Source organism: Echeneis naucrates, chromosome 9, assembly GCF_900963305.1.
Source record: "Echeneis naucrates chromosome 9, fEcheNa1.1, whole genome shotgun sequence".
In the NCBI taxonomy this organism is placed as follows: Eukaryota; Metazoa; Chordata; class Actinopteri; order Carangiformes; family Echeneidae; genus Echeneis; species Echeneis naucrates.
This window is the reverse complement of record NC_042519.1, coordinates 946,583-1,233,649: the sequence shown is the minus strand read 5'-3', so window position 1 is coordinate 1,233,649 and position 287,067 is coordinate 946,583. Positions and strand designations below refer to the sequence as shown.

Below are 287,067 nucleotides of genomic sequence, written 5' to 3'. Positions count from 1 at the left end.
TTCATGCGTTTGTCTCCAGCAGGTTAGACTACTGTAACGGCCTGCTCACTGGACTTGTAACATGTAAAACAGCTGCAGTACATCCAGAATGCTGCTGTTCGAGTCCTGACTAGAACCAGGAAATACAACCATAATGGTCCAGTGCTCAGGTCTCTGCACTGGCTTCCTGTTGCTCAGAGAACAGACTTTAAAACAGCTCTGCTTGTGTACAAGTCTCTTCATGGTCTCTGTCATGCTAGAGCCATATGAACCATCTTGTGCTCTGAGAACTTCAGGGAGTGGTCTCCTGGTGGTCCCATGAGTCAACATACCGAGATGAACAAACATTCAGACCTACGGGTAATTCAGTCACCAATTAACCCAAACATGTCTTTGGACTGTGGGAGGAAACCACGCAGGAACAGGGAGAACATGCAAACTCCACACAGAAAGGCTCCAGGCCAGGGAACTGAACCCACAATCTTCTTCTTGTCAGGGCAACAGTGCTAACACTATGCCACCATGCTGCCTACAGACAGGTTCAGTTCATAATCTGAGCTCAAGTGTGTTGACACCCTTTTCTGGCACACCGGATTATAATGGCTCATTTTAGAGATCCATGAATGCGACCTCATCTGATTAACTTCTTGCTATTGCAGTCCCCTTTACATGAGTACAGGTCAAATTAGATTAATTCCTTAATAACAGTAGTTGTCATAGTAAATAAATAAATAATAAATAGAAAGAAAAAGATTAAAACATAATGAAGACAAACATCCTCTGCTCCAATATTTTCTAACCCAAGCAGAGGGTTGGATGTGTGGCAGTTAAAAATCTGGTTTGAATTATTTTATTGATATTCATATAACAGACTAAACAAAGGAAGTTTCATCTGTAGATGTTGCTGTGGAAACTGTACTGTTTCATAGTAAAAGCTGTACATGTTTCAATAAAAAAAGAGGAGAGAAAGAGGTGGAGGACCACTGTGTTGTTCAGGTGTAGTTATGTTACGGGATTAGGTTGTTATCAGGTACAGAGTTGTTGTGCTATCAGGTAAGTGTCACTGAATTGTATCAAGGAGAAGTGACAATGTTGGTTTCCACGGAACCTGTGTAACACAGAGGAGTTTCCATGGAGACAGCAGCTGTCATTATGGCTGATCAGAAGGTCACACAGGAAATACTTCTGATGACTCAGGCACAGTTTACAGGGGGGAAAAGATGGGGTATTCAGGAGTAGGGCAGGTCAGACAGGTCCATACTCTTCCTGAAGATGATGGAAAACTCTGTGGAAAGGAGCTGGTGGAGGCTGACTCCATCATGACTGTACACCCACCGTTCACCTGTCCAATCATAGCGCTTTGGCCCACTGTGAAGGCAATTCAGATGTGACATCAGGCAGGTGTGCTTTTTTGAATTTTTATCTCCTGATTTTAATATTTTTATTGCACTGAACTCCAGGCGGTGGATGTGTAAAACACAATTTCGTTTTTATGTGATGCATAAGAATGATAAATCATTTACCTACCTCTGTCAGTCCATTAGGTGTGTTGTCAGTTGGTCAGGTGTCTTGTCAGTCTTTCAGGTGTGCTATCAGTCAGTCAGGTGTAATGTTGGTCAAGGGTGATGTCAGTTACCTGGTGGGAGAAGAGAGCCAGATCTGTTTGTTTGGCGTCTGTTTGTTGATGACATAGGTGCCGTGGTCTCCGCCTACTTTCACCGTCAACACCCCACTCTGTCCAGGAGACACAAAACACCTTTAATAACCCATTTCACACACTGCTCTGATTTAACACCTGTCCATGTTGCTTCCTGTTGGGTCATGGGTACAGGCCTTTGTCAGGTACTCTGACACGTTTGAGTTGCTAACAGGTTCAGGTTGCTGACAGGTTTCTATCCGGTCCAGTGTAGCTCTTGGTCTGACCACAATATCAGGGCCCATGTGTGTTATTCACTGCTAATCGGATGTCTGAAATGTGGTTTATGTGTAGAACTTATCTCCTGGACCCAGAGCCAGAGAATCTCTGGACTACAAACGAAAGACGGGTATTGTAACTCCTTCAGTGGAGGAGGAAGGGAATGATGATGATGATGAAATTTGTGCCTTCCTGTCAGGTGAGCAAACATCAGCCAGTCACAGGTAGGTATAAACACAAAGGCGGACTCACTGAGAAAACTACATCGTAGTCGGTTCCAGTGAAGTCTTTATCTGCCAGGTCCTCAAAGAACTCAGCCAGAGCGTCCAAAGTTTCATTGGCCAGTTTTTCATACACCACCTCAGACAACTCACTGCAACACACAATAGTGTGAGCACACTTCACAATGTCAGTAACACTTGGAGAAGCTGAGGGGTGGATACCTGATGTGCACTGGGGTGGGGTCCTCCAGACCTGGCGGGGTCAGGTGAATGTTTCTCCTCCATTTGTCTCCATCAGCTCCGCCCTCAAACAACCGACAAACACAGCATGATGTTGCACACTCAACAATATAATACGGACTCAAAGTTAGATTCCCTCATGCCAGTTGCAACACAGGCACCTACGTACGCGGACACGGGCAGGGACGGACACACATACGCGCGTGCGTGGGACAGTGTGATCCGAGTAACCGGTACTTTAAAGCAGAGAATCTTCTCGGTTACTGCCTAGAATGCGTAATTTTAGGTGGAGTCTGGACTCACCGTGTCGGGCCGGTGACTAGCGGGGTGGCGTGGCTGTAGGTGAGCGCTGAACGGCCGTCGAAGACACACAACCCTGAGCTGGAAGACCAATACAACCGGATCAATACCTGATCATCGTTCACCGATAGTGTCCACGGACAACAACCAGACAGCAGCCCGTTACCTGGTTACGGAGGATGCCGGGGCTCAATGACGTCGCCAAAAGACAGATGTGAGAGGAAGCACGAAGAGCTGTGGTGAACAAAGACATGACAACACAGCAGCTTTGACACTGCTGTCCTCAGTGTGACACTTTCGCTTCCGACTTTTCTTCTTCTGCTACTACTCTGAGCTCCCGTGTGCCACCTGGTGGGTGGAACGAACAGCTGCTTGGATACTGAAGAGGCCTCCGGGAGCCTAAAGAAAATGCCGGCTCCTTTTTTATTTGTTTTTTAATTTACTGACTCCATTCACGCATGGCTATATAGATATTTATATGAAGATGTTAATAACTTGTTTTTCCCCTTGTTTTACCATCAGTTTTCTATTGACTTTGTCCCCGGAAGGATAAGTATAAAATATATTCTGATGAATAAACATTTATGGTTGTTGTATGTCATGACATGTTGATACATACTCTGCTGCCAGTTTATAGCAGCCCCCTCTCTCTCTCCCAGCAGGGCTGGGAGTTTCTTTTACTCTGGTAGATGTGTTCATTCAAAGTGTAATCTGTGTGAAATATTGGTTTTTAACATTTTCATATAAGTCAAAGTGGATGAGGAAATGCAGCTCTGAATATTTTTTGGTCACAGTGAGGACACAACCTGTCCTTTCTGGACAGCCAGGTTTGTCTCTGTCATCCTTCCACTGCAGGTTGTATTGAGTCATTTGTGAATGTTTCTCCTCCATCTGTCTCCACCAGCTCTTTCTCTTCTTTTTCTTTCTTTCCCTCTCTTGTATCTGTAACCCCTCCCCTCCTCCTCCAACTGCCAACTAAAATTGAAAATTAAGACATAGACATACAGACAGACAAACAGAAGTCCATCACAACTCAGTGTGATATGAGGACAGTTGAGCCCCTCTGGACAATCCAGTCAACAGCACTCCCTGAACTTTGGACTGAGGACTTGAGGTTAAAGAGTCCTGTCTCTTTAATGCATAAACCGCCCACTACCTTATTATTTCTGAGTATGGAACGTCCCACCAGGGATGAGCCAATCACTGACTTCTGCTCTGGTGAGATGAGCTGAGCCCACGGCTGATTGGATGGCAACTTCTCTGGTGAGGTCATGGACAGAGAGCTGATTGGAGGGTTTCTGACTGAAATCCTGAAAAGCAGAAGGCGAACGAGCTTTCCTGAGTGTCTGAGTTGTGTTAGTGTGTATATTTATTTATGGATTATGTTTGCATAGCATGCAGACAATTATTTGTTCATTTTATTGTGTGTGTGGGTGTGTGTATTGATGAAGTATTATTGATCATAATTGATAACTAATAATAATCATTCTAAATTCCTTCATCTTATTTGTGAACTTGTACTTAGATCTGATACTGATGATCTATAGTCTCTGGACATCAAGCTATGGTCAATATTCAGTCAGGACAGTCTGTCACTCTTTGTCTGTCTGTGTTTATTGTAAAATACAGCCAATGTGTCTTTTTGTCATCATGCTACAACACACACACTCACTCACTCAATCTTTGGTTGCTCTGTCACTCTGTGGAACTGCCCCACAAATTCAGATTAATTTCAGTTTGTTGTTAATAATCCTAAATTTTAATTACATTTAAAATATTCCTGATTATATATTTACATTTAACAGTAAAATGAAAATGGCTTTTCTGATCAGTTCCTCTTAAATTTTGTCAGAAGGTGAAGAAATGGTCAAAATGGTGGAGTACAACCTCCTTTCTAAAACCACAGGTCTAACTGCGCTATGCTCATGACCAGGACTCAGGTACTGATGGCAAGCCGCCACCATCTGAACGAGGGATCGACCAATTATTAGCTGGGCCGCTTATTGTTGCCGATATTGGGTGTTTTGATGCATACCGGAATTGGCCTTTTGTTTTTAATTCGACAACCAATTAGAGATCAATTTAAAACTAGGTTAGGTTTTGGCTCTGATGCAGCCGCGCCTCTCTGTCTGCTGTCACTACTCTATCTCCAGCATTGTCCCACCCACAGCACCATCTGAATGGTTACACGCAGAGCCACGGCACAGGTAACAGCCAATCAGCTGTGAAAGCTGTGCATGCACAGTGCTCATACACACGGCGGAGAGGAGAAAAAGTTTTGCTACTTGGAGAGCAGATGTGTTTCAAACATGGATGGATCAAGAGACCTGGATACAGCATTGTAGGTGAGGGTCACTCATTCCTATGGATGTTGATCAGTGGATTGCATTATGCCAAAAAAAAAACAACTTTGTTTTCCGGGTGTCATAGCAGGCATAAAAATACCCAGATCTTCCGCATCAGTGACATTGAAATTTTGGAAAAGCTATTTATTTAAGTTTTCATTTAACTTTATAAGACATGCTGCTGAGCTTGGGAGCTCCCTGCTCCCAGCTCCCACCCTCCTTGACTACTAATAATCGGTATTGGTATCAGCCCTGAAAAAACCATATCGGTCGATCTCTAGTCTGAACCCTGGTGGTCACATGGCAAAGACGTGGTGATCAGCTCTTCTCACACTCAACATCACACTGTAACAAACAGACGTCACACACTGACTGGGTTAAAGATGGCTGTCATCACTGTCAAGTGACCTGAGGCTGAGACTTAATCTTCAGTATATTGATCCATGGTCAAGAGACTGTGCTGCGAACTGACAAATAGGTAACATTAAGTGACACATCTCCCTGATCCCTGACCTCCTGACTTCTGTCTAACCCTGAAAAGACAATAATTACATTTAATCAAATATGATCGTTGCCTGTCTGATGATGATTTATTCTTCTGTAGTGATGATTGATTGTGTTGTTGTCAGAAGCCTCTTTATTGACCCACACTACACAGTGTGACCTGACCTGAGTGTCTCAAGATTCCTTTAGGTTCTCTCAGGTTCCTTGAGGTCCCTTTAGGTCCCATAAGAGTCCCTTCAGTTTCCCTTAGGTTCCTTCAAGGTCCTCAAGTGCTCAGTGTCACAGTTTTACATTAGAGAAGCTGTTTCCAGCTCCATCAGACGCAACATGAATATTATCCCCCAGAGCAGATGATGAATCCTCTCCCATGTCTCCCATGCTGCTCTCAAGATGCCGTTCTGGTGCACACTCCTGAGGCATCCTGTAGATTCACCTTTGACCTGCAGACCAAGAAACCACCTCATTTAGAGACACCTAAGAATCAGAGAATCAGTGTCATTTGTAGGAGGACCAGTCTGTCTCCTTAGGTAACATGACTGAGGTTCTTTCTGCTGAAACACAGTGTTCAATTTAAAACTGGTTTGGATATGTTAATTCTGTTTCTAGCTATGCTAAAATAAAGAAATCTTCCTCCTCCATGTTGGTCTCTTAGACATCGTTGATGCTTTGGCTTCACAACGTACCTGTTGTGTGTCATGTGACTCTTGACCAGGTGACCAGCAGCCAGAGCAGCCATCAGTGAGAGCTCTCCAGCAAGAACAGTAGCACATACTACCCTGGCCAACTGCCGGGCATTCTCTCCAGGGCAGTCGTCACTTGCCCCCTGCACACCCAACATCTGCATGTACACACACACACACACACACACACACACACACACACACACACACAGAAGTAATTTCATTTCTCTTTAAGCTCTGTGTTTGGTTTTCAACAGCTGCTCCCTGACTCAACAAGCAGAGGACAGTGAGTGTGATTTAATGTGTATGGGACTGTGTACCCTCAGACAGGCCTGCTGGGGTGGCAGGTTGGTGCCCCCTCCCACGGTGCCAAGCTCTATAGAGGGCATGGTGCAGCTGATGTACAGGTCCCCTGCTGGTCCAGATGCCTCTATCAGGGTGATACAGTTACTGCTGCCCACTGTCTGGGCTGGGTCCTGTAGGACACATACACCAAAATACATCAACTAACACCCACCACCCACCAACACAGGACATGTGAACAGACTGATGTGGTGCAGAGTCTGCTCCACCTGTCCACAGGCGATGTAGATGGCAGCCACCAGGTTGGCTGCATGAGCATTGAACCCTCCAAGACTTCCTGCCATGGCTGAACCCACCAGGTTCTTACTGATGTTCACCTCCACCAGGGCCTCAGTGGTGGTCTTCAAGACCTGCATCACAGGACATGAAGGGACAGGTGAAGGCAAATGGATGTTGGAGGGCTGTGGGGGGGGCTGTGGGGGGGGCTGTGACAGCTCTCAGTCCTGACTGTTCCTACCTCCTGGACCACTTTGGCAGGGATGGTGGCTTCACAAACAACAGACTTTCCGCGGCCTTCAATCCAGTTGATGGCAGCGGGTTTCTTGTCGGTGCAGTAGTTTCCGCTGACAGCTATCACCTGCAGCTCTGGGAAGTACTGCTGCAGTCGGCCCAGAGCCTGCTCTGTGCCCTGCAGGTTGGACAGGTGATCAGACAAGGGTCACTTGACTCACAGCAAGATGCACTGACAGCACACACACACACTTACCTTTGAGATCATATTCATCCCCATGGCATCTCCAGTCTCGGAATGGAAACGGATGTAGAGATTTCTTCCAGCAAGACCAACCAGCAGCTTCTGGAGCCGAGCAAACCTGTCAGCAATGACATACAGACAACATGAACACTCAAAATCACACAACATGAACATTCACACATTTTGTCCATGTGATGTGGTTTACCTGCTAGTGCTGTCAAAGGCATCTTTGATAGTCTGAAATCCATCCGAGCTCTCCAGCCAGGCCTTGACTTCTGCAGCCTGGCTGGCAGACAGCAGCCTGACTACAGGTCCTCGAGTCATACTGTCTGCTAGGACTCGACTGGTGGCTCCGCCCCCCAGCTGCAGATCCAACATCAGTATGTTAAAACAGGCCTCAGATCATGACATTCAGAAACAGAGAAAAGCTGAAGAGATAAAGACACAGAAAACAGTTGACAGGAACCAGACAACAGCAAACAGAAGACAGGAAAAAGATGACAGGACACACAAAACTGGAAAAGTATGACAGAAAACAGACAACAGGAAACAGAATATTGGAAACTGACAACTTGAAATAGGTGACAGAAAACAGTCAACAGAACACCAACAACAGGAAACAGAATATTGGAAACTGACAACTTGAAATAGGTGACAGAAAACAGTCAACAGAACACCAACAACAGGAAACATGACAGGAAACCAACAATAGCAAATATACAACAGGACGTAGATGGCAGGAAACTGACGAGACCAAAAGGAAACAGAACGAAAAGCCAACAACAGGAAACACTTACAGCTATTGCTCGACAACCACGGTTAGTGCTGGCAACCAGACAGCCCTCTGTTGTTGCCATGGGAACCTGGAACTGCTTCCCATCCAGATGAAGTGGCCCAGCCACACCCACTGGGATAGGCATGTAGCCAATCACATTCTCACAGCAGGTGCCTATCACCTTGAAACAGGAAGTATGTTTAAAAAAATAAAAACTGCAGTGTGTGTGAGTGTGTGTGTTTTTGTGTGTGTGTGTTCACCTTGGAGTAGTCATAGTGTGTGTAGGGCAGGGAGGACAATGCTGATGGAGATGGCAGCTTTGAGGAAATCATCTGCCTGCGAATGGCCACTCCCCTCACTGGTCTCTCCATGGCAACCTCCAGTTTGTAGGCTGGGATGCGTTTGGAGTTGACCAGTAGCATCACCTCGGCATCGCTCAGGTAACGAGGCCCCATCTGAAACAGACACCATCATTCACACTAGTAGTGTAGCTAGACCTCTATGTCCAGGTGGTCCTGGACTGTTCGTCCTGTATACCCACACATCAACTCTTAACTACAGGCTCAGGTAGGCTGAGTGCTGAGCCTCAGCTGAGCCAGTATATTTCCTGTTGGCATCACGCCACAAACTGGCCCACAAAATGATTGGTCTGGTGCTGCCATGACCCAAAGTGATGGGAGGGGGCAGGGGTCCAGGTGATATAAACTGTGTGTGTGTGTGTGTGCATGCACCTCACCTCAGCGTTCTTGAAAATGGACACACATTGATCCAGGTCTCTGGGCTCTGGGGGGAAACTCGGCTGAGTGGTGTTGGTGTTTGGCTCTTTCACCCCACCCAGGGCAAAGGCATTCTCTGTGGGGCAGTCAGCAACAACGCTGGCCAGCGGTCTGATGACCTCATCTATGGAGAGAGTTGGGGGTTGAAACCACAGGTATAAACCAATTTGCTTCATTATCCCTTAGTCCAGACTAACCTCTGTCTGCCTTGGTGGAGAGATCTGGAGAGGTGGAGGCACAGGGGGAGGCAGGCTCCTTCCTGCAGCAGGACTCGATGGGCCGTCGCACAGGGGCAGCAGAGACAGAAATGGGGTTCTTCAGGGACAGTGTGGACTCCGTCTCTACTTGTTCAAAGAAGATGTACTTGATGGCCAGCAGCAGGGCCAGGGCCAGACAGATGACCTGCTCCACGTCCATGGTGACCATCCTTTGTTTGTGTGTGTGTGTGTGTGTGTGTGTGTGTGTGTGTGTGTGTGTGTGTGTGTGTGTGTGTGTGTGTGCGTGTGTGTGTGTGTTTTGGGGGGGGGGGAGAATCAGAGATCAGACTTTGATCCCAAAATAATGACATAAAAAGGGCTGGACCTGCCAGTATGACCACAGTCACCAGTGATCAAGTTGCTGAAGTTCTGATCTAAAATTGAAGGGCTCATCTGTGCTACTTTATTGTGTCATTATTTTCTATACCTCATCTTCATATCAAGTTTCAGTGGTAATGATGTCCACTGCTGGGGACCTTTACCCACCAATGAATATCTAGGTTTTCTGTTACTCAGATTTAGTCCCTGTCCACAGCCCACTGACCATGACACCATCATCTGCTCTTTATCCCTCTCTTCGTCACTCCGCAATGTGCAGTCAAATGACAGCCTCACCTGGTCAGGTAGAAGTGCCAGAGCGGCATCGCTGGCTCGATCCTCCTGGGTGATAGGTGGTCCAGCGCCATGCGAAGCTGCGGGACGCCCGCTGTGGTATTGATGTATGAGGGCTCTGTGATCCAGCGACTGTGGGCATGAACCATCACCAGGCCCAGAGACTACAAGCCAAACAGAGGGAGTTAAACAAGTTCAGAGGTCAGACAAGGTTGGAGCTCAGATGGACACAGACACTGTAGGGCTGAGGGTTTACCATGATCATTTTGACTCTCTGGGTCACAGGGTTGGGCTTGTTATCCTCCTCCTCCATCACCCTGGAAAAGTGACTCAGCTGCCAGATTGGGTGCCCCTCCTGACTGTCCCGGGACAACTGTAGGCACCACAACACAACCTCAAGGTGGCATCTCATACACACACACACACACACACACACACACACACAGATTGCAGCCTTACCTCCAACACCAGGGACACACACGCAGGGAAGAAGGTCATGAACACAAAGTAGTTGGCCAACACCGACATGCAGCCAAAGCAGCACATGATCTCCAGCTGCCGCACACCTGTAACACATACAGGTAGAGGACCAATCAGAGAGCTGGAGCACAGATACCCGCTGCCATGTCCTTCTCAGGAAATGTCACCTCATCTTTCATGAGTGACTGGGACAACCAGGAAGTTGACTGACTGGTTCAGAGTCAGGCCTCAGTGAATCGGGTTTTAATGATATGATAATAAGCTCCTGATGAAGCCTCAGTGACCATTAACCTGACTCAGAAGAGCAGCTTTACATCAGCCTGTACCTGACATGGTTCCCACTCCAATCACCAAACACTCCACCAAAGCATCCAGTGTGAAGGTGGGCCCCAGCACCGCCATGCCTTGAGCAATGTTGACCCTTACTTCATCCTGAAAAGAGAGTGCAAGGGTCAGTGAGGGTGTGGGGGCGGAGTCAGGCTTTGAAATGTTGAGTCAGCATTTTTACTGACCTGAGAGCTGGAGCTCAGAGCAAACTTAGTGAGGGCGCAAGCCTTGGAGAGGTCGATGAGGAGCAGGAAGAAAGGTAGGGCCTCGCTGATGACAGAAAGAGCAGTGAGAGGACAGTATTAACATCAGGTCTGAGACACTGAGAGGACAGCACCAATTTCAGTTCTGAGAGGGCATGAGGACAGGGTAAAGACACGGGGACAGGATAAGGACAGAATGAGAACATGAAGAGAGGTGTGGACATGTAGAAAGGATGAGGACATGAGGAAAGAGAGATGACAGGACTTACTTGAGTCCTGTGAGCTCTTTGTCCAAGAAGTGAATGACCACGGTGCTGAACACAAAGCTGGAGAAAATGGTGAAAAGGCCGGCGATGCCTGGAAGAAAGAACTGGTGAATTACCTGAGATCAGGGGTCACAGGTCAGAGCTGTGGAGGTCAGAGGGTCAACACCCACTGGCAGCAACTTACCAAGGATGTACTTGGAGCCAAGCTGCCTCAGGTTCTGGAACTGGAAGTAAATGTAGACGATTGCAATGCAGCGAGTGATGGTGAGGATGATGATGTCACTGCTCAGGATTTGCTATTGGAGGAGAAGGCAGTCAGTTACTGTGTTTACATAGTCTTTAGTATCCCGGTTTTGAGCATAACCGGGATATGATGTTTACATGGAACACAGAAAAACCAAGTTATTCATATCCCTGTATACATGATGAATACCAGTAACCCTTTTCTGATCACTGCATTCTATCTGCGTATTATGTCTTATATGTCTTTTGTTGACAGTTGCCGCGCAATGGATTGAGCGGGAACTGTAAAATAGAATAAAAATTAGACCTTTGTGGTGGGTTTAGCCTTGTTAAATAGATAGATAGATAGATAGATAGATAGATAGATAGATAGATAGATAGATAGATAGATACTTTATTTATCCCAGACTGGGAAATTGCAATGTAACAGCAGCATTACACATAGGCAATAAAATATATAAAAAATATATGCAATAGGAATAAAAAAAATATATACAGTAAAGTAAAGTGCACATTGACTGTGAGTAATGACCAGAGTTATTTAGCTGTTATTATACAGTGTGATGGCATGTGGCAGGAAAGATTTCCTGTATCTGTTTCTTCGACAACGGAGCTGTACATGAACCAGCAAAGAAGATGGTGCTGGCAACAACAGACTGGTAAAAGATCTCCAACATCTTGCTGCAAACGTTGAAGGATCTCAGCTTCCTCAGGAAGTAGAGTCTGCTCATCCCCTTCTTGTACACAGTTTCGGTGTTAGATTTCCAGTCCAGTCTGTTGTCAATCATCACTCCCAGGTATCTGTAGTCCTCTACCTCCTCCACCACCTCCTCCCTGATCCGTAGTGGCTGTGAAAGTGTCTTCTTCCTCCTGAAGTCGATCACCATCTCTCTGGTCTTGTTGATGTTCAGCCTCAAGTGATTCAGTTCAGACCACTCAACAAAGTTGTCTATCAGTGTCCTGTACTCCCCCTCCTCTCCCTCTCTTATACACCCGACAACAGCTGAGTCATCTAATTAATATTAATTAATAATATAATTAAACTAAATTAAACTAAACTAAATTAAATTAAATTAAATTAAATGTATAATTATTAAATATATATTAAATAATATAATTAAAATGTCGTTGCTGCCATTTTGCTTGTTTATCTGGCGTTTATGTGGAACTCTGGCGCCTGCGCAGATGTTGCACAGCCGACAGAAATCGGGATACGACATATACAAACTCCAGTATCCCGGCTTCTATCGAATTACTCCAGGCGACCAAGCCGGGTTTCTCGAAGCCGGGAAGAGAGAATAACCCGGTTTCTGAATTCGGGATACGGTGTTTACATGCACAAACACAAAAACGGGATACATCAAAAACCCAATAAAAACCGGAATACGAAAGATCATGTAAATACAGTAATTGATGAAGTCAGAGACACAGTTAACCAATTAACTGGTACCATCTCGTATCTGTAGGTGATTACCTTAGTTTTTTTTTTTTCCTAATAATATAATGTAAAACTCAAACACCGTGCGAAATGCTTCACGACGTTATAATTCATTTTAAAACAAAAGTTAATTAGATTTTTATCCCTCAACAAGTAATGAAATCATGGGATCTGCTCCAAACTGAGCACATTGCTACATGAAATTTATATTTATATTTATTTATATAAAATGTATGTTTATTTTTATAGTCCTTTATAATGACAATTTATTAATCATATTATATGTCCTGAGATTACTTCATGTTACGCTCTTGGCATTAATTTTGAATTATTTTTTACGCTTCACTTCACAATTCTTCTTATCTGGCCACTGTTCATTTTTAAACTAGCAATGAAACGAATAAGTTTTAGAAAACAAGTTTGGGTCAATTTATTTATTTATTTATTATTTTTTTTGTTTGCATTCGTTTTATTTGGAAAGCAACCGTTATACAGTTAGACATACCAAACCTTTCCAGTATTTCTTCAATGTATGTCTTCCGATTCATCTTAATCTTTGCGTAAAATCAGTAATCAGGAAATGTTTGAGTCTACCAGGATCTTTCATCTTAAACTTACTCCCCAAAATTTCTTCTACACACCTGAGTGAATTCCTACTGCTCACCGCAATAATCAGATTGTCAACCCCAATTCTGATTATCCTCCTCTCCTTATAAGTCTGTTTTGCAGTAGACCCACTGGTCAACTAGGTTTTGCGTAAAACCATTTTCAGTGAGAAAATCCTGTAACATTCTGTTTCCATTCCATCCTGATCGTTTCAGGCTACACAGTGTCTTGGTAAGCTTGTAAACTTATTTTTTTTTCACTTGTTTCTGAATTGACTTCAAATCCTTCAAAAGGTATAATTGTAGTCCATTCCTGCCCTCTGGCTTTAACTTTTTGCAACATATCTGGTCTTGAATGCTTTTTTCTTTTTTTTTTTAATCCCATCTGGATTTTCTTTTATTGTATACCCATCTGCCCCTCACTGCACAAAAATTTATAACAGAGCGTAACAGCTGGCCTGGACTCACTGATTCCGTGACTAAGATCAAGACCAGAACCAGAACTAGGACCAGGACCAAGAGCAGACTCACCTCCTCTGTTTTGGGACAGTCGAAGTTCCAGCCACAGATCTGGTTGTTGCCGGTGAACATGTTCATAGACATCATGCAGATAGTGAGCGTCACTGTACCCACAATGACCTCCCATGGATGAGATGCCACCATGAGGCCGTGCAAGCGGAACAGATGGGTGATCATGTTGCAGCAGCGACCACAGAAGAAGAAGACGTCAAGACACACAGAACCCACTGATCTGATCCACAACGCTGAGACAGGTTGTCAACTTGTCCCTGACCTCAACTGGTGTCCGTACAAGAGTGGACCAGAACTGAGGACTCTGAGTCTGAAGCCTGAAAATACTCATCAACAACCTCTTAAAATGTCCTAACACTTGGTCCTTTCTGAAGCCTCCTTAAAACTGGTCCTTGTGGACCTCTGTGTGATCCAACTAGTTATAATCTGGACCACACTGATTACCGACCCCAGAGTCCCTCTCTAACAGTTCTAGTCTATAACCTATAATCCAAGATCGACTTCTTAGCTTCTTAAAGCCTCGTCAGACTGATCCGGATCAGATCAGCTGTCGAGTAGGTCCAGATCAGGAATTTACAGTGGGCAGGTGAAGCGCTTGAGTCTAAATGGCCTCTCTCCGGAGAGCGGTGGCACGACTACATCACCCGACTGCTCAGCCAATCACAGCCGCCACTTGCTGCACCAGCGCTTTGTCCACGCCCCGCTTCCAAGGCGACGATTTAAATTAGGTGGGGCTAGAGGGAGGGCACTTAATCTTACCACTATGGACAGGAACCGCGTGAGTCCTGCTGCTGGTTCTATTGCGGGAAAGCACGCTGTGAAAATGGAAGAGAAGTGAGACAGTTTTCTTCATCAGTTAGGTCAGCCCTGAAGACCAAATCAAATAAATTTATTGAGAGACACGACAAATCGCTTATGATGAAGATGAAGTCCGTCTCTCATCCAATTTCTAATAATATAATGTCAAAATCAAACCCCATGCGAAATGTTTAATGACATTGTCATTAATTTAAAAACAAAGATTCATTAGATTTTTTATCCCTCAACAAACAACGAAATCGTGCGATCTCCTCAATTTTTTCACATTTCCATACATATAATACCAATCTGTTTTTAAGAACCTTTCCTCTTTCTGGGTAGTAAAACTATAAATGTTGGTTGTTATCATAACCCAGACGGTTCTCTTTGTCGTCTTTTCAGCCTAGATTTTTCTTGTCATGTTTGCATGCCGAGCATGCTGAACACCTGAATGTTGTAATTCTTGAAAGATTAGGTTTTCTTCCTGACCACATGAATCATGGATATTACCCTGCACGTCATTTATAGCACCTGTTGTGAATTACTGTAGCAGTCATTAAAGTGCATGTCCACAACCATATGGGTAGGTTACTCTCAATCAATATGTATCTTTCCATCTCAAATAGGTTTCTCCAGTCTCTCCAGAATATGGAAGTCTTGTGTGTTATGGTATTCTTAAAAACTCTAGATGTAAATTCCTGATGCACTTTATCTTTCCATAAGGTGCCATATCAGCAATTAACTTTTCTGTACCCTTAACTTTTCCTTTAAAAAGTATCTTATATCTTATATATCTTATATACAGGGGCGTTGCACACACACACACACACACAGCCTCACTATTTTAATGCCAATCACACTTACAAATGCAACTGGTACATTTGATAAGGGAGTTTTCCTATTTCATTGTGTGTTCACTCATGGCAATACCACCACGGATGCACATTATTCCTATTTTCACAATTTCACTATTTTCTATAATCTGGTATAGGTCGTTTTGTTCATTGTTCCAGTTTGATATTAAAAGACAGGAGGACGTATGCCTGTTTGTAGGCCTGCTTTATTATCAAATGTATGTTGTTGTTACCGCAATCTAAAAATAAAAACAGCCGGATAAATTTCCTAGCTGACGGAGTGACGTATGTCAGTGTGGTAAAGTCCTGTGGATAAGCTAGCTACTTTAGCTGGAACCCTCTCCCAATATATAATTATTAATATAATAATTTCCATTAACATCTGGCACAGTGCATGAGAAAAAACAACTTAATCTACCTCATTTCATCTTATTTACATTTTTCCTCCGCCCTGCTGCTTCTCTGTCCTGGTCACCTCTGTTTTTGAAGAACTTTCTTATGTCCATGCCTGTAGGATAGCTGTCCGCTGACAAGTGTATGTCCAGTCCACACACAGTGACAGCATAGCAATAGCAGTGTTTGTATTTAAATTTTGCGTGCTAGGTGTCGTCCGTTCCATTCAGTGATTATGGAGCATAGACTCACCCAGCGCCTTCACGTGCAACACAACGTCTCTACTCTTTTAAGTGATTTTGCTGCATCCCAGCTTGAAGGTTTCATCAAAACACTTGAACTTGGCAATATCTGTTACTATATCGATGTGCCCCCCTTGTAGACCATAATTCATTCACTTGTCTGACTTTGAATGTGAATGTGTGGTCTTTGTCATCTGCCACTCTCATGTTCGTAAATCCGCCATGGCAGATAAGTGGATATGGCCAATAAACAAGTTCGATGAATCTAGAGCTCAGAGTAGCAGAGAACTGGACGTCGAGCCGGCACGGTGAGTTTGAGACTGAAGAGAGACGGACCACACACACACAAACACACACAGTGGACGACGTGCGCAATTACAAAAATGAGTGACGGTGCGAAAAGAAGAAAAGGAAAGAAAAGTAGAGTGCTTTGGGACAGGGGTGGGGGAATGATGGCTGCAGGCTCTGCTTGTGGCCAGGTGGGACATTTTGACTGGCCAGGCGTGTTGTCAGGACATAATTACCTGCGACATTGGGCGGAAGAAAAACGCTTTCTCCTCGCTACACTAACACCTCGTAGGCGTTAGTGTAGCGTCTCTTTGTATGACTGTGTGAGTACTTTTTACCAGGGCCAGACCCTGGTCCTGTGCTGCCTTTTAATATGCTTTTAATCAGTGCACCGTAGTGAGGTGAGTGTGCACATTTATTGTATTTTGTATTTAATTCATTATAATAATTAACTGCATGAATTACTGTATAATCATGTCTGGTACAAAACGCAAAATGTGGGATTAAAATGGAATTCTTTGTGCGTTTGTGTTGACAGTGATCAGCGAGCAAGTAATCTGCTCCAGTCCACTGTAGTTGATTCATTCTGAATTTAGTTGCCCTGTGAACCTTAAAGCACTATTGTACTGATCTTGTACAATAGTATTTCCCATTTGTTGATGGTTCATGTAGCGCCAGTTGAAATTAATAAAGCTTTATTGGTGATGGTTTGAAATATTTTATTCCTTTATGTCTATAATTCGACCAACAACAACAACGTAAGAACTAAAACAAAAACAAACTGAAAACATTTGTCCATACATCTCTAATTAGCCCTAATTTACATCAAACTAAATCAAACCTCAACAGAAATGTAAATGCACAATTATTTACCTTGTTGCCACTTTCAACTGGGCTATCCATCATTTTGTAGCTGTCAAACACTGCTAACATTTTCCTCGAGCCTTAAAAAATGTGCATACCTTGCTTTTCCTTAAATCATCAAAAACCGCAAATTACCTTTTTGTTGTTTGTCAGCACCCCCTTCAAAATAAAACATCCGCTCAAAATAAAATACACAGTAAAATAAAAACCATATTTCAATACATTGATGTCCTTTACACTCCCACCAAATTCTGAGTGTTTTACATAAACATAACTTGAAAGCACGATTAATTTTTTTCACATGGACTCACTCTGCATAGAACACAATAAACACAGTCACATATTTGTGTATTTCTCTCTAAGCTCACTTAAGAAGCCTCTACAAGCAGAACTAACTTATGAACTGGCCGTTCTACCACCAATACTTTGCTAATGTGTTCACCTCTTTTGTTCAGATTTTTGTCTCCTAGAAATATCTTGACTTTCCTTACAAGTCCATCATTATCTGTCACAGTCTCTAATACTTGACCAAGTCTCCATGCAGATCTTGGTTGCTGTTCCTCTGCATCCATCACAACATCACCAACTTGAATGTTTCTCTTAGGCGTATGCCATCTTTGTCTGAGCATGATGTTATGGAGATACTCCTTTCTCCAACGGCTCCAAAATTGTTCTGCCAAATACTGCAATTGTCGCCATTTTTTTTTTTTTTTTTTTTTTTTGTCCATACAAGTTCTCTCTGACAAACTTCCCTGGGGGAGGAAGTGCAGTGGCAGCCTTCATGGTAATAAGATAATTAGGAGTGAGTGGTTCCAAACTGTTTGGGTCGTTTAGGTTATCTGTTGTAAGAGGACAGCTGTTTAGATTGCCAAAGCCTCATACAATAAGGTCCTTAAGGAGGCATCATTGAGTCTTCCAGGGGAGAGTGAGAGTGTGGCATTGAGCACATTTTTTACAGTTCTGATCTGCCGTTCCCACACTCCACCTGAGTGACTTGCATGAGATGTGTTGAACACAAAATCACATTGTTTTTCTACGAGGATGGTTGCCAGTTTCTCAGCATCAACTTCCTGTAAAGCTGCACTCAGCTCATTTTTTGGCTCCTACAAAATTGGTACCTTGATCACATTTTATTTGTCTCACAGAGCCTCCCAGTGCCACAAAGCAATGCAGACCATTGATGAAAGCATCAGTTGACAAATCATCTATCATTTCAACATGGATAGGATGAGAGCTAAAGCATCTAAAGAGCAGACCATATCTTTTTTGCTCTTTTCATCCTTGTTTAGTCATGAGAGGCCCAAAACAATCCATTCCGCAGTGTGTGAATGGGGGAGAGGATTCCATCCGTTCTGTGGGTAGATCACTCATTTTCTGTCCTACAACATTGTCCTCTTAGCCTCAGACATACCACACAGTGGCAAATGTAGGATGTGACTGCCTGAGTTAAACCAGGGATACAATAGCCACTGGCCCGTATTTCATTGACAGTAAAGCCTTTGCCCTGATGTCTAACCCTTTCACGATAGTGTGCAATTATCAGTTTTGTGACATGATGCTGTCTGGGGATGACTGTCGGGTGCTTGACGGAGCTAGGAAGAGCTGAACGATGCAATCGTCCTCCCACCTTGAGCACCGCATCTCTGTCCAGAAACACATCCAGATGATAAAGCTTGCTATTACTTGCTAATAGATTTCCCTTGACTAATGTCTTTATTTCGTTTGAATATGCTTGTCTTTGCAAGTCTTTGATAATCACAAATTCTGCATTTTGCCGCTCACTGACTTGCTCACGTCTTACTTCATTATGTAGAGTGTGTGCTGGATTTGTCATTTTGGAGTCTGCCTTTAAAGCATGCCACAGCACTGAGAGCCTTAGACCAGGATGAAAATTTCACCAAGCAGTCAGTTCGACTCACTTCTCCAGTTGTCTTTGTTAGCAGTGTCCTATTGGAAGATCCACATTCTCCTTTGCTGGGAGATGTATTTCCCTTTCCCGCAGGAACTTGGGACCTATGAGCCAGTCAGACGACACTGTTGTTCTCCTGGATGCTTGGTCTGCAGGGTTTTTATTAGTGGAAACGTACTGCCACTGCTGAGGTATTGTGCTGTTGCATATTTTTTGCACTCTGTTCGTGATGAAGGTGTGGAAGTGTATTGCTTCATTATGTATGTAACCAAGGGTCACCTTTGAGTCTATCCAAAAGAACTCTTCCACAATGCTATGAGGTAGCTCTTCTTTAAGTAAATTGCTCACTGTGACTGAGACCATTGCAGCTGTGAGTTCTAGCCTAGGAATAGTGGATAACTTTGTAAGGGACACACAAGCCTTTCCCATGATGAAAGTACAGTGAGCATCTCCTTTGTCATTAATACGTGTCAAATAAGAACACTGTCCATACCCTGTGGTGCTTGCATCTGAGAAATGAAGCAGTTCCTTTTCCCTCACCCTTCCAAAGTTATCAGGTACATAACATCTGGCTATCTGTACTTTCTGCAGGTTGATGAGATCCTTTCTCCAGCACTCCCACCATGGTTTCAGATCTTCAGGATCGTCTGACAGCACATTTCTTGCAGGATTGTTTTGGCACTGAGAAGATAGGGGGCGACAAATCCCAAAGGATCATATCCAGATGCAATGGTGGATAATATTCCACACCTTGTAGGAGGTTGGTCTTTCAGTGCGATGCTGAATGTGAGGCAGTCTCGTTCTATATTCCAGTGAATACCTAGCGCTCTCTCGACTTGTGTCTCACTGAAAGCTAGGTGTCTTGTTTTGATGTCAGTTGCATGCTCTGATGTCGGTATACTGTTAAGAACAGTGCCATTATTTGACAAAAACTTGTGCAGCCGGAGGCCACCATTTGCACATATGTCACGTGCCTCTTGTGCCAGCTGTATGCCTCCTTTCACTCTCTCCAAACTTGCGAATGCATCATCCACATAAAAGTCTCTGGCAATGAACGGGGCACCTAGAGGGAATGCAATGTTGTGCTCTTTGGCCAGATGTTTTAATCCATAGTTTGCACACTCTGGGGAAGACACTGTACCAAAGAGATGTACAGTCATCCTGTACTCTTGTGGTTGTGTGCACAGGTCTCCATTTTTCCACCATAAGAAGCGGAGGAAGTCACAATCAGTCTCTTGAACTTTGAACTGGTGGAACATTTTTTTCAATGTCACACATTACAGCTATCTGATGTTGCTGAAAGCGTATGAGGATTTCTGTTAGATTGTTTATCATGTCTTGTCCAGATAGCAGCTGCTCATTGAGACTGGTTCCCTTGTGTTTGGCTGAGCAGTCAAATACAATGCGCAGCTTGTCTGGTTTCTTTGGGTGATGAATACCATGGTGTGGTATATACCATTTCTCACCAGGAAGTCCATCATCCTTAGCTTCTTCAGCATCACCTCTTTTGATTATGTCACTCATGTACTTGACATAATCATGTCTGTTTCATGGTGAAGTGCTTCGCTGCCAACTATACTCCACCCTAAATATGTTCGCGCTACATAAGGCTCATCATCACTGCCTAATATCACTTGCCTGGGTGCTAATGCTTTTGGGCAGTTATAACCTATCAGGAGCCCAATTTCACAACTGGGGAGCGGTGGGACTTCCTCTATGATTGGTGATAGGCGACTCCAGCATTTGGCAGTTTCACAGGTTGGTATATGTTTGCGGTTCAAAGGAATATGGTCCTTTGTGTATGCAGCAGGGAGGAGGATGTGTGTTGCAGAACTGTAGCCCCTAACACGGAGACCAGGTACTCTCTCACTGTCTAAAACTGCAGTTTCTCCTATCGTGGTGGTGAGTTTTAGTTTCACTGGACAACCATTCACTTGCAGTTCATGGCTTACCTCCTGATCAATAAAGGCAGTGTGGCTTTTAGTGTCTAGCAAGGCATAGACAAGTTTTTCTCAATATAGGTTAGCAGCGAATGACACCCACACTGGAACGATCATTGAGGTACTAGCTGGCTGCCCTTCCCTGGTGACATTGAGAGACACAGCACTTGTTGTCTCTGACATGTTATTTTGTGATGCATATACTGCATTCACTTTCCTTTCTCTTTTCATATTTTTTATGAAGTCTTCATCATGAAGGCAGGTTGGGTGTTTTTTCATGCATGTGTCACACTTAAGGCGGAGGCAACAGTTTGCAACAGTTTGCACTGTGCCCTTGTTTCAGACAGCCATAGCATAGTCTATTGTCCTGACCATATGCCCTTCTTTCTCCCAGTGACCTTTTCACGAAGATTGGGCATTTATAGAGCTGATGTGTGTTTTTACAAAGCATGCATTGAGGCCTGATATCTGCTCTAGATGATTTTTTTGTCACTCCCTGACCAGCATACAACTCCAGCGTAAGTTCGCAAAGTCTGATGCTCTATCTTTCCTTGGCCCGGCTTATGTTATGGTTACACAAAGAAACTGATGTATGTGGGTGTAGTCCTCTTCAGAGTAAACACTTCCTCCTCATGATATCTGGCTCCACTCTTGTGATCAGTCCCTGGCGGCCGTTGATAGTCCCTGTTCAAATCAAATCAAATCAGATCAGATTTATCTGTATAGCGCCAAATCATAACAAAGTTACATCAAGGCACTTTACATATAGAGCAGATCTAGACCAAACTCTTCATAAAATTATTTAAAGAGACCCAACAGATCCCCCCAATGAGCAAGGACTTGGCAAAAGTGGCAAGGAAAAACTTCATTTAAGAGGCAGAAACCTCGGGCAGAACCAGCTGCTCTACTGACTTGTTTTATGTGAGGAACAAATGACATGTCTTGGTCAAACGTTACTCCAAGGTTTCTTACTGTGGAACTGAAAAATAACTTCAGTTTTGTCAGGGTTGAGAAGTAAAAAATTTTGGGTCATCCACACATTTATGTCCTCAAGACATGTCTGCAGTTTGGCTATCTGGCTGACTTCATTTGGCTTCATTGATAAGTACAGCTGAGTGTCGTCTGCCCAGCAGTGAAAGTTGATGCTGTGTTTCCTGAAAATGTTGCCTAGAGGAAGCAGATAAAGCATAAAGAGGATTGGTCCAAGTAACGAACCCTGACTGACTAAAGTGCTTGAGGAGGAGCTGTTGTTAGCATGAACAAACTGATGTATATCTGATAAATAGGATTTGAACCACCTTAGTGCAGTTCCTTTCATCCCAATTTCATGTTCCAGTCTCTGTACTAAAATATTATGATCTATGGTGTCGAATGCAGCACTGAAATCTAGAAGGAGAAGTATGGAGGCTGATCCATTGTCTGAAGCCATTAGAATATCATTGGAGACTTTAACCAGCGCTGTTTCTGTGTTATGATGGGCTCTAAATCCTGACTGAAACTCTTCAAGCAAACCATTTCCATCCAGGTGGTCGTGTAATTGGTTTGCTACTGCTTTCTCAATGATTTTAGAAATGAATAGAAGGTTCGATATGGGTCTATACTTGCCCAAAACATCTGTATCAAGATTTGGCTTTTTAAGCCTGGGTTTGATGACTGCGGTCTGAAGAGCCTGAGGTACATAACCCAAAGATAAGGTCGAATTAATCAGCTCTAGAATGAACAGCTCAATTAAGTAAAAAATCTCTTTAAAGAGGCTTGTTGGTTCTGGGTCTAATAGACAGGTTGACGGTCTGGATGATGAAACTATAGAAGCTAGCTCTGAGAGATTCAAGGTGAGAATGATTCCAGATGTAAAATAGGCATTGCAGTTGATTTGGAAGTTGCTGTATTCAGTAAGAGATTATTGTCTAATGTAGGCAAGAGCTGATGAATTCTTTCTCTGATTGTGAGAATTTTATCTTTCAAAAAGTCCATAAAATCATCACTGCTGGGAGCTAAGGGGATCACTGTTTCAACTGAGTTATGGCTCTCAATCAGCCTGGCTACAGTGCTGAAGAGGAACCTGGGGTTGTTCTTGTTTTCTTCTATTAGTGCTGAGTAATATGATCTTCGAGCACTGCTGAGAGCTTTTTTATATGTTCTTAAGCTATCTTTCCAGGCTCGGTGAGACTCCTGTGACATACTGGAACGCCAATTTCTTTCAAATTTCCTTGATATCTGCTTTAAGGCACAGATTTGGGAAGTATACCAGGGAGCCAGCCTTCTCTGTTTGATTACTTTATTTTTGAGAGGGGTGGCATTGTCAAGATTTGAACACAGTGTGGCCATAGTGCTAATCACAAGGTCATCAACCTGTGCGTGGGAGAAATCCTCATTTGAATTTAGCTATAGCATTGTTGAGAATGATGACCGAATGTTCTCTTCAGATAAACATCTTCTATAGCTGAATTTATTTTTCGATGCTGTGCAGCCAATTAAAGTAAATAAGGTAATGGTCAGTCAGGAGAGAGTTTTGAGGAAAAATTGTTAGCTTGTCAATTTCAATGCCGTATGATAGAACAAGATCAAGGATATGATTGTAGCAGTGAGTGGGTTCATTTACAAAGTTGGGAAAAGCCAATAGAGTCTAGCAGGGAAAGAAACCCAGAACTAAAGCTGTCGCTTTCTACATCAACATGTACATTGAAATCTTCCAGTAAATTGATTTTAATCTGTGTTCAGTACTAACTCTGATAGGAATTCTGAGTACGGACCAGGTGGACGGTATACTGTAACTAACAGAACTGGTTTTTCACCTTTCAAGTTTGAGTGGGAAAGACTAAGAGTGAGGCTTTTAAAAGACCTGAAGCCAGATTCTGGTCTAGAGTTGATTAACTGGCTTGATTGAAATATCGCAGCTACCACCCTCCTCGACCTGTGGTACGAGGGATATGAAAATTAGCCACGTCATCACTGGTCCAATTGGGGAGGGGGCCAAAGAGAACTACAGTGTCCAACATCGTTTTAGCAAAAGTACACACCGATTCCACACTTTTTGTGACTTCCGACTGGCGAAGTCGGGTGTCGTTACTGCTGACTTGAATAACAATATTACCATATTTACGTTTACCCTTAGCCAGCAGTTTCAGGTAGGACTGGATGTCGCCTGCACTGGCCCCCGGGATAAACTTACTATGGCCGCCGGTGTCGCTAACTTCACCTTTCTCAGAATAGAATCGCCAATCACAAGAGTCGGCTTTTCAGCGTATGTGTCGCTGAGTGGGGAGAACCAGGGGCTGCTGCCTACCACTATGCCTCTTGTCACACAGTCACCCAGCCACACTGACTAGATCCCAGCAGAGCAGTCACTGGGGGGGGACCTCTCTGCTGCCGTAGGCGCTCGTCTAGGTCAGGCCGCACCGGCTAGCTACACTAGCATTCTACCTTTATTCTACCTTCTACCATCATCCTGCATCTAATGACAAGAGGTGCTATCATAAAACGAGGCAGAAGAATAGCTAGACATGAGACACACAGAACAGGAGAGGAGAGGAGGGGGAGATGGAGGAAGAGAGTGGAAAGAGAGCTGGAGGACATTGCTAAGCGTGTGGTTTGATTAGCGGAGCAACAGAATCGGCTATAAGCTTAGGAAATGGCAGAGATATTGAGTTCTATACCAGTGTTAGTGTGACAACAACTTGCTATCGGATTAATCGAGTGAATAGGAAAAAATAGCAGAAGAATGCTAGAGACAAAACGCGAAGTGCCACAGAGCACAACCACCAGTGACCAGAAATGACATAGCACGCTTACTACAACCAGCAACCAATCAGGTCAGGCAAAAAGAAGAACAGCCATAAACCAGAAAATGGCACCCTTACTCAGCTATTCTTCAAACTGCATGTTCTAACACAAATCTGTCCTGTCATCTTAATTTCTTTAACATGGCTGCAACTACGGTACCTATTTGAACAGATTTACCTTAAGACACTCTTCAAGAAGCAGTAGAGGCAAAATCTTCATTGCTCTGTCGTTGGTGGAACGAGTCTTTTATGTCTCACCACCCACCTATTGTCCTCCAGCACTATCCATGTTTATTCCCCACCTCAGCTACACTAGGAGGACAAGAGCTAGTTAAAAATTAAGGTGGTACAGGTTGTAGTGTTATATTTGTGGGCCTGTTTCATTCAAAACATAGATGTTCATTTCATAGACCACAGAAATGTGAGCTTGTTAATTAACATTGTATTATTTACCAGTTCTACAAGACATATGGAGGGAGATGCAGAACAGCAGTAATTTTACACTAGACAGGATAGAAGTGGCTTACACCACCAACAACCTGACAAAAGAGGTTTTGCTCCTATTGCCATTAATGCAGACTATTTATTTTTCAAAAGCTATTTAATTTTGTCTCTCCTTCTGTGCATTTGAGATAACATTACGTGATTCACAGCCAGTTGTGCTGATTAAAAGCTGCTGCTCTTGTGTGGCGGGATGTGGAATCTGCAACCACATGGTTGCGTTGCTTTTCCAGACTGCTCTTCATTCTGAATGTGGCATGTCTGTGGTCGCTCCTGTCCTTTCATGTACACAGATGGAACAGAAGTAGCATAACAATGGTCTGTATCATTTCAGTGTCTCAACACTTGTATATGAAATGTTATTGACTGGCTTATGTTATTTCAGATCTGCACTTTACAAGGCCTACAGAGGTGAGCTCCCACACCCCTCCACCTTCAACCCTGGACCTGCCTATGCTGGAATGAAGGCAGAAAATCTTCCACTCATCTGTAAAATGAACATTTCAGCTGACAAGCCACTGGAGGACTCCATCTTGGGAATGTACAAGCAGGCAGTCTACTATCCTATCAACACCCACCACCTTCATGTGATAGTGTGACCATTTATGAAGATGCACCCCCATTCCCAAGGGTTACCATCTAAACCCAACTGAATGTTCATTTGTGCCAACACACCAAGAACAATTGTCTGTGACCTTATCACAATCACACCTCACTGAGGAGGCAACAAGATGCCAAAGCACTACACCTGAGTGGCATTCTCTTAGGAGAGAGTGACTGCCTCACATTTCAAAGAGGTGAGCCACGTTAGAGGTCCAAGCACTGCAGACAGCATGGCAGAAAGGATCATTCAAGAGACACAACAAACGTCACACATGAAGAGGGGCCTGAAAATGGAAACGGTGGCCTTAAAGGACTGAAAAAGTCCTGAAGTTCTGAAAAAGGTCAACTTGACCAAGTGTGGGTTAGTGATTCATCCAGATGCACCTTAGCTGGGTGCATCGACCTGATGGACTTGTGTTTGACCCAGTTGAGCGTACATCATTTGGAATTGTTGAAATTAAATGCCCAAATGCAAAAAGCTACATAGACTGCAATATCCTCAAATTTGACCAAGGAATACACAAATTCAAGGCGAGCCACAGCTATTATTGGCAGGTCCTAGGGCTCTGATTATGTGTTTGTGGTGTTGTTCAATGACTTTTGTAAAATATGTATCCTGATATACGTTGCCAGATTAGGGGTAGAAAATTGGTCTATGTGAAGGATATAAAATTTTGTCTAAAATGGGAAAACATTTTACATTCTTTTTGAGATAGCGCTGAGTGAATTTAATATTTCTATTTCCTGTAAGAAATGATGTCTCTCAGTGCATCCTGTCTAATTTTTTTTGGCCAGGCTTTCACCAAGGGGCCATTTTGATAATTAACCAAAAGAGCAGCAGCAACAGCAAAAAGTTGGTTAATGCTGCCTGTGAGTGAAAGGGGTATCACTGTACTGAATATTTTGTGTTCTTTGACCCTACGAATCGCACGCTCAACATGGACTCTCAGTCTTGCAATAGACTGTCTCTTTCTGATCTCTGGCCCAGACAGTTGAGCTCTCCTGGACAGAAACGTGGGTATGTGGATTTTGCATGAAACTCAGTCTTCCACAAGTAAACCCTTGTCCACCATTATGGCCATAGTTGGGTTAAGTAGGGCCACAATGCCAGACTACTTTAAGAGCTCTTTATCACAAATTTAACCTTCATAAAGAGATAAATGAAGATACAAGCGTCACTGCACCATAAGGGATAATCCCAATCAGTCCTTTGAATGTACAGAGTGACTTATAGTCAGAAAATACCTCACTCTGGAGTAGAAGGGAAGTAGAGTAGTAGGGAATATGGAGTTTGGCATTGCAATTCAGTGCAATCTAAAATTATTGAGTGTCAGCGTCTTGAAACACATCTGGCAGGTACGTTTTCACAGTGTCTTCATCAAGCCAAATACCTACAGCCCCCAGCACCGTTTATAAGAAGTTAGCCCAGGTGTTAATAATGCGGCTTAGTGTCGACTGATGTATTCTGAATCTGTGGGCCAAATCCTTTTGCATCAGTCCCAGTGACAGGAAGAATAGGAGGAACTCATCAATTGGTTGAAGAAACTGAAAAAGGTTATTTTATTACTACCCAAATGAAAGAAATGTAAGTGACTGGGATACATTTGTAAGGACAACAGCAAAAATATTACCTTTGCACTGGCAGTGTGAGAGACCTGATCAGTCTTCCCTACACCCCGTAGTCTTGTAACCCGTACAATTTTGCGGGTGGCAGGCTCTATCTGCTTCCAAAAGGCCATCAGGTGGGCGTGGCTTGCAAATCTGTGGTATGAGTTAGATTTATTTCAAGTTTATTGATCAATCACAATGCATAATAAGATATTTAAAAATGTAAACATGCCAGAATTAGTCAGACAATAGAATAGATGGCATTAAAAAGGACAGACATGCAGAGCAGCAAATATGGAAGAATAATTATGCACAAAAATGCAATGTTGACAACTTTGACCACTTATTCACCACTTTTTTAGAAGAAATATAATTTGAGAGATTAAGACAAAAATATCTGGACCACAAAAAATAACTCAAGATAATATTTTTATTTTTACTTGACCTACTTCTCTGATACTCTGATACAGTTATTTTACCTGGTGAAGAATTGTATGTCTTCATCAGAGGAAGAAAACCGCTCCAAACAAAACAAACAGAAGTGTCGTGAACACACTCTTGAACTAACAGTTGCTGTAAAACAGTCTCTTCTGATGCCCATCGTCTCTTCAACTCGCCATCTTTGGAGAAAGTGTGGAAACTCAGATACGAGTTATTCGTAGCTGATGCTGTGCATATAGGCACACAACAGTGGTGGCTAGAGCTGCTATGCTCGCGCTTTTGGAATGATAACTTTGTGCGTTTACATGTCATATTTGTATATAGAAAGAGATACTAACAGAAAGACGCCCCAGTTAAACAAAAAGATTGACAAAAGCGATCTTATGAAAGATTATAGCATACAAACGTAGTACAGTGGTGACCAGATGTTTACAGCCATTCTGACATTTCAGCGGAAATGACACAAAGTTCCTGCGTACATTTGGGCCATTTCCCCCAACTCCATAGTTGAGTCGGACGTGATAACGGGAGCAACATGGCGAGTTGGAGTTCGATGTACAGTAGCTCATGGATAGCGAACGAGTGATGTTTTGCTCGTTTTGTGGCAAACACATTCCGTCTGGCATGCACCATTTAAAATCTATAAAGACCGACTATACTAAGAAATAAAACTGTGTTAAGCGGCTCGTGTTTGCCGCAAAACATCACTCAATCGCTATCCATTGTTATTAATGCACTCCAAACTTTTTAAAAAACCTTTATTTACGTTTTCCTTATATACAAAACTTTAGAGAGAAACGTGCACTGTTTACAATACAAAATAGAGTGGATATTGAGAGATACAGACGAGGATCTAGACGAGGACACTTACGCAATATCACACTAGAGGGCGTGCTCTTGTGCTGAATGTTAGCACTGGTGTGATTCGGTTGTAGGCACGAGGCCGCAGATAATCACAACACGCCCTTGAGTGTGATATTACTTCTATACAAAAGTTCTAAAACCATGTTTTATTATTTAACAGTAATAAGCGACAAGAGATTATAATTTGTTTATTTAATAATTTATTTGGCTCCACTAACACAAATAGTTACACAACTGGAGGGGAGACACGGCTGTTGCCAGGCAACACATAAACATTCGCTGCACGCAAGCTTGCTACTCTGTGTCTGCATATTACCGCTACTTTGTTTCATTTATATTTATCTGAATGTTCCCCTTTATGGTGCAACCAATGAAATAAGAGTCTGTTGACAAACGCTTTGGTGGCATGTGAGCTTCTGATGAGTTAAGATTAGTTGTCCTACTTCTCCTTACTTATTTTTTTATGTATAGACAGCGTCTGTACACCATAATACAAATTTCTATGATATGAGGAGGCTGGATGTTTTGAAAATTTGATTATTGACAAAAAGCTTAATCAATGGCTGCAGAGATTTAGCCTTAAAAGGTCAAGTATTGCCTGTTTAAGGCAGAAGGTTTATCTTGTCTTACATGTGCAGCTGCTCCGTTGTTTGTCAATAAACAAATCTACCGTTACCGTTAATACAAAAGCCGTTTTTTGTACCGTTGGTACAAAAAATAAAATAAAAAATAAAGACTACTTCCAATTTTCTTAATTTTACCACTCTTAATTATCCTTTGAAAAAAATAATTTGTTATATTTTCTTTATGTTCTATTGTTACACCTTTTCCAGCAAAAGTATACCTTCGAGGTTAGTAAAGTTTGTCTCAATTCATACAGCATTAGCTGTTGAAACTTAGCTTCCAACAATAACAATGCTACCTCCACTGGAAATTTTATGTCTCACTGTGTCCTCTCTCTAGATTATTGGTCAGAAAACATGAAAAGGCAACAGAGACAAATCTACTGAAGCTGAGCATATGGTGATGATATATGAAGATCCATCTTGTCTGTTGCTATGGTGGTGTTCAGTGTTCAGATTCCAGGTCCTGTGAGCCAGATTATCATTGATGAGGTTAAACCAACAGCAGAAGGACTATGCAGCCACATGCAGCTGCCTCCATCCTGGGGTCTTCATGACAGCTTTAGAGATTTTCTTCAGGGCCCTATGAAACCTGCTTCAACCGTGAGGCGCTGCAGGCTCTAGTCTACCATGTAATGGAGACCACATGGTCTGACCACCTGGTCAGATCATTGGAGAGTGTCACACCGTGGTGAGGGTGTCTTGTCTGGGCTTTATTGTGTCTCGTCATTTCCTGTTTTATTTTGAAATGTCTAACTCTCCTCTCGTTTCAGAACACTTGCCCTTCCTGTTTCCCGTGTGCCCTCATGATTACCGATTGTCTCCACCTGTTCCCCATTTCCCCCACAGCTCAAATAGTCTGTCTTCCCCTTGTCTTGTGCCAGTGTGTCGTCGTCTCTTGTCCCACAACAGCGTCACGTCCTTCCCTTAGCTCGCGATCCTTTTGTGTAAGTCTTTTGATCCTCGAAAGAGTGAATTTAAGTTTTAATTTTCATAATCTAGTTTAGTCCTTTTATAGCCTTACTTTCTCCTCTGTATGAGTGATTTTATTTTTTTATTTTTTTTATAGATAACTCCCAATAGCTTAATGTTTTTGTCAAAAACTTTTTGTCTTAAGAATTAAAAAGGAAAAATGTATATTATCAAAGTTCTTAAATATTTTCCCAACTTTCTTCATAAGAAAAATCATATCGAATGAACATATGTTTGTCTGTCACATTTAATTTAATTTCAATTTAAAACTTAAAACTGGTCTGCAATATGTGTTAATATAAATAAAACAATTTTTTTTAGATATACAAACAACTTCTTGATCTTGATAGTAAATGCAGTCTTGCTTGTTTGGCCAGACAGAACCATTTTTGTCTCCCAAGTAGTTTCATATGGTTTTCCTACAGCCCCTTCATATTTGCATCAACAATTTGTCCCACATATGGTTTTCACTCATACTAAATGAAGACAAACTATCATTCTCTGTATCTTTCATCTGAAACGGTATCTTTATCCTCAGCTTGGGCCTCTCCAATTGATGCACTTATTACTAATTGATTGTTATGTCTGCAGGAAATTACAATTCATATCACATGGTGTGACAAATCAAATCAGCAGAGCTGTCAGACTATAAGTTAGTTGGCATTAGTAGCACATTGCACAAACTGTGCCCAGCACCTGAAACATAATTGTTGACAGAATAAATTTTACATCACATATATATTTTGTAGCACAGCCATCAATGTAAGGCTTGTTGGCACATAGCATTAAGCTACCGTTAACAGTTACCTGCTGTTGCAACCGGTTCTCCTGTGTCAACTCCTTTGACTGCTGTTTCCCCAATTATGTCAAGGACTCTCCTATCCAGGCTGTTGAGATTAAAACTTTCAGCTCCACCAGTATAGTTCATTGATCGCTTCCTTATAGCTCTCTCCTTTTTCACCTCCAACTTGAAATCTTTCTTTTTTGACAGCTGCGCCATCTCTTATCTTCAATTCCGCTAGAAAAGTCATTTCCACCTCATTAGTGTATTTTGACATTGAAAAGGCATATGACTCTATGTGGAGGGAAGGTTTACTTGTCAAATTAAGTAAAATGGGTATTAGAGGGAGGATGTACAATTGGACTATGGACTTTTTAGAAAGTAGAACATTTAAAGTCAAGATTGGAGCAGAATTATCTAAGGGATATGAAATAGAAAATGGTATTCCCCAGGGGAATGGGAGTGTAATTTGATGAGTATACTGGAAACAGAAGGAGAGGGAGGGGGGACAAAAATCACTATTTACTTTCTTAAGAGACACAAGGTTGGCGGATAGAATGTAAAAAATAAGGTCAAGGACATGATCTTTCACTCTTGTAAAGCCTCAGCCACTTTTGCCCACCCTCTTGACTTATTTTCAGATGTTATTTGCATATTATCTATTTTCCCAAGTTGTAATTGTTTTTCTTCCACAGATTTCCTCAGTCATTGCCTGAAGCTCCTGCATTGTGAAGTTTTTGGACCTCTTCTTTTCCTTCTCCATAATGTACAATGCCTGACCGTTAATTTATGACGTACTTTTAAATGCTTATTGGTTCGTATGATGCAACAAATTAATTCATGACATATTTTAAGATGTTCCTAAGTCAGAAAAATAAAGAAATTTGTAAGATTTGAGACTGCTCTTCAGAAAATATTGAGGAAATGCACTTTCTTATGAACTCCTTAATTTAGATCTTAATACATTACTTAAGATCTTTCTGAAGAAAAGATTGGAGAATCTGGCCCTGGTTACGTGTGAACACAGTGTTTGTTGACAGTTTACCTATTTCAGCAACAGCAATTGAATATTTGGGCTCTGAGTTCATTCTCTTTGAGACCTGGACCACGAGTGCTAGTTAGAGACCTAACGTAGCAACTGCATTTTGTTTTTTGGAATGAAACTTGACTCTGACTCAGCTATAAAACAGCAACAGTCCGTTGCTTATTGAAATAAAAACTATAATAAAGTTATAGAATTATTTTAATACACATTTCTTTTTTCCTGTTTCCTGTTCACAGATGCAGCTCAGAAAGGATAAAATGACACACTGTAACTCATCAGTCACTAAAGGATCAAAAACACATTTAATGAAGCAGACGATTAATTTATAGCACGAAATTTGTATGACATCACACGCAGCACTGCATCTGTTCCGTCTCCTCTGTTTCTGTTATCTGTCCTGTTCCTGGTCCAGGGCAGGCTGAGCTTTGTACCCTAAACCAGGACAAACTAGAATCGCATCAAGAGCAGCCTAATGTGTGGTTCAAATATGAGTAAAGGTCAAGGGGCGTGTGTCCATCCATGGGGGTCAAAGGTTACAAACCTATAAAGATAAAGAGAAGCAGCAGCAGAGACAGACTGTACCATATTGCCCACAAACCTTACACCATAAATATCTTGACAGGAACAATGCAGACTGAGGGTCCAGGTCTGGTCCCATTGCCCGGATTATTATCCCTGTGTATATAATCTGAGTCCACTTCATGTTTTAGTCCAACACGAGCGGAGGAGCCACTATCCAAAAATGGCAAAGATTATGAGTCCTACCAGGATGACCATTGCTGCCACCCCCACACCAATGAGCACCATTTTCATCTTCTTGCCCTCCAATCGTTTCTTCTGCTTCAGCTGAGTGGATGTCTTCTCAAAGGCCTTACTCTGAGGACACAACAGAGAGAGAAAGGTTTTTTTACAGAACTATTTATTTCCATGTTTGGCATAGTGAACAGTAAGTTCAGTAAGTAAAACTCTCACTAAAGCCCGTTCAGGGGGTCAGAAAGTCGTCATTGGTCAGGGTCCTCCAGGTGTCCTGAACCAAGCTGTAGAAAGGTGTCAGTCTAGCAAGGTCAAACTCAAAGTCCAGCTCAGGTCCAGCTCAAGGCGACAAAAGCAAGAAGAGGCTGGGACAGAACCGCCCAGAAAGGGAGGGCCCATACAACAGCTGCTAAGCTTCCCGCAACCTGAAGTTTACAATCCTGGATGTGATACCTAACTGACGGGTGCTTTATCCACCAAGCATCCACTACATCAGCCTCCATCAGTAGGTGAAACTGGAAAGTGGAGGGCTGAGGTTTGGGCTACTGTCCTATCTAAAGAGGTGTCAGTGTAGCAATTCCAGGTTCCAGGGTCGTAACCGTGGGAACAGCATCTTTTTTCTGCCTCACTGCTTCCTGGAGCGCTTTAACTCTTTTCCCAGTGCTTCACTGATGATGAACGGTGGGACTTTAGACATAGTGATCCGTTCAGTAGGCCCTGCCAGCTGGGGAAATCAGGATGAGTCAGGCCACACTCTATGGGATGAGTGTCACAGCAGTGATCTTTAAAGAAAACCACCATAGTCTTGTTAACCCAGCAGGTGAAGGAGATATTCCCTCATCCTACCTGCTCTCTCAGAGCCAGCATCACCTCCTCCACCATGGAGCTGGACTAAGCAGCAGCCTCACTCCATCAGTATGATTACATGCAGTTAAGTCGAGCTACGGTTATAGCTCTTTGAGACAGGCACCATCCTGGCCTTGAAGCACTGAAAAAGACCCCAAAAGAACCACCATCTAGCCCCCCAAAATGCTACATTAATATTAAACTGTACAGTCAGTGAGAGAGAGCGACAGAGCGACTTTTGATTAAAAAAGCATCTTTATTACACCTATTTTAAATGATCAGTTCATTATTTACTAAATAAACAAAACAAATAGACCAGATCCACTGTATGAGTGGGAGCTGGTTTTTGTGAACAGAACACAGAATAAATTCCTATCAGCCTAAACCTATCTCTGTCTTACATCTCTTTATATTATTTAAAATCAATCTTGACTTGAGATTTCGCCATCCTGCTCTATAATAAAACCATATTCCACAAGCTGTCCTCATCATCCATGGACTTCCTGGCCTGTACATTGATGCTGTGGTGCTGGCGGTAAGCGTGTTGCGTCATTTCCGGTCACTGGCGGTTGTGTTCCCTATTGTGCTTTGTCATCTCTGTGTTGTTTCCACTGTTCTTCTGCTATTATTTCCTAATTCACTCGAGTAATCAGGCAGAAAATTATTTTCACACCAACACTAGGTTTTAGAAGTCAACATCTCCCCTTTCTCCAAAGGTTATAACCGTTTCTGCTCCTCCGCTAATCAAACTACCCGATTAGCAATGTCCTCTAGCTCTCTGTCTCCACTCTCTGTTCCTCCTTCTCCTCCTCCTCTCCTCTCCTGTTCTCTGTGCCTCATGTGTAGTTATTCTTCTGCCTCCTTTTATGATAGCACCTCTTGTCATAGATGTAGGATGATGGCAGAAATTGAGGCGAAGATTAATGAGTTAGAATCCCGGCTCCACACTTTAGCTAGCCCAACCTATGCTAGTGTAGCTAGCCCCCCCTCTGTAGCCGGTGCGGGCCAACCTAGACGAGCTCATACGGCAGCTAAGATAGTTTCCCCCCCCCCCCCCCCCAGTGGCTCCCCGGCAGCCGGGATCTAGTCAGGGCGGCTGGGTGACTGTCCGAGACAAGAGGCATAGTCGTACGCAGCAGCCCCCGGTTCACCACCGACCAGTTCACGTTTCCAACAGGTTCTCCCCTCTCAGCGACACACCCGCTGAAAAGCCGACTCTAGTGATTGGTGATTCTATTCTGAGGAACGTGAAGTTAGCGACACCGGCGGCCATAGTGAAGTGTATCCCGGGGGCCAGAGCAGGCGACATCCAGTCTTATCTGAAACTGCTGGCTAAGGGTAAACGTAAATATGCTAATATTGTTATTCACGTCGGCAGTAACGACACCCGACTTCGCCAGTCGGAAGTCACAAAAATTAATGTGGAATCGGTGTGTACTTTTGCTAAAACGATGTCGGACACTGTAGTTTTCTCCGGCCCCCTCCCCAATCGAACCAGTGATGACATGTGCAGCCGCATGTCGTCATTTAACCGCTGGCTGTCGAGGTGGTGTCCCGAAAACAACGTGGGCTACATAGATAACTGGAAGTCTTTCTGGGGGAGACCTGGTCTAATTAGGAGAGATGGTGTCCATCCCACCGTGGACGGGGCCGCTCTCATTTCTAGGAATATGGCCGATTTTATTAGAAATCGAAAACTGACAATCCCGAGTCGAGACCAGGAGGCAGAGCCGCAGCTTAACACGCTCCTCTGCGCCTCAGTCAGAGCGGTCACCTGCTGAGAATAGAATAGAGTCTCTGTCTATGTTTAGCTTTATAGAAACTGTGTCTGTCCCCCGACCACCTAAATTTAGAAAAGTTAAAAAACCCAAATTAAACAGAACAGGAGCTAAAAACAAAAACCTAACTGTAATTAAAACAGCCACAAATTCAGTCTCAAATAACACTGTGATCAAATGTGGACTGTTGAACATTCGATCATTATCATCAAAATCTCTACTAGTTAAAGATCTCATAGCTGATCACCATATTGATTTATTTTGTATAACTGAAACGTGGCTGCAGCAGGATGAGTATGTTAGCATTAATGAAGCTACACCCCCAACTCACGTTAACTTTCATATCCCTCGTACCACAGGTCGAGGAGGTGGGGTGGCTGTAATATTTCAGTCAAGCCTATTAATCAACCCCAGACCAAAATCTGGCTGCAGGTCTTTTGAAAGCCTCACTCTTAGTCTTTCCCACTCGGACTGGAAAGGTGAAAAACCAGTTCTGTTTGTCACAGTATACCGTCCACCTGGTCCGTACTCAGAATTCCTATCAGAGTTTTCTGAGTTTATATCAGAGTTAGTACTCACCTTCTTCAGGGATACCTTCTTGTTGGCTCTGATTAACAACTATTTCACCATGCTTCCTGAAGTATTAGATGTATTTATTTATTTGTTCATCATTTATCTCTGTCCCCAAATGAGGCGTAACGTCTTCACAGCACTCTATTGTTTTTCTGAGTTTATATCAGAGTTAGTACTCAGTACAGATAAAATCATTATTCTGGGAGATTTCAATATACATGTTGATGTAGAAAGCGACAGCCTTATTTCTGGGTTTCTTTCCCTACTAGACTCAATTGGCTTTTCCCAGCGTGTGAATGAACCCACTCACTTTTACAATCATATCCTTGATCTTGTTCTAACTTATGGCATTGAAATTGACAAGCTAACAATTCTTCCACAAAATTCTCTCCTGTCTGACCATTACCTTATTACATTTGAGTTTACTTTAATGGGCTCCACAGCATTGAGGAATAAATTCAGCTATAGAAGATGTTTATCTGAAGCTGCTGTGGCTAAATTTAAAGAGAACATTTGGTCATCATTCCCAACAATGCCATATCTAAATTCAAATGAGGATTTCTCCCATACGCAGGTTGATGACCTTGTGACTAGCACTATGGCGACACTGCGTTCGAATCTTGATAATGCCGCCCCTCTCAAAAAGAAAGTATTCAATCTGAGGAGGATGGCTCCCTGGTATAGTTACCAAATCTGTGCCTTGAAGCAGACATCAAGGAAATTAGAAAGAAACTGGCGTTCCAGTAAGTCAGAAGAGTCTCACAGAGCCTGGAAAGACAGCCTAAAAACATATAAAAAAGCTCTCCGCAGTGCTAGAAGTTCATATTACTCAGCACTCATAGAAGAAAACAAGAACAACCCCAGGCTTCTCTTCAGCACTGTAACCAGGCTGACAGAGAGCCATAGCTCAGTTGAACCAGTGATCCCCTTAGCTCTAAGCAGTAATGATTTTATTAGTTTTTTTTTCAGACAAAATTCTCATGATCAGAGAAAGAATTTATCAGCTCTTGCCTACGTTAGATAAAAATCCCCTTCTGAAGACGGCAACTGCTGAATCAGCTGCAGCGCCTCTTTTACATCTGGAATCATTCTCACCTCTGAATCTCTCAGAGCTAGCTTCTATAGTTTCATCATCCAGACCGTCAACCTGTCTATTAGACCCAGTACCAACTAGCCTCTTTCAAGAGATCTTTTATGTAATTGAGCCATTCATTCTAGATTTGGTTAATTTGACTTTATTTCTGGGCTATGTACCTCAGGCACTTAAGACTGCAGTCATCAAACCCCAGCTTAAAAAGCCTAATCTTGATCCAGATGTTTTGGCAAACTATAGACCCATATCGAACCTTCCATTTATTTCTAAAATCATTGAGAAAGCTGTAGCAAAACAACTACACAAGCATCTGGATGGGAACAGTTTGTTTGAAGAGTTTCAGTCAGGATTTAGAGCCCATCATAGCACAGAAACAGCGCTGGTTAAAGTCTCCAATGACATTCTAATGGCCTTAGACAATGGATCAGCCTCCATACTTCTCCTTCTAGATCTCAGTGCTGCATTCGACATCATAATATTTTACTACAGAGACTGGAACATGAAATTGGAATTAAAGGAACTGCACTAAGGTGGTGCCAAAACATCTGGATCAAGATTAGGCTTTTTAAGCTGTCACCCTCTCTCCCCCTCTCCCTCTTTCTCTCTAACTCCCTCCTTGCATGCGCTGATAAAAACCATCCTTCTTAAAAAAAAAAAAAAAAAAAAAACAAGTTTCACCCAGCTCTAAGCATTGATACTGCATTTACTAACCATGTTCTGCCAAAGTCTCTGTCTCTCCCAGTCCCTCTCCTCTCTCTCCCTGTCCTCATCCTGCAGGTGGTGACTCATCTCCATCCCATGTTCCTGCAACACCTGCTGGTCCCATATAGCATGAATTCTGTATTACAGCTCAACTGCATGAACTTCATGCAACATGTTCCTGCCTACACCCCCCCCACCCCCCCCTTCACTACCTGTCTCTCTCTCTCTCTCTCTCTCTCTCTCTCTCTCTCTCTCTCTCTCTCTCTCGCTCTCTCTCTCTCTCTCTCTCAACCCAACCGGTCAAGGCAGATGGCCGCCCCCCCTGAGCCTGGTTCTGCTCGAGGTTTCTGCCTCTTAAAGGAAGTTTTTCCTTGCCACTGTTGCCAAGTGCTTGCTCATCGGGGGATCTGTTGGGTCTCTTTAAATACATTTATAAAGAGTTTGGTCTAGACCTGCTCTATATGTAAAGTGCCTTGATGTAACTTTGTTATGATTTGGCGCTATACAAATAAATCTGATTTGATTTGATTTGATTTGATATTAGTGTTCACATTGTCCTCTCTCTTCCTCAACCTGCTCACATAGACAGCCATCTTTAATTGTACCAGAATAAAATTCAGCAGCTGACTTCTGTGTGTGGTGGACTTCCTTTACCCAAAGTCCAGAAGGAAGGTGCAGAGACAGAAAGTATGGGGGTCGTCAGGGGAGGTGACTGTCAGACCAGTGCTGTAGAGGTGGTTGTGCAGCCTTCCCCTGAGCAACTGAGAGTCATTGGAGCCATCGCTCTCAGTTGAAACTAACAATTCCAGTCACTGTCATTCCCAAACATCGGAGCACTAAAAACCTAATGACATCAATAGCTTGGATAACGCTGTCACAGAGGCAAAATGCCTGTTTCATTACATTACTCAGACTAGTCAAGCCAGAAGGGCACTGACTGATGAAGCCTCTTGGAAGAGAGGTGAAACATCTTCATTGATATATAACCAAGTCCAGTTGCACTTGATTTAATTCTATACCATAAAGAGGAGGCATGTTCTCTGAATGACATGCTTCGCAAGAGCCACTTCCACATCTTCAGTCTGTTCTTAATGGAGTCCAAAACCTTGTCTCAGACATCCAGGGAAGACCACTCTTTTGGCTCCTTTATAAACTTGCGCAGCACTAGTTCAATGGCCAGAGAATATAACATCCCTGACACTGAGCATCCCTGTTGCACTCCCCTTTGGACTGGAGAGAGTGCAGCCAAACCATTGCTTTTCTTCAGTTAGCTCGCAACATCACAGTACAGTTCATTTCATGATTCATGATTCAGTGCAGCCAAACCTTCCTTTCTGAAATCAGTAGCAAACCAATTACATGACCATCTGCATAGGAACGGTTTTCTTGAAGAGTTTCAGTTAGGATTTAGAGCCCATCATAGCACAAAAACAGTGCAGGTTCAAGTCTCCAACGATATTCTAATGGTTTCAGACAATGGATCAGCCTCAATACTTCTCTTAGATCTCAGTGCTGCATTTGACACCATAGATCATCACATTTTACTACAGAGACTAGAACATGAAATTGGGATTAAAGGAACTGCACTAAGGTGGTCCAAATCCTATTTATCAGATAGACATCAGTTTGTTCATGTTAACAATAGCTCCGTCTCATGCACTATAGCCAATTATGGAGTCCCACAGGGTTCAGTACTTAGGCCAATTCTCTTCACTTTTTATCTGCTTCCTTTAGGCAACATTATCAGGAAACACAGCATCAATTTCCAGTGTTATGCAGACGATACTCAGGTGTGTTTATCAATTAAGCCAAATGAAGTCAGTCAGATAGTCAGTCTGATGACTTTTTACCAGTAGCCTACAAGTCCTTTGTCCCTCACATAAAACAAGTCAGTAGCTTTCTTCCATGTGAAACATTAGGAAAATCAGAAACATCCTCTCTCAAGAGGATGCATAAAAACTAGTCCATGCATTAGTTACTTCTAGGCTGGACAACTGTAACTCATTACTATCTGGATGTCCAAACAAATCTCTGAAAGGCCTTCAGTTGATTCAGAATGCTGCTGCACAAATATTAACAGGAACTAGGAAAAGAGATCACATCTCTCCTGTGTTAGCTGCTCTTCATTGGCTGCCGGTAAAATACAGCATAGAATTTAAAATCCTTCTGTTAACTTATAAAGCTCTTAATGGCCAAGCCATCATATCTCAGAGAGCTCATAGCTCCTTACTGTCCGATTAGGCCACTCCACTCTCTAGATGGAGGTTTGCTTGTGGTTCCTAGAGTCTCCAAGAGTAAATCTGGAGGCAGATCTTTCAGTTATCAGGCTCCTCTTCTATGGAACCAACTTCCAGCATAGGTCTCTCTCTAGCGGACTCTTTTCAAGACCAGGCTTACAACTTTTCTGTATGACAGAGCTTATAGTTAAAAAGTTAAAGTTGATTTATTCCTTAGCTATGCTGCTATGTTCCTCGATGAGGTGTGGAAGGCAGAACAGGTGGTGAAGAAGGGAGTCAAGGTGAGGGGAGCGTTCACTCTGGTGCTGCCACTGGAGACCGCTGCCAAGAAGGTAATCCCTTCATTGGAACCTGGAAAAAAGCCCTGTCCCGGTACGGGTGGATGGTCAGGCCCATCAGAATGGTGCCTTTGGGCTGTCAGTCCCTGAAGCTGCGGCACGTGGTCTGTCACAGGAGACAGGTCCACATGGAACTGAAACTGCAATTACAGCAATCTGTATATTTTCCCAGCAGTCCTTCTGTCACTTGGAATCTACCATTTGTAAAATAAGTCTTTAAGCTTTTATTATGTTTTTAAATTCTTCAAACTTGCTGGTGAAAAACCTGTATCACGAAGATGGATTTCAGTTTAGCAAGGTAAATTCAGGGTTAATCCTGGGTTTTCAGTCTCACAAAGGTGGTTTACATTCTATCTGAGTACGTTCCCATGGTAATTTACACAGAACGTCTGACCTGATTAGGTTAAGTTATGGATTAAGAGCTCAGCAGGTATATAATTTTGCCAACAGACCAATTAGTTCTCTTGGAAAATGGCCTACCTATTCAGCCCATTGATGTGGGGGTGCTAGAACTGTGAGAGGAGCTCTCAATAGAGGGAGAAAAGTTGGTGACAGACTTAGCCAAAGTCCCAATACACCCCCTACCCCTACTTTTTAGCCCTACCCCTAAATTGTGTGCGTTCCCATGAGGGTAGTGGTGTTACAATTCTTTTTTTCATGTAGGAGTAGTGGGCATAACGAGGGGTAGGGACGATGAATCTAGCCCTTCAGATTCAGGGTTTTCAGATGCTAACTTCCCGAGGAGGGGCTAGTGAAAATTTCCCAGAATGCTTTGCATCATCATATGCATACTGAATCAAACAACAATGGCGACAACCAGAGAGCAAGTGAATGGGGAGATGTCAGAGAAGAAAAACTAAAAAAATTCAAAAGACTCAACAGACATCAATGTTGTATTCTTCTCCGTGTACCTCTTGGTTTATTTATCAACCAAAGCGTGATGAATTCTAAAAAACTGATCGCAACCAATCGCAACCATAGACTCCATGTTGCTGGAACTATGCAGTAACTTGCGAGCCCGAACGTAAACTACACAGTGACGTAGCAAGTGGTGTCCCAATTCCTAAAGCCCTACAACTTGTGTCTTGGGTGAGGGCTAGTGGTTGTGAGTAGGGTGAACATTGGGATTGGGCCTTAAACCTGATATATGGTCCTGCGTTAAATCAGTGCCATTGCCATGATGCCATTGTGAACCCTTTGAACTTCTCAAAATCTACATCTCAACAGAACCAGAAATGTGTTGCTACCAAGCAAACCAATCACAGCCCGAACTTCTCCGTCACTCCATTTCGTTGCAGTTGCAAGTAGGAGGCGGTACTCCTTTCCTGAATGGTTATTGTCGTCTCTAGTTGATTCTTTGTTTAGCCTCAGGCTATGCCGGGGGGCTACAGCAAGCCTCCTGTGTAGACACATACCCTACAACGTAGGTGCAGCGTTGATTTAACACAGGACCATAAATCAAGCCTTAACTCATTTGAATTTCTGGATGAGGTAGGTGGACTTGTTCCCAAGTCTGTTTTGCTCCACTGGGGTTGGAACTGAAATAATGAGGTTAAAATTGTCAAACAAGCCATAAAAAAACTGCACAGAAACATAAATTTATGGAGCACACATACAGTAAATTTCACAGATGAGGTGGTGATTTAATACTTGGGTTAGGGTAATCCCAGTAATTTACACTCCACTCCATCAGTTGGCAAATTTTTGTCAGCATTCTTTACAGCTGCAACTCTGTTACATTTTGCTTGAATTATTACCCTAGTTTCTTAATATTATTGTTTGTGCCTTCATTGTGAAATATGCAGCTCTTTGTGCTTGCTCTGTGGTCCAATTTGTGGTATCCAGCAAACTGTTTGAACTGGTTCCTGTTAAATCTAGTTTTCAGAGTGATGTAACACGTGAGGGACTGCAGAGTGGGAATGATATGACCTGGTTTTCGACCCCTACACGGATGTGGGTCTTGTCTTGCCCAGGGAGACCACCTCACTTCATTCATGATGGGAAAGAGAAGGAAATGCCTTTCTAAAAACAGCAGCAACCAGGAAGTAAAGAGTATGTTTGTTTTCCTTGTCTGCTCCACCTCAGGTGTATTTATAAATGTCAATATCTGTTTCCTGCCCACTGTGCCAGACGCTTGTGGCCACTGTCTGTGCTGTGTCCCCCCTTATCCAGTCACCACACACTTACACAAACTGACTTGTCCCACTGCAGCCTGAACGTACCTTCTCAAGCAGGTTTTCGGCCCGGTCTTCTAGTTCACTCAGTTTTCCTGAACGCTCCTCAGTTTTGTTCATGTTGTCCAACATGATGTCCTTTACCTCCTCCACCTCTTCCTGGGTCTGCTGCAGACGGCTCCTCCCTTCCTGCTATCCATAAACAAACACCATCAGTGACAGAGGACAACAATGTCTTCAAACACACCTTCAGAGACAGATGACAATGGTCTTCACAAACACATGATCAAATACAGAGGACAGAATGTAAGACACTGAGACGGAAGACAAGAGAAAAAGGACAATGATGTCCTTAAATACATCAGCAGACACAGAGGCCAATCATGTCCTCAGATGTCAGAGAAAGGGGATAGTGATGTCCACAAATGTATCACCAGGAAAGCACATTTCCAGAGACATAGCACCATCATGTCCAAAACCAATCATCACAGACAGTAGATGTAGATGTCCTCACATCGTGCTGATTGCCATAGGGACACGAGATTTCTCTCTGAATGAAAGTAAATAATTAGACATTAGCTGCTTCACCCTGTTCCAAATCAAACCTGGTTCCTGGGTCATTGTGAGTGTTAGTGTGAGAATGTCTATGTGTGGCTGTCTTTCTCTGTTGTGTGTGGACCCTGATCCACAGTCTGTTTTAAACTTCCATCCCCTGCCCCCGACCCCTTTTCCTTCCTTTCATCCTTCCCTCCCTCCGTCCTGCCTGTATTTATATACCTAGTATCAAGGAAACCATATCCACATTCATCACTGTCCAGTATGGTGGCCTTTTTGGTCCAAACCACCAGAGAGAGATCCACGATACACTTCATTCATAAGTGAGGGTTAATGTGTAATGTGTGTAAGCATGCTAGAAGGTCCAAGTCCAGTGTATTAGGGTAAGGGGGTCCAGAAAAGACCAACTGAAGTCTGTACACTCATGTTATTGAGTCACATCCAGTCCTTTAAGTTTACAAGGAGTTAAACCAGGATAACCCCACTTTCACTCCATTCCCAATTCCAGTTTAAACCAGTCTAATACCAATTAAAACTACAATAAATCCCAGGGTTGGAGTTAACCTATCCCGTTCTAACCCCAAATGTAATCACAGTCAAACCCAGTCTGCCTAATTTTGACCCTCATAACCTCCACTCCGTTCCGGGTATTGCCTTCAAGGTCTTTGCTCTCAGACGGGGGTTACGCAGATCGAACCGACACCTGTCTGCAATGACTTGGAATTTCTGGACCGGTTCAGATCTGCAGTACAGATCGTGGTCTACTCACCATGTCTCCGTCCGCGTCCCGGGTCCGGATCGTAAAAAATAAGAAAGTCCGACTCCGTCAACTTCAGAAACAGGAAGCGCTGAGGATCAGAACGGTCGGACAAGCAAACCAGACCAGAATAAACTCCCAAGTCTAAAAAGCTCAGTATGTTTCCCCCTGTGTTGGTCTTCCTCTTTTGCTCCTCTGTTTCTCACGCACTATCTCTCTTTCTCTTTCTGTCGCTCTCTCTGTTCATGTCTCAATGTGACCACGTGACTCGGGCCAACTTCTTGCGTTTCGATTTCAGTTCAGTCTGTTATTAAGTTCGTTTCTGGATCGTCTCTATCGATCAGATGACGATGGGGACTGCTGTTATTGCTTATCTATAAATCTATGTTCCCGCTCACCTTTTTATGATCTCATCAAACTGAAACAGCAACAATAAAGCTTTTGCTTTCATGTTCTATTACTGCCACACAAACTTTATTGAACAATATGAACAAGGGAAGCCATCTCGTATGACAGAAACTACCTGTCTGAATTCCACTTGCAGGGGGCAGGCCCTCACTGACGACATGACAGCTGGCACGCCCCATCAGCTGAAGAGAGATAATTGAGGACAGAAGACAGAGTAGAAGAGGAAGGAAAAGTCTTGTAGTTAATGTGGAATATAAACAGGTTTATTTAAACCTGATACTGGTGCTCAGTCTGTCTGTATCCCTGTCCCTGAGGAGAGCCAAGAGAGTCTGGCTTCCAGAAAATGCTTCATAGAGACAAAGACTGCATTCATTCATGAACGGGGGCTGAAGTGACTGCAATTCTTCACACACACTCTTTTGTTTTGGCTGTAGCATCATTCTGTCATTCAGCGTCATTGAGTGGAAATTGAAAACTTGACAGAACACGTTCATTCCTGCTCTGATTTCATCAGACTGGAGCTGGAAAGTGTCTGAGGTCTCAAACAAAGACTTGCCCTCAGGACCAGGACTCTAATGCTCCACCCGGCGAAGCTAGTTCTGTTCAGAAGAACTCAGGGTAAAATGAGCCCTGTGAAGGTAAAATGCAACTTTCGGGGAGGGGGGCAGGTGGCTAATTGCTAAATAACATGTTCAGAGTAATATATGCCTGACAGTAGAGACTGACCGATATGTTTTTCCCAGGGCCAATACCGATAATGATTATTAGTAGTCAAATATGCAGATAACCAATATTTGGAGCTGATATTAATTTGCAGTAAAAGGGAAAATATTGGCGTAAAAATTTTGATTAATACAAACTCCACCACTTAACTTCGTTTAAATGCCTCTAAGCATGTTTATTAAACAGTTTATTAGATCTGCAACATGTTAAAGGTTTTTTTTATCTTAGACAATAGACATCTTTGTTTTAAAATCCTAAAAAAGCAGGGAGCTCCAGGTTCAGCAGCATTTCTTCTAAAGTTAAATGAAAACTTACATAATAAAAAATACATAGCTCCTTAAAGTTTTCCAAAGTTTCGATATCACTAATGCAGAAGATCTGGGTATTTTTACACCCACCATGACACCCGGAAAACAACGTTTTTTTGACATCATACGCCACTGAGCGGCGTCCGTAGGAATGAACTAGCTGATAATCAGTCGATCCCTACCTGACAAGGTTCTCCTTCACCCTTGATCTCTGAGCCAGGGAAGCCAGTTCCTCAGGAACAGGAAACCAGTGAACTGAGCAAACAGCTTGTTCTAAGTATCTAAGTGACACATGCGTGACAGATCTGAGCATTGCAGTATACCTTGTGAAGAAAAAAAAAAAAAGACCAGCTTCATTTTAAATTAAACACTGAAATGGATCATCTCCTCTAGACTATGATTAAACATGGACCGTGGTCTGCTTTAAACGTGTATCATTATCCTGGTTTCATACTGTTAGGGTTAATCCTAACCCCAACCAATCAAGAGGTCCATAGCCTGTGTATAATAAAATGATCCACTTGCCATGTCTGTCCCATCCGCTCTGCCACAGGTTCTGTGAATTTAAACATGAGTCATATCACATGATGGTGATCGTCTGGTCAGTGGTTAAGATGCACTTGGTTTGTCCAAATAAGCCAATAAGCTGCATTCTCTGTCAGTGAATGTAAAACTCATGATGGCTTAATCAGTCTTTATTCTATATTTGATTTCAGCTGCTGCCTCATCTATCCCAACCACTGACAGGTATCCAGGGTAACCAGATATACTGTATAGCCAGATCCTCCTGTATGTACCTCTCTCCACCTGGAGGACGGTTGAACAAACTGCACTGAAGCCACACCCCCACAGGGGAGCTGGAGTTAACACCATTTATTTATGTGAGATATTAAAACCATACAGCATGTTAAAGATAATGAGAAAAACTACAGCAACCCAGAAGGATGTGGAGAAGTTACTGATACTTCTAGAAGAAGATTTCAGTGAATGAAATCAATAACATTATGACTGATCAGATTATTGATACTGCAGAGAGCACATGGCCCCATTTCAGATTAAATACTAACAGGAAGTGATAAATAAACGTTCTCTGAGGGGCAAGAACTCAAAAACTATATACAGAGTCACTTGGGGGGGGGGGGGGCATTGCAGGTTGATACCACAGACGAAGAGCAAGTAAAACAGGAAGACAACACTGATCAACAAGAATTTATTTCCACCCCCCCAACACCCACTGAATTTGTTCTTTGTATTAGCTGTTTGACCTGTTCACATTCCCCTAACCCTAACCTGTATCTTTTGTAATTTAAAAAAGGCAACTAAAAGACTGAGGACAGAGACATCCTGCGACAGGTGGACACACAGGGGAGGACTTAACGAGATTAAACAAGGGTTAACGAAGGCTACAGGGAGGAGTCACTGTTGTCTGTCGGTGGAGCAGACCAGCTCAGACTCCTCATGTTTAAAGCAAAGACTGGAAAGAAAAACAGAGGGGAGTGGAGACCTTCACTATTGCCCTGGTTTGTTAGTGGGGTTGACTATGGGAGGCACAGGGGCACTGGTAGGGATGACGCCAGTAGCCAAGAGGATGATGATCAGGACTATGATGAGGACAACCACAATGATGACCATGACCAGTTTGACGTTCTTCCACCAATAAGAACGAGCCACTTTCTGAGATGTCTGCTTGAAGTTCTGAGCCTGGGAAGGGGTGTGATAATAAAGGAGACGGAGAAAGAGACAGAGAGAGAGAGTGAGAGAGAGAGAGAGAGAGAGAGAGAGAGAGAGAGAGAGAGAGAGAGAGAGAGAGAGAGAGAGAGAGAGAGAGGAGAGGGAGAGAGTGGCAGAGAGAGACAGAGAGGGAAAAAGACCATATCAGTCCACATGAGACAGTCAGGGGGTCACAAAAAGGAAGTGTTCTAGTCACGTGATATCAAAGGAAAATTGCATCATAACTGATTGAATCATGTCTATGGTGTCTGATGTCATCATTGTGTTCATTAGTTAAACTAACCCCGGCCTGGAGATCCTCAGATTTCCCCATTAGGTCATCCAGTCTCTCTCCTCGGGCCAGGATCCGGTCCACATTCTCGGTCATGATGCTCTTCACACCGTCCACCTGGTCCCTCAGGGCCTGAACCTTGTCCTGAGGTTGGGATGCTGCCACTTCTCCCCGCTCCTGAATGGACATTTAAGTTGTTTTATATCACGGTATGAACAAACAACAACCTGACCTGAAGTCTGAACCATCATCACAAGATCTTTGGGTCTTTAGAGAGAAAATGCACAACACAAGAGACAAAAAACAAAAGGAAGAAATGAAATATGCAAAATACAAGAAACAACAATGTCGTGGGGAGGGGAAGTGTTTGCTGGTGTGTGTGTGCGCTCTAACACACTAAGTAAACTAACCAGTTTCTAGGAAACAGGCTTGCCTGTGTCATCTCTTGTTCTCTCTCCTGTTATCTTCCCTTCTCTCTAGTCGTTTTTTCCTTCCTTCATTCCATCCTTTGTGGACTTCTCATCCTCACATCTTCATACCTTCATTAGACCAGTGGACCAGACCTGACTTTTGTGCTGTGCAAATACATGCAGAGAGGAAAGATGTAGATAATTCAAGTCTAACACTGTTGAATACTATTTCTAAACACCTGGACTCTGCACTGCTTCACATCAAGATCTTGTTTATGGATTTTTAACACAGTGAACATAGACACCCTGTTGCATGGCCTTTTAGACCTTTGAGCTCATCCCACACTGGTTTTATTGATCAGGAACTTTTTAAATGACGGGCCAAAACAGACACTTTTTTCAGGTTTTAAATCAAATAAAATTATTTTAAGCAAAGGTGTACCCCAGGGTTGTGTTTAATCTCCTATTCTCTTTTCTGTTTATATGAACAGCATCACCTGTAACAAGGAGGGAATGCACCATTTTAAAAATGCTGATGACATGGTCCTTGACATGACCTGACTGACAGTAGGTGGTTTTGAAACTTTGCTCTTGAGTTAAATGTCTCAAAAACTAAGGAGCTGTGTTGTGGGAGTGGGCGAGTCAGCAGCAGCTCTTTTCACACCATCCAGCATCCAGCGCTGTGGAGCAGGTTGAATCTTAGATACCTTGGAACTGATCTGGACCACTGCCTCTCCTTCTCTCAGCATACCAACACCATATTCAAAAAAGCACAACAGCGCCTCTACTTGGTGAGGAAATTAAGAACTTAATGCCAGCAAACACATTTTAACCTTGATTTACTGGTCACTGATTGAAGCCATACTAATTTTCAACATCTCATCCCTGTATAGCTTTCTCTCATCTAAACACGAAGCAAAACTTTCCTGGATAGTTAACCAAGCCAGCAAAGTCATCGGCTCATCACAAGCTTCCCTTCTCAGAACTGCACAGCTGGTCTGTGATCAGGAAGGCCACCCTGATGACAGAAGACTCCTCTCATCCCCTCCACCACTGCTTTGGTTTTGACACCACAAGGTTCCACTCGCCTGGAAAAAACATCTACAAAAAAATCCTTTATCCAATAACAACAGCAATAACCATCTTGAACAACCTAAAAATAACATGCCGCTTTTCACAGCCCCCCCAATTTTTTAAAGCATGTCTGTTTTTATTTTCTGTTTGAGCCTGTCTAAGATGAATCCCTGTCACTTGTGACAGACAATAAATCTTATCAATGTCCACTTCCTGTTCTTTGTAGGAAAGGAGAATTTTCTCTAAACCCTCGACCAAAAGAGAAAGAGGAGAGGACAGGTGCGTGGAAGACAGAGAACAGACTGTAAAATTAACACAAGACAAAGGTACGGAAGGACAGAGCGACAGCTCTCTGTGAACTAATTGAGCTTCTACAGCTTTAGAGAGTCAAAGTTCTTCATTTGAATAAATCTATTTAGTCTTATCAGGTCAGACTGAAACCTCAAATCAGAGACTGTTGGAAACAGACACCTGACCAGCGGGAACAGAGACTATACCATAGACTGTAAGGATCAGAGAGCAGGCATGAGGGGCCAGAGACCGTTAGGACTCGTTAGGAATAGAGAGGAGACCAGAGAGCACACCAAACACTGATAAGACCAGAGAGTTTTAGATTTGAGACCCGAGTAGAGGGAACAGAGACTAGACTAGAGCCAAAGACCAGAGCAGAGACCATTAGGACCAGAGGGCACAAGAGAGGTGATTAAGATCAGGGGGACTAGAAACAAGACCAAAGACATTTAGTATTTGAGACCATTAAGACCAGAGAGCAGATCTGAGGTGGTTAGGACCAGAGAACAGACCAGGGACAATAAAGGCCAAAGACCACACTAGGGACTATAAGGACCAGAGACTGTTAAAACTAGAGGGTAGACTAGAGACAATAAGGGCCAGTGATCAGACTAGAGGGACCAGAGACCAGACCACAGACTGTTAGGAGCAGAGGGCAGAGGAGGGGGACCAGAAGGCAAACCAGAGACCAGAATAGAGATCATTAGGACCAGTGGGCAGCCCAGAGATGATAAGAGATAAGGATAAGAGAGGCTAGGACCAGAGACCAGGGACCAGGCCAAAGACCGTTACGTAGGACAGAAGTGACTGTGAGAGGCTGGAACTGGTTGGGATTAGCAAATTAGAAACCTCTCATTGGCTACTAATTTCGCTTAATACGCATTGTCAAAATACATGAACATGTAATTGCCCCAGTAATTCTTCTCATAATGATAACATTTTATTTTTGACCACCGAAAATGCCACCGATTTTCATTTCGGAAATCTGGTCACTTTACCAGATACTGGACCAGAGACTGTTAGAACCGGAAACCTGACCAATTGGACCAGGAGACCAGAGGCCTAGAAATCCTGAGATTCTCATGAGTCCATCAGGATTTCTTTAAGTGTTATTTTTCTCGTGTAGTTCAGCGGACTCAGAGCTGCAGATAAAGATCAGAAGCTCACAATATCGGTTTTTAATCAGGCCATTTTGTTTGGCTGTTCTTTGTCTTTCTGTCTCACTGTGAGACAGTTAAGACTTGTTTACTTTTACTTCACTCTTGGGTTCACCGCACAGGTGCGTGAATTGCGTTTCAGCAGGGATCTTGCTTTCTGGGTGAAATCACCTGTTGCGACGAAGGAGAAACATACATTAACTTACCGGATCAACGTCCATCCTGCTGGGAACTGTCCGAGACCACGGTCGTCGGTTTATTGTGTTGATATGTTATTTAGGGGCTTTCGACGACTTTCCGAGACTTTTAATGGCCTTTTAAAGGACTTGAAAGTTGATGCGCCGCCGAATCGATTGTTTCCTCCTCTGTTTGACTTCCTGGTTTTTTTTCCCTTCCAGCTGAATTCTTCAATTTCAGGTGTAACGACGACTATAACAGTCAGTTCTTCCTGTACACATTTTCACAGTAAAACACATGCTATGAACCTTTCCCGACAGCACATTGATTCTGGGACCCCAACGTGTGAGTGAAAGCTAAAAAGTTCGTATGTCATAGCACTGGTATATTCACTCTGTAGAACATCTCTCCACGATGGATCTTAAATACACCATACTTTTACTTTGAAGACAGGGCTCCTGATGTACGGTTTTGTTATAAAACACAGCACCTTGACTGGTCCTGGGGCTGGTGACGCAAAAAGGTGTTTTCAGTATATGTCGGCACGATCACTGATAAAGGTGTCTCCAGATATATTCGTGCTGCAGCACTGACGTCCTTGGCGTTACCGAGCAGGTGTGACGTGTTAAAAGACAATGTGAGCTCAGAGCCGACGGCAGGAGTTGAACACCACTGTCATTACTGTCATTAAGACAATCATTGTACCATTGTATTATTCCACCTGTAGGTCCTCATGAACGACAGCAAAACAAATATGAAGGAGTCAAAAACAAATGGATTAAAGCTGAACAAAACTGTGAAGAATCATAAGCTACATTAAAAAGATCCACAATAAATATTTATGAATAGTGATTACATCTCCATTGAAGAAAGAAATATGTGGTGAAGATGTCGCGTTATCATAGTGTTGATGTTTAATGTTACACATCAGAGCTCTCACTCTGTTACTGAAGCTGGCTGTTTCTCTGAGACTGTGTCAGGGTCAGATCATTCAGCATCTCTTTACATTGCGAAGAATATTTACATTTAACTGTAGTTTTTCAATGTTTCACTCGCACAGAACTATTCAATTGTCAGAAATTACCTGGTGAGTGCATCATTGTGGGCCCTGACTGTGGATAATGTCGCCCATGAAGCTACAGGCATAACTGGAGGTATATAACCCTCATGACTCTGTTGTTGGCAGCAGTGATGACAGATGTCAGACTCAGCAGCTCATTCCTAACAGTATGAGAGGTCTGATCAAATAAAGATACTTCACTGAACTGATCCACATCCCAAAAAAACAAGGGAAACTTCCATCTTTTATTTTCATTATTCAGCACATGGCAATAAAATATAGCTGCCACCTGTGATGAGAAGTCTTCCTCATTGGATTGACTCCTCCCTGTCCCTCAGCAGATTTATGTCATGATGCCCAAGTGAATCCCAGTGAGTCCCACCCCACCAGCAGCTCGGGCCTTGATGAACCGGTTCCTCCGCCCCAGGAGGAGGTGGCTAGACTTAAATGCCAACCAGCAGCTGCTGGCGGCCTCTCATAGCTAAAAATAATCCAGGTCATTGCATCCATTTGGGAAAAACAGGTTTTCTACCAGGTGTCAACACGTTTGTTGAGAATATGTTACTTAACCGTCTGAAACCTCATGATGAAGAATAAACTGTTAGAAAGGCTTTTAGAAAAAAGGCTTTTATTTCTTTCCACAATGTACAAATTTGAGCAGCCGCTTAGCATTAAATTATCTATTGAGACAATTGACAGCCCCTAGTGCATGGAAAGACTCATAGTTCAGCCTCTCGTGACACATCTGCTAAACTAAAATGGGTGAAAACATAATCTATAAAGATGTTAAAAACATGAACAAGTACAAGTAAGACGAGAATAAAAGAAGAGTGATTTGTGCCATCAGCCCCCTTCCTCATTGACCCTGTCTTATGATGATATCTGACATGTCGTCGACCTTCACCAGCTCCAGGTTCTGTTGAAAATGAAAGATGATGATAGCATCATTACCTGTTTATATCAGTAATAATAATAATAATAATTAATATGCTGCAGAGTCTTGACTTCAGGGAAGAGCTACTGAACAATCATTTAAATACTAATCAGTAATACTGCACAGAACCTGGACCGCATATCACATGATGTTAAGAAATAACAATATAAGAAGTCGCCTTCTAGAGGACCAGGACTTAAGCTAAGCTGCTGCTGACTTATGCTCCTGTGTTATGATCAGAGGAGTGAATCAGCCTCCTCTGGCTGTAAAATCTCTTTGTTAAAGGAGTTAAAGTGAGTAAGAAGCAAACTCACCTTCTCATTAGCAAGGTGCAACAAAGCAACAAAGGCCAGAGGCACTGACAGGTTCTGCGCCATGGTGTTAGGTAACCTGGAATCCCCAAGGGGAAGAGACAAGTGTTCCCTCACTTTCACAGAAACATAAAGCCAACAAACATAGGTGTATTTTCAGTCACGATAATTCATACCTCTGAAGCAGCGTCATTGTGGTTTGGCTGAAGACTTTCTCCCCACACACCTCCGGCTGGTCCACAGTCTGCATCAACTGGTGGAAGATGAAGGAAAAGGACAGCGTCAGTACAGCACTGGAGGACCTACACTGAACGATGGGATGAGGTCTTGTACCTCTGTGGGCTTCTCTTGGCCCTCAGTGAGGAGGGTCCACATGCTGTTCTTCAGTCTTTTCATGTCCATTTTTTTTGCAGTCTTAGCGTAGTTTATCTCAATCTTGTTGATCTACAGGAAGAAGCAGTGACATCATTACCTCCTGTCCACAGCCTCCATAACTCTGAGGGACTGGCTCAGGAACTGGATCTTCTCAGCTCATGAAGCAGATCAGATCAGATCTGTGCCTGATACTGTCCACCCTGCACTGAGATCTGAGCTCACTCACCCTGTGTGGTTCAGGGACCAGGTTCTCCTCACCATAAGTGGAAACCCCCGCCAGGTCCTGAGACGCCACAGGTATACTGGCACCTGATGGCTGTATGTCCTCTGAACCAAGAATCCCTTCATCATCACCATCACCATCATCATCATCCTCCTCCTCCTCATCCCCCTGGGGAAGAGGAAGGAGAAATATATCGTGAAAAATGATGCTGAGACATTGTCCCTGATCAGGTTCTGGGACTCCAAGCTGTTGACACTGCTCCATCCACCTCCAAAGGACAGATCAGACTTCCAATAATAAGGGATGGTGTGATCTAATCACAGTGGCCGAACTGATGAAGCTGAGCTGCTTCATCTGTTCAGGTCCACCTAGATACATCTGAGCTATAACCCAATCATCCCTCCCAAGACAGAGATGGTTTCAGACCTGGAGACCTGGACAGAAGTTGGCCATGTCGTTGGCATTGTTGTAGTCGTAGTCTCCAATGTTTTCTCCAATCTCTGCAGACAGTCTCTTCTGACCCTCTGTAGTCAGCTGAGACAGACACACAGGACATCATCTTCATGTCGTTATGGATAACATGTCAGAGACAGGAGGTTGTCTCCACAAAGAAATGATGAACATGTTCCTATAGATAGGTAGGTGTGTGTGAGGGGCTCACCAAGCTGGATGGTTTGAGGCTGAGCTGGGATAGAGTCTCTGGAGTGAACTGGAAGTCTGCTGGGAGTGTTGTCTTTTTGTTGCTGGAGCTCAGACTTGACTTACTGTTAGTGGTGGTAGCCTGTGGAGACATAGAAAGGACAAGCAAAGACTGAGTGCAGACACGTCAAGAGAGAGTCCAGACACACAGCTCTGGATTGCAGGACAACATGGATCTACATGGAAAAGTATGATGATTAATTATTAATAATAACCTGTTACAGTCACTGTATAGATATAGGGTATTAAAATTACAGCTGGCAGTGTACGAACATGCCTGCTCGGGTGATATCTCTCCCATATATGACACATCTGGATGGAAAATAATTAAAGGGTTTTACCCTTGTGGTGCGGAAGTAGGTGTTGAAGTTGATGTCATCGTTGAAATCAATTTCAAAGGTCTTCTTGGGCTTCCTCTTGCGAATTTCCCTGTCAGGCAGGTGGTCCACTGTAGGATATGAAAGACAGATGAGCCATTTTCTTACTCTAGAGGAAGACCTTTATGCAAACATTTGGTCTGTGCAGTCTACTTAGATAGACGTTCAACAGCTAAGCTCCATCTCTAACACCAAGCAGCCAATGACTAATGTCTAAGGATATAGATAGGACATCAGATCAGGGAAGTCTTTTTCAAATCAAATCAAATCAGATTTATTTGTATAGCGCCAAATCATAACAAAGTTACATCAAGGCACTTTACATATAGAGCAGGTCTAGACCAAACTCTTTATAAAATTATTTAAAGAGACCCAACAGATCCCCGGATGAGCAAGCACTTGGCAACAGTGGCAAGGAAAAACTTCCTTTAAGAGGCAGAAACCTCGAGCAGAACCAGGCTCGGGGGGGGCGGCCATCTGCCTCGACCGGTTGGGTTGAGAGTGGGAGAGAGAGACAGAGAGTGAGATAGGCATTGGGGGGAGGGTATAGACTGGAACATGCTGCTGCATGAAGTTCATGGAGTTGAGCTGTAGTACAGAATTCATGAAATATGGGACCAGCAGGTGTTGCAGGAACATGGGATGGCGATGAGTCACCACCTGCAGGATGAGGACAGGGAGAGAGAGGAGAGGAACTGGGAGAGACAGAGACTTTGGCAGAACATGGTTAGTAAATGCAGTATAAATGCTTAAAACTGTTTTTTTTTTTTTAAGAAGGATGGTTCTTATCAGCGCATGCAAGGGGGGAGGAAAGGAGAGCGAGCGAGAGGGAGGGAGAGAGAAAGAGGGAGAGGGGGAATGAGGGTGACAGAGAGAGAGAGAGAGAGAGAGAGAAGCTCAGTCCTTCCCCCAGCAGCCTAGGCCTATAGCAGCATAGCTAAAGAGTAGAGTAGTAGACTTTAACTTTTTTTAGTATAAGCTCTGTCATACAGGAAAGTTTTAAGCCTGGTCTTGAAAATTACTAAAGAGTCCGCCCTCCCGGACCGATACGGGAAGTTGGTTCCATAGAAGAGGAGCCTGATCTGCCTCCAGATTTACTCTTGGAGACTTCTCTTGGAGTACCACAAGTAAACCTCCATCTGGAGAGCGGAGTGGCCTGCTAGGACAGTAAGGAACTATGAGCTCTCTGAGATGTGATGGAGCTTGGCCATTAAGAGCTTTATATGTTAAAAGAAAGATTTTGAATTCTATTCTATATTTTACTGGCAGCCAATGAAGAGCAGCTAACACAGGAGAGATGTGATCTCTTTTCCTAGTTCCTGTTAATATTCGTGCAGCAGCGTTCTGAATCAACTGAAGGCCTTTTAGAGATTTGTTTGGACATCCAGATAGTAATGAGTTACAGTAGTCCAGCCTAGAAGTTACAAATGCATGGACTAGTTCTTCTGCATCATCCTGAGAAAGGATGTTTCTGATTTTCCTAATGTTTCTCAAGTGGTAGAAAGCCGCCCGACTAACTTCTTTAATGTGAGGGACAAAGGACATGTCCTGGTCAAAAATTACTCCAAGGTTTCTTACAGTGGAGCTGGAAGCCAAAGTGATGCCGTCCAGACTGATGAGATGATTAGATAGTATTTTTCTGAGGTGCTTAGGGCCGAGTACAATAACTTCTGTTTTGTCAGAGTTGAGAAGTAAAAAATTTCCAGTCATCCAGACTTTTATGTCTTCAAGACATGCCTGCAGTCTGACTATCTGACTGACTTCATTTGGCTTCATTGATAGGTACAGCTGAGTATCGTCTGCGTAGCAGTGGAAGTTGATGCTGTGTTTCCTGATAATGTTGCCTAGAGGAAGCAGATAAAGCGTAAAGAGGATTGGTCCAAGTACCGAACCCTGCGGGACTCCATGACTGACTACAGTACATGAGGAGGAGCTGTTGTTAACATGAACAAACTGATGTCTATCTGATAAGTAGGATTTGAACCACCTTAGTGCAGTTCCTTTAATTCCAATTTCATGTTCCAGTCTCTGTAGTAAAATATTATGATGTCGAATGCAGCACTGAGATCTAGAAGGAGAAGTATGGAGGCTGATCCATTGTCTGAAGTCATTAGAATGTCTTTGGAGACTTTAACCAGTGCTGTTTCTGTACTATGATGGGCTCTAAATCCTGACTGAAACTCTTCAAACAAACTGTTCCCATCGAGATGGTAGTGTAGTTGTTTTGCTACTGCTTTCTCAATGATTTTAGAAATAAATGGAAGGTTCGATATGGGTCTATAGTTTGCCAAAACATCTGGATCAAGATTAGGCTTTTTAATTTGGGGTTTGATGACCACGGTCTTAAGTGCCTGAGGCACATAACCCAGAAATAAAGTCAGATTAATCAAATCTAGAATGAACAGCTCAATTAAATAAAAGATCTCTCTAAAGAGGCTAGTTCTAATAGACAGGTTGACGGTCTGGATGATGAAACTATAGAAGCTAGCTCTGAGAGATTCAGAGGTGAGAATGACTCCAAATGTAAAAGAGGCGATGCAGCTGATTCAGGAGTTAGCTGTATTCAGTAGGAGATTTTTCTCTAACGTAGGCAAGAGCTGATAAATTATTTCCCTGATCATGAGAATTTTATCTGTAAAAAAGTTAATAAAATCATCACTGCTTAGAGCTAAGGGGATCACTGGTTCAACTGAGCTATGGCTCTCTGTCAGCCTGGCTACAGTGCTGAAGAGAAACCTGGGGTTGTTCTTGTTTTCCTCTATGAGTGCTGAGTAGTATGAACTTCTAGCACTGCAGAGAGCTTTTTATATGTTTTAGGCTGTCTTTCCAGGCTCTGTGAGACTCAGACTTACTGGAATGCCAATTTCTTTCTAATTTCCTTGATTTCTGCTTTAAGGCATGGATTTGGTAATTATACCAGGGAGCCAGCCTCCTCAGATTAAATACTTTCTTTTTGAGAGGGGCGGCATTGTCGAGATTCAAACGCAGTGTGGCCATAGTGCTAGTCACAAGGTCATCAACCTGCGTATGGAAGAAATCCTCATTTGAATTTAGATATGGCATTGTTGGGAATGATGACCGAATGTTCTCTTTAAATTTAGCCACAGCAGCTTCAGATAAACACCTTCTATTGCTGAATTTATTCCTCAATGCTGTGGAGCCCATTAAAGTAAACTCAAATGTAATAAGGTAATGGTCAGTCAGTAGAGAGTTTTGGGGAAGAATTGTTAGCTTGTCAATTTCAATGCCATATGTTAGAACAAGATCAAGGATATGATTATAGAAGTGAGTGGGTTCATTCACATGCTGGGAAAAGCCAATTGAGTCTAGTAGGGAAAGAAACCCAGAACTAAGGCTGTTGCTTTCTACATCAACATGTATATTGAAATCTCCCAGTATAATGATTTTATCTGTACTGAGTACTAACTCTGATATAAACTCAGAAAAACAATAGAGTGCTGTGAAGACGTTACGCCTCATTTGGGGACAGAGATAAATGATGAACAAATAAATAAATACATCTAATACTTCAGGAAGCATGGTGAAATAGTTGTTAATCAGAGCCAACAAGAAGGTCATGATTCCCGGGACTAGGGCTTTCCTGTGTGGGGTTTGCATGTTCTCCCCATGCTTGCGTGTGTTTCCTCCGGGTACTTTGGTTTCCTCCCACAGTCCAAAAGACATGGATGTCTATCTTGATTGGTGACTCTATATTGCCCATAGTTATGAGTGTGAGGGTGACTGTTTGTCTCTGTCTGTCTATTGGCCCTGTGCTGGACCAGTGACTTGTCCAGGGTGTGCCCAGCCCTCGCCCAATTTGAGCTGGGATTGGCTCTAGAATTCCAAAAACTGATAAGCTGTAGAATATGAATGAATGAATGAAATATTTCTGACAGTATTTGGCCTGCTGTCATATAACCACAAGGACAAATTACAATCAAAAGAACTTTCCTACATCTGATGAGCTTTGTACCCACGAGCTTCACTCACACGTGTGCTTTGGCTTGAACTGCCAGTATCCTGGCCCAGCCCATGTGGCCATGGTCCTTGGGCTGAAATACGAGTACTCTCTGGGCTGAGAGGACAACTGTAGACACATGGTGGTAATGTCTCCCTCTCCGATTGGAATCACATCCCTGAGACTAAGGACACAACAGAACAAGAGACAATTTCAACCAACAAAAACAGATGCACAGAGTGACAGCAACAGACAGAGCTTTGCAGGCCAACAGTATTATATTTTGTCTTATTCATTGTTTTCTAATGAATTAAATGTCTCTGCCTCTGCTGGTGGTAATGCAACCCCCACCCCACACATGTCTGCTCATCCCACAACAGTTTAAACTATTAGACATCAGTTAATTGTACCTTCCTTTGCTGGAACCAGAGGCCTCATAGCCGTCCCTGTGCTCCTTGGTTCCCTCCTCACTGTTGCCCAGACCCTCCTCATAGTCAGCATCAAAGTCAGGACAGTCGTCCTCTTCAGGTTCAGGCTCAGCCTCAGCATTCACATTGAACACATGTTCACCCTGTTTCATCTTCTCCAGGAGCTGATTAATAGTCTAAAAGAGGAACGTCACACTGGGATCACATGTGCGTGATGACATAGACCTCAAATTGCTAGATGTTAATTTTGTGGTCTTTCGATTGAGGTTGACTTGGTCATACAGCTTTGTGTTGAAAGATGTATTCAATGAGAGCAGTGTATTAAATCAGTTTCTGTGGTTATGCAGTGTCTGACCTGCTCAGGGCTCCAGCTTGTGAAGGAGAAGTCCTGTAATGAGGGGCAGATGGAGCTCTTTTCCTGGGAACACTGTAATCCACCTGAGGGAAACACATCACCGAAGAATTCAGAGAGATACTCAGTCATACAGTTACTCAGCCACAGAACACAACCAGTTGTGTTTAAGGTCTAATACACATTGTTCAGCGTGGGCCAAAGGTTTTTACCTGTGAAAGGGGAGGCAGAGACTCCCAGTGGAGGAGGGGGGGAATAGGAGGGTCTGGATTGGAGCAGGGTCATATAAGACGGGAAGAGCAGTTCACAGCGACAGTTCTCACTGAAGAGAACTGACAGGAAGACCCCAGCAGTGCTGCTTTCATCAAAGGAAGATGCCATCCTCTGAAACATGGGATCCACCTAAGCAACAAGAGGCAGTTATCATGGTTAAATATTCAGTTTATTACTGAAGCTCCAGTCGGGTCTGAAGAGGTGACACAGGCGCAATGAAGAACAAAGATAAAAACATATGCCAGAAACGGAAATGTTGTGACTCAAATCTAATATTTGTTATTAATCCTTAGAGATTAATGAACATAACTGAATGGCATCTGAAGATCTGTAGAGATATAGGAAATATCTGATGATGGATTTAAACAAATAATATGATTTCAGAAAAGTAAATTCCTCCAGACACAAATAGAGGTGGAATCTGTGCAGAGCTGATGATTTAGTACACCATGTAGTGTTGATGTAATAACACACTGCTCCACTCAGACCGTTTTCCAAAGCAAGCAGGTACGCTTGTTTAAACTTGGTCAACAAACTTGGCCCAAGGCACCTCATAGAAACCTTATCTGACCATCTAATCAGTCTGGATGGCATTACTTTAGCTTCCAGCTCCACTGTAAGAAACCTTCGAGTAACTTTTGACCAGTAGCCTACATGTCCTTTGTCCCTCACATAAAACAAGTCAGTAGGGCAGCTTTCTTCCACCTGTAAAACATTAGGAAAATCCGAAATATCCTCTCTCAAGAGGATGCAGAAAAACTAGTCTATGTATTAGTTACTTCGAGGCTGGACTGCTATAACTCATTACTATCTGGATGTCCTAACAAATCTCTGAAAGGCTTTCAGATGATTCAGAATGCTGCTGCACGAATATTAACAGGAACTAGAAAAAGGGATCACAACTCTCCTGTGTTAGCTGCTCTTCATTGGCTGCCAGTGAAATTTAGAATAGAATTTAAAATTCTTCTGTTGACATATAAAGCTCTTAATGACCAAGCTCAATCATATCTCAGAGAGCTCATAGTTCCTTACTGTCCTAGCAGGCCACTTTGCGCTCTAGATGGAGGTTTACTTGTGGTTCCTAGAGTCTCCAGGAGTAAATGTTGAGGCAGTCAGGCTCCTCTTCTATGGACGCCTGCTGCTCCCGTTTATTCTATGTACTTCATACATTGTCATATGTTCCTGCTTGCATCTGTATTGAGTATCCCCTTCTCTTGCTTTCCTTCTCTCCCTACTCTACTCAATCAAGAAGAAGAGTGTGTTCACATCAGTACTAATTGACGCTAATAAATATCTGTCTACAGTAGAGTCATAGAAACTGGGTGAGAACCCTGACTGTAAATTGGATGATAGCAGGTCTTAGTGGGATGTGACCAGTGGAAAAAGGGGCTTTATAGAATCACAGTATGCAGATGGAGCAGCTTTCTAGCTCATAGCAACAGTCAGTGAGAGACAGCTATCATGTTAATGGCTGACCTTCTACCATGTGTTTGACTCCAGTGTACGCTCACCTCACACTTCCTCTCAGACTCAGCACTGGTAATGTTGCTTAAGTTTTGCTCCACCGTCCTCTTTGGAGGCCTCTTCTTCTTTGACTGCTTGGCGGTCACTTCACCCCGATCATCCTCTCTGCCCTCCTCCTCCAGAGGAGTGTGATCTATTGATACACAAACATGAGTGAACACAAAGCCTGAAAAACTCATCTGTTAAAATGAAAATGACACAGAGAACTCAGACTCTCACCCTCTCCAGGTTTGGTCTCAGCCCCCAGCCCACCGAGCACCCTGTAGGCATCAGCGTGAACAGCATCCACCCTCACAGCATAGATCTTTGTGCTGGCATCCAGAGTGCCAGCAGCAACCTTTGGCAAGAACAGCTTTAAAAACACTACATTCTCTCCCAACTGACCCAACTGATCTGTAGCTTTCATTAATTCAATTCAGGATGACAGGGAGACAATGGATGAGAGACAACACAGAAAGTAGACTTTACTAAAACCTTCACTGGATTCAAGACTTTTAATGATTTATACAAAGCTATTTTCAGACACTGCTGCTCCATATCAGTTCCTTCATTATCATGACTGTATGTCATTACTCCTTCAGATGGAGAAAAAAGAAGAGTTCAATATTAAAAAGTCACTTTCCTCGGGGGGGCAGGAAGATAAATAACCTTGTAAATATATAGTAACTAACTAAGGATGCCTCCTGACGGGTCATAAAATGGATAAAAACTCAAACCTTGAAATTTGTGAGCTCAGAATCCTTCTGTTTGAGAATGTCAGCCATGTAATCAATCAGGTGCAGACCAAAGGCGTTTTTTGTGGTGATTTTCTGCCAAAAAGAAAAAATGTCAGATTGATTTAAAATTCTAAACACTCTCCATCTCAAACCAACAGCTACTTATATGCACATGGGAGATTTGCATTTAAATATTTCAACACTTTCAAAACATTGTACAATTGTAGTCCTGCACAAAGTTTATGTGCACTTACATTCTCAGTGGAGAGCTTTATACAGGTGGAGTAATGCTCTGAGATCTGTGCATTAGACAACTTGGGCACAGCAGCAGGAGTACCTGTAACACTGCATACGAGAGAACATCATCAACTTCCTGAATGTACAAGGCTGTTAAAGCTCTCCGAGTCCAACTAGGCTTTAGAAATCAATACCAGCTTATGTTCATACTATACGTGTTACACAACAGAAGGTCATGGTTTACCTGTGAGATGCAGAATCGTTGAAGGAGGAGTCACTGGCAGCTTGAAGATCGATGACCCTTGACCTTCGACGTTGCCTTCGCTCCAGCTCATCATCATTACCAGGGAATGCAACAAGCAGAGGGGTGCTGCAAGTTGCAGGGGACATACTCTTGTTCTTCATGGAAGTCGATGTCCATTCTGGACGTACCCGGGAGACGGGCGTGGAAGTTGCACTCATCTTAGCTGGCCACAGACCAGTATCAAGAAAACTTACTCAGTCTCTAGAAAGTGAAAATTAAACATGGCCTGGTTACTTATTTTAGTGTGAACACCGGAGGCAGCTGACATCTCCTCGCCTTCTCGTTTTTAACTCAGTGACAGAGATAAACAGTCTTCTCTCCTGGTGACCAGTTGATCGACACTCACATGTAAACAATATATTACCAGACAATCTCACGTGGAAACAATTACTCTTGCTCTAAAGAAACGAGTCTAAAAAGTATTTACAGCAGAATGTTCACGTAACCATCGCAGTGAAGCTAGTTTCATGTTTACAACCGACGTTTTCAACCGAGCTCACTTTACTGTACATGACTTTTATTACACATTTGCTCACCGGTGAGACAAGGGCAACAACAACTTGTATCACAGCTCTTGCGATATTTCTATATGCTGAGTGAAGTTATGTTGTTTGACTGTGACTTTGGTCGTTTTGAATTAGCTTTAACTCGACGCAACATAAACGAACGTATTGTGACTGGAAAAAAAAAGCGCTCGGTCAGATGCCCCCATCAACAGACGTCTATATATCAAACTTTATCTGCAAACATCAAATCCACAGTTGACCCAAACTTAAAGCTGAACCGAACCACCACTAGCACAATGAGGTGACATCAAATTCAGAGGCCGGACCGCTAGCTGCAGTTAGCATTAGTGGCTTGGAGCTTGTCTTCACTATCTCTGTGATCATATAAATGAGTGACCGACACACAACAAAATGACCACAACCCTCATTTATTCTCAACAAACCTCCTGATACCCACTGTCAGTCCTGTTGCACTTTAACTCGGCCGGAGACACCAGGGCAAGGATACAACTTCCAGCTCCCGATTTGAATTTTTTTGCGCCGAACGGTTTACGTTGCACAGTTTTACGCAATCACGTCAAACTCCGCCCACTCAAACTCTTCCGTTGAAAAATCTAACTACCCGTGATGACGATGATGATTATTAATAATAACATTAAACTAAATAATAATGGTAGTAGCAGTAAAAATAATATCAATAGAAGGGAAATAATAATAATAAATAAAAATAATACCAATGATAATAATATTTGAACCAATCATGCACCTTAAAGCAATCTGTTTTCATAAATGAATGACTGCTTTATGGTGGACATGATAATGGTTCAGATTATTATATATTAGCAGCAGATGTAATTTGTCATAATGTGCTTTGTGGTCATGGATAATAGCAGCTCCATCGAAACTGTCTCCTAGGACAAATGATAATTTCTTTATGTTTGACACAGGAGACAAATCAAGGAAAAATTTGCTCAGACCTAATGTCTCTGAGATCATCTGCAGATCTGATGTTTAGAAGTAGGCTGATGATGATGTCTCCTTCAGGCTGGAGGACATGAATGTATGGATATGATACAAAGTGGGAGAGGTATATCAAGTTTTCAATCATTATGGACTGATCGTTTACTCTATTCATTAATATGTATATTAATATGTTGGACAGCACGGCATAGGGTTAAGTGCTGTTGCTTCACAACAAGAAGGTGCTTGCTGTGCAGAGTTCTCCCTGTGCTTGTGTAGGATTCGTTGGGTACTCCAGTTTCCTCCCTTCTGCCCAAAGATTTGCTGGTCTAGGTTAACTGGCTACTCTAAATTGCCTGTAGTTCTGATTGTGAGTGTGAGTGGTTGTTCCTCTCTGCCTGTCTCTCAATGCGCTGGCCCGGTGATAGAGTGGCAACCTGTTCAGGTTGTACCTTACCAGATATGAACTGGGATTGGCTCCCCCTAAACGGATAAGCAGTAGAAGATGAATCAACATGAATAGGTATAGAAAGTAGGAAAACCATGAACTCAATGAAAACAACAGTTGCTCAGAAGTTGGCATTAATATCAAATGCAGTGGAGACGCTGGGCTGCTGTATCTCTGTCCCATGGTCCTCCATTTTTACTTGATATTTTCTCTCAGATTCTGTCCCAAGCCTGGATAAATTGGAGGATTGCATCAGAAAGGACATGTGGCACAAAACTGTAGGCACCATGTAGGCACCAGCGATGGACAAAGTATACATCTCCAGTACTGGAGCCAAAGTGCAGATCCCTCTGGTCAAATGTTGCTCCAATAAAAGTGAAAGCTAAGCTAAGTTAAACTTAAGTTAAACAAGTTAATCACTTGAGTAAAATTACAGGAGTACTTGTTTTTTGTTTTTTTTAAAGAATATTTTCTATTATATATTTATAATATATATTTTTAGAATATTTTCTATTATATATATAATATATATATATATATATATATATTTTTTTTTTTTTTTTCAGCTTTCAATTTAACAATATATATATGGAAACACAAACACACAATTCCAAACCCCTTCCCCAACCCACCCAGCCACAAACTAATAAATAAATAAATAATGAAAATAATATAAATTTTGATCAATAATTTTTAAAAAAGGGCAGAGAGGCAAGGCAGACAACAGTAAGCACCAATGGCAAAGAGCTTGCTAAGATGTGTCCCGCACAGTGAAGAGATGGTCCGTAGCGGCTCTTATGGACTAATTTGAAACAACTGTGTGGGAGGAACTCTGTGATTCTCACAGGGAGGACATCGACAATCTCACAGACAGCATAACAGACTATATTAACTTCTGTTTGGAAAACACTATACCCACCAGTACTGTACGGTGTTTCTCACCGTTTCTCTCAGATCAGCTGTGCGGGATTATTGAGCACATGTTCAATCTGAGCCTGAAGCTGGGGAGAGTGCCGCAGCTGTGGAAAACATCATCAACCCAAGACTCCACACCCCAAGGACTTCAGCAGCTATAGGCCGGTGGCACTAACATCTCACCTGATGAAGACCCTGGAGCGGCTAGTCCTTTTCCACCTCTGCCCCCAGGTGAGCCCATCACTGGATCCACTCCAGTTTGCCTACCGGTCGGGAATTGGGGTGGACAACACTGTCATCTTCATCCAACACTGGGCTCTCTCTCACCTGGAGAAACCTGGGAGCTCTGTGAGAGTGTGAGGTCATGTTTTTTGACTTTTCCAGTGCTTTCAACAGTAGCCTAGACTTCTGTAGAGACAACCTGGAGCACATCAGGGTGAACCATCACCTCACACACTGGATTCTGGACAATCTCACCAACCGTTCACAGTATGTGAGGACCTGGGACTGGACTGTGTGTCCGACACGGTCGTCTGCAGCACGGGGGCCCCACAGGGAACGGTCCTGGCTCTGTTCCTTTTCATTCTCTATACTGCAGACTTTTCCTACAACACACCCACCTGTCACCTGCACACAATATATATACACACATATATATATATATATATATATATATATATGTTGTGTATTGTGTATACATGTTGTGTTTTGTTTGGCTTTGGTGAGGAAGATTTGCCTGGCTTAGTTGATTACACAAGTTCAAAGGCATAGTTTGGGAAACCTTATCTTTCTTGCTTACTGTTAGATGGGCAGATTGATTCACCTCTCTCTGCAGGTTGCGGTGTGTGATGACACCCAGCCAAGAAAAAGCCAAGCACATAACAGATATTGGTGCATCACCCAAAAATTTCATCACAGTAGGTGAGGCCGATGATGTTTTGTGTTTGTGTCCTGTACCCCTCTGTAAGACTCTGGAACAGATGATGCTCAGAGTGACCTGGAGCACCTCACCATGGCAGTGTTTGTCATTTGGAAGGAGGGGGAAAGACTGCAGGAGCCACCTAAAGACATTGGCATCGTCATTGAGGGCATGAAAGTATTGCATGAACTGACTTTGGTTGCCTCACCTTGAGCCCTGCTCCTAGGTTTGATTTATGAACTCAACCTAGCTTATCCAAAACCTCTTTGCTTCAGTTTTGAATTGCTCCCAAAAATTTTCATGCAGCTTGATCAGCACAAGATGACCCCCAAAGTCCATAATCTGTATAGCAAACTTCAAAGCTCGCAGTAACACACTACGATGTATTCCCCTTTACTGCAACTCTAAAGCACATCTTGTCAGGTTGTAAGGTTAGTCTGTCACAAGGACGGGATACGTGGCGACATAACCAGGTTTTAAAAAGCTTAGCCTGTTCATATATTTTCATCCCCATTGTTCAGTTAGTGTTCAGTAGCATGATATTCAAGAGGTTTTTATATACTATATACTATGTACTTGGCAGGTTATTTGTGAGAACACTATGTTGAGATTATTAGGCATATTTATATAATACATTGTTGCACTATTTTGCACTTTGCTGACAAAGTAACATTGTGGTCTTACCAACACTTATGCATTTTGTGCATGTGTTTTAAAAAGGACAAATGTGTAATGTGATGGCCTAGAAGCTGTGTTGGTGGCCATAAAGTTAAAGATTGTTTACATTTATACACTAAAGTATAAAAAGACATCAGATTTTGAGGGTTTTTTAATGTATATTTTCAGTGAACTTAAAATGGTAATTTTAGCTATATTTAACAAATAAATTTAATTTTAAGATTACTACAAAAAGTAATTTTAATGAAACCATAGTAGGGGTTAGGGTTAGGTTAGAAAGGAGCACTATTTTACTTTTGGGTGATGCAAATTGAGTTGGAGAAACTTTAAATTGCCTTTTAACTTTGAGCCTTAATTTTAAATTGGATTAATGCAAATGTTGATTTGGTAACAATTGAATTAAGTTCTTGTGACTTAAATCAATTTGGTTAATCTAACACATTAACTTAATTTCAAAGAACTTAATTCATTTAGGTGTTACCAATTGAAACAATTCATTTAAGTTGGTCCAACTATTTTCTATTTTCAGTGTACTCTGCCTCTTGTCGGACTTTAAATAGCCAAAGTATCCCCACACTACTGAATTCCTCTGACCTTTGTCAGTGTCCGTTGGGGCCGCTGTCGCATGTTAACATTTTCTGCCATTTTCACATATTTTGCTCCCTCTCCTAACATAATCATATCACATAATCACGTTTTCACTTTTAAGCCGACTACATCACCTACTCTCTGTGTATGCCAACCTGGCTTGACATGGCTGTAACTATTCCAGCTGTGTGATTGGCTCGGCACAGCACTATTCTCACTATCGTTGGCTGTTCCTGTTGTCTGTAAAAACATGGATGGAGTTCTATTGACCATGTCTTAGATTTCTATTGAGGAAAAGTTATTTTGCGACAATTATCGTTATCGCTTATTGCCAGGCCCTAACTGGAGGCTGCCATATGAATGACATTAAGTAACCTAAACATTTTACTGGCAGAGAATCTCTTCTGGATAAAACCAAACTGGTCTATGTTTCAATTATCAATGTATCAATTTTGGTAAGGATTTACTCAACCTGTTTGCTAAAGCTTTAGAAATCAATTTCTAATCTGCATTCAAAAGCGAAACTGGTTGAAAAGAGGAGCACCTTAAGGGGTCCTTGTTTTTATTTTTATGGACCACTGTAATTATAGCCATCAAAAATTAATCAGGGATGCTTTGTGTTTTAGATGCGAGATTAGTTACATCCATAAGAAGAGGTATAAGCAAATCCTTAAACTTCAATTTAGCCTTAAACTTCAAAAATTCAGGGGGGGGGGGGGGGCACCCATCCTCCCATGGTGATTTATTACATTGGGGTGTAGATAGAGCATATTAAATTTCTTTTAAGGTAAATGGTGAATCTAGATCCTTCTGGTCGTCATAGATGGATTATTGCAAGGGCAAAGTGAGCGTGTGCCCATGGCCCCAGAGCCAATAGGGGCCCTTGACTTTAAGAGTTTTTTGTTTTTTGTTTTTTTCCTGTTTTGTAAAATAAAAACATATTGAGTGTTAATATTATCTTAAGCAAACAAGAAGAAAAATGAGAGGAGAAAGACTGGATCCTGGGAAACTTCTGGACAAGTTGCCTTTAGTTGAACACAAGTGTTACCAAATGAACACCGGATATCATCAGGGTGGACTACCCTCAGTCCTGGTAAGGGATTTTTGTGCCCCTTTAAAGGACAGTAAATAACTAAAGCGTACAAATGTCATTTAATTCCATTTTTGTCCTCTTTCAGTCCTTGGTTTCTTCAAGAAAACACGTTCACACAGACCTAATAAGGACAAAGTCAAGAGTATTTTTTTCCCCCTTTAGACTAAATCTGAGAGGCAGTTTAACCTCCCAGCCCCTTGAATTCACCTTTGTGTTTAAGCTTTACCCTGACCTCTTGACCAGGTCACAGCTCTGGGAGAAGATGAGCTGAATGTCTGAGGTTGTCGAAGAGGTGGCTGAAGTGTCTTTATCAGCACTGGGACAGTGGTGCAGATTTGTCTCCCTATCATGAGCTGGAAGGGGCTTCCTCCAGTTGCAGCAATCAGTGTGGAATAACACATTAAGGCTAGACAGGGGTCAGGTTTTTAGAGGATACTTTTTGCTGTTTGGACAGCTCTCTATGTCCCCATTTCCTGTTGTCCCTGACCAGTTCAAATGCAATTCCCCATCTCACAAACATCTTTAAGCTTGTTGATAACCCACCTGCTAGTGGGGAAAAATTTCAATGTCTCTTTCAAAATAATCAACAACAACGAGGAAGCTCTTACACTCCAACTCGCACAAGGCGGTTGCTATTCTCTGCCAAGCATCACTAGGTAGGAGAGTTGTTACCAGTGGTTCAGGTCTCTGAGTGGCCCACTCAGAAGTCACAGGATCTCAGTTTTTTTGTATGATTTGAGCCCCAGTATTGGGCCACCAGACTATTGATATGGCTCAGTCTCTATTATTGGTTAACCACTGGTGACCTGCATGCAGCTGTGGATATCAGATCTGAGTGCTGAGGGGATTGCAATGCAATCATTGGATGGGTGAGATGTAGTTTAAATTTGGCCAAAAGCCTCAGCTGAAAAAAGCTTTTTTAAGTGAGACTTGAATTGATAACAGTTTGGTCTCTGCAACCAACTCCTTTTGGCTTTGTAGATGTAGTGTTGTAGGAGATCAAAATTCTGCACAGACATAAACACAGCATATTATGTCATTTTGGAAGAGTAAATTGAGATGAATTCACTGAGCAGTATTCAAATGTATGTCCTTATTGTTCACACAGGTGGACTTTGACTGTTTTGATGGTGCAGTGTCTTCTGTAAATATCAATGACAGTCACTGGAGGTTTGTGGTGAGAACTAAGACCATAGCATGGCAAGCACCATAGATACGCTCCCATTTTAAGTATGGATAAACGTAGTTCTGATATCATTCTCCTTTCATAAAGATATCATCGATATCTTTATGCTCTGTCAGCCCAGGCGTTTGCCATTGACCCTGCTGTTTCAGAGACTTATCTTGATATCTCAACAAAGGCATCAAAGAATTACTGGTAAAGTATGAAAGAATGCCTGTGATTTTCAAACATACTCTGCAATTTGGATGAGAGCATTTACTGATGATAACAAATATTTGTAGACTGTATTTCAAAATGCACCAAAACATAGAAGGAAGGCAGCACTGGAGCAGCATTAAGTGGACAGCAGGAACCATCAAGCACAGTGAACAAAGGGAAAGCACAAGTTGTGGCGTGTTTGTGATGCAGGTAGTACCACACAATAATCAGCAGTTATCTCACACGAACTTTTAACTATTATGTAATAAATATTCTTGTGCCAAATATTTTGTAAATGTGCATTAAGACGCATTGGTGGATTTCCTTAGATGGCAAAAAAGGTCACTGAAAGGTTTCCACAAATTCCTGCATCAATGACCATTAAACCCACAAGCAGCAGCATAAGAAAGCTGCGGGCTTTCTGCCTCAGGTAAATACAATTTTTGTAATATATTTTACTATGCACACAAAACAGCAGAGCTTCTCCAGTAAAGTTCACTTGTGTCCTTTGCTAATGTAGAACCAAGAGATGAGCACTACTCAATCTGTGGACTCAAAGAAGTCCCAAAAACTGCAAAGACTGAAGCAGTTGTTATTGACAGGGTAACTACTACTGTTGTCTTTCATGTAACATCAGGTGACATTATAGCAGATGTTTGCACAGACTGAAACATATGTGGATTGCATAGTGCAACTTAAATACCCAAACATGCCACTCTGTTTATTTTTGCACATGGACAAGGAGTGTAAGCACACTCACAAACAAACATGGACAAGGGCTGCGCAAGGACAGTAAGAAAAAGGAAAGGAAAGTAAGACAGAGTTCCAACTCATTTTGCATAAGGTTCAATGGCACATTAAAGGAACAATATGTAATATATTTACTGCACTGGATCATGAAATGGCTGTGATGTGTCCTTGCAGATTGGGGAATCATGCTGAGTTCAACAGCTGCCCTGCCACAATTGTGTGATGGCAGCCAATGTTGCAATACCTATTTTTGAACCCTTTTCATCAATGTAACATTTTTGTGCCTTGAAGATTTTGAAAATAATAACATTTGAGGAAAAAAATGTCTGATTTCTTAGCCATTAATCAGAACTCAGGACAATCACACCAAATAGGAAACTTTAGTAATTCAAAACATTTCCAAAAAAAAAAACAACCTACAATTAAGATTTCATGATTACTGATAAGCTCCACCTTGCAAGCAGTTTTACATGAGGAGACAAAATCTGCTGCCTCAACTTGGGATATTCCATACTACCCACACCTATATATGTATACGTATAGTGGTAAAAAATGGATGAAAAGATATATTTGTGAAATAAGCCTTGTGGCACATGGGGTATATTAATCTGCATATTTTACAGTTGATTTGACATCCTGATGTCAAAAGGTTAGTGGGCATAATAACTTTATTTTAATTGGAAAAGAATGATGAAAAGATATATCTGAAATATAAGCCTTGTTGCAAATGAGGAATATTAGTATCTGTGTTATACAGTTGGTTTGACATCCTCACATATGGAGCATAATAAGTTCATTTATTTATTTTAAGTGTAAATAAACTGACCAAAATATATATTTGAAAGCCTTGTGGCAAATGAGGGTTATTGATCTGTATGTTGCACAGTTGGTTTGACATCATTCACTCAAATGGTTGAAGCCCATAATTCGTTTGTCTCTGCTTTTACAGACTGAGCTCAAACACAATCAATTCCATAAAAAAGGGAACTTTACCAAAAAAACGTTATGATCATTGTTACTATTGTTATTATTATTATTATTATTATTATTATTATTATTATTATTATTATTATTATTATTATTATTATTATTGTTGTTGTTAATATTAATAATCATTGTAGGTGCCAGCAATGTCACGGGCTTGTGGTGTTTATTGAGGATGCATGGGTTTATGAATGACTTGTCACATATGGGGATATGTCACGTGGTGTAGGTGTTAAGTCAGCAATACTATTATCAGCTGCTCTTCTCCTGGCGGGTTGTTTGGAATGAGAGGGTGAGGGGGGAAGTTCTACTTTTGCTGACCGCTGTCACATCGCCATCACATCACTTTTCTTTGTTTCATATCGCCTTTTACTTGCTTTGACACTTTGGTGCTCATACAAGATGCTTTGGAAGTGATCGTCCCAATGTTTGTGTTTGAGCAGCAATAAATGTGCAAAAGGTAATATGTCTCGGAGCCGTGATTCCTCACTACCAGCGTGTCTGGCAGGTAATTGCCTTTCCCTTTCTTAGCCTCTCTGCGACTATATTTTAATCAATAATAATAATAATAATAATGATAATAGTAGTAGTAACAAAAATAATAATAAATAATTATATATATTTTATAATTAATATAAATAATAAATAGGTTATCTTAAATAAAAAAAAAAAAAAATACCTGGTATGGTAGGAGATATTCCAGCAATGCAGTAGTGCAGTAGCCTTTTGAACAGGGCCACTTTTTATACAACTTCTTTAACATCCTGTGGATAAGTTACATTAGCTGGGCTATCTCCCGAAATGATTTCCATTAACATCTTGTGCAGCGCACGAGCAAAAAACATTTAACTACCTCTTTCCATCTCATTCCCATTTCTCCTCCTCTCTGCTGCTTCTCTGTCCCGGTCCTCTCTGTTTTTAAAGATGAACTTATGTCCATGATGGTAGCCTAAGCTAGTGCAACGGGTTGGGGTGGGGGGCTGTCACAGAAGCTGTCAACTACCCTCAGACGCGTCAGTCATTCTGTGATGAAAAATAGACTAATGAAATTTCATTGAGAATTTTACACGGGGTCGCATCCCTTGTTTACCGGGGCCTGCAGAAAGTGTCCAGTTGTCCAGTTTATCCGGCAGCTTGATGCGCGAGTGTTATTTATTTATTTTTGGTTCTATAAAGCGCAAGCAGTTTCAACCTTCACTTCCTATTACGGGTGCACGTCTTCGAACATAATAAAATAAAATGAGTTGCTTCAACCAGTCACAGTCTACGGACCTGACGGTGATGAAGCTGAGATAGCAACGTATAGGTGTGTGCGTGCAGTGTTTCAATGCTGCCAAATTTCTGCTGGATGAGCATAATGAGCTAATTCATCCTCTGAGACTCTGACACTTAAGTAATAAAAATGGTCAGCTTTTTTTTTTTTGAGGGGGGTTGGGGGGGTGGTTGTCTACCAACAAGCTGAATTCTGACATTAAGCTAATTTATTTGTTTACAGGAATGACTGCAAAGATCCGCCATTGAGAGAAGGCGGAGTGCAAAAGCTTCATTGTGTTTCATTTTGCTGTTTTGTCTTTAGTTTCATTTAATTCCCCCATTCCTGCTGTTTGTTATTTCGGTAATGCCTTTTCAAGTAATTATGGGAAGATTTAATCGAATAACACCAATTACTCTCCCGGTTTTTTGTGGTCGCTGCAGACACAGCACCTGTGCTTATCATCAGTCATAGCTGCAGCCTATTGGCCGGCGGCTTCATCAGCTGGAGAGCAGTGGAGCTATAGACGAACCGCCGCAGGAGGACTGAGCAGAGCATCTGAGAACTGGAGGAGGAGCGGACCTAAAACCGACCTGAGTCCGGGGTGAAAAGACCAGAGCTTGGGGAATACGGACCTGAGCCCGGGGAGAACAGACTAGAGCAGAGAGAAAACGGAGCTGAGCCCAGCAAGAGCGGACGCCTGGGGAGAAAAGGCATGAGTCCGGGAGAACAGACTAGAGCAGAGGGAGAACGGACTTGACCTCGTCCTCGTCTGTTTTCGTTTTTACGCACGATATCAGTTGGGTCAGTTGGACCACGACTGACTGTAGGGGGCATTTATGTTTCTGGGGCTCAGAGGTCCTGGTCTACAGATGGATATCCTCCTGTGAAGCCTCTGCAAAGCGCACTCACGTTAGCCGTGACAGCTAAACTTTCCCGCCGGTGTAAATAAGCGGCTCAGATCCGGATCCAGAATGGATCCTCTGTTCAGTTCCACCAAGGCGCCGAACTGGAACGGTAGCTATAACGACACCATCAACGGGACCATGCACTGGAACCAGTTCGTGCAGCCGGTGTGGAGGATAGTGCTCTGGGCGGTCGCCTACAGCTGCATAGTTGTGGTATCGGTGGCCGGAAACGTCACTGTCATCTGGATCATCATCGCGCACAAACGGATGCGGACGGTAACTAACTACTTCCTGCTAAACCTGGCGGTCGCCGAAGCCTCCATATTAGCTTTCAATACCGTCATCAACTTCACTTACGCGGTTCACAATGAGTGGTACTTCGGCCCAGTCTACTGCGGCTTCCACAACTTCTTGCCAATTGCCGCCGTGTTTGCCAGCATATACTCCATGACCGCCATCGCGGTAGACAGGTGAGCTGCTAGGGTTGTCAAGGCAGACATGATGATGAGGATGATTTTTGTTATTATTGAGGATGATGATGTAATGTCAACTGTATATATTGTGTGAGAGCTCTTTTGGATCCATAGGTAGGATTTATTTATTTATTTTTTCTTTTTTGGGGAGTTAAACATCCCCCATAACTCATGAAATTCGGACAGCAGAGACACAGAAATGTGTGCAATTGCGACATTTCATTGTTACATTGTTATCACTGCTTGCAGCTTTAATTAGAATTATTATTGTTGTTGATAAAATAAGAATAATCATAAACAAACATTGAAACAGCTACTAATTCAGAGGATGGAATACAGAGAAGGCTGCACTTCTCCTTGGTTGAAAACGTGAAACTTGTTGAATGATCTCATTCAACTGTGTATTGAACATGCAGGCCCCCCAGAATCCTCTAACTCCCACACATTCACTGCATGTGTCTCGACATCAGTCGGTCCAAACACTGTCCACTGTCATCCGTCCGTTTTTCTGAACTTCAGTGAGTGAGACAAATGAAAACACAACATGTTTGTGTAACCCTTTCTTTACCTTTACCATAGGCAGGGCCCTGTGTTCATTACTTTTATTTCCCCCTTGTGTTTTTTAATTAAGCCCTTTAAAATCAGTGACTCAAAATTAAACTCTTTTCCTTTTTACCTGGACTTCTTACCGTAAAGTATGAATTATAACTTCTAGATATCACAAACAACTTCTCTCACATTAGATACATTTATTAACTAAAACGAAAATAACGACCCTCTCAGAGGAGATACTTTCACAACTTTTAAATGAACTTTACTCTTTTAACAAATTTTATTTCAGTATAATGAAATATTTCCTGTGTTTTTAATTCAACCTATAACACACATATCTATGAAATGCCTTTTGTTTAACAGTGAAATATAATAGGTTAGACTAATGGGCCCACACACACACACTCTCACACAAGCCGGCAAAAATGTCAAATAAAGACAATAACCCCACGTTGCAGGCCTGTAGGAACTCGGGATCGTAGAGGCCAAAACAGGTAGCCGCTTCACTCTAGCCGAGCAAAACCAATGGCGAATACTCACAGTTTATAGCAGAGTTCGAGTCACAGTGTCTGTAGCGTGGCGGGAAGTGAATGACGAGCAGAAACACTAGCCGAGTTGAAGCAGTAGCCGAGCTGAAAACTCGCAGGTTGCATGCTCCAGATCCACCAACCAGGCAGACCAAACCGTCTCGCTCCCTCCACTAGTGGTCCTTTGCTGACATGAAGAAAAATGTCCTTTCTCCCTCGGGAAACAGACACGGCCGCAGGTGGACTCCTAAAGCTCCTCCCGAAGACGAACTTTTGCAGCTAGCAGGAGAAAAACCTTTTTTCCTCCGGCGCTTCACATGAACAATTGTCTCTCAGTTTTAGACTCTATTTTCTATAGCCTCACTGTTACGACAACTCCAAAACTTATATTTTTACAACTCTTTTTACATCCCGCTTCTTCTTTTTCTGCCGCTACCGCTCTCCTCCTGCTCTTCGTCTTCTTTTTTTTTTTTTTGTCCCGCCCCTTTTCCAATTACAACACAGCAAAATCACATGACTTTACAAACAGCCAATCATATTTAAAATAAAATAAACAAGGTAAGTTGTGCTCTCTCCCCCACAAGGTAACACACAGAAACACATGTATTTGCTCTGCAACCTATCTATTTAAAGTGATACACTCATTCTTCATATCAAACTCAACACCTCAAACAAAATACACTCATCTTGAAACACAATATGAACTTTTACCATCTCAAATTATTATTACAATAAAGCCAGGGGGTATTAAAACAACCTAGGGCTACATCCTCCCCCATTTAAACGTCTGAATGTCCTCATTAGACTTATCAACCATACTTTTAAATACTAGAATTATGTGTATGACTTCCAAAATGGATTTTAGGAGTAGTGTGGAAAAGTTACGTGTAGTGTTCCAATTAGTTTATGTATCAAAGCTAATTTGAATCACCATGCCTTTATAAGTTATAGTCACAGGTCTGTCTGTAGGCTCTCCAAGTCGGTCATAGCTGAGGCGTAGAACAGGTTTCACCTCTCTTCTAGCACGGAAGTCAAGGGAGGAATCAACACTCACAGCCGAGGTGCTAGGTACAGGGACGTCTCCCTCTCCTAGCTCTGTGTCCACCACAGAGTCTCGGAGTGAAGGTGAACATTCTCTCAATTGCTCTGTTGCTTCCTGAGATTCAACTACAGTGTCCTCCTCTGCAGGTAACTCATGAATACTGGAATCAGCACTAACAGCAGTGTCTTGTGAGACTACAACATCTCTTTGCTCAAATTCCAGACCTTGCGTCCCCAGGCAGTTATCAAGCGTCCACTGGGGCAAGTAATATCCTTCTTCTCCTTCAGACTCTGAATTCCAGTCCTCTGGACTGAGAGGCTCTGATCTTTGTGTCTGACTTTCACTGTCCTTACTTGCTTTCTGTGCCCGAGTCACTGGTTTACTCATTTGTGCTTTCCTCTCGGGTAGAGTGGACATCCTCACTAAGTAACCAATAGGCAGCAAGTGGTCTCTATGCATAGTCTTCACAATGCCTGTCCCCCTCTCTGGTTTTACACGATACACAGGGAGATTGGGTAACTGGGCCAGGACTACATAGGGGAGTGAATTCCATCTGTCCTGCAGCTTGTGTTTTCCGGTGATGCCAAGATTCCGAACCAGAACTCGATCACCTTTCTCCAGGATCTGATTTCTGACTCTCATATCATACAGTCTCTTATTTCGTTCATGGTTTTTGGAAGCTGCATCAACTGCTAGCTGGTAAGCTTTCCTTAGTTCTTCTCTCATGTTAGCCACATAGTGGTGATGCTGTAGACCATCAACATCCTCTGATCCAACACCAAAGCACAAGTCGACTGGAAGTCTGGCCTCTCTGCCATACATTAGAAAATAGGGCGAGTACCCTGTGGCGTCATTTCTTGTGCTGTTATAAGCATGCACTAGCAAGCTTACATGTTGGCTCCATTTTGACTTCTTGGCTGGATCAAGGGTCCCTAGCATGGACAATAAAGTTCGATTGAATCTTTCAGGCTGAGGGTCACCCTGAGGATGATATGGCGAGGTTCTTGATTTGCGGATGCCAAGCATAGTTAAGAGCTCTTTTATGACCTTACTCTCGAAATCCCGACCTTGATCGGAGTGGATGCGAGCTGGCAGTCCATAGTGTACAAAGAACTTTTCAACAAGGACTTTTGCTACAGTTAGAGCTTTCTGATCTTTTGTAGGAAATGCCTGAGCATACCTAGTGTAATGATCAGTGACGACCAGCACATTTGCTATGCCCTTGGAATCAGGCTCGATGGCAAGAAAGTCCATACAGAGCAAATCTAAAGGACCAGTACTTGTAATTTGCTGTAAAGGGGCAGCTCTTTTTGGGATTGACTTCCTTGCTACACACCTTCCACAGTTCTGGATGTACATGGCAATGTCCGAGGCCATTTTAGGCCAATAAAAACGGTCCTTGATAAGCTCTGTGGTTCGCTCCATGCCGAGATGACCAATGTCATCATGCATGGCCCTAAAAACCATAGGTCGGTATTGCGCAGGCAAAACCAGCTGGCTCACATCTTTTCCTAATGATCTTTTAATGACTCTAAATAAGAGGCCACGCTTTAACTTGAGTTTAGCGCCTTCTCTTAACATCAGAGAAACATTGGAGTTTGAATGTTTTGAGGATAGAACATCTGTGCCCTTCTCGATTTGCACCTTTACCACACTAATGTCCGGGTCTGAGTTCTGCGCCGCTATCAGCTCTTTGATGGACAGCTGTTCAAGCGGACTTATTTCTATTTGAGTGAGGTAGGCATAGGTATCCGGAATGGCTTCAGGGGAAACACCCAGCTGGTCAACACATCTAATGGTGTGCTCGTATGTGTCACTCACATTAACCAGACGACAAAGAGCTTTGACTCCCGAAGGTGGGATATCTACCCATCCATCCTCGGTCTCCCGCTGATGTCTTGAGAGCAAGTCAGCATCAATATTTTCACGACCCGGCTTGTACTGAACACTGAAGTTATAAGTGGAGAGATCAGCTAGCCACCGGTATCCCACAGCATTAAGCCTGGCGGTTGTCAATACATAAGTGAGCGGATTATTATCTGTGCGTACTGTGAATTGGGCCCCATACAAGTAGTCATGAAACTTATTGACTATTGCCCATTTCAATGCTAGATATTCTAGCTGATGAATAGGATAGTTGCGCTCAGATGGGCTCAATTTGCGGCTGGCGAAGGCAACTGGGCGTAGCCCTTCCGGATATTCTTGGTTCAGCACTGCCCCAAGCCCGTTTAGACTTGCATCGACATGCAGAACGTAGGGCTTGGTTGGATCTGCAAAAGCCAGGACTGGTGCGTTTGTAAGTTTCTCAATGATTAGGTGGAAAGCATCATCACACTCAGAGTTCCAGCGTTCTTTGAACGGCTCAGAAACTCTGAAATAGTTTTTCTGGTTGATATCTTTCTTTTTTTGTTGCGTGGGGGGGTATCCTTTGGTTAGTTCTGTAAGTGGGCGGACTATTGCAGAGTAATTCTGAATGAACCGTCGATAGTATCCACAGAAACCCAGAAAGGACTGTAGGGACTTAAGGTCCGCTGGTTTTTTCCACTGGGTGACTGCGCATACCTTCTCAGGATCTGTCGCCACACCAGAGGCAGAGACTATGTGTCCTAAAAACTTAACCTGGGGTTGGCAAAGGAGGCACTTGTCAATGGAAAGCTTGAGACCAAATTCCTCCAACCGATCCAGGACCTTGAGGAGGCGTTCCTCATGCTCCTCCAGTGTTTTTCCAAACACTATGAGGTCATCAAGGTACACAAGAACCTGCATCAGGTTCATGTCCCCAACAGCTTTCTCCATTAACCTCTGGAAGGTTGCTGGAGCACCCGTGATACCTTGAGGCATTCTCTCAAACTGGAAAAAACCCAGGGGACAAAGGAAAGCTGTTTTTTCCTTGTCTTCTTCAGCCATTTCCACCTGGTAGTAACCGCTTCTCAAATCCAGCACAGAGAACCATTTGCTCCCTGTTAGACAGTCAAGCACATCATCTATACGCGGCATAGTGTACTGGTCTGGAATGGTTCGTGAATTCAACAGTCGATAGTCAATGCACATTCTCACCTTGCCATTCTTTTTTCGTACAATGACAATAGGAGATGCATACGGACTACGTGATTCTTGGATTATGCCGGCGGCCAGGAGTTCTTGTAGATGACATCGAACATCCTCAATGTCACCTGGCGCAATTCTGCGAGATCTCTCTCTGAATGGACGAGGATCTCTTAATCGAATGCTATGTGTGACACCTTTTGCTAGACCCACATCCCACTCCTCCAGCGAGAAGACATTAACTCTTTCCGCAAGCTTTGTGGCCAACCGAGTCTTATATGCTTCAGGGATGGGTGACTCTCCAAAACTGAAAAGCTTGGGGTCAATGGACTTTGTGTGAGTCGAGTTCTTCTTTAATTCAGTGACACTGTCCACAAGGTACACTTGAGCAAGCACCGTTCCAGAGGGGAGAGTTGTCTCTTTTTCAGTTTCATTCCTCAGCAGTAATGAGAAACCATTGACGTCCATGGCAGAAGGTGGCAGCACAACCGGCGGCACTAGCACACCGTTGGGAAGGCCTGTTGTTTCATCAGCCTCCACCATGAGAATACTCTTTCCCATAGGATGATACTGCTCCACTTTGCATGTGGCATAGTGCACACCCCCGGGTGGGATTGTGAGAGGTCCAGGTCCTTGCCACTTGACTTGACCAACAACGCCCGCTGAGGAGGTTAAAGATGATGGGGGCTTTTCTGTTGGGAGAGTGTTTATTCTCAGAGTGTGCACACAGCCTTGGTCAATTTCATCACAATGTTTTTGTAAGGCACGTAATTTCTTACAGTTGGTGCCAATAATGACAGGAACTGGATCGGGGCTCTGTGGATCTGGGCATATTAAAGCCAACACGGAGACCTTCTCTTCCACTCCCCTAGATTTAAGGGGGAGCTCCAGCTCAACTGCCACATAACCTTTGTAGGGGTAATTGTCATTACTCAAACCCCATATAGCGAGGTTTGTGAGTGGCTGGATGGGGACATGGGAGAGGAACTGGGAATACCAGCTCTCAAATATGATTGTGACTCTAGAGCCACTATCTAAGAGGACTCTGCTTGGTTGTCCCTCAATTTTCACTGTAGTCATCTGAGCTGGACCAACCAGCCCTTCTGGTAAGCCACTCAATTGAGAAGTGTCAACTGAACCTTTCCTGATTGAAACAACCTCCTTGGCTTCAGCTGAACCTTTCGGTGTCCCTTTTTCCTCCTTACTTTTACGAAGAGCACTGAGTAATTTCTGAATTACTTTGGAGTGGTTCTCAGGAGCCATGCAGCGTGTGGCAATGTGACCATCTCCTCCACATCTATAGCAAAAGTAGCTTTCTGAGTCTTTTGTTGCATTAGGTTTTTCTGCTCTGCTGGCTCTCCCATTTTTGTGTTTAGGATCAGCTGTCCCTGAACTGTGAGACACAGACAATACAGTCAACTGGTGTTGCAACTGTTGCACCTGCTGCCTTAACATCTGCACCTCTCCAGAGTCGGTTTTGGAGTCTGCAGCTTTCTTATTTGAGTGTGACTTTAACTCAGTGGATGCCTCTTGCTGCTTGTTCCTTAACCCACCAAGTTCAGCACGTAGCTCTTTGACTTCTGCTTTTAGGGTTTGGATGTCAGTAGCTTTGGGTGTCATTTCTTCACAGGTTTTTACCTGTCTTACTGTGGTGTTTAGCTTGCGTCGTGCAATCTCATATTCTTCCTCCTCACGAATCTCACTTAGTAGCTTTAAGAATGTGGGGGGTTTCTCTTTCCGTTCTCTCAGTCTCAGATTTAATAGCATTATATCTGATTCTGTAGTACCTCTGATGACTTGGTCAATGCGTGCGCGGTCTGCTCTCTGGGGAAGAAGACCTCCTTTTTGTACTACTTTTGTCAGTGAGCGTTCAAGCCTTCTCAGAAAGTCTGACAACTTTTCACTTGGCTGCTGATACATGCTCCTGAAAGCAAAGTACAAATCTTCACCAGACTCAGGTGTTCCAAAAGCACTTTCTAAAGCCTCAATACAGCATTCTGGACCAAAATCTGGGTCGTTTAGCCGAACAGCCTGAATTATTTCCAAAGCCGGTCCCTTTAAGCTCTCAACAATCCTCTTTCGTTTCTCCCTAGCTGAGCAGTCGCACTCCTCAATCATCAGGCGGGCTTGTTCAAGCCAGTGATCAAGACTCTCCTCACCAGCAGGTGTAGGAAGGTTACCAGAGAACATCCGAAGGCGTCGAAATGCATTGTTCTCATTTGTTGGCTTCATGGTCTTTCCAAGCAGGTCTCCTACAGCTCGGATGATAGATTCCGGTGAATTCTCATTTGGAGACTCTGGAGGTATCAAAGCATGAATATCCTTTAGATTTTTTCCCTGAGATGCCATTAGTTTGTTGAGTTTGTCTAGGAAATCATCATCAGGGCTCTCAGGTGCAGTAAAGAGAGTGACTTTCCATGAACCTCCATTTTCTGGTTTCAAATAGGGAGGTATGCTGTCGGGCTTTATATATTCACTGCATTCACAGAGCACTAGGCTGGTGCCTGTCTTCGTGTCACTTAGTTTGTCTTTCACTCTCACTCTTCCGAAAGCCTTCACCATTAGAGCAGCACCTTCAATAGCTGCTTTGTCAGCGTCATTAGGCACATCATGTAATACAAAAGCATGGTTTGAATCTAAGCCTGCATCACTGCACCAGCTACTAAACTCAGATGCCAGCTGGGTATCAACAGGAGCGCTCATTGTCAATATTACTTATGTTTATTCTTTCTAGTCAGAAAAATACTACTTTAAAGGGCAAAAATTACAGGGAAATATCCCAGCGGTGCCTCCATTTTATGTAACCCTTTCTTTACCTTTACCATAGGCAGGGCCCTGTGTTCATTACTTTTATTTCCCCCTTGTGTTTTTTAATTAAGCCCTTTAAAATCAGTGACTCAAAATTAAACTCTTTTCCTTTTTACCTGGACTTCTTACCGTAAAGTATGAATTATAACTTCTAGATATCACAAACAACTTCTCTCACATTAGATACATTTATTAACTAAAACGAAAATAACGACCCTCTCAGAGGAGATACTTTCACAACTTTTAAATGAACTTTACTCTTTTAACAAATTTTATTTCAGTATAATGAAATATTTCCTGTGTTTTTAATTCAACCTATAACACACATATCTATGAAATGCCTTTTGTTTAACAGTGAAATATAATAGGTTAGACTAATGGGCCCACACACACACACTCTCACACAAGCCGGCAAAAATGTCAAATAAAGACAATAACCCCACGTTGCAGGCCTGTAGGAACTCGGGATCGTAGAGGCCAAAACAGGTAGCCGCTTCACTCTAGCCGAGCAAAACCAATGGCGAATACTCACAGTTTATAGCAGAGTTCGAGTCACAGTGTCTGTAGCGTGGCGGGAAGTGAATGACGAGCAGAAACACTAGCCGAGTTGAAGCAGTAGCCGAGCTGAAAACTCGCAGGTTGCATGCTCCAGATCCACCAACCAGGCAGACCAAACCGTCTCGCTCCCTCCACTAGTGGTCCTTTGCTGACATGAAGAAAAATGTCCTTTCTCCCTCGGGAAACAGACACGGCCGCAGGTGGACTCCTAAAGCTCCTCCCGAAGACGAACTTTTGCAGCTAGCAGGAGAAAAACCTTTTTTCCTCCGGCGCTTCACATGAACAATTGTCTCTCAGTTTTAGACTCTATTTTCTATAGCCTCACTGTTACGACAACTCCAAAACTTATATTTTTACAACTCTTTTTACATCCCGCTTCTTCTTTTTCTGCCGCTACCGCTCTCCTCCTGCTCTTCGTCTTCTTTTTTTTTTTTTTGTCCCGCCCCTTTTCCAATTACAACACAGCAAAATCACATGACTTTACAAACAGCCAATCATATTTAAAATAAAATAAACAAGGTAAGTTGTGCTCTCTCCCCCACAAGGTAACACACAGAAACACATGTATTTGCTCTGCAACCTATCTATTTAAAGTGATACACTCATTCTTCATATCAAACTCAACACCTCAAACAAAATACACTCATCTTGAAACACAATATGAACTTTTACCATCTCAAATTATTATTACAATAAAGCCAGGGGGTATTAAAACAACCTAGGGCTACATTTGTAAATTTTGTGTGTGTGTGTGTGTGTGTGTGTGTCTGATTGTATATCTGTGTCCATGTGTGCTGACTAATTGTGTGGCTTCTGAACCATTGAGCATAATTGTGCTGTATGTTGCTCTATGTAATATTCTCCAAGTCAACAATAAAAACAACAACAGCCTCCCATAGGCCACGGAAGCAGAACAAGTAAACTTGGGATTAAATCAGCCACCAGACCTGGGTAGGTAACTTCCTTTTTCAACTCTCCAGCCTCTTCATATCTCACTGATGCATAATGATTGGATACGTATTTCACGCCTGTAATCTGTCTCTGCTGCCCCTATCACCTAACCAGCCTCTGCTGCCTTTACTCCTTATGTTGACCCTGCTGCCAACTGACCCACTTGCCAGCTGATAGTCCTATCCAGAGAATCAGGTTCTGATGCTGCAATATGATTTACACAGAAATGTGTGTGTGTGTCTCTCTCTCTGTGTCTGTGTGTTGGGAGGATGCAGTACCATAAAGATGTAATAAGATTGTGCTGGAGTTCCGTCCCCCTGCCCTGAGGATGCTGGCACATCATGGTTCAGAGCCAGACTCTTGTCTGGTGCTGAGTCCATGTTGCTGTGACTGAAGCTTTAATGATTCTTCTCTATTAGCTGATAAAAATGAAGCGATGCAGGTAAAAATGGGTCCAACAGTGAAACAAGGGACCAGTAGACCAGGGGGGCATTCCAGGAAGGAGGTTCAACCAACTCTGAGTCTATCCCTAAACTCTGAATTGACTTACTCTGAGATGAGAAACTCTGAGTATCCGGTTCCAGAACAGCTGATCTGAGTTGGGCCGATCAATTCTGAGTATGTTCACATTGAGTTGCACACATGCACAACCTCTATTAAAAGTCATCATCAATGGAGCCCCTATACCATGAGTCACCATGACAACCAAGCGCAAGTGATCCAGTTATTTCACCCCACCCCAGAGATTAATATTTGAGTTCTGTTGAGCCAACAGAAAGAAGGCAGAGGCCCGAAAAACGGGTGGAGGGCTGCTACCACCATCTCTGACAGAGGCTGAGGAGCTGGCCCTTAGCCAAATCAGGGAACGACAAGTGGCTGAGGGCATCCCTGGGGTAAGCTCATCTGAGCCTGTCACCCCCCAGGACACAAGTGCCTACATCAGATGTAAGTATATACTTGTGTCTTTTAAAAAATAAAACATATATATAACAATTCTTATATATAAAATATCCACCCTCCCCAACAGTTGTGGATGGTGTCATCTGCATCGTTCAGCCTCCGACTGAAACAATTGAACACTCGGCAGCTGTAAGTATTCCAGACACAGATCTTGCTTCAGATAGCTGTTCGAAGTATTCTGAAACAGTATCTTTTCCTGCATCACAGGAGGAAGAAGAAGAGGAGAATGATGACGATGAAGAAACACTGTCTGTTGCCACAGGGAGAGATGCAGAGAGGCTGTCTGAAGTGTGTCTTAATATTATGCATAGCTACTGGCAGTGCTCTACCCATTCACATTCCTTTACATTCTTGAATGGAACTCAGAGTTTGACATGTACTCTGAGGTGATGATCACAGATCATGGACAAACTACTAGCACATTCTTGTCCTTCAACAAAACATGTCTAGACATCACTAGGAGGGTCAATCAACTTCTACAGCGCAACTTGACTCCACATGCCTTATCACGTGCAGATCTGTTGCTCAGACTACACTCCCTGTAGATCTGGGAATCATGTACAGAGCCAGGCCACTTGGCTTCTACGTTTGTAATGATGTAGGCTGCATCACATATGATCTTTACAGTGCAGAGAATGATATGAGTTACAGTTTATTGTCATTTATATGTTTCCATTTAGGCTACATAATTTCTAAGATGGTAGGTCATGTACCTGGACGTAGATGCAGTGAAAGGATTTACTGGATTTACATAGGATTTACATAGTCCCCTTCATTGTCTGCAGGCTTAGTAATAGGAATTTCTGTCCCATTCAAGCATCCAGTCACATTTGGAAGCCCTGCAAAATGGCAGCTAATTAAGCTACTGAACCAACTCTGAGGTTGCAGCAAAATATTATTTAAAATAATGGAAGATATTATTTATAAATCAGTCACCTGCAATTCCTCTTTGATGGTTCTTACAAGTTTGTGTCCCGTGAACACCACCATCATTGGTAACAGCCGTTTCAGTGCAATAGGTTTCGTTCGTACAGATACTGCTCTGTAAACGCCAGGACATCTAATCTTGGTCAGAAGATTCTCTCGCCACGTAAAGCGTTTTGAATAAGTTGGGCTTTGACATCAGTCGGATTCGGAATAAATGGGCAATCCATGTCTAACAGCTGTCTTTGTGTGGGAGGAGACAGGTAGAAACTCAGGGTTTCTTAATGAAAACCTGCCAGTGAGCAAGTTCACAGAGTCTGTTACCATGGTGATAGACTCAGAGTTTCAGATACCCCTCTTTCTGGAACCGATAACTCAGAGTGTACCTCATCTCAGGGTTAACATACTCAGAGTTTCCAAATAACCCACTTTCTGGAATACCCCTCAGGTGACTAGGTACCAGGATAGAGTCTGAGACCAATTGGGGGAGACACTGCAGGTAATATACAGGCTCAGACAGACAAAGGAAATGAGAACTTAAGACAAAGTGTCCTGATGGACTGGACCAATTCACTGTCACTATAGTGGACTGGAAAAACTCATTGCTTGACTTTAGTGTTCTGGACTGACTCACTGCCAGGTTCTAGTGGTGCTAGCTGGGATCTCAGCCAGTTGAATGGTCTAAAAGTTATTTTTATTTTATCAGTACTAATAGAGTAGGCACGATTTCAGGAAATGTGCTTATTTAAAGTCCTGAAGGCAAATCATGTTAATTTTTGGCGTACAGTGTTTTTAGGGTTTTGCAAGAGTGCTGAATTTAAAACTGCTGTATGCCAGCCTCAAAAATCCCATAATGCCTCAAAATGCAGAAATCCAATATGGCTGCTGCCAGGTCAAAATCTAATTATCACTTATCTTTTTGACGATATACAAGGTAAATACCTGAATGTAAAGTGCCTTTTTAGGTTTTCACATATAGGGAATTCAATGCCATGCTCAGATTTAAGATCAAGACCACAGAAGATGCTTGAAATCGGTGTACATGGTTAAAATTGTTGTCTTGGATAATGAATAATTCAAGAACAAAAGAAGACCATGAAGCAGGTTGACAGTATTCTGAAGAATTTATTTGAAATAAATTTGAAATACAAGGTTGATTACAATATTTTAACTGTTTGTTACTTATTTCTCTGAATTTTAACTACTTATTTTATTATTGAAGAAAATGCTAACTTATATGTTTAAAACAGCAGATTTGTCTACTACTGGAATATTTCATTTTTATTTTAGTATTAGCCTATTGTTTTGATGTCCAGTGTGCTATTATGAATTGTTTACCCACACATACCCACCCCCCAAAAAAACAAACAAAAAAAAAAAAAGCACCACCAACCGCCAAGAAGAGGAATAACAGCGATAACAGGTAAATTATCATAGAACATTAGCCTACCAAAAAATCTCTTGTCTCCTCTCTACAGGCTGACCATGAAGAAGCTGACACACGTCTGATTTTATGCAGCTTACAAGCTCACATGGAAGTAATTGATGTGTCAACCCGAGATACAGATGCATTCCTTCTGCTTCTGGTGCACTATGAGAAAATGAAATCTGAATATCGCTCCAAAGTATTTGCCATTGCATGAGATTCAGAAGTTGCTATCTGCTGATCAGTTACAAACTTTACTTAATTTCCATGCTGTCACTGGTTGTGATAGTGTTTCTCAGTTTAGTGGCCACAGCAGGAATACAGCCTGGCAGGTGTTCCTCAGTCATCATACTGATCTTCTTAGCCTTGGGAAGGGCCCTATAACAGAAGAGATATTGAGGTCAACTGAGGTGTTCATCTGTAAGAACTATGGTGTGCCGGAGGTTGGCACTTGTAATAAAGCAAGAGTCAAGTTGTTCTGTATTGGTCATTCACAAGAGACTCTATCATCAACCTCTGATGCAGCAAAACTCCACATCATGCGTGTTCATTATCAAACCACTGTCTGGAATCAAGCTTACATGTCACACCCTGATATCTCCTCCAATGACCAAAATTGGATGGATGAATTTGGAAGACCAGTTTGTGCTGCAACTACTATCTCTGCCACCCATTCCAAAAGCTTGTAAGGAGATCATCTCCTGTGGTTGCCTTAAGGGGTGTCTCAGCCAACGCTGCAGTTGTAGAAAAGTGGCATGCAATTATGCAGCTGCAGAAAACTTGGCAACTCCTGCCAGAACACTGGAGAGGAGGAGGAGGAGGAGGAGGATGATTTGGAATAAATATAGCCTATGTGTGCATATCTAGCCTACTACTCCACACCATGGACTTCATAGACATTGAATAGTAGCCAGGCTGAAAGAGAGCCATAGCTAAGTTGAACCAGTGATCCCCTTAGCTCTAAGCAGTAATGATTTTATTCGTTTTTTTTTCAGACAAAATTCTCACGATCAGAGAAAGAATTTATCAGCTCTTGCCTACGTTAGATAAAAATCCCCTTCTGAAGACGGCAACTGCTGAATCAGCTGCGGCGCCTCTTTTACATCTGGAATCATTCTCACCTCTAAATCTCTCAGAGCTAGCTTCTATAGTTTCATCATCCAGACCGTCAACCTGTCTATTAGACCCAGTACCAACTAGCCTCTTTAAAGAGATCTTTTATGTAATTGAGCCGTTTATTCTAGATTTGGTTAATCTGACTTTATTTCTGGGTTATGTACCTCAGGCACTTAAGACTGCGGTCATCAAACCCCAGCTTAAAAAGCCTAATCTTGATCCAGATGTTTTGGCAAACTATAGACCCATATCGAACCTTCCATTTATTTCTAAAATCATTGAGAAAGCTGTAGCAAAACAACTACACGAGCATCTGGATGGGAACAGTTTGTTTGAAGAGTTTCAGTCAGGATTTAGAGCCCATCATAGCACAGAAACAGCGCTGGTTAAAGTCTCCAATGACATTCTAATGGCCTCAGACAATGGATCAGCCTCCATACTTCTCCTTCTAGATCTTAGTGCTGCATTTGACACCACAGATCATAATATTTTACTACAGAGACTGGAACATGAAATTGGAATTAAAGGAACTGCACTAAAGTGGTTCAAATCCTACTTATCAGATAGACATCAGTTTGTTCATGTAAACAACAGCTCCTCCTCATGTACTGTAGTCAGTCATGGAGTCCCGCAGGGTTCGGTACTTGGACCAATCCTCTTTACGCTTTATCTGCTTCCTCTAGGCAACATTATCAGGAAACACAGCATCAATTTCCACTGCTACGCAGACGATACTCAGCTGTACCTATCAATTAAGCCAAATGAAGTCAGTCAGATAGTCAGACTGCAGGCATGTCTTGAAGACATAAAAGTCTGGATGACTGGAAATTTTTTACTTCTCAACTCTGACAAAACAGAAGTTATTGTACTCGGTCCTAAGCACCTCAGAAAAATACTATCTAATCATCTCATCAGTTTGGACGGCATTACTTTGGCCTCCAGCTCCACTGTAAGAAACCTTGGAGTAATTTTTGACCAGGACATGTCCTTTGTCCCTCACATAAAACAAGTTAGTTGGGCAGCTTTCTTCCACCTGAGAAACATTAGGAAAATCAGAAACATCCTCTCTCAGGATGATGCAGAAAAACTAGTCCATGCATTTGTAACTTCTAGGCTGGACTACTGTAACTCATTACTATCTGCATGTCCAAACAAATCTCTAAAAGGCCTTCAGTTAATTCAGAACGCTGCTGCACGAATATTAACAGGAACTAGGAAAAGAGATCACATCTCTCCCGTGTTAGCTGCTCTTCATTGGCTGCCAGTAAAATATAGAGTAGAATTCAAAATCCTTCTTTTAACGTATAAAGCTCTTAATGGCCAAGCTCCATCGTATCTCAGAGAGCTCATAGTTCCTTACTGTCCTAGCAGGCCACTCCGCTCTCTAGATGGAGGTTTACTTGTGGTTCCTAGAGTCTCCAAGAGTAAATCTGGAGGCAGATCGTTCAGTTATCAGGCTCCTCTTCTATGGAACCAACTCCCAGCATCGGTCCGGGGGGCGGACTCTTTAGTAACTTTCAAGACCAGGCTTAAAACTTTCCTGTATGACAGAGCGTACAGTTAAAAAGTCCTCTACTCTTTAGGTATGCTGCTATAGGCCTAGGCTGCTGGGGGAAGGACTGAGCTTCTCTCTCTCTCTCTCTCTCTCTCTCTCTCTCTCTCTCGCTCTCTGTCTCTCCCTGTCACCCTCTCTCCCTCTTTCTCTCTAACTCCCTCCTTGCATGCGCTGATAAAAACCATCCTTCTTAAAAAAAAAAAAAACACAGTTTCACCCAGTTCTAAGCATTTATACTGCATTTACTAACCATGTTCTGCCAAAGTCTCTGTCTCTCCCAGTTCCTCTCCTCTCTCTCCCTGTCCTCATCCTGCAGGTGGTGACTCATCTCCATCCCATGTTCCTGCAACACCTGCTGGTCCCATATAGCATGAATTCTGTATTACAGCTCAACTCCATGAACTTCATGCAACAACATGTTCCTGCCTACACCCCCCCCCCCTCCAATGCCTGCCTGCCTGTCTCTCTCTCTCTCTCTCTCTCTCTCAACCCAACCGGTCGAGGCAGATGGCCGCCCCCCCTGAGCCTGTTCTGCTCGAGGTTTCTGCCTCTTAAAGGAAGTTTTTCCTTGCCACTGTTGCCAAGTGCTTGCTCATCGGGGGATCTGTTGGGTCTCTTTAAATAAATTTATAAAGAGTTTGGTCTAGACCTGCTCTATATGTAAAGTGCCTTGATGTAACTTTGTTATGATTTGGCGCTATACAAATAAATCTGATTTGATTTGATTTGATTTAGATAGATTACAAAACAAATAGCTCAAATTCAGATAAATAAGTAATAAATAGTTATAATATTGTAATCAACCTTGTATTTCAAATTTATTTCAAGTAACTTCTCCAGAATACCGTCAACCTGTTCCATGGTCTTCTTTTGTTCATGAATTGTTCATTATCTGAGACCGAGCATTTTCTGTGGTCTTGATCTTAAATCTGAGCATGGCATTGAATTCCCCAAATTTGAAAACCAATAAAAGCACATTACATTCAGGTATTTATTTTGTACCATCAAAAGATAAGTGATTAATTTGATTTTGACCTGGCGGTTGCGGCCATGTTGGATTTCTCCATTTTGAGGGATTATGGGACATTTTTGAGGCTGGCATACAGACGATTTGAATTCAGCACCCTTGAAAACCCCTAAAAACATTGTATGCCAAAAATTAACATGATTTGCCTTCGGGGTTTATCTTTTTGGAAAATTGACCCTGACTGTAAAGTTTAAAGCTAAAGCTACCCCCCACCCCCAGTCTGCTCCTGTTTGCCAGATCTCAGCCATACCCAGACCGAAGCAATGCCACATGTCAACCAAGATGAGACTTCCAAAAAAAGCAGAACTTGCCCACATCTGGACCACAGTAGAGGTCAACATAGCTAATGCTGTGTAGCAGAACATGAGCACAAGTGAGAAGATGATGAGGTCATGCCTCAGACCATGACCTCAGAGTCCAGACACCTGCTGATGTTCAGGCAGGGTTCACGTGCTCAGACCTCTGTCCAGGTGTGTGTTCGGTCCCCGGTGACTCATCACCATGGGGATGGGGCTGTTCTAGCCCAGGCACAATTCTCCTCTCGACGGGCTGCTGGGACATCTCCCCTCATCTCTGATGTAATTAGTCCATTTAGCAGATACATTTGGCTCAATAGTGGGATTTCATCTTTAAACGCTTCGGCTCATGAAGAACTTTTACTGGAGAACTAGTAAACACAGTAGACACTAATATCTGAGTTCAAGCCCTAGGTGATCAATGTCTGTGACAAACCATGTCACTGGACTTAATTTTCCCTGAGAGGATGCAGACAGGGATTCAAATCAGCACATTCACTCCATATTCACTTTCTCAAGTGGCTCACTGTCACTGGTCTGGATCAGTCTCAGTCAGGTGAAGGGTATTGCCAAAAAGTCTGGCTGCTCCTCTGATTAAAGAGGAACCAGGCGAACAGTCTCTATCTGTGCTGAGGATGAAATGAGAATTTATCAAATCTGACTGCAGTAATTTTACATTTTTACACCCGTTTCACACTTCACTTTCACAGCCTCTAAACCCTGGAGAAGGAGATGGAGACATGATAACTTAATCTCAGTTGGCTTCAGAGCTGCATCACATGATCACATTGTGATTGTTGTGATTGATGTGATTTCAGTTTCAGTTAGAGTGGCCCAGTGGTTAGCATTGTCACCTCACAGCAAGAAGGTTTAGCATTTGATCCCTTGGGCTCTCCCTGTGTGGATTGTTTATGCTGCCCTTGTTCCTTTGGCGCTCCCTCCACAAATATTCAGTGTTGAGTATGAACTGGTTTGCATGACCCTTAAATTATCCTCATTATCTCATTATCTGTCAGATCATATGACTGTAGTACTCATCATCTTCTTCTGCCTGCAGGTACATGGCAATCATCCACCCGCTGCAGCAGCGCATGTCATCCACAGAGACTAAGTTGGTGGTGGGGGTGATCTGGGTCCTGGCCTTGCTCCTGGCCTTTCCCCAGTACTACTACTCCAACACAGTCCAGCTGCCCAGCCGGGTGGTGTGTTACATTGACTGGCCTGAGTATAACATGTGCGACTTCAAAAAGATGTGAGTGTATGGAGCAGATTCAGTCAATGCACTGTCGGCAGGGGTTTTAAAACAACCCTCTTGTATCTGAAGTTGGCCATGACTCCTGATATACTCAGTATTTTTTTGTTGAAGTGGCTTTATATCTGCGATTCTCACTCAGCTCAGCTTTTGACACTCATGTTAGCTAGATAATACCAGTCAGCTGCTGACGCCCACTGAAGCTCAACAGGAGGAGGATGAGTTTATGTATTGATCCAAACTTTTGCTGATTCATGCAAATTGACTATGATTCAGAGTAAAAGTCTGCTCCTCAGCTTTTTAATCAATGGCAAATATTAGTTCACTCAGTTGATCTTCCAGTTTTTGCCTTTGGTCCTTTTTGTGATTCATCTACTTTGTCTAAAGACTTGCAGTGTCTCTTTAAAACCACTCAGATATCACAGACCTTTTAAATCTAATGGTAAAAGCTGAACTGAACACAGGAAGTCTGTGTCCAGTCCAGTGTCCAGGGAAGGAAAGCTGAGCTGCAGATTTCAGGCTGGTTGTGAAACTGGTTGACTGTCACCTTTCCTCCAGATATCGCCTTTCCTCAGCTGCTAAAATAGACCCAGAGGCCTTTCATATCACACCAGAGGCTGAACATGTGAATCATTTGAACAGTGTGTGTTTACGCTGCTTTGAGGGGGAAGACAGTACCCATTATTTGCTCTCACCCTGGTGTCCAATCACAGAGGAGAGAGATGTATTATTGTGTAGCACCTCATGTTAATCTTGATCCGGTGCACTCTGGCACATGTTGAGCTGCTTCAGGAAACAGAATCCCTGCAGCCAGCAGCTGATTTATTCAGACTTAAACTTCTTCAATTTTGTCTATTTGTCTTTGTGTAATTGCAATGACACAGACACAAATGGAGACACACGCGCAGGTCCTGACTCTGGACATCTAAAGGTCCTGGTGCTGAGCTTCTCAGCTGACCTTATAGTCCGTTGTTTGTTTGTTTCTGTCCTGCTTGGTGACCGATCCAAACCAGACAGTGATACAAGTGCAGAGAACAGATTGGATGATGGCAGGATAGAAGACCAGCAGCTTCCGAGGCAGGTTGAACTTTTTCTGCTGACGCAGAAAGTACAACCTCTGCTGGATCTTCTTCCTGACAGAGTCTATGTCGGAGGTCCACTTCAGGTCCCAGGAGACTGTGGTTCCCAGGAACTTAAATAAGTCCACACTAAACACTGTTCTGTTGAGAATCCACTGTCATCTCCACAGTCTTGAGCAGATTAAGCTCCAGATGGTTCTGACCACACCAGCCTGTCCACCTCATGCCTGTAGGCAGACTTATCACTGTCCTGGAGGCCGATGACCGTTGTGTTGTTTGCAAACTTTAGAACATTCACAGACAGGTCAACCGAGGTGCAATCGTTGGTGTAGAGGGAGAAGAGCAGTGGGGAAAGAACACACCCCTGGGGGGCGCCAGCGCTGATGGGAGGGATGTTGGACAAGATGCATCCCAGCCTCACCTGCTGTCTCCTGTCGGTGAAGAAGTTGTAAATCCACTGACAGGTGAAGGGTGACACGATTGGCTGGGTGAATTTATCTTTGAGGATTCCCGGGATGATGGTGTTGAACGCTGAGTTGAAGTCCACAAACAGGATCTGTGCATATGTCCTTGGGTAGTCAAGGTGTTGGAGAAAGAAATGCAGTCCCATGTATGGGGGGGGGGTCTGTTGGTTCTCTTTAAATAACTTTGTTTGGTCTAGATCTGCTCTTTATGTAAAGTGCCTTGATGTAACTTTGTTATGATTTGGCGCTATCTGAATAGTTCTGATTTGATTTGATCAAAGGGGAGACGGTGGGCAAGGTGCTCAGGTACAGCACAGCTGTTGGGAGTTGTGAATGGGGTGGGGGGATTGGATCCTATAGTTGGTCATGTCCACAGTCAACACGTTTACATGCACAGTTAAGTAAGGAGTGAAAATTTGCCATGTCGATGTCGATGATTTGTTGAAATCATGTAGCGTCTGCTACATTAGGTGGGGATTTGCACTCTTTCGGCTTGTGGGTAATGGGCCACTACTGATTGATCCATGACATCACACACCACAACAGAGGTGGAAAAAAAGGCCAGTGAGCTAGCAAGTTAGTCTCTGTATCTGTCCAAAAATGTGTTTTATCTGGAGACTTTTCCATGTTCAACTGCTACACGTTGAACATGGCGGTGGTAGGTGAAAGCTTTGCACAAAACTTAGGCACATGGACAGATCACCTCCTCCGACTCCAGTCTGACTGTCCACATACATGCAGCAGTAGATCGACTTTCATTTGCATTATCTGGTTTTGGTCTGCACACACAAGTCCTCACAGAAACTGATGTACAATGTCACAGTGTCAGTCAGTTCGTTCAGGTCCATCACTGCAGCTTCAGGCACTCCAATCAGTGCAGTCAAAGCAGGCCTGTAACTCCAGTTTTGACTCAGCAGTCCATCTCTTCACTGTGCTCACTACAGGCTTTGCAGATTTTAACTTCAGCCTGTAGGTAGGGATGAGATGTACCATGCAGCGGTAGAAGTCCTTCAGTACAGTGTAGCAGTGGTCCAAATTGTTAGCATTGCTTGTGGGACACTTAATGTGCTTCCTTGGTTGAGGTTCGTGTATGTGTGTGTGTGTGAGGGCACTCACACATAAGCACACCAACACACAGTAGATACTAGCTATCGGTATAGAGACACAGCAGGGCTATGAGGATCAAGGTGAGGAAAGACCACCTGAGGGAGCCATACACCTATGGCCCCAGGGCGTGCCGCCCAAGAGAGACCCCAACCTGGATGGACCAGGGTAGACTCCATACAAGGTACGGAGCCCCCCAGTCCTCCATGCCTGGATGACCTCCAGGGCAAACCATGGGCAGACCAGACACACCTCTCAGTGCAGATGGCTCCCACGAGGCAACACTGGAGCTAAAGAAGAGACTAAAAACAAGGCATGCTAAAAGAATTAAGGAGTACAAGAAATCAATTAAAAGCTAAACTAATAAGTTGAGTCTTGACCCTGCTTTTAAAAGCATCAAGAATCTCTTCGGTCCTGATGTTCTCTGGCATGCTGTTCCATAGTTTAGGGTCGTAAGGGCTGAATGCAGCCTCCTCTTGGGTTTTAGCTCTAACTTTTGGAGCAATTAAAGGGCGGTGCCAGAGGACCTCATTTACAAACAAATAATAGTCTTAAAATCCATCCTGAAACACACAGGGAGCCAATGCAGCAACTTTAAAACTGGTGTTATGTGCTTCTGCCCTTGTCAGTACATGTGCAGCTGGGTTCTGGAGTGATGGCAGATTAGAGATTGTCTTTTTTGGGAGACCAGAGAGCAGGGAATTGCAGTAGTCCAAATATGAGAGAGATAAAAACTCAAAAGCTTGAGAGAGAAATGGGCGGACTCTATCTATCTATAAACCTATCTTTATAACAGTTTTAATATGTGGAATAAAATTAAGCTCAGACTTGAAAATGATGCCCAGATCCCGTAGATCCTTTCACTTCAGATCTAGACATGTGACCACCAAGATATTAAACAGGTGACTGTTTGTGCGTGTGTGTGTGTGTGTGTGTGTGTGTGAGAGAGTGTTTTGTTGTTGTAGGTACTACGTGTGTGTGGCCATCCTGATCTACTTCCTGCCTCTCCTGGTGATGGGTTGTGCTTACCTGGTGGTGGGTCTAACTTTGTGGGCCAGTGAGATCCCTGGAGATTCATCTGATCGCTACAAGGAGCAGCTGAATGCCAAACGAAAGATAGTGACCTTTAACAACACCACAGAGTCACATCCCCAAACAGAGAAGGCTTTGCTTTCCACCACTGAAGCCCCACCCCTCTGCTTTTACCCTCCAGCTTCTGGTGGTTTTTCCAGACCACTGATTGTCTCTTCATCTTCTGTTTTCACCTTTGTCTCTCCTCCTCATCCTCCTTTCCTGGCCTTTCAGTCACCCCTCAAGGTTCAAGTGTCTTGAAAAACTGTCCTGGTGAAGGAAACCATCCAAATCACCCATGATGTTGTGTCTTCCTGTCTCTTTATCTGTCGTCAACTTGTGTCCTGTTATGACTGAGGTGTCTTCACTGCTCCTCCCTCTTTTGGATGAGTCTATTATTCCGAATCTTTTGACCCTCTGTGTCTCTTTGTGTCTAACTCGGGATCCTCTTAACCACATGCACCTGGTCCTCCAGACTGATTTCTGACCAGTTTTTGTGTGTTTTAGGTAGACAGGACTCCAGCTCAGCTCCATCTAATCAGGCAGCCTAATTGGTCTGTCTCACCTTTTAACTTTTACCTCAGTCAGTTAGTGATAACGGCCACTGTCGGTCTGACACTGGCTAGTGTCTGATGGCTTGCTGCTTGTTCTCTCCCTTCGCTCTGCCACGGTCTCCTTGGTTTTTGTGTATTGGGAGCACGGGGCTGGTGCCTCAGCCCTCATCCCTGCAGCCCTTCCTGACAGGCACTTTGCAAGCGCCAGCCCATGTGGGCATTATTTGGGTGGGTTTCTTTACCTGGGGGGGTGCCTCTGGCTCGTCTGGTGGGTTTTGGGGTGTGTTGAGGTGGTGGTGGTAGTGCGTGGTTGCAGTGGCTCTCAGGGTTTGGTGCCTTTTATAGTCCTGCACACAGGATGGCAGGCCAGGGAAACCCTGTCCTCCCTGCCTCACAAGGTCAAGACGAAAGATCCGTGTACAAGGTAAAGACTAAAAGTGCTTAAATTTCATAAAAAGTCAGCACACCTAGTGGTGTTAAACAATCATGACAAATTGCAGACAAAATAAATAAAGGGAAAAGCTTAACACTGATCCCATCTGCTGTAACACGCGATGTGATGGATGGTTCCCTGTGCAGGTCAGGTACATATGTGATGTGCATTATAATAAGGGCTCCTACATGTGATACTGACTGAGGGGTCAGGGTCCAATCCAGAGCTAATCAACAGGTAGGCATTGAGAAAAAAGACAGAGACAGTAATGCTACCATGTGCCCAACAGGTGGTAAAGATGATGATCGTGGTGGTGTGTACCTTCGCCATCTGCTGGCTGCCCTACCACATCTACTTCCTGCTGCACCAGTTCTTTCCTGACATGTTTGAGGAGCAGTTCATCCAGCAGGTTTACCTGGCCATAATGTGGCTGGCCATGAGCTCCACCATGTACAATCCTATTATCTACTGCTGCCTCAATGACCGGTGAGTACCCACCCCGCTTGGCGTCATACACTCAGCGCCAACCCTAAAATATGAATACATGGTCTCACACTGCTGTTCAAGTCGTCTGCAGGACGTGGGACCAGAAGGGCTAAAATGCTGGTGATGTAAGCCCTTGTCTTTGGAAAGTCTGATCATGTCCAATCGCCTTCCTTCATTAACAGCTGTTAACTTGAACTTTGATGTTTTAAAACTTTTGTGTCTCTGAAGATATGTGTCATTATAAGATGGAGAGCAGCAAAGGATGAATTCAAGCATTCGTTCATTTATCCATCTTCTACCGCTTATCTGTTGCTGGGTTGCTGGAGCCAATCCCAATCCCAGCCAATCCCAGCTCAAATCTCTTCAGGTTTCTGCTGTGATGAATCCTCCAGGTTGATCTGCTCTTTTTCTCCTGCAGGTTTCGTGCTGGGTTCAAACAGGCCTTCAGCTGCTGCTTTTGTGTCCCCCAGGGCTCATATGAAGGCCTGGAGCTTAAGTCAACCCGCTACCTTCAGACCAAGACCAGTGTTTACAAGGCTAGCTGGATGGAGACCACTGTGTCCACTGTCTTCCAGATTGAGGAGGAACTTGAGCAGTCCAGGGTTGAGGCAGTGGGCCATGGGCCGGGTGAGGCTGCCATCGTTGGCAGGGCCATATAGCTCCTCACTGGACCTGGCCTCCCATGGGTCATTGTCACAGAGTGTCCCTCTGACACTGTCAGAGATGTCCAGTTTCTACTACAGTAACAACCTGCAGCAGAGTTCCCCTGGGAGGGTCTTGGACTGAATTTGGATCAGCTGGGCCATTCACCGACAGCTGTCAGTCACAATGTGCTCTCCAGCCTTGTTCTCATCAACACTCTCAACTATGTTAACGAGAGAATCACTGACATGATGCCAGCTGGGCCTTTTGTGGCAGGGCTGACATGCAGTGGAAATAGATTTTTTGTGGAGGGGGGGTTAAGTTAATTTTCATGGCAAAAAGGGACTTTGCAATTAATTGAAATTCATATACTCCCCCGACAGTAGTCTGATGATAAACTCCCTTAATTCCCAAAGATTATTGTAGGACAGGAGACACATAATATCTCTGAGGGAAAGCATTAATATTTAATAAGTTTTTCCTTGCCACTGTCACCAAGTGCTTGCTCATCGGGGGATCCGTTGGGTCTCTTTAGATTATTTCATAAAGAGTGGTCTAGACCTGCTCTATATGTAAAGCGCCTAGATGTAACTTTGTTAGTATTTGGTGCTATACAAATCAATCTAATTTGATTTGATTTGAGTTGACAGGCAAGGATTGATTTTACAGCAGGGACAGATTACAGAGATGGTGATACTGAAAGATAAATAGCAAGACAGTAATTTCCAGGTCATACAAATTTGGCCAATTTTTTTCATTTCCCGAGCATAAATGTGAAAGTATGAAAAACTAACTGTTATTAATTTCTTGGTATCAGATTCATAAACTATAACTAATTTTATATAACTAAAATGTGTTTTACTATTTTCTGATTTTGTATTCTCATTGAATATGAAAAGAAGGAACGATAGACAGGGTGTTAATGATCAGATTTCAGGCTCCTTGTCAATCAGTGCCAGTGAGCATGAGGACTCAATGAAAAAAATTGGCCAAATTTGTATGACCTGGAAATGACTGTCTTGCTATTCTTGACAAGCTCCATCATGGCTGGCTTTATCATGTTAGCAGTAAATAAATGTGCAACCATGTAAAACGGGAATCTCTGCATGTGGGTTGGCAGTTTCAAAAAAGTCTTTGTGTCAATCAGTATCAGGTTCAGGCATAATGACTCAACAGAGCAGACTCAACGTGAGGTAAAGGTTCATGTCATTTATTTGGAAAAGGTAGGTACACGGTGAGGCAATCAGACAAGCCAATCTGTTGTGGCCAGTGTCCTCTTTTATGTTATGTGTTGGGGTGGCAGCCTTAAAAAGAGGGGCACTGGGTGTCTGGACAGGTTGGTTAGGAAAGCTGTCTCTGTGGTTGGTGTTTAACTGGACAAGTTGACAATGGCCACAGAGAAAAGGACTCTGAATAAAATGCTGATCATCATGGACAATGACCGGCATCCACTACACGACACATTCTCAAAGCAGAGAACCACGATCAGTGGAAAACTTCTGTCTCCGTCATGCTCTACAGACAGACTAAGGAGGCCCATTGGCACCATCCTGTCATGCTCTCCTCCCCCTCCTTCCTCCTCCTTGGCTCTCCTGCACACCTGCAAATAATCAGGCTCATCAACTCCACCGCTTCCTGTGCTTTAAAAGACTGGCTGTTTCATCCATTCATCACCAGTTCATCAGTTCATCTCAGTTGGTAGACTTGGATTTACTCTGTTTTTCCCTGTTTGCAGTGCCTTGCCTTTTGCCCAGCCCTTTCCAGGCCAGCCCCAGCAAGTGTGCCTGCAACGCCAGCTCCTGCCTTGACTTTCTTCGGCAGAATTGTATTTTTGTTTCTCTTTGTGCCTTTTTTCCAGTTTACTGGCCATTTTGAGTTTTGTATCTTAGCCTTAGTTCACCCTCGTGCCCACAGATTCTGGCCGCTTTGAGTTCATCTGTCCCTTGCGTTGTTCTAGACATAAACCCAGTCATTCTCGAATGAGTTGGTCGGAGTATTTTTTGAATCCCCCGTACTCTCCTCGCACATTACCCATCCATCTAATCCTAACCTTAACCATATTCTGAGAACCAGACCCTGAAACCCAGACCTATAGAACCAGACTCTGAGCTCCTTGCTGTAAAAGATGTGGATTAATTAAATGAATTTCTGTCATTTAAATTAATTATTAAATAACAAAGTCAATGTTCATTTTACACAAATTTTAAATAAACAAAGATAGTAAATTAGATGATTAGATGACAACAGAGTGTCCGTGGGGGCAGTCACTTCCTTTCTCTTCCCCTCATTTTCAGAGGAAGAAGAGGAGAGGAGAGGGGAAGAAAAGAGAAGAGGAAGAAGATGTTGAAGGAGGAGGTCTCATCAGTGAATCAGGGAGTTTGATCAAGTGGATGCTACTTTCATCTTTATATTACTAAGGCTGGTCCAGAGCAAGTCCAGGTCTTCCTGGAAACAGTATTCTCTGATAACTGTGGCCTCTTTCAGAAGGATTTCATTGGATTTCAAACTGTTGACTTGGCTCCAAATCTGCTCAATCTCAATCCAGTCCAGCATCTGTAGGATGGCTAGGAGGCTCCACCTCATAACTTCCAGAACATCTGTGCTAATGTCTTTGTCCAGATCTCAAGGCTTAACTTCTGTGGTCTTTAGGTGTCCAGACCGCCAGGGTCAGGGCCTGCAGAATATGAGACAGATGGTTCATAATGTGGTCTCTTTAACAACACCACACAAGAGATTGCTTAAGAACTTCTCTATGTAAAGTGCCTTGCTGTGACCTCAGACCTTTGTTTTGACTCTGCCTTTGCCTAGCACACATAGAGACAGAGGGTCAGTCCCAATTCACGCCTTACCCCTAAATTTTCCGCATTCCCGTGAGGGTAGTGGTGTCCCAATTCCTTTTTTCATGTAGGGGTAGTGGGCATAACAAGGGGTAGGGACAATTAATCTAGTCCTTCAGATCGAGGGTTTTCCGATACTGACTTCCTAAAGAAGAACTAGTGAAAATTTCCCAGAATGCTTTATGTCATCATTTGCATACTGAATCAAACAACAATGGCAACTCCCAGAGAGCGAGAGGATGTGGTGAAGTCGGAGAAGAAAAACACAAAAAATTCACAAGAGACAACAGACATTGATGGTGTATTCTTCTCCACGTACCTCTTGGTTTATTTATCAACCGAAGTATGATGAATGCTAAAAAAATGATCGCAACCGTTGACAAAATTTACATGGACAGACAGAGTACGAACTGGGTGAGGGGGTTACATATGAAAATAATGCCAATTGAAATTTTCATGAACCATAGACTCCATGTTGCTGGGACTACGCAGTCGCTTGCATGCCCAAATGTAAACTATGCAGTGATGTAGCAAATGGTGTCCCAATTCCTAGGGAAGATTACAAAGCCCTACACCTTGTGGCTTCCTTTCGAGGGTGAAGGCATAGTGGGTGAAGGTTAGGGGTAGTGAGTAGGGTGAACATTGGGATTGGGCCAGAGCCTACAGGAAAACACAAGAAAACAACACAAGAGTAAATAAAAAAAAAAAAAAGAACAACACAAATCCTTCCTGAATATCATCAGTGAGTTGAATTTTTACTCTGAGTACCAGGTTCTTTAATTTGTAGATTTCCTGATCAGTCAGAACATGGTCTCCAAAGTGTGCAAATTCTGGGGGCTGTATGGCATTCTGGAGCACTGGAATTTTCTTAATTGTCTTGGTCACTGGAGAAAAATTCTGTTTCTTATTTCAAAACTTTGAAGTAAATCTGTGGGTTTCAAAACTAAGTTGGAGTGCAAGAGTTGATGGAGGTGGGTGATTCCTTTTTGCTCCCAAATGCTAATATGAAGAGGTACTCTGTTACTTAAAAAGTCTGGGTTGTGCCTGACAACCTGTGTTAATTATTTACAATAGGCCACTATTGCCTCATCAACAAGAATTTGATCTGTCAATGTTCCAGTATATAAATTCTGGCCTGTGGACATTATTCTTCTGGTCACAACTTCATGGGGTGACAAACTTATTGTAGAATGATGCCGTCCTCGCATAGGCATTAAAACAAGAGGAAGACAGCAAACCCAGTCTAGCCGTGATTCTTCCATCATTTTTGTTAGTTTACTTTTTAGTACTCCTTTTTTAGTGCTTACCACCCCCACTTTGAGGGTGGTAAGCACAAAGCTGTCTTAAATCGATGCCTAATTTCTCAGCCAGATATGAAATTACATTGACAAAATGTGATCCATTATCCAAAGCCAGCTTACAAGGAATTTCCCACCTTGGAACAACATCTTAGCAGTTGTCTTTGCATTTGCATGTCTGCATGGAAATGCTTCTATCCATTTTGAAATCATGTCTACAGCTACCAGCTACCATTATTTATATCCTCTGGAGGGAGTCAACTCAATAAAATCCATCATGAGATTTTGAAATGGTGAATCAGGAATAGGAAATGCTAACTGTTTCAGATTTGGGATTTTTCCCCAATTATGCTGGGCACAAACCAGACATCTTTGCAAACATTTTCTGTCGCTGTGCTAAACCCTATGGAATCCCAGTTTTTAGCAGTTAAATCAACCATTCCTCTCTTAGAAACATGATCTAGTCCATGTGAAAGCTTAGCCACATAAGAATAAAGTTGCTTTGGCAATCAGGGTTTATCATCTGGAAGCCATCAAGTCCAGGATCCTTGCCCGATGGCATAGTTAATAGTTCATTAATGGTCAGTGGAACATCCAAGAAGTTTATTTGTTCTTCAGTTAGCTGAGGCAGGTATAGATTCCTGAGGAAGGTCTGAATGTCTTCTAGGTTTGGGTTGTTTGTTGTTGAATGTAGGGTTTGATAAACACTAATATATGATATGACTGATTTCCTGGGGTGATTGAGCATATTTCATATATTTAATTTGTGAATTGCAGCAATAAGAGATTTTTTTTGTTGCGTTGGAGTTGATTTGCAAGACATTTGCCAGATTTGTTGTTATGTTCAAAATTTTGGTATCTTTGATATCGGAGTTTTTACAAACTCAGTTTTTTTAATAGGATATTTTCTAGTTTGTAACCTAGAAGTTACAAATGCATGGACTACTTTCTGCATCATCTTGAGAGAGGATGTTTCTGATTTTCCTAATGTTTCTGTCAGGAATTCTAACTCTTAGTTTGTTTACATTTGGTTTTGTTTTCATGTCACTAACTCTCCTGTGATTTCAGATCCTGCCCCCTTCTCTACCCAGGCAATCTGCCCATTAACTGCACCTGTGGCTCATCCTCCCATTTGGCCTTCAGTATATATACTAGTCCCTTTTCCCCAGCCCTCTGCCAGATTGTCTTGTGTTCCTGCCAAGCTATCCAGCATTTTTTCTCCTGTTCTGCCTGACTACCTGATTCTTGACCCTGTTTGCCCGTCTTGGACTCCGGTTTCCTTGCCTGCCCCTTGTTGGATTTGTTTGCTGGTTTGCCTCATTTTCTGGTTGTCTACTAACTGAACCTGAACTCTTAAGTAAAGAGAACTTTTCCTGCAACCTGATTGTCTCAGTGTTGTGCGTTTGGGTTCAAATCTGTACTGGTGATTCTCACAGTTTCTCAGGTGGAAGAAAGCTGGTCTACTGACTTGTTTTATGTGAGGGACAAAGAACATGTCCTGGTCAAAAATTACTCCAAGGTTTCTTACAGTGGAGCTGGAAGCCAAACTAACACTGTCAATACTGATTAGATGATTAGATAGCGTTTCTCTGAGGTGCTTACGGCCGAGTACAATAACTTCAGTTTTGTCAGAGTTAAGGAGTAAAAAATTCTGGGCCATCCAGACTTTTATGTCTTCAAGACATGTCTGGAATTTGGCTTAATTGATAAGTATAGCTGAGTGTCGTCTGTATAACAATGAAAGTTGATGCTGTGTTTCCTCATAATGTTGCCTAAAGGAAGCAGATAAAGAGTAAAGAGGATTGGTCCAAGTACGGAACCCTGTGGGACTCCATAACTGACTACAGTGCATGAGGAGGAGCTATTGTTAACATGAAAAAACTAATGTCCATCTAATAAATAGGACTGGAACCACCTTAGTGCAGTTCCTTTAATGCCAATTTCATGTCCGAGTCATCGTAGTATTCTAAAGCTCAATTCTGCAGGTGTGTGCTACTGGCAGTAACTCCCTTTGATGTGTTGAGCAACTCAGCTAATGTCAGCTGTCCGTTGGCAAAAATGGCTAAATAGTTTTAAACTCTATTTAATTGGGAATCCATGACAATGCATTACTGCTACACTTAGCAGGCGCTGAAGTTCAGGACATCTTCGCCACTCAGCATGAAACTGCAAACAAAGGTGATTGTAGTGGCACTCGTTTAGCTCTTCTTTCTTTACTGTACCACTTCTAGATCCAGTCGAATAAACACTCTTTTCCACGCGAGCGACGAGACATGACAACTTCCTTTGTCTTTTAAAATGTTTACAAAAAAAAACCAACAAAGTAAATTACAAGTCCGACGCACGGTCAAAAGACTGTTGCTTCCGCCATGTTGGTTCTCAAAAAACGAAACTTAAAGTGAATACAGTCGGCTACCATAGTTACCACTATCTGGTGACGTCAAATCATAGAATTTATAACATTGAAACGTTTTTAACCTTTCACACATTAATAATTATGTATTTTAAACTATCATACTCTAATTACAATGAAATTATAATAATTCCCTTTAATTGTTTTTAAACTTAAATTATTATTATTTAACTGGCCCTTATTGGCCCTTACAGTGATTGTGCTGTAAACAAAGTAAACGCCTAATTTACACCACAGAAAAATATTCACTGTGAAAGACCTGTTTAGACAAGCAGAACAAATGAAAGGAGAGTCCATTATGCGCAGAGATTAAAGAAGATAGCAGCAACATGTGAGTTTGGGGACAACGATGGATTTCTATGTGATCAAGTCATTGACAAATGCTGTGCAGATGGTTGCTTTGAGAAAAACTTTTAGGGCTCCAAGAAATTACAAGAGTGATGGAGACGGCAGATTAACAGGCGGAAAGGATGGGAAAATTAACAGTTGATGTGCTCAGCAGATGGTGACTGACTTTGGGCTTTGGAAAAACTGGATCTTACAGATTTATCTCTACTTTTGTCACATTTCTTTTCCACAGCATTAAGTGTTACAAATATGGGTGTACAGGACCCGTGAGCCATGAGTGCACAGTGACAAAGAACAAAAGATGGCAAAGATGTGTAAGACAAAGAGAACACATAAAGTAAATGGACTCATGACCACAGTAACACACCAAGGACTCAGTAACAGTGAAGATAACCATGTGTGTACAGTTAATGAGTGTGTTGCCGAGGGAGCACTGTCCATACTAATAAATGACCAACTGGTAGACATGTTGATCAATTTTGGGGCTTCATGTAATATTGTGAAAATATCTAAGTTTAAGCAGTTGAAGTCAAAGAGTGACATCAAGATACAGTACCCAGAGTAGAGAGTCCATTCCATTCGGTTCTACAACACCACTATATGTAAAAGGTGTTTTCACTGCTGAATTCAGAGCAAATGAAACATCAGAAACAGTCACTGCAACAATCCAAGTGATTAAAGAAGCACAAATCTGTGTTAGGCAGACACACTGCTGATAAATTGGGACTGCTACACATTGGCCATACTGAACAGGTGAACACAGTCCAGCCACAAGACATAACAGCTTTCACAGCTGAGCTAGAGGACAAATACAGAGAGACTTTTTCAAGGCTTAGGAAAACTGAAAGATTTTCAGCTGAAGCTGCATGTGAATGACAGTGTACAGCCAGTTGCATAGCCTGTTCACAGAATATCTTTCAGTGTGGAAAAACAAGTGGAGGTGAAATTGGAACAACTTGAGGAAGCTGAAGTCATTGAGAGAGTAATTGGACCAACACCATGGGTATCAACTCTAGTTGTGGTTCATGGTAAGAAAGCCTAGAGTGTGTGGACATTAGTAGAGCAAATGAGGCCATAGTGCGAGAAAGGCACGCCATTCCTTTCATAGACAAAATACTGGAGGACATGACAGGAGCCACAGAATTCTCAAAACTCGATCTTAAGGGGGGAAACCATCAAACATAGTTGGAGCCAGAGTCCAGATCACTCAGAACTTTTGTAACACACACAGGGCTATGGCAATATAAAAGACTGATGCTTATCTCATCTTCACCTGAGATATGTCAATACATCATTGGACAAGTTCAACAAGGCATTCCTGGAGTGCATAACATATTAGATGACATCATTTTATCAAGAGAAACCATACAGCAACATGATGAGAAGCTGCACCAAGTCATGCAACGTCTGCAAGAGAGGTAACTGACAGTCAACAGGATAAAGTGCCAATTTGGAATGTCACAGCTAGAATTTATGGGGATTGTGTTATCCAAAAATGGAATAGGAACAGCTCAGTCTAACATCAAGGCGGAGGAGGAAACAATCTATTCAACTAAGTCTAGACTGCCAACCAGGATGCTGGGAGGAAGGAGAAGGGACAAGAAACAGAGTCAGAAGAGGAGAAGAAACAGGGTGACAAAGCCCTGTTACGGCAGCAGAAGCAAAACAAACTTTCAACACCATATGAATGTGACTCCTACACAGTCATTAAGCGAAAAGGTCAATCAGTCATTATTGAAAAGGATGGCAAGAAGATGATGTGTCATATATCATTTGTGAAGCTATGGGTTGAGCTTGAACAAGACACTGCTGAGCCGAATAGTGTCCCTGGACTGTTGCTGCCTCCCTTTACTTTGGTTATGACTGTTAACATCTGTCATGTTGATCTATACATGCATATGAGCCAAATGACCTCTCACAGATGAAGCACATTACACTGAATGTGCAATAATTCAGACATTTAACATTTCCATTGATTGTATTCATAAAACAATAAGTTGTTCCAAAGGGGAACAACTTTCAGTCAGTTAACACACCTGTCACACCTGTTATTGTCATGCTGTGAGGGATGTGTGTAACATATTAGGAATGCTGTCTTATTTCCACAGAACCGCATCATTGCCATGACCAGCTTTATACAGAGAGCATTATTAGTTTTATAGTTTTTTCTGATGGCTGAAGCACATTTATGTAACTATTGGCTATTTTTGCAAAACTCTACACACAAATAAGAAAACCTTTCAACAAATCAGCAAAACATTATAGTTCTCTTGCAAAATCCTTCATAAAAATAATATTTTTGTATCAAACAGCTAACAACAAGCCATCACATTAATAAGCACACAATGCGCCAACTACACACTGATGGTATTTATAAAAATATCTGGCAACATCTGGCTTTTGCTTTTGTCAGTGCACAAGGTAGGCTATGTCAGTTTGAGGTCGTACTTTTGTCATAGTTCTGTAAACATACAGGGATCCAAACTTCAAGTATCAGTGTTTATTTACACTCATCAAAACAAACACAAGGGTTTTTTCCAAGTCAAAACACAAGATTGTAATTTCACTGAGAAAATAAAAATCAGTCTACATGCCATCTCTCTGGGTTTTGTCTACATCACATGCAATGTCCTCTAGTCCATTCAAGATTCAAGAATGGAGAGTATGGGGGGAGTATGGGGGGAGGCTGAGTACAGTTGCTCCTCCTTGTCCTCTTCCTCTAACTTCACCTCCTTCACCTCCTTGTCCTTGTCATCCTCTCCCTTTCACTTCTTCACCTCCATGTGCTCTTGCTCGACATCTTCTAATTCTCACTCTTCTCACTCTTCCTGCTACCTCCATTGTGCTCCACACGGACAGCTTACCTGTGGCTTATTTATAGTGCTTGTGCTGATTGCAAAGTGAGCAAATTATCTAAAACAGTTTTCACATTTGACAGTCTGCCAGACAGTTGGCAAAATAGTATAAGTAATAGCCATATATGTGTATAGTTCTGCTAGGAGTGTGTTTATCATTTGGAAATTGAGTGTAAAGCAGTGAGTTGTGTTTACAGTTCCGAGTGCTGTGCAATTGATTGTACCTACAGTTTTGCAAAGTGTGTGTTACAAAATTGCAAACTGAGTGCAAAGCAGTTTTTCTGCTTTTAGTTTTTCAAACTGAGAGAGTGGTTTTAGTATTAATAGTTGTAGAAATTGTGTTCACAATCACAATTAAGGTTTATAGTTTACAGTTTTTTCTGAGTGCTTAAACCCTAACCGTGATTCTTATAGCACAATTTCTGCACAAGTTGTCCCTTTGCACCCTTCATGTGTTTGAACAAGCCTTTTTTCAAGGTTTGGGCGAAGCTGTGAATTGAAACACCCACAGAACTTGACACTAAGAGATAAATCTCCTCCTTAATGAACCAACTCAACATAATACTCAGCCAGCCAAAAGAAATTCAGGTGACTAGACTCTGGGCCCTGGTGATGGTCTCATGCATACAGATGTAGACAAAATTGTTGTTACTCTTCTGTTAAAGAAAAACAGACAAGTCACTAAAATAACTCAAAACTAACAAAAGTCATAATGGATAAAAATGTACTGAAAACTGCAAGATATGTAGTAAAGAGCATAATGCAAAAGTCTCCCACTGTTATTCTCACCAGAAGAGTTTTGTGGTTTTGCCTCTACCACAATTTTCTGGCAGAAGTGGGATAGGACAAGTGAACTTCATTGGATCGAACAACAGCGCCATTGATGAGTAGAAGCCTTGGACCTCAAAATCTCTGTAGGCTATTCTGATTGATGGGGGACTATGGTTTCCATCCAGCGACAGAACACCGGTCCTCCCAACACACTCAAGAGTAACTGACAGATCTGGTGAGTAGAGTATTCTGAATTATAAATTCTAAAGTTGGTAACATTTCAGATTTGAGGGGAAATAATTAAGGGATTGATTGGGGCTAATATTAAAAATGTTTGTGTCATTTGCCAATTTCTTTCTAATTTCCTTGACGTCTGCTTTAAAACACGACTTTGGGAACTATACCAGGGAGCCAGCCTCCTCTGTTAATTACTTTTTTTTTTTTTTTTTTTTGAGAGGGGCGGCATCATCAAGATTTGAATACAGTGTGGCCATAGTGCCAATCACAAGGTCATCAACCTGTGCGTGGGAGAAATCCTCATTTGAATTTAGATATGGCATTGTTGGAGATGATGACCGAATGCTGCCTTTGAATTTAGCCACAGCAGCTTCAGATAAACATCTTCTATAGCTGAATTTATTCCTCGATGCTATGCAGCCAATTAAAGTAAACTCAAAAAGTAATCTCAAATTGTTACCTTGTCAATTTCAATACCATATGATAGAACAAGATCAAGGATATGATTGTAGCAGTGAGTGGGTTCATTCACATGCTGGGAAAAGCCAATTGAGTCTAGTAGGGAAAGAAACTTAAAACTAAACTTTTATCTGTACTGATTACTAACTCAGATATAAACTCAGAAAACTCTGATAGGAATCTGAATACGGACCAGGTGGATGGTATACTGTAACAAAACTGGTTTTTCACCTTTCCAGTTTGAGTGGGAAAGTATAAGTGAGGCTTTTGAAAGAACTACAGCCAGATTTTAGTCTAGGGTTGATTAATAAGCTTGACTGAAATATTGCAGCCACCCCCCCTCCTCAACCTGTGGCAGCAGCAGCCACTCCTACACCCACTACACAAGTGTACTAATGGGAATAAATATACCACCTCCTCTACAACACCGTTTGATGGGCAATATCCTGAATCTCTCCAACCCTTGCCTCTGATGGCCAAGCCTTGCTGAAACCAGAGACCCAGTGCAATGCCACAATGTATTGAGTTTCACAACAGGTTTTGAGAATTCTGTGGCGATTTCAAGCCAACCAGAACTGAACTGGGTCATGTACTGGATGAATGACTGTCTTTATAACGATGGTAGACATCAAGATGTCCCTTCATTCACGCGAGGAAGAGGAAGGGGGCGTGGCAGTGGCAGTAGAGCATTTGGTTCCATATGAAGTCCATACCAGAGCCAGCTAAATCAACCTGGAGACAAGCATGAGCACCACAACTTCCGTGCTTCTGATTGAGAAACAATGAGGCATGACACTCAGCTTCTGGTGGAACATGATGATGATTCATTTCATGACCCACCCTATTCTGCCTCTCATTGGCTAGCACTTGTTCGCTTGTTGGTTAGGTTAGTTAATTTTTTTTATTTTAATTTTTATTAACTTTTTAAGTTAGTGGGCCCCCACTAGCCCATGTTGGAACTGATATGTGTTGATTGCATCTTATTGCAAGATATGTAATAAGCCAAGCCCGAGTTTTGTGCTTTTTCCTCCACCACAGTGTCCATGGTTGTCATCTTTGGTCTTAACCCTAACCCAGGCCCTAGGAGATGATTTCTATTTCACCTAGTTTATTTATTGCTGAAGTGCCTTGCAAAGAAGAAGACTGTACATTGTTTAAGGTACTTCATATCTGGATCAATGAAACTGGCCATATGGCTAACCAGGAAGAAGAAGATTCTTGGTTCTGCTGGTGGTGAGCCAGTCTCAGTTTTGAAGGGACTTGTGAGGACTGGATATGTCTACTCTTACATGACAGACAATCTTAAGGCCTTTACTCGTGTGTGAGCTGGGGGGACATACCCTGTATTCCATTGAAGGAAATGAGGAGCTGGTGGATATCTAATGTAAAATTTTTTGTTTTCTTGTTTTGTGTTATTTGATGTTTGGGGGGTTTTGTTTTTTGAGGTTCAAAATGTGACAGCAATGTAATTCCTTTAGTTAGTGTTTAATAATATGACTTTTTTAAAACCTCTCCTCTTCTGTCATCCTCTTTATTGTCGATTAACCATCAACACAACATCTTCACAACATTGCTCTGAGACATAATGACATCTGTAGTGAATCTACAGAACTGATCAAACCCAGAATCCTCTCATGTCACTGTCCCTGTGATGGAGGGAGCTGACTGTGACCAGTGCATTAAAAGTAGCATAATAATGTTAATGTCTGACAGCAATAAAAGGGCATATGTCATGATGCTGCTTGTTGTAAAATTGTGTCCATTTTTCACTGGCTCTGTATAAGAGGACTGGTCCGTCACTCTGAGCTGATCCTGAATGCTGGTCTTTTCTTTACTTCTTTATATTATGAAGTCTTCCTTCTCTCCCTCCTCTTTCATCTTAAATATCTAACTCCTGTATTCACTTTAACCCTGAGTCACAGCCATGAGCAGCTCAGCGAGGACAAAAACATTCTGTGCTGAAGGACCAGGTCCAGGATTGAAAGAATGATCTATATGAAGTGTATTTATGGATTAATTCATGTTATCAAGCCATGAATTTCTTGACATGTAAACGTGCGGATGTACAGTATGGTGGCACAGCCCAGCGTGGCTACGCTGTGAGTGTGTGTGCGGGTACTGGTTTGAAGTTGCTATCTTTATCTAATCAAGTTCATTTCTTTTGAACAATAATGATGAAAAATCAGCTCCAAAGCATCTGATGTCACAATGGGTGAGTGAATTCAGGGACTCAATGCAGACTCTGAGGCAAAACTCAGGCTTAAGAGATTTATTGAATGCAACAAAAGTTCCGGGTGGCAGGAATCTGATGGGAGGCAGTTTGTAGAGGAAGTTGAGGCAGAAGGAGCCACGCCAACATTGAGGAAGCATGGAGTAGTCGAGCTGGGCGGGGAATGGTGCACAGGGAATGGGGTAAAGTTGGCTGGGGTAGTCCCTGGAGAGTGTCGAGCAGTGCAGATGAGCTGAGGGGTTGCTGCAACAATGTGGCAGTGAATCACTCAGAGAGTGGGGTTTTAATGCTGAAGCTTGAGTCAGTAGTGTCACCTGCAGCCGCTGTCAGCTGCCTAGATCTGGCTCTAGAACAGAGTGAGATACACAAGAGGGGGAGATACAAACACATCAAAGAAATTGGCACTGAAATGCTATGAACATAACACCCCAGCCCTTTACCACAGCCTTGTCTGGAGTTTTGTGTTCTTCTTCCTGCAAGTGAGAGTTTTGTGCTGTTAAGTTTTCATACCTTAGTTTAGTCCATAGTTAATATTTTCATAGCCTTTTGTTTCCTCTGGGTGGAGTGATCTTTTGTTTCCTTACCTTTTAATAGATTAGTGCCTCCAGTTATTCAGGAGGGTTTTGGTTTTGTTGTTTATGCCTTTTTATTTCGAATTCATGCTTCCTTCGTAGCTGGGTGATTTTCATTTACTGATGAGCCTTTCATAGCCTGTTGTGTTTTTTCCTCCTTTTAGTGGAGTGATTTTGATATTTTTCATAGCCACACCTCTTCTCGTACGGAAGAGGGGTGATTGATAGAGACAGGTTCATAGCCAGTTTTATTTCTCGATCTTGGAGTCTTGTGGAAGTAAACAATAAATACTGTCTCTTCTCTTCTGCTACGCTCCTGTTAACCAAAGGGAAAATGCAGTTTTACAAGAGGTGACCAAAAGGAGAATCAAATATCCTTCTCTCGGATCATAAATCACCCACTCATCTGGATTAACTAATGTTGGAATAAAACATTCATGCATAAATGCAATTTCTCTAGTCTACATTTGAATACAATTAAGAAACAAAGATTATAGTAAGAGTAAGCAACAGAACAATGAAAAATATAAACTAAAATCAATTCACTATTAATCTAACACAGATTTTAACTAGTACTCTAAATTAACTGGTCATGTAGTCGTGGTTACTATCAATTTAGTGAAAGAATACATGGATAAAACACAGAATTTCACTTTTTACACAGTTAACAGGTTTTTTTTCTTTTGTTAAGCAATGTCCTAACATCAATGACTCCTGGTATTGCATTATCTGAGAGGATACTCATCCATCACTTGAGGGCAATAGGACACTGTGTGGCTCCTCTTCACTGGAGTGTGATTAAACTACAGGCTTGAATATTTGGCAAATATCATGCTACAGGATTCACTGAACATTCTGTAAAAAAAACAATTATCAATGAATATGGATTTGTAACTTGAAAATACAATGAATAACATCTAGAAATGACAGTTGAGTAGATAGTACAGTCTTTATGTTCCCTGGTTTGCAAAAGCAGGGCATCAGTGAAAGCGTAGTCTCTTTCATGTCAATAGTTCTTTGAATCTTTGAAGCAACAGGTTCCTGGGGTTTTAACTTGTTGAGGTTTATACAGAGTTTTGAGGTCCATAAACATCCTGTTGTCACGCTGATCCTGTTGGGATCACCTCACATGTGCTCTGAAAAGAACAATAGAGAGGCCTACATGTCCCACCAAAAGCCTGGGCCAGAGTTGTCTACACTGAAGGTGTGAATCTGAGGAACTGAACGCGGACATTGGCTGGACGCCAGTGCCCACAGCAGGGGTCCCCGGTGACATCACGCAGGTAACTAAGACGCACCGCAACCCTCCGCTGACACTTTTTCCCAGTGCACCAGTTGCAGTAGAGACCTGTCCCAGCTGTCTTCTCGACCAGATCGCAGAAGGGAGCAACCTCAAACATTTGAATCACACCACCACAAAATCTAGGTCACAGTCTTCAACTTGCTGCATGAGCGCAGACTGCTGTGTTTTTTTGTTTGTTTTTGTGGTTTTTTTTCTCCTCAAACCCAGTGCGGACTGCCGCTGCGCAGATCAGCAGGCCAACTTTGTTACCAGAACCTAGCAAAGTACATTGTCTTCTCCAGTGATCTTCCCAGCTGCCGCCGAGGAATTCATCACGTCACCATTGTCTGAGGAGCAACACTGACCGCACGGCAAGCCAGAGAACGCGCTGCAGACACTCATAGTGAATCTCCCTCTCTCCCCCTTTTTCTCCCTCACTCCTGAGGAGCAGAGCAACAAAAGTAAGAAGCGTACGTCTGGGCAGAGACAATTGGAATAGTGTATATTTTGTTTTATCTTGTATCTTGTTTTATTTCCTTTAAGTCCCATAAATTCTAAATTTGATTGGTGCTACAGATCTCTTGTGTCAGCCGTCACCGTGATCGGTGATTAAGCTATATCACTAGTTAAAGGACCAATACCCGACCAGTGAACGCCAGCTCCGCTATTGTGTAGTCATATTGTAATTATCAACTGTGGTGACGTAGTCTCTGATCTCTTTCTCCCTTTCTTTTCTCCCCCTCACACACACTACATTCACCTTGCCTTGAATGTGATTGCGTGATCTCAGATCTGCTACCCTGTTACTGTAACTTCAGTAACTAGGCCCGAGGACCTCATCCTCTCTCTCTCTTTGTTCACGGCATTCACAGGCTGCGATCAGTCACCATCTTGGCTCCGACGGGTGTGTAGTCAACTGTCGCTATCTTGGCCATTAAAGACGTCACTCATGTGACTCTGCGGCCATCTTTACTGCTCACACACGCTCACACACACTCCCTCTCTCTATGCCCCACATGCTCATACACGCACATCCACACATACACACTCAAGACCCATAGATAGACTGGTGCAATTGGTTTTGCTGTGCCATTGTGATTGTCATTGCTATCACTATTTATTAGTGTTGGTGTACATATTACCATTGTTACGGCTATAGCTATTACCATCACTAAGGCTATCGACATTGCTAATCCACCTTTATTACATGTACTACACATGTACACCTATTGTAGTTAGTAGCGGATGTGTGCCATTTGATAATTTAGCTATAACAGCCGTTTATCCAGAGTGGAATAATTATTGCTACGAATAAATTCTGTTATAATTTAATTTGTCATTGTTTGTGATTATTGTGGTTATAATTGTGACAATTGCTGGATTTAGTCAGTCAGTGCTCTAAATCACTCCTTTTTGTTAACCTTCTGAGACTGTATATTGATTTTGCTGATTTGGACATTGATCCCTGGTATCAGGGTGGTGCCCCAAAATTTACGACTTAAATGTAGTAAACATTAGTAAACATTCTTATATATCAATAATAATTTTCCATAATCATTGATATTAATCGCCAATTTCCAAATTGCCCCTACTAGTGCACAACAGTCCCGTGTGGGACACTACACTTTTAAGTTGTTTACACCAAATTCTGACCAAACCATCTGAATGTTGGAGCTGAAATTGAGGCTCATCAGACCCGGCAACATTTTTCCAGTCATCTATTGTCCAATTTTGGTGAGCCTGTGTGAATTGTAGTCTCACTTTCCTGTTCTTAGCTGACACGAGTGGCACCCGGTGTGGTCTTCTGCTGCTGTAGTCCATCTTCTTCAAGGTTCAATGTGTTGTGCATTCAGAGATGGTACTCTGCATTCCTTGCTTCTAAAGAGTAGTTATTTAAGTTACTGTTGCCTTTCTATCATCTCGAACCAGGCAGCCCATTCTCCTCTGACCTCTCACACCATCAAGGCATTTTTGTCCACACAACTGTTACTCACTGGATATTTTGTCTTTTTCAGACCATTCTCTGTAAACCCTAGAGATGGTTGTGTGTGAAAATCCCAGGAGTTCAGCAGTTTCTGAAATACTCAGACAAGCCCATCTGGCACCAACAACTATGTCATGGTCAAAGTCACTTAAATACCCTTTCTTCCCCATCCTGAAGCTCCATTTGAAGTTCAGCACGATGTCTTGACCACATCTACATACCTAAATGCATTGAGTGGTGGCCATGTGATTGGCCGATTAGTTATTTGTGTTAACAAGCAATTAAACAGGTGTACCTAATAAAGTGGCAGGTGATCTGATTCTGATTGGCTCGCAGTGTGTGTCAGCAGTGGCAGAGGTGGGGGCTGGCTGGGGGTGGCCGCGGCCACATCATGCTGAGGCTTGGTCACCCTAATTGGCCACCCCTGGCAAAACGTCACAGCTGTCAATGGTATGATACGTGCCGAACAGAACCTTCCTGCACTGACACAGCATTTCCGGCCAGACACTGAATTGCAGGTCGAGTGTAGGTTAAGTGCCACACACAGTTCACCAAGAAGAAGAGGATTTAAAAGGCTGTTTCATTATCAAAGTGGAGATTGCATTTCAACACTTTTAGAAAAATTTGTTCCATGACTGTAAATATTTAGCGAAGTTTAGAGCCTCCAGCATGCTCAATAGGAGGGAAAACATTGCTAACAGCATAAGCTGTGAATGTGAATTTATCCTTCACAAGTAACATAACTCTTCAGTGAGTTAACATTAACTGAAACACAACACCTTCACATGATGTATAATTAATATTAATTTTGTATACATGTTTTAATAAATCTCTGCTCCAGCTTTCATTCCCCAAATCTTTGCAGATGCCCACCCAATTACCATGTGTGTAACTGAGTGCAAAGGATGCCTATACTGGGTGAATGAAAAAATAACAGAAAAACACAACGTCCTTCTTCAGCGTCCACATCTCTTTTCTTCACACACCTGTTCACTTTTGCCTGGCAACCACAACACAACTTCCAGTTTCCTTCCCAATAAAACATCTCCACATCCTGTTTAATGTAATACAATACTGGCCAACTAAACTCTACTAAGAGCTGCCATAACAAAAAAATAGGCTATGTGTATTACTTCACTAATGAGAGGCGATACAAATGAGATAACCTGTGAACTCTGCCTAAATGCATGTTAATCTAATTTATAAAGTACTTAACATGTTTGTATGTGTTTTCCATCTCTCGTGCATAAAATAAAGTTTTAAAGGGCTAAATGACAGTCAAATTTTTATTTATTTATTAATCTGTTTTGACTTCATATGACTTTAGCAGGCAATTTGTTATATGTATTATAGAATGGAACAGAATGCTTTATCATCTCAGCGAAAATTCTGTGTAACTTCCCAGTAGCAGGTCCTACATACAACAGTCAGCAACAATCAAAGAACTCAACCCTACACATTCTGAGTATACACAAGAAACTTGTGCTACAAAAAATGGACCAGACTCAGTGACTAACCCCCTAATAACAAACTTTCGCCCTGCCCTATGTGTGCTAAAGATAATAATATCTAACTAGCCCAGTGAGCAGTGATAACTAACGTTTCTTTGCAGTCATCAGGTGGGAACCTCCTTTCACTGGTGTTTTGTCTAGTTAGTCCCACGACACCGCCAGGAGGCTAGACAGTGTTCACTGGTGTCCCAGAGTCACCCCCATAATGCCAGCCATCACTGCTCCTCACGTGATACAGACCCAGGTTCGGGTAGGGGGGAGAAATAGAAGAGGTGGAGATGAGAGGAGGGATGGGATACAGACCCTGGTTCGGGTAGGGGACATGAAAGTATAAAGGGTGCAGGAGGTGGAGGACAAGCTGCACTAGCAGATTCAGCAAACAAACTCACCTTAACAGTCCTATAAGCAGAGAGAGAGCACAAGTCAAATCAAACCAATACAGGCCAACTCACCTAGACTGCATGGTCTAAAAGAGGCTCAAACAGGCCACGCCTTCCACTTAAATACACTTCCTCTTCCTGGATTTCTTCCTCTGCTTCTCCCAAGAGTATGTCTATCTTAAGTGCTCTCCCTGCTTGGCCAGCTACTATTCTTCTAATCCAAATCCACTGACTGGATCTTATTGCCTCATCCAACATTTCTTTGACTATTTACCTCACATTCTGTCCCCTTCCTCCTAACTCCCTCAACAAAGAGACAACAGACCTTGCTATAAACCCTCTACATCCTACTTTCACTGGACAAATCCTAACCTTCCATCCTCGCTGCTCAGCATCCTTACCTAGATCTGCATACCTGAGCTTTTTCCTTTCTTATACTACAACTGAATCCTCCCACGGCAGTCAACTCCATGAAATATACTCTCATTCTACTCCTAAACCACAAAATTATATCAGGCCTATCAGGGTTTGTACAGGCTATTTTCTGGGGAACAAAAAGCTTTCTTCCTAATCCACCTGCATCTCCCAGTCACCAGCATCCTCTAAGCTACCTTGCCTCCTTGTTATCTTATTAACTTTCCCTCCTTCTTGAACAAACTGAATTACAACTCTCTTTGTCTTAGACCCTCCTAAATTTCCCTGCCTCCACATATCTTCAATACCTGCAGCTAAGCTTTTTAAATCTTTGTTATGTCGCCATGTATACCGTCCTTGTGGCAGACTAACCTTACAACCTGACAAGATGTGCTTTAGAGTTGGAGTACCTGAACACAATGAACATAGCAGGTCTCCATTTACCTAGAGTTTTAGGTTCTGGGGAGTTGGCAATACATCATATGTTGCCCCTATCAAAAATCTAATCCTACTTTCCTCCATACTCCACAGCTCTTTCCAACTAAGGTTTTACTTCCCTACACCTTCCCAGCTCAACCACTGTCCCTGCTCAGCCTGAGCCACTGCCTTTGCACTCCTTAATATTTCCTCCTGTCTACAACCCTGCTCCACAACTAGCTTTCTCTTCTCTTTGGGACCTGCTCTACTCCACACCAGTTTTCCTGGGCCAAGCCTCAAGCCTCCCCGGCCTATTTGTACATTACCCACAATCTTTGTATGCCTAAGAGTTGCTTTCGCTTCCTGCACTGCCATTCTTGGATTCCATTTTCTCCCCTTGGTTGAGTTTGGAACCACCTTACTAACTACCACATCTTTACTCCCAGATTACAGGAGCTCTGTCCTAACTTTAGTAATTTTGAACTCCTCCACTGGACTAGATACTGGGAGCTGAAGTATGCCTTTCCCATATAGTGCTACAGTGCTTAAACGTCTTGGAACACTGAGCCACTTCCCAATGTAAAAGCTTACTAGTATTTCTATTTTCTTTGCAGAGTTTAAAAACAAGTATAAATATAACAATAGAGTATTTAATAATCTGTTAATTAGGAGAGTCCATACGTTTGTAAATTTGTATAGTGCAAGCAGTGTATACTGTATTTTCAACTTTTTTTATGTTTGTGCAATGGCCCCCCCAAAATATTTATTTATTTTGTGTCTTAACATTGCTGGGCCCTCTTACCTTGATGCCCCCTGATATTGGCTATTTAATTGTTCCAAACATGAGAACGAAAATCTATGGGGAAGTCTTGTGAAGAAGTGAATGAAGACTTAAAAAAAAAAAAAAAAAACTTTTAGCAATATTACTTACTTACGTTACTTCTCATTGAAACATGTTGGCTTCCCATTGAAAACTGTTGGGCACGGTTTCCCCCAGGGTTTTGCCACAGGAACATCCTGCTGGATTTCTTCTGCCCACTGTCCAACATTTCTTTCAGTTCCTTTAAGAATGACGTCCGTTAAGAACACTGCTTCAACATTTATTGTTTATATAATTAGAACAATGCAAACCTTTATTCTTTCTTTGGAAATTAGGCCTTCAACCCCTTTGTTCTTGAGGCAGGTCAAAGTACTGCAAAGTGCATAAACAAATAAGTAGCAATACAGCGCAGTACAATAAGGCATTTGATTGATATAAGTAGTAGGAGAATAGTGAAGATTGGTCAAACCTGGTGAAGTCATATGCCTTCATGACGCCCACATGTGAAAATGCCTGACTGGGCTCATAACAGGCACAGTCTTTGTGCAGCCAGACATTGTCTCGCACGTCCCCCAGTCTTCCTTCTGCACATGTGGATACAACGGCCTACAATTTCAAAGGACATGACAGGCATAAATTAAGGAGCGGCCACAGCAACTACAGTCCTTGGGCCTGATTCAGGCTGCAGTGTGCTAATGCCAACTGAGATTCAGATGCTACATTGAACCTCCACTTTCAACATTTGGTTGAACTGTACAAAGCTTCAGATTTGCAGATGATTCTCTTCCTGATGTAATATTGCCTGAAACTATGTGCAGCTGACAGTGCACATCAGCTCCAAGCAGTGAATCTGGTACTTAGTGCATAGTTTTATCAACTCTAATACCACTGTACCTTGACTGCCCCTTTCCAGTGCTTTTGTAGTAATTGCAGGCATTAATTGTCTCTGCCATGCAAGACTCACGCACTTTCTTCCCCTAGGAAAAAGAATAGTTAAAATGTTAAAGATTTACTTGCAACTTATTTCACAATATGCCTGTATTATCAGTCGCCTAATATCTTATGAGTTTGACATCACCTTAGGAACCGCATCAGCAATCAAGCAGGCTGCGTGATACATCCCGAGACAGCCCAACTGGACATGGTTCAAGGGCTGATTCGTTATATCTGTCCCTTTGATATCAAGCTCAGCTGTCTGAATGAGTGAAATAAAAGACTACTAATGTTTGTACAACATGAAGTTAAAATAGTGAAAGAATAGCAATACCTGAAATAATTTGACAATTCCAAGACGGGGATGTATTTCATGTAAGTTGTAGACTACATCAAATTATTTTTTTGTTCATCCGACAAAACTGTACTCACTGTGCAAAGCATGTTATGTCACGGCATACTGACATACAGTACAACAATATAAATAAAATGCAGTGTGCAGACACTTGCTTGTAATACTTACTCAGGTGCTATGACTAATAAATATACATTTTATACATATATTTAATGCAATTGTGTAATTAAAACATTGATTACCATAACTAAACTTCAGTGGGCAATGTTCACAAAGAGTGTTAGGGTTTTTTTTTTAATACATACCCGTGAGAAGTGCCTTACTCTGAAGAATCAACCCTGTCCATTGAGGGACAATGGACAGGGTTAACAGGCCTAACTTCAAGTTTCTGACGATATGTTGGGATCTGTGTCATCTCGTGTTGTTTCCACTGTTCTTCTGCTATTATTTCCTAATTCACTCGATTAATCCGACAGCAAATAATTTTCACACTAACACTAGGTCTAAAAGTCAATATCTCCCCTTTCTCCAAAGATTGTAACCGGTTTTGCTCCTCCGCTAATCAAACTACCCGATTAGCAATGTCCTCTAGCTCTCTCTCTTCACTCTCCTCCTCCCCTCCTGTTCTGTGTGCCTCGTGTAGTTATTCTTCTGCCTCCTTTTATGATAGCACCTCTTGTCATAGATGGAGGATGATGGTAGAAATGGAGGCGAAAATTAATGAGTTAGAATCACGGCTCCGCACTTTAGCTAGCCCAACTTATGCTAGTGTAGCTAGCCTCCCACCTGTAGCCGGTGCGGGCAGACCTAGACTAGCTCATACGGCAGTCGAGATAGTTTCCTCCCCCCCAGTGGTTCCCGAGCAGCCGGGATCTAGTCAGGGCGGCTGGGTGACTGTCCGAGACAAGAGGCATAGTCGTAGGCAGCAGCCCCCGGTTCACCACCGACCAGTTCACGTTTCCAACAGGTTCTCCCCTCTCAGCGACACACCCGCTGGAAAGCCGACTCTAGTGATTGGCGATTCTATTCTGAGGAACGTGAAGTTAGCGACACCGGCGGCCATAGTGAAGTGTATCCCGGGGGCCAGAGCAGGCGACATCCAATCTTATCTGAAACTGCTGGCTAAGGGTAAACGGAAATATGCTAATATTGTTATTCACGTCAGCAGTAACGACACCCAACTTCGCCAGTCGGAAGTCACAAAAATTCATGTGGAATCGGTGTGTACTTTTGCTAAAACAATGTCGGACACTGTAGTTTTCTCTGGCCCCCTCCCCAATCGTACCAGTGATGACATGTACAGCCGCATGTCGTCATTTAACCGCTGGCTGTCGAGGTGGTGTCCCGAAAACAACGTGGGCTACATAGATAACTGTAAGTCTTTCTGGGGGAGACCTGGTCTAATTAGGAGAGATGGTGTCCATCCCACCGTGGACAGGGCCGCTCTCATTTCTAGGAATATGGCCGATTTTATTAGAAATCCAAAACCCTGACAATCCCGAGTCGAGACCAGGAGGCAGAGCCGCAGTTTAACACGCTCCTCTGCGCCGCAGTCATAGCGGTCACCTGCTGAGAATAGAATAGAGTCTCTGTCTATGTTTAGCTCGATAGAAACTGTGTCTGTCCCCCGACCACCTAAATTTAGAAAAGTTAACAAAACCTAAATTAAACAGAAGAGGAGCTAAAAACAAAAACTTAGCTGAAATGAAAACAGCCACAAAGTCAGTCTCAAATAACACTGCGATCAAATGTGGACTGTTGAACATTTGATCATTATCATCAAAATGTCTACTAGTTAACGATCTCATAGCTGCATAGCATCATATTGATTTATTTTGTATAACTGAAACGTGGCTGCAGCAGGAAATGTATGTTAGCATTAATGAAGCTACACCCCCAACTCATGTTAACTTTCATATGGTGGCTGCAATATTTCAGTCAAGCCTATTAATCAACCCCAGACCAAAATCTAGCTGCAGGTCTTTTGAAAGCCTCACTCTTAGTCTTTCCCACTCAGACTGGAAAGGTGAAAAACCAGTTCTGTTAGTTACAGTATACCGTCCACCTGGTCCGTACTCAGAATTCCTATCAGGAGTTTATATCTGAGTTTATATCAGAGTTAGTACTCAGTACAGATAAAATCATTATACTGGGAGATTTTGATATACATGTTGATGTAGAAAGTGACAGCCTTAGTTCTGGGTTTATTTCCCTATTCGACTCAATTGACTTTTCCCAGCATGTGAATGAACCCACTCACTTCTACAATGATATCCTTGATCTTGTTCTAACATATGGCATTGAAATTGACAATTCTTGACAATTCTTCCCCAAAACTCTCTCCTGACTGACCATTACCTTATTACATTTGAGTTTACTTTGATGGGTTGCACAGCATTGAGGAATAAATTCAGCTATAGAAGATGTTTATCTGAAGCTGCTGTGGCTAAATTTAAAGAGAACATTCAGTCATCATTCCCAACAATGCCATATCTAAATTCAAATGAGGATTTTTTTCCATACGCAGGTTGATGACCTTGAAGAAATTGGCATTCCAGTAAGTCAGAAGAGTCTCACAGAGCCTGGAAAGACAGCCTAAAACATATAAAAAAGGTCTCCACAGTGCTAGAAGTTCATACTACTCAGCACTCATAGAGGAAAACAAGAACAACCCCAGGTTTCTCTTCAGCACTGTAGCCAGGCTGACAGAGAGCCATAGCTCAGTTGAACCAGTGATCCCCTTAGCTCTAAGCAGTGATGATTTTATTACAGATACAGATAAAATTCTCATGATCAGAGAAAAAATTTAGCAGCTCTTGCCTACGCTAGATAAAAATCTCCTACTGAATACAACAACTCCTGAATCAGCTGCAACACTTCTTTTACATCTGGAATAATTCTCACCTCTGAATCTCTCAGAGCTAGCTTCTATAGTTTCATCATCCAGACGGTCAACCTGTCTATTAGACCCAGTACCAACTAGCCTCTTTAACGAGATCTTTTATTTAATTGAGCCGTTCATTCTAGATTTGATTAATCTGACTTTATTTCTGGGTTATGTACCTCAGGCACTTAAAACCGTGGTCATCAAACCCCATCTTAAAAAGCCTAATCTTGAGCCAGATGTTTTGGCAAACTATAGACCCATATCGAACCTTCCATTTATTTCTAAAATCATTGAGAAAGCTGTAGCAAAACAACTACACAACCATCTAGATGGAAACACTCTGTTTGAAGAGTTTCAATCAGGATTTAGAGCCCATCATAGCACAGAAACAGCACTGGTTAAAGTCTCCAATGACACTCTAATGACTTCAGACAATGGATCAGCCTCCATCAATCAATCAAATCAAATCAAATCAGATTTATTTGTATAGCGCCAAATCATAACAAAGTTACATCAAGGCACGTTACATATAGAGCAGGTCTAGACCAAACTCTTTATAAATTTATTTAAAGAGACCCAACAGATCCCCCGATGAGCAAGCACTTGGCAACAGTGGCAAGGAAAAACTTCCTTTAAGAGACAGAAACCTCGAGCAGAACCAGGCTCATGGGGGGCGGCCATCTGCCTCAACCGGTTGGGTTGAGAGTGGGGGAGAGAGAGAGAGAGAGAGAGAGAGAGAGTTGAGCTGTACAGAATTCATGAAATATGGGACCAGCAGGTGTTGCAGGAACATGGTATGGTGATGAGTCACCACCTGCAGGATGAGGACAGGGAGAGAGAGGAGAGGAACTGGGAGAGACAGAGACTTTGGCAGAACATGGTTAGTAAATGCAGTATAAATGCTTAGAACTGGGTGAAACTGTGTTTTTTTAAGAAGGATGGTTCTTATCCACGCGTGCAAGGGGGGAGGAAAGGAGAGCGAGCGATACGGAGGGAGAGAGAAAGAGGGAGAGCGGGAGAGAGGGTAATAGGCACCTTCACAATGCCTCAAATCGCACACGTCTGAGAAAATGCATCGGCTGTCAGCAGAGTGGCAGTGACTACTGCACCCATTGCTACAGATGCGGGAGTAATGAGCACTGTCTTGCAGGCTGCAAGGTAAGAGACAATAGACAAGACAGATGTGGTCCTTTAAATGAAAAACAGGGTTACCCCAGCGGGACAGGGAGTAACCAACGTTGTGTCGTCCAAACAACAGTAAAAGTATTGCTCCCACTGTGGTGTTGGTGGAAAAGAACAAAAATTACAGCAGTGTGCATCATGTAAAATGGATGCTTACTGTTCTAAAATCTGTCAAGCTGAACATTGGCCAAAACACAAAAAACTATGTAAACAACATTCTCACCCACAAGTAAATCAGCACCCTAGGTCACAAGTACACCAGTGCTCTTACTCAAGTTCAAAGCCAAACTATTCCAAGGAAGAGGACAGGCAGACCTGTCTTGTTGCCCTGGTAGGTAAACAATGCATGCTTGAGTGTTACATACAAGGCCGCAGAACACAAGCATTGTGGGATACCGGCTCTCAAGTCTGGATTGTGGATGAGAAGTGGAAAAAGAGACATTTGCCACATGAGAAGTTGAAAAACATCTCTGAATTACTGGATGCACCAGACGATTTGAAAATCACAGCTGCCAATGGTCAAAACATGCCCTATAAGGGTTTCATTGAAGTCACTTTTGGATTAGCGGCAGAGGGAGAAGACCCCAAAGAACTTGTTGTGCTCATGCTCGTGATGAAGGGTAGACGCCTTTCTCAGCCCATCGTAGGTGTGATCGAGCAAATAGTGAAAACCCACACTCAAGAGCAATTGGATGCTGCAAGGAAAGAGCAGTGGCATGGGGCACTTCTCGAGAAGGAAAATGTCACAGCTTCCATTGATCTGGTGACAACTGAACAGTCATGTGACTACGCACCTCTGCTCAGATTGACTGCAAGGTACAGACAAAGATACTCAAGAAAGACACCACACTTCTATTTGTACCTGACTTAAAACCTCAGTGGTCTGAAGGCCTTGAGTTCTGTGAGACTTTGGTCACGCTTAAAAGTAGTGTTTCACCCTACATTATTCTTGATGTACAAAACCCAACTGATCACGATATTGAACTGTCAGGAAGAACTGTTGTTGGCACACTTCAACAGATCCAGGCTGTGTATCCAGCTACTGTCATGCTACAGTGTCAGTAAATCAAATTGGTGCAGAAAGTGAGCAAACTACTGACACTCCCTGAGTCATCTGAGTGAACCTGAAAGGTTAGTGGTGCAGAACGTGCTTCGTGATGAATTTTCCTTGGATGTATCGAGAAATTGAAGTTGAGGATACCACTGAAGGATATGGACCCTGTTGCACGTACTTACTTGTCTGTGCCAAAACCACTGTATAAAGAAATGAAAGATTATCTGCACAATCCTATTGCACAGGGATGGGTGAAGAAATCCCACTCACCTTATGCTTCACCTGTGGTCTGTGTAAGGAAGAAGGATGGGAGCCTTCAACTTTGCATAGATTACAGAGAACTAAACAGAAAAACCCACCCTGACAGACAACTGATCCCTCGAGTGTTGGACATCCTCCACAACCTTGGTAGCAATACACGGTTTTCATTACTAGACCAATAAAAGGCCTACCACCAAGGTTTCATGGATAAGAACAGCCAGCCTCTGACTGCATTTGTGACTCAGTGGGGCCTGTACGAATGAATAAGGATTCCATTTGGGCGAATGAATGCATCTGCCGCCTTCCAAAGGTGTATGGAGGAGTGTTTGGAAGACATGTGAGACAACATCTGCGTGCCCTATCTGGATGATACACTTGTGTACAGTCAGTCATTTGAGGACCATGTGAGTCATGTCAGAAACGTGGTTCAGCTGTTGTTGCTGTTGTTGCTGTTAAAAAATATGGAATGAATTTAAAGTGCGAATTATTCAAACTCAAGGTCCGTTACCTGGGAAGAGTAGTCTCGGCTGAGGGTAGCATAATCGATCCAGCAGATACCATTGCTGTAAGAGCTTTGAAAGATAAAAGGCCAAGCAATGTTGGAGAGCTACGAACCATCATGGGCTTGTTGAGTTACTACAGACAATACATACAGGATTTCTCACGTACCGCAAGGCCACTTTATAACTTGCTGAAAGGCACAACAGAAAATGACAATGTGACACAAAACACAAGAAATATGAGACAAGCTAAAGGAAAACGAAAAGGATTGCCGTCACACAGCCGATTGTGTGGACAGAGAAACATCAGCACATCTTGGAGCGGCTCATAGATTGCCTGGTCAAACCACCAGTCCTTGGCTTCCCAGACTTCTCCCTGCCATTTACACTCCATATAGATGCCTCAAATCAAGGTCTCGGAGCAGTGCTTTACCAATCACAAAATTGTAAACTCCGTGTGATAGCCTATGGTTCTTGAACACTGACTGCTGCTGAGCGCAATTACCATCTCCACGCTGGAAAATTAAGAGTTCCTTGCCTTAAAGTGGGCAGTCACAGAAATACCTTCATTATGCACCTACTTTCAGTGTTTATAGTGATAATAATCCCCTTACGTGTGTCCTGTCAAGTGCCAAACTCAATGCAACTGGATGCCGATGGGTTAGGGTTGCAGAGCTTGTAGACTTCCATTTTACCATTTGATACCGCCTGGGGAAAGAAAATGTGGATGCTGACAGTCTGTCATGGATGCACTGCACTGAGGAACTGACATCAGATTGTGTAGCAGCGAGTCTCAGCTCAAGCTGTTGAGACTCAAAACTCAAAACACCTCTTCAATGTACAGCTGTGAATGAGGAGATGTACAAGCCACTATCAGTTGTTGAAATCAGACAAGCACAGCAAGATGACAAAAACATCAGTCCAATAATACACTGTAAACTGAAAGACAGCAAGCCATCAGGGCATGAACTTAATGCATTCAGCATGCAGAGCAAAAGTCTACTGTGTGAATGGGAGAGACTTCACATTGACAAAGATGGCGTTCTTCATCGAAAAACAGCAAGTAAGACACAGCTGGTATTACCTGAGATGTACAAATCCACTATCTTGAAAGCATTGCATGATGAAATGGGCCATCAAAGCATTGATTGTACCACATCACTCAGAGAAAGATTCTTCTGGCCGTACATGCAAAAAGAAATTGAACATTATGTATTGAGGACATGTACTTGCCTCAAACAGAAAACACCATGTCAAGAACAAAGGGCACCATTGACCAGTATTGTAACCACACAGCCATTTGAACTGGTGTTGATAGATTTTCTCCGCTTGGATAAATGTAAAGGTGGATACGAATACATGCTGGTCGACCAGTCGACCATGTCACTCATTTTGCGCAGGCTTATGCCACCACCTCCAAGTCTGCCAAGACAGTAGCTGATTGGATATTTAACGATTATGCCCTCAGATTTAGACTGCCAGCACAGATACACCATGATCAAGGTGGCGAATTCCAGAACCAGCTCATCACCCAGCTGAAAAAGAATTGTGGTGTATTAGGGTCACGGACGTCTTCTTATCACCCGCAAGGAAACGGACAAGTTGAGTGATTCAACTGGACACTATTACAGATATTGAGCGACTATCCGAAGGGTCCAAAAAAATATAGTCGCAGAGAGGCTAAGAAAGGGAAAGGCGATTACCTGCCAGACACGATGGTGGTGAGGAATCACGGCTCCGAGACATATTACCTTTTGCACATTTATTGCTGCTCAAACACAAACATTGGGACGATCACTTCCAAAGCATCTTGTATGAGCACCAAAATGTCGAAAGCAAGTAAAAGGCGATATGAAGCAAAGAAAAGTGATGTGATGGCGCTGTGAAATCGGTCAGCAAAAGTAGAACTTCCCCCCTCACCCTCTCATTCCAAAAAACCCGCCAGGAGAAGACCAGCTGATAATAGTATTGCTGACGTAACACCTACACCATGTGACAAATCCCCGTATGTGACAAGTCATTCAGAAACCCATGCATCCTCAATAAACACCACAAGCCCGTGACATTGCTGGCACCTACATTCCGGCCCCATAATTATTACAATTAACACAGTAATAATTACAAACACACACACACAAAATCATACAATTTCACCTTGTGCGTTTTTTTTTTTTTTTAAAGAGTCCATAGTCCATTATAAAGTTCATCGTAGCTCTTGATTTCAGTTCTCTTGAAGGAAGTCAAGTCACGTCCATGACAGAAGTCAGTAATAATTGTCCAGAGTGAATCACTCATGTCAGGTCTGGGTCAACAAGTCAAACAGTCCTTAGGCCTGAGCAGACTCCTGAAGCAGACAGATCTTGGTCACAGGTCTGCAGAGAGTACTAGTCTGGGTCTTAATTTGAACCTGCCGCACTAGTCCTCTTCTGTCTGGAAGTGTCTCAGTGATCCTTCCAATGACCCAGGAATTCCTAGGTGCAGAATCGTATACTATTAGTACGATGTCCCCAGGAATGAAGTTCCTCTTGACCTTTGTCCACTTCTGCCGTTCCTGTAACTGTGGCAAATACTCCTTTATCCACCTTTTCCAAAACAAATCAGAAATGTATTGGACTTGTCTCCATCTGCGACGTGTATAACTGTCCTCCTTGTGAAACAGTCCAGATGGTAGACACGGTTATTTTTTGAGAAGCAGCAAATGATTAGGTGTAAGTGCTTCCAAGTCGTTTAGGTCTGTGGATTCCTTGGTAAGAGGTCTGCTATTGAGGATGGATTCAACCTCACACAGGACAGTATGGAGTCCCTCCTCGTCCAAACTCTGTGCTCTCAAAGTGGAGTTAAGAACTCCTCTGATGGAACGAATTAACCTCTCCCATGCGCCGCCATGATGTGATCCGGTAGGAGGATTAAAGGTCCATTTAATTCCTTTCTGTGAGAGTGTATCATTGATCTGTTCCAGGTTCCATCCTTCTATAGCTCGTTTCAACTCCCGCTCAGCACCAACAAAATTAGTGCCATTGTCCGAGCGGAGCTCCTTAACTTGTCCTCTCCTTGCCATGAAGCGTCGTAAAGCATTAATAAAGGAACTTGTGTCCAAAGATGAAGCCACTTCAACGTGCACTGCTCTTATCACCAAACAGGTGAAGATGACTCCATATCTTTTGACAAGACTCCTTCCCCGCTTGATGTCAAAAGGTCCAAAATAATCCACACCGACATAACTGAAAGGTGGTGCATCAGGTGAAACTCTGTCAGCAGGCAAGTCTGCCATCTGCTGGTGACCGATGTTACCATGAAGCCTGCGACAAACCACACATCTGGACAAGATTTTTCTTATGGCTACACTGGCAGAAGGAATCCAATAGCGTTGACGTAGCTTTGACAGCACATGGTTCCTGCCACCATGTCCAACTGCTTTATGAATGTGCTGTATAATGAGGTCAGAGATGTGAAGATCTTTGGCTATTATAGCTGGATGTTTAGACTCTTCAGGCATAGCTGCCTTACTCAGACGACCTCCAACTCTCAAAACACCATCATCCAGTATTGGGTCGAGCCCGTATATGTGGCTGTTTGTTTTCACGCTCTCTCCCTTTTGTAAGCAGGAAAACTCTTCTGAGTACTTCTGCCTTTGACAGAACTTGATTATTTTCAGTTCACTGTTTTTGATCTCTTCCAATGAGAGGTAACCATGACACATCTTGATGTCCTTGTGTTGCCCTTCTCTTGATGCAGACTGAGCAGTAGCTTCCTTCCTCTTCCTGATGTTCAAAAGCAAAGCCTTAAGCCTCAGTATCCAAGCGATGACTCTCAGGAGACGAGTCCATGATGAGCTGCGATCTATCAAGCATGTCACAGCGTTATCTTTCTCTTGCTCCACAGAAACAATAGCAGAGACTTTGACTTCTGGGTCTCCAGCTGTAAACTTTCCCAAGCCATCTGGATAGACAGGCCAAGCTTCCTCAGGTTGCAGAAGGAATGAAGGACCACACATCCACATTTCATCCTTTAAAAAGGATTCCACTCTCACACCTCTGGAGGCGAGGTCCGCAGGATTGCAGGTAGTAGACACATACCTCCATTGCGATGGATTAGACATCCTAAGAATTTCTGAGACTCTGTTAGCTACAAAGACTCGAAATCTTGAAGTTTCGTTTTTTATGTATTTCAGAACTGAGGTACTATCCGACCAGAAAACAGAGTCTTGTACTTCCATCCTCAGCTCCTTTCTCCACAGCTTGTCCATTCGAGCCGCCACAACAGCTGCTGTTAGCTCCATACGTGGGATTGTCACAGTCTTTAAAGGTGCCACCCTGGATTTTCCCATTATAAAGGCTCTATGTACAAGACCTTGGTGATTGTGTAACAGCAGGTCCTCATACAAGCAAATGGCTTCCTGTTCTGTGGTCACCGAGACAAGAAGGTCATCAACATAAAAACTGTGCATGATGGTTTCAAATACATGCTGACTGAAGAATTCCTTGTTATCCTCGGCGCACCTACGGAGTGCAAAATTAGCACTGCTTGGGGAAGATGTAGCCCCAAACAGATGGACAACCATCCTGTACTCCATCATCTGTTGGCTAAGATCTCCATTGGGCCACCAAAGAAATCTTAACAGGTCTGCATCTTCCTCTGGCACTCGAACCTGATGAAACATCGCTTCAATATCAGACATCAGAACAATAGGTTCCTTCCTGAACCTAGTTAAAACCCCAATTAGCATGCTTGTGAGGTCCGGTCCTTGCAGGAGATGTGCATTGAGTGAGGTTTCTTTGAATGATTCTCCACAATCAAAAACTACACGCATCTTCCTTTTTTGAGGATGGTATACCCCATGATGCGGAATATACCAAACCTTGCCATCACTGCGCTCCAAATCTGTGTCTGGCACTCTCTCTGCAAATCCACTCTCTATGAGGTTATCCATGAATTCAACATAGTCTTGGTGGAATGATGGCTCCCTGGCAAACCTTCTCTTCAAGTTGAGAATACGTTGCTCTGCAATTATGCGGTTATTAGGCATGCTTAAGTTTCTGTCTTTCAGAGGAAGAGCGATGCTGTAATGTCCATCAACCAGTTTTGCAGATATCAGCCATCTCAAGAAACTTGCAGTCATCCTTTGACATCCCCACCAATTCCTCTTGGTTGTTCTCCGGGAAATCCACTTTAAACTGCTTACTCCAGAGTTCATCAAGTGTGACAGCTGATATTCTGTTAATGGAAACTGTTGACTGACATCCAGGACTATTATCATCTCCACCAAGTGGTCCATTTACTGTCCAACCCAGCACTGTCTTTACAGCATACGGCCCTCCATCCATGCTCCTAATGACCTCCAGGGGCTCCAAAGCATTAGGAACGTTTGGGCCAATCAGAATCTCCACATCTGCATCAATTTCTGGCAAGCAAACATGTTTCAAGTGAGGCCATTTGTCCAAGTCTTGCTGGCGTGGGATGTTACTTCTATCGACAGGCATCTTTGGTTGTACAAAGAGCTTTGGTATTTCATAATACACGTCACTGTCCAATCCAGCAACTTCCAAGTGAGAAGTAACACCACTGTCAACCACCTTTTCTTGTCCCATGGTGCGCAGAAGAATTTTTGTTTTGCTCCCAGGGAGACCCAGCCTGTCCATCAGACCCACTGTGCAGAAAGATGCTGTACTCCCTGGATCCAAGAAGGCGTATGTTTCTACTGTCCATTGTCCTTTAGCTGATTTAACTCTGACAGGTACGATGGCGAGCTTACAATCTTGATCACCGGCCCCAGTGAGACCACTGGTTTGCACTTCAACCATACCGCTGCTTGATGGATTTTCTGAAATGTTCCCGTCCTTTTCCATTTCCACTTCATTTTCCCTCTGATGTATATGCAACATGCTGGGGTGTCGTGCACCACATATTTTACAAGAAAGACGCTTCCTGCACTCTTTGCTCATGTGCCCAGTGCACAAGCAGCCAAAGCAAACTCCATTAGTTTTCAGGAAATTCATCTTTTCACTGTGGGCTTTCCTCTCCAATAGAGTACACGACTCCATCCTGTGTCCATAGCTTTTACAGTATAGACAAGATTTCTCAGGTCCTTCCCTTTTGTTATCTGATTGAGTCCCTTTTTTGAATGTTACAACATTTGTGGCGAAACTGCTCCCTCTAGGCTTTGAACGAGGTATGGATTTTGTTCGGCCACTTTCCTTTATTGTGACGATTGGAGCATCCTGTATGTCTCCAAATACAGGATCCATTGTGATTTTTACCTGTCGTTCAATGAAGTGGACAATATCAGCAAACATAGCTCTGCGTCCGCACTTTTCTTGGATGTCACATGCTGCTGTACGCCACTTGTCCCTCAGCTTGTACGGTAGCCTTTTGATGATGTTAAGCATATTTGCTGATGTATTTAAATCGCACAGATTGTATACATCCTTCATGGCATTACAACACCCACGTAAAAACAGACTGTATGCTTGCAAAGCTTTTGCATCTTCTGATTTAATCGATGGCCATGCAAAGATTTTATCCATGTAAGCAGATGCAATTACATGATCATTTCCAAAATGTTCATGGAGCAAAGTTTTCGCTGTGGCATATCCATTTCCATCAGTCATGTGTTGACAGCTTCTGACCAGTTGTTGAGGCTGTCCTCTGGTGTATTGCTCCAGGTAATAAAAACAGTCTCTCTCATTGTTGGCCTTTTGTTCAATTGTTTGTTCAAATGACTGTATGAAGGTGTGATATTGCAGAGGGTTTCCATCAAATATCTGAATATCCCTTTTTGGCAGTGATGCTAGACATTGCTGCTGCACCAGCATTGATGTTATTTCATTTTGTTTCTCCATCACAGACATGATGTAGTTGTCGCTGCTGATGTTCTGAAAAAAGGGTAAATTTTCAGCCTTGAGATGAGACATTGGTGGTACTGCATCATTTGGAGTTGTGCTCTGAAATTTTGTTGGCACCGAAGACCCCTGCTGGAGAGTTTTAACTGCAACCTGTTGCTTTGACTTTGCACCACCAAAGTTTGGATTCAAAGTTTCTGCTTCAGGTTGTCCTCCTCCATCCTTTCCATCTTTACATGGTAAAAAGGGATCTGCATGAATATTAATTCCCTTTTCAAAATAAGACTCCATGCCGTCCAGTTTGCTAGAAGCAGCACTCCTCACGCTTGATCCAGACTTTCTCAACACATTTACTTTTGCCACAGATGCAGCTATCTCTGCTTCGAGTTGGAGTTGTTCATTTCTTTTCCTTATTTGCTCTTCCTGCTCTTCAAGAGCGTGTTTTTCCTTGAGCAAGCTTTGGCGAGCCAGCAAAGCAGCAACATCGGCCTCAGCTCTGAGACGTGCGGATGAAGTGGATGACACATTAGACCTTGTGCTGTGTTTAACGCTGTCATGATTTGAAATACTGTCAAATGGTGCTATTTCATCCTGATCATCATTTTGAGGGCATAACAACCATTTTCCTTCTTCCACATCCTGCTGTGCTTCATCTTCCACAGACAATTCCTGATTGGACAGGTGAGTTTCCAATAGAGGTACTTGGGTAATTTTAAACCATGCTTCCACCTCCTTAATGCATCCATCTTTGTGCTTATTGACCTTTGAAAACCATTGATTTTGTCTTTCTTGTTCCTCAGTGGGAATAAATGGCATCAGAGATTCATGTAAAGCAGTAGCGCACTCAGATTGTTGCATTAAATCATTCAGTTGTGATTTGACCGGAAACACATTTTTCTTATCCCTCATGAGCTCCTTGAGAGATGAAATCAAGCGTTTTATTTCATCCACTTTCTTTTTGCGCTCCTTTTGAATTGATTCAATTTTATTCACCATGGCCTTTTCCGTGAGAATTCTTTTTCGTTTCTCCTCAGATTTATCGACGCTTGTTCCAGTATGTGTAGCGCTCATTTTGCATGCACACAAAAATCACAATGAGAATCCAAACCAAAGCCAGCAATATCAAAAACCACAATAGTTGCGCAACATCAGTTCATGAAATCCAGCGCCGCAATAAATCACACAGTGAGGCAGCAATCCAAGCTTCCAACAAAGCGTCAAAACTTCACTCAACAGCAACAAGCAAGACTCCGGGACAACACGCCAACTTCCATTCGGTATCAACCAGCTCAAACTGTTTCCAAAAGCCAACATAACAGCCGAACTAAGTCAGTTTTACATACCGCTGGTGATCCGCGTTGTTGCCCGGCTGCTGCACTGTGAGGCGTCCTCAGGTGAGCTCCAGCTCAAAGCGCTTTGTCTCGAACGTTTTTGCTGACAATATTGAGCGACTATCCGAAGGGTCCAAAAAAATATAGTCGCAGAGAGGCTAAGAAAGGGAAAGGCGATTACCTGCCAGACACGATGGTGGTGAGGAATCACGGCTCCGAGACATATTACCTTTTGCACATTTATTGCTGCTCAAACACAAACATTGGGACGATCACTTCCAAAGCATCTTGTATGAGCACCAAAATGTCGAAGCAAGTAAAAGGTGATATGAAGCAAAGAAAAGTGATGTGATGGCGCTGTGAAATCGGTCAGCAAAAGTAGAACTTCCCCCCTCACCCTCTCATTCCAAAAAACCCGCCAGGAGAAGACCAGCTGATAATAGTATTGCTGACGTAACACCTACACCATGTGACAAATCCCCGTATGTGACAAGTCATTCAGAAACCCATGCATCCTCAATAAACACCACAAGCCCGTGACATTGCTGGCACCTACACAGATGTTAAAGACACTTACTGACAAATAGAAAACAAACTGGAAAGCTTCTCTGAACAAGCTAATCTATGCATATAACTGGACAAGAAGTGAGGTTACCGGGTTCTCTCCTTTTTACCTTTTGTTTGGAAGATCGCCAAGGTTACCTATCGATCTCCTGTTTGAGCTCACCAACAAACATACGTGGAGAATTGGAGATGAGAAATGCAAGAAGCATATGAAATAGTTCAGGAGAATGCAAAAAAGACGACAGAGAGAAGAAAAAAACATTATGATGGATCCTGTGTTGTATCCTGGTGATCATGTCCTTGTTAGGAATTTGACACCCAGAGGAAGTGTAACGGACAAGGAAAGAGTTTTGTATAATTTTTTGTTGTATTTTATTAATTTCACCAAAATCCTTTCTATTATGTGTTTTGACTTATTTTTATGATTATTTTTATGTTATCTCAACATTATTTAACATTGTTTTCAGAATGAGGTAACCTTATTTATTAATTTAGGCTTCACATTTTATGGTTATTTTATTTTCATAGTCAGCACTTTTATTTTGAAGTTCCATGATGTCGGTTGTGATGTCAGATCCGCCTCTCCTCAGTGTTCGTTAACCTGATGGAGAGCGGTAAGTGTTTGAAATAGCTTAAACTAAAAAGTTCTTTTTTTTTTCAAGTTTTAAGTGTAGTTGGAAGTAGTTAAATTTGAGAATATTGGTCTGTGATGTGTTTGTAAAGGTTTTAGGTCATGTATGGTTTGTTGTTCATCTGCACGTTGAACGAAGAGAGCAAGCTAGTTTGCCGGAGCTCTCCCTGTGTGTGGGTGCGGAGGGGTGCGTCTAAGCACACATGTTAATTCATCTCTCCTTATCTTTGTTTCTTTGTTTTTGTGTGTTAGGTAGCCGGTCGTGGAAATGTGTAAACGCTCACACTCAGAATGTCACATTACAGGTATGGGTGCAGCTGATTGTTTATGGAGGAATGTTTAGTTTAAAATTTATTTCATTTCAAAGGCTCAGTGTTCGTTAACCTGATGGAGAGCGGTAGCCGGTCGTGGAAATGTGTAAACGCTCACACTCAGAATGTCACATTACAGATTGTGGGGAACAGAATAAAGAAAATTCACGTGGCAGCATCTCCAGCGTCCGGTATCTCTTATTGCACCTGAACACAACGCAGAATTGTCGGGACTTCAAGGCTGTTCCGGCTACATTGGTGCCGTGACCCGGATCTCTTCGCCACGGATCATCGCCAGAGTGATCACCGGTGGTTGCTGGAATAAGTAGAGATTCAAAAAAAAAGTACATACGTATGTTACAAGTTGGTTATATTGAACGCCATTGACACTCTTGTTTTTGTAAATTGATTTTGTTAAGTTTTTTTTTCTTGAACTGTGTGTATGCCAAGTGTTACTAACCTTTCCACATTACTTTTGTACGAATGTCAACCTACCTGGTTAAAATGGCTAATGGTAGGGATGTAAACAGGCCACCTAATGATGATGAGGGTGGTGTAGTAATGACTCTGGGGCGAGGCAGGTTTTTGGGTGATTCCACTCCAGTTAAAGGTGTCAGCAAAGTGGGCCACCCAGTTTTATCTTCCACTCGCATGCACCATGATATCACTAGCCCACAACAGCAGACGCCTAATTCATTCAGCTTTACAGGTATGGGGAGAGGTGCAAGCGCAGTACGTCCTCGTACATCATTTTCCCCTCACATGCTCGCTGATGAATTCTCTCCCATGCAACAAAAAACTAATGAAGATATCAGCTCTCAGGACATAGGGAACCTCATAACTCAACTAGCACATCAAATTGGCGAGAGCATTGCAAACCAGATACAGAAGACCGCAGGTAAACAGAATGACACAAGTGTCCCCACACCCAACATAAACACAGGGGAAGGTCATCCTGAGTTAAACCTGACAGGGGTGAAGCTTGTAATGCAGGCAGATGTCAAAGAGCCGCCACACTTCAGGGGTGATGGGACAGACAAACACACAGTACACGAATGGGAGGAAGTTATGGACGTCTATCTGAAGAAAAGGGGTATTCCACCCAATGAGCACTCCCAAGAGATAATGTCAAAATTGGTGGGAAAGGGTAGAGATGTTGTAAGGGTGATTTTGCGCAGCATCCCCTCTTTAAAACCTGCTGAAGACCCCAAGCTTGTTTTTGATATTCTCAAACAGCATTTCAGTGAAGTAACATATTCCTCAATGCCCCTAGCAGACTTCTACAACACCGTACCTCTGGCTGGAGAAAGCCCCATGGACTACTGGATCCGCCTGAACAAAGCCGTGGATGTAGCAGATGAGTGTCTGAGGAGGCAGGGGAAGAATATCGGAGATCCCGCTCATGAAGTCACTATGATGTTTGTAAAGCATTGCCCTGACCCTGCACTCACCAGTGTCCTGAAATGCAGAACGGCAGAGAAATGGACATCACATGAAATACAGGAACATCTCATTGAACATCAGAGGGAGGCCAAGACAAGAAATCAAGGTAAAACATACCGGCCACCACAGCAGAGGCAGGCTAGTGCTCACGTTCAGGCTTCAACACTGGAAGATGTATCTACTGATAATGTGGGGGAGCACACTTGTGAGCAAAACATGACAGGGCCATTGTCCACTCCTCTTGCTGAGAGTACTTGCATTCATTCACTCATCAGTCTGCTAGATCGTGTTTTGGAGCAGAAGACTCAGACGGCAGTCAATATAAGACCAAACAGAGAACAAGCAAATTCTCCCCAAAGGAGATGTAAAGTCTGTCAGGCAGCTGATCACTCTACTACAATGCACTGCAGACAGGAGAACTTGTGCATGAACTGTTTCAGACCAGGTCACTGGAGGCGAGAATGTCGGCAACGCAGGTCAGGACGCAATGCCCCGCCCCACCTCAGCCAGTCTCCACCCACAGAAGGGCAAGCTACAGCACCTTTAAACTAAATAGCTCACACTCGGAGAGGGGACGTGTGGGCATCAAAGAGGGAACCCTCGAATGTGGTGAAGATTTAAAGGAGGTGTATTCAAAAATATGCAAAGCAATGTCTGATACCACAGTAATTGTTCAAAACATCCACAGGGTTGAAGCATTTGGTGAATTATTTCACGCTCCTGTGACCATAAATGGTTCTGTTCAGCTGCGAGGATTACTTGACTCTGGATCGATGGCTTGCACAATCAGTGAGGTTGCAGAACGGAGACTCTTATCTGAAAATACCTTGATCCAACAACAAGAAATGACACAGAACATTGTCCTTGTTGGTTGTGGAGGAGTGCGGGTGAGCCCAAAGTGCATGTATGACATGGAACTGACATTGTATGGGATTAAGTGCATGGTACCAGTTTTGGTGGTTGCTGGTCAGAATGATGAACTCATTGTAGGCACCAACCTGTTGAAGTATGTAGTCCGTCAGATGAAGAAGGATGATACTTACTGGAAACTTGTCTCATGCAATGGACAGGAGTCTGCAGAATGCGAACGGTTCTTGGAGATGATGGCTGGCCTCACAAGGTGGAGAGGGGAGGATGTGCCAGACAAGGTCGGAACAGTCAAGCTGACACAGGCAGTGACACTACAACCTCAGCAGGAGTACTTGTTGTGGGGCAGGTTGCCAAGTAATGTCCCTATGTCACCTGGGAGTACAGTGATGGTGGAGCCCACCTCATCTAAGTGTGCCCCCCGAGGCATAATGGTCGGCAGAGTGGTCACACACTTATGGGGAGATGGCTGGACTCCAATGAGAGTGACAAATATCACTGGAAAGCCCCTCACCCTAAAAAGAAACTGCAAGCTAGCAGATGTCTCTCCTTGCGTGGCAGCCGAAGACTTCACATTGCTTCAAGGCTCCTGTCAGAAAGAAAATGACACGGATAAGACAACACATGACCGACATAAGACTGTGGATAACACTGACCTGAAACATAAACTGAAGGACCTTGGACTGGGAGATGTTGACATTGACGGTTGCCAGGTGAGCCCCTCTACCAAGAATCAGCTGGTGGAAATGCTTGAACAATATCAAGATGTGTTCTCAAAGCACCATCTAGATTGTGGGGAAGCCAAGGGCTTTGTGCACAGGATTCGGCTCACAGACGACCATCCCTTCCGCCTCCCATATCGCAGAGTGCCCCCGGCTCATTACCAAAAATTGCGCCAAGTCCTCACTGAAATGGAAGAGCAAGGAATCATTCGAAAATCAGTGAGTGAATTTGCTTCCCCTTTGGTGATGGTTTGGAAAAAGAACGGTGACCTCAGGATATGCACAGATTTCCGGTGGCTGAATGCGAGAACCATAAAGGATGCTCACCCTCTGCCTCATCAAGCAGACTGCCTTGCTGCCCTTGGCGGGAATTCGGTTTTCAGCACCATGGACTTGACATCAGGGTTCTATAACCTGCCCATGCATGAGGAAGACAAGAAGTACACCGCCTTCACAACACCACTGGGCTTGCATGAGTATAACAGGATGCCACAAGGCCTGTGTAATAGCCCTGCATCCTTTATGAGAATGATGCTGAGCATCTTTGGTGACCTCAACTTTAGCACCCTGCTGTGCTATCTCGATGACCTCCTGGTCTTTGCTCCGTCAGAGCAAGAAGCCCTCAACAGACTGGAGGCCGTCTTTCAGAGGCTGAGAGAACACAACCTGAAGTTGAGTCCAAAAAAGTGTCATCTATTGCGACGCTCCGTGAAATTCCTCGGCCACCTTATTGATGGTGATGGGGTGGCTGTTGACCCAGGAAAAGTGGAGGTCATTGTCAGGATGACAAGGAAAGATTTGATGGAAGATGACGGCTGCACACCTTCAGTTCGGAGAGTGAAATCGTTCCTTGGAATGATATTCTATTACCAACATTTCATTCCAAACTGTTCCTCTATCGCCAAGCCTCTGTTTGCTCTCACAGCTGGCCAAAAGCGAAGAGGAAAGACTGGCAAATCAAACCAGAAGACAGGGGTTTTCAGAAAGCTAAAACCTACAGATTGGACTGATGATTGTGACTCCGCCTTCCTCAGTCTCAAGGAGAAGCTCCTGAACTGTGTGGTCCTCGCACACCCAGACTTCTCCAAACCGCTGGTCCTCTCCATCGACGCCTCTCTCAATGGTCTAGGAGCGGTTTTGTCCCAGATACCAGAGGGTGAGACAAAGGCCCGTCCAATCGCCTTTGCAAGCAAGACTCTGACTGGCTCACAAAAGAGGTATCCCGCCCATCGCTTGGAATTTTTAGCGCTCAAGTGGAGTGTTTGTGAGAAATTCGGTCATTGGTTGAAGGGACATTCTTTTACAGTGTGGACCGATAATAATCCATTGACTTATTTGATGACTAAACCAAAACTTGATGCCTGTGAACAGCGGTGGGTGGCCAAGCTGTCCCCATACACCTTCAGCATCAAGCATATCCCCGGAACGAAGAACGTTGTGGCGGATGCCTTGAGTAGAGACCCTTTTTCCAGGTCAGTGAGTCAAAGGCTGATCAGTGAGCCATACGAGGATCTCGTGGCAGAGGCTAAGGCTACAAAGGCGGAAGGAGTGCAAGATGTTTTTCGGTGCAGGGTTCAATGCTCTCAGGCACCTGACTCAGTCTGTGCAAGTGCAAATGTTTCTTGTGGCAATCAAATTGGAAGTCAGAGTTCCTCTGATGTTAAATCCATTTGTGTAGCTCACATTGAGTGGGAAGAGGCAGCAGAGTCACGAGCGGTACAGTTTTTTAAGGCTCTTCCTCAGATAGCACCATCCGAACAAGAGGCACTTCCAGCTCTGTCTCTTGAGGAACTTCGGCACAGTCAGGAGTCGGACCCAGACATTCGGGGGGTTTTGCTATTTGCAGAACGGGGAGAACCGCCATCCAGAAGGGAGAGAAGTAACTTACCTCATAAGGCACGAGCACTCTGTAAGCAATGGCATCGTCTGAGAGTTCAAGATGGAGTCCTCTATAGGACAATCAGGGACCCATTGACTAGACACACAAGGTATCAACTCGTCTTACCATCGACCTGTAAAGCCAAGGCCCTTTCTGGAGTGCATGATCTTGCAGGGCACCAAGGACAAGCCAGAACCCTGCACCTTGCCAGACAGCGCTTTTTCTGGCCACAAATGGAAAGAGACATTAAGGATTACGTGAAATGCTGCCTACGATGTGTCCTTGCAAAAACCCCTGAACCAGCTGCCCGAGCTCCATTGGAGAGCATCCACACCTCAGCACCCATGGAGTTGGTGTGTATCGATTTTTGGAGCGCCGAGGATAGCAAGCAGAGATCTGTGGATGTTCTGGTTGTAACAGACCACTTCACAAAGTTGGCTCATGCTTTCCCCTGTGTAAATCAGACGGCGAAACAAGTTGCAAAGAAGTTGTAGGATAATGTGTTTTGCATATATGGTTTTCCGGAGCGGATTCATTCCGATCAAGGAGCCAATTTTGAAAGCAAACTAATATCAGAACTCCTCAGTCTCGCAGGGGTAGCAAAGTCACATACAACGGCATATCATCCTATGGGAAACGGACAGACTGAAAGATTCAATAGGACGCTAGGCAGTATGCTACGTTCCTTACCACTGGCAGCAAAACAACACTGGGCACAGCAGATACAAACCCTGACATTCGCTTACAATGCTACTGTGCATGAAACAACTGGATAGGCTCCATTCTATCTGATGTTCGGTCGAATCCCTAGACCCCCGGTAGATATGATCTTCCAGCAGGTCCTTAAGGACACCAATGTGGTTGACTACAAGACCTATGCTGGCAAACTGATGGCGAGCCTTCGTGAAGCTGCTAGTATTGCCCAGCAGCATGCAAGAAAAGAACAGCAGCATCAAGCCGATGGCTACAACAAAAAGGTCCGGGGCACCTGTCTGAATGTGGGGGATAGAGTTTTGCTTGCCAATAAAGCAGAGAGAGGGAAGAGAAAGTTGGCAGATAAGTGGGAACCCACAATCTATACAGTCATAGACTGTAATCCCCAAACTCACATCTACAAAATCAAGGATGAGAGTGGAAAGACCAAGGTGGTGCATCGGAACTTGATATTGGATGTGAGCTTTTTACCAATCCCCGAACAAACCGGTGCAGAACCCAGTTCAGCCACCACAGATGAGATCAGTGGGTCTCAGACTCGGCTAGCAGATGCCTTGAGGGGTCTGTCAGAGGAAACTTCAGAGATCCGGACCAACTCATGGGTGAGCATGTCATCGGATGTTGACTGTGAGTCATTGGGGGATGGTAAGGAGACGAAAGAGATGGATGAGAGGTCAGAATCCTCAACTTTGGACACTGATCAGATGTCATGTGCAGATTCTCATGACAATTCTGCAGATGGTGGGAGTGTGGAACGGAGGGAGGAGGTTTTACCTCCGAGAGACTTGCCTGATGTTATAGTGGATGGTGATCAAGCACCAATGCAAAATTCAGGGCTTGAGAGACATGCTGTCAGGACCCGTACAGGCAGGGTTGTTAAGGCGGTTAATCGCCTAATTGAGAACATGGCCCAGAAACCACTTCCAAGGGGTATTATGAGAGGGTTTGGCAGAAAATCTCAGTCTTTGCTGACTCTGTTCTGAGGTGTGATAGATGGGTGTACAGCTACGTACAAATTGTAGTATTTTTTATTTTTTTTATTTATTTATTATTTTTTTTCATTCATTATTCATCATCATTCTTATGTATCTTCTTGTTCATGTACGATAAATGTTTTCATTGGTAGGGTTGTGTGCCAAGATTGGGTGTGGTGTATAAGGCACCATATTAACTAGGAGACACAGTAGCCTGATCAACTTCTGTCTTCTCTGAACTTATTTCATAAGTAGCTTTTCATGCTGTATTGAGGAATCTGATTCCGAGGGTCATCTTGGTTTGAGTGAATGTGACCATTGTAGATTGCACAAATTACTGATTACAGTTCCTTCCTAATGTTTGGGATTTTGGAGAAATTAAGGAGGGGTGAATGTAACGGACAAGGAAAGAGTTTTGTATAATTTTTTGTTTTATTTTATTAATTTCACCAAAATCCTTTCTATTATGTGTTTTGACTTATTTTTATGATTATTTTTATGTTATCTCAACATTATTTAACATTGTTTTCAGAATGAGGTAACCTTATTTATTAATTTAGGCTTCACATTTTATGGTTATTTTATTTTCATAGTCAGCACTTTTATTTTGAAGTTCCATGATGTCGGTTGTGATGTCAGATCCGCCTCTCCTCAGTGTTCGTTAACCTGATGGAGAGCGGTAAGTGTTTGAAATAGCTTAAACTAAAAAGTTCTTTTTTTTTCAAGTTTTAAGTGTAGTTGGAAGTAGTTAAATTTGAGAATATTGGTCTGTGATGTGTTTGTAAAGGTTTTAGGTCATGTATGGTTTGTTGTTCATCTGCACGTTGAACGAAGAGAGCAAGCTAGTTTGCCGGAGCTCTCCCTGTGTGTGGGTGCGGAGGGGTGCGTCTAAGCATACATGTTAATTCATCTCTCCTTATCTTTGTTTCTTTGTTTTTGTGTGTTAGGTAGCCGGTCGTGGAAATGTGTAAACGCTCACACTCAGAATGTCACATTACAGGTATGGGTGCAGCTGATTGTTTATGGAGGAATGTTTAGTTTAAAATTTATTTCATTTCAAAGGCTCAGTGTTCGTTAACCTGATGGAGAGCGGTAGCCGGTCGTGGAAATGTGTAAACGCTCACACTCAGAATGTCACATTACAGAGTGTGGGGAACAGAATAAAGAAAATTCACGTGGCAGCATCTCCAGTGTCCGGTATCTCTTATTGCACCTGTACACAACGCAGAATTGTCGGGACTTCAAGGCTGTTCCGGCTACAGAAGCACTGGAAAGCTTCGTAATCACTGGGAAGAGACTATTCATGTTGTGATCAGACAGGTGGGAGAAAACATTCCATTTTACGAAGTCAAACCTGAGCAAGGAAGAGGAAGGTCAAGAATCCTACATCACCTTCTATTGCTACCATGTGATTACTTACCTTTGGAAATCCAGCCGAAACGAACACTTAAAGGGAAGGAGAGAAAGACAGAGGCAAACACAGACAACACTCATCAGGAAGAGGAAGGTGACAAAGATGAATGTGAATACTATTATAGACCAGTTGTACAGCCTCAAGCGCTCACAGGTGATAAGACCACTGAATGTGTTGATACACAAGAGGACACTGACCAAGAGACACCAGCGCTGAGCACTGATGAACCAGTGGCTGAAGAAGTGCCCATGACAAATACAAATCAATCTGAAACATCTGAGACACAGCAAGAAAGTGAACTGCAGGATCATGATGATCAGAGTCAGGATGTACAATCAAATGAAGAACCACAGGATGAGATCTCGATACCTCTGTCCCCTGATCCCCCTGAGAATGACAGACAACAAGGACATGACTTGCCAAGAAGAGAAAGGCGAGCGCCTAAAATCTTCACTTATGACCAGCTTGGAACCCCAGTATGCTACAGTGCTGCACCTGCAAATGAAATGTTTTACCAGCCCCACCCCATACTGTACACAGATGTGCAACCAGTGACAATGTGGATGAGCCCATACCCAGTTTACCAATCCTTCCACATACAGGGACACTGATCATAAAACAAATTTGAGCCACTGAGTACGTACTGTTCAGCTTGATGTAACTCTTGAACAGATCTTGTGAATTCATATTGACAGTAGTTGCTAATTTTATAATTGCCCTTGAGTCATAGTTAAAATAACTAACATAACCAATCGAGAGCTCTTGGTTCATAAAGGTTGTGATGTCGGGACAATGTCAAATTTTGCAGGGGAGTGTGTGATAGATTGATTTAACTAAAATATGCATTGAGTATTAATTAATGAGTTGCTAAAAACGCATGTCTTTTCATGTCTATAAAGGGCTAAAATGTTAAGTAAGATGAAAGTATAAAATGGGTTAAAACAAATATTACTTGATCCGTGATCTACCTGTAGTAGCCTTATCATGTGTGATTAGTTTTGCCTGCAGAGAATGAAGCTGTCATAGAGGAAGATTGTGTCCGTGTGCTTTATTAATTTCCCCCCTGTTTCAGGTATGCTATATGTATCTATGTTCTTGAATTTAATGTCTACGCATGGTTTTGTGCGTGTTGTATATATATATCTACTAGTTAGCTGTATTTTGAATGATGGAAGGAACTATTATACCTTGTTTATACTATTGAGCAGCTAGCTTAGCTCGTCCTCTCATCGGGCAGCAAAGACCAGTGCATTAGCGTGCATACATACAAAGAACATTATTTTCCACGTGTAGTGTGCACTTTGAAACCTGTAATTAAGATGTTACTTTATGTAGCATGATGAAGGTGTTTCTTACTTATCACAAGTGTGAAGAAGATAAGATAAAAGAAACGTATTGCAGTGAAAATGTTATTCAGTATACTTATCTGTTAACTAAGGAAAATTGCGTACATTGGGTTTAATATTAAGGCTAGACACAGCATTAACATTGAGAGATATATTGGGGGTTATTGTAAGAAGAGCATCTTATATTTCGGCCGGCACTTGACGCACTTCCGATAGCTTTTTGTGTGGCGCTTGTCTTCCCGGGCAGGTAACTTAAGTTCTCTATTGTTTCGCTTTTTTGTTTCATCTTGCAAATGTGAAGGCTACTTACCTAAACACACGGTTCACGGTTCACACACGGTTTCATTTTACAGCTAAACAGTACAGCGCCGGTGTTTAGTTTGATAGTTGGAGCTGGTTAACAAGTCATTTAAGTGATGGTTTTACCGAAATAAGTCGACATTTACCCACAAAATACTTTTTAAAAATACATCATCATGATGCGCGCCTTCAGCGGACACACCGACTCCTCTCTCACTGAAAATTCTAGGATCTATAAATGTGCATATACCTTCATTCATTCATTTAATTGACAACAGGGATGATTTTCATTTTCAAATAAATAATGTGAAGCTGAAAGGCGCATCTCACATTTAAAACGTTCTGTTTTGTCCTTAGGTGGCTCCAAGTGAGACCGCAGTGTAAAATCTGTGGATTCAAAGCAGCATCACACAAGACATTTGAGATTGGAAATTAGGTACCTTTTGAGAAAGAGATGAGAAATGAAAATGTGAAAACAAGGATCCTGCAATTAATTTTGCCTTTTTTACTTGATCCAAGATCCCTCTGGACATGTTTTATTATGTTTTTTTTTTTTTAAAGACTACTTTAAGAATAATTTGTTTAATGTAGTTTTTCTGCAAATAAAGTTAAATTATATCATTAAAGTCCTTAACATGATATCAACTCCTCTTCACTCATTAAAAAATCCAGGATCTATAAAATTAATCTTCTATGTTGATGATTTTGAGGTTTGTAACCCATTAGGGACATCACGTAATAAACACAAGATCACCGCTGTTTATTGGATCCTAGCAAATGTCTTGCTGTCACTTTCCACAAAACATCAGCTGATGATGGCTTACAATTGGCCAAGAAATGTGGCTAAGCCTGCCCTGGTAATCAGCAAAGTGTCATCTTTGCCTTTGGAAGTACTGTATATTCACATCCAGGAGTCTGTTAAGAAAAAGTGTACAGTTGTCAAACACTGTGATTTACTGTGGAACAAGGTATTCAGCTGGGATGATCTTGACATATGGTTCTACAGGAGGGCTCCCAGACTTTGTAGAGATCATACAGATGTTGATTTTGGAAAGCAGTCTTTACTTTATTGTTAAGAAGCTCAGTGTTTGGTGCCTGGAGCACCTCAGATCTTTTCTGTTGAAAACCTGTAAGGAAGTAATACTTGTTCATCACCTCAGCCTTCAAGATGTCTATCTACTTGCAGCTTACAGAGTTTCAGGAATGCGTGTGGTTACACTGAAACATTACATTTGTTGTACATTTTAGATTCTTAACATAAAGAGTAGATTGTCTGTGATTTTGTGAATTAGCCTATTTCCAAAAAACAGCTTCCACACATCATTTGTTTTCAGAGGGTTTGAGTAATTTTGGTGCTTATTGGAAGTATAAGCTTTACTTTTTTAAAGATTATTTTCTTCTCACTACTAGACCACCTGACATGGATCCAGCAATGCTCCGGGTCATCTTTGGTCACAGAATAGAGAAACTGACTCTTCCATCCGGAATACCAGAGACTATGGAGGAGGTGAACTTGGCTGTCAAGCAGACATTAAGTATCCCTGACGACTTCAGCCTGCAGTATTTAGATCCAGATTTTGAGGACTTTTTCACTCTCAACTCCACTACAGAAATTACACACAAAGCCACAATTAAGGTTGTGGCAAATGAACCGGTGGTTCTCAAGATTTCCAAATTGTATGATATTTTTTTTTATTATTTATTTATTTTTATTTTTTTTGGTGATTGATTTATCAGTTGTTGCATTCCTTCCTCCAGGACTCAGTGCGCTCTTCGGTTGAGAGGGCCAGAGAGGTTGTCCTTCAGTATCTTATAGAATACCTTGGAGAACAAGGGGGACATCTCATCAATGAATTCAATGTAAGTGAACTTAATTTGCAACTTATTTCAAGGACCACATTTCCTTAGTTCCTCTAGTAGGTGCTGTTGTCAAATAGATCTCTGATGTTTGTTTTTTGTAGTATCTTTTTTAACAGCTTCAGTGCATAGATTCTTCAAAATTCTGAACTCAACTAGCGGGATGAACACTATTCTTCCACAAGATACTGTAAATAGAAAGGGGTAAAATAGTAGAACAGCATAAAGCCCTCATTATAATGGAAGAATAATTGTAGAACATAAAAACATCACAATATAGAAAAAACAAATTGGAGACCAAGGCCACGAGAAAATAACATTTAATAAAATAGATTTATAAGCTATGAAAACAGTAATGAATGTATTGTCAAGTAATGCCATATGCTTGCAATATATTTCTGACAGCTTTATACTAAGACACTTACAATTTCATGTTGCAGGACACTGAGAACTTGGAGGACATAAGAATTGTCATAGGGGCGTGGAAGTCATCACAGGACTTAAAGATGTTGCAAGGGCTTGCTCTGTCCTTCTTGGCTTGACCTACGCACTGAATCCCAATTATCCCAGACAGCTGAAGTACACCTGTGAGGTACTCCAAAAACTTTTCTTGGAACTGGATGATTCAAAGCTGTCAAACAAAGTCCAGTCCCTCAAGAGCAAACTTCTGGCTTGAAATGAGACTGTAGTTGCAGTGCAGACTTTTGCCCAGCTTCTACAGAGCTTGAGAATTGCACATTTTAAAGTGCTATGTTTGTAAGTTGGCACAGATTTGTCCCATGAATGTCAGTGACATTTCAATTGTTTCAAAGTACAAATGTTTTTGCTCTGTACAAATTGCACTTTTATGATTTATGTTTTGGCACATGCACTTATGGAGAATTTTTACTTTGAGATCATTATTGAACTAATTTAGTGGTTTAGTAAGTTGAGAAAGCATCAAGACACATGTTTATGGATACATCACTGTGTAAAATTTAATTTATTTTTGTTTTTACAAAATATTTTGGATTGCTGTAGTTGTGCTGCAATGTGTTAGAAAACATAAAAGTGAATTAATAAACATAGACTAGTTATTCCTAAGAAAGAAGAATATTTAGATTTAATTCATTGCATTGAATAAATGTACATCAATGCACAGATAAATGTAGTTAATTATTACTCATATGTATCGTTGATATGTAGAATTAAATCAATTTTATTAGTGCAATTTACGCATTAGGGAATCTTTTTCAAATCAAGTCAATATTTTTGTTTAGGTTTTAATTAATTCTGTACTGTTTTCTATTCAGATCTACTCATATTAAATTGTTAACTATTAAGGGTCTCATTTAATTCAAATTTACTCAATACCAAACATTGTGAAATTTAATTAATAATATTGCGTGTAATCTGTTGCCTCATTTTTATTGAGTAGATATGGTGTATCTTTTCTTCCAGTGTATATGAAGATATGTGTATAGAGCTGGATTCCGAAGACTTACCAGGAGAAATAAGTTGGTGCCTGACTTAAAAGTCTGTCTCTCTGGTGAAGCCAAAGATCCTGAGAGATTTTCAGACTTACAAACGTTTCCTAAATCCAAATGTTAGCCACACCTATAAGCTGATTGGACATTTGAAGCCCGGCTCAAACATCTTTCTATTTCTCCCTGAATAGTAAAGCTCCATTATTTGTGAAGGATGTGATGCTTTTTTGTGAGGCCTTTCATGAAGTGCTGGCACACTAATCACCTTCACATTGTGCACAGGAGTGATGAATGCAGTTCACCAAAGATATGCTGATGGGTAAGAGAAGCTGCTGCAAAGACCGTGTTTGGCAGCAAACAATGGCTTTCATGGCTCACTTATTTCTCTGCTTTGTTATGAAGGAATTTATGAAACCACAGCATGTAGCATAGGGCCAGAATACATGATAAGATGATATTCAACCGATCCCTGAAGGCAAATTGATTCTCCTCAGATGTCAGGGCCAGCTTCAGAACAGCCTCTGTCCTACTCTAGGACACATAATTAGTGTGGCTGTTTATACAGAGACAAGTGGTTGAAGGACTTCATTGATTGATTGGAACCTGATGATTGATGGCAGCTGTAGTTAACTTTTTCTCTCTCTTGGCAGCTCATAAAAGTGTAAAATTAACAAGGTTGTCCAAATCACATGGACAGTCCAGCAATTTCATGACACATCATGTCATGATGCACCATGATACAACTTGAAGCTTTATCTGTAAAGCCTCACACATACTCCCACTAACTATTTACTTGCACTTTTGAAAGCATGGTTTTCCTTCATCTGAGTATGTTTTAACTTTTGAGCACATTTTATTAAAAGATTTAGAGATTTATGAACAGGGAAGAGTTGAGAGGAGAATGAATGTGTTCTTAGAAATCATATAGTCTTCTATAGTTTTTTTGTTTTCATGCTTTCTGGTAACTTATTTCCACTGTGAGGCAGTTCCCCTTTTCTTTGTCTTGTTTAAATCACGTTTAATTTTTAAAAATCGAAATGCTTTCTATTTTTATTCAAGTGTGTGCCATCTCCTTTTACTGGTGGAATCGTTTCAAATTTTTAATTTTCCATACACATACATAACAATTACAGTATCTCATACAGCTCGTGTTAACGTGGAGACAGGCATTAAAGGGAGTCGGTGCACTGTCCCTTTAAGAGCAGACTCAAAACAAAGCGTGGACGGAGCAGTCTCATGGAAGTGCTTCCGTTTTGATGGCTCTGACAATACTACCGGAGAAATGAAACCCGCTGCATGTATGACATTTAGTGTCCTAAAATAAAGGCGTTTAATGTGTTTTCACATTACATTGTTCTTTAAAACTATTTTAATATCACCTAAACGGAGGGAAGGATAGCTAAGTTGTAAGATAGCTTGATTAGCACCATGCCGTCCTACTCTGATCTGAGGAAAAACAACCATTTCTACTACTTCATCAAATTCACCCTAAATATCTACTCAATGCTCTTCTCGGTAAGTTCCTGGTTCATTCCCAGAGTCACTCTGAGTTGCTCTGGTCAGTCAGTTAGCCGCAGCAGAGAGATGTAAAGCAGCAAACAGCGTCAGAGACATCGCTCCTGACTTCATTCAAAACAGACGCGTTTTAATGTGGCGTCACCTCCAGGCACACACACAAACTTCTTATAAAAGACTTCAGGTATTGGACACATCTGGACAATAAATTGAACTGTTCGGCGTTGACCCCAAATAATCACACCCATTTGTCTGATTGTAATTTCAACCGAAAACACGGGCTCCGTTCCAACTCCTGTGAACTTCCACCAGAACAGTGTGACGTTGAGGAGCTGAGCATTTATCCTGTTTAATGATTGTGTGCTGAATACACACATTCCATGTGAACTAAGGGACTGCATTGACTAAATTAAGATTAAATCTATCACATTTTTATGTATTTATTGTGGATGCTGTAAAGGATTTTCTCACAGTCTGGTGTGTAGTTCTCTGCTGTTAGCTAGCTGAAATGTTAGCTTACAGAGATTGATGCTATCATATCCCTCTAAATGTCAATGTGGTCCTGATGGAGAGCTGTGGGCAGGCAGACAGCAAAACAATAATCTCATATGTTTGTGTTGTTGTGTGAAAGTGAAACAATAAACAGGAGTAGTGGCTGACAAACAGCCCAGTGGTGCAGCAGGGCGTGGGGTCCTCTTAAAGGGAAGGGGGAGGAGGAGTATGAGGGTGGACAGTATTTGATTCTACAGATAAAATCAGATGACTTAAAGATCCTTCTGATGGTTATTAAGTAAGTGAGGTTTACATTTGTGTTCAAATCAGCCACACTGACAATAGGTTACATTTTGATAATTAATCGAAAAGTATTTTCGATCTTAATTGTAAGTTTGATCTTATTTGTGTAAACAGGTAAAGTTTGATTCATTTAGAATCAGGGGAAACGTCTCTGTGAAGGTTAGTGACTCAGATAAATCCGCCATTTCCAGATAGACTAAAACAGCCTGAATTCAGCTCATGGATAAAAAATAACTGACCTTCCATTTTACTGGACTTTGGTAAAACTGTGGTTTGTAAACTGTAAATGTAAAGATGAGTCATCTTCATTCTTCATCACCACACCTCCATACAAACATTTTATGTGTGGTGTTATGGTTGCCCCACCCCCTCATGGTTGGCTTCCTGTTTGAGCATGCATTTTTTTGATGAGAGTGTGCATGTATGTGATACACCCTGCACCACATTATAGGTAGAATGAGTATGAGTCAGCAACTTGGCTCCATTAGCGTTCCACTGTCCCCTTAATGTGAGCCCCATCTCCTCCATTTGCTGTCTCTCTCTGTCTGCTGTGATGGCCAGAAGCTGAGAGAGTAAATCTCTCTGAGCAGCTCAGTTAAACTGACTGATGTGGGAGTCATGGGTTGATCTTTTTATTTACAGTCACCCTTTATTTTTCATATTCATGCGTTCAAATTGAGCATTTTATTCAAGAGGAATAATTATCTGTGATCACTGGGAGCAGCTGGAACACATTCAGTGCAGGGGTCTGGTTTAGGTTGGACCCCTGTGATCCATAAGCATCCAGCTAAGCCTCAGTGTCCTGTGACCACTGTTTGCAGTCTACAGCCTGTGAGCCTTTATCTTCATTACTGCAGCAGTCAGGATAGATATGTGCCCACCCTTGGAGTGGGCATAGAGCCATGGAGAGCATGGAGTGGTAAATGAACTGGATGGAGCTGATCTTGGAATAGATTGGCTCCATTCCAATTGAAAAACATTAGTAAGAAAGTAAATTCTCTTTAAATCTTGGCTTTTTGTTGCGCAAAAATTAAAACAAAGAGGGTTGAGACATACTGGCAAGCTAAAGATTCATAATGCAGTTTTCAGTGGTCACATTTTAATTAGATCTTAGCAGAACTGAGTTTCCTCCTCTCCTGTGACCTGAGAATCATCAGTTCATGCAGGAGCTTGGTTGAATGTCATTAGTGTAGGGAAGTAGTTAAATAAGCAAAGCCATTCGTCCAATAAATCATTGTTCAACTTTGATTCTGCTGATAAAACTGGTTCTGACCTGAATCTGACATGTAAGCTGGAAGCTGTCTTTGCAGCAACACCACAGTCATGGTGGTGTCAATGTACAACAATGATGTGGCACACCATCATTAAAAGCCTGCCTCTTTTGTGATTATTAAAAATTGCCACATTGTGATTTGGGTTCATATCCAAGCTAATTGTGTAGCTGTAGCTGTTTTATTATCATGTTAGCGGCAACTAAAACCACATTGCTGTCAGACTGGGCTCAAACTGTTTTGGATTTGGGATCATCCAATTCCACTTTTGGACTCCACTGTTCCCTGTTTGGCTCCATGTGAAGACTGCATTCATCTTTAGCCCCATTTCCTGACTGTTTATTTTTATTTGAATCGTTTGTAACATTCTGATCTGAATCTGAATCGTAACTCAGACCTTGTGTAAACAGTGGACTGCATTTCCTTGACTTTCTTCAGAATGTGGATGTGTCTTGTAATGTCCTCACACAAACACTGAGGACTCAGGTCAGTGTCCCATCTCTGTTTGTTGTCCATTTTCATGACGTCTGTCTGTCCCCCCAGCTGATGGGTCTCTGTGTCCTGTGTGTGGGGGTCTACGCTGAAGTGGAACGGCAGAAGAACCGGACCCTGGAGGGACTTTTCCTGGCTCCTGCTGTGGTTCTTATCCTGCTGGGCCTCGTCATGTTCTCCGTGTCAGTGGTGGGAATGGTGGGATCCCTGAGAGACAACAAGACCCTGCTACACATGGTAGAGATGGAGGGATGGAGGAGGGATGGACAGGGAGGGAGGATATAGAAGATGAAAAATGAGAGGAGGAGAGAGAGAGAAGGGGGTATGGGGTAGGAGGAGGAGGGGAGACGTGGGGGATGGGTAGGTAGGAGCAGGGAGAATACTGGAGAGTCAGCTCTTCCTAACAGCACTGATTCGTTGTGTGTGACACTGACTTCGGTGGATAAACTGATGATTGAAGTTAGTTTGGATCTGGATCAGTCTGACTCTTTGGAGCTTTTTCGCTTTACCTCTGTGTGTTTATCTGTTGATTCTCAACCTCAATCTTTGATAGAGTCACGTCTCTACATCGGACATTGTTTCCCATTGTCTCCAGTGGGTGATGTCAAAGCCAATCAGAGTACCTCATTAAGCTGCTTGTATAAACAAAGTCTCTGGGATCATGCCTGTATTTTTCTGATTTCAGAGTGAGGAAGTAAAGCGAAGTTGGTCTGAGTTTTTTGTATTGATAAAATAAATATATGGAAGCTAATCAAATCAACTTTAAAGATGATGTTGTGTGATCGGGACCACAGTTTTGGACAATGTGGTTCAGGGAATACTTCTTTTATTTTATCTTCATTTCTGATTCCCAGAGTGGACATAATAACAGAAACACAGTAACATTTAGATGTTAAAATCTGTATTTGTTTTTACGTGTTTGTGTGTTGTACATAAATGAACTAATGTGAGTTTTGACAGCAGCAGTTTCAAGTAATGTTTGCATTTGGGAGAGAAAATAGCGTTTGCACGTTCTTTTCTCTGCAAAAACTCAGCTATTGTGGGGTCCTATAGATCTCCACAGGAGCAGATCCATATCGCTGGTTGCTATGCAACTGTTTAATTAACCTCAGCTAAATTACTCAAACTGAGGAAAGTTATTAAAAGTTGGGTAAAAAGAAGGAAGTTATTGATGTTTAGTTTTGCTCTGATGCAGACAAGGGGGAGGAGGAGGAGTGCATCTCATGCTGAGGAAGCTGTGAAGTTAATGTTCTCACTAGGAAAAGCATAGATGCTGCTGCCTTTTGTGCTTCATCTACTCAACTGCTGCTTGATGACTTCCATCAGGTTCTCAGCAAACTTTGTATTTAATAACCTGTTAGAAAATATTCCAGAAATGTGAGTGTCCAACATAGGTCTTGAATATGGAGTTTAAGCAAACACAAACAGCTACATCCCAATGAGAAAATACTGGAAAAAAAAAATAATTAAACATAACCTCAAAAGACGAATATTCATATTTTCTAGATCAGTTCCCCAAAGGGTGAAATATTTCATTAACTGTTAATTTAATTTGAATAATTACAGTTTATGAAGGTCATAAATCCACATTGCCAGAATATTTAATGAGTTTGTTTAAATGACTGCTGTATCTCTGAGTCAGGGCAAAATTCTGAATGCAGCTGTTTCCAACATATTCTTGGAGAATTGGCTGCAAAGGAAAAGTGTGGACAAGCAGCAGGGACAACTGCACTCTGGAAAGGACAAGACTTGGACTGAAGCTGGAGTCAGAGCATTAAGGACCAGGACCACCCTCTTCAGGAAATCAACCACAATTGTCTCAGTCCACGTACAAGGACACCCTTAACCAGACAAAAGGAAGACCTGGCCTGAGGAGACAAAGACTTAGACTGTTGTTGATGGGTCCAAAATACTTTCAGATGAATGGACATTTTTATATCCCATGTAAATCTCGATCCAGAGTCTGTAGGACAAGAGACAGACTTAGGGTCCAAGCTGCTTTCGTTCCAGAGGCCAGAGTGAAATTTCATCAGTCTGTGATGATGTGGAGTCGTGATTGCTGCTGTTGGTCCATTGATTTGATCAAGTCCAAAGTCAATGCAATGTCTTCAGGATTACAGAATTCAGCCCTCATCTGTTGATCAACTTTATGCAGATGCCTATTTCCTGTTCCAGCAAACTCAGAGACACAGCGACACAGCTGATCCTTCACCTCCAGTCGGGCCTCAGCACAGACACAGCTGATCATCCATGCCATTACATACTGATGACATCACTGCTGTTGAAATATCCTAAAAAGGGAACTGGAAGATAAATAAACAGACTCTCCAGCTTGAAAATTTTCCTACTGTAAATCCTGTTTTCATTGAATATTCTGATAATGAATGTGTGCTTTCCTTCAGCTGGATCATCCAAATGAAAACAAAAAATGTATCTGGTTATATCACAATTTCACAGTTTCACACATAGTTTTCCACAAAGGGCAGATTTTTTCTCAGCTGACAGATTAAGAGACCTCCGGGGTCCAGAGCAGGACCATCCCATGAAGGATGGATAGAATTAGTGGATAAATTATGCATTCAAGTGTCCCTGGATCTTTGAGTCTCTGATGTGTAGTAAAAGATCTGACTGACATTTGGAGAGACATGGTGAACAGGGTGTTGATGATGATGTTGACCTCTGTGTCCTCTGTCCTCAGTTCCTCTGTGTCCTCTGTGTGTTGCTGCTCCTCCAGGCGATTGCTCTGACTACAGCTCTCATCTTTGAGAAGAAGGTAAAGGTGTAAACCCTCCCACCTCCCCACCCCTTCAATTCTGCCCTTTCAGTTCTGCCCCTTCACCTCCCCCTCTGCTCTGTGTTTTCAGACATCAGCCTTGTTTCAGAGCAGCATACGAGAGGGAATCAAACACTACTATGATGACCTGGACTTCAAAAACATCTTGGACTACGTCCAGCAGAAGGTTGATGGTTTCTCTACATAAACAGAAAACACATACATGTGGGAGATGTGAGAAACTGGTGGAGCTTTGATATGTGTACAGATGTTCATCTCACGTTATTGGCTAAATAGTTTTGTTGGTTTGAATCAGTCATACATCCAGTTGATGGTGTCATACCACATTGTAGAAGAAGCCTGTTGATCTCTGTGTTTTTCCTTTTTAAATGACTTCCCGGTTCATTCTCATGAACACAGGACAAGCAGTTTTGGCTTGTTTGTCTGTTTCCTGTGAACATCCTGATTGGTGGAGCAGACTCACTGTGACATAACTCATTCTGATGGCTGCAAGAGGGTGATCAACAATCATGAAGGGTGTCATTCATCATTTAACTCAAGGACTCTACAGGTGGTTTTTGGAGCAACAGATACACCATTTTGATAGATTGTGTTGAGCTGCAGGAACAGTGAGACTCCGGCACCTGTAAAAGGGTTTGTATTTTTAGGAGCACTCATCAGTGAGGGAATCCAGGTTGAGTCATTTAATTTGCTGATTGAACAACTCTATTTGATTTAATCCTGGACTCTGAGCACTGGGTTGTTCTCCTGGTTTTTCTATCAAAGGCTGTGTCACTGACAGATTCTTATCTGCTCAATTTGGGTCCTGGATCAGAGCTGTATGCAAGGAGATGAGTCTTCTCAACACGTTGTATACTTGATAACTGCTGGTCAGGGCTGTTTTGCTGCCGCCAGCATCTCCATGTTCACAGTTTCCGATGACTGACTCGGGCCACCCTATGGTGACAGCAGGGTAAGCTGAGAGTTCCAGACCTCCCTTTGTCCAACAAAGACATTCGCAGACCCGGTGGGACATTTGGTCCCACCAGGGAGCTCTGGGTCTAAGTTGGGACATTTTCCAATGGAGTTCAATACAATCTGGCTTCTTTTACAACTTCTTTTACAATCTAATTGTCATAAGATAAATTGAAGTTTTAAGGGTCTTCAGACGAAAGTCCAGTTCCAGGTTAGAGACAGGCACAATAGAGGCAACAAGAAGTGGTGCGTTCTGAGATAGCTGCACAGTGTGATAAGGGAGTGTCACACAGAAACGTTGGTGAAGCACAAGCTTTTTTCATCATAGTGTTAAATAGATATTTATTTGTTTCAATGGATGTCTGTGTTGGACACGGGTTTGATTCCAAACTGCTTTCTTTCTAATGTCCTTTTTCCTGTTATGTCACTAAACAATTGAATATCACTTCTCCTGGTCGGTCAGGCAATGTTTCTGTAGGTTGGATCTTGTCTTGAACCATCAGTCTTCTCACTCTGCATCATCCTTTTTCTTCTTGTTCTTGTCCCAGTTCTCATGCTGTGGAGGGGATGAGTATAAAGACTGGGAGGTCAACCAGTATCATTTCTGTAATGGGACTGGTCCTCTCGCTTGTGGTGTCCCATATACCTGTTGTATTCGACGAAAGGTGAGTGCTTGTCACACACACACACACACACACACACACACACACACACACACACACACAGATCCCTGTTACAGAGGGCACTCTGAGGTTTATGTCCTGTGAGGAAAATCTCTCTTTAGATAAGAGTTTCCTGCCACGTCCCACATCCCCCTCCATGTCTGGCATCACCCCTCACTCAGCTCAGAACACTGATCTGGTCTCTAAAGCAGTGGAGCTGAACTGAGGATTTAATGACACAGACATCTAAGCCACACACAGAGTAAACATACAGACAGACACATCATCAGGTCCTACCCGTCTCCACTGAAGTCTCATTGTGAATATTGAAGTTCTGATAAGTGGGGGAAGATCTCCCTCCCCCTCCCATAGTGATCACAGCTCTTTAAAATTTGTTGTCTGACTCTTGCCTCAGGTGGGCGAGGTCATCAACACGCTGTGTGGGTACAAGACTCTGGACAAACAGGTGAGGTGCTCCTGTCACCCTCCATGCTACACATACGCATAATGGAATGAAGGACAGTTGATTTATCGGCATGTTAAACTGACTAAATGGACAATGATTCTGTTTATTTAGTCACTTTCTCTGTTGTTGTTTCATCATGTGTAACCTGATCTTTAAAATGACTTTAAAAGTCACGTGTGTCCAGCTCAGGGACATGTAGCTGTAAGGACATGGAGAACAACCCAGACTTAAACAGAAGCACCATTGTAGTTTAACCTCTGCGGACACATATAAAAGGTTTGATCCAGATCCAATTAAATACTGGTCTGAATTAAGGCTGCAACTAACGATTATTTTTTCGATAAGTCAATTACAATTATTAGTCACAATTATCTCCTTTATTTTGAAGAACCTATTTTGACCTTCTGTTTAACCTAACTTGCTTAAATATTCACACCTGTGAAAGTTGCCTTGTTGTACTCTGACAGCATATGTTTTTAAACAAATATATTCAAATAATGATACATAAAACATTTATCTGTAACATAGCTGATAGGGCTGGGCAATAAAACGGTAACGATAATTATCGAAAAATAACTTTTCCTGAATCGAAATATAAGACATGGTCGATAGAACCCATTTCTATAGAAGCCTATTTCCGCCAGTAAAAAAAAAAGATGAAAACAGCCTTGTTTTAAAAAAAATAAAATAAAATAAAAAATTTAAAATCACATACTAAGTCATAATTATGAGATACTACATTAGCACTACAGTCAGAATAGTAGCTCTTTGTGTGAATTCTCTTCTTGTGAAATGGATTTTGAACATATTGAGGACCACTTTAAATGTGGATTAACAACAAATGAAATACTCATGCTTGTGGATTCCCATGGGATTGTAATAAGAAAACACACCTTTTTATCTCATAATTATGACTTAGTATGTGAATTTTTTTTATCAAGGCTAAGTTTTCTTTTTCTTTTCTTTTTTTTTTTTACTGGCAGAAATGGGCTTCCATACATTCCATCCATGTTTTGACAGATTATGTGGTGGTGAAAAGATGGTGGTTTAAAAGAGGAATCAGGTAATCTGGACACAGGTGTCAGATGAGGAATCTCTTTATTCACATCAGCCCTACTAACAACGTAGTCAGAGACAGAACCAGCAAAACAACATGTGACATGCTTCTTATACCTAAGACATGCTACAGATGTGCTTTGTGTGGATAGCCTTCACCCTTGTCTTGAACTTCAACCATTCAGTTGTGCAGCACTATGTGTGTGTGTTGTAGCTCTCTTTCCTGGCACCCGAGATGTCTTCGACTTGTCATTTTGACTTGTTTGGCGCCAGAGCACGTCCTGATGACCTGACTCTCATATTGACACATGAACAGAGACAAGGCCTCTGAACCTTGTCTTTCCCGTACAACACGAACAGCCAATGATAATGAGAATAGACCCGTATCGAGCCAATCACGCAGCTGGAATAGTGTTACAGCCACATTAGGCTAGGTTGACAAACAGAGAGAGTAGGTGATGTACCCGACTTAAACGTAAGCACACATGCTTATGTTTTGACCACCAGTACGTTAGAAGTGGGAGCGAAATATATGAAAATGGCAGAAAATGTTAACATGAGTGGCAGCATCCCCGAAGAAGACACCCCAGTGGACACAGCCCAAGGCTCAAAAGGCGAAGACATTGTTGAGAAGAAAGGTCTGAGGAATTCAGTAGTGTGGGGATGCTTTGGCTATTTAAAGTCCGACAAGAAGCAGAGTAGCGTGCACTGCAAATTGTGTCAAGCTTTTGACTGGTTAGAATTGAGACTTTTCTATTTTGTATTACCCATTTTATTTTTTTGGAACTGAGTTGTCAATTTGTCTGTGTTCTCCTGTAACACTGGAAGCTTCTGACTGGTAAGAATTAGGATTTTAGTTTATTATATAATCATTTTATTTATTTGAAATACAGTTATACAAGGTCTGTAGTACATTTCATATGTTTAACTTCTGACAGAAATAGTTATTTGATTTATATCATGATATATTGACTATTGATATCAACTGATATAAAATATAGTTAGTTGATATATTTCTCAATGTATATTGTCACTGTAAACCACAACAAAAAATTAATTAATTAAATTATACACACTTAAAGTACAAGTGGTAGTATACCAGCTAAGGGGTTGCTTTTACTAAAAGCAATTAAGTCCATAAAAGTAAAAAAATAAATAAATAAAACAAAATGTCCATTTAGAGAGTTGGCATCTCTTTTTTTTTTTTTAATTGCAGTGCAGGATCTTAAGCATGTCAATATGCTTAGGTGTGAGGCTGGCTCTCTTCTTTGAGACGATGTTTCCAGCTGCAGAGAAGAGACATTCAGATAGTGTAGTGACTTGGTTAGTGATGCAAGTGTTACTTTGCCTCATTTGACTTCCACCAAGAAAGGGGACTCTGAGTCTTTTGAAAAGAAGCTGCTCTCCAAAGTACATCAGTATATCATGGGACAACAAATGAAAATAAGCATTATGACAATTTCTGGAATGTTACCATAAATACTAATATCATATAAATACATCTTACCTCATTTGTGATAGCCTGGTTGTGAACATCCTGTTCACTGGTCCCAACTAATCATTGCAGCCCTAGTCTGAATTCTGGATTTGGATTATTCTCTTTGATATCCATGTTTCCAGTTCCGCCACAGACATAAAGCCTGTCCTATTGTGTGACACACTAAGATGATTGTTCTCCTCTGCATGAATGAATGAGTGAACTCTGGTCATTCTGTTCATTTAATCTTTGTTTGAAAAGATACATTTTTCTCTTTGTATTTCTGATCAATATTTCAGTCCCTGTGTTTGAATTTGTCGTCCATATGTCATAAATAGTTTAAAAATATCTTCACGCCAGTCCTTAAGAACTTTCCTTACTACTTGACGTGTCAGCGTGAAACGCTCCAGGAGCTGATCCATGTGCGAGGCTGCATCCACGCCGTCAATTTGTGGATGAGCGACAACATTGGAATAACCATCGCTCTCTGTTGTGCCATCGGACTGCCCCAGGTGAGTCACACTTGAGTCAATCATGCTGTTAAAAGTCCCGATACTGGTGAGGTAAAGATTCTAGTCCTTGTCCAGTCATCATATAACAATGAAATGGCTCTAATTAGCAATACCCATGAGCCTCTGGTGCTGTTGCCATTATTACTGAAAGATGGACAAAATCCTTTAGATTCATCCAAAATGAAAGAATAGAGAAATTATTGAGTTGGAGCTCAAACATTGGACTGTTCTCTGAGAGTGACCGCAAGTAAACATAAAAGTCCTTAATAAGAAGTCTGCGTCTGGAGAATCTTATTCTGATTGTTAACGGATGGCCCAGTCTTTGGTGCTGAAAAGTGGTTAATCTGTCATGAGACATGCATTTTCTCTCCTCTGCAGCTGCTTGGCATCATCCTGAGCTGCATCTTCTGGAACCTACTGGTGGACATGAGCGAGTCAGCTGACATGGTGGACTTCAAGCTGAAAAAGGCAGAGTTCGACTACAGCGAGCTGGACCTGGCTGGTGCTGGCTGGTGCATGTGCCTGCCGAGGGACGGTGGCTACCTACCTGTTCCTGCGTCTGAGCCCGAGTTGGACCCCATTGACCTTCACCTGGAGAAGCTGAAGAAGCAGCCACCGCGCACGCACTCTCAGCTCCGGGAACTACAGCAGTCCAGGTCTGTCACAGGGCTGGATGAGGTGGACGTGGGCCGGAAACTCAAACGAGAACACTAAGTCTCTGTGACATTCCAGCCTACTAGTTTCTTGCCTTTTTTATGTCATTGTGTTTCTACATTTGTTGGAGTTGTTGTTGGTGTTGCACTATGATGGGTGAACGTTTGGGTCTTGATTGGCCAATATGATCAGAAATATTTTGGCACTTATGTGGATCAACTTGTTTACTAGCAAATTTGAAGGGACAACCCAACATGGCTTTTTAAGAAGTTTTGGTTTGTGACGGTTCATGTTTCTGGCATTAACTGATTCTCCTTGTATTCTTAGCCTCTGAAGTTGAACCGTGTCTCAGTGCTAAAGTTTTACCTCAGGCTGTTTGGCAGCCCAGTAGTCCGAGGAAGGTACTGTACTGTGTGCTTGTAAGTTAACGGTAGCTTCAAAAAAGTTTTAGGTGTCAGACAAATTGGAATAGCCAAGTACATCTTGCGTGTAGCGTCTGTGACGAATGTACAGTTTGTGTATCATTTTTTTCTTATGATTTTGACTATACACTGTAAGACTGACATTTGTGGAATTTAATGGGATGCATGTTTTGTACTGTATATCAAGTTTAAAACAAAATAACACAAAAAATAAAAAGCGTTTCTGTGTCAGACTCTCATCAGGGGGACTTCAGTCTGTTCCATTTTTAAACTGAACTTTTTATTGCCTCCATTTTTTTAAAGAGACGATGTGCAGGCTGGTCCAGATCACAGAGCTGCACTGAGACTCCAGCTCCTGCCCTCTATCAGCACAACTTTCCTTGACAATAAAGCTGAATTTGTCTACTGACTTGTGTCTCGTGTCACTGCTTCGTCTTTAAACATCACCATGATCCAGTGACTCAGCTTCTTCCAGTGTCAGTGTTGAGATCAGGGGTCATGTTGTTCTTCCTATTTTTAAGTTCCTATTTCAGAACATGAAGAATTGGTGCACTTGAGTCTCCCGTTGGCCACCTTGATTACACCACAACAAATCATGATTCAGAGTCAGGGTGAGGATTATACTCCTGAGCTTTGGATGGAGAAAGCAGGAGATCAATCTATCAGTGAATTTTCCATTAGTTTGTTCTCCATTCGTGTTTAAATCCATCACCCTTTACCTCCCGTAGCCTCTCCATCAGTTTACCCACCATCAGCTTAACCTTCAACAGTTTGTGTTCAAACACGGGAGTTCGGGTATGGCCATAGATAATCAGAGACAGGAGGTTAGCCTCCAATGTAACTAATCTTATCCAGCCGAGATTAATACTGGAACACTGTAACTTTGATGTGGGTTTGTTAGTTTGTTTCTGTTGAGGGAGGTGTGCAGTCAGTGCCACAAATCAGCATGAACCTCCCTCACCCCGCAGAGAGCTACCCCTTTTCTGACCCTTCACTCAGGCTGACTTGATAAACTTATCAGGCAGCGAACGCAAATTGCCTCTCTGGAATGCATCCATACTTATAAGGACACAAGGGTTGATATAATAAGAAATAGAATACTCTGATCAAGTAAGTGACTGCAAAGACGCCGAACTGTGTTTTACAGTGAATCAGATAAAACCATGTCCACCAATTTAACTACAACATACAGAGAAAACTGTACTTATCAAACGATATATTTATCCCTGTTTACATATAACTTCAAACTTGAGTGAATGAAAGGCGTAGTTAAAATCCAAACACCGCCCTTGCTATGCCCTGAAGCTTAAGGGAGAAATTCAATTGGACCAAATTCGCCGACAACCAGACCACACCCATGGGTCGGCCTCCAAATAAAAGTAGTCAAAATTAATTTTTTTATGAGTCTTGGGGAGTTTTGGGGAAGTCCTGAAGAGGAGAGCTTCCCCAGGAGACCTGACGAAGCAATAACAACCACAACAGAAAAGAGCGTCTCGAGTTGCCGTGGTAACCATGGCCTCTTGTGCCGCCCGCGGCTCCAGTCTGTTTTCATCAGGAACGAGAAGGATAATTCGGATATTGACTTAATAACCAAGCCAATCCCACGAAAGACAGCCACTTCAGCCGAGGACCAGTCTAGCTTGGGAGACCATGACGAAGGACCTCGGCACGGCCGCTCTCGTCGGGCATCTGCTTTTTTCCTGGCCAGTTGAGTCGTCTACCAAGTAAGGTGGCGTTTATCTGCTTCCTCAGCGGGTTGTTCTGAGTGGTGCGATCATGGATGTTAGACAACAGTGAATTAAATTTTAGTTTTAGAGCTCTCCTTCCTCAGACAGACTCCCCCTTGTATTTCGACAAACAATCTGCCACTCATTCGCCCAAAACCTCAAGAATCACCAGCCGCTTAATTATCATTGTTATATCATGCCATTCAATTTACATACCCAAACTCACCTGTTTCACCTAGTTTATGCTTTGACTTGCACCTGTATATAATGAGCACGTTTTATTTCCCCCCTTTTTTTATTAATAAAAATCCCCATAAATTAAGCCATTGTTACACTCCTTCCTTCAGTAATTGTTCTTAAATCAATCCACAGTAAAGAACATTCCCTCTAGATTGAGATTTGATAAGAGGCAACCCTATACACAATCCAAGGCAGAACATCAATCTTCTTTCATCCACCTAGTTACCCCGCAACGCTACAATGCTTTCAACTCCACCGGTCTTGTTCATCAACCGTTCCCTCTCAGCTCCCTTCTTTTTCACCTCCAACTTGAAATCCGCCAACTTTTTTCTGGACACCTGTACCATCTCTCAGCGTCTCTCCCAGTACATTAATGTCTTCAATTATGACCTCAAGCTCCTGCCTTGAGAAGTTTTTGGACCTCTTCTTTTCCTCCTCCATAATTTGCAACACCTGACCGTTAATTTATGACTGAAGTCCTTTTAATTGGCTCGTACTAAATCCATCTTCACACAAGTATGTGCTTCCAAAAGGAACCAACTGTTTTAGAGCACACATGGAGATCTCTTGGGTACTCATCTCTTACTCCAAACCAGAATTCCTCCACTGCAACTTGCGAATGCGGTCCCTGATAAGCTTTGTCAAAAGAAAGCTGTTCAAGAGCAGTGGCAGGCAGGTCCATTGCGCCTGCATCACACTCAAATGGGTCCCTCACATAGTCAAACTGTCTGTGTCTCTGGTCCTCTTGGAGCTGTCTTTACAGGGTCAGGCTGGCGAAGAAATCTTTTCATTTGTTTTTTGTTTTTTTTTTTTACCCTGACTGAAAGTTTGTGTTTCAGATTTAAGCAAGGGAACTCAAGTATAGCAGTAACTGTAAAGTTATGTGATTGCAGCTGTCAATCAAGATACGCCAGCTCAGATATTTTTAATTGCTGCACTTTATTTGTAGCAGATTTATATTTGAGAAAGTGAAAGTATAGAATACAGTTGTTTAAAATTGTGTATGGTGTTTTAATTTAAAAAGAATAATAATTAGTTTAAAATATTTTAGCAGTATTTTTCTTTCATCAATTAGACCCTTCACTCGACCCCAAGGTTGAAAAACACTGCTTTAGGGGCTTCTGTGTTGTATCATCATCATTATCATCAAGCGAAAAGAGCTCTATCATTTCTAGCTGTCAAGCGATGTTATCTCAATGGTGTTTCAGGTCTGAGCTCATGGATGATGGCTCAGGAATAAAGTTTCAGCTAAGCTTAAGCTTTACTGAGTCTTTTTTTCTCTTCTTTCAATCCTTTTTGGTAAAATGAAAATAAATACAAGGTATACAATGATTTAATTACAAACTGTTCAAAATACAACACAAAATGAATTTACATTGCTTACAAATAGCCTCAACATGCATACTTTGACAATAAGCTACATTTAGCTTAGCTTAGCATTTTTAAAATTAGCAAATTAACCCAAACCCTATCATCATATATTTTTAATCAAACCCATGATAAATTTCAAATTATTTCTACAACCATTTGCACAAAGCACAGTAGAAATAATGACAAATGTTAACTAACCAGCCTGCAGACCCTGACCCATAGTAGAGGGTCTCTGGTTTAATGTGAAAACACAAAACAAAAACCAGGCCATTTTCATCTGAACAGAACTGTATTTTTTCTCTGATCTGCAGAGGTACAGCAGTGAACATACCTCCTACATCACTGGGACACACACACACAGCTCCACTTATGCACACGTAACACACATCAGGCTGAGCCTATAACACAAGCAAAGGCTCTCCAAGGCGCCCATGAAGAAAAAGAGGTAAAGAGCTTCCTGCCTGACCAAAGGGAGAATAAATGCACACTGCTCTAAGCTATAGTCACGTGATCCTAACTGAACAATAAGAAAACATTTTACAGAATAACTGTTTTTCTAAAAGCAGTGCTGAAGAATTAATTTAAATGCTACAGAAATGTGCCATGACAGTCAGTCAGGACTCCCTCTCCTACCAACTTTCCCAGTCAGTCAGACAGACAGACGGACAGTCAGGACTCCCTCCTCTTACCAACTGTTCCAGTCAATACTGCGTTGCAGCTCCACTGGCTTGTTTTCATTGATGTCAGCCAACAGGCAGCAGAGCTTTTCTGTCCTCTCACTGTCCAGCTGACCACTGATCCAGGTAAGTTTTGTCCTCCTCTCGTCCCTCTGTTTTATCTGTCCCGGTCCTCCTGATGTCTGCTGTCTCAACCCTGGATACTCCCTGATTCAAAGTATTTTCCTCAGGCTCAGGCATCGGATCAGTAGACAGACATAGACGTAGATGTGACCATGTAGAGACTCCGTCCATCATTGTCAGATCTTCACTAACTCTGATTAATCCAACTGGGACAGTTTGAAGTTAGTCTCAGCCTTTTGTTTTTCATATTTGGTTCAGATTAACAATGGAAACATGTTCCTGCTTAATTTGTCCAACAAATCAGCTGAGATGGGACTTTCTAAGACTTGGAGTTGTTTGTGTGTATGTAAATTATATTTCTGTGTGTCAATGTTATTGCTGATGATGTGTCTGTAGATGATATTTGTGTGTCTGGCTCTGTATGGGATGTTTTCATTGTTGGGATTCGAATTTGTGCATTTCCTCCACATCTTAGTTGTGGTTATGACTTTAGTCCAGTTGATTGTGTTTATACCAACACAGTGAGTTAATGTGAAACAGGAAGTTGTATGTGTCAGACAGTTCCACTCCTCTCAGGTTGAAACCTTTACAGGGAAACTTCTGCACACTTTGTTGTTTTTGAGAGTTTTGCACATTTTCAGCAGTACAGTATGCCAATACCTATCCCTCATGCACATGTACATGTTGATGTGTGTGTTTCGATCTGCTGGTGAGGGCGGGGGGGGGGGGTTGTAGCCTGCAGCCTCTGCTCCAGCTGCCCACTGGGTGTGAAGGACACTGATGTGACAGCACTAATTACCGAGGCAGGAAGTCATAGCCACAACAGCAGCTCCAGTTGCCTCTGTTGAGTTACACTCATTGTCCACCCGTCACTGTAAATCTCCCGACCCTTGGGGGTTTGGAAGCGTTGGAGTGTCAAAGTGATAAAATGAGACATTACCTTCAGGGAGACAATTCAGAGGAGTTTGGACTTATGGGCTGAAGAAATGTAACTATAAGAGATACAAGTGGCCTCTGCTGCTCAGACTGAACATTATCAATTCTTCAAGGAGCCGTTATTCATATTTAATCTCAAGTAGATTCTAGAGAAATTTGAAACTGATGAGACATAGCAGAAACACATACATGGTGGTTGATCTGCAGAAATTGAACAGATTATTTTTCATAAAACATAAAACTCAAACTAACCATCAAAATTTTACCTGAAAGGTTAAAAAATGTTGTAGCTGTTATATTCACACCAACAAATGTTTATAACAGCTAGTAGCATTAGCATTTACCCATAGTTCTTGTTCTGTCAGAAGATTGATCCTATTGCGTGACTCAGTTGTCTGTTTTGGTCTCCACCAGCTCCTGGAGTCACTGACAGCCACGTTAATTGTGCAGGAAGGCTAACAGGCATGTTCTGAGGTATTCATTCTTTCAGACCTGAACAAAAGCCTAAAAGTCACAGAGTCCGATTGAGTCCATTCAAACAATGGCACATTTGCTGTTCCAAGGTGCTTGGGGTCAGCATACTAGGGAATGCCAGGAATCCTGATAATGGAAATACTGAGTATACTCGGAATATCAGATAGATACATGGATAGTTAGAATTAACATTATTGATCCCAAACTGTTAAAATGAATCTGTTAATACTTATATTAATAATATTAATATCTATAGTATTCTTGATACCTAGTATAGGGGATCTAGTTGATTGACTGGATCCACTGTGCCTACTTGATTTTTTGGATATGCTGGTATCAGCGCAGATGCATGTGGCAGTCAGTGGAGGAAGAAGGGAGTTAAAGATGTTTGGACACAAAATGGTCCAAATAAATACTAATTAGTGCTACCATGTTAACTATAGAGACACAATATAGTAATAATACCTGAAAGTTGTGTCCTTTTCCTCCTGTAGGACAAAATTGATGAATGAGGCTTACAATGTTTAGGCCACTGTCAGTATAATACTGGATGTGTCTTAATGCAATGTGATGATGATTTTATCATAAAATGTCTCAAACTTTCTGCTGCAATGACGTTAACTGGAGCTGCTGCGCCTCTAACGCATATAAATGTGCATAATCTCCCTGCAAGAATGTGGTGGCCTAAAACTGTGCTGGTCCTGGTCGATGTGTGAATTGCTGCCATGTGCCACAATTACACTCACATTTGTTTTCATTTCTATCGACTTGGTCTCACTTTTAATTATTTTCCAATCGACCTGCCAAGCAGCAGAGAGCAGGTCAGTGGACGAGTGGATCCTCCAATTCAGAATTCAGAGATTATACACAACCAAATGACACATGTGGACCAAGGCTGCCACACACACAGATCACCAGAACAATAAATACACTGATCTCTCTGTCTTCACCAGAATGGACCATGGAGACAGAGGGATGGGCATCTCTCATCTTCGCTATGAGGAGGAGGAGGGTGAGGGTGTGTGTGTGTGTCTGGATTTTATTATAATTTTTTCTTACAGTGAATTCCTCATTCAAACCATATTGTTTCCACCCTTGAAATGGGTGAATATTCATGTACCCGCTCATATCTGTCCCCAGACCATCAGTCCATCTACATTGGTGTCCCAGTTCCTCGTGGTTACCGACGTAAGCGCAGGCGAAGGCGCTCCAGTCGAGAAGCTCCGGACATGGACCAGGGCCGACGCTACAACCATCGCAGACACCATGACCACGACCACTACCAGGACTTTCACATTGAGGAGGGACTCATGGACTCAAATGAGCAGAGTCTACAGGACCTCAACTGCACAAGTAAGTCAGCAGTCAGCAAAGACTTGCAGTGCCCAGATTCTCCAATCTGTTCTTAAGTAATGTTTTAAGAATCTTACAAATGTCTTTATTTTTCCAACTTACAAACTTCTTAAAATAATGGTGGACACCTCCCTCAACAGAAACAAAGTGACAAACCCACATCATAGTTACAGTGTTCCAGTATTAATCTCAACTGGGCAAGATTTGTTACATTAGAGGCTTACATTTTCATTGTAGGAATTTTAAGACAGGTCAAGGTTGTCTCAAACTTGAGAAAAAAAATCAAGAACAAATTTGAGAACTTTGTTTTCAAGAATGCCATTTATTCTTAAAAATTTTCTTCTGAAGAAACTTAAAAATAAATTTGAGAAAATAGAAAATAAAGAACTTTATTTGAGAATGTCAATTCTTTTTTTTTTTTCTTAAGAAAGTTTTGTGAATCTTGCCCCTGATCTTCTGTGAAGGACAAGCTAAAGTAAGAAAGTTTGGTCTGCGAAGGACTTTCTCTATTCCAGCCATTGCACTCTGACACAGTATTTATCCTGTTACCTAGCAACCATGACCACACAGGTTGTCTCCACCAGAGATGGGGACTTGAGTTTGCTCGTCCGACATAGACTTCAGACTTGACTTGGACTCATGGGCGATTCTAGGATCTGCCCTTTGGGAGGGCTAAGCCCCCATGAAGAAGCTGGCATCCCCTCTTGACAAGGAATTATGAGGCTATTGAATTTAATTCAGTGAAAAGTACAGTCACATAGCGACATTAATAACAATAAAACGTTTCGTTTACTTCTACCTCTTCTTCTTTCTAACATGGCATAAAACGGCATCACACAGTGACATTTCATATCTGATTAGTTTGCCGCTGGGCAACAACTGAACTCTTCGCAATTGAATAGCAAGCGCTAGCTCCTAGCGTCCTAGTTTACCATGTTGTGCATCATTACAAGCCATGCAAATTCAAACGTAAGAGACGTTGATAAAATCGTCATATGGTCAACTGCCGTTTAATAGACATCTGACAGATTATTACCAATGATAGACAGGAAATGCATTCAGGTTGTGCTTGATTTTACTGGCCCGTTTGAGCCATTTACCATTTTCACCATCGCCAAACTAAACAGGTTTGCGAGAAAAAAAAAAATATGATTTGAGGACTAAACGATACGATGGGCTAAGGCAAGTTTTGGATGGTCTTGAGCCCCCCCCCCAAAAAAAAAGGACTAACCTCGCCACTGCTTGGACTTGTACTGAAAAGACTTCAGACTGGACTCGGACTCGTGAACAATCATTATGGAAATTTTGAAAAGTCTGACGATCTTAACCTTCTTTTTGTCACTATAATAACCATATTAAGCATCGGGTGCGCGCCTCAACCACTCGTACCTCAGACGACGGTAACTATGGCGACCGGCACACTTGCAGCTGCTTCTGTAATTAGTGACTCCGCACAGATTATTGTTATCCTGCGCGTTTATTATTAGTGACTCGGGCTCCGAACAGAGTCACTATCGTTATCCTGCGCGTTTATTATTCTTTTTTTTTTTATATATAAAAGTTTTTTTTCCTCTTCCGTAAAAGGGTTCTTGTCGGAGGGCTTTCGATTTAGCGCCACGGACCAAAGCCCATCATGTGGGGCCTGTTTGGGATCGGTGTGCTATCCGTTTTCTGGGTAGAATACGATATTTTGGCGCCGTAAACGGCGAAAACGTGGCCAAAAAACTCCATTCATTTCCTATGAGAGACGGCGAAAATCCTAAAAAATCTTCACCTTTTTCAAACCTCTGATACTTTGGCATACATCCAGCTACACAGTCCATTTTACCTTCAAAACGGAGGGAAACTTGTTGTCTTTCAATTGGTGTTTTCATCTTTCTGATATCTTTTATACTTTTCAAACAGCGATTGTTCAAGCGTGATGTTCGTTTCACCTCATTTCTTCTGAAAGTTTTAGTTTCCCATGTGTGTGTATTGCACTGAATGTTGGTGGCTGAGAGTGGAGGAATCTTCAGTTAGAGTGCGTGAGTGAGCTGAAGATTCTCTAAAAATGTATTTTTAAATCGCCCTCACGGCCACATAGTTTAAGGTACGTGCCTCATTTTCTCCAAAGTAGTAGAGATTCTTGTCCTCTCTTGAAAAATGTCTTTAACTGTGGGACAAACCAAATTTGAACTGTGCCCCTCTAAAGGACATGCTCACCCCTCCTCTGTCCTATTACTCCCCATGTATTTTTCTCTGCCCACAAGGAGAGGAGTTCACATTTTCACGTGTTTTTAACTCGCTCCCCTGTCCACAGTTTACATCCTAGAAACACCAAAATACGCACACAGCTTCAGACACTTGTTGTGGCGCTCAGCGTCTGCTCGGTTTTCTGATAAGAGTTACAGTTTTGTCACAAATTGCCTCAGAGTGAGAGGCTCGCAGACCAAAATGAACCTGTTTTCTAATGGGCTCTGTGAGAAGGATGATGCAATCCAAGCTCAGACACACAGCTGCAGTCAATTAAGTCATCAGACTCCTCTGATTGGAGAGCAGCTGAACAACTGCTACCACTGACATTTGTGTCCCGTCAGCACGCACCCCGAGTCACTCTCAAAATTTCTGCCAAGGAATTTTTCTAGTTCTTCTTTTTACTATTATATAAGTTATTATTCCTCTTCCGTAAAAATTTAGATTTCAAACTCATCGGAGGGCTTTGAATTCACCCCCACGGATCAAACCCCATGTCAGGTTTAAGCCACCTAGCACATTATTAAACACACAGGGAAGAAAGACAAAGGACAACAGCGCTCATTTTACTTGCAAGGAGAACAGACAGAGATGTGCTCAGTGACACTCTCTACCCGCTCTGGAGTATCTCTTCTGTTCTCCCCCTTTTTATTTCCTTAGGGTGGTCCCTAGTTACAAAATCTTGCAGCTCTAAAGGTGAGAATACACAGCTGCAAGTAGTGAATGAATAGACGCTTGTTATATGATTTATATTCAAGTTACAAGTCACAAGAAACACAAACACATTGAGGGTTAGTTTATGAACGAAGTAATCTCGCTTCGACATCCTCCCTTTCTTCATAAATCTTCTTCGAAGGTCGTTGCTTCTTCTTCGGAGGTATGACCTCTGCTCCTGCTAGTAAAAACACAGGTTTCTGCATTCTTGCAGGGTCAGTAAAAGTTGAGCAGCACTGTGATAATCACTTTATGTACATTTATTCTAACACCCCATTATCTGGGGCCTGTTTGGGATCGGTGTGCTATGGTTTTTCTGGGTAGAATACAATATTTTGGCGCCGTAAACGGCGAAAATGCAGCCAAAAAACTTAATTAATTTCTAATGAGAGATAGAGATGAGTGATAATCCCCCAAAATCTTCAGCTTTTTCAAACCTTTGATACTTTGGCATACATTTAACCTTTAAAACGGAGGAAAATATGTTCTCTTTCCAGTCTTGTTTTCATCTTTCTGATATCTTTTATACTTTTTGATCAGCGATTGTTCAAGTGTCATGCTCATCGCACCTCTTTTCTGCTGAAATTTTCAGTTTCCCATATGTGTGTATTGCATGGAATGTTGATGGCTTAGAGTGGAGGAATCTTCAGTTAGAGTGCGTTGGTGAGATGGTGATTATCAAAAAAAAATGCAAAGCGCCATTACGTGCACATAGTTTGAAGTACAAGTGTCATTTTCTCCAAAGTAGTAGAGATTCTCGTCTTCTCTTGAAAAATGTGTTTACCTGTCAGACAAACCAAATTTGAACTGTGCCCCTGAATGATTTTTCTTCTCTTTTCTTCTCTGACTCTAACAGGAAGGGTGAAGGCAATTGGGTCAGCCACCCTGCCAATGAGGTGTCCTTTATTAATTTTTCAGGGACTATACGTAGTTATACTTTCAACTTACAGGCAGGTTACAGGCTTATTGTTGACCACATAACATTAATGTTACAGGTTTATCAGGTTACCATTACACTGGATGATAGATGAGAGAACCTTTATTACAACCAGAAGAGACATGAGAGATTATTTTTTTAGAGACTTGAGATTTGACTTGGACTTGTGACCAAAGACTTGAGACTTGACTTGGTAGCCAGTGCTATCCTGTAGCACTGGCTACCACAGAATCATAAAACATCCTGAGGATAGTCCTGCAGATACTCTCTGACCCTGGCCTCCAACCTGTCAGACACACTAACACAACACAAACCCACAAACACAATAGTGACACAACACAATACAAGCACACTCTCACAACATTAACACAACATTGACACACACTAGATTAATTAACATTTCTAATAGGTTAACTAAAGATTTTTTAAGAAGCGTAAGCATGAACTGAAGAATGGACCTCTTAAAGGGACACACTGAAGTTGAGAATTTTCTTTTTGTCGTCACATGTAATTTATTTCATGGTCATTCTGGAAACACAACATAAAAGAGGAATCATTATCAAATAGTTGTAGTCAATAAACAGATTTGATAGCAATGACCTTGACCACGGTGTTAGTTCTGCTGATTCTGGTTTTTAACTTGCAGATCCTGTAAATAAACTGAAATGAAAGGCAAATGTTCATTCATCTTCTACCGCTTATCTGTTTTTCGGTCGGATAGTATTGGTAGCTGGTATTGGTTCCAGCATCCCCTGCTGCCCCAAAATGGATAAGCGGTAGTAGATGAATAAATGAATGAGTGAACAAAAAGCCAATTTGATTTAACCCCAAAATGATGATGATTATTATGAGGATGATGATGATGATTGTGATGATGATGTGGTGGTGATCATGGTGATGATGATGGTGATGATTGTGATGACGATGGTAATGAGGAAGATTAAGATGATGACAATGATGGTGATGGTGAAGATGGTGATTATGGTGATGATGGTGACGAAAAAGTCTCTTTCTTCCAGTTTCTCCAGCAGCTGAGCGGCTTCGTTACATCCTGAGTGAGGATGATGATCTTCCTACACCGACACTGTTCACTGAAATGGACACGTTACAGAGAGAAGGGGACGAGCTGGAGTGGAAGGAGTCGGCCAGGTCACAATGAGACATACACATGCTGAGACAGACATACAATGATGCAGACACAAGCTGAGATAAACACACATTGAGACAAACACATTATGAGACGGACCATGTAAAAGACACATGCTGAGACAGACACACGCCAGTAGAGAGCAGAACAAGACATGTAAAGACCAGTAAATCCACTACACCAGTATATCCAGTATAGTCTAGTGAAGGATGCCCCCCTCTCCCCAACAGGTGGGTGAAGTTTGAGGAGAAGGTGGAAGAGGGGGGGGAGAGGTGGAGTAAACCCCACGTTTCCACGTTGTCACTACACAGTCTCTTTGAGCTAAGAACATGTCTCCAGACGGGGACAGTGCTGCTGGACCTGGACGGCTACTCTCTGCCACAAATCGTAGGTGAGCTTTACCCTGCCCCCTTGATGGCATCACAGTAGCATGTTGGCAAACAATAGCTCACAGGTCACTTATTGCTGTCATTAACTCTGTCCTAATCTTTGTTCTTAATGCTGTCCTTAAATCTGTAAATCTTTTCTTTGTCCTAAACTATGTCCTTAAGTCTTAATTTATGTTTTCCTAAACTCTGTCATTAACTCTGAACAGTGTTGTCAACATTAACCTCCTGAGCACTGAGCTTCAATTAGCATTGCATCTTGGTGAGATTTCTTGGCCATTTTGATTGGCCCCTGATTATTGTAATGTGCTTTGATGGCCACAAGAGGAAAGAGATCGACAAGTTAAGTTAAGGAAAGTATAATGGTGAAGGCAACTGGGAAGCATGGTGTAGTGGTTAGCGCTGTATCCCCATAATAAGAAGGTCGTGGGCTTGGTTCCCAGCCTGGGGCCTTTTTGTGCAGAGTTTGCATTTTCTCCCTGTGTCTGCATGGACTTCCTCTGAATACTCCGGTTTCCTCCCACTGTCCAAAGACAGTGCATGCATGTCTAGGTTATCTGGTGACTCTAAATTGTTCGAAGGTCTGAATGCGAGCATGAGTGGCTGCTTGTCTTTGTGTGTTGGCCCTGTGATGGACTGGTGATCTGTCTGGGGTGTACCTCGACCTCGCCCCGAGTGTTCACTGGAATTTGCTCCAGCACCCCCGGCGGCCCAGAAACAGATAGGCAGTAGAAGATGGATAGATGGATGGGTGAAGGCAACCCAAACAGTAATGTCCTCATATGGGGATGCAGGAGACTATGGAAACAGTGGAAACAGGAAACAGTAGAAACTCTTTAACCAGCTTGTGAAGCAGCTGCCGCTAAAATGGATGAGCCTTCATGTGTGAATAAACAATATGAGATTTTTTGACTGTGACTGTGTTTGGCTTTCATTTATGTTTCAGTTTGTCAATTTTTGTTTGGTTCTTTTTACACTTGTCTCAAATGAAATAATATTAATGTGATTATAATGACAAAAAGTTACTTTTTTCTGTGACTATGCAACTCTGAGTGAAAACAGAAGTCAAAGATGCAACCAATCAATACAGTGTTCACCACGTTAATGCTGCAAAACCCGTGTTAATAGACAAAAAGAACCCAACTCATGTGTGACAACAGCATGAGGCTTTGGTATCATCAACCCCTGGCAATATATCAAACTTGATTTGTCTTCTTTCCCTATAGACCGCAATGCATTCTACTGTCCTGTGTTTTTTTCCAGATGACATCATTGAGCGGCAGATTGAGGAGGGAATGCTATCCCCTGACCTCCGAGGCAAGATCACGTTTGTTCTGCTCAGGAAACATCGACACCAGACCAAGAAGCCCATCCATCGCTCACTTGCTGACATTGGCAAGTCCAGCTCCTCCACCAGTGAGTGTCCTTACCAAGAACTACTGAGACTAGTTGGTAAAGTCTGAAAGGTCCAGACTGCAGCTGACACCTGGTCCAGACTGAACATGAAACCAGGGTCCAAACTGAAGCTGAAATCTGGTCCAGACTAAACCTGAAACCTGGGTCCAAATTAAAGCTGAAACCTGGTACAGACTGAAGCTGACACCTGGTCCAGACTAAACCTGAAACCTGGGTCCAGACTGAAGCTGACACCTGGTCCAGACTAAACCTGAAACCTGGGTCCAGACTGAAACTGAAACTTGGGATAGCTGAAGCTGAAGAGGAAGTTGAAGATTATCCTAAAAGTGAAGCTGAATATGAAGTGGAAGGGAAAGGGGAAGGGGAAGGGGAAGATGAAGCTGAAGGTGAGGCTGAAGATGACGATGAAGATGAAGATGGAGTTGTGCCTGTCCCATCTGTCATGTCCTCACTTTGACGAGGCCATGCTGTTGAACAGAGGCTGCTTTGTCATATCTTGTTTCCATCATTATGACAGATAGTCATAAAATAAGTGTTATCTCTGATTGGTACGTTCTGGTCTCATGATCAATGATCCCTCACTCTGTTTGTGTCCACCATGAGATCGGAGTGTGGGGCCACGGGGAGGACCAGGCCCTGGATCAGGAGCCACCTTCAACCGGTCAACAGAAGACCTCCGGATGAAGCAACAATCCACCAACTATGGCCGCCTGTGTGAGTCACTAGATCTGTCTTTGTTTGTGTGTCTCTGTGTCTATCTCCCTCTCTCAGTTTCTGTTTAGTGTCAGTGTCAGCTTTAGTGAGTTAGCGTGTAAGGTCTCTAGGGTATTTGGGTGCTAGGGTGTTTGGGTATTAGGCTATTAGAGTATTAGTGTTAGCCCGACTCTTCTTTGTCCTCACTCACACCATGTCCGCTTTGTTTATTGAACTTTATTGAAAAATTTGTGGTGCAGGATAAAAATCAACTGTTTTAAACCCTAACCGTAAACAACAACAATCATGACAACAAACCTTGGCAATCTAGTGTTTGATCTGAGGCAGCGAACATGTCATGAAGATGTTGTTTGTCTTATCCAGGCCATGCCCAGAGCCGAAGTATGAACGATATAGCAGACACCCCCAGCACAGACCAGGTGAGCCTTCACTGCTCAGCCTCCACATGAACATTTGAGACGGACATGTTGTGTGTTTGTGCCGCTGTGGCTTCACAAACCAGAGTGTCTGTGACTCCATGTTGTGTTTTCATGACTTTTTGTTTATCTAATTTTGTCCTTTTCGTTGCCCCCTATTGTTGAGGAGCACACCTGGCTGTGTGTTGGCCCGGCTTTGTGTTAAGCTGAATTGATGCTTCCCTGGAATGGTGAGAGCAAGCTCCACTCTGAGTGGCATCAGACTTTTCTGGCAGAAGCTTGTGGAGGTGACAGCCACTGAGCCCCTAACCCTAAACCCTCATTATGTAGTGCAATGTAGTGACATTACTTCAACTTGAGCGGCAAAGGGCCCTGCTGTTGTTGGCTGGATTAGGCTGCCTGGCTGTTGAATTAGGATTGAGTGTCACCCACTAAAATAACTAATGGGGATGAATAACTGAATAAGAATTTTTGACACACAGCACCAAGTGCAGAGTGTTTGTTGGGCTGGATGTTCAGATTGTATTTACAGGCTACAGTAGTTCACATGTGGCAGTTTGCGTGTGTGTGTGGGTATGGCCCATTATCTATATTGAGCGGAAACCATGAAAATCCTAGATGTCAGTGTCCATTCCTCATGCCTACCTCTCAAATGGGAGTTGATTAAACGGCTCTTTTAAATTAATAATGAGAACCGAGTCACACTTGAGAGCCGTTCTTTTTATATGCAAATTGTCCACGCTACTTTCATGTGACATGTGAATGGCTCATGACATCTTTGAGTTTCTGAGTTGTCCCTGGAACTCTCCATTCACGTAAATTCATCTATGTGCAGCTGTATCAACTTCGGGGAAGAGATATAAGTAGTGAGCACCACCCTAACGGAAAAAGTCGGCAGAAAATTTTCTGTGGGGTGGCCAGGATGGAGACTGAAATAATTTGGAGGTGGCATTGCACGAACATAAAAAAAGTTGAATATACAGTATACAGTGCTTGCTCTATTTTTATATTCATACTTGCTTTGAAACTCTGAGTAGAGTTGAGTTAATTGATTTTTTTTTGCTGACTGTAGTATATATGTTGTATGTAGGGCCTGCTCCTGGGATGTTACACAGAATTTCGGCTGTGATGATAAGGCATTCTGTTCCATTCTATAATGCATATAATAAATTGCCTAAAGTTATGAAGTCAAGACAGAATCATAAATATATAAAAGTCTGACTGTATCGTTTAGCCCTTTAAAAGTTTATTTTATGCATGAGAGATATAAAACACATACACACATGTTAAGTAGTTTATAAATTATATTAAAATGCATTTAGGCAGAGTTCACAGGTTATCTCATTTCTATCTCCTCTCATCGGTGAAGCAATACACATTGTAATCTATTTTTTCGTTATGGCAGCTCTCAGTAGAGTTTAGTCAGGCACTGTTATATTATGTTACACAGGAAGCGCAGATGTTTTATTGTGAAGGAAACCGGAAGTTGTGTTGTGGTTGCCGGGCAAAAGTGAACAGGTGTGTGAAGAAAATAAATAAAAGTGGATGCTGCCGCCCACCTCCACCACTGACAACAGGCAAGATAAAGCACAATCCAATATTTGTCAGAGAAGCAAGTTCAGGTCAACTAATAATTTACATTGCCATATGACAACTCAAAACCCGACAGTAATTATGTTGAATGTGAGAAAAGAACTGACTGACTCCGGCACCAATGAGAGTGACTTCTCCTTCACTGAAAGTCCCCTCTACTTCCACAGACTACTTCCAACTAGATCTGCCTCCACATCAGGTAGTGTAAGACACCAGGCCACAAATATTCTGTCTACAGCACCAGCATCACCTAACACTCCCTCAGACATCATTACCCGGCCAAATGGAATTCTAATCAACATCTTACCTTATAATTGCTACCACTGATTATTTCCCTTATAAAAATTACCCCTGGTTGACTTCTAAAAAATTACCGTAATTAATATAAAGACGAGTCAGTCTTTGGAACGGCTCTTTGAAATGAATGCCTTCCCTTCAAATCTTAAACCATAAATCCCATCTCTAACATGGAGGGCTTATCAGTCTCTGTTATTGAGTGTCACATGTATGTTCAGGTTAATTGGTGAGTCTAAATTGCTCAGAGCTCTTTAGAGAAACACAAGAAACTTGTGCGACAAAAAAATGGACCAGACTCAGTGAACACCCTCCTACCAACAAATTTTCACACTGCTCTATGCTCCCTACAGATGATATACAATTAGGCCAGTGAGCGGTGATAGCTATCATGTCTTCGGGGTCATCAGGTGGGAACCTCCTTTCACCAGTGTTTCATCTAGTTAGGCCCACAACACCTCCAGAAGGCTAGACCATGAACACTGGCGTCCCAGAGTCACCCCCCTAATGCCAGCCATCACCACTCCTCACACAAAAACACAACTATCTCAAACAGCACTACTATCACCTACTCTGACCTCTCACCAACTGCACCAGTGAAAGCGGGGTGGGGATACAGACCCTGGTTCGGGTAGGGGGGAGAAATAGAAGAGAGAGAAAAGTAGGGATGGGATACAGACCCTGGTTCGGGCAGGGGGCATGAGAGTATAGAGTGTGCAGGAAGTGGAGGCACTACAAGCTACGCTAGCACACCAGCAGATTCAGCAACCAAACTCACCTGAACAGCCAAAGCCAACACTCCAACACAGGCCAATTCTCCTAGGCTAACCACATGGTGTCGAAAGGCACCAACACACAGCACTATTTCAAACAACACCACTGTCAACTACTCTAACCTCTCACCAATTGCACCAGTGAAAGCGGGGTGGGGATACAGACCCTGGTTCGGGTAGTGTGAGAGACTAACCTTACAACTGGACAAAATGTGCTTTAGAGTTGCAGTACCTGAACACAATGAACATAACGGGTCTCCATTTACCCAGAGCTTTAGGTTCTGGGGAGTTGGCAAGACATCTAATGTTACCCCTATCAAAAATCTAATCCTACTTTCCTCCATACTCCACAGCTCTTTCCAACTAAGCTTCTTCTTCTCTACACCTTCCCAGTTCAACCACTGTCCCTGCTTAGCCTGAGCCACTGCCCTCGCACTCCTTAATATTTCCTCCTGTCTACGCACCTGCTCTACAACCAGCTTCCTCTTCTCTTTGGGACCTGCTCTACTCCACACCGGTTTGCCTGAGCCAAGCCCCAAGCCTCCCCGGCCTATCTGTACATTACCCACAATCTCGGTATGCCTAAGAGTTGCTTCTGCTTCCTGCACTGCCATTCTTGGATTCCATTTTCTCCCCTTTGGTTGGGTTCAGAACCACTTTACTAACAACCATGTCTTTACTCCCAGATAACAGGAGCTCTGTCCTAACCTTAGTACATTTAAACTCCTCCACTAAACTAGATGCTGGGAGCTGTAGTATGCCTTTCCCATACAGTGCCACAGTGCTTAAACATCTCGGAACCCCGAGCCACTTCCTAATGTAAAAGCTTACTAGTCTTTCCATTTTCTCTGCAGCAGATATTGGAATCTCATATACTGACAGTGGCCACATCAAACTAGGAAACAATCCAAACTGCAAACACCACAACTTCAACTTTCCTGGAAGTCCTGATTTATCTATTCTGTCCAGTCCCTCAGCAACATCTTTCCTAAACTGCACTACCTGTTCTCTGTCATTCAAATCTGCCTTGTACCACCTACCTAAACTCTTTACTGGTTTTTCCCTAATTATTGGAATTGCTTCTTCATCTATTACGATTTCGATCACTTAATCTTCCTCTACTTATTGAAATACTTCTAGACTTACTAGGCTTGATTCTCATACTAGCCCACTTTAAGTTTTTATTAAGTCTCTCCAGTATTCATGGCACCGTCGTAGTTATCAACGTCATGTCGTCCATATATGCCCTAATTGGTGTAAGGCGCATCCCATCCTGCCGCCTCTCTCCACCTACAACCCACCTAGAGGCTCTAATAATTACCTCCATTGCCATTGTGAATGCTAATGGAGAAATCGTACACCCTGCCATAATACCTATTTCTAACTTCTGCCAACCTGTTGTAAAGCCTGCTGTACTTAAACATAACCTGATATCCTGGAAATAGTTTCTTACTAAATTGACAACTACTCCAGGCACTCTAAAATAATCAAACGCCTCCCAAATAAGACTATGTGGCACTGACCCAAATGCATTTGCTAAGTCCAAGAATATCACATGCAAATCTCTTTTCTCACTCTTGGCTGCCTGAATCTGATGCCAAGTCATGCTAGTGTGCTCTAAACACCCTGCGAAACCTGGTATTCCTGCCTTCTGTGCTGAAGTATCTATTAAGCTATTCCTTTCTAAATAACTAACTAGTCTCCGTGCAACTACACTAAAGAAAATCTTCCCCTCTACATTCAGGAGAGAGATCATACGAAACTGACTCAACTCTGAGGACTCCTTCTCCTTGGGAATAAGAACACCTCCTGCCCTACGCCATGCTCTGGGAATAGACTGTTTTTTCCAAACTATTCTTAACTGCCTCCACAAAAACTTTAGGATATCAGGTGCGCTTTTATAGACCCGGTAGGGGACTCCATTTGGCCCGGGGGCAGAAGAAGCCTTCGCACGCCTGACTACCTCCTCTACCTCCTTCCACCTAGGTGGTCTAACATCCATTTCTTGATCTATCTCCCCTAATGGTGGCAGTCCTACTACTCTATTCTGCTCTGAATCTGAATATGTATTTCTCAGGTACTCTTCTACTTCTATCTTTGTCGCTTTAAGCTGCCCTCCCTTTTCCTGGCTAAACAATCCTTTAACAAACTTGAACGGGTCCCTGCAAAATGCTGTTCTTACATATTCTTTCCTTTTTCTCTTTTTCCTAAGATTTTCAGCCCTTCTAAGCACAGCTAGCCTATTTCTCAATCCCTATTGCAACACATTAATTCCCTCTCTCTCTTCCTCTGTAGCTCTTTTCCACTGCTTTCTTAATTGTCTTCTTTCTTTAACTAATTTCTCAATTTCTCTTTGCCGTCTAGACTTAGCTACCTGTACTCTTTCAACCCTCTTTCTATCTTGCACCCCAAATCTTTCGACACCGTAAGAGTAGATTATGTCTCCCATTTTTTCTAATCTATCACTTGCGTCTCCTCCTAGTCTACTCAGAATTATTGACAAGTCCCTATTGACTGTCTCCCATTCCTTGCTACTATTTGCCCGTGGCCATCTAACTCTAGCTTTCTGCTCCATATCTCTCTCTCTAACTGGCCTATTCACCTCAATGTCAGCTGCATCCCTTCTTATAATCTCCTCTTCCACCCCTGTGGCTGTGTTGTTGATATCCTCCGAACTGTGGTTTTCTACCTGTCGCTGGATTTCATCCGACTTACTCAATCAACTTCTTAAAAAGTTCTGATCAATGCGGCCACACTGCCCTTCCTTTCCCACACATCTCATTCTTCCTTGATGCACTCTAAGGCCTCTGACTGATGTTATTTTCTGCCAACCACAAGGACAAACCTGGAGCATCTTTCCTCTAATCTACCGTCTTTATTCCCTCCAGCCACACTCGCTATGCCCTTCAAACTATTCTGCCCACATCTAGTCCTAGAGAATAGGTCCGTGCCCCTATCCTTCACTGAGTCACATATCCAACTCGTAGTCTTATCCGTTCCAGTATCTGTTACCGTGTAGTCTGCCTGTGAGTCATCTTCCACCCCTGCTCTCGCTGACCCTTGGGGTATTTTCTTTAAGTGACTTGTAGCTTGTGCTGGTTGTGACAAAGCTGTTGCGCCTTGCCACTGCTACCTTGGATTGCTAGTCCACGGCAGCACCTGTGGGGTCTTTGCCTCATGTCAGCTGTCTATCCAAGGTCTGAGTAAGAGTGTGTGTGGTTGTTTTTCTGTCTGTTTCTATGTGGCAATGGGCTGGCGACCTGTCCTGATAAGCGTTAGCAGATGAATGAATGAATGAATGTTCCAGATGTAATAAGATGCAAATTGGGACATGAGACTGCAACAGCAAGAAAAAAAAATATACACAAAATAATGGTGCAAAGGACAGTGGAAAGGATATATAAAGTGTATTTATTCTTGAGGATGTGAAATATCATATATGAGGTTCTTTTGCTTTGAGATGTCTCCTGTCTTCCTGCAGCTAAAAAACAAGTTCATGAAAAAGATCCCCAGGAATGCTGAGGCATCCAACGTGTTGGTGGGAGAAGTGGATTTCCTGAACAAACCCTTTGTGGCCTTCGTCCGCCTGGCTCAGGCCACTACTCTAGGGGGTTTGACTGAGGTTCCTGTACCAACCAGGTCAGACAATCTGTTGCCTCCAACCTCCTATTCTTATTAAAATCATTTTCACACTCACCCATCCATCTGCACATCTAACACCTTCTCACCACCACACAGGTTTCTCTTTATTCTTCTTGGACCACAAGGAAAGGCCAAGTCCTACAATGAGATCGGCCGAGCCATTGCAACACTAATGGTAGATGATGTGAGTATCTAATATTAGCACACGCTAACACTGATATAACATAGCATAACGTAACATAAAGTTATGTAATGTAACACAACACAGCATAAGATGACATAAAGCACAACATAACATGACATAGCATAACATGTTATATAACTTAATGTAATATAAAATAACATAAAATAAAAGCATAGCAGGTAGCAGATATTTAGATTGGTCTCTTCTATTTGAATTATTGTGAGGGAGAGGGGCAGAAAATGGAATTTGTTGTCAGAGCTGCGAGCTGCAGTTGAAGCTGAAATGTATGTGTTGTATTGTATGTACTGCTGCACTGCAATGCAGATTGTTGAGTGTGGATTTGATGCAGAGTTTCCACAGGGGAAATTAGGACTCTGATTTAATCGTGGACTGTTATTCACTGATTCAATGCATGTTTTAATAGCAGAAAAAGCGGCTTCTTACCATGTTCTACTTCCACACAAGTGGTTAGTTCCAGTGCTAGCTTGTTGACAGACTTCAGTGTGTTAGCAGGACTTTGTGCTCTCTCATCTCCTCAGTAGGTAAGTCCATGTGACAATAAAGAGCGAGAGGCCTAAATGCTGTAGCACTTTACATTTGTCTCATTACGTGGTTTCATTAACGTTTGTTAATGTTGACAGACAAGCAGCCCAAAAAATCCAGTTATTAGCTGGAGAAATGTAGCGGTTGGAGCCAAAGGCTTCAGTAACCCCATCTAATGATTGCTCTGGAGGCCAGAATAAAGCTGGACTGTTTATGTGGAGGGAGAAACCAATGAAAGTGCCCTAGAGCAGAATAACAATTCCCAATGACCTGAAGTCTGCTTAGTGTGATGTGACAAGCTGCAAAGCTCGAGCTGGACCAAATATAATCTTTAATTTTGCTGTTACGCTCCTATGCATTTGACTCAGTGTTTCCGTGCAATGATCAGTTCCTAATTTACATTGGGGCTCCAGTTGTCAATTCAGCTTCCACAAATTATGTTTTACACATTCTCCAGAGGCCATTAAAGAAGATAAGTCAGCCTCAGATGTTGTTATTACAGCATTGCATCCAGATCAGTATCACCTTGTTAGAAGCCAAAGTCAAATGGTAGAATTCTCTCCCTCTATTTCCCCTAGCTCTTCAGTGATGTGGCCTACAAAGCCAGAGATCGGGAGGACCTCATTGCAGGCATAGATGAGTTTCTGGATGAAGTAATTGTGCTTCCGCCTGGAGAATGGGATCCTAAAATACGAATTGAGCCACCAAAGAAAGTCCCCTCTGCAGACAAAAGGTGGGAGTTTTACCATCCAGCTCAACGAGGAACAGAAATCTCTGAACTTGTCTATGTGAATTTGAATATCACAGAACTCAAACTGTTTTCTCTAAGATTTAAACTCACCCCTGCTGACATGGAGGATTCATCTCTCCATGTCAACACCATCAGACAACAGCTGACAAGTTCCTAACCTTCTGATGCCATCATGGAGTTAACACAAATAAACACATTTGGTTTAATGTGTCTTTGTAGGAAGTCAGTGTTCTCCCTGAATGAGTTGGGGCAGGTGAACGGTGCTGCTGGGGGAGGAGGAGGCCTGGCTGAAGATGAAGAAATGCCAGTGCAGCATGAGCTGGGAGAGGAGTTGGCCTTCACTGGGCGGTATGTTGTCAGGCCACACGGCCAACTGCTGCAGGTTTGGATGGAGCGCTATCCATTTGACAAAGCAAGAAAATTATCTTCAACACCCCCAATGGAACCTTCAAGAACACTTGAAGTCAGGGGTGCCAAACTCAAATTCACAGTGGGCCAAAATTAAAAACTGCGCCGAAGTCGCGGGCCAAACTCAATATTTATTGAAAAATGGACTGCAACTCTTCATTGCGTTTCTGAGCTTCAAGGTCGGCAAATCGCTGGGTAAATTCGGTGCTGAGTACGCTGAGTTTTCCAGCAAACTGTGCACTAGGCAACACATCGGGTCTGATAAGTTTGTCCAATGTGCCTGGTAGAATGGATGCCAACGATTGTCAATGGAAAGGGAGGGGGCGTTTAGCGGTCTCGGCTGATGCGCCAACGCAAAGCATTCTGGGATTTGTGATATTAGTGGTGTATGTGCTATATACTTGTGGGCCAGCTCGAATGCAAATTTGGTGTGGTCTCGGCGGCCAAATATAATTACACCGAGAGCCAGATTTCGCCCGCGGGCCTGAGTTTGACACTCGTGCTTTAAGATAATATACCAAGATTAATCTGATTGATTAATCTCAGTCAATGTTGCAGTTTTAGCTCTACCCCAAGTAACAGGACTAACAACCCTCCGCCTGCCCACTGACGGTGGGGGGGCTTAACCCCCCCCTCAAAAAGTCTTAGCCCCCCCAAGCAAAAATTAAAACACTGTAAGCACTATCCACAATCAACTGCTGCGTTGCTATGCCATTGCCATATGTCAAAGCTGTAACATATGTATCAAACCAATCAAATCACAAATTAAGAAAAAGTTACACGCATACAAGAGAACTAGAGTGCATGTGTCTATGTGTGACCGACAGACAGTTAAAATTTGTAGGCCCCCCCCGATAAAAATCTAGCCCCCCCCAATTAAGAATTTCTGGCAACGTTACTGCACCTGCCATAGCAGGAAACATACAGTCACAAGATTTTATTTATTGATCTGATGTTTGACCTTCTCTTTAATGCTGCAGAAAGAAGTTTTATGTAGTTTAGCTGATCTTATTTAAGATTATCTTAGCTTTGCTTATATTTAGCTAACTGTTGTATGTGTGTGTAACAGTTTCTGTGGGGGCCTCTATCTGGACATAAAGAGGAAGCTGCCGTGGCTCCCCAGCGACTTCTATGAGGGTTTTCACATCCAGTCCATCTCCGCTGTTCTATTCATCTATTTGGGCTGCATCACCAACGCCATCACCTTTGGAGGACTTCTGGGAGATGCTACTGATAACTACCAGGTAAAATGGAGCCTGGTCATCAGAAAAAGCTTACATTTTTCTGCCAGTCAGTCCTTTTATATGAGCTGCTGTTTATCAGCTCAGCATCATCTGAAACAGTTGAAAGAACTTTTACCAAATGATGCTCAATCAAAAAGGAGTACTTCCTGGTTGTTATTTATCAGACTGTGACAGATTTAGTTTCACATTGCTTCATAACTGCACCTCAGCAGAAACAAAAAGTTTTAGATATAATAGATATAAATTTTAGATTAAATCAAGATGAGCTGATGAGCAGATAAATACTGAGACCAATAGTCTCTTTTCTTCATTTAAGTCTGAATTTGTCTTTGCTAAGTGGCTCATGCAGAATAAATATTATGTGAATAAGGATAAGGAAGTAGGATCTAGTTCAAATATAAACCTGAGCTCGCCCACTGTGCCAACAGGACATTAATTTTAATAAAAAATAATGTCCTGTATAATTTGAAATAAAAAAATATTGGTAAAAGTATTAGAGCTCTGGGTTAAAGGGGTTATATGTAGAAATACTTCCTGGATAAGAAATTTCACTTCCTGGACTAATTGCCCTGCTTCCGCTCCTTGTGCTAAGCTAACAAACTGAGACAATAATGTCTCTCTTATGTGTCTTTTCCCTGTAGGTCACAGTTTGTCACATATAAACCTGAGTTCCCGATTAAAATCAGCTCTGTCATTGCAGGAAGTCCAATTGTAATTTGTGTGTCATGTTGATGAAACCACTGAGAGGTTCTATCCATCCTTAGCTTGTTTTCCTCCACATAATGTTGTTGAACTCTCTACCCAGCTGTCCATCATTTTTATGAGAGAGATAAACTGAGACACGTCAGCTTTTATCTGGTTTCTCTGTTCCAAGTCTTAACTGGTGCCATTCATTCACTCGCTCACTCAATCACTCATTCATTCATTTATTCACTTACTTTGTTATTTGTTCATAAACACATCTCCACGCTACAGTGTGAACCATGCCTCTCCTTTGCATATTTGTGCATCAGTGCTTATATATACACACACACATAAATAAACAAGCTTGAGTTGTTCCTATATCCAGTTGTTTCTAACCTATCCCCCCCCCCCCCCCCCAGGGTGTGATGGAGAGCTTCCTGGGCACAGCTCTGGCTGGTTCAGTCTTCTGTCTGTTCAGCGGTCAGCCACTCATCATCCTCAGCTCCACTGGACCCATCCTCATTTTTGAGAAGCTGCTGTTTGAATTTAGCAAGTGAGTTTCACAAACATTCAGAGTGGTGCAGGGACACTGGGATGTCAGCAACTCTGTCTGTCTTCATGAAGGTCCAGGAAAGAATAGCAGTAGGTGTCCAGCTCACAACAAACCAAATGGGTCAAAGGTCACAGGTCCTAAAAAGATATTGTCTTTGTCAATCTTTAATTCATTCCCCTTGTAGATGCATGTAGGGCAAACAGCCTTGTGTTTGTTGTGCAGATGAATGTAAACATTCATTGACTCCTCCCTCCCAAAGGAACAACAACATTGATTACATGGAGCTGCGTCTGTGGATCGGCATCCACTCCTGCCTGCAGTGCTTCATTCTGGTGGCCACGGATGCCAGTTACATCATCAAGTACATGACTCGCTTTACTGAGGAGGGCTTCTCCAGCCTCATCTCCTTCATCTTTATCTCTGATGCCATCAAGAAGATGGTTGGCTCCTTCAAATACTACCCCATCAACACCGACTTCAAGCCCGACTATGTCACCACCTACAAGTGCGAGTGCCTGGCCCCCGACCCGAGTGAGTTCACCCCTTGACTCAGGCCTCAGGGAGTTTCAGTGGGATTACGGTCACCCAGACTGAGCCCAGTCCAACAATATAAACCCCACTGTGGCTTTATAAGACAGAAGTATGTGATAATATCCCCCACATACATCACAATCAGCATATTCAGCTTCCTCTAGTGGCGTGGGGGGGTCAAAGCCTCAGTCCTCACTAGGTCTGACTGGCTCAGCCTGAGACCACAGACCTCACTGCTAGGTTGGGGATGTTCTGGTGCAGGAGCATTAATAGACCCCGTGGCCGAACCACTTACCCCCTCCAGGTGTCAGCTAACCTCTGTGAAGGCAGCCCACTAAGTCTCCAGTTCTGTCCTTTCCAGACCTCTACCGAGAGAGAAGAGCGCAAGGAGCGCTGCTGTCAGTCAGATATTTCCTCCTGACAACCTGCAGTTGGCTGATGCTCTTGTCCTCTAGTTGGGAAACTGACTGGTACTACCCACCCAGGGAAAATCTGGAAAAAGGGGATTTCTTTCTAGATCCATGCTCTCATCCAGCTGCCCCCCCATCCCTCAGATGTTGCAGCAGGGAACTGCAGCTTAGAGTGCAGGTCATTTAGAGATGAACTGACAGCTGCTCACTGTTCATCTTGACCATATTTATCTTTGGTAAATGTTTCAATCCATCACTGATTTACCCATACTCTCACGTCTCCAATCTAATTTCTGTAGCCTGCATCATTTAGGCCTATGTTGCCATGACAATGGTGATCAAGTTGTTGCTATGTCACCAGCTTTTATGCAGGTAGAGAGCATGGCTTCATGAAATTCAACTTTCCTTACTCACTGTATAAATTCCCAGACCATCTGGAATCTGAGTTTTTGATTTTCAGTCATTCTGACGCTGACTTCTCTAACTGATCTGTCTCCTGTTTGCTTTTGTCATGCACAAATAATGTGGCTGCTGTCTCCTGCAAGTGAGTCTTTGTGTTTGTTTGTGTGCATGAGCCTCACACATCTGCATTATCCAACAGCGTGATTCTCACCATCTTCTGCATTTCTCTTTCCCTTGTTTTCCTCCTCGTTCTGATCTCTTCTTGTGTCACTCTCCAATTCATAAACAGTGGCTGCAATGATTTTCCACGGTTTAGTTCCAATGGCAGATAACAGCTCCAGTGTCTCTGGGGTAAGTTCTTGTTTACATTCAGTTCTTGTTTTTGTGTTTGGAACCGAAAATGGAAGTCTTATCACATATCTGATTCTGAAGATTGAATTACAGGAGACGTTTCTGACCCACAGGGATGACAATGTTAGAGATTCATTTGTTTTTAGCTGAAGCAGGTATCTGCTGTCTTCATTTACCTCACTCCCCCCAATTATAACTTCACATCCAACTTTTCACTGTGTCTTTACGTTCCTCTGTGTCTTTGTTGAAACTCTTCACTTGTTATCATCCATTCCTCTCTTCCACCACTGCCCCCCACCCTCCCAGTTGAATGTGACAGCTCTGGACTGGAGCCAGTTGAGTAAGAAGGAGTGTCTGAAGTACGGAGGCTCTCTGGTGGGAAAGTCCTGCAAGTATGTCCCTGATCTGGCCCTCATGTCCTTCATCCTCTTCTTTGGCACCTACACCATGACTGTCTCCCTCAAGAAGTTCAAGTTCAGCCGCTACTTCCCCACCAAGGTGATACGGCTACCTTTCAACTAATCATGAGCTACTATCCCCTGTCTGAATACAGCAATGACAATAAAGAATCTATCTATTGTAAGAAAAAACACAAATGGATGAAAAACAGAAAAAGCTTAATATGGGTGTATTACATTTCCATTGGAAAGCAACTAAGTGAAACCTCTTCAGTAATTTTAATGTCCTTTTAATGTCTGTAGCAATTATATCTAATAAAAGTACAGAAAACATAATGAAATAGCTCAGTAAAATGACATAATGGCGTTCCACCATGTTTAATTCATATATATATATATATATATATATATATATACCACTCTATCAACATTACAGTGTTTGGGATCATGTGTGTGTGCTTGTATGCTCCTTTCCTTTGTCTTAGGGACATAAAAATAAATCAGGGGCTGTTGCTACCTTGAGCCTTTAATTACATTTTAAACAGTGAAATGCTATAAATACCACAGAGCAAACAGAAAATAACAATATTTTAATAATAAAAAAAAAAAAAAGCAGCAGTCTCTAACCAATACGTAAAGCTTGCTCACATCACTCTCTGATTTAATAAATGGACCCATTAGCAGAACAGAGGCCTGATATAGATGGGGACACTGATTGTTCAATCCGTTCAGGTCCAACACCACATTGATGCTGCCCATCTGCTGTGTCTTTTATTTTTATATTTTTGCCTCCTATCAGACCTGCTTTCTGCTCTCAGCCCTGTAAGGACTGGATTCTGTGTCTCATCCAAAATCCCACTCTCTCTCTCTTTCTTTCCATGGGTGGTGCTAGCTGAGGAAGCTCATCAGTGACTTCTCTATCTTCATGTCCATTATGACTTTTGTGGGACTTGACATGTTGATGGGACTCAAAACCCCGAAATTGATTGTTCCCACAGAATTTAAGGTAAAGAAAGAACTTTTCAAGTTAGGGGTTCATTCAGAAGTAAGATGGCAAACAAAAATCTAAGAAATATTCAACATTTTCTGAATTTTATTTATTCCTTTTGATGAGTTGATTGAAGCCATGTTAATATTTCTCATAGGAAGCTACAACCAGGATTGACTTTCGACACTGTGCTATTCTTAGAGAAAATTATGGGAGATGTTACATGTTTAGGGTAATGTTGGTTACAAGTGAAAAAGTTATCAACTATATACATAAATACGTATGAATGTCTATAATCAGTTAGGAGAGATTTTAATAGACAGTACAAAGTTCTGCTGCTGGAACTGTTTTAAATGTATCTATTACTTATCTACAACTGTGATTATTAGGAATTTTTATATTTTATTTTTTAGTTTTCAAAGATTTTCAAAGGTCTGGATGTAGCAGTGAAGATGATAAGTTGTTATGTGAGTCTCAATTAAAAGATGTTAAGTAGCTACGGTCAGGTGGCTGATCTTATCATAATTACCTTAACTTAGCATAAAGGCAGGCAACATAGAAAACAGCTTTGAGCATATGAATGAGTGAATATAGCTTTGTACAGGTATCACAGGTATCAGAGCTGGCTCCTCTTCTTCAGTTCCTGTTCTGACATGAAGACCTGAAATTCAATTAGCATCCTCAGGAAATAAAATAACTTCTGTCCTTCCATCAGCCCACCCGGCCCGATCGTGGCTGGCTGGTGATGCCATTTGGAAAGAATCCGTGGTGGATTTACCTGGCCAGCTTCGTCCCTGCGCTCCTCGTCACCATTCTCATCTTCATGGATCAGCAGATAAGCGCCGTCATCGTCAACCGCAAGGAAAACAAACTAAAGGTTGGGGTGCCAGTGAAGAGTCCTGAAATAATCTTATTCAGACAGAAATTAATGTTTAAATTGGATTTAAGGCTAATCGTGTCTCTGATTGCAGGTGTTTTCTCATACAGAACACTGTTTTTCTGAAATGTCTGTTTCTGTCCCGGCAGAAAGGCTGTGGCTACCACCTGGATCTGTTCTGGGTTGGTGTTCTGATGGCCGCCTGCTCCTTCATTGGCCTCCCCTGGTACGTGGCGGCCACTGTCATCTCTATTGCACACATCGACTCTCTGAAGATGGAGAGTGAGTCCAGCGCTCCTGGAGAACAGCCCCAGTTCCTTGGAGTTAGGTGGGTCCACATTAAGTAACCCAGAACACAGAACAGTTAGTTTGTCAATTTGTTGCAAAATTGACTTAACAGCCTTTTTCTGTGTCCAAAACACAGAGAACAAAGAGTGACAGGCATTCTAGTGTTCGTCCTCACTGGAGTCTCCATCTTCCTGGCTCCGATCCTGAAGGTAGGAGGAAAACAAAATACACTCTTGATCAAAAGCTTAAGACTGGTAGAATAATTACAAGTATTGGCATTTTGCACCGGTGGATTGTACCCAGGTTGTAAGCAGAGCATCAAAATGCAAAAAGAAGAAGCAGAAGCAAGTGTGCCGTTTAAAGAAAATAATACTGTGGTCTATTAAAGAAAATGTTATTTGAATTAAGTTTTCGACATGAAATGGTTAATGTGTATTATGTCAATAGAATAACAGCACAGCACCTGTAGTGAATCCTAACTGTGTTGTCTTGTTGTTGTTATGTAGTTCATCCCAATGCCTGTGCTGTACGGAGTCTTCCTCTACATGGGCGTGGCTTCTCTCAGTGGAATCCAGGTACGATGGTCCTGTATCCTTAAAGGGAGTTTTTGTGGCTGAATGTCTGATTTACTGTCTTCAGTCGAGCAGACAGATGGGATCTGTCCACTTAGACACATAGAGACACATGGAGGGCAAACTGTAGCTGGAGCATCGTTTTGCTCCCATATCCTCATGAATTCTATACATCACTTCTATGAACTTCATGCAGCATCATGCTCCTGCCTACACCAGTTTTGAATATCCGCTCTCATTCTTTCCCTACTCTACCCAACTTTGAACCCCCCCGTGCTTCTCTCTCTCTTTCGCGCTCTCTCTCTCTCTCTCTCTCTCTCTCTCTCCCTCCGTCTCTCAACCCAATCGGTTGAGGCAGATGGCCGCCCCCCCCCCCCCGAGCCTGGTTCTGCCCAAGGTTTCTTCCTCTTAAAGGAAGTTTTTCCTTGCCACTGTTGCCAAGTGCTTGCTCATGGGGGGATCTGTTGGGTCTCTTTAAGTCATTTTATAAAGAGTTTGGTCTAGACCTGCTCTATATGTAAAGTGCTTGATGTAACTTTGTAATGATTTGGCGCTATACAAATAAATCTGATTTGATTTGATTTTCGTGATGGTGCCTGCTGCTCTTGTGACCAGGTGTTATAATAACTAATATTTGAGCTCAGGCCTCGTGAATTCAGCAGCAGGTGCAGCAGGATCAGGGCCAGCAGCTATGACTCAAATTAATTGAGATGAATGATGATAAAGAGTTTGAACCTTGTAAACCAAGCCCTCCAGACCTGATATCCTGTCTCCTTCTCTTCAGTTCTGGGACAGGATTAAGTTATACATGATGCCATCCAAGCACCAGCCAGACTTCTCCTTCCTCCGCCATGTTCCCCTGAGGAGGGTGCACCTGTTTACATTGGTCCAGATCATCTGCCTGGCTGTGCTCTGGATCCTGAAGTCCACCTTCTTAGCCATTATCTTCCCTGTGATGGTAGGTGATTTGTTTCTGAGGAAACTGTCTGAAGAAGCTCCAGCTGTGGTCAGAGGAGCTGCTGGTAAAATATTAATCTGCTCCGAAATGGACGAGGAACAGCCCTAAAATCAGGCTAACTGTGCCAAACCCTTTAGATCCTGGGCCTGATGGTGGTGCGGAAGATGCTGGACATGGTCTTTTCCCAGCATGACCTGGCATGGCTTGATGACCTCCTCCCTGAGAAAGAGAAGAAGAAGAAGGATGATGACAAGAAGAAGGGAAAGGACAAGAAAAAGTCCAGACCAGACAACAAAGAGGAAGAGGTGAGACAACTGAAGCTCTGCTGTCCCCTGCAGGAAGGACAGAACATCACATCAGGCTCTGTCTCTGCCTCTGTGTCTGATCTGTCTCTCTCTGCCTCTGATCTGTCACTGTCTCTATCTGTCTTTGTCTGTCTTTTTCTGCCTCTGATCAGTCCCTGTCTCTGTCTTTGTTTAGATGTCAAATATCTTGTTTCCGTTTGTCTGTCTCTGAGCTCTGTTATCTCTGTTATCCCCCTCTGTCTCTGATCTGTCACTGTCTTTCCACACAGGACAAGTACCGCACCTCCTCCAACCACTCCCCCAGCTCAGAGTCAGACCTGGACCGCAGGTATTGTGTCCTCAAACTGCACATCCCATACAGGGACCTGGTCTGTCCTGATCTGGATCAGACTCAGTGGGGAGCTCACTGTCAGCCTACTACACGTACTGCTCAGTAACACACACAGCATATACTAAAACACACACTGCTATGTAACACATATGGACACACACACTGCTCAGAAACACTAACACACACACACACACACATCCTTTGGCCTCACTCTGTCTCCAGTTCTGAACCAGTTTTGGACATGTAAAAGAGGACACTCTAAAATGCCCCCCCCCTCTGTCAGGAAATATCTCTGTCCTCACTGTTCCATCACAGGCTGGGATACAGCACTGTGGAAACAGCCACACGCTCTTTGTCATGGTGCTGTGTGCTGTGGATTGAGGACTGGGTACAGTATCCAATGGAGGACACAGTTTCATCTCTTGGGCCAGTCTATCCATACACTTTAAGGCAATAAAGAGGACTTGATGTGTCACTGTGAAGCTGCTCTCCAGGCTCATGACCCAAGGCAGCTCTGGTGATGCATGTAGATTTACACTGATCGGGGTTCTCAATACAGATTAATGAGTGCATATTTAAAGCTGTGTGGGACATTGGTTGTGTGAGATATTAGTTGTGTCATTTACAGTACAGGCCAAAAGTTTGGACACACTTTTCTATTCATTTGAATGAGAAGGTGTGTCCAAACTTTTGGCCTGTATTGTATCTTATTTACTCACACTTGTATTATAGCTGTGTTCATCGTTCTTGAGCAGCATCATTGTTTTGGTTGTTTCTTCTCCTTCATGTTCTTAAGCTCCTTAGCGAATCACTCAGACCTGCATGGAACATGTACCTGATCCCCCCAACCCTGACCCCAACCTCTATTCCTGCTTCCTATCCTGATGCTGCCACACTGACCCCTTGACCTTGACACCTGCTTCCTGCCCTGACCCCCCTCTCCCCAGCCCCCTTTGCTGGGACTGCATTGGAACAGACATTGGTTCGTTCCACATCAGCTTATTGTTGTTTGTTTGGATTAAAGTGTTGCCTTTGTCAAAGGACAGACACTTTTTAAACACACAACATTCAGTCATTCCAATCATTATAGTTGCTGACTGTTGTCACGGTGACATCTCATCATGACAGACAGAAGTAAATGATTATTTTACAATCAACTAAACCAAACCAAAACAAATCAACACAAAAAAATCTTTAGGTTAAAAAACATCCAAATGTTGAGCCTGTCCACTCCCAGTCCAATCCCAGTCCTCACTGTGGTACAGGCTCCCTTTGCAGCAGTTCTGTGTGTCATGAGCTGCCTCAGTGACAGACTGGAGTCTTGCTGTCCCCCGGCCCCCAAAGTAGTCCCTGGGTGTCATTGCCTGTGGGTGTGTTTGGTAACCGGAGCTTGCCTTTCTCAGCATCACTCTCCACCTGAAGATTTCCTGCCCATCGTCTCCGGCCCTGCCCATGGGCCGAGGGATGTCCTGTCCCATCCCTCAGGTCAAGATTGAGATGGAGTCAGACTACGACTCGGACATCGACCGTCACCGGCCTCGGGACATGAGCAGTGAGACAACGTTATAGAGCCTGGACGTGCCATTTTTAGACAGGAGTTGGAGCCGCCCCATGGACAGGACGGTTTGAACCCATGCTGTGATGGACGGGACCTGTCAGTGCAGCTTCCATAGACAAACTGAATTTATTTATTGACCTGCCTGACCCTTATGACAGGAGACATTTATCTGTGTATCTTTATTATGATAATGTACTTTTACTGTAATGATGATAGCTAATCTCGAACCAGAACCAAACCTGATGTCCCAGTTTCACATCAGAGGCTGAGTTGGTTTCAGACTGTGAAACGTGAAGCTGTGGTATCATGTTTTACCGTGGTTGACCCTTGACCCCACAGATCCAGCTCTCCTCTCCCCATGTCCCTCGAGTTGTCAAATTTACCCTGGCAACAAAAAGAAACAACCAAACAGTCCTGATGTTGCTGCTGAGCAGGATCAGCTGCAGACAGATGTTCATTGTCCCTTCCATTTGTCATTAAAATATTATTGTTCCACATTGTGTGTGATGTGTCTTTTTTTTACCTTGAGCTAAAATATCTGCAGTCAAAGCAGGTTTCATTTTGCATCTTGAAAGGTGATCACCAGAGATCGGCGTGATAACACTTTGTTTTAATACTGACGTCAAATTTAAAGATGGAGACCTGGATCTATTTTAAAATCAGTCTTTCTTTTTTTTTTTCAAATCATCTTTCTTCCCTGTCAGATTCTGCTGCATACATTACCCACAATGCTACTCCAACAGCGATAGGTCAGAGTCAGGTGTATTATGTTCTTCAGTCGTTACATGGAACCAGCTCACTCAGTCTTACCACCTTCAGCTGCTGGTCACTGCTGGGAACCAGAGGCTTTAATGTGTTTGTGTTCCTGGGCCAAGTGACAGTGACAGACGCTCAAAGACTTGGCTCTCATAAGCTTTCAACCTCATAATGGCTGACCCTCACTCAAAACATGGACATCCTGTTGCACTGAAGAACCTAAGATTGAGACCAAAAACTCATGAAGAAAACATTTACTGAGCTAACAAATCAAGGAAGACATAGTGACATTTTCCCATTGGTTTCAATACAATCTGCCTTCATGTTACTGCACAATAAAAGACACGTTTTTGTTTTTCTTTAGATGAGTGCTCAGTTTTAGTGCAGCTATTTTGGTGACAGAGCAAATAAAGATGATCTAAGTTCTCATAAACACTTTTAATTAGAAACTGGAGTTGAAGTACAACTAAGCATCTTCTCTGTCATTCTACAGCATCCACAGTGAATGGGAGTAGTTCCCTGAAACTACCACTTGGGGACAGCAGGCCTTCACACTGTCCTAAATGAAGCACATCAGATCAACACACAGGAAGTGTAGGGCACAACGTCGGAGTGGCAGTGAAGCCATCAGCAAAGCCATGTCCTTCCACCAGCGTGGGTTTCCTGTTGCACATGGGACACAGTGTGTTGCGTTCCTGCGATGCCCTCATCCACATAATGAGGTTCCAGCGCTGGCCAGAGGAGATGGGCAGGGCCCCATGCATATGTTGGGCCCGGTGCAGGAGGCCCTCGGTTACTCTGTGCTCCACCTCATAACACTCTGTGTCACTTAGAGGAACCTGAAGGTTGGGGGGCAGGCAGAAGGTTATATCAAAAATCCACACCAAAGAATAACATCAACTATCCGCAACTGATAATTTTTCCTTTATGAAGATCCGGCAGCAGTCAATCAGAGTCAGTGGGGACGTAATAAAAAAAAAAAAAAAAGCACTTCCTGTGTTGGTCTGTTACATTTCCTCGACAAATTTAATTTGTCAAGGTTGCTGATATTAATGGTATTAATGACATCACAGTTGGTCACTAGCACCTTCCTGTATTATTGAAGACCTCTGTGATTACTTACCCATCCCCCGTTATTTACTCGACATGTTTGAATATTTATTGAAACTGTATCAGCTGAACATTTTGGAGCAGAAGAGGTTGATGTTTCAACAGTAGATCTAATAACGGACATTGTTAATATCAGCAGCGTTCTGGCCTATTGGTGGATCACCTGTCTCATGTCCCCAAAGTAAAGGTGTCCGTCTTTGAAGTCTTTGCCCAGTGACACATTCAGGGTCACCTCTGCATTGTCATAGTGGTAGCTCAGGTCCAGGTCTTCTTTCATGTTGTATTTAACCACGAAGGCCTTGTGACTGTCCAGGGATCCGCCCCCATATTCTGGATAGAGCAGGGAGGTGAGCGGTTGCAGGTATTGCTCACGAAGTGGTGTGAAGAAGCCCTCGTCAAAGCCCAGCTCATCCAGAAGGACCTGGAGGACAGAGGATGGAAGATGGCCTATTTTATCCCTAGTCTTTCTACACATGAACATGTAACAGTCTGAGGGTCAGTTCACCAGCTCCTGACTTAAAGGTCTAACTTAAGATTGACACAAAAGAGTCCAGAGGCCCTGCCCTCTTCCTGTGTTCTTCTTCTGTGGTGTTTGGGAGGTTTCCTTTCCTTTCATGCTGTTAATGGATCCTTCAAGACCTAAAGGTCATCCCCCTGGCTTCCTGACCCTCAGCTGACTGCCAGAATGGCTCAGATAAGTTACCCCATGGTGATTCATAGTGTTGGGTCTCCCTTTAGGGACAGCAGACATCTCAAAGTGCTCCAGTTCTTCCAGGAGCTGCTCACAGAAGCTCCTGTTAAACACTGGGAGGCGGAAGACCCTGGGAGCTTACAGCCAGAGACAGAGGGGTCATAAACACTTACACCACAATGTGATTTCCCAAACTCACAGTCATCATCTAAGTGATGCACATATTGGTACGTATGCTTCGAAAACAAGTTTGGCCACAATCTGCTGCTGTTTCACTGCAGTTTCCTTGAGCTTACTGCTGTTTGGAGACTTAAGGCAGCCTAGTCTCCTGGGTCAGGCCTTGTCCTCAATGTGGGCCTCCCTGGGTCAGTGACCTGTCCTCACCACTTGGGTCAGGGTCCTTCCTCAGTCTGAGTCCCTGTGTAAAGGGGGTATGTGCTCAATCTGGGGCACCTGGACCATGCTCTGTCCTCAGTCTAAATCACCCAGGTCATGTCTGTTCTCACTCTGGGGCACCTGGTCGGGGTCTGTCCTCAGTCTGAGCCCCTCAGGTCAGGGCCTGCCATCTGTCTGGGTCCCCGTGCCAGTGGGGTATGTATACAGCCTGGGCGCCCAGGTCAGGGTTTGCTTTAGTCTGGGCACCCTGGGTCAGTGTCTATCCTCACTCTGAGGCTGCTAGGTCAGGGTCTGTGCTCAGTCTGGAACATTACTGTATCAGAATCCAGATTGGGCCATCTCCAAATGGAGCAGCTGCAGGTCGAAAACTAGTGTTCAAGTTTACCTGGCTGCTCCTCCAACAGGTTGGACAGCCCCTGCTCAGTGGCACTGCTGCTCCGACAGTACTCCACCACCTGTGTGAATCGAGGATCGAGGAAGGACTCCTGTAGAGAGGTAAGAGTCTGAGCTTGACCAACCCATCAAGGGAACTCTGGGAGAAGGTGAAAGCTGCTACCTTCAGGTGGTAGATGTGAGGATGGAGTGGCCGATACATGTCTCTGATGACAGCAGCCCTCTCTGCAGACGTCACACTGAGACGCTGCCTTCGCTCCACTTCCTGTGAGACCTAAACAGAGCAGTCACATGGTCCAATCATTCCATAGGAGAAACAGGTCAGATCCATTCAGAAGGTATCCTTCTTAAAACTAATTTCCTGTGACAAAGTCTTAATGGGTCTTCTGAGATCAATTTATTCCACCTATATCCATCTCAGCTCAGTCCTGTTCTGAGTTCAAGTCCAGGGGTCTGTATCACAAAGCTGGATTTCAGTTTAGTGAGGTGACTTCCGGATTAACCCTGAGCCCATTAATGTGGTTGCTAGAACCAGAAAAAGAGTTCTGAAGCGAGAAAGGAAATTCAGTGAAAGAGTTAACCTAAGTGATACAGATCTACATGTTGTGGAGCTGTATGCTGGGAACAACAGCTCGCAGTCAGAGGCTGACAAAGCTCCAGATGTGTGGCACTGTGGCTCTTTGCCACATAAGTGATTTAAATCTTTTTTTCATTACATTTGTTAATTTATTTGTAGCCTTCTTGTGATGTCTTATAACCCCATATTGAATGATTTACAGGACTAGAACAACAGGAAAAGGAAACCCATTCATTCATTCATAGGTACATTCATGTGCGCTGTTGACAACGCTAAGAATATCAGAAAGCAGGGCTATGGAAAAAGTTTGGGCAGCATATGGCAGATGGACACTGAATATTACTTTCATCATATTCTGAAATTGTTATGATGCTCATCAAGGCTATTTCTTTTTATCTTTAGGGAAGATCAGTGGAGGGCTGCTCAGTGACAGGGGATATGCATGCCACCTGTCAAGATTAAGATGACCTTTGGGATGATCAGGGCCCATTTCAGCTGTTTCAATGGGCTGAGGGTTGCCCCAGACCAGGCACACAATATAATTACACATAGCAACTGTCCGGAAGGAGAGGACCCCTCCTGTAAACCCTCCAGCCCCTGACATGGTAGACCCCAGCACCCTTGATTACCCCTCTAGAAAGGCAGTAAGAGAGGCCATCACTGAACATTGTTTTAATGAATCACATAAAGTTAGTTTATTTTATTCTTTCGGTTTAAATTTCTTTCTCCAGTTCCTGTAAAAAAAACAAATACATATTTTGTACACTTTATCAGGCGGCAATTTTTTTGTAAAGTGCTCATAGTGTCAGCACCCACCTGAAACAAATGATATAAATAATACAGTGGCTTTGGCATAAAATTTACTTAGTCTTGAGTATGGTTCACTTTAAAATAATGCCAATGTCACACAGACTATCCTTGTGAAATAAAGTTTTATACATCTTGTGACTGTCTCTTTTTTTCCCCCCACAATGTACAATCAGCAGCAACAGATCATATGTTAATGTTTATGATAGGTTGAACTTACTTTTCTGGAGGACACCATTTTTGTGAGTGGGAGTGGCAGGGTCGCTGCTAAGGTCTCACTATCCACTATACAAAAAAATACATCTTACTTTCACAGTAAATGCATAATTGTGTTTCTGCAGTCAAGTGTTTTAACTTTGACTCACTGAAACATACCATGCACAAGTGTGGTGCTTTGTGAGCTGCCACCTCCAGGGTCTGATATGACCCTCTCTACAGCCTCCATCAAAAGGGACCCTATTTATTTTAAAGGATGAGGTCCTCTGCAGGAGCGTAATCCTGAGTAGCACCTTCTGACCACGTCTATGTCTTTTTCATGTCCCATTTTTTCCTGTGGGCTGCAACAATCACAAATCATTACCATTGTGATGATCCTAAAACAAAGATTCAGTGCAAAAGAAGTACAGCTCCATACCTGTTGATTATATTATGGTTGTTCATTTTCTCCCAAGCCATTTTGCTCCCTTTGGGTTGTATCTGACATAATGAGGTTGAAATTGTCAAACAAGCTGTAAGGTAGTTTGGCTTTGCCTAGAAAGGTGGTAGGTAGTCAGAAATCTTGGTTCCCAAAACCAGTGAAAATGTATTAGACACTGGACACGCCAAAGCAAATAACTATCAAAATCAAGCTAAATGCACATGTGCACCACATACTTTCTCTCCCCCCTGAGCTCAAATTGATCTTATATACTACCCTCAATTAGTCCACTTCAGGCAGTACCAAACAACACAGGTTAAAACTCACAGTAACCATTCTACAGAATTGAAAACCATCATCACATAATCAACTTAATTGCATTTACTCCCCTAAAACAAACAAGCAAATAACATTAACCATGTAAAGTATATAACAATAAGATTAATCAAACAAACACACAACAAACATACATACTCAAACAAAACGGAAAACCCCTCCACATGGTTCAGTCCGATGATGTCAGCCATGACACCAACACTCTTAAAAAAACCCAGGAAGTGCAGGGCAGCCTCCTCCCAAACACTCCTGCATGCTGGGTCTGAGCAGAAGGAGCAAACAAAGAAACAATTTTCAACCTGCAACAAATAAAGATAACTGAACTAATGACTATGTGTTTGCTTTAATTTACGCCTATGCTTTGACATGTTAGACTGTAACATAACACAAACACACGCCTATTATTGTAAATAATACAAAGTTATGGCAGCAATGGTAAACTATCTCTCTCTCTCTCACACACACACATACATATATATATATATATATATATATATATATATGCTACGATCCGGTGCAACAAAACCCCGCCCCTTCTATGGGAACGCACTGATCTACATTGGAAAACTCGCTGTTAACCGGCTTCGTGACAGCGATTATCCAGGTTGCTGATGTCTGGGAAAGTGAAGCCAGGTAACGAAAAGCGATTCCAGGTATGATAATCCAGTTTGGTGATTCGGACTCATATGTCAGTCATGTCGCAGTTAAATCTTACACAACATACAATCGATGTTACCTTACATACATTACCTCTTTGATCACGTCCTCTATCTGACTGTCAGTGACGCAGTCGCACCTTCGAAGAACCTGTAACAACAAGTGGCGTTAGAGACGGAAAGTACAGGAAATAGTTGTGAAGATGATGGACAGACCTCCTGGTAGTCCCGCCTGAACTGCTGATGGGACTCGAAGTGAACATGAAGCCGGTAGCGACTGAGAAAGATGTTCTCAGAGGAGAAGCAGCTACAGTAGAAGAAGCGGCGATTCTCGGACTCCATCGCAACCTGTCGAGGATGCTAGGTCCGTTAGCTTCACTCCGCTAACAACAATAGGTTAGGGTTTTCTCTTATAAAGCCCACTTCCGCGCTTCACAATAAAACTCATTAACTCAACAACGTCTCGTAGACGCTTTTATTCATTTGTTGTCTTTTTAACATCAGGAAGTAAAGCAACCTTATCTCCGAGTGTGCTGTTTAATAACATGAATATGGACTGCTGAAAGTGTCTCAGGTCCCTCCATAAACTTGCTCAGAATAGACAGAAAGATCTTACTTTGAAAAGCGGAAAGGGCCTCGCTAGCGGACGCGCATGTCAAAGTTGTGTTTGTGTTTTGAGTGTGAGTATCACACACTTGATTTACTGTTCATGCTGCTCCAGCTTTGGCTCAGCGCCCCCTGCTGGTCGGAAACAACTGAGACATCTGAACTACAGACTTGGATTATAAACTAGAGATGAACCTGTGTCTGGAATATAGACTGGATGAGAACCTGGGCCTGCATTGTAACCTGGGCTTGGACTCTGGGGTCACTGGATGATGATGATGCTCATGTATCATCTGACCTCAATCATCCTTGTCTTTACACTGGACCTAGACTACACCCAGGACATGAATGTTGTCCATCTGGTCTTAAAAATTGACCTAAACTAAAGCCTGGATCTGGAGCTGGTCTCAGTTCCTCTGGTCTTTACATTTAGAACTTGATTTCCTGATATTGCAAATTTGTTCAAATGAGATTGATTTATATATGAGGGATCTATTAATAATCCTGCTGTCAATATTTAGACCTGTGTTCAAGGGGACACACAATCTAATGCTACCTCAGGAACCTGGACTGGTCCAAATCATCGTCCAGGTTCCTAATCTGGTTACAGATCGACCTGGTTTGTCACTGCCAGCATCCTTCACTTCACTCTAGAAAAAATAGTGCCGCCTCTCGCATGTGCATAGTGTGGGGCCCCATCTGTGTGGTTGTCTGTACATGTCTATTTCAGATTGTGAATTGAGAAAACATTTTTTTGTGTGCATTGATTCTCTCAGTGTGTGTAACAATGACAATAAAAGCTTTCTTTCTTTCATTCTAAATCCTCTGCTGTAGCCTCCATGTGAGTGTTGCCATCAGGTTTATTGATGTGACCCCCCTACTGAAGATGCTTGTTCACTTTTCAGGGCTGAACTGAACACTATACTTAAAGTGGCATTGGAGAGCCGCGTCTGACCCTCTGATAGAAATCCTAGTCATGCCAGCAGCAAGAACAGGATGACCTAGTGGCCACTGTTATCATGTTGAGTTCACAACTCCAGGTATGCCTTTGGTGAGAAAATAAAAGCAATTTAAATAAATAAATAAATAGTAACTCTTGCTGTAGGGCAGTGAGCGGCATATTGAGTTAGTGCTGTTGCCTCACAGCAAGGTTATGGGTTTTATTCCCAGGCCTTGGCCTTTCTGCCTGGAGTTTGCATGTTCTCCCTGTACTTGTGTGGGTTTCTTCCAGGTACTCTAGTTTCCTCCCATGGTCCAAAGACATGCGTATTTAGGTTGATTGGTGATTCTAAATGGCTCATAAGTATGAGTGTGAGTGATTGTTCGTTTCTCTCTCTATGTTGTCCACGGTGTACCCCGCCCTCGCTAGTGTGAGCAGCCGCCACGACCCGGAAATGGATAGAAGGTGAATAAATGGATGAATGCGATCGAATTTATCTCTTGCGTAGGGTTAGTCCCGGCGTTTGTCCACCAGGGGCACTGATCACCCCCGATACAGAGTGTTGAAGAAACCGTAGAAGAAGAGTGTAAGTCAGTACAGTGGTCCTTGGTGGGCAATTGTGGTTGTGTTGTGCAGCAGTTTTGGGTCAGTCGTGGTCAGCAGCTCAGAGCCGCAGGGGAATATGCAGGTCGGTGCGGTGTGATCCCTGACCTCTGACCGAAGCGGATATGTTGAATGTGGAATCGCTGCAGGTGGCCGAGGAAGAGGTGGTGGAATCCAGCTCCAACAAACTGGGGGACGTCTTCACGCTGGTGGCCAAAGGCTGTCTGCCCCAGACCATGACCCCTCTCCGAAGGAAGAACCTGAAGAGATTCGCCCAGAAATTCATCATTGAAGGTAACAGCTGCTCCTCCAGACAGCACCGAGCCTGGCGGGAATTATGTCATCCCAGACCTTTAAACATCGACTAATATAAATGTGCGGTGGCTTTTAGAGAACTGGGCTCGGCTGCTTAGAGTCACAGTCAGACCTAATCGTGATCAGACAAGTCTCAACTCTCAAGGAAGACTCCTGCTGCCCCCTCACTTATCGCGATAAGAGGGAACGGTATCGAGGGAATGACATTCGATCATTGTAAATTTACCCTGGGGCGGGCTCTGGAAAATAGAGTTGAGGCCGAATTGAAGAATGGATCTAAATTGTTTGAACACCACCCCAACTTTACTTTCATTTGAATATCAGTCTTTACAGATTAGCGAGGAGGGTTAAATTCAACGAGTCTGTGTCCGACCACGGCACAGACTCACACCATGGTATGATGATTTTAGTAAGTGTCTTCTGTGTGGGAAATGGTTGTCAACACTAACTGTCTTTATTCAAGAGGGCAAACTGTACTATGTGGGAGCCAAGAAAGAGGAGAAGAGGGAGGTGGTGATTGAGACAGAGAGGAAGAGGCAGATCTTCCTTGACTGTCACTTCAATGACATTGGCCATCACCTGGGGCAAAAGAAGACCGTCCACAGGATCCAGAGCAAGTACTACTGGCTGGGAATCATCAAGGATGTTGTGGATTGGGTAAGTGTCAAAGCTTCAGATATTATTGATTATAATGTCTGACCCCTGTGATCACTGTTTTTCTGCCTGTCTGCGTTAGATTAAAGTGTGTGAGACCTGTCAACACACAGAGAGGACCAAGAACCTGGCCAGGGCTGTTCGTCCCATAAAAGTGGATGCACCCTGGGACATTGTTGGGATTGACATCATAGGTTTTTACCCCTTTTTTTTTTCTTCTATCGAATTTATTTCCCTGTTTGAAAACCTATTAAGCTATCTTCTTCTCTTTACTAGGACCTTTTGCAGAGACCCAGCAAGGCAATTCTAATGTCACAGTCCTCATTGATTACTTTAGTAAATGGCCAGAAGCCTTTCCTGTGCAGAATGCGGATGCTTTTTCAGTTGCAAGTTGCATCTCAAAATGTATATACAGGTGAAAAAAGCTTACTAATGAATGTCTGCATCAGAGCTCGACATGTAGTTTAGTCGTCAGAATTTGTTAATATTTTGATCCTGAAATTGAGCTCATCCTTTCTGTTAACTCAGATTTGGTGCCCCGAAAATGATAGTGTGCACGCAGAATGCTGCTTTCTGTGACGAGGTGAGGTGCCAGTCTCGAAACTGATTACATTAATCAGACTGAACTGATTTGATTGCAGCGCTGTTGTGAGTCAGTTTGGTCAGTGCAGATCCGGATGTTTTCCAGGTGACAAAGCTGTTGTGCAACAAGTGGAGCATCATGCAGAAGGTCTCTCCTCTTGATCAGCCTCAACTCAACCCACTCCACGACTGCACCTGCCCTTTACTGAAAGGGGCCATCATGCAGATGGTCACGGAGAAACAGGCTGACTGGGATGACTTCCTTGACCCTGTGTTGTTCTTGTTCAGGATGTCCACCAACCCTACCACCAAGTTCAGCCCCTACTCCCTCATGTTCAGCAGGAAGGCAAATTTACCCAGTGAGGTGAGACTGCAGCAATAAGTTCTTTCTAACTGGATGTTTTGCTGCCTGCTTATTAAAAATCCTTTCCTGTCCTCTAGTCTACACTGAGCCTGCTGAATTATGATGAACAAGAGCATGAAATGTACTCCACAAAGGAGGGGGCCTGTGCACATATGACAGTAATACAGGAGCAGCAGAACTCTATTAAACAGCTGGTAATTTATATAATTTTATTTTCTTTAATTAATAAAAACAGTGTTAGTGGACTTTGGTTCTTTGTCGGATGTCTTCATTGAGGAACAACATATTCAAGGTCTCTGGGATCAGTCCTGAATTTTTCTGATCTCATAGTGAGGAGAAGTTGGTCTGCAAATAGATATAGACAATAAGATATTTCAAGCATTAAAGGCCTTGGAGATGTTTTGTTTTTTTTTTTAATCATTACTGCTCCAAAGGATGAGCAGAACTCCTGAAGAGATAAAGATACTCAACAACCTGAAGACAAGTGAGGAACTCTGTTCAACTTTTCTTTGGTTATACTAGTTTACGGTTTTATATAGAAAATAAAGAAAAAGTCTATTTAAGCTTTAGTTTTTATTTACTGTTACTATCCCCTATTAAGGTGAACAGAGTCTTTATTGATTCACCAATATAATTAGTTCAGGTTGAACTGAATATGTGTAGATGTTTTTAAAAGGTTAACAGTCTTTATATGTTCACTGATTTGCCAAAAGCTCATCGGACACTTGCATTTTAACAGCTTCCTGCTGTAATGTTTGTGTTCCTGTGAGTCCCAAATCTGGTTCTTGGTGAGTTTCCTAACATGTCAGACATGATGTCTTCATAATTATGTTTCTACTGAACTCCACTCTTGTGGTCCCAGTTGAGTGTTTTGAATGACAGACATGATTCTTACACCAGAGGCTTCTGTCACAGAAACTCTTATTCATTATTAATTAATAAGGATTCAGAGTCATCTCTGTGACAGTAAACCTGAGAACAGATATGCAAACTTTTATATGGTTTAATCTGTGGACTCAGCTCCTTTTCTTTGTTCTGTGTCTGAATGTGTGTTTAACTTCCAGGTAATAGCCAATATGAATGCAGCTTACAAACAAGAAAAGAAGAAGAATGCTAAACGCAGGGCACACAAGTTATCTTCAATGACTTGTAAAAACGCAGATCCTCTATTTGGTGCAGGAGACTCTCCCTCACCCAAAAAATTAAAGGAGAGTTTATATCTGTCTTTTCCTGTTGACACGGTGCTGTCTGCTGAACAGAACAGCTCAGAAGACCTGAAGACTGAGATAACTTATCACTTACCTGAGCCTGATGTCCCCTGAGGAGGATGCTTTGGATGCACTGCAGACTGGACACGCATCTTGAGCAGCATGACACAATTTCACAGGCTGCTGAAGCAACTGGCAGCCACCAGAAGTCTTGGACTGAAGATGTAAACCCAAACAGATTGGATGATCAGTGGCGATGAACCCACTACAGGTTAATGTTTCTCTTGTAGATGAATCTTAGAATTCACTGGCCAAGTCCCAAGTGTTTCAAATGAATATTATGTTAATTAACTTGTTTTCACTTTGTAGTACAATCTGTTCTTATGCAACAATACTTCTAAATAAAGTTATTGCTGCATTTGGTGTATGGACTATGCATGAAAAGACATGAGTCATCACATCTGAGCACTCTGCTGCAGACTACGAAATAAACCTCAAGTCCACAATTCTGAGTCACAGGATACATTTAGACTATTAATATAATTTGATAAATAAATGACATTTGTAATCTATTTGGTTCTCATTATTTGCTAAAACTTAAGCATATTCATCTGGATCTTATTTTCTTATAATAAATTAGTCAATATCCCTTCTTCCTGGGGTTCTTAAAACTAGATGAGAAATGACTTAGACTATTGATCACAGGTGATTATTGGGGATGCGAGAACTAAGAAATGGGAGGCATAGCTTTGTCATGGCTGGAAAATTGCTTACAAAGTAGACAGCAGTCTGTCAAAGATACTGTATCAGGATTTAGGGATTTTACCTTTCATCCAATAAGTACCCCAAGATTCGATGATTGGTACAATGTTGGTTATGCTATGCTATGCATCTACAGCTTATCCGTTACTGGGTCGCGGTGCTGGAGCCAATCCCAGCTCACACTGGGTGAGAACAGAATACTCCATGGACAGGTCACCAGTCCATCACAGGGCCAATATACAGACAGAGACCAACAACCACTCACACTCTCACTCAGACCTACGGATAATTTAGTTCTTGGTATACAATATTTTTTATTAATATTAATTAATTATTTAATTTGTCTAATTCATTAGACATTTCATTTTATTGTTTCTCATCAGAAGTCTTTGTTTTTTGGGAACTTATAGTATAGACGTTGAGGCAAGAAAAATAAGGAAGACGTAATTGGAACAACGATTTATGTGGATTTTGTGAAAATTACATTAAAATGATAGAACAAAAATTTGTTGGAAGGTAAGCATGTTGGTGAATTTTTGACTGCATTTCAAAACTGGCTGTTATCTGAACAAATAACAATGTGCCCTTTAAATTGGATATCAATTTTAGTTGGAGTACAGTTCAAGGAAAATAACTTGGACTTCTTGGTAAACAATCTAATCTCACTGGGGAAATATTTTATTCACAGATGTGAATCTGTCAAGGTAAAACCCCACATCAATGGGTGGATGAACGAGTTCCCAGGCCATATTTAAAGATGGAGTGACATCACGGCCCCGTTATCTCAGCTCCCTGTGTTGCAGATAAGTCTCTGCCATCCAGAGACTAGAGCCTGCCATCTTCTGATGCGTCCACTTCAGGTGTTAACTGCAAGGGATGTAGGGAAATGCAGTCTGTTGATGGATTCTTTTGTCTCCAGAGAACAAAGGGATGGAGGTGACCTCGTGGTCAGGCCCAACACAGTTGTGTTTAAATGAGTATGCTAAAATTGTAGGATATGATAAGAAGCATTTATTTTTCCAAAAGAGGTCAATTCATTGTGACAATACAATTTAGTGATATAGAAATTGTATGTCACCATATGTTTGTTTGTAGCAAAGGACCCAATTATCATGACACCTCCATGTGATGGAAGGCTACCACATGGAGGCATAAATCATGACATCACTCAGCTCTCATATGGAATACCAAAATAAAATAGAGAGGAAAAGGCAAGAGATTCCACAGAAGTGGGACCCAGTCGGTTGAGGCAGATGGCCATTCCCCTGAACCTGGTTCTGCCCAAGGTTTCTGTTTCTGAAAGGAAGTTTTTCCTTGCCCTGTTGCCAAGTGCTTGCTCATGGGGGGATTTGTTGGGTCTCTTTAAATAATTTTATAAAGAGTTTGGTCTGCTCTATATGTAAAGTGCCTTGATATAACTTTATTATTTGGAGCTATATAAATACATCTGATTTGATTTGATTTGAAGAGCACATAAAGTGTCACAACTGTTCTCCAGAAGGACTAACATGTTTGGCATGTCACCATGAATACTGCTCATAATGAAGCCATGAAAAACAAGGATGTTTGTTTTCTTTAGACAGTGGCACGTGGTAAACTAAAATGTCAGCACATGCACACAGTTGAACTAATGCAGTTTGTTTCAGTGCAGCATTAAGCAAGTGAAACAGGGTAAAGATTGGTTAATTAAGTTTGAGAATCTTGGCGTAATTAGGAGCAGTAGAGATTAGTGGCTGTCAATGCAACTGCAAGTATTTGCCAGTAATAGACTGATTATTAGGGTTGTCTGAAAGTTACTTTATACTTCTGAATAAACAAAAACAAATTAGTAGCCTGTCGTCCAATAATGGGTTATCTTGTCAACAGCTGACAGAAATCCATGCCCCTTTAACACAGTGTTAATTTTATGCACCACTGACAAGCACAGAGCAAATCAATAGCACGACTATAAAATAAGGTGAAGCATCAATCTGCAGTGATGGGGAGGGAGGAACTGTGAGCAGATGGACTGAAACGTGTAAGCAACTCCTAACATAATGAAGTCTGAATAAATGTTGTAATGTCCAGATGGACTGACATTGCAGCAGCCAGCTGGGGTTGACTCACTCATATCTGACTGTCTAAAGATGTACAAGAAATCCTTGTACTATTGAGCTCCGGAAGTTGATGTCACGTCAGAACATTAGTACAAACTACAAAGGTTTGTAGTTTGTAATGTAGTCCTTTGCAATCACAATAATATCACAGGGGAACACTGCTTGACTGGTAGCCTATTAATTTATTTAATTTAGGTACAATCCCGCGGGGGAGAGGTGCACTTGGCAGCAGTTTAATATGAAATATAAAAACATTGTTCAAAAAGGTAAGACCTCAGCATAATCTCAGGGGCTACCTCATTTTGATCATGTTTCTATCTGCCTGGTGGAGCAAACTCATGCCACGCCTTGTAACTGTAAGTAGGTACGTTGTATTTTGGGGTTATTTTTACTAATTAAGTTATTGTGTAATCTTTTGTTTTTTATTCAGCAGTACAGTGCATTCATTATTCATATTTAAATAATTATATTTTTACAGCATCATTTAGTTACTTGTAGATTATTATTTTATTGCCATTTATTTTGTTTCATTTGTATGTTCTTGTGCAGCCTTAGTGTATTGAGTTAATTTGTTCATATCTGCCTTTGTTTTATGGGGACAGGTATTAGTGACACCCAGCAGGAGTGTCTCGTGCGTTCTTGACGAGAGAAGTTGCTGTACTGTGCTGTTTGCAGGTGCATTAATTCGCCCAAATGGAATCCTTATCCATTTGCGCCCCACGGAGTCACAAATGTAGTCAGAGGCAGGCTGTTTACATCCATGAAACCTTGGTGGTAGGCCTTTCCTTTGTCTAGTAATGAAAACCATGTATTGCCACCAAGGCTTTCGAGGATGTCCTTCACTCAAGGGATCGGTTGTCTGTCAGGGTGGGTTTTTCTGTTTAGTTCTCTGTAATCTATGCAAAGTCGAAGGCTCCAATCCTTCTTCCTTACACAGACCACAGGTGACACATCAGGTGAGTGGGATTTCTTCACCCATCCCTGTGCAATAAGATTGTGCAGATAATCTTTCATTTCTTTATACAGTGGTTTTGGCACAGACAAGTAAGTACGTGCAACAGGGTCCATATCCTTCAGTGATATGCTCAACTTCAATTTCTTGATACATCCAATGTCGTGATCTGACTTTGAGGAAGAGGAACATTCATCACAAAGCATGTTCTGCACCACTAACCTTTCAGGTTCACCCAGATGACTCAGGTCTTGACTTACTGATACTGTGGGGCAACAGTCAGATTTCTCCATGACAGCAGCTGGATACACAGCCTGGATCTGTTGAAGGGTACCAACGACAGTTCTTCCTTGCAGCATCCAATTGCTCTTGAGTGTGGGTTTTCCCTATTTGCTCACATTAAATCACATCTTAGGTTTTAATCACATTAAAACCTAAGATGGGCTGAGAAAGGCGTCTACTCTTCAGCACGAGCATGGGCACAACAAGTTCTTTGGGGTCTGCTCCCTCTGCCGCTAATCCAAAAGTGACTTCAATGAAATTCTTATAAGGCATGCTTTGTCCATTGGCAGCTGTGATTTTCAAATCGTCTGGGGCATCCAGTAATTCAGAGATGTTTCTCAACTTCTCATGTGGGAAATGTCTCTTTATCAACTTCTCATCCACAATACAGACTTGAGAGCCTGTATCCCACAATGCTTGTGTTCTGTGGCCTTGTATGTAACACCATGCATTGTTTACCTACCAGGGCAAGAAGACGAGTCTGCCTGTCCTCTTTCTTGGAGTAGTTTGGCTTTGAACTTGAGTGAGAGCACTGGTGTACTTGTGAGCTATGGTGCTGATTTGTGGCGAATACTGAAGCTGGGAGAAGGGGATGCATTCCTCCGCTGTGGGTGAGGCCAGGTACTGGATTTGTGCTGGGTTGGGCTACCAAATTTACTCTCTGATTTGTGCAACTTCCACCCCTAGGTTTTTTGTTTTGCCATGTCAGATCAAATTTCTTTCAGTTCATTTAGATCAGACTATATGTTGTTGGGGTGTTCAGGATTATGATTTTTCCCTTTTTTATCTGCAGGTGTTTCATTATGTTGGACTGTGTACACAGTGGTTTGCCGCTGTTGGGTAAGTAGATTCTTTTGGTTTTGTCTCTCAGTTTCGTTTGCACAGGCAATGTTGAGTTTTTCAAGGAGCAGCTCATCACTTACTTTCAATTCTTGCAGGTAAGGTTGGGGGTCACTCCGAATGTTATCATTTTGCAAGCCTGTCAGGACAGTGTGGAGAAACATGCTCTGTACAAGGAAAAGATCATATTTTAGGCCAGATTCTGCTTCCTGTGAAGCAAATAGAATTTTTTGTCTCAAATTTAGGTCATGGATGAGGAATGTTTGTGGAGTTTCCTTGCTGTTTTGAGCCTCTGATGTTAGTTGCTTGTACAGTTCAGTTGCACCCTTCTCCTGATAGTGTGACCTTTTTGCCCTACCTCACCGATCTGACCGGATATTTTGAATTCTCTGCTCCACTGCACTGATAGACTGGGTAGTGAAGTCTGTTGGGCAGGGGACTGGTCTGGTTCTACAACTTTAACTCCCTCGTCTGCTGATTTTCTAGCTTCTCTATTTTGTTTTGATTTCTCTTCTTGAGAAATTGCTAGTGCATGTTGTAGTCTCTCTATCTCCTTTTTCAACAGCTCTTCTTCTAATGTCTGACCAGCCTGCTGTTGTGCCATTTCTGCCCATTTTTCACCTGAAGCCACTTGTCCTGATACTTGGTTTTCAGCAGAATGTTGCAACTCAACAATTTTATCTTTCAGACTCAGTATCTCAGCCATGCCTTCATTGTCTAGCCCTTTTAACTCTTCTATCTTTAGATACCTGGTGATATATGAGATGAGAGAGGAACGACTTTTGACTGATGTCTCCTCAAATGCTGGACCAGCAATAGTTAGAAAGTCACAAACTTCAACCAATGCGTCTCTTGTCAAGTGTGAAGCAGAACACTCTCTTTGCAGGATCAACACTGCAGCTCTCTTTACACCTTTGGTTGACCTCAGATGGCAAGCAAGTCTCTCTGCGCAGATGAACCACAACACGCTATCATCCACTATGGCTGAAGAAATGGGGGGGTTGAATGATGGCTGGGGACGTCTATCTGAGACAGCCGGCCCTCGTCTCACTCAATCCCAGCGGTGCCTCCAAGATGTTACACCCTGAAACGGGGAAAATTAATAAAGCACACGGACACAGGTTTCCTCAATGACAGCGTCATTCAAAGTGAAGCGCTGTGGCCAAGAGCTCCCCCTTCTGGCCTCTGCAGGCAAAACTAATCACACAGAATAAGGCTATACAGGTAGATCACAGATCAAGTGATATTTTAATAACTTTTAACCAATTTTATACTTTCATCTTACTTAACATTTTAACCCTTTATAGACATGAAAAGTCTTAATAATTAATAATTATCTTTCACTCTTTTCTCACGACTATTTATATTACCTGTTTTTAGCAACTCATGAATTAACACTCAATGCATATTTTAGTCAAATAAATCTATCACATAGGATGAGGGGAAGTTGATCAATTAGTTACATATGTCCAGATACTGCAGGTCTGGGTAGTCCTTTTCGGCGGAGATACTAGTAAAAAGCACACCGGGGGCATTAAATGGGTAATATTTAATCTATTTAGTTTTTATGTAAAGATCAATTTCATCCGAGTTACAGTGAGAAGTGAATTCAGAAGACTTAAAATCTACGGCGCCGGCTCTAGCCATTTCCTGTTCCAGTTACAGCCAAAATGGTGGCGTAAACAAAAGAAATCACCTGACGTGCAGAGCTCTATATGACGAACAAGATACCCAGAAATTATTTTCTTTAGTTGACTTATGTTCCCTTATAGAATGAGACCCTGACATTGTAATTATTTTTTTTATTCTTTGCTTTGTTGGATTAACTGTTCCTTGTAGCTTGAAGCTAGTTCAACATCTTCATTAATCAGGTATCAAAATTTGCCCTAAACTTTTGTAATGTGAAAAATACTTTTAAAAATCGTTTTATTGCTGCATGGTGGGAGGAGCCATCGGGCATTCATTTCCGCAACAATTGCGTCACGGAAGATAGAGCTAGCGCAAGAGGCATCACTCCTTTTTCTTTCACATCCCCTCAAACCACACTAATCTGTATTTGTGTTTCCCTCTCTCTTTCTTTCTCTCTGTGTGATTTTGTGTGTGTGCATGCGTGTGTCCGTATATGCTTTTATCTCTCTCCTTCCCTATGTATCTCTGTACGTGTGTTTGCATCCGAGTGTCTCTCTCTCTCAGTGCGTGTGTGTTGTCAGGGTACAAGACATTCCAGATGTGAAGCCCTTGTGTCAGATGCGATCTTTGAAACTAACGTCTCTTAACTCTTCCCAGTCTGAGCGGAGCAGGAAGTGAGTGCTAATTTGTGATGACTAGAGAAACATAAAGGTTAAAGGTCGATGCTGCTTGCAGACACGTGATCGGGCATTACGGATTTAATAATATGGACGCCAGGTTCAGCTAGAGGCTAGCAGCCTTATGTATTGGAGCTGATATGCAGCTAACCAACTGATCATTAGCCATACGCGGCCGGAAGCTCGTTCCTTTAAAATAAAAGAAAGCAATATTCGGGGGAATCATCTCCTTTTCATCCTGGGACTAGATATTGTAATGATTTGATGGTGGAAAGATTCTGGCAGTATTGATGGTGTGTCTTGAGTTTAGAAGACCCGAATGTTATTGCCCGTGTTAGTGTAACATTGGTGGTAGGGCTACTTGTCCGATGTCCTAACTTCTATTTTGACTATAACCATGGGCATCAGAGTGATTGTTAGCTGCACGGTGTTCTTCAATCTACTGGACATTATCATCACCACTGTCCTGTACACACATGGATCAGACTTGGTCATTTTCAGAAAGGAGATCCTGGACTTCAACATCCTGCACTCAGCCTTGGACCTCTGGGGCACTGTGCTGCTCCGCTCCTGCCTTTTGCTGGGAGCTTCCGTAGGTGTGTTGTACAACAAGAAGGACGGCCCCCAGAGGGTCTCTATGCTCAGCACCTTCATTCTCTTCATCTGCCTGATCGTCATCACCTATGCCCTTGCCAAGCTATTGATGCTGACTGAGGTGGATGTTCTGACCCACCAGCCCTGGCACTCAAGCCTCATATGCTGGACTTGTGTCTCCTCTCTGGGCATCATCCCGCTCTGGAGCCTGCTGGGGATGCAGTCTGTCTCGGTGAGCAGTGACGACAGCAGCAGCAGCAGAGGAAGAGGAGGCTCAGAGGACACTGAGAAGCTGGTGGGGACAGATGAGGAGGAGCAGCAGAAGAGGGGCTGTGATGGCAAGAAGCAGCAGCAGCAGGAGGAGGAGGTGGGAGGCCAGAGAAAGGAGAAGACCAGCTCTGGGGCCACACTGGGACGTTTATTGACCTTTTGCAGGATGGATGTTGGCGTGCTGTCTCTGGCTATACTCTTCCTCATCATCTCTGCTGTGTGTGAGTGGCCTTTAGATCATCACACACTGCATGGACAAGTTACAACATTTCTTTGTTCCTCACAAAGCATGCAGCCATTTTACATCAGGCATGCTTTGGTGCCCACCCAGGATTGTGTTACTCATTCAAACCTTGACCTTTAGCTCTCATAACAAGCAATAGAGAGCAATAGGAACCTAATCCAGGGTGAAGATAAAGAACCATCAAGAAACCTGGGTTCTTCATCTTCTTCTGTGGGGGTGGGCTTACTAAGGACACAGATTTTATTGACACTGGCTTTTACATATTAATTTTTACTCTTGCCAAAAACTGTTCACAGTTCAATTTGACTTTTAATGTACAGTAAGGTCCATGAATATTTAGACATTGATGCACTTTTTAGCCTTTCAGCTCTGTACACCACCCCAATGGATTTGAAATGAAACAATGAATATTTGTTTTTCTTCTTTCTTTTGGGGGTATTTACATTCAAGTCAGGTCAAAGGTGCATGAATTACACCACATCAATAGATGTTGGGTTTCGTCCCTGGTCGTGCCCTGCCAGGCCTCTCCTGCAGCTGTCTTCAGTTCCTACTTGTTTGTGGGGCATTTTCCCTTCAGTTTTGTCTTTAGATAGTGAAATGCAGAACATTATGCTTTTTTGCCTCAAAAAAATCTTGGTTCCCTTTGCAATATGCTTTTAGATAGGGCTGAGCAATAAAAAGATTAAGGTAATTATTGCGAAACAACTTTTCCTCAATAGAAATATAAGACATGGTCGGTAGAAATCATTCCATCCATGTTTTGACAGACAAAACCAACAGCCAATGATAATGACAATAGCGCACACATGCTTATGTTTTGGCCACCAATACGTTAGGAGTGGGAGCGAAATACGTGAAAATGGCAGAAAATTTTAACATGAGCGACAGTGTCCCCGAAGAACACACCCCAATGGATACAGTCCAAGGCTCAAGAGACGAGGACATTGTTGAGAAGAAAGGTCCAAACAATTCGGAAGTGTGGGGATGCTTTGGCTATTTAAGGCCCGACAAGAAATAGAGTAGTGTGCACTGCAAATTGTGTCGAGCTTTTGACTGGTCAGAATTAAGATTTTAGTTTATGATATAATCCTTTTATTTATTTGAAATACAGTTCTACAAGGTCTGTAGTACATTTCATATTCTTAACTTCTGACAGAAAATATATAATATTTAAACCAATATAAATTTGGTATCTTCACATCTCACAGAGGAGTAAAAAGAAACCTTTAAACTTGACAGAAACAGTTATTTGATTTATATTCTGATATATCGACTATCATTATCGACTAATATGAAATATCATGATAGGATTTTGTTCCATATTGCCCAGCCCAACTTTTAGACCTTCTAGACCTTTTACTGCTCCTGTTATTTCCTTCTGGAATAGTGAGGAATTAACAGATACCTGCCCATGGAACACTTCAGTGAACATTCCAGATTCTTCTGGTCTCCTGAAAGGGTGGCAGGCACATATAAGATATGTTATAATTCCCACACTGTTCGCCTGATTTGGATGCAAATACACTCAAGTTAGAGCCGAAAATCTGCACTTAAGAGTCATAGTGATGGTCCACATAGGAAAAATGCTGAAAATGTGTCTATGTCCAAATACCCTGACTGTATCGGTCCAAATCCGATACAAGATACAAGCAGAAAACTGCCATCTCTGAGGGTTCTCATTGAGCGTCTTGTATTGAGTCAGCCTATATGACGTTTCTGTGTGTACCTGCAGGTGAGGCCTTCATACCCTTCTACTACGGGAAGGCCATCGACAGCATCGTGGTTCACCAGAGCATGGGGCACTTTGCCAAACCGGTCCTCACAGTAGCAGTACTGGCCTTAGTCAGGTGGGTGTGTTCAATAAACAAATGATGCAGTGTAAGCAGGACAGGGAAGAAAGGGAGGGTGGCTCTGCTGCAGATAAGACAAAGCTTAGTCCTGATCAACACTGTGATCCTGTGTACATTTTTACAATTAAAGGACCTCTGTAAGAGAGAGGCGCTTTCACTGCAGTGGAAAGTGAAAGTGTTTGTGGGTCATGGGGGTGCTGGAGCCAACCTAAGCTCACATTGGGCACACCCTGGACTGGTTGACAGTCCATCACAGGGCCAACATATTGAGACAGGTAAAGACGAACAACCATTTACACTCAAACTCAGACCTACAGGCAATTCCGAGTCACTCACTCACTCACTCACTCACTCATTCACTCATCTTCTTCCGCTTTTATCTGTATCTGGGTCGAGGGGTACACCCTGGACAAGTCGCCAGTCCATTGCAGGGCCAACACACAAGGACAAATAGAGACAAACAACCACTCATGCTCGCATTCCCACCTACGGTCAATTTAGAGTCACCAATTAACCTAAACATGTCTTTGGATGGTGGGAGGAAACCAAAGTATCTGTAATGGGTTCATGGCAAGAAAATAGAAAATCTGCATAAAAAGGCCCCAGGTCTGGGAACCAAACCCATGAGTTTCATGTTTTGGAGTAACAGCGCTAACCACTATTCTAACATGCTGCCTGAATTTGCTTATATGAAAATGATGGAGGCTAGGATGCCAGTGTTTTACATGTTCTACCAATAAAGAGATAATTTTCCTTTGGCTTGGTGGTCACTCCAATGATGTGGAACACATGATGAGGTAGTGTTTTGTACACAAGCCAGAAAAATTAGAAGCTTGAATGTTCGACAGCCTTTTCTGACTGCTCAGTTCCTTAGCGATGGGCATGCGTGGAGGAGTCTTCACCTTGATGTTTGCTCGATTAAACCTCCGGCTAAGGAGCCACCTCTTCAGAACTCTGATGAGGCAGGAAATCAGCTTTTTTGATGAAAACCACACAGGTAATGTGGTAACAGGGTTGATCTGTTATTCTTTGAGTCCTTGCTCTTTGACAGTAGGGCCATCTTCTTGATACCACTGTGTACCTTTATTACCCTGTAGGTGATATCCTTTCACGTCTGTCAGCTGACACCACCCAGGTGAGTGACCTCATCTCCCAGAATGTCAACATCTTCCTGAGGAGTATCATCAAGGGCGCTGGCTTTTTCATCTTCATGTTTGGGATGTCTTGGAGGCTCACACTAGTGACCATCATGGGATTCCCTTTCATTGCCCTGGTCTCCAAAGTTTACGGAGAATACTACAAGGTAGTGTTGTGCTGTGTTCTTGTTCATGATTCAGTTTGCGGATAACCCTTCAGCCATGTCTTTGTTGCTTACACAGAAACTCACCAAAGAAGTCCAAACGACTCTTGCTGAGGCCAATAAAGTAGCAGAAGAAACCATTTCAGCCATGAGGACGGTGCGGAGCTTTGCCAACGAGCATGGGGAGGCCAACTCGTATTGCACCAAACTTTTAGTCATGTTCCAGCTGAACAAAAAACAAGCAATAGCTTATGCTTGTTACATGTGGTCCAGCTGTGTAGGTATCAGTTGCCCTAAACTCTGTAGCTACCAATGACTGTCTGTCACAGTGTGTGCCTTTCAGATTTCAGAGCTGGCGCTAGAGGTTGCTATCCTCTATTACGGTGGCCACCTTGTGGTTACTGGTCAGATGAGCAGTGGGGCCCTGATATCATTTTTCATATACATGCTGGAGCTAGGAGAATGTCTGGAGGTTTGTCCTGTGTGTTTTTCCTAAGCCTCCTAATTACAGGTGTAGAAAAAACACAAGTCTTTTAAACTGGCATTTTCTACTTGACAGAGCATTGCATCGGTGTACACGGGCCTCATGCAGGGGGTGGGAGCAGCTGAGAAGGTTTTTGAGTATCTGGACAAGAAGCCCAAAGACCCAGCTGATGGCACAGAGGCTCCACACTCATGTACTGGCCTAGTGGAATTCAAAGACATCACATTTGCCTACCCAACACGCCCGGAGGTCAATATCCTCAAGGTTGGTTCTGAGGATGCTCCCTCCTGCACTCTGTTGAGAAACTTTACTTCACTAATAGAGTCTGGTGTAAGGTTGCACCACCACCAGCACCATAATCTTAGAATATCAGCAGCCCTCTATTGTTTCTCTCTAACCCCCATCTCCCACTGGGTGTAGGGGGTGTCATTCACTTTGAGGCCAGGGGAGGTCACAGCCTTGGTGGGACCCTCAGGCAGTGGAAAGAGCTCCTGTGTGAGTCTACTGGAAAACTTCTACATCCCTCAACAAGGACAAGTGCTGCTGGACGGAAAACCTGTTCACTCCTATCAGCATGAATTCCTCCATTCTAAGGTCTGTCATGATCAGTGATGCACAAACTAATGTAGGTTGGGGACAGGATGTCCTGTTAAAGGTGCTGAACCTGGGGAACTCACAAACAGATAGGTTATGTGACAGTTAAATGGTGTCAGACATGAGTCGTGTGACATTTGCATCTTTTTCAGAAAAGGCTTGGTGATTTCCTGTATTTTCCTGAGTTCTCAGAACATCTAGCAGTGCAAATGGGCCATGAGTGAGTTATTTTCAGTGGCTGATTAATCAACATTGGAGTTTTTCCAGCAGCAGCAGGAGGGCTTGTGTGGAGGAGTGAGTCTAAATAAGCTCCCATGTTTGTGCCACTGAGGGAACACATCACCAAAAGAGTTCAAAAGTGTGCTCTGTTTATAACTGGTGCTTCTCCTTGCTGAATCAGGTCTGTCAGACCTAGATTCAGCCTGCTTCTTGTCCCTCCAGGTGGTTCTTGTGGGCCAGGAGCCTGTGCTTTTCGCCCGGACTGTCAAGGAAAACATCACCTACGGCCTGACTGACATCCCCATGGAGGCAGTGGTGCAGGCTGCCACCAAGGCCAATGCTCATGACTTCATCTCTGCCTTACCCAAAGACTATGACACAAGTAATTATAAAGACCTGTTCATGTAAGACTGCAAGTCAGTCATTGATCTATTACTCAGTGATGGACAATGGAGACAGAAAATAACAGACAAATAGTCAGTTCAGCCACAGTGGATGGAGTTTGAAATTACACCTCAATTATTGTTTTTGAAAAGTACAAAATGCTTTACTTACAGAATATCTGTATTATCAGCCACATTCCATTTTTTATCATGTCCAGTCTCCTCTGCACTGGCCACAGTTCAAATTAACATATAAAGTCCCTGTAATGTAAGACAGTGTATGACAACATTATTGATTTGTTGAACCAAATAATCTTTGCAGATGTGGGAGAAAAGGGCACCCAGATGTCAGGGGGGCAGAAACAAAGGGTGGCCATCGCAAGAGCTCTAATCCGTAACCCCCGTGTTCTAATTCTGGATGAGGCCACCAGTGCTCTGGATGCAGAGAGTGAGCATGTTGTGAGTAAACCAAAGGGCCTCTGCCACAGAGGTGATGCAGCACATAAGCAGCAACTTTTGGGTGTAATGTGGCCCTGTGGTGAATAAAACGTCAGGGACATAATGTCTCATGTCTTGCAGGTTCAGCAGGCTTTGAACCACATCATGCAGGAACACACGGTGTTGGTCATCGCCCATCGGCTCAGCACAGTGGAGAAGGCAGACAACATCATCGTCCTTGACAAGGGCCAGGTGGTTGAACAGGGTCCCCACAGGCAGTTGATGGCTAGTGGGGGCCTCTACTTCAAGTTGGTCGAGAGGCAGGTCCTGGGCATGGAGACAGGCACCGAGGTACTTAATAGGCCTGAATCCCTGAGCTGGAAATCTGATGGACAGCATCTGCGCAGACGACATAGCAGCAGCATCAGCCATTCAGAGCTTAACTTTCACTACTGAGGATGGACAGCATGCACCTGCTGTTGGAACCAGAAACCAGAATTAGATGGATCTTAATGAGGAGGTTAATGCAATCATCACTTTAGTATTGGTTCAGGTTAAGATTAATTAAATAGCATTATGAAGTTATTATTATAATATATCTGAGCATATCAAAGAGGGTCAAAGGTCACTCTATAAAACTTGAATGAATGGTCAGTGTGATCATCAACTCATCTTTATAAGCTTTAGAAGCTGACTGTATTTCTGTTATGTGTGTTTTAAAGAAATATTTCATTTAAGATTTTAAGGATTTTGATTTATTTATTTATTTATTTATTTGTATTCTTTTTGAGTAGTGGGTGTGAAAAAGCTCATGGTGGCTTTTTATTTAATATTATCACTAACTCCAATGTCAGCAGCGTGGTTGTCATAGACATGTCAGGTGCCTTGTAGAGACAATGTGAGACAAACTTCATGTAACTGAGTCTGTACAATGCAGAGTTTAAAATATTCTGCATCAGTGGTGGACAAAGTACACATCTCCAGTACTTGAGTCAAAGTACAGATCCTCCTGGTCAAATGTTATTCCAATAAGTGAAAGTAATTAAGTTAAACTATGACTTGAGTGAAAGTACTTGCTTTTAAAATACTTTGCATCTCAAGGCAATGTGTCCTGAAACAGTACATTCAGAGACTGACTCTAAAATAGTGCAGTTAATGAACTGATTTAAACACAATATTATGGAAAAAACAAACTCTAGAGAAACAAATTTAAACCAGCTAAAGGAGCAATACTATGATTGCCTTGTTTTTATTAAAACCACCACTGTTCAAAATAAAAATGCTTAGTAAAATAAGTCATAATGAACCTCTTGGCTCAGTGACAAAACCTATAAACTGAATTTAAAGCCAAAGATAACAGTCCAAAAGTGCAATTTTTCCCTCTGCATTTTCTCCTCGTTCTTCCCCCTTTCGCTCCACTGCTTATCCCACCTCCCTTCTTTCTCCTCCACTCCTTCTAATCTACTGTTGAAACTGTAAGAAGTTCTCGTTATGCTTTAGCAGAAGCTGGTTTTCAATGTCCTGTTAAGTAATTCTTCACCGTCTTGGAAAGAGGCTGCACCCAGCAGTACTATAAAAGCCTTTCACAGGCAGGGCTGTGTTTAGATTGAGAGACGGGTTGGACACAGCGAGGAAGGAAGCCAACATGTCAAATCCGAATTTAACAAATTTAAAACGATAAGAATAATTCTTAAGCTCTGTGACTTTAAACATGGAGTTCTGGTATGGCCACGGATGACCAGAGAGGGCACTTTCGTCTCCATTGCCTGCCGTAGCCCGACTTGCAGTCCACAACTGCGGCAGATCACCTTTCCTCCCCTGCTTGAACTTTACCTGCGACTTCACCGCCCAAACTGAGTAGCGCATGCGCAAGGGACAGCTACGGCAACACCACTTGAACAGAAGAAGAGAGTGTATTTAATGAAAATGTAACAAATAATTCACATAAATGTAGTAGAATCAAAACTACAAAATGTGCCTTTCAAATGTGGTTGAGTAAAAATAAATCACCAAAGTAAAGGACAGATCCTCATATACTGTACTGTAAATGTGCTTTGTTACTGTCCACCACTGCTCCACATGGAGTCCTGGGCAGTAATATCACAATGAATTGTGTGAATGTCACATGATTGGTTTATTGGGGGTGTTTAATAATTAAAATATTTTGCCTGCATTAAATCTGAAACGATAAATTGATAAAATTGATCAGTCGAGAGAAAAGCAGACATTGATGTTAAACGACACATCTTTGGACACTGGACATATATATAGTTTTTACATTTCATTGATCTAATGCTATGATAATTTATTTGAGAAGCTATAGATAAAATCGAGCAGCAATTCCAGTGTAAAGGTGATCAGTTGGATCTATACCTGCCATAAACAGGCTCAGATCCCGCTGATTCTATTTTTGTAATTTTGGTTATTCTTTATTTTACTAATGATCAGCAGCTTAATAAACTGCTTACCCAACTGTTGGAGGAACAAGCACATCCGCATGCACCTGAACGCCTCTTAACCATTATAAAAAATTAAGTTTAGGTTGAAAGAAGATGAAATGTTTGGCGCTTCAATGTATATACAGTTAAAATGTCATAAAAGATGAATTCAGGTCTTAATTTTGCTCCCAAGTTAGTCAGTAGTCCTCATCACCCAGCGCTCCGTGAGCTGTTGCTGCCCACAGTCATGTGTTTTCCGCCGGGTCCTGAAAGCAGCACGGGGCCTGTGTATCCTACAGTTCCCGTCTGAGCGGCTCAGTCAGCTGTCACCGTCCGACGCGGGCACACAATAAACGCACAAAATGTCCACTTTCAACGACAAGTTCAGCGCTTACACGATGACACAGCTCAACGAGATCCTTGAGGACGACGAGAAGATGTCTCGAATGGTCCAGGACCTGGACGAGGTACGGGGTCCGGGTGAATGTGAGCCGAGTCCTCTGCCTTGGTTCTTTGTTGTTTGTCGTTACTGCCAGGAAGGTCACAGAAACAGCCACTTCGACTTACGACGAGGCCAAGCACCCTGTAACGGACGCCGAACGGCCTGGGACCCGAATCGTTCAGTAACCTCGGGAGAGATCTTTGTCTCAAGTTTTAACTCGCTAGGGCTCAGGTCTGTCCTGTGGACAGTTCAGGCTCCACCACGGAGCCGTCTAGATTCGGTCATTTGCACGGACTATAATGGAAGTGTTGGCCCGGCCCCGGTAGTCACGTCGGACTCCGGCTAAAAGTAGAGGGTATAAGGCCGAGAAAGCGTCTGAGCAGAACCCGTGTTTGGTTCACTGTCCGGTCCGTGGCTCGGAGAATTAGACATCCAGAGCTGAACCTGTCGGTGCCGAATCCTCCGCAGCCCGCCCAAGTTGGTTTTAAAGGGTTGATAATGTCAGGAGATGATTTGTTTTCATTGTAAGTACACTAATATTGACTCCCTCAGCTGAGCTCAGGCCTGAGGCTCTGATCCGGATCCTCCCCTTTATCACGAAGCTGCTGTGTCATGAGTCCAGGTCTTGATAAGCAGCTGGTAAATTTTCCAATGCAGGAGATGAGGCGTCACAGGCATAATAAGTTTTATTTTATTTTTTTTTAACCTGCAGACACGAATGTGAGACATCAACACAGAGAGCAGATATATTAGTGGAATTTTCTAGGATGAATTTGTTCTTGTGAACCACCACCACCCTGCCCCCCTTCCCCTGCCCATCATGCCGCTCTTTCTAGTCTGGGTCTTAATCTGCCCTCATGCCTGGCCCAGAATGAATTTCCCACCATACACTCCCTACGCAAAATTTAAGGGAAAATTTCTTTCCCCTTCTCCCTCACAGCTCAACCTCCTCAGAGATTGCAGACTGAACACAACTTTGGGACACAGGAAGTCTTCCTTTCTCTTTTCATGTCATCATCTAATTTAATACTGTTTTGTGTAAGCGTGAAGATGCACTGCCCTGAATATGATAGAAAAAGGTTACTGTCTGTCTTCTTCATCCACCTCATCCTTGGTGGCCCAGATCCACTTAACCTCTGAGAAGCAGGAAGTACAGAGCAGTATTGTTGGAAGGACGAATGTAATCCTGTCAGCTGTTCTTTTATGTTGTCAGTGGTGTTTTTGCTCCACACCCAAACCATAGGTATCAGGGAGGGAGGGGCTTGTTCTCTGCCATGACACAGTAGATGGCAATTTAAATCTGTCACGAGGTTTGAGCAGAGTGAAAACTCACCTGAGTGCAAGGTGAACCTGGAATTTATTCCTTACTAATGCTGATGAGAAACAAAGGCTGGGCTGCCGTGATGCGTTCAGTGAAACCTGAGAGTGCTGTGAGACATTGTACAGCTGTAGAGCTTGAACCCAACCCTCCCTCTGATGAGCTGAAGGCAATAATCTAATTTTGTGTTTTTGTGTCTGTGCTGCCTTTTGAATAATGCAAATGTGGCTGCTATAAATTTGTTTTGACTTCCTTTATTCCATGAATTGCCGTGAATGTGTCGTACCTGTGTGTCTCTGGCTCAGTTCATTCGCAGGTGGTGCGTGTTTTGAAGCGTCAGTGTTGGTTTGTGGAGACACAGGATCGGTTTAGATCCCTGAGATCTGAGGAGAGACCTCCAGGCTGCTGCCCAGTGTCCCTGGGTTGAAAATGAACTTGTTTTACTGCAACATTACATAATTTTTTCACATGTTAATACCAGAAAACACAATGTTGCCAAGGACAATAACCAAATTGCAGGCAGTGCTTTGTGTCAGCAGCATCACTACAGAGCAGGCGGATATATATTTTAATGTGCTGGTTGCAAACAATTCATTCAACTCTGGTTTTTACAAACTGATTCTAATGTTGACTTTGTTTAAAAGTCTGATGATGGCACATGCTCATTTTAATTAATTTTATTATTCATGGCCAATCATAATTGTTGGTTCAGGGGCTTTAAAGCACAGACAGTCTGATCCCTGGTGCTGAGGTCGGTTCAGCTCCTACTATATACAGAACAGGCTCCTGGTCGTCTTTCATGTTTTTTTTTGCTATAGCAGCACGTGACAGTTGGCGTTTTCACTGGATTTGTGGCCTCCTCATCACCAGTCGGCCTGTCAGCTGTTGTCTGGTATAAATCAATGCTTGGTGGAAACAGCCTGCAGATCAAAACACGGCTGATGCTGGTTCAGTTTGAAATTTAAGGGTTGTGTTGTTGTGGCTATGACCGAGCCCTCCAATGCCTCCCGACTGGATCAGTCCAGTTGACCAGTGGTGGACGCAGCAGGACAGATAGTACTAGCTCTGTTGACCTTGTTGTGAATTCTTTATTTTATAAACGTATAATTTCTGCGCAAAACCAGCTGTAGCAGAGGAGGTTATTATGGAAGGTCATTTGCAATGGAAGCATCGGAAGGAAATGTTGACTGGATTAGGGTTGTTTGAAAATTAGTCAGTGTGAAGTTAATGTCATTAATGAGCCGCATATGCACTTTACCCACACATACAATAAGCTAAAACCTGAAGAACCTGGTTTGGTTTGGTTTGTAAATGTAACATTGGTATCAATATCTATCTATGTGGTCCATGCCAGTGGTACAGGTCTGTGGTCTGTTTCCTGAGGTAATTCCAGCCTTTCTATAGTGAGTAGAGGGTCTGTCTGTTGTGCAGAATGAGTGACCTCAGGATGTGATGGAGATAACAGACACAAGTCATTTTCCTGCTCCATTGTAGGTACTCCTCCACTTCCTCCTACTTCAGTTTATATTCAGACCTTTCCTCCACATACTCTCCAATCCTGGTGATACTAAGATTGTGTAGGCGATTTGTGTGAAATGAGTCAGAAGCTGGAAGTACCTTTTCTGAAATCCTCCTGTGATCTCACTGCAACCTGTTTTTCATTTCATTACAGTGAGTGCATAGGAAGTGTATGATACAGATGTTAGCTCTAGTGATAACATATGGTCATCTTTTTTTGTCTATTTGGGCTCATTGTTTTGTTCAGTCAACTGTCATATCCCCGTGTTTCCTCATTGAAGTCTGCCTATCAGTGATCCAGCCCAGCATGGTATCAGACAGTTATGGTAATTTTTGTTTACAAATGTTGTGAACTAGTCAGGGCAATTTGGTTATTGGCAATTAATTATAATCATTTAGGGGACTGATTATTGATAATCGGAAATATCTACTAAAAATAGTACATCTCAGAGCACCTCCCTGTCATCAGGAACAAATAACCAAATTTACAAAACTGGAAATCAGTCTCAGAAGGTTGCTAAAGGAGGAGCTCGAGCACCGACTGTTATGAATCCACCAAAAGACACAATTGTATAACCACAATAACAATGGCCAATGAAATTATAATAGGATTTAATTCAAAGCAATAATTCTTAAAAATAACATTACTTGGATAAAGGATATCATAATTCAATTATCAAAAGCTAACACTTGTTACATTATCATAGGTGATAGCTGTAGCAATAGCATTCGGCAGTAGCAACAGCATCTAGCATCCTATCACGATATTTCATATCAGTCTATTGATAGTCGATATATCAGAATATAAATCAAATAACTTTTTCTGTCAAGTTTAAAGGTTCCTTTTTACTTCTATGTGAGATGTGAAGATACCACATTAATATTGGTTTAAATATTATTTTTTTTCTGTCAGAAGTTAAACATATGAAATGTACTACAGACCTTGTAGAACTGTATTTCAAATAAATAAAATTATTATATATTACATAATATTAAACTAAAATGACCAGTCAGAAGCTTCAAGTGTTACAGGAAAACACAAACAAATCGACAACTAAAATCTTTGGTCAATTAAAAAAAATAAAATGGGTGATACAAAATAGAAAAGTCTCAGTTCTGCCCAGTCAAACGCTTGACACAATTTGCAGGGCATGCTAATCTGCTTCTTGTCAGACTTTAAATATCCAAAGCATCCCTACACTACTGAATTCCTGGGACCTTTCTTCTCAACAATGTCCTCATCTTTTGAGCCTTGGGTTGTGTCCGTTGGGGTGTCTTCTTTAAGGATTCTGTTGTGTGAGGAGAAGTTTTCAACCGTCTCTGACTACTCCATTAGTTGGAGAAAATCGACTGTCCTACCCATAAACTCAGTAGGTTAGCCGCCCCACTATGGCCAGGAAACGTTCCGGTATCAACGTTATCAAGATCCTCGCCAAACATTCCCACCCGACATGGCTAAACCACACCATCCTCCAAGAAATGGAGGATGACTTCCACCGGTGGAGGACACTACCCATATCACTTATGGGAAGAGTAGCAACAGTGACAATGATGATCTTACTTGCTGCCTGATGAACAGAACAGGTAAAAAAAAAAAGCGTGAGCAAATGGTAAGGGGCGCGGCCCCTGAGCTTTGCTAAGGCAACCTCTGTGTAATGGACTCAAGATCACACGACCACACCCGACAGCAACTTTAATGTCTGTGTGATTGGGGAGTGAGAGACAGATAATATGATTATAATAGCACTACGCAATAGCCAGCAAACCAGAGTCTACCGGGTCAGTTATTGGTCCTTTAACTAATGATGAATCGTTTATCAGCTGATCGCGGTGGATGGCAGACAACAAGGAATAGCAAATTGCAGCACTTTCAAATACAACTGCACTCTATGCTAATTATCTCTGCCCAGACATAAGCGCCTTACTTTTCCATCCTTCGGAGTTCGAAGGAGAAAGGGAAAGAGATCCGCTTCAGGTGTCCACAGCACATTCCGTGGCTGGGGTTGAGCAGTCAAATCAAATCAAATCAGATTTATTTGTATAGTGCCAAATCATAACAAAGTTACAACAAGGCACTTTACATATAGAGCAGGTTTCCAGACCAAACTCTTTATAAAATTATTTAAAGAGACCCAACAGATCCCCCGATGAGCAAGCACTTGGCGACAGTGGAAAGGAAAAACTTCCTTTAAGACGCAGAAACCTCGAGCAGAACCAGGCTCGGGGGGGGGGGGGCATCTGCCTCGATCGGTTGGGTTGCGAATTGGGGGGAGGGGGAAAGAGAGAGAGAGAGAGATTGAGATAGGCATTGGGGGAAGAGTATAAGCAGGAACATGTTGCTGCGTGAAGTTCATGGAGTTGAGCTGTAGTACAGAATTCATGAAATATGGGACCAGCAGGTGTTGCAGGAACATGGGATGGCGATGAGTCACCACCTGCAGGATGAGGACAGGGAGAGAGAGGAGAGGAACTGGGAGAGAAAGAGGGAGAGTGGGAGAGAGGGTGACAGGGAGAGACAGCGAGAGAGAGAGAGAAGCTCAGTTCTTCCCCCAGCAGTCTTGGCCTACAGTAGCATAGCTAAAGAGTAGAGTAGTAGACTTTTTAACTATAAGCTCTGTCATACAGGAAAGTTTTAAGTCTGGTCTTGAAAATTACTAAAGAGTCCGCCCCCCGGACCGATACTGGACGTTGATTCCATAGAAGAGGAGCCTGATAACTGAACAATCTGCCTCCAGATTTACTCTTGGAGACTCTAGGAACCACAAGTAAACCTCCATCTGGAGAGCGGAGTGGCCTACTAGGACAGTAAGGAACTATGAGCTCTCTGAGATATGATGGAGCTTGGCCATTAAGAGCTTTATATGTTAAAAGGAGGATTTTGAATTCTACTCTATATTTTACTTGCAGCCAATGAAGAGCAGCTAACACAGGAGAGATATGATCTCTTTTCCTAGTTCCTGTTAATATTCATGCAGCAGCATTCTGAATCAACTGAAGGCCTTTTAGAGATTTGTTCGGACATCCAGATAGTAATGAGTTACAGTAGTCCAGCCTAGAAGTTACAAATGCATGGACTAGTTTTTCTGCATCATCCTGAGAAAGGATGTTTCTGATTTTCCTAATGTTTCTCAGGTGGAAGAAAGCTGCTCTACTAACTTGTTTTATGTGAGGGACAAAGGACATGTCCTGGTCAAAAATTACTCTAAGGTTTCTTACAGTGGAGCTGGAAGCCAAAGTGATGCCGTCCAGACAGATGAGATGATTAGATAGTATTTTTCTGAGGGCCAAGTACAATAACTTCTGTTTTGTCAGAGTTGAGAAGTAAAAACATTTTCAGTTATCCAGACTTTTATGTCTTCAAGACATGCCTGCAGTCTGACTATCTGAGTGACTTCATTTGGCTTCATTGATAGGTACAGCTGAGTATTGTCTGCATAGCAGTGGAAGTTGATGCTGTGTTTCCTGATAATGTTGCCTAGAGGAAGCAGATAAAGCGTAAAGAGAATTGGTCCAAGTACCGAACCCTGCGGGACTCCATGACTGACTACAGTACATGAGGAGGAGCTGTTATTAACATGAACAAACTGATGTCTATCTGATAAGTAGGATTTGAACCACCTTAGTGCAGTTCCTTTAACTCCATGTTCCAGTCTCTGTAGTAAAATATTATGATCTATGGTGTTGAATGCAGCACTGAGATCTAGAAGGAGAAGTATGGAGGCTCATCCATTTTCTGAAGCCAATGTCATTGGAGACTTTAACCAGCGCTGTTTCTGTGCTATGATGGGCTCTAAATCCTGATTGAAACTGTTCAAACAGACTGTTCCCATCCAGATGTAGTTGTTTTGCTACAGCTTTCTCAATGATTTTAGAAATAAATGGAAGGTTCGATATGTGTCTATAGTTTGCCAAAACATCTGGATCAAGATTAGGCTTTTTAAGCTGGGGTTTGATGACTGCGATCTTAAGTGCCCGAGGTACATAACCCAGAAATAAAGTCAGATTAATCAAATCTAGAATGAATGGCTCAATTAAATAAAAGATCTATTTAAAGAGGCTAGTTGGTACTGGGTCTAATAGACATGTTGACCATCTGGATGATGAAACTATAGAAGCTAGCTCTGAGAGATTCAGAGGTGAGAATGATTTCAGATGTAAAAGAGGCGTTGCTGTATTTCGTCGGAGATTTTTATCTAACGTAGGCAAGAGCTGATAAATTCTTTCTCTGATCGTGAGAATTTTATCTGTAAAAAAATTTATAAAATCATCACTGCTTAGAGCTAAGGGGATCACTGGTCCATACCTCACTCTTCTGGTGGGACGATGTGATGACTTCCTCGATGGCAATGGGGAAGATCATGGGTTGAAGACGCTGCACTTTGTTACTTCATTAACAAAGTGGGCACGGTTTTTGTTACCGGACCTAAGATCAGCTGATAGCACAGCAGTCTACGTCGGGTCAAAAAAAACGACATCAGTCTGCTCGTCCCGCGAGTGTGTGAGCTTTTCTGTGACCTAGGCTTTAAGGTGGTGAAAGTCAAATGTTTGAGATGGTGTTGCTCCCTTCGGCGGCCAGGTTGTGGAGAAAACTTAGAGTACCTCTCTATTGTAATAGTTATTTGAGTTGTATTGTGATATATGACTATCAATATCAACTGATATGAAATATCTTGATAGGAGGAATTCATGAGTTACCTGCGTCCCATCTCTTTGCAAGCACCCGAGGAGGAAAATGACCCTCAGCCTCTACCCCGGTATTCCCAGGTTTGCCGCAACCTCTGCCCACGGTGTGTCATCGCTCCACGGATCAGCTGTATGTCAGCTGTCAGTGACGTCATGCTCCATTCACAGTCCAAGATGGCCTAATTCAATGCATGCTCCATTGCAAACAAATCCTTTGTCCTGTATGACTTGCTGATCCAGGAAGATTTTGACTTGTCCCCTGGGATACTCGTTCATTGCCACACCTTGCCTCACTGGACATTGCGGGGGGCTCGCTGTGGTTTTCCGTGACCGCCTAAAAACTAGGCTGGTGAACTCGGGTGTTTTCCATTCGTTTGAGCTTCAAGTGACTAAGATAAATGAACGAAACCCATTTTATTGTATTTTAATTTACCAGCCTCCTCGCCCAGCTAGTGGGTTTTTATCTGACTACACTGAACTTTCAACTTCCATTATCAAACTGGATAAGGTGCTTATTATTGGTGATTTTAATATTCACAAAGATAATCAGTCATCTAACACTGCTACTAAGCTTTTAAATATCACTGAGTCTTTCAACTTTGTGCAACATGTCTACTTAGATCTTTAACTATCTGCTTTAGCTGGGTTTTTATTTTATGTAACAGTGAAAAGGCTGTGCAGCCATTTGTCTCACTCTGTTGACACGTCCGTAGTTATTTATCAACAGTATCTGAGATTCTGGTGATTGCTTATTTATAATCACCTGAAGCAGAGCCTTGCTAATGACTTCTTATCTTACTGACCTTCCTCATCTGAAGCTCTATGACACCTGTCAGTGTGGTGTTCACTGTCCCTGTTGTCTGTCTGCACAGCAGCAGGGTTCGGGTCCACCTCACCTAAATTACATGCTGCTTGATTTATCTCAAATGAAGTACAGTTTTCTTCCCACTGTGATATTTTGGTCTGTTAAGTTAACTCAGGAGCAGCTGAGTTGGTCAGTTTGTCCTCTGATCAGGACACATCATCATTGTCATTGGTCGATTCAACTTTTCTTGTTGAAATTAATTTGCTGAAGAATTAGAAATCTGTCTCATCAAATTGAACTATACAGTTGATGGACAACAGAGTTTTGTTTTCTCTGTGAGTTCTGACTGGCCTTTGTATATGTGGGGAGAATTGTGGGTGCAAAGACTGACATTTTAAGATGGACAATTCATCATTAATGTTAAATATAATAAATGGTAAGTTTTTGATGCTTCTGTTCTTGTAAACGATGTAACAATTTAACGTGATGGTGTGAAAATGCGGCTGATGTTGTTATGCTTTGTGGGCTGTAGATGCAGGAGGTTCAGCAGAACAAGGAGAAGACTCTAATGAGCAACCGGACACTGGCAGAACAGAACCTGGCCCTGCAGCCCAGACTGGAGCACAAGAAGGATCAGCTCACAAAGAGCTATGCCTGCCTGCAGGAGACCTTTGAGGCCTATCAACTCCACAAGTCTTCTCTAGGTACAGACTGAGAGTCAGCATTCATCCGCTCATCTGTGTCTGTGATGTGACCCAAAAATCTGAAACACTCACACACAAAACTATTTCACCATAAGAAATTTTAGAGACCAGATCTGAATTCAATGAAAAGCTATATCTGTATTTTATATTTATATTTAAGCAGGATTTAAATTATTATTTAGATTATTTCATACTTCAACAGTAACCATGCTGTGCCTTCTAAGCACTGATCCAGTAAAACAGCCTGTACCTTTGTCTGTCAATCTGCTGCTTGATATTATGTGAAAAAAGGGATGAAATTAACAGGGTTAAATCTATTCAATCTTTCCATTATTCCATGAAAATCAGCTCGTAGGGAATATTTCTCAGTCCTAATGTTTGAGTGATGGTTGTTTTTGCTGCTGCTACTACAACAGCACTATTCTATTTTGAAATTGTTAAATTGACAGCATGTAGCAACAACAAGAAAATTTCTCAGAGAAGATGTTGCAGCAGGACCAGACTGAATGGAATCATGATCTCAGCTGACGTTTAACTGAATGTTATACTGGAGCTGAGATTTCAGTTGATTGTTACCTTTGAGAGTAAAAGCTTCATGCCACTTTGAGGAAGCCTGCATTTTTTTTAATGTTCTATAACATTATTTGTCTAACTCTGTGTTAGCACAGCTGTGGAAACCTGTACCCACAGCTGAGTACAGGCTTCCATACTGGCTTCCATAGTTCCCATGCAGAATATAGCAGCCTTGTGCATGATGTGATTTGTCCAGGTCTGACTGAGCCCCCCCACTTAGGATATAAAGGGTGCTTGTGACTGTAGTGTCCCTCACTAGTACCCATCTTTACGTCCTTGTATATGCAGAAGAGTGATGACACTTGTTGACATAGCTGTTTCCCAGCAACCATCTCAAAATAGCTTGCCTGGCTTTCAGACGGAGCTGATTAAAGTTTGACTTTGCCATGTTCTGACGGTGTGCAGTATGGACACCCTGAGGCTCTGACAGCAGCGGTTGGAGGTGAACCCTCTGCAACCGCCTGCCGATGGAGGCTGGCACCTTCAACACTGCAAATGACACAGCAGTTTGTGCTCCTGGTTGTTGTCAGCAAAAGAATGTAGGTTACCGATCAAGAGTGTTTATTCTGATATGCTGTTTTCTTACACTGATGATGGCTGTGATGAGATGGACAGAGACAGCATTTCTCATTGTTATATGCTCTTGCTCTCAGATTCAGAATCATGTCCATCATAGTGTTGTGCACTAGTAGGAGCAATTTAGAGATTGGCGATTATTATCAATGATTATGAAATATGATCATTGATATCTAAGACCGTTTACTATAAGTAATGAATTTCAGGGCACCACCCTGTTACCAGGGACCAATGTCCAAATTAGCAAACTCAATATACAGTCCCAGAAGGTGAGGAGGAGTGAAATCGAGCACTGACTGTTATGAATCCAGCAAAAGTTACAATTATAGCCACAATAATCACAAACAACAACGGTTTAAAGTATAACATAATTTATTCACAGCAATAATTAGTCAAAATAACATCACTCTGGATAAATGGCTGTTATAGTTTGATTATCCAATGCCACACATCAGCTACTAATCTAAAACAGGTAGCACACATGTAATAAGAATGGATTAGCAATAGCGATATCGTAGACGACATTACCACATTTGATTATTAAAAGATCACTACACAATAGCAGAGCTGGCGAATGGAGTTCACGGCTCGGGTATTAATCCTTTAACTAGTGATATTGCCCAATCACTGATCACGGTGACGGCCAACACGGTGCATGCTATTCTAATTGTCTCTGCCCAGACATAAGCCTCTTACTTTTGTTGCTCCACTCCTCTGGAGTAAGGGAGTAAAAGGGAGAGAGAGAGAGAGATCCTCTCTGAGTGTCCGCAACGCGTTCTTCAGCTCGGTCAGGCGGTCCGCGTTGCTCCTCAGACAACAGCAACTTGATGAGTTCCTTGGCGGCAGCGGGGAAGATCACGGAAGACGATGTTCTTTGTTGTTGCTGCTTTAGAAACCTTCGGATTAGCTTCGGATAACAAAGTTGGCTTCGCAGCACGTAGAATCAGCTGATCGCGCAGAAATCCGCGCTGGGTTTGAGGGGGGAAAAAAGAAAGCAAAACAACAACCACAGCAGTCTGCGCCAATCTCGCGAGTTGAAGACTGTGACCCAGGTTTTGTGGTGGTAGGATCCAAATGTTTGGTGTTGCTCCCTTTGGGGATCCGGGTTAGGGTAGAGAAGAAAGCTGTGACAGCTCTCTACTGCAACCAGAGTCTGGGGAAAAAGCGAAGGTGGACGGTTGCCGTGGTTCTTTTTCACTGGTCCCTGGTCCCTGGTGACGTCACCAGGGACCCCTGGCCCCTGCTGAGGGTGCCTGAGTCCGATCGTGGGGGTTGTGGCGCCATTTTCAAACAAGCAGACAACTCTGTCCCAGGCTTCTGGAGGGACATGTAGGCCTCTGTATTGTTCTTTTCAGAACACATGCGAGACAATCTCAACAATAGTGATGTTTCTGTTGTTGTTTTGTGCTGAAGCTCAAAACAACAAGTGCGACCCACATCAGTTAGTGAACAGCTGGTCTGGATCTGTGCTGACTGGTTGGACTGTATTCTCATCTTTGTGTGTGTGTGTGTGTGTGTGTGTGTGTTCGCGTGTGCATGTTTGTGTGGCACAACAGAGTTTGACATTGATGGTGTGACTGAGGTCAAGAGGGTTAGTAGTGGTTGCATGGCTCTGGTCAGTGAGCGTATCAAAGCAGAGCACAGACGTAGTTTTGATGTAATGCATTGTTTCAAATTTGAGCTGAGCTTTGAGAAAATTGTGCATCACATCCGTACAGCATCTGTCCATGGAGCCGTGTCCATCTGACACTGTTTAATCATATTAAGGTGGGAGGACAGTATCAAACTTTCCCAGAATTCTTTTTGATACTAAAAGACAGTAAAATCATTGATACCCTTTTTCTTTTTAACTGGGCAGACCACCAGTCAGGAAGCAGCTCCCTGGACACACTTCTGGCTTTGCTGCAGGCCGAGGGAGCCAAGATTGAGGAGGAGACTGAGGTAAAGGCTTCATGTGTCCCTCAGGGACTCCTTTATACAGAGAACAACACAAATAAGAAGAATAACAATAACAATGAAGGGAAGAGCTCATTCTGATTTTTGTCCATTTCCATGACTGATTGTGCCCTTTCCAACAGAACATGGCCGACTCCTTCCTGGACGGCAACATGTCCTTGGATTCGTTCATTGATTCCTACCAGAGCAGGAGGAAACTGGCCCACCTGAGACGGGTGAAGATCGAGAAGCTTCATGAGATGGTTCTGAGGGGGCAACGGCTCCCCCCATCATCTGTTCCCACCTCATGCTCTCAGGACATGTCTGTGACAGCCTCCCTCCATGGCAATGTCAGCAATGATTCATCCCCTGTTCCCCAGCCCAGGAGGAAACCCCCTCCTCCTCCAGTCCAGCCCGCTCCAGTCCTGAACCTCAATCCGGCTCCAACTACAGCCTCTCAGCCTCTGGCCTTCTACTCACAATCGCCATACCCGCCGATTCCTCCCAGAACAAGCCAGCCCTTCCCCAATGTCCCCTCTGGCTACCCCACTCATCTCCTGTCTCAGTACCCCCCTGCTTTGCCTCAGAGGCCCCCTCCTCGCATGGCTCCTCAGCCTGGCTTCATCATGCAGTAAGTAAAAGCTGTGGCCCCTCAGAGGACGGTGCGTTGTGGACTTCTCACCACTGGGACTCTGAGAATCCTTTCTGTATCTTCTGCCTTCCTGGATAATGTCCAATTACAGCACAGGAGGGTGGATCTGTGCTGACTGGCCTGGTCCCATTCAGCTGCAGCAGATTTACAATAATCTCTGTGGATCTAGGTTTCCCCCGTCCCCCACCAGCACTCCCGCCTTACAAGACATGATGAGATCAGCCACGACTCTCACCAGCCCAGTCCCCTGAGGGCAGCGGCCATGAAGGCCACAGTCAAACCCCGGGGCCCTTTCCAAGTCTCCAGACAGGCCTTCAGCTCTGCTTTCCTCCCTTCCTCCAAACATGCTCCTCAAGCTGTCACTGAGCACTCCATCATTCCGTCTGCAGCAGACTCATTATGGTTGTGTATATGCAAACAAGGAGACCATGACTACTGTGCAGTTCTGATGGAAAATATCTTTCCAGAATATCTTCAGGCCAAACTGCATCTATGCTGTGATGTTTTCTGTTTTGATTTTTGTTTTTTCATAAAATTTCACAAGGTACAGAAGAATATTTACATTTTGATTTAGTACTAATGCACATAATTAATAATAGTCAGGATAGACTGATTAACACGTGGAGGGCTTTGGTTGGTGTATCTCTTCTTCTATCAGTCTGTGTCCACAGATAGTCCAGCCCCCACTGACCGGTTCAAGATGGCCAACACTTGCTGGAGATGAACTGGGAGCTGAGGGGGCAGATCAGTGTCTGAGCTGAAGGGTTAATGTGCAGCCACACCTAGCTTCAAATATATGTTGTTTTCTGTGGTTTCCTGTTATGATTCAAGACTCCTTTATCACTACCTTAGTTAGATCACAGAGGATTCTGACAGCTCTCTGTAATCCATCATCTGCTGTCTCTGTCTCTGTTGTCATCTTGCTCCCTGAGCACCAAAGACGTCCCACATTTTGCTGTGTTCCTGTTTTTAACATGTTCATGTGTAGGTGAATCATTCAGTAACCCTACCATTGTTCATCCATCAGTCATTTTCTAACCATAGAACCAGGTCTTCTGCTCTGGGAGGAAACTTTCTTTGGTGCAAGAGACTCTTATTTTCCACCTGACTGTTGTCGCTGTGCATTGCTGAAGAGCCATGAGTGCCTACACTTGAAGTGATGTTAATCACGTCTGTTAACCTCCTTTCCCCTCCATCTCCAAAATAAAACAGACATGGGGCATGGTCGTCTCCTCCTGCCACTGATGTTCATGTTCAGCAGAGGGTAAAGAGGCTGTGAGGTGTCTAACTGTCTGTCAGGATGCCACAACAGTTCCCCCCCTTGAGGCGGTGCCCTCCTCACCTGCACCTTGTATTCAAGTTGCTCTGGGGTTAAGGCAGACATCTTTGCATGTTGCTGTTTTTGTAATTAGTGGATTAACAGGGCTCAGTGATTGAACTTTAGTCTGATGGGAAAACATGAACCAGATGACCATCAAAGCGTTCTCACTCATAGGAAGGTAAAACTCCAGAAGCTGAAGCATCAATGTCTTGTTGAACCAGCATTTCTAAAAACTAACGATAGATATCTGTTTTGTGCACGGCCTTCGCTCTGTTCAGGCTGAAGACTTCTATTCAGCTGTTGAGCTGCTTTTTGCAGTTGGACTGATCTAGTGTATCCATGGTTTCATGGTTGGTGATATTTTCAGTGTAATATTGTTGGTATTTACTTATGATTGTTTAGTGTAATTTAATGCTACTTTTCAGTTCAATAAATCATTTTTTTTTGTGTCTGTTTGTGTACAATTGCCTTGTTGTTAAAACACAGTAAAGACTCTTGGATCTCACCACTGGCCTGTATCATGAAACTGGATTTCAGTTTAATGATGTAACTTCAGGGTTAATCCTGTGTTTTCAGTCACACAAAGGTGGTTAACTTTCTATCAGGATACGTTGCCATGGTAATTTACATAGAACATTTATAGTCGATGGTCAATTTTCAAAAAAGATTAGCCCTAAAGGTAAATCATGTATATTTTTGCCATTAAAAGGTTTTTAGGGGTCTTCAAGGGCCCTTAATTCAAATCTTGTGTATGTCCATAAAGTTTGCACATATGGGGAATTCAATGCCATGCTCTGATTTAAGATCGAGATCACAAAAAAATGCTTCAAATCAATGTACATGGTAAAAATTGTTGCCTCAGATAATGAATAATTCATGAACAAAATAAGAACACGAAACAGGTTGACGGTATTCTGAAGAATTTACTGGAAATAAATTTGAAATACAAGGTTGATTGCAATATTTTAACTGTTTATTTACTTATTTATCTGAATTTTAACTATTTATTTACTCATGGATATTTTACCTATTTATTTAGTAATCTACTATTTAATGCCTATGAAGTCCATGGTGTGGAGAAGTAGGCTAGATATGCACACATAGGCTATATTTATTTCCAATCATCCTCATCCTCTCCAAGTGTTCTGGCAGGAGTTACCAAGTTTTCTGCAGCTGCATGATTGCATGCCACTTTTCTACAACTGCAGCATTGGCTGAGACACCCCTTGAAACAGCCACCGGAGATGATCTCCTTGCAAGCTTTTGGAATGGGTGGCAAAGATAGTAGTTGCGGCACAAACTGGTCATCCAGATTCATCCATTTTGGTCACTGGAGGGAGATCAGGGTGTGATGTGAGCTTGATTCCAGACAGTGGCTTGATGAGCACACATGATATAGGGTTTTACTGCATCAGAGGTTGGTGATAGTGTCTCTTGTGAATGACCAATACAGAACAACTTGACTCTTGCTTTGTGTCTTAGACTCTTACAAGTGTCAACCACAGGCACACCATAGATCTTGCAGACGAAAGCCTCAGTTGACCTCAATATGTCTTCTGTTATAGGGCCTTTCCTAAGGCCAAGAAGATCAGTATGATGATTGAGGAACACCTGCCAGGCTGTATTCTTGCTGTGGCCACACACACACACAGATGTGGCTGTAACTCTGTTCCAGCTGTGTGATTGGCTCAGCACGGAAATATTCTCATTATCATTGACTGTTGGTGTTGTCTGGCAAAACATGGATGGAATGATTTCTATAGGCCTTGTCTTTTATTTCTATCAAGGAAAAAGTTGTTTCATGATAATTATTCTTATTGTTTTATTGCCCAGCCCTAACTGGCAGCAAAGTTTCCAAACAAATACCATACAATTACAGTAAATAACTGTATCCCAGAACTACACACAATACCTGTAAAAATACAGTTGATTTTTACAGTCAAAATCAGTTAAAATACAGTATATTATAGTTGATAAATTCCCATTATACTGTAAAATAACATATGACTGTTGAAAAGCTGTGAAGCATTTCACAATAATTAGCAGAATTATTTTACAGTAACTTGTAAGTAAGTTCCCCTGTAATATCCAAATGAATACCTATAAAAACTACAGTATCCTTGGATTTCACAGCATTTAAATCCTTTAAGATCCTTTAAAATCCTTCAATTAAAAAACCCCTATTGTATCATAACAATGTCTGTAATATCACAGCAACACAGTAAAAAAGATGCATGGATTTCACAGCATTCAACAGTATTATTACAGTGAAATATTGTATTTTCAAATATATCCTGGCACATCACATGACCTATCTGAACTCAGCACTGAACCTGAAGGCGCCATTTCCTTTTCCTCTTCTGGGGTGAATGGAGAAGGTGAGTTACCTGCATAACGTCTGTTTGCAATACACCCATGTTATTTTAAATGATATTAATATTTACTTTCAAATAAATGTTTATCACATGGCACAGTTCATATTTTCTTAGCAAGTGCCCGAAATTGTCAAATGTTCTCCTACAGTATTTGCTAATCGTGATAGCTGCCTTTTTCAGCTATCCAGACCGTTACCTTAGCTACCTAGTTACTCGAGATACGACAAGGCCATATGTAGGAGTAATTGGCGAACGGTAGCTACCAAGCGATAGACAGCAAATATGTACAGATTGCATGTTTTTTACAACATGCCCACAATCATAATCTGCATCCGCGATGTTCTGGCCTGCTATGATCCAGACTCTGACAAGGCTGCCTGCATCCTGCTGCTCCTAATGTCACACTTCAAAGAGCCGAAGGAGAGTTTGATTTTGAAGTTGAAGTAAGATTTTTTCAATTGAAATATTTAAAATGAAAAATGAGTGATTACATTAGATGCCATTCATTACCTTGATAACTGATTTACGTCTGACCAATGAATGATATTTATCCTTTAACGTTAGAGCTATGCTATTGCATGTTATTATGTTACAGCCATGTGCCACTGTTGTGGGTTAATACTGCAAAACTCCCCAGCACCCCCTGCTTGATTATTCAAGGTAATGTTACTTGGATCTTGTATTGCCATCTCTGACTCAGTATTTTGTTTTAATTCTTGGAATCTACGTGACCACAATAAATAATTATAATAATAATCACATTTATATGGCACTTTACATCAGAAATGGATCTGAAGTGCTCTTAACACATGATGTGGTATCTGTTCATTTCAGGTAACATGATGAAGCCCTGTGGGTGGCTTATATCAATCGAGGGACATGTCGTAATGGGCCCACACCTTTTGTTTTTACACAGAGTAGCAGCTTTCTTCAGCAGCTATTATGTCTTCAACCTTGAGTATCCTACCACTGAATCGTCAACGCTGGAGTTCATTCAAAGGTATTTTATAAAGATCAAATTTAATCTTGTAATTCACATGTACTATAGGCTTCCAACTCAACGATTGTCCTGAAGTCTAAAATTCTGACAAAGACAGTACCTTAGGCTTGCCTGGTGAGACCATACGGTTTTGCTAAATCATTAAATTTTGCTCTGCAGTATGGGTATCTGCACGTTACACTGACTGTGGTCCAACAAATACCTACCAGTCCAATCACAGTTGTTTATTTTGTTTTAGAGCGGGCTATATGATTTTGAAATGTCTTGTGAAATGCAAATGCATTGAATGAAGTAGAGTGCAGATTTTCTTTGAAAGCAAAAAAAAAAAAAAATGCTCTCAGACCCTGTTGAAAAGGACGTGTTTGTCATACTTCCAACAGGGTTTAATTTACCAACTGGCCAACTGCGTGAAGACGCATTTGAACGAGATGCTGCATCTCAAGTGGGCTATCCTAAATAAATTGAAATTGAAATGAAGTGGCTGCGCATGTTGATACAGCCCCTCATATCAAAATCAACTAACAATGCCCAGACTACTTTGCCTAAGGCAAACCTAACCTGAAGCACCCTGGCTATGAATGGCTAAAAATAATTTTATGGTGAGAGGAAGATCCAACAAGTTTGGATTATAATATGGGAAAAGGCACAGCTGAACACCTTGATAAATGCTGCCTGCAATACATAAGTCTGTTTAAAACTGAAACTATCTTTGCTTATTAACAGGTTCTTCTTGGGCATCAGTCCTGTCAGAGGTTCAAAGACCAAGAAGTGGACAACAATGAATCCTCATGTGAGCACTCTTTTGAGGAAACTAATTGACTTTGAGTGGGCATCATAGGTTTTTTGCTGCAGCAGTTGTCAGGCTCAGTTTTGAGTAGTTCTTTTTGTACTTTTTTTGATGATAACTTTGGACTACAAAATGTTTGTACAACGCTGTTGCCTGTGGATTATAAAATGTTTGAGACTGAGAGCAGCGCCTGACCCCTTCACGGCATCCCTCTATTGTTCTCTCCCTTACTCTTTTACCTTGCCACATAGGCCTCATTCCTAGCCTCTTACTGTTATTGTGACACAGCTGGGTAGTTGTATTGCATGTTTCTGCACAATTTATCTGCATTTTAAGATGTTTTTCGAAATTTTACGAGTAGGTAGTTGAATTCTAGTATAACTTGTCATGCATGTTGAATAAACTTCATTTGGAAATAAATATGCCATTGGGCTAACATTGACTTAAAATCAGAGTTGTGTGTTGATGGGGGAGTGGGGAGTTGATTTTAATTGTACAATGATTGTAAATTCACAGTAAAAGGGAACGCATTACTTTCACAGTAAATTAGTGTCAGTTTGTACATTACTTTCACAGCACATTCTGTAAAAGTACAGGGCCTTGTTGTAATGATGTACAGCAAAAGGTTGTAATCCCCCTGTAATGTGCTGTAATATCACAGTAATTGCTTTGTCATTGAAGCTATGAAGTTACAGCATCCACTGTGCTTTTACAACAATGCATTGTAATATCACAGTTGTGAAATTACAGTAAGTTGTTGTGAGTAAATTTCACAGTATATTGCTGTAATCCTTACTGTGAAAGTCGTGCAAAACTTATCAAATTATTTATTGTAAATTCACATTGAAAAATTTTGCAGTTTAGATATTATGTCAAAAAAACATTAAAATCAGATACCTTTCCGATTAATCTCTAGTTTCACGGTATACATCATAAATTTTAAGAAAGAGCCAAGTCTATCTACAGTGACTTCATGTTAAAATAATATTTTTCCCAAGTACAATAAGAACGTTATAATACAAAAAAACAAACTAGGTTCATAAAATTAAAGATAAATGTCTGCACATGTACAGTATTTCTGTCATTTTAGAGAATTTGTACACTAAAAAAGCAACCATTGGCAAAACAAGCTAAATACATCACAAATATATCAAAAATAGCTCAATTTCATGATAATTCCTGTTAATTAAGGGTATTTAGTCATTTTAGTCATTTCTTGTTCATCTTCACTGATTTGCTGCATAATTGTGGTTTTCCCAAGTAAAAAAACAAAACAAAACAAAACAAAAAACCCAATGACACACTGTATAAACAAAATATGCGCCTTTAATCAAATAGGAATTTCTGCACATTTACAGTATTACAGTGGTTATTTTAGAGAATTGGTCAATGAGAGATTAAACACTGTACATCAAAATACATTAATAGGTATATTTAAAGATGCCACCGGTAAATGTAGGGTATTTAACAATAATTTTAGTAAACTGAACAAATATTCACTCGGAGTCATCCTCTTTCCTATATCAAATACATGTAACCTGCCTTCACTTTATGTCTTTGCTGTGTCCCGAGTTGGAAAGGAGACGCAGTAGTCAGGACTGGATCTCCGGATCTTTATGGCAACTGTGGCAACAGACAGAAGCACACAGAAATTGTGAGCTGTGTGTGAGCTAGAAATGACAAAAATTACTGAAAGTATCTGTGAATCTATTGATATTTCATTGTTTTATTGGAAAACAGGAAAAATCAGCAATTTTTTTTTACAATGTATTGTCCACTCCCGGAGCTCAGGAGGAGGAGAGGACTGCGCGGCATCTGCCTAACGTGTAAATAACATAATATTTTCCTGTGATACTGTGAACACACAATCAAATGCCAATGAAATCCTAAATGTAGAAAATAAAGCCATTAACAATCGTTATACTATACCATTTCCTGTTCTCAGTTCGTCAGCTCTTGATGATTGATGATTTCCATCACAAACCAGGCATAAAGAAAAGGGTAATGTTCACACACTTCAGTCTAATATTTTTCGTGGTGGGGGTTAGCACGAAGTGATTATCAGTCTGATTGTTGTAAACCTATAAAGACAGCGGTGAGCCCTGTGCGTGATGCTACACCATGGCATTGCTGGAGGACTATGGCAATGGCAGAATTAGAAGGGAGAAGGTCTTCAGGGACCATAACGACTTATGATGATGACTGTCTTATGAGCCCTTTTAGATTCCCCAGTGCTGCTCTTGGATCTATGTGCTGAACTGGGTCTAGCATTAGAGAGGGCAACGCGCCGGAACCACGCCATCGCGGTGCAGACGCAGGTCTTCACTTCGTTTTTAAATGCGAAAAGCTCGGTGGAAAGCGTCTTCAATGAGGTCCATGCAAGTGTGCGGTCAGGGGTGGAGCGGGCCACCGGCCTCCTGAAGTGCGGGTAGCTCGTTTTGGATGAGTCGGAGGGCAGGCTTCTTTACAATCCTGCCAAAGTGTGCCACATCATCATCATCATCATCATTTTAACGAGCCGCCGGTCCAGCAGAAGGTTGGTCTTTGCACGCCCCTCCGACCACCTGTTCCGTTTCCATAGTTACGTCACATGGGCGCCACCATATTGGAGGAATCCAACGCTCCCGCTTTCTCAGTCAGAATAGTCTAATTCGAGCAGGAGCAGGACGAACAACCACCAGGACGCCGCGTCTCTCGGTGTGCCTCTCAGCGTCTGTTTGCTGACTCCCGGGTGTGTGTCGGTCCTGGATATCCGGTCAGTCCCGTGGGATGTACCCCGGTCCGCCGCTGTATCCCGCTCCCACCCCTGTCGGATCAGCTGCTGTGATGTTAGCCGGCTAACTAGCCGAGGAGGGAACTCTAAATCGGATTAGCTCCTCTCGGTACCGTCCAAGTATTACACGGCCTCTGTGTACTGTTTTTATTTACCTTCAACGATAGTGTCGGACCTCTCATGTGCGTGTAGCCCGACTCGAAGCTCATCCATCCACCAGGCTGGAGCTGCCCCGTTAGCTCCACTCCTCAACCCGGAGCACACGGGCTGACATCTCGCACCCCGATCAGCTGCCACCGGAGCCGTGAAACTGAACTAAAGATCCGCCCCTGGTCCGACACAAGATGTCCGGGAAGGACAAAGATAAGCAGGAGAAACAGTCCACAAGAGAGCGGCTCATAAAAGGTAAGTGAAAATTGGGTAGGACTCTTATTCAGGGGGTCCAGACCAGGTACAAGGTCTCCATAGTACTGAGCTTTTATTATACATTAGTCCGGTCTGTAGGGCTTCACAGTCGCCCTCCTTCCGCCTCTTATCCGTGGACCAGGGGAAGTACTTTATGGCAGCCGAGGACAGCGCTTGTCCTGTCTCCTTGACATTTAGAATTGATGGTTTCCATTCATTCTGGGACAGCCAGGTTCCCAGCAGATTCCTTCACACTGACCTCAGCTCCTCAGACTCACAGCAACATGTGTTATCTGCCCAAGACAGAAAGCCTGAGCCAAGTCTGAGGTAACTCCTGGGGAAGAAACACCAATCCCCCACAGCTGCTGTGTAAAGCCACATCTCTGTCTGTCTGCAAGGGCACCGGAGGAGTGTCCTGCCAGAGGACTGGAATGCTGAAGTGTTAGCCAGTAGGGAAAGGGGGAGTTGATTGTGGAAAGAATCTCCCCAGTGATGTTCTCAACATGGCCACCCACATGGTGGAGGGAAAGTAATGTGGTGGGGAGGGAGACACAGAACGAAGAGAAAAAAGACGAGTCCAGGCTGGTCTCGCAGAATAGGACACCATTGTAAAAATTGATAAATATCGGTCTGGTCAACAAAAGAGGGCTCCTGATTGGATGAAAGTGGGAGTAGACTGCAGTGATGTTCCCAGTGGCTTAACTGGTAGACTGCCTAATACACCTCTGTTAAGCACTTCCTCTGCTGTTGATCTGCTGTCTTCTCCCTTTAAACTGCAGACAGTCAGACCTGGACTTATAGAGACATTTCCTTTTTGAAGCCATCTTTGCTGGTGTCAGATCTATCTCCACCGTCTGCATATCGCTGCGCCCTCTCTGTCTGAAATAAAATCAAAGTGAGGCCAGGATAGGGGATGTATGCTTGTGCAACCACACCATGCTGATGAAAACTGACTAACTGAGAGGACAAATAAACCCCAGGCCTGGCATTCATTAAAAACTAGAGCAATCTGAAGTGGACTCTACCTGGCCGCATCCTTTGTAATTCAATCCTGCTTTATTGTGCAGATTGTGAAACAATAGTCCACATATTCTAGATGCTGGCTTGTATCACTGTCCAAAGCATCATCGTAGCTGGCCAGGATGGCATATAGTAATGTCTTTGTGTCTTCAGTTGTTTGTTGTTCTGCCAGACAGTGTGGGTGTTGATGCAGTGCAGCGCAGTTTTCCTGTGGTTGTGAAGAGTTCATGAAACATTACTGCTAATTAGACCGGACAGTCTCTAACAAGAAGCTGCTAGATACTTGTGGCAGCTTATTACTTATAGCAAAACATTTGTCTTCATTGGGTTGTATGTTGGAAAAACAAGAAGTGTCACCTCAGTTTTGCTGCTTTGGGCTGTGCCATGCCAGAGATTCATTAGTATCCGTGTTTGAACAGGCAGTGCAGGTTGATAATGGCAGCGTGGGGGGCGGTTTGTCCAGCAGATAGATGCTTATGACCATGGTCAGTGTCACACCCTCCATGAGTCTGAGTCAGTGTTGCCGTGTTTCTGCTCCCTTCAGTGTGATGAGGCCTTTAAATAAACAGCCTGAATCCTGAAGCTCTGGCTAATTGAGGCTTTACCTAATCTATTCTTAAGACTCATGGCTCACCCCACAGCTCTTTCACTGGACAGCCATGACATTCTGTTACTGTTCTCAGCACAGGGCATTCAGGCCAGAGCTGTGGACATCAGGAGTACTGAGGAGAAAACACAACAATAATAATAATAATAATAATAACAACAATAATAATAATAATAATAATAATAATAAAAACTGCAGGCCTGAAAGTAACCATATCATCTGGCTGCCTCTATCACACAAGGATGGATCTGGACCACTGGTTGGACATGTCTGTGATGTATGAATAGAGTTGATATAGATATGATCAGGATCCAGGATCAAATTGTCAGCTCACGCTGTTTTCGATTATGAATGTATAGGGATGCCCATCACAGTGACATGGCCTCACAGTGTGTTTTGATAGCTAGTGTCCTGCATATTGCAAGCTCGGCCCCTTACTGGACACACCAGCTCTGATCCCTATTACCTTCTGTTCAGCTGTTGAGCTGGCCCTAAAGTGACTGTTGGATAACACTCTACTATTGTTTTGAAGAAGCTCAGCTTAGTTTGCAGAGATAAGCTGCTGTGTTACACACCCATTTACACCCACAAAGAAATGTTTCAGCATTTTTACTATCCCATCATCCCATCTGTAACAATGCTCTTCTTATTAATATGCAAAGTTTGTATTAAAGGATCAGTGATGTCTGAAGCTGCTACATTCACTGTCCATCACTGTTGTACACTTCAGTTCCAACTGGTGCACACTGACCAGCGTTTCGATCATAAATCTCTGAGGGCTGAGCCTCAAAAGCTTTGACCTTTCTGATGGTGGAAAAAGGGATTGTGTAGGTGGTGTGGAGCAGATTACAAAGGGAGCTTGGGTCATATAAGGTGTGGTGCTTCTCATTGCCATGAGCATCCCTCAGATGGCATTATGTAGGTGTCTGACCTTCCTCCCCTGCTAGTTATTTCATCTTGGCTCATTAGATGCAAATGTCAACACTCCTGATTCCAAGTAAACCCACCATGCGCTCTCTCATGTTCTTTAATATTTGACTGCTGTGAAGTTAAACCTGTCCTTTGGTTACAGTATTGATGTACCAAACCCTGTTTCAGCCTCTCAAAGAATGTTACTCAGAAGGTCCTGCTCACCCCTCCCTCTTCGAAAAACTTCTGCTCTCAGCTAATTGTCTCACCATATGATGTTGCTGTCTTCCAGCTGTGCCATACCCTCCCCAACATAAGCTGACCATTAAAGAGCTGTTTGAAGATGGGAAGCCCAACGCAGAGCTGCTTCGTAACCACCTGGTCAAAGAGGGCCGGGTTGAAGAGGACGTGGCCCTGAAAATCATCAATGATGGGGCCAACATCCTCCGCCAGGAGAAGTGCATGCTGGAGGTGGAGGCACCCATCACAGGTAGGTTGGCTGACACCCACCAGGGCACATCAGCTGCACATGTGTACATTTCACTGTGTAGACCCCCCCACACCGCCTGGCAGCCCTGTCAGCCCTGTCAGCCCTGTCAGCCCTGTCAGCTGTGTCTCTACTGCTCTGTTACTGACTATGAAGGAGTAGGAAAGTCCAGTAGAGCTTTCTCCATCACCTGACACGTATTTTGAAAGGGAATCTTCCAACACAGAATAAACGCAGCACAAGCTCTTTTTCCATTACAACACTGTGCTTGTATGCCGGCAACTGACACATGCCCACATCTGTGCCACATCCGGAGGCCTCACAGGCTCAGTCACTCCGTCAGCCCAGCTAGAGAAATGTGATGAGGCTGCATGAGCTCAGTCCAATAACCTCAAGCAAAACACAGTGAGAAACCACTATTTTAAATTAAAGACACTAAATCAAAACACTGATTTGAACTTGAATATCCAGTTTTGTTTGTTAAAGGGAAAATTGGACATGTGAATGAAAATGTCCCCTTGGGCTGTGGAGAGTTGTCATCAGCAGGAGACCTGTTCTGACTCTTGATTGGCTGTTATCTTTTCCTTGTCCAGCAGTTAAAGATGGAGACTTGACTATGTTATATGACTAATAACATCAGCTAACAGCTAACAGAGATAACATGAGGATGCTAATAAACAGCTCCAGTCTGCACACACCAGCGTGAGCATTCAAACACATCATTGAGTCTGTTCATTGTTCTGCTGTCAGAATTGTGGAGATAAAAATGTTTTAAAATGAATATATAATGAAATCCGTTTAAATGAGTCTGTCTTTGTATAAGGGACGTTGACACGTCAGATATTTTTTGTGTGGTTGAATTAAAAGCTGTAATTTCTCCTTCCTGTGTGTTGACAAGCATGCTGCTGCTGTCAGAGTTCATCATTGACATGTTTCATAACCAGACTCAGACAGTTTAAAAAGTATCTGTTGTTGTAACACAAGCATTCAACAGTTGCTAATTGTGTTTGTCCTGTGACAGTGTGTGGTGATGTCCATGGACAATTCTTTGACCTTATGAAGCTGTTTGAAGTTGGGGGGTCACCCAGTAGCACACGCTATCTCTTTCTTGGTGACTACGTAGATCGAGGATACTTCAGTATTGAGGTAAGCCGTCCTGTCCTCATGTTTATGTTCAATATTCTTCAAATGTATTTTGCCCTTCAATGTGTCAAAACCTTTTGTTTTTATTATGTAGTTACAAAAAAAATAATATTTCTGTTAATCTCATTTTACCTTTTTAGATTTCCATTATATTTCTATAAAGGCTTTTACTGTTTAAGTTTTCATCTCCTGTGAGTAAAATGTATTGAGCTACCATATGAGATCAGTGTTGTCTACTGAATCAGTTTTTGACTGCAGTTAAAATGGCTTCCAGGTTAATGCTGTGGATGGACAATTATCAATCTTTCACACTATAATGATGGTTTGTTGTGTCTGAGGGCAGAACAATGTGACTGTCAAACTTCAGTGTCATAAAATGAGCTACACGATGGGCAGGTAGTGCTGGTTCTAGTCTAGATGTGGGATATTTGTTGGTAATGAGTCAACATCGACTTTTTTTTAAATCAGACTAATGTTTCACTGCAGAAATTGAGGTTTGCTATCTGAAGGGTAGTGAGGTTTTTGGTCTCATAAACGGTGTTCTAGAATCAGGCTGTACTGGAAGAAAGGGAACTCACCAGACCCATGTGGTTGTGTCCTCCTCCCTGACTGAGATCAGCTGAGAAGATGAACACTTCTCTGGTTTTCCTGCTCTGATTGTTCCTGTGAGCCCGATGCAGCTTCTACCATCTGATAAAACTGTTGGTGCAACAGATAGTCCCTTCATGCCGTTTTTGTTGTTGTTGTTGTTGTTGTGGTGGTGGTGGTGTAGTGATCTACTTCCCTGATCTCAATACTCCTGATGTGTTGAGGATGGGGTGAATGTGCAGAGGCAGTGAGCCAACTGTTAGGGGTTTTTGATGGACACTGGGTCGTATAATGAGGATGATGAAATATTGTAGATGAAAGGACTATACTGAAACAGCAAAAGGAATGACTAATATTATTCAGGGCTGTCCACTGAGGACCAGCAGCACTGACCCTGATGTCCATCTGCCCAAGGACATAGAGACGTCTGCTTCTCTTCACAGCTGAAAGGTTACGTCATTTAGTCGAGAAACCATCTGGTTATTATCATTTTCTCTGACCTTAGACTTATAAAGACCTCACCAGGTCTTAATTGGTGGACAGCTGAAATTAGTTGCTCATTTATCTCATTACAAAACAGTTTTTAAAAGCATGATCATAGTGATATTCACATCTGAATTTGAACATGCCCTTTGAATGTTGGGAAATGTGCTTTTCTTTTTAAAAGATTTTGTCCATTTTACACACTAAATGAGGAATCAGGGACATTAGATGATCAGCTGATGAATTGATGGCATCAGTGGTCAGTGCCTGGTTTGGTGCTGACGTTCAGGTGCAGGTGATATAAAGGCTCACGAAAAGGCTCCACAGAGTGAGCTAATTTCACTGAAACATATCACTGATGTAGGGAAATGGAAATCAGGAGGTGGTTGCCATGGTAACAAAGAGTCACTGCAGCCTCTTGAAGTGGCCTGTTAGCATCACAGACAGTTTACTAAAGACTATGTCCAGTGAATGTGGGCAGCATTCAGTTTTATTCTGCAAACTTGTTTATCTATTTGGAGTTATGGCTTTGATCCAGAGAATGTCCATATAGCACACGTCTTAATTAAAGCTCATGTCATTGTGTTTTTAAACCAGAGCCTCAACAATCGTGTGAAGGAAAACACAGGAACCTAAACAAACAGAATTTCTATCCTCTCCTTATTAAAACTGCAGTATGAGAAGTAACAGCCATGGGGAGTGCTGAGTCTTTTATTTTGGCGGCCTGAGCTCATGCTCTGTGGTGATTCAGCTACTGATGGATGTTTTACTGCATATGTTCGGCTGATGATGGAACTAATCCATGTCTGTATGTGACAATCAGAAAACCGATCGGGTGCTGGTTTGTTAATCAATAAACATTAACCTGACATGTTCACTGGGTGTTCTTCTTGTTCTCTTGAAGCTTCTGTTTTCACAAAATCAAAAACTGGATCTTTGAGATGTGGACAAAAGAGACAAGATACTGAAAGTGATTTAGATATTTTAATAGAAAATGTAAGTTAATTGGGAGAAAGAAACCTCATGATTAATCATTAGCAGGTAATGATCCTGTGTATGATGATGAACACAGACAGGCCTGCTCTCAGCTTCTGCAGTCAATTGACTGAACATCCAAACCTCCCTCTGACATTTCCCTCTCCTGCTCTTCTTCAGTGTGTTCTCTACCTCTGGTCACTCAAGATTAACCACCCCACCACGCTGTTCCTCCTGCGTGGGAACCACGAGTGCCGGCACCTCACAGAGTATTTCACCTTCAAACAGGAGTGTAAGTGCAGCTGCTCTGAAGACATTAACAGGAATGTTATGTGTAGAGAAACAGTGTGTCTGCTGACGACACCCACACATGAACACACTTCTATTCCTCTGTCACAGCTATGTGGGTTGGTGTGTGTGAAGCATGCGCAAACATAGACACTCTGGCAGAAGGCAAAGATAAACTTGCCAGTTGCAAATACATTTCACTCAGTATGGTACACTTCCACACAAATTCTCACAGATATACACACTTTCCCACACACACTTGTGACACTTGTTGGGGTAATCCAGGTTGATGCTCAGAACTCTCAGTGGAGGCCTGTCCAGTGAATTCCTGAATCACATGACCAAGTCTGCTATGCACATGAAATGACCAGTTTCATCATCTGCGTCTACTACTTCTTCAGCTGTCTCATCATTGAGTTTAAAATTAAATAATAATGGAGATGCACGAAAGGACCGAGACTCAAGGACTTAAGTGAGAACTGTGTGAAAGACACAATCTTCTGAACACACAGCATCAACTTAATGTACTAGTGCTCAGATCAAATTGGAACCTAGAGTTTCTACTTAGATTTATGTGTAAGTGTAAAAAAGTGACCATGGAAGTTAGGAAGACAAAGTGAAGCAGATTTTCATTTAAATTGCAACTGGAAGACTGGGAATTGGAATAGGCAGATGCACTGTAAAATCTGTTAAGTGTTGAATAATATTTTAATAGATCAGGCTGGACTTTGACCTTCAAAATGAAATTATATTAGTTTATTGTTCACATCAGTTTGTACATACATGAAGCAACACTGTGTTGGTGCTGACGTCTGGAAAAAGGACACAAAAAAATAAGTTTAATCACCAGAAGCTTGAATCTACAAACTTTTTCTGTGTGCCTTGAATGACTTGATGCTGTCTTTGCCCACAACACTGATCCGTCCTGTCTGCTCCTGGTCAAGCCTGGAAACGATCATCAAACTGCTGATCTGACCTTTGACCTTCATCACTGCATCGCTATCAGGGAAAATAGCAACGGATTGTTCCGATGAGCTGGTAAAGTAAAACATGTTGTGTGTCTCCAGGCAAAATTAAATACTCTGAACGGGTGTATGATGCCTGCATGGAGGCCTTTGACTGCCTGCCCCTGGCTGCTCTGCTCAACCAGCAGTTCCTGTGTGTCCATGGTGGTCTGTCCCCAGAAATCAACTGCCTAGATGACATCAGAAAAGTATGTTATTGACCTGACTCATCAAATCTATGCGTCTAATTCATCACAACCACTTCCTTCATGGCTGTGTGTTGTCTACTCCACAGTTAGACCGGTTTAAAGAGCCTCCTGCGTTTGGGCCAATGTGCGATCTGATCTGGGCCGACCCTGGGGAGGACTACGGCAGCGAGAAGACGTCTGAACACTTCAACCACAACTCTGTCAGAGGCTGCTCCTACTTCTTTAGGTAGTGTTGTTAATGAGCTGCATCACAGGCTGCTGGAGGTCGGGTCACTTTTCTTTTCTGGGTCAGTTTATTAAGGAAGTAAAAACAAAATCTCCTTTTAAAACCAGTAAAATAAGCCTTTTGAAAATAGGGAAACTTGACAAAGTATGTCAACAGACCTACTCAATTGCGCCACAGACTGAAATGTCTCAACAGTTTCTAATTGATTTCATGAAATCTAGTTCAAATGTTGGTATTTTTTATTTTATTTTATTTTATTTTTTTTTTACTGTTTTACAGAAGGCCGAACTTTCCTTTGATGCCACCACAGGTTGACTTTTTTTGTGAGTGAAATATGTCATCAAACATTATTAGACTTGTCATTAAATCTCAAGATGAATTAAAAATAATAATAATAATAATCATTTCATCATCACATTGCCTGGTTAGTGACCATTCAGGTTCGTGTCATCTGCAATTTGTAATATAATTATACCTACCGAACTAACAAAGCTAATATTAGCATGCTAATATGTTAGCAAGTTGGTTTAGAAGATAGTTCCATGCAGTAACAATCAGAGATTTCAGACTTGACTTGGACTCGTACTGAAAAGACTTCAGACTCGACTCGGACGCGTGAACAATCATTACGTTTTCTTTTTCTGGCGTATTAACATTGGGGAAAGTTTGAAAAGTCTGACGAGTTCAACCTCCTTTTGGTCACAGTAATACCCATATTAGGCATCGGGTGCGCGCCTGCACTCGTACCTCAGATGACGGTAACTATGGTGACCGGCACATCTGCGTCTGCTTCTGTAAAGTTACCCTTTGTAATTACGTTTGGTTATAAAAACTTTAAAAAAAGATGGCAACAACAAAAGAAGCGTAGACTGCAAGTCTATGTTACCAACGTTAAGGACGCTGGATCAACTACCTCAAATTTGGTCAGGCACCTGAAAACTCACTGGATCGGTAACTTACGTTAAGTCACATTAGCGCATATGGACGGTTAGCAAACACATTTAGCTTAGTAAGAGCTATATAACATTAACTTAGTTTGCTACTAACTTTGTAATTCAACATTTGAAAAGATGAGTGAGTGTTAGTTTGCTGACCACACAGTGAGTGGCGCTGACACGACGTAAAAAATGGACGGGTAACGTTATGTTCGGCTGCCACCATCTACTGCCTAACGTTAAACAGAAAAATACATAGTTCTACTGTCGGTTTACAGGCTTATTGTTGACCACGTAACGTTAACGTTACAGGTTTATCAGGTTACCATTACACTGGATTAGAGATGATAGAACGCTCATTACAAAGAAAAGAAACATGAGAATTGAGACTTCACTTGGACTCGTGACCAAAGACTTGTGAACATCTCTGGTAACAATTAATCAAAATAAGTAAATGAAACGCAAAGTCAGACGTCCCAGTTTGAACTGATTGTCCTGGACTCCACCCATTCTGACATATTTCTCAATTATTTTTTTCCAAGTATTGATGTGCTTCCTGTCCTCCTGTAGCAGCTGGTGATGCGTCAGACTTCTTTCTGGTAGCTGGTGATGTTTGATTTGACACAAAGACCTCAAGTCAACAGATGCTATACCACCAGACTGAATCCATCCCCACACTCCTCCAACATTTTAATCAGTGAGCCTCTAATTATTTTATGCAATCTGCTGTTATGGAAAATAGAATTACATTGAATCTTAAAATTTGTTTAAATGAGGCATCCTGATTTAAAAGGAAAAAAATCACTACTTTGAAGTAACTAATGGTTAGTACTGAGGAAGATGCTAGTGGATTCTTAAAGATCTGGTCAAAAAAATCCTGCCCTGATCTGAAATCCACTCATCAGATTGAACTTTTCCTGATGTTGATACAATTTTTTTCTGGCTTACTTGGCTGATAAAAAAAAAAAAAGAAGATAGTTGAGCGTTTTTGGAGCAGCATGGTAGAATAGTGGTTAGTGTTGTAAACCCACAACAATAAGGTCGCAGGTTTGATTTCTGTGCGGAGTTTGCATGTTTTCATCGTACTTGAGAACATGCCAAAGTCCAAAGACTTGTACGTTTAGGTGTGATTGGTTTTTTGTCTTTGTCTGTCTCTATGTGTTGTCCCTTCAATGGACTGGCAACCTGTCCAGGGTGTGCCCTACCCTTGCCTAGAGCGAGCTGGGATTGGCTCCAGCAACCCCTGTGACCTAGAAGCGGGCAAGCAGTAGAATATGAATGAATGAGCACCTTCGGCCAGCTCGGCCCATCTTCTCATGGCAAAGCCCTACAGATTCAGTTGAGAGGCCAGCAGAGTCCATAAATACCAGGGTCCTGCCTCTGGATGTGCATCATCTCCCACCACTGAGCACAGCTCTAAATGCTAAATATGAACCTGTTTTCATCAGCTAACACCAGAGTTTAGATCAGTGTTTGGTGGCCTCCTTCTGTTCCTGTGGTGGTTGAAGTTCACGAGGAGCTCTCACCTGCTCTCTGCTCTGGTTGTGTCTCTGCAGTTACTCAGCAGTCTGTGACTTCTTGGTCAATAATAACTTGCTGTCAGTGATCAGAGCCCATGAAGCCCAGGATGCAGGGTAGGTCTGGTCTTTTGTCTCTCCCCAATAAGTTGAGGGATACATTTGATGAGTCTTTTCATTTGTGGCTGTGCAGGTATCGGATGTACAGAAAAAGCCAGACCACAGGCTTCCCCTCACTAATCACAATCTTTTCAGCTCCAAATTACCTTGATGTCTACAACAACAAAGGTCTCTCTCTTCTTCTCACTTGTATTATTCCTCTCATCTTTACCAGTCTTCAGTCCCTGAATCTCTCCTCCTGTCTCTTTCCCCCTGTCAATCCTAGCTGCTGTGTTAAAATATGAGAACAATGTTATGAACATCCGACAGTTCAACTGCTCCCCCCACCCTTACTGGCTGCCCAACTTTATGGATGTCTTCACCTGGTCTTTGCCTTTTGTTGGAGAGAAAGGTATGTTTTTTAAGAAGCCCAGGGCAATGGAAGGAAGAGTAAAAGCCCCCAGTCCCAGACCATTACAGACTGATCAATCAGTTAGAAGCAGCTGTTCATTAATTGCCATAATTCAAAAATTCATGCACTAATTATACAATTGTCTGTTTTCATGGCAACAATGTTAGTCTCTGTTTGTTGTCATTGATAGATAACCTCATCACAGATCAGAATTAAAGTCCCTCAAAGTCTGACATTGGTCAGATGATCTAGTTTAAGTCAGATCAGGAGTTTTCACAACTGAAAGAGAGTTTGTTTTTTCTCAACCTCAGCCAACCTCGCTGACACTACTAGGCAACATTTCTTCAGTTCAGTCCCCCCCCCCCCCCACCCACAACCATGATGGATAAGCGTTTGAAAATGAATGAATGAAAGAAAGTTAACTTTTTTTAAAGCACATTTTGTTGCTGCCTGTTCAACCTGAGGAAATATTTTAAGTTGTGAAGTGTGAAGATTAGGTTCCTTCAGCTCTGGATTTGAAGGTTGAATGCGATGTTGCCCCAAACTATCTGCTCTCTCCCACAGTGACGGAGACGCTGGTGAATGTACTTAACATCTGCTCTGATGATGAACTCATGTCAGAGGGAGACGACCTATATGAAGGTGAGGACGTGGAAAGTTACTGTGTCCTAGTTTGTCTGACACTAGTCCTGACACATAGCTGGCAGAGGATTCTGGGAACTGCTTCATCATAATTCAGTGTCTGATGTCAACGGAGCTTTGAAACATACCATTAGTCTCAGTCTATTAATTTTAAAGTGAATTATGAGCACTTCTGTATGGAGGACTCAATGTGGGCATGTACTGAGTGTTCATCCTGCATTCTGGACTGTCTCCAGGTGGCACTACAGCGATGCGTAAGGAGGTTATCAGAAACAAGATCCGTGCTGTGGGGAAAATGGCCCGAGTCTTCTCTGTCCTCAGGTCTGAACCTTTATCCTGGTCTTTCTCTCTCTACATTAGACTCCTCATGTGTGTCGGGTTCACATTAAATTGGGACAGTGGGGGGGCAGTGGCGACGAGCACCTGGAGAAATGAATTATGGAGTCAGTTTGAGTGCATGGTGGAGTTGCGTTTGAAAACACAATGTTGGCTGCTCAGATTAAGGAGCTGGCACAGGATGAGTCACCCTGAACCAACACTGTATAATGACATTAGACTTTACTCCAGATTAATGCGGTTGTCATGGTGGGGGCTGTTTCAGAAACAAATTCTGAAACACAGAGAGTCCAGATATTACTTGACATGCCTCCTTTTCATTAACTCTAAACTGATGGATTTGGTTGCTTCTCAGGATGAAGCCTCATCTCTGAAGGGGCATTTAAAGACTCAGCCCTGGTTCTTCTGAGATAGTGGAGGAGAAAACACATTAATTAATGATGGACAAACTTGTTGACACAGATTCTTTGAACTGTTGCCTCAGCTGCTAAAACAGACAGAAGTCATTGCTAACACACTTTCCAGTCTGTGACTAATGTAAGTGATCAGACTGGAGGTATTAGGATTAGGGTTAAGAATGAAAAGCCTCAGAATCAACAGGTGAAACCTAATCTGTGTGTGTGTGTGTGTGTGTGTGTGTGTGTGTGTGTGTGTGTGTGTGTGTGTGTGTGTGTGTGTGTGTGTGTGTGTGTACACGCGCATGCACTAGGGAGGAAAGTGAGAGTGTGCTAACACTCAAAGGCCTGACCCCGACTGGGACTCTTCCTCTGGGGGTGTTGTCAGGGGGAAAACAGACCTTACAGACCGGTGAGTGTCTTTAATATTCATTTAGCTGCTCATCAGTAGGGATCAGTGTAATATAATCTGCTGTGCGTTTTCCTGATCTGTGGTGCATGCTGCAAATGTTACATCATTACTGCGGCATAGTCAATCAAAATAAATGAATAATAATAAAATAAAATGAATAATAACAATAATTCCTAAGAGCACAGATTATACTCTCAAAACGAAGCAAAAATGCAAAAAATTATCAGTAATTACAAAACTGCTAACGGCATAGCTTCAGACACAGCCAGACTAGCTGTTTTTACTCTCTATGCTAACATAAGTTAACCAGCTGCTGTCTAATCATAAATGGTATAATTTGTTTTAATCTCACACTGTGTTAAAGTTGAACTGCTCCTTTCATCCAAAGCTAAGCAACAGAGGACAAATATGAACAGCTCTTTCTTCTGCTGTAAAATGACGCTTACGATACCAGTGTCCAGGTCAAAAATAGTGGATCAGATGGGTCAGTCTGACAAGACCTTAGACCAGTTTGGTGCAGGACGTGATGTTGTCGCTCTGGAAATGGAACGCCCTTTAATGTTGAATCAAGGTCCATCGGTTCTGACATTTGAAGGTTGAGGATCAACCTTCCCACCAGGGAAAGCTCCAGAGGCCTTGCTCCATCCCTGCATTTAGCGGAGAGGCTGAAGGCTGACCTGTTGGGGGGGGGTGGTCAGTCTGTCACCTGGAGGTGGGCACTTATCCTCTGATGTAAAGGTTGGTACCGGGCCTCGTCCGTAAGAGCACATGCTGGGTGTCATGCTCTGCCACGCTGCAGGCTTAAAGAGGCCGTGGAGCCATCGAAGGAGAAACCACATGTTGTGACCTTTCGGAGAATGTCATTGTCCACCCCTCCACCCCCCTAATCACCACAGTTCTTAGCATCAAACAAGAGACAAGACCCTGGTCCAGTTTATGGCCTTGAGGTTTTCAGGAACATCATGACAGGAAGCACCTTATTATGACATAACCCCCTTTCTTGAGACAAAGTGATGAACTAGCTGCTGCTCAGAGATGTGACGAAGATGGTCAGATACAGAAATGATGAAAATCATTTTATATTTCTTGCTCGATCAATTCTTTGTCATTGCTGTTCAGAGTCCAGGTCTTCTTAGACTCTCAGGGCTGGAGGCCTGAGGGGATCTTGGTTCTAAGAGTCTAAGTCATCAGGACCCTTTAACTTGATGGCAGCTGCCTACCCAGTCTCGTCCTGTCTATCTCCTGGCTAATCGTCCTGGCTAACCCTAACCCTGTCTGATACCCCACTCCCCAACCTTTACAGTGTTTCAGTTTCTGTGTGTTGAGCCTCCCTGTTTTCGGGCTCTGGTCTATACCCTGTGTGTTGACTGATCTGGCTCTGTATTATCTCACTGTTGTTTCTTGTCTTTTGCTACCTTTGACTCATTTCTCACCTTCCTTAACAAAGCAACCCTTGAAGCAGCTAAAGCAAAAGGTATGCATGGTCGTCCGTTTGTGTTACCACCCCCCCCCCCCACCCACACACACACACACACACACACACACATTTGACCTGACTACTCTGTTGTTGAGCAGAAGTTAGTTTCTGTGGTTTTGAGGCTTCTCCTTTGGCCCTACAGGTAGAAAAGCTGCTAAGATGCAACTAAAAAAAGAACAGGGACATCCCTATGGGGCTATTTTCACCAGCTAATCCTGTTACACTGCTCAGCTGCAGCTACAATGACTGTCCCGACCTCCAGGGATAGTGGTTGCAGCCGGGGCAGATGTCAGTCATGTTTTAATCAAACAGATATAACAGATCATTATGTGTTTGATTGTGTCTTTTTGTTAAGAAGCAGCTTCAGAATTTCTTTCTTTGTTTCCTTGGAAATATTGAAAGTTTAACTCTGTTTATCTGTCACTCAACAACAACTTTCAATGCCGTTGAACTGTAATTTTAATTCAGCTACAGTTAACTTTGGGGCTCTGTACAGTTAGCATAGCAACTGACTACAGTTAGTGTTTTGATCAAATTAAGGTATTTAAAGCCCAGGCACATGATCAACGATACCTAGTTATACAAGAGGCCCCTGGTGTTTGGTTTTTAAACACCAGTTAAAGCTCAGTGTTGATTATGTTTGACCTGATGATGTGACTGACTGACGGCTGTTATCAAACCCTTCTGTCTGTTCCCACGGGCGGTTTGGGATATTACCGTAAGTAGACTCAAGTGTGAGCTGTTGTTGTAGCTTGTCCCGCCCGGTGTGTGAGCACTAGACGTCCTTGTTTACCTGTGCGTGTATTGTGTTCACTGATGCTATTGTGTTGTCTAGTCCGAAGTTCCGAGCAGATATTAGCAGACAGGAAGAAAGAGATGCAAGTGTGTCAGCTGCCTGACCTTTGACCTGTCTCTTCCTCCTTCAGCCATTCAAGGCTTCTCTCCTACAAGGAAGATTCGTAACTTCGAGGAGGCTCGAGGCCTTGACAGGATTAATGAGAGGATGCCACCTCGCAAAGATGGCCAGCAACCCGATGGCACTGCCATCAACACCAACACCCCCAGCAAGAATGGCACAGGGTAGACTAGAAACTAGAAAATACCACGCCATGAAAGCCCACCCACTGACTCATAGCCCAACACTTGATTCACATCCCACAACCCTGAAGTTTAGACACCTTTCCCTGATTCATAGGCCACACCCCCTGACTTATAGCCCCCTGAACACACTCGAACACACACATCTGTCGGATGAAACTGCACCTTGATCCTCTGCTTGACAGGGGAGGTGCGATGGATCAGTAGAGACACAAGGCGACTCTACAGCATCTCTGAGCATGACAAACGTCTGGGGAGGAAACATATTTATTCAAGAATAATTATATTAGACTTAGCAGCAATGATTGACTGACAAGCTTTTGTTGAAATGTTTCTATACACTGACGTTAATCACCTGTACATTACAGAGGGGTCCTTTAACTCTAGCTCAGATAGATAAGTCCAGAAGCTTTAGTCACTTGAAAGTTTTTATTGTGCTTACCTTGTTTGTTAAGGCATACATCATGTGGCCTCAGCACGTTTGAAATTTTCACAGTGTTTGATTCTGTGTGTTGACAGATAAATTATGTGTTGAAAAGTGACATATATAACAATTGTAAGGAAAACTAATTCAATATTTTATACTTAAAGCAGAAGTTTCATGAGGACTTGAAGATTTTCTACAAAATATGAATGAATCCCCAAAGACGCTGAATGGATTTTTTTGTGCTTCAGCATTTTGACATCCACAGTAACAAGAATTTGTGTAATGAAAGTTGCCGTTTCTGTAGTGGTTGACTTGTTTTCACATGATAGCAACTCGAATGTTCTCACCTGGCTAACCTGCCCAAAAAAATTGATAAAATAGACAGAACATCGTGGCCTTGCTTGCATCCTTGTGGCAAGTTCGTCCTCTCTTGAAGGTCAAGAAGGTCACAGCTCAACACAAAAGGATGTGTTAGACTGATGAGGATGTGTGGGACAGAAGATGTTCTGGATGTTGCGTCCTCAGAATGGACTGATGTTCTCTGTTGCTTAGAGAAGTTTCAGTGTGTTAAACAGATTTATGGCCGTTTCATTGGGTTTGATGTTTGTTTGTATTTTTTTTCAGAAGTTGTTGGTGTCTGTACCTGCTGATGATTTACATGTGTATGCGATACAGTGGACTGAGCCACTCTGAGACCTTTTTGGGCTCCTCTGGGGCCCTCCTCTCAGTCAGTCCCAGCCCTCTAAGATCTGCTTCTTCTTCTGGGTCATGAACTGACGCTGGTGCTGCTTCATGTGTGACTGTAACTGAGCTTTAAGGTTCAACAACTTTTGCTTTTAACACGAGGTGACTCCTGTCAAGATCTGTGTGTGTGAGAGAGTGTGTGTGACCAGTTGGCCTCCAGACTTTTCCTCACAGCATTAAAGACTGTGTCAATAACTTATAACTTTTTACATTTTTAATGTCTGGGGAAAAAACACTGATGCTGAGGTTTTTATTGGCTGAGCTTCATCATCCTGACCTATTAGCTCCAGTTACAGCTCACAAATTGAAAAAATAACCAAAATCTTAAAGCGTGAAAACTGTAGCGTCCAGGCCATGAAATCTTTTACTTAGTTGTAGTGAAAGAAAATAATAAAGCTCAAATACAGCGTTATTTTTTTGGCTCATCTTTGTTAAATTTGCATCAGGAAATTTTACCCTTTTGCTTCTTTACAGCTGATTATCTGGAGTATTCATGTTGTTTACAGCCTGTTTGCCCCCTCTAGGCCAAAACTTGAAGCGAAAGAAGATGTGACTTCAAGCTAAAGTTTGTTTGTTTTGGACACATTTTATTTACATTATCTGTATAAAATGCACATTTATTTCTCATTATTAATTTAAAGTCATCACATAGAAAATGTTCAAAAAAACAAATGTAGAAAAGTGGAAAGCTTTTTTTTTTCAGTCACATCTAGAACTTCCTGCTGTTTAATCAGACACTTTAATATCAATACCTTTTTAATGATATGCAATCTGTGAGTCGTTTCCTCCCAGCTCCCCAGCTCAGAAAAACTTCAATCCTTTCCTGTCCTGCACACATTCGCATGGGGAACTCAATAAACACAAACAAAACCTCTATTTAGATGAATCAAACCACTGAACCTGGTCCTGAACGTCCAACTGAACTGAGTCAGACTGTGATGTAAACTTGACAGAACAACAGAGTCCAATCATCATGTCAACACTCTAGATCAAATTAAAACGGTCCAGCGTTATATTAAACATTGTGGAGTAATTACAGGTAATAACAGGATAATGACAGCAAAGACTGTGACTAAGTCTTGATTCCATATTTTACCATAAAGGGCCAGAAATATGTTTATGGAAACAGTTTGGGAAATTTCTGGGCAATGCTTGTTTCTCTTTTAGGTACAAGATAATGTCTAAAAAGACTCACATTGAAGGTCTGACCCAAAAAATGTAAAAATTATAAATTCTTCCAATAAAAAGGCCTCAATGCTGTGTCCAGTTTCTCCCTGCAGGTCCACAAAACCTGGATATTTATTGGGGACATTGGACGAAGGTGAGTCCTCCAGGTGTTGACATCAGACCACCGGAGGGGGTATTGGCCTTAGAGCCTGTATGAAATAAATGTGGGATTAATCAATGCTCTGATTGACCAATCAGACGCACACATCACTCTCTGCTCTTCTGTGGTTTGAATGAAAGTGGACACGTAGACAGATCAGTATCATCGGTTACCTGACGAGCTGCCAAGTAGTTCTGGGCCAGGGGCTTGGGTCTTTTCCCTGTGAGGGGTGGGGGAGGTGGGGGTCCTTTGGGCTTTGGCCTTCCAACCTGAAACATCACAGACTGTCAGACTATATTCCTCATGTTCCAGTTTAACAGTCTGTCCTACCCAGGCATTACCTGAGGCATCGGCCTGGGTGGACCAGGAACTGGTCTGCTGTTCGATCCAGCCTCTACCGCTGTCCTATTCTTCTGGGTGTGTGCCCTGTGACAACAGACAGGAAGACATCATCCAACCTCCCATGCAACAGGTAAAAATGATGGGACCAGTGGGGACATCACTTACGTTGGCAATAAGGGACTTTGACGTAGTTTCCAAACCAGTGCCACTGCAGCAGCAATGAGGCCCAGGACCAGCATGATGACTGTCAGAGAGATGGCAACCTTTGCTCCTGCAGAAAGAGGGACTTCACAACCATGCCAGCAGCGAGAAAAATACTACAACAACAGCTGTGGTTACCAGTCGAAAGAGCCACGAAAGCTTTGTCCTTGGAGCTGCAGTGAGGTGGCGCCCATCCGGGTTCACACTGACACTCACTCTTGTGGTTGCACACCTGAAGGAAGGACATATGACCATCAGAGCTGTCTGTGATGATATCATTAAGAGTGATGGTATGACAGGTGTGCACTCACTGCATGGCCTGGGCACTTGGCAGAACAGTTGGTGTTTCTGTACGCCGTCTGAAGAGACACACACTGATTCTGGCTACACACCTGTAACAACATCAGCCAGTGACACACTGATGGACACACACAATCACTGTGGCTGCGCATGATTTCATTTGTCCCTGTGTCTTACCTGCCCTTCCCCACATTTGGTCCCAGTATCAACTTGTCCGTAGTCTTTAATGTAGTCTGAGAAGAAGGCGGCTTTACAGTCAGAGATTCTAACCATCCGGCCATAATTTGGGTTTTCGTTTCCATGGTGACAGAAGAGCTTCCCACAGAAAATGTCCCTGGACAGGTGAGACAGGGACAGTTAAACTGAAGGGGGCAGTAATCACAGTTAAACAGGGAAAGGTGAAAATTGAGGACAGACTCACTCTAGCTGGCAGGGGATATACTTGTCATTGGATGGGCGCCTACAGAAGGCCCAGTAGAGTCCTCTGGTGTTATGATTGTAGCACTTTGGTGACGCCTCTGTAGCACCTGTTGACAGGGGGATTGTCTTTAGGCATGAGCGTGTAGGGACAGACTCGTATCAGAGAAAGAAACTCACTGGGGCCGTAGAGACGGATACACTGGCTGGGTCTCTGTGGACATTGGCCGTTGTAGCAGTAGCCCTGACCGCCATTACATGGGAGGCCATTGACTGCGAACATGTCCTCAGGACAAGAAGGGCTTTCCCCGTCACAGTACTCTGCTAAGTCACAGTCATCCTGCTTTATGCGGCACTCCGAGGACCTGGGGGAGATCTGTGTGGGGTCGGGAGTCACAGGTCACATTAATACATAAAGATTAATATTGAACTGGTGTGTAGCAAAAACGATGTTGGACACCATAGTGTTCTCTGGACCACTGACCCATCTGACCAGTGATGACATGTCATTTCACCACTTGTTGTCCAGAAAACAATGTATGCTACACATATAACTGGTAGACTTTCTTGGGGAGAACTGGTCTTATTAGGAGAGTTGGTGTCCATCCCACCTTGGAGGGTGCTGGTCTCATATCAAGGAATATACTAAATTCGAAAATGAAAACTGACGATCAGCAGCATGGCGGCATAATAGTTAGTTGCCCCACAACAAGAAGGTCATGGATTCAGTTCCTGGCCTGGGGCCTTTTTGTGAGGATGTTCTCCCCATGCATGTGTCTTTAGCTTAAACTGGTGACTCTAAATTGTCTGTAGGTCTGAGTGTGAGTGTGAGTGGTAGTTTGTCTCTGTCTGTCTCTGTGTGTTGGCCCTTTGATGGACTGATGGACTGGATGTACCCTGCCCTCGCCCAATGTGAGCTGGGATTGGCTCCAGTACCCCTTGTGACCCAGAAACAGATAAGTGGTAGAAGATAAATGAATGAATCAATGAAAACTGTGACATTCCCAAGTCGAGACCAGGAGGCAGAGCTGCAGTTTAATACTCTCTGTGACTCAGTCAGAGCAGTTTCCTACCAAGAATAAAACAGAAACTATGTCCACTTCTGGCTGTCCCCAGACCATCTAAATTTAGTAATTCCATTAAACTAAAAGTAAACAGAAGAGGAGCTAAAAATTAGAACTTTTTTTTTTTTTTAATTAATATTAATATAAATTTATAAGCCACCGATTTGGATCTAAATATTACAAAAACTAAATGTGGGGTATTAGATCACTATTATCCAAATCACTGTTAGGTAATGATCTGATAACTGACCATCTAATTGATTTATTCTGTATCACTGAAACCTGGCTTCAGCAGGATGAGTGTGTTAGTGTAAATGATTTTACCCCACCTACTCATGTTAACTTTCATATTCCACGTACCATAGGCCAAGGAGGAGAGGAAGCTGCCATATTTCAATCTAGTTTATTGATCAATCCTAGACCAAGATTTGGTTATAGATTCTTTGACAGACTTATCCTCAGTTTCTCCCAAACAAGATGGAAAATTTTTAAATCACTTGCAGCTGTGACAGTATGTCCACCTGGTCTTTACCCAGAGTTTCTAGACTCTTTCCCTTTCAAGAGTTTCTTTCTATTGCCTTAATGTAACTGTTATGCTTTGGACTCTATAAAAAGATTTAGTTTAATTAGATTAAGATTTTGTAATATCTGACATAGCCACCAGGAAGCAACAGCGTGGGCGGCTCCCCGCAAAAGCGAATGGGGCTGAGGTGACCTTTACTCACCTGACAGTTGTGACAGCACAGCCCCTCGGCACACTGGGAGCCCAGGCTCAGAGTGCAGGTGGTGGCGTTACAGCACGGGTTAGTGCACTCCTGATGGATGACACACAGGAAGCCAGACTGATTGGTTCAAGGAATGTGTGCTGTGTGTCTGAGTGTGTCTGTGTATTTGTGAAAATTTGACATGAAAACTTTCTCAGCAGCAGCAGATAAAAACATGTCCCAACAGATTCAGTCTGGAATGTGCCTAAGTCAAAACTACAACTCTTCTTCTGTGGTGGGAAAGACACCCAGTATGGACTGGTGAATGCAGCTTTGGGTGACTTGTCCTCCAGCCTGGACCATCGTCTTCCCATCAGTTTCAGCTCACCTCTTATTTGTGCCCTCAGCAGACAGTGTCAGGTTTTATGTTGGTGTTTGACAGACTTAATTTGTTTTCTTTACCTCCACAGAGCCACAGTCACACTGCTCTCCTATCTCCATGAAGCCATTCCCGCAGACGGACCTAGACACCAGGGTCTTGGCATCAGGTTTATCCAGCAAGCAGCTGGGGCTGCGTTGACTCTGGTATCGATCATAGTTGGTGCTGCTACAACTGCTGAAGGTCCGAGGAACGTTCCAGCTGAAGACAGACAGCGCGAGTCATTTTGACTAGAGACATGGACTATAAAATAAAAAGCACAAAAAACCCCCAAAAAACTAAACAAAAAAACAAAAAAACCATCATTAAAATATCACAACAATCAGACAGGAAGTGAACCCCTTTTGTGATAAAACTTTACACAGAGGAGGGATAAAAGGCATTTTCTCCTGTGACTGAAAATAATGTGACCACTTTCCCCATGATGCAACTGACAGCTGTGATCGAGATGAGTGTTGCTGGAAACAGCTGAGTCAATGTAAGCAATTTTGAGCTGCCATGTGTCCTTTGGACAGATAAGAGACTTTCCTTACCTCAGAGCTGCAGCCATGATGCAGCTGTCCCCAGAGCAGGCACAGGCGCTGGAATCGTCATGGTCCATTCCCAGGTTGTGGCCCATTTCATGAGCCAGAGTGGCGCCCACAGCAATAGCTCGGTCATTGTGATCCTTAGGGAACAGACCAAAGTGTGTCCCTTGAGCCTTGACCCTGTCATTTTATCAGACCTACACCATCAGAGTCAACCGTCGTTTGTTCTATTAATAATAAAAATAATAATAATATGGAAATGCTCTCACCAAGAATTCAGCTTTAGCTCTTAAATAACATGGGCATTTTGTTTCCATTAAATTACAATTATCAAGATAAAACATGCACAGGAAAAGACTACCACAACTCCTGACTCCTGTTAGGACCCTTTCACCTTCCGCCTGTCAACCTGTTCACCTCACTTGTCTACCTGGACCACCCACCTGTACTACCCCGACAGAGTTCTCAGTACAGAGAGTCCCAATGAAAGCCAGTCCCACTGTTGATCCTTCAAAGTCGATTCCACTGGAAGACAAATACCAGAAGAGAAAAACTGAATATCCAGGTATTCAGACAAACAAATTGCAGATTTGTTCAGTTTATTGAGACATTTGAACCTCCCATAAGTTTGATTAATGTTTTGTGAACTCTAGGCAGAAGATATAATTTTCCAATATAGGCTACAGGGTTCACAAACAGGAAGTGAACATTTCCAGGGCCTTCAGAATTAACACTGCAGTGATAAACCTTCATCCTGACCATCACGGGGGCAACTCCAATGGTTGTAAGAAGTGTATTGAAGTGTATGCGAAAATGTTCCTCTTTCTCCCTTAATTCATTAGCTCAGTAAACATTTTCCTGGGGATTTTTTGGTCTCTGGTGTTAATGTGACTGTGATGTGTCTGTGATTGTCTGCAGGAGACTAAGCAACATGTGATTTTCTCACCTGATGAGTTGTGCATTGTCATGCTTCTTCTTCTTTACCAGTTCATTGTTCCTCCACTTCCTGAAAGCTTCCAGGTTAGCCCCAGCTGGGGGGGTCACAGAGATCAAGTCTCCATTTGACCAAATCTCCAGCCCCACCAGAGCAATGAAGGTCCTCAGGGGCTTATAGGCCTAAATGTGATGAAGGGCACCAATAGGAGGGAAACTTCTAAAAAAAAAAAGGTCAAATCAAACATGGCTGGTAGCTTAGAGAACAGTACTGACTCACCATGTTGACAAAGTTGACTATTTCAAAGATCCTCTTCCTCAGCTCAGTGTGATCTTGCTTCATCTTTAGGTACTGAAACATCACGTTAAATCATCAACAGGTCACATGGTACACAACATTTACAGCTCGTCAAACCAGAGCTATTCCTGTCATTGCTGTTGCTCACGATGTTTCTCACCTCCCGGTTATCAGCAACAAGGAAGAGCTCAATGTATTTCTGTTGGTAGACAATAGTTTTACCCTGGGGGGCAAATAAAGATGTGTTTTAGTTTGCATCCTCTTAAATACTTAATAAGCAGTTTGCCTTTCATGTCCATGTCCAGCCTGATGTAATGCAGCTGTGAGGCCTCAATCTTGATGGTCTTACTGCTGATCTGGAGCGGCTGCGGCTTGTTGGGGGTTCGAGGTCATCGCTCCAGCTAGTGTTGGTGACTCCACAGACAGCAGGTGTGAAGTTCTTCTCTGTCATAGTTGTCACTGCATGATCCCCCTCATCGTCAGCGGTCAGCGGCTCAATCAGGTACCTCTGGGCAGATGTTCTGAAGTAACCCCTGAATCCAGATCAACATCAACACTCACGTTCTTAGAACCCACAGAAAATTTTATCGAGTGCAACTGGACTTGGCTATGTTTCAGTGAAGACATTCTGCCTCTCATCCAAGAGGTTTCATCTGTTAGTACCTTTCTGATTAGACTGATAGTCCGTCTGACTAGACTATCTTAGTAAGTAATTTTCTTTGGATAACTACAGAATGACCTGGATGATTGAAAACATTCACAGACATGTTCTAAGGGGGGCACTAATTTGAGTTACCTGACTGACACTCACTTTCACAAAGATGGCAGCCTTCCAGCCAAATCACTGATTGGCTTCCATCTTTTTTAACAACTCACAAAGAGAAGGTCAACCTGAGAATCAATAACTGGAGTGTCTGTGACTTAAAACAAACTAACTTTAAATATCTGTGTTTAAAGCAGGTGGGGTCAATAATTTGAAATACAATGGAAAGAGAATTAGAGTATCAGCAATGAAATCTCTCATCACTTCTCATCTAAATCTGAGAGTTACAATGACCCTGACTACTTCAAAGTTTTATTTCTGTGAGACCCATGACACAGTTGTTCTTGTGTCTCTCCTCATTTAATGCAGCTTTAGGTTAATCTCCAGCTCTATGTTGTTAATGGCTATTAAATCCAGTGACGCTATATTCAAATTTCAGTCAGTAGCACCTGGTAATGCTGGCAGAATCTCACCTGAGTCCATCACAGGTGCTAATGCTGACAGACGACCCGCTGTCACTGATGATCCTCCCATGGTAATAACAGTGATCCTGTAAAGACACAAGAAGGCGACAGACACACTGGCTCACACACAGGTTCATTTTGTAAAAATCCGGTGAATGTAAATTGGATTTAAAAACTTGGTATGGAAATCACGTCTATTTTTTCAAATGAAGTCACCAAACTGTTTCTGAATGTGGAAGCAAAAGCGTTGACTATGCACTTACAATGTCATTTGGGGATGTGGTGACTTCAGTCCCATCTTCTTGGTAATAAGTCTCTGTGTAGTCTTTGGTGAAGAAGTCACTGATGGTGTGAATGTAGAAAACATTATGTCAGGCTTTGTGTTTGAATCATAATTTGGTAAAAAAATAAACGCTCATATTGAACGGAGAGCCTGTGAAAGTAAAGAGGTGAAACTAGGATGTTACAATGAAGTGAGTTTTAATATCTTCATAACCCAGCATGCCTCTCTGCAAATTAGAACATACTTCTTCTCAAGCTGCATTTCGATCTGCTTCCCACCCACTGTCATTGCGTAGTTAAGAACCTGGGGTCTGAGATCCTGTGGAAAATAAATATGGGAAATGATGTGTTGAGTAACACACACCATAACCACAGCTCGTGATTGTGTATTTCAGAACAACACAAACGAATTTTACCACTGTATGTCTTTTTCTGACTGAGTGAAGTCTGATGGGTCGAATCACCTCGTAGTCCTTCACTTCCTCAGACTTGTGTCCATAACTCGCTGTGGAGAAACGTATTTTATAATCCACTAAACCAGCATCCCCCTAAACTCAGCTGTGGAACAGTAACAGCTTAACAGGAGAAAGTTACAGCCCATTTATTTCAATCAGACTTCAGAGCTGATTAAAGACCAGACCAGACCACATCACATCAAATCAGACCAGTCGCTAAATATTAAAGTGTCTAAACTGTCTAAACTGTCACCAGTGGATGCAAGGACAGTGATTAAGGGGCCTTTTAATAACTTCCCAGGAAGAATATTATGGCTTTAATGAACTTCATACTTCCATACAGATTAAACCAGCGTTGTTTTGATTATGATGATCAGATAAAGCTGAAAGGTCAGATTCCTCTTCCTGGACCTGAGCTGGTCAGGGCTGAAAATGAACCTGCACCGGTTGAATCTGATGAAATTTTAATGAAAGTCTGGATTCTTTGAATGGAGCAGGAATTAAAGCTCAGACAGTAAAACACAGAATGAGACTAATAAATTGGTGAAAATACAAATGAATCCCTTTTTTAAATCATAGCCAATTTCAGGAAAAGAAACATACTGTGAATTTTTTGGTTTCAGTTTTGAAACCAAACACTGAGAGTGTTGAGACTGTCAGCTGAGCTGCCGTGTCTCTGACTAATTATGATGTAGTAATGAAGTGGGACTGCAACTGTAAATTTCATCCGTTCCTGATGTTGTCATCTCTTTGTTGTGTTTAATCTGTCACAGGAAGTGTCTCAACCTCCGTCTGATCAGCTGTGTTTTGCTCCATATGCGTGTGCGCGTTTCTTGATACCGGATGTTCTCTCACCAAGATAATGAAATGTATTGACCACAACCTTGACTTCCCAATGAAATCTCCTGAAAGGAAATGACTCATTTGTATCATGATGAGTCATGGCTACCTGAGGGCAAGGTACACATTAGAACCCGACAGGGCTGTGACTTTGTTGTGCACCAAAGTCTAGCTTCAACATGTGTATCACAACATCAGAGCTGTGTTTCAAATGATCCCACACAAACTGCTTGTGTTACGGAGGATTAAAAGTCATAAGTCGCAGCTCAGTACAATGTTATTCCTTGCAGAATAAAACCATGAAGCCATTAAGCTGCAGGGTTTCCTCATATCTAAGACAAACAAAGCGTCAGGCTGCGAGTATGTTCTCTCCACATTGCCCCATTATCCCAGATGTTGATAAACTCAGCAGAAAGTCAGATGTGTTTTTTAGGCAAAGACTAAAATTATTTCTCATTCTGACACTTCCACATCCTGGTGCCTGTTGGATTTAAAACATGACATCAAATTCTATCTGGTCTCTTATTCAGGATACAGTTTATGCGCGTGAACAGAAAGCTACATGACGCAAGAGAAAATGTTTTCAATGAGCAGGCCAGTCTTCAGTTATTAATTATCCACACCTGAGTGGTGGCCACAGCATCCAGTGACTAACCTGAGAGTTGGTCTGAAACATTCAGCACAAGGATCCACAACACAACCGTTGGCTTCATCGTCAAGCTGCAGACAGCCCTTCTAACAAAGCACACTGCTTCCCTGGTGCAGGCTTTATTCTATTTACCTTCACACGCTCCTTTGCTGGTAATACTTGGCCACACCTTTGCCTGCCCCTTTCCCTGTCACAGCCACTTCCTTAACAACAGATTGACAGGACTGGTCCAAACACGCCCATGCTGCTGCAGAGGAATGCAGGAAGAACTGATGTGGCAACAGTTGTTTCCTCATATCATGGCACATGACATGTCTCAGTCCCTGTAGCAGAGACAAAGACATCATGCAGATGAGAGACAGCACTTTTACTCACCTACATTTCTGCTGTACAAGATTTTTGCTGCTTTTTCTTTTATTGCACAAAAGCCATAAATAAGCAGTTTGACTCAGAGCTGTGATTGAAGGACAGATTGATTGATGGATGGACAGAAGGACAGATGGGCTGACTCATACTGCTGAAGCCATATGGTAATTTCCCACTGCTGCCACCACATCATACAATTTGTTCACCCAGTGAAGACAGTAGTACTTAGCTCCATCATCAGTTTCAGTTTCATCCCTTTAGACACTCCGTCTCTCACCATGCCTGGTCTCACAGCAGAGATAACGTGTTTGGAGACAACATAGCTGAACCAATATGTTGTTCATTTTGTTTTTATTTTTATTAATTTTTTATGAACATTCTCAAACCTGTGTGTGATATTAGTGGTGTGTATAGGTTATATTGCTGAACATCTCTATGGTTCTGTTTCACCTGTAGCTACAGATGAAACAAAAATATATAGCAATATATGGATGGACAAACTATTTCTATATATTTATTCATATATTGTAAAATACATTGCTGTCCAAACAAAAACTGCATTACATTATAGCGTGTATGTTTATTGAAACAAATAATTTTTTATGTTAGCAAACTCATGCATAGATTTACAGAGATCAATACAGTGAACAATAGTCCAAATCGTGACATTCATTATATTTTACATCATATAGCTATATGGTTCGACCATATATATCTATGTATTGATTCATACATTATAAAATGTAGATGACAGAGAGTAAATTAAATTATCATTAACAGCAATAAGAAATTACAAACTCTTGGGAGAAGCAGAGGAAGAAATGCAGGAAGAGGAAGTGTATTTAAGTGGAGGGTGTGGCCTGTTTGAGCCTCTTTGAGACCATGTGGTTAGTCCAGGTGAGTTGGCCTGTGTTGGTTTGATTTGACTTGTGCTCCTTCTCTGATTATAGGACTGTTCAGGTGAGTTTGTTTGCTGAAACTGCTAGTATAGCTTGTCCTCCACCTCCTGCACCCTCTATAATTCCATGCCCCCTACCCAAACCAGGGTCTGTATCACATCCCTACTTTTATCTCCAACTCTTCTATTTCTCCCCCCTACCCAAATAAGGGTCTGTATCCCAGTTGTTCAGAGTAATTGATGTAGTGCTGTTTGAGATGTTTTGACGTGAGGAGCTGTCATTAGGGGGGTGACTCTGGGATGCCTGATGACTGCCTAGCCTGGAGGTGTTGTGGGACTAACTAGATGAAACACCGGTGAAAGGAGATGACCCCAAAGACATATTAGCTATCACTGCTCTCTGGGCTAGTTAGATATTATCTTTTGGGCACGGCGAAAGGTTGTTGTTAGGTAGTTAGTCACTGAGTCTGGTCCTTTTTTTGTAGCACAAGTTTCTTGTGTTTACTCAGAATTTTTTTCATTTGGTCCCCTTTTTTATTCCTTCACATGACATTTCACCCTCAAAATTTTATTCTTCCACATGAGGAATAAAATTTCAGCCCTCCACACTGGAACGTGGAGGTATACATGCATAAAGGTTGGCATAATGCGGCAGATCAACTAACATACATTTCCTGTTGAATTGCATCACATCAAAAACACTCACACTCACACTCATTTCTCAGTGCATTGTTTTTCAAAAGAGGCAACACTTGTCTATATGTGAATTGTTTCATTATTTGTAAGGGAACACACTGGGTGCCATGAGACATTTTTAATATCTCCCCATTAAAAGACTCAAAAATATATCCTGAATGTGCCCACAAAACGTCCAAAATTTCTCACAGAGTCTGATAAATGAAGACAAATGTACGTTAAATGATGCATTTTCCTTTCCATACAGTGTTTCAAACTGTTTGACAAACTCAAAACTAGTTTTTCACATCTTTTTAACCCCTCTGATGTGACAGTGTCCTTACATAGCAAGAATATGAAGGTGACAAGGATTAAACAGTGCTGGTAATATTACCTTTAGCACAAAGATGCTATAAAAAAAGTAACCACTTCTGCCATTCACTAGCTTTCCAAAACTTCCTTTGCTGGAAAGAGCAGGGCACTCTTGTGATATTGCAAGGTGGTTTAACTCTCAAGAGTTGTTGGTCAAACTCAGGAACACGATTACCAATATCCAGACCCAAGATGCAGAACAATGCCTCAGGTTGAGGGTAAAAAGAAAACCGGATTTATTGTGGGCACAGAGGTCAGGCAGAAGGGAATCCAGAGCAGGGGAATCCAGGTAAAGGGATGTTATGAGTTCAAACCGGGGTGCAGAGCAGAGGTTCAGTGAGCCCAGGGAGGTGGTCGAGAGCAGGGAAGAGGGGCTGAAGAGCCGAGTGAGTGGAGTTTCTGAGAGCCACGAGTGGAGCAGGATGGTAGTTTTACTTTGGCCTCCAGCTCCACTGTAAGAAACCTTGGAGTAATTTTTGACCAGGACATGTCCTTTGTCCCTCACATAAAACAAGTTGGTCGGGCAGCTTTCTTCCACCTGAGAAACATTAGGAAAATCAGAAACATCCTTTCTCAGGATGATGCAGAAAAACTAGTCCATGCATTTGTAACTTCTAGGCTGGACTACTGTAACTCATTACTATCTGGATGTCCAAACAAATCTCTAAAAGGCCTTCAGTTAATTCAGAACGCTGCTGCACGAATATTAACAGGAACTAGGAAAAGAGATCATATCTCTCCCGTGTTAGCTGCTCTTCATTGGCTGCCAGTAAAATATAGAGTAGAATTCAAAATCCTTCTTTTAACGTATAAAGCTCTTAATGGCCAAGCTCCATCGTATCTCAGAGAGCTCATAGTTCCTTACTGTCCTAGCAGGCCACTCCGCTCTCTAGATGGAGGTTTACTTGTGGTTCCTAGAGTCTCCAAGAGTAAATCTGGAGGCAGATCGTTCAGTTATCAGGCTCCTATGGCTTCTATGGAACCAACTCCCAGCATCGGTCCGGGGGGCGGACTCTTTAGTAACTTTCAAGACCAGGCTTAAAACTTTCCTGTATGACAGAGCGTACAGTTAAAAAGTCCTCTACTCTTTAGGTATGCTGCTATAGGCCTAGGCTGCTGGGGGAAGGACTGAGCTTCTCTCTCTCTCTCTCTCGCTCTCTGTCTCTCCCTGTCACCCTCTCTCCCTCTTTCTCTCTAACTCCCTCCTTGCATGCGCTGATAAAAACCATCCTTCTTTAAAAAAAACAAAAAAAAAAAACAGTTTCACCCAGTTCTAAGCATTTACACTGCATTTACTAACCATGTTCTGCCAAAGTCTCTGTCTCTCCCAGTTCCTCTCCTCTCTCTCCCTGTCCTCATCCTGCAGGTGGTGACTCATCTCCATCCCATGTTCCTGCAACACCTGCTGGTCCCATATAGCATGAATTCTGTATTACAGCTCAACTCCATGAACTTCATGCAACAACATGTTCCTGCCTACACCCCCCCCTCCAATGCCTGCCTGCCTGTCTCTCTCTCTCTCTCTCAACCCAACCGGTCGAGGCAGATGGCCGCCCCCCCTGAGCCTGGTTCTGCTCGAGGTTTCTGCCTCTTAAAGGAAGTTTTTCCTTGCCACTGTTGCCAAGTGCTTGCTCATCGGGGGATCTGTTGGGTCTCTTTAAATAAATTTATAAAGAGTTTGGTCTAGACCTGCTCTATATGTAAAGTGCCTTGATGTAACTTTGTTATGATTTGGCGCTATACAAATAAATCTGATTTGATTTGATTTGAACCAATATTGGGATCCACCTCATCATCAAAATGATAGCCTGGAACTAATTATTATATAGCATATACATTTCTTGCCATTTGCTGAACACACAAAGTACATTATGCTGTTACTTGATGCTCAGCTTCAGATGGCATGCCTTTCATTCTGTTTGGTCTCAGGTCAATGTCCCTTCAGCTGCTGCTTTTGAAATAAACTTCATTCAGTTAATGGAAACTACATTGTTGTCTTATTCAATATATTATTCATTCATTCATTCAGTTGCAGGACTGCTGGAGCCAATCCCAGCTCACATTGGGCGAGGGGCAGAGTACACCCTGGACAGGTCGCCAGTCCATCGCAGGGCCAACACACAAGGACAAACCATTCACGCTAGCATTCACACCCATGGTCAATTTAGAGTCTCCAGTTAACCTATACATGCATGTCTTTGGACATTTTTTCAATACATTGAGGTATATTGTGTAATTTTACATATATATTTAGATATATTTACAATGCATCTTCCAATATATAATCTCACATAATGTGGGACATATTGCAATATATAACAAAATATATTGTTATGTAATATAGGTATATTTATATCTACATTTCACAATATATGAATACACCTGAAATATATCATCTGGTTATAAAACTATAGGGGGCCTTAATTAATGGGGCACAAAAACATGAGTGATGTAGGCGCAGGCTCCCAGAAAAACTTGGGAAGCTATTATGTTTTGCTGCTCTTCGTCTCGTTTAAGTAAGCGTGTTTAAAAATTATTGTCTTGGTTTAAACTGTGAAAATGCAACTGTTCACATGTCCCTGAATTTTATTGTTGGTTTTTGGTTGTTAAAACACCCTTTATTTGTGTTAAATATGCTGAAGGTTTTGCCTCATCTAGATATTCTCTGATCTGCGTTAGGGGACAGAAAGACTGCTGCCCTAACTTTTGTCTGTATGGACTTGCCCCATGCTACTGTTTCATAGGTGCGTGATGGTTTTCAACTGTTATCTGTAACAGTTTTGTGTACTTTTATGTAAGGACTGCATTAGTTAGTAGCCTAACAGAGAAAAGTGAGATCTTAAATTAATATTTCTTTTTATTTTTCTACTGAAGAAATACTTACACTAAATTAGATGGAGAGACATTTTAGTATATAAAAAAAAACATTTGTTGCAGCGTATTTCAGTTTTATCAACCGATTATTTTTGTTTTGATTTTATTGTAATTGCTGCTTTTTTACAATTACTGTAAAAAGCATAAATTTTTAGTATGCACAGATTTTGTTTATGGCAGTAAATTTCTTTTAAGTTTATTTGAACAAAAAAAACCAAAAAACTTCGGGAGCTGTTGTAATGGAGACATAGAGACTCTGTGCTACTGTTTCATAGAATAAATGTGCAAATCCTGATCTACTGGTGACTCTGTCCTTCATCTTGTGGGCGACGACCTTAAATCTACTACATAGGGTCATTGTTCATGACTGACACTGACACTGCCAGTAGCTGAAAGGAAAGAGACAGATAAAATTATCTGATAAAATGTCAACTCTGCTGTGGAGGGGAAATACACCTGTCAGCCAGACAGGTGACCAACTGACCCATGTCATGGAGGTCCTGAACAAAAAAGGGCTGGACTCCTGTGGACAAAAATATCCCATAGATCCTGAACTGGAACAAGAGTGGGAAAGCAGAAGATGCAATGAAAAATGTAAGCAAAACATACTGATGTAAGTAGAGATTGAAGCCTGGTACCAGCAAATAGTATTAGAAATCTGTGAAAATAGGATTTGTCAGAAGAAGTAGCAATGGGAATTGATTACTAGTGTGTAATGATAACTATCAGTAACTATTGCTTCACTCTGTGTCTCCACAGTGTGGGACATGACATTCGCATGGTGACAGCCTATTACACAACACTTCCTTCCTAAGCCTGGTTAAATGATTAATTAGCCACCTAAATCAAACTTCCACCTACAAACTTCCGTGATGGTAAAGAATTTTTCAAGTCCTGCATGTGTAGGAAATTTTCAGAAATAAAGAGACTGGGAAAGAGGAAATTATCTTTGTTTCAGCTTCTGTGCAAGAAGAAATGACAGCAATATCAGAGGAATCGATGTTTGGTATAGAAAGATAAATATAAAAAGCCATCAATTACATTCATCAAACAAACAGTTCCATCAAAGATTGATTCAGGACATTCAGGACAACTGTTCTGACTGGACAAGGACATCTTGTCATATCATTTCCAGACATAAAGATGACCTTGTATCATTGTGTTATGACAGGCATTTCATCGGTTTTTGTAGAGTTGCTACCAGAGCCCTGTCTCCTCCAAACTACTACGGACTATTTATTTCCCCCAAGAGAAGTGTATTCAGGTTGAGTTTGATCTCTGACCACCCCCTGCTGGTCCATCAGAGGACCCACATGATGTTCTGGGACTTCCTCCTCCTAGCCAACCCCCCCACATCCATATAAGGACACACTGTCCCCCGTGGCCCCCCGTGGCATCATCACACAATCACTTACCTCATAAAACCTCACTACCTGTTTCCCAGGACCCACTGAGTTACTTTTTCCAGACCTGCTTCTGAAAAACGGGCATCTCACTGATGCAACTTAAAGTCAACAGACCTTCAGCAAATCAAATCAAATAAAATCAGATTTATTTGTATAGCGCCAAATCATAACAAAGTTACATCAGCAGCAGAAAACACTAATGATGCAGAAGTGACCTCAGTCCTGAACCGACTAATCAATACACAGAAATATGATCCCATTAATGCAACAATCATGCATTCATTCATATTTTGCCGATTATCCATTTCCTAGTTGCGGGGGTGCTGGAGCCAATCCCAAGAGAGTAATATGAACACCTTCTCGTCAAACTTGACAGGTCCTTTGATCTTAGTTGACCTTTTGACCCCTCCCCTCTCAACCAATGAGAGCGTTTCCCTGTCCCTAACCATTCCCCTAGTGTTTCCACGCCCCTGGCGATGAGGTCACAACCAATCAAATCATTCGAGGGTGGGTATGAGCAGAACGGCGGGAAATTCATTTCCAGGCTGACAGGCAAAGAGGGAGGACGTGTTTTGCTAGAGTGAAAGGAAAAAACTGTTGAGAGCAGATGGAGTATGTATTTAAAAAATGGATGATATTCACAGATTGTTTCTCTCTCTATGAAGAGGGATGATATTGACAATACAATGGTATTCACACAACAAGATAGAAAAAAAAGTTTTAAATCATCTGAAAGTTGTGTTTTCTCCCTATGAAGGGGCTACTAACTAGGGTCTTTTGTAATTTTCGGTTTCGTCCGTTGTTAACCATGCCCTCCATGCAGAAAAAGTAATTAAGGAGAAGAAAGGTGGAAAGGCAGGGGGAGTGTTTTATCAGGAGAGAGAAGAGGAAAAAGAAGGATAGGTGTTCTACCAAAATAGAAGACCTACTAGCATTAAACACATTAAAACCAGAGGTATCTTTATATGTGAATGGCAAAAGCATTGTTTCCCTGTGTGATACGGGGGCGTGTAGAACAACGTGCAAAGAAATGATACCAAACTCCAAGCTCAGCGATCAAAGTGTAACCATGCGATCTGCTAGTGGAAAGTTAACTGAAGTAGCTGAGTCAGAACCATTGTGGTTTAGAGACCCCCAAGGACAGACATGCCAGCTGTCTATTTTGATGTTTCCAGAATGTCCAGTTAATCTCTTAAGGCATAAAGTAAGTAAAAATAAACTCTAAATATGTAAGATGCAAGTAAAATATTTAGGACACAATTTGAGTGCTGGAGGAAGAACAATAGTGGAAGACAGAAAAACCGCTATCCTCCAAGCTCCTAAACCATTAACAAAAAGGCAAATGATGTCATTCTTAGGCCTAACAAATTACTGCAGAAACTGGGTGCCAAACTATGCAGACATAACCACACCTTTAAATAAGCTAATGTATGAAGAAGATTTAAAGATGACCTCGCCTTTATGCTGGACCAGAGAGTCAGAAGAAGCATTCTGTAAGATAAAACAAGTGTTGGTGTCCAGTACAGCGATAGCATTACCAGACTATAGTAAACCTTTTATTCAAATGGTGGACTGTAAAGACCACTTCATGACTTCCGTGCTGGTGTAACAGCATGGTGTTAAAATGAAGCCAATTGCATATTTCTCTTCAAAACTAGACAGCATGGCCTGTGCACTACCACATTGTGTCAGAGCAGTCATAGCAGCATCTATGGCAGTAGAAGCGAGTGCAGCCATAGTTTTGTTTCATCCACTTGTACTAAAAGTACCACATGCAGTCTCAGCACTGTTACAAACCAATATGACTTTTCTATCACCAGCCAGACACTTGTCGTGCATGTCTATTCTCTTATCCCAACCTCATTTAACAATAGAGAGATGCACAGCTTTAAACCCAGCAACATTGTTGCCAGTACCTGATGATGGAGTGAAACACGATTGTCAAGAATTAGCCGAACAAACAGCTAAAAGCAGAGCAGATCTTAAAGATCAACCACTAGAAAAAGGAGAAGTGTTATTTGTAGATGGTTCCTCAAAGAAGAATGAACAAAGGAAAACACAGACAGGCTATGCAGTAGTTACACAAAACGCAGTGTTAAAAGCAGAACAATTACCCTCCCACTACTCAGCGCAAGCTGCAGAGTTAGTGGCATTAACAGAAGCATGTAAATTGATGAAGAATAAGGAATCCACAATTTATACAGACAGCCAATATGCTTTCGCAACAGTACACACTTTTGTACAGTACTGGAAAAATAGAGGCATGGTTACCTCTACAGGTAAACCAGTAACTCATGCTGAACTCTTATCAGGCTTGCTGCAAGCAGTGCAGCTACTGAAAGCCGTTGCAATATGTAAATGTGCAGCTCACACGACAGGCACAGATGAAGTTTCTCTAAAGAGTTTGGTCTAGACCTGCTCTATATGTAAAGTGCCTTGATGTAACTTTGTTATGATTTGGCGCTATACAAATAAATCTGATTTGATTTGAATCTGATTTAGGAAATGCATTTGCAGATAAAATAGCAAAAGCAGCAGCAGCAGGACAGGTTCAAGCGTTAACTGTGGAAGAATGTACAACCTTAGAGGACAGTACACTAAAAGACATGCAACAACAAAGTCCTCAATCTGAAAAAGATATATGGTTAAAAAATGGAGCGAAGTTACTAAACGACATGTATGTATGATCAGACAGGCAAACCTATCCTATCAAAAAATTTATACAAGTGGGCGGCAATATTGAGCCATGGAGTGACACGTCTCTCCATGGCTCAGGGATGGTAGGACAGATACATCAGCATTATGCCACTTATGGATTTAACTCTTATTCAAAATATTTTTGTAGATCATGTTTAACATGTGCAAGACACAACCCTCAAGGGAATTTAAGGCCACGTAGAGGGCGATTCCCTACACCTCAATATCCATTCCAAATTATCCATATGGACTTTATAGAGCTAAATCAAAGTGAAGGAAAGAAATACTGTCTAGTCATAATAGACGCCTTTTCAAAATGGATAGAGCTTTTTCCAACAAAACATCCAGATGCAATAACAGTAGCTAAGGCACTATGTAAAGACATAATACCAAGATACGGAATTCCTGAGAAAATATATAGTGATAACGGCACACATTTTGTAAATCAGACTGAAAAATATTGGAATAATGTTCCACATCGATTTAAAGAATCATTGTGCTTATCATCCTCAAAGTGCAGGCCTGGTAGAAAGAATGAATGGAACTATAAAAAATAGATTAAAGAAATGTATTGAAGAAACAGAAAGATCAACATGGATTCAGTTAACACACTGTAAAAAGGTCATTTCAGTTGAAAGCTCCGATAGGGGAGGTGAGCCAAAGACTGATAATAGGGTAGATCCAGACGTTTAGAGGCTGGATAGACCTGAAAGTCAGTGAAGTTTTTAAAAGACACCAAACCAAGTAGAGGAGACTGATTTTCGACTAAAATGACTCCTAAGTGGTTATCACAGGCCATCGGAGGATGGTTGGTGACTATATTCCTTATAATAACCTTTCTGTTAGTATGTTACCTGTGGAAGCCACCACATGGAATGTGGATGGAACAGATACAGTAAAAACGCTAAATCAGACGAAAGAAAGACTCAGACGTAGTTCAAGATCAGTTCAACGACAATGGCCTAATCTGCCATACAATCCATGTAACCGCGCCTATAATGGGGAAGGAATCACAACTGAACTCTATGTCTGTTATAATGCAAGAAAGTTTGTTAGCACTGTATACATACCCCGGAATTCATTTAAACTGGGGAGATATGCAGCAGATCAGTGGAAAGGATATATTTTTTACCTAGACTCACAACAGGACAAAATCACGAAAGGAGATAGGGCTTACCAGCATGTTGGAGGGAACCGATGGGGCCAAGTATTTGCATATAGTGGAAGCGGATGGTCACATGGTTCATACGGGTACCATCCACGTGCACAGAACTGGACTAAACAACTACAACTTGGCGTAGATAATAACCAGATAATTTTGAAGTTTAATACCACCGCAGTTCCTTTGCAAGATAACAGTAAAGACCATGCCACACAGGCCCCGTGTCATGTTTTAGGCCTTTGTGTATATAGACAGACTGCCAAGGACCCCTGCGTACATTTGAGTCTCTCAAATGTACACAGGGGTCCTAATATAACCACCCCCACTGAAGCAGAACAAACGGAACAGAAAAATGACACCATAGGAGGCCTCACGACTGGCCCCAAAAGTGCTGTGAACATACAAATTATTAACCATGATGGTGAGATAAAAGTTGATGAATGGTTTCAAGTTATAACAGGTATTTCAGGACAAAGCAACAACTGGTTACTTATGGTAGAACAAGCTGCAAACACGACTAAAAGTGATTGTGTAGTGTGTATGGGTCCTAGGCCGATACTACAAACAATACCTGCAACGATCGATAAACAATGTGTTGTAGAAGTGATGAATAAAACAAATCCGAACATCACTTGTGCGAAGTGGAATTTTGTGTTTCCAGTCACTATGTCAGAAAAACAGAAACCTATATTTTCCAAAAGAGTTGCATTTGGAAACTTCACCTGTATAAATATAACAGGAGGTGGAGAGCCTTTAGGCAATCTCTCCAGTGAGTGGTGCTCCGAGATGATAACTGTGACTGGACATTTCAAACCGGTGCTTCGAGGGGACATTTGGTGGTGGTGTGGTGATGACAGATTATTTGAAAAATTGCCTAAAAATGTGACAGGATTCTGTGCTCTAGTAACACTATTACTACCAGTGTCCATACACCCTATCTCTGCTAAAGAACTCATTGCTAGTTTATTTAGTGTTTTGCCTGAACAATGGCACCGCAAGAAAAGATCTGCAACCTGGTTAGCAGACGGTGATCCTACATACATTGATGCAATTGGTGTACCACGAGGTGTTCCAGATGAATACAAATTAGTAGATCAAGTAGCAGCAGGATTTGAGTCATTTTTATGTTGGTGGTGTACAATTAATAAAAATGCAGACAGGATCAACTACATCCATTACAACATTCAAAAGTTAGGTAATTGGACACAGAGTGGTTTCGAGGCGGTACATGGACAGTTGTCTGCGACTTCTCTCATGGCATTCCAGAACAGGATAGCCCTGGACATGTTGTTGGCTGAGAAGGGAGGTGTGTGTGCTATGTTCAGAGAGCAGTGTTGCACGTTCATCCACAACAACACAGCTGCTGATGGCAGCCTTACTAAGGCCATAGAGGGACTTCGAGCTCTCAATGGCAAGATGAAAGAACACTCTGGGGTTGACACCTCAATGTGGGATTCCTGGATGGATGTCTTTGGAAAATATAAAGCTCTGGTGTCCTCTGTTTTGGTCTCTATAGCAGTGTTTGCTGCAATCTTAACCTTGTGTGGATGTTGTTGTGTGCCCTGCCTGCGTTCTCTTATTAACTGTCTAATTACTACAGCATTTTCACCCATGGAAGATAAAGTGGCTCAAATGTACCCCTTGCTGGATAGTAATTCTCAAACTGATGAGGAGAGTAGTGGGGAAGAAGACTCGATTAAAAATGTACTGGATTTGTTCTCTGCTTAAAAATATTATGAATGAAATAAGTGTAAACTTATTTGTGTTCATAAAAATGATCTCGCAGTTGAAAATCTTCATGAAGTGACTGAGCAGAGTGATATGAGAATTTGAGCAAGAATGTGATAAACAGGAGGGAAATGTTAGAATAAATGTACATAAAATGATTATCACAGTATTGCTCTACTTTTACTAACCCTGCAGGAATGCAGAAACTTGTGTTTTTGTAACAGGAACTGAGATCATACCTCCGGAAGATAAGCAACGACCTTCGAAGAGGAACATGAAAACAGGAGGAGGCTGAAACCAGATTACTTCGGTTATGAACAAGCTCCTCAAAGTGTTCGTGTGTCATGTTTCAGAGGTGTAACTTGAATATGATTATACAACAAGCATCTATTCATCTACTACGTTGCAGCTGTGTATTCCCCGCCCTTTAGAGCTGCAACATCATGTAACTAAGGACCACCCTAAGGAAATAAAGAGGGGAGAATGGAAGAGATACGTCAGAGCAGTTAGAGAATGTAACTGAACATATCTCTGTCTGTTCTCCTTGCAAGTAAAATGAGCGCTGTTGTCCTTTGTCTTTCTTCCCTGTGTGTTTAATAATGTTCTAGGTGGCTTAAACCTGACAGTCCATTACTGGTCGGATCCTTCTGTCAGGCCAAAAATGCGGTGAAGTGCGTGTTGCAGGGTGAGGACCCAAATGCAGGAACCGGAAACCAGGTAGGTGACAATGAAAAACACTTTAATAACGAACGGACAGAGCAGGAACAGAATCTGACAAAGAACCGACAAGGACTAGACAGAGCATGGACTGAGCATGGACAGAGCATGGACAACGGAACAGAATCTGACAAAGAACTGACAAGGACTAAACAGAGCATGGACAACGGACAAGCAACAAGGATCCGACAAGGACTAGACTGAAAACAGGAAGGCAATCAACATGGGACACAACCAGGAAGTAACGGGGAACACGAAGGAACTAGGACTACAAAATAAAACAGGAAGTTACAAGGACAGGACAGAATTAACTCAAAACCTGACAACAATTTTACAATCCAAGGCCCTCTCAAATTTTGAAACATCATCAAACGTCACCTCCGTCTGATCATCAGAACCTACAGCAGTCTGAATCTCTCTGGCCTTCCTCTCAGCCTCTCTGTCGCAGAGATGGGGATGTAACAGGTGTGCCAAATTAATAGCAAAACACATTTTGTGGTGGAGATTTTCCACCACGGACAAAAATCTTCTCCTCTTTTTCCTCCGCTGCGAGAATTGCAAATCAACTGCACCACTAATTCAAGACCGGTGTCCGTCATGAGAGACATGTTGGACTGCACCAGTTCGTCTAGGAGATTCTGAAAGGTGGAGAGGCCCCCGTGAGCGTTCTCAGCTCTTACTATAGAAGACATGCATTTACTCAGTCTGTCCCCTCTCAGCTCCATCTGTATAACATCACTAGGCTGTGCTTGCGAGAGGACTCTTTCAGACAGCTTGTTCGCGGCTCCCATCACACCCCCGTAAAACTCTCCATAATCGGCTATGCCCGACGGAGTTGGGAAATTAAAAATTTGCCTAATTTCTATATTATTGAATCTATCTCTGATCCCTTCCCTAGGAGATCCTACATCCCCCTCTGCCACTCTGCCCCTCTCCCCTCCCTCTCCTCTGCCCCTGAAACTACACTGGCGTTTCCCCCCTCCTGAATCTCTAACCCTGTCTATGGCATTCAAACATTCTGTGTGTGAAACAAACGGTGGAGAAGGTGAATCAAGCCGAGAGAGACAGGGGGCTCAGTCGCAGAATCATTTTCTATAGTTAAATTGTTTATTACAGATCGCAATTCATTTACACCATAGCGACATTGCTCTCCTGTAGGATGGGGACCAATTTCTTCTGTAGCACAAATTTCTCCTCTTCTCCTTCCTATAGTCTAAAAAAATACAATAAAAATTATTTCCCACGGAGCTATACACAGTTGAAGCAGCTTCGCTCTGTTTCACTGTTCATGCAGGTACACCGTTTGAAGTACTGGCGGATGTTTTAGATGTGAAAAAAAAAACAACTTACAATCTCTTCTGCTGGCGGCAGAGGAAGAAGATGAAGAAGATGAGCTGCTCGAAGACTCCTTGGATCTTTTCCTAGATTCTCCTCGAGCTTCCTCCCGTCTTGAGACCTCCGGGTCCTGGAATAGTTGTTTATCCCCGTACGCCTTCGGCCTCTGGTACGGGCCCGGTCATGGCTACAGCGGTTACTGGTGCGGGAGAACTTTCTCTGAAAACTCTTTCAATTTCGTCCAGATCTTGTGTACAAACTACCGAAAAAAATACTGTAAAAATAAAAATAATATGAATATAATCTCGATAAAGACCCAACACTTACCTTCAGGAATCATCAAAAGTGACACACCAAGTCACCCTCTAGAAGACCGCCTGTAAAAACAAGTCTTTTAAGAAAATATATATACATCACAAAAACTTTTCAGAAACAATCAATGAACTGCGTTATCTTAAAATGACTTACCGTGGTTCATTTCTTTCTTCCGCCGGTCGGAGTGGTCAACTGATCACAACTTGTCAATCGATTTTTTTTACGAGATGTAATAAACACATTAGAGTCCCTGAGACTCACCCTGTGAGTTTTTTTACCCTTCATAGATAAACAAGTTTTTCTTCTCCCTTGACTCCCCGTCCCTGTGTTTTGTTTTATCAGCTGTAAACACTTTAGAATCAGGGTCTTGTCCTTTCTTGGAATGAGAAAACAGACTCACTGGTCATTTCATTCTCACTGGTTCTTTGTAAGTTTTGCATAGAGAGAAACACTCTGTGCCATGTGAATATCATTGTCTCCTTTCATTACAACAGAGGTTTGAACAACGAACGAAACCGTTAAACCGAAAACCTACCATATATTGTGAATATCCTCCCTCTTCGTAGAGAGAGAGAGAGAGAGAGAGAGAAACACTCTGTGTACCATCTCATGTGAATATTTTTTTAATATATATACTCAATCTGCTCTCAACACTTTAAGTTTTTTCCTTTCACCGTCAACCTCTACATTAATTTACCGCCGTTCCGCTCATACCTGCCCTCGAACTATCTCATTGGCTCTCGCCTTATCGCTAGGGCTGGATCAGTGGGTGAAAACCAACCTCCTCTCCAATCAACCCTGATTTGCAAAGACCCTTCGTAGAGAGAAACACTCTGTGTCATGTGAAAATCGTCCTCTCCTTTCATTACATGTTTGAACAACAGACGAAACCGAAAATTACAAAAGACCCTAGTTAGTAGCCCCTTCATAGGGAGAAAACACAACTTTCAGATGATTTAAAACTCTTTTTTCTATCTTGTTGTTTGAATACCATTGTATTGTCAATATCATCCCTCTTCATAGAGAGTGAAACACTCATCCATATCATCCATTTTTTAAATACATACTCCATCTGCTCTCAACAGTTTTTTCCTTTCACTCTAGCAAAACACATCCTCCCTCATTGCCTGTCAGCCTGGAAATGAATTTCCCGCCGTTCTGCTCGTACCCACCCTCGAATGATCTGATT

The 287,067-nt window shown here is 42.5% G+C and overlaps 13 protein-coding genes and 1 long non-coding RNA gene across 32 annotated transcripts; 7 read left to right on the top strand and 7 right to left on the bottom strand.

Moving 5' to 3' along the window:
- Window positions 1–813: 813 nt before the first annotated feature.
- fxn (frataxin) lies at window positions 814–2,961 on the bottom strand. 2 transcript variants are annotated; one of them, XM_029510640.1, is made up of 6 exons: window positions 2,822–2,961; window positions 2,659–2,736; window positions 2,338–2,420; window positions 2,147–2,267; window positions 1,616–1,713; window positions 814–1,347 (listed from the first exon to the last, which is right to left on the bottom strand). In XM_029510640.1, exons 1-6 carry the CDS (start codon window positions 2,906–2,908, stop codon window positions 1,209–1,211), a joined length of 606 nt encoding a protein of 201 aa, XP_029366500.1. In that variant the 5' UTR covers window positions 2,909–2,961; the 3' UTR covers window positions 814–1,208. The 2 variants fall into 2 exon arrangements, 1 of the variants encoding a protein (XP_029366500.1); XR_003841094.1 differs by having other exon boundaries at window positions 1,209–1,347; window positions 1,507–1,713.
- Window positions 2,962–4,304: 1,343 nt separating this feature from the next.
- LOC115048721 (3-hydroxy-3-methylglutaryl-coenzyme A reductase-like) lies at window positions 4,305–14,248 on the bottom strand. The gene is made up of 19 exons (XM_029510430.1): window positions 13,755–14,248; window positions 11,122–11,233; window positions 10,941–11,028; window positions 10,654–10,738; window positions 10,468–10,573; window positions 10,121–10,227; window positions 9,918–10,034; window positions 9,665–9,825; window positions 8,990–9,219; window positions 8,753–8,916; window positions 8,277–8,471; window positions 8,039–8,197; window positions 7,447–7,604; window positions 7,254–7,359; window positions 7,005–7,175; window positions 6,757–6,897; window positions 6,505–6,660; window positions 6,188–6,342; window positions 4,305–5,944 (listed from the first exon to the last, which is right to left on the bottom strand). The coding sequence occupies exons 1-19, from the start codon at window positions 13,917–13,919 to the stop codon at window positions 5,890–5,892; spliced, it is 2,631 nt and encodes an 876-aa protein (XP_029366290.1). The 5' UTR covers window positions 13,920–14,248; the 3' UTR covers window positions 4,305–5,889.
- An 18,293-nt stretch (window positions 14,249–32,541) lies between these two features.
- On the bottom strand, window positions 32,542–44,523 carry vamp5 (vesicle-associated membrane protein 5). 2 transcript variants are annotated; one of them, XM_029510915.1, is made up of 3 exons: window positions 44,081–44,523; window positions 42,805–42,948; window positions 32,542–33,138 (listed from the first exon to the last, which is right to left on the bottom strand). In XM_029510915.1, the coding sequence occupies exons 1-3, from the start codon at window positions 44,081–44,083 to the stop codon at window positions 32,995–32,997; spliced, it is 291 nt and encodes a 96-aa protein (XP_029366775.1). In that variant the 5' UTR covers window positions 44,084–44,523; the 3' UTR covers window positions 32,542–32,994. The 2 variants fall into 2 exon arrangements, with proteins under 2 accessions (XP_029366775.1, XP_029366776.1); XM_029510916.1 differs by having other exon boundaries at window positions 42,805–42,945; window positions 44,081–44,518.
- A 1,842-nt stretch (window positions 44,524–46,365) lies between these two features.
- Window positions 46,366–50,839, bottom strand: vamp8 (vesicle-associated membrane protein 8 (endobrevin)). Of its 2 annotated transcripts, XM_029510463.1 has the most exons (4): window positions 50,648–50,839; window positions 47,943–48,084; window positions 47,522–47,686; window positions 46,366–47,208 (listed from the first exon to the last, which is right to left on the bottom strand). In XM_029510463.1, exons 2-4 carry the CDS (start codon window positions 47,949–47,951, stop codon window positions 47,017–47,019), a joined length of 366 nt encoding a protein of 121 aa, XP_029366323.1. In that variant the 5' UTR covers window positions 47,952–48,084; window positions 50,648–50,839; the 3' UTR covers window positions 46,366–47,016. The 2 variants fall into 2 exon arrangements, with proteins under 2 accessions (XP_029366323.1, XP_029366322.1); XM_029510462.1 differs by lacking the exon at window positions 47,943–48,084 and having other exon boundaries at window positions 50,648–50,837.
- A 1,470-nt stretch (window positions 50,840–52,309) lies between these two features.
- On the bottom strand, window positions 52,310–63,446 carry ncaph (non-SMC condensin I complex, subunit H). Of its 2 annotated transcripts, none has more exons than XM_029510787.1 (18): window positions 63,353–63,446; window positions 62,330–62,590; window positions 62,103–62,193; window positions 61,849–61,941; window positions 61,352–61,469; window positions 61,120–61,265; window positions 59,548–59,737; window positions 59,339–59,421; window positions 58,966–59,159; window positions 58,588–58,739; window positions 54,562–54,668; window positions 54,183–54,302; window positions 53,948–54,055; window positions 53,525–53,689; window positions 53,257–53,367; window positions 53,100–53,176; window positions 52,927–53,002; window positions 52,310–52,594 (listed from the first exon to the last, which is right to left on the bottom strand). In XM_029510787.1, the coding sequence occupies exons 2-18, from the start codon at window positions 62,545–62,547 to the stop codon at window positions 52,535–52,537; spliced, it is 2,109 nt and encodes a 702-aa protein (XP_029366647.1). In that variant the 5' UTR covers window positions 62,548–62,590; window positions 63,353–63,446; the 3' UTR covers window positions 52,310–52,534. The 2 variants fall into 2 exon arrangements, with proteins under 2 accessions (XP_029366647.1, XP_029366648.1); XM_029510788.1 differs by having other exon boundaries at window positions 63,339–63,440.
- Window positions 63,447–73,442: 9,996 nt separating this feature from the next.
- On the top strand, window positions 73,443–97,478 carry tacr1a (tachykinin receptor 1a). 2 transcript variants are annotated; one of them, XM_029510329.1, is made up of 4 exons: window positions 73,443–74,241; window positions 92,089–92,283; window positions 95,896–96,049; window positions 97,278–97,478. In XM_029510329.1, exons 1-4 carry the CDS (start codon window positions 73,838–73,840, stop codon window positions 97,476–97,478), a joined length of 954 nt encoding a protein of 317 aa, XP_029366189.1. In that variant the 5' UTR covers window positions 73,443–73,837. The 2 variants fall into 2 exon arrangements, with proteins under 2 accessions (XP_029366189.1, XP_029366190.1); XM_029510330.1 differs by lacking the exons at window positions 92,089–92,283; window positions 95,896–96,049; window positions 97,278–97,478 and adding exons at window positions 84,503–84,672; window positions 84,755–84,816; window positions 84,895–86,648.
- A 49,442-nt stretch (window positions 97,479–146,920) lies between these two features.
- On the top strand, window positions 146,921–148,544 carry LOC115049221 (uncharacterized). Its single transcript, XR_003841111.1, has 3 exons — window positions 146,921–147,128; window positions 147,210–147,311; window positions 147,749–148,544. It is a non-coding gene; the product is annotated as an uncharacterized LOC115049221 (long non-coding RNA).
- Window positions 148,545–150,003: 1,459 nt separating this feature from the next.
- On the top strand, window positions 150,004–162,083 carry LOC115049194 (tetraspanin-15). 2 transcript variants are annotated; one of them, XM_029511225.1, is made up of 8 exons: window positions 150,004–150,289; window positions 152,899–153,084; window positions 155,546–155,620; window positions 155,712–155,807; window positions 157,144–157,260; window positions 157,673–157,723; window positions 160,652–160,768; window positions 161,147–162,083. In XM_029511225.1, exons 1-8 carry the CDS (start codon window positions 150,203–150,205, stop codon window positions 161,480–161,482), a joined length of 1,065 nt encoding a protein of 354 aa, XP_029367085.1. In that variant the 5' UTR covers window positions 150,004–150,202; the 3' UTR covers window positions 161,483–162,083. The 2 variants fall into 2 exon arrangements, with proteins under 2 accessions (XP_029367085.1, XP_029367084.1); XM_029511224.1 differs by having other exon boundaries at window positions 160,595–160,768.
- A 6,263-nt stretch (window positions 162,084–168,346) lies between these two features.
- On the top strand, window positions 168,347–195,565 carry slc4a5a (solute carrier family 4 member 5a). The gene is made up of 25 exons (XM_029509825.1): window positions 168,347–168,404; window positions 168,533–168,745; window positions 173,648–173,777; window positions 174,006–174,166; window positions 175,425–175,613; window positions 176,226–176,291; window positions 176,655–176,710; window positions 182,849–183,006; window positions 183,106–183,193; window positions 184,315–184,469; window positions 184,707–184,835; window positions 185,965–186,139; window positions 187,243–187,376; window positions 187,636–187,907; window positions 189,036–189,070; window positions 189,377–189,568; window positions 190,361–190,474; window positions 191,172–191,333; window positions 191,483–191,661; window positions 191,758–191,830; window positions 192,128–192,196; window positions 192,978–193,151; window positions 193,289–193,456; window positions 193,726–193,784; window positions 195,191–195,565. Exons 1-25 carry the CDS (start codon window positions 168,347–168,349, stop codon window positions 195,354–195,356), a joined length of 3,375 nt encoding a protein of 1,124 aa, XP_029365685.1. The 3' UTR covers window positions 195,357–195,565.
- A 762-nt stretch (window positions 195,566–196,327) lies between these two features.
- Window positions 196,328–202,103, bottom strand: ogfod2 (2-oxoglutarate and iron-dependent oxygenase domain containing 2). Of its 7 annotated transcripts, XM_029511568.1 has the most exons (11): window positions 201,921–202,002; window positions 201,799–201,855; window positions 201,187–201,310; window positions 200,710–200,771; window positions 200,451–200,632; window positions 200,296–200,360; window positions 198,855–198,965; window positions 198,684–198,783; window positions 197,915–198,039; window positions 197,375–197,632; window positions 196,329–196,940 (listed from the first exon to the last, which is right to left on the bottom strand). In XM_029511568.1, the coding sequence occupies exons 5-11, from the start codon at window positions 200,518–200,520 to the stop codon at window positions 196,680–196,682; spliced, it is 990 nt and encodes a 329-aa protein (XP_029367428.1). In that variant the 5' UTR covers window positions 200,521–200,632; window positions 200,710–200,771; window positions 201,187–201,310; window positions 201,799–201,855; window positions 201,921–202,002; the 3' UTR covers window positions 196,329–196,679. The 7 variants fall into 7 exon arrangements, with proteins under 7 accessions (XP_029367429.1, XP_029367430.1, XP_029367427.1 ...); XM_029511569.1 differs by having other exon boundaries at window positions 196,328–196,940; window positions 200,451–200,625; window positions 200,710–201,310; XM_029511570.1 differs by having other exon boundaries at window positions 196,328–196,940; window positions 200,451–200,825.
- A 12,087-nt stretch (window positions 202,104–214,190) lies between these two features.
- On the top strand, window positions 214,191–222,788 carry abcb9 (ATP-binding cassette, sub-family B (MDR/TAP), member 9). 2 transcript variants are annotated; one of them, XR_003841125.1, is made up of 11 exons: window positions 214,191–215,299; window positions 217,055–217,169; window positions 218,039–218,169; window positions 218,270–218,475; window positions 218,552–218,749; window positions 218,816–218,944; window positions 219,032–219,220; window positions 219,377–219,550; window positions 219,703–219,770; window positions 219,992–220,151; window positions 220,475–220,610. XR_003841125.1 is itself a non-coding variant. In XM_029511678.1 (11 exons), exons 1-11 carry the CDS (start codon window positions 214,612–214,614, stop codon window positions 221,044–221,046), a joined length of 2,442 nt encoding a protein of 813 aa, XP_029367538.1. In that variant the 5' UTR covers window positions 214,191–214,611; the 3' UTR covers window positions 221,047–222,788. The 2 variants fall into 2 exon arrangements, 1 of the variants encoding a protein (XP_029367538.1); XM_029511678.1 differs by lacking the exon at window positions 219,703–219,770 and adding an exon at window positions 220,732–222,788 and having other exon boundaries at window positions 220,475–220,611.
- A 521-nt stretch (window positions 222,789–223,309) lies between these two features.
- Window positions 223,310–238,006, top strand: vps37ba (VPS37B subunit of ESCRT-I a). Its single transcript, XM_029511679.1, has 4 exons — window positions 223,310–223,495; window positions 232,327–232,498; window positions 235,506–235,588; window positions 235,726–238,006. The coding sequence occupies exons 1-4, from the start codon at window positions 223,391–223,393 to the stop codon at window positions 236,215–236,217; spliced, it is 852 nt and encodes a 283-aa protein (XP_029367539.1). The 5' UTR covers window positions 223,310–223,390; the 3' UTR covers window positions 236,218–238,006.
- A 6,317-nt stretch (window positions 238,007–244,323) lies between these two features.
- Window positions 244,324–261,740, top strand: ppp3cca (protein phosphatase 3, catalytic subunit, gamma isozyme, a). Of its 6 annotated transcripts, none has more exons than XM_029509808.1 (14): window positions 244,324–244,895; window positions 247,724–247,921; window positions 248,940–249,064; window positions 251,288–251,399; window positions 252,463–252,608; window positions 252,695–252,834; window positions 255,326–255,403; window positions 255,480–255,574; window positions 255,672–255,797; window positions 256,362–256,439; window positions 256,688–256,760; window positions 257,485–257,582; window positions 259,030–259,056; window positions 259,986–261,740. In XM_029509808.1, exons 1-14 carry the CDS (start codon window positions 244,835–244,837, stop codon window positions 260,141–260,143), a joined length of 1,515 nt encoding a protein of 504 aa, XP_029365668.1. In that variant the 5' UTR covers window positions 244,324–244,834; the 3' UTR covers window positions 260,144–261,740. The 6 variants fall into 6 exon arrangements, with proteins under 6 accessions (XP_029365668.1, XP_029365667.1, XP_029365666.1 ...); XM_029509807.1 differs by having other exon boundaries at window positions 256,676–256,760; XM_029509806.1 differs by having other exon boundaries at window positions 256,362–256,460; window positions 256,676–256,760.
- A 189-nt stretch (window positions 261,741–261,929) lies between these two features.
- adam28 (ADAM metallopeptidase domain 28) lies at window positions 261,930–271,494 on the bottom strand. The gene is made up of 22 exons (XM_029509803.1): window positions 271,340–271,494; window positions 269,806–269,894; window positions 269,635–269,708; window positions 269,371–269,449; window positions 269,117–269,193; window positions 268,230–268,413; window positions 268,041–268,103; window positions 267,863–267,934; window positions 267,596–267,765; window positions 267,093–267,174; window positions 266,656–266,789; window positions 266,146–266,323; window positions 265,705–265,794; window positions 264,096–264,291; window positions 263,920–264,025; window positions 263,676–263,832; window positions 263,510–263,590; window positions 263,337–263,430; window positions 263,163–263,268; window positions 262,997–263,081; window positions 262,829–262,924; window positions 261,930–262,704 (listed from the first exon to the last, which is right to left on the bottom strand). Exons 1-22 carry the CDS (start codon window positions 271,395–271,397, stop codon window positions 262,672–262,674), a joined length of 2,304 nt encoding a protein of 767 aa, XP_029365663.1. The 5' UTR covers window positions 271,398–271,494; the 3' UTR covers window positions 261,930–262,671.
- Between the last annotated feature and the right edge of the window lie 15,573 nt (window positions 271,495–287,067).

Excerpts from the sequence above, each read along its gene's own strand:
- fxn (XM_029510640.1), bottom strand. The coding sequence starts at position 2,908 with ATGTCTTTGTTCACCACAGCTCTTCGTGCTTCCTCTCACATCTGTCTT. Across the intron at positions 2,421-2,658 it reads CTAGTCACCGGCCCGACACG|GGCGGAGCTGATGGAGACAA; the intron begins GTGAGTCCAGAC and ends CGGTTGTTTGAG. Across the intron at positions 2,268-2,337 it reads CCCACCCCAGTGCACATCAG|TGAGTTGTCTGAGGTGGTGT; the intron begins GTATCCACCCCT and ends TGTGTGTTGCAG.
- LOC115048721 (XM_029510430.1), bottom strand. The coding sequence starts at position 13,919 with ATGATCACCCATCTGTTCCGCTTGCACGGCCTCATGGTGGCATCTCAT. Across the intron at positions 7,360-7,446 it reads GCCTTTGACAGCACTAGCAG|GTTTGCTCGGCTCCAGAAGC; the intron begins GTAAACCACATC and ends CATTGCTGACAG. Across the intron at positions 7,176-7,253 it reads GGATGAATATGATCTCAAAG|GGCACAGAGCAGGCTCTGGG; the intron begins GTAAGTGTGTGT and ends TCCAACCTGCAG.
- vamp5 (XM_029510915.1), bottom strand. Across the intron at positions 33,139-42,804 it reads CCGAAAACCTGCTTGAGAAG|AGTAAGGCCTTTGAGAAGAC; the intron begins GTACGTTCAGGC and ends TTGTGTCCTCAG.
- vamp8 (XM_029510462.1), bottom strand. Across the intron at positions 47,209-47,521 it reads CTGAGGATCTCCAGGCCGGG|GCTCAGAACTTCAAGCAGAC; the intron begins GTTAGTTTAACT and ends ACCCCTTCCCAG.
- ncaph (XM_029510787.1), bottom strand. The coding sequence starts at position 62,547 with ATGAGTGCAACTTCCACGCCCGTCTCCCGGGTACGTCCAGAATGGACA. Across the intron at positions 61,470-61,848 it reads CTGAGCTCACAAATTTCAAG|GTTGCTGCTGGCACTCTGGA; the intron begins GTTTGAGTTTTT and ends TTCTTGCCAAAG. Across the intron at positions 53,177-53,256 it reads GCCAAGAGAAGCCCACAGAG|TTGATGCAGACTGTGGACCA; the intron begins GTACAAGACCTC and ends ATCTTCCACCAG.
- tacr1a (XM_029510329.1), top strand. The coding sequence starts at position 73,838 with ATGGATCCTCTGTTCAGTTCCACCAAGGCGCCGAACTGGAACGGTAGC. Across the intron at positions 74,242-92,088 it reads ACCGCCATCGCGGTAGACAG|GTACATGGCAATCATCCACC; the intron begins GTGAGCTGCTAG and ends TTCTGCCTGCAG. Across the intron at positions 96,050-97,277 it reads TGAATGCCAAACGAAAGATA|GTGGTAAAGATGATGATCGT; the intron begins GTGACCTTTAAC and ends TGTGCCCAACAG.
- LOC115049194 (XM_029511224.1), top strand. The coding sequence starts at position 150,203 with ATGCCGTCCTACTCTGATCTGAGGAAAAACAACCATTTCTACTACTTC. Across the intron at positions 150,290-152,898 it reads TCTACTCAATGCTCTTCTCG|CTGATGGGTCTCTGTGTCCT; the intron begins GTAAGTTCCTGG and ends CTGTCCCCCCAG. Across the intron at positions 157,724-160,594 it reads ACAAGACTCTGGACAAACAG|TTTAAAAATATCTTCACGCC; the intron begins GTGAGGTGCTCC and ends TGTCATAAATAG.
- slc4a5a (XM_029509825.1), top strand. The coding sequence starts at position 168,347 with ATGGACCATGGAGACAGAGGGATGGGCATCTCTCATCTTCGCTATGAG. Across the intron at positions 189,569-190,360 it reads GCCGCTACTTCCCCACCAAG|CTGAGGAAGCTCATCAGTGA; the intron begins GTGATACGGCTA and ends GGGTGGTGCTAG. Across the intron at positions 190,475-191,171 it reads TTGTTCCCACAGAATTTAAG|CCCACCCGGCCCGATCGTGG; the intron begins GTAAAGAAAGAA and ends TCCTTCCATCAG.
- ogfod2 (XM_029511565.1), bottom strand. The coding sequence starts at position 202,046 with ATGGAGTCCGAGAATCGCCGCTTCTTCTACTGTAGCTGCTTCTCCTCT. Across the intron at positions 198,966-201,798 it reads TAGAGGACGTGATCAAAGAG|GTCTCACAGGAAGTGGAGCG; the intron begins GTAATGTATGTA and ends TGCTCTGTTTAG. Across the intron at positions 197,633-197,914 it reads ACACTATGAATCACCATGGG|GTCCTTCTGGATGAGCTGGG; the intron begins GTAACTTATCTG and ends TCTGTCCTCCAG.
- abcb9 (XM_029511678.1), top strand. The coding sequence starts at position 214,612 with ATGGGCATCAGAGTGATTGTTAGCTGCACGGTGTTCTTCAATCTACTG. Across the intron at positions 215,300-217,054 it reads CCTCATCATCTCTGCTGTGT|GTGAGGCCTTCATACCCTTC; the intron begins GTGAGTGGCCTT and ends GTGTACCTGCAG. Across the intron at positions 218,476-218,551 it reads TTTACGGAGAATACTACAAG|AAACTCACCAAAGAAGTCCA; the intron begins GTAGTGTTGTGC and ends TTGCTTACACAG.
- vps37ba (XM_029511679.1), top strand. The coding sequence starts at position 223,391 with ATGTCCACTTTCAACGACAAGTTCAGCGCTTACACGATGACACAGCTC. Across the intron at positions 232,499-235,505 it reads ACTCCACAAGTCTTCTCTAG|ACCACCAGTCAGGAAGCAGC; the intron begins GTACAGACTGAG and ends TTAACTGGGCAG. Across the intron at positions 235,589-235,725 it reads AGATTGAGGAGGAGACTGAG|AACATGGCCGACTCCTTCCT; the intron begins GTAAAGGCTTCA and ends CCTTTCCAACAG.
- ppp3cca (XM_029509806.1), top strand. The coding sequence starts at position 244,835 with ATGTCCGGGAAGGACAAAGATAAGCAGGAGAAACAGTCCACAAGAGAG. Across the intron at positions 255,575-255,671 it reads TGATGTCTACAACAACAAAG|CTGCTGTGTTAAAATATGAG; the intron begins GTCTCTCTCTTC and ends TGTCAATCCTAG. Across the intron at positions 257,583-259,029 it reads AAAACAGACCTTACAGACCG|CAACCCTTGAAGCAGCTAAA; the intron begins GTGAGTGTCTTT and ends TCCTTAACAAAG.
- adam28 (XM_029509803.1), bottom strand. The coding sequence starts at position 271,397 with ATGAAGCCAACGGTTGTGTTGTGGATCCTTGTGCTGAATGTTTCAGAC. Across the intron at positions 268,414-269,116 it reads AGCACCTGTGATGGACTCAG|GGGTTACTTCAGAACATCTG; the intron begins GTGAGATTCTGC and ends ATCTGGATTCAG. Across the intron at positions 268,104-268,229 it reads GCAGCCGCTCCAGATCAGCA|GGTAAAACTATTGTCTACCA; the intron begins GTAAGACCATCA and ends TTTGCCCCCCAG.